We start from the raw sequence: 276,825 nt of genomic DNA on the forward strand, positions 1-276,825 counted from the left end.
CTGGACTCCCTTGCTTTCTAAGCTCCTGCTGCAATAGAGGAGCCAGGTGCGGCTGGATCCAGCCCTGTGCGTGTCACAGCTCAGACTGGGCAGCCCAGGGAGATGAGGACTGAACCCCCTTGCTTTCTAGACTTCCTTCAGAGAGGAGCCAGGAGTGGCTGGGCCCAAAATCCTTCTCTCAGACCTGGTCTCTTCCCAGAGAGAGTAAATGTATCATGGTCCGAGTAAAAGCTCGATTGTCCGATCCCCCTTGATCAGGTTAAGGTGCAGTGACACACAAGGTCTGTTTGTAACAAATAACACATTCATTACACTAGTAGGAGTTAATATTGAACAACCTAAACAAAACCACCCGCATATATACATTCAGTAAGGAAAAGGGGATGAGAAGAAAAAGGTGAGAGGAAGGGGGGGCGAGAGATAGAGAGATGAAGAGGACAGGAGAATCACCGGCTCTGGATCCAGCGATGTTGGTCCAGCCAGCGGGGGAGGGTTGGTGTCCATGGTCAGCATTGATGAAACTCCCCCAGCCCACCATTGCAGCCCCCTATTTTATAGGCCTGGAATCTTGATTTCATAATCTTGATTTCTGTGATTGAGCTATACATGTGTGAGCAGCTGGAGTGGACCTGCCCCCTCCGCCCCTGATCATGTCGTTATCTCAGTCCTTGTCTCCTCTGCAGGCCCGAGGCCCAGGCAGGCCCTTCCTGCAGCCTCCCTCCTCCGGGCAGCCGTTTGGGATGCATGTGAGCAGGGGCTACCATGGGGCTTCGGTACCATTTCCCAAAGTAGGTCCGGAGGGCTGGTCCCTCACACAAGAGAGTAAAAAATGTTACTTAGAACTGCTAGATCAAGCTAGTTACATAGTAGCACATATACCTATGAACAAAACAAGGGAAGATGAAGCTTTATGCTCAGTGTCATGATTGCTGTGACTTTTGGAATACCCTTCGGAAGCCTCAAAGAAAACTATGTAACTATTCTCTTCAACATCTCTGTAATGTTAGGAGCCCTGGTAATTCTAGAGAATGCAAGGATAAATGTTCTACAGCAGTAACTTTACTTTTCATCTGCAGATGCACTTAAAAGGGATGTAAAATATCAAGAGATTTCCTTATGAAATGCCTTGGGAATCTCGGTGCCTTGATATGCTCTGCTGCTCCCTTTACCAACTGCTTGGTTGTCCCTATTAACCATGAACTGGGGGCACTTCATTCCCCCTACTTTACCCCCCCAGCTTCAACTCTGCTCCCCTGTGGCAGCCTCCTCATGATGCTGTCCCCCCGGCCTTGCTAACCTCCCTATTTCAGTGTGTCAGCTGTTCCAGAGCAAAGGCACAATGCAAGCCTGGAACACACCAACTGCTACCTTCCAAGAGGAATTTTTCCAAAGATCTGCTGACAATGATGAAAGTTTAGTTTGCTACCTCTTCCAAAAGCAGAGATTGTGTTACCACTTCTCTGCATTTTTCCCTTCTGATTTTTAGAGTGGTTTCTCAGTACTGCCTACAGCATTTACTGGCATTTTGGAATTAAACAATTGTGGCATTTAGACACTTATTTTCAATCCCAGTCGAGTTTGAGATCCTGCAGGCCTAGCCCCTCACCCTTTTAAATGCTACTTCATTTTAGCTCCTTCCCTCTCTTAGCATATTAATTGACTCATTCTAGGCTTAAATATGTCCTCCAACCAAAAGTGAGGTTAGCACCAGTGTTCAGCACCTCTAAAACTACTTTTAAGGCTGACAAGTAGAAGAAAGCAGTAGTCTAGAGTATTTTACAAATGGACAGGAAAATCTTACTATGAACAATCTCTCCTCACAGCCAGACTCAAATTTTAGGAAGGAGTTAAAAGAATTTACATTGTGTAACTGCTCATCTGAAAAAGAGTCTGATGCCAAGACTACAGAATCAGCCTTACGTAACCCATTTTAATATTGCAGCTGGATAGGAAATGGGAACATTCCAGTTTGGTCAGCAGGTTCACTACAGACCTTGTTGATTAAAAAAGGGACACTAGGTATGTTAAGGTACAATTTCTGCAAGATTTCAGGGAAGGATAAAGGTAAGTTTCAGGAGCCTGAAAATTTACTTGTTACCTTTTTATGTACATTACAGGACTCTGCCCTTGGAATGCTATTTGCTCAACTACAGTAACTGCCACCATTTCTCTTCAGCAGTTCACCTGTAGCCAGCCCATCTGCAATGGCATCCATCTGGACATTTTTCATCCTCTAATGACTAATGCAAGTCACTCTTCTCCACAATCCCCTGCTCTCTACAAACACATACAGTAAATCCCCCCTGACCAACACCACTGGTTTTTCTGTTTGTTAGTGCTGGATTTGAGAGGAGAGGCTGATACACCTAGAATTCAAGTTGTTATTTCTTTAAGTAAGACAGAACTATTCTTATTTGACATGTCAACCCAAGTGTGAAGTGAAAAGATTGCTGTAATCAGTTCTCAGACTGTAACATTACATGTACTGTTCTGTTTTGAGAACTGCTGTGCCCATTTTTCAAATCCAAAACTACAGTAAGATACCAAAGAAAAAAAACTCAATCACTTAAGTATTCTTACATTCTAAATTACCCACTTCTTTCATCCTGCCATTGCCTTGTCCAAATATTTTATGAACTGTAATTTACAACAGAAAAAGTACAGAAGGGGAATGTGCTCAGTAGCAGTTAGTAGTTCTGACCTTGCTCAAAGAAGGCAGTAACTAGGACAGAAAGTTTAGGGAGGACTGCCAGCTCCTTCCTCCCAGGTCACAATGTTGACTGTTTTGCCATGCAGATGTTTCTGGTAATAAAGTGCAAAGGCAAAGACTGCCAGAGAAGACTTCTAGTCCTCCCCACAGCATCTCTACCTTTGCCAGGCTGTTGATGAACACATGCCAGGAAACAGTGACATAAATGGCTAAGGCATCCCTGCTTTTAATTAACCATATATCACAGGGGGATGGACAGTGCTTGAAACACTGAGAAGTAGGTAAATGTTTGCCTGTAATTACACAGGATTGACAGGTTTGAACCCAGTAATTCAGAAGGTTTCTTTCCTGATCACAGAAGCAAAGCAGTTAAAGGGGTTTCCAGCAAAGTCCTGAAATTAAGAAAGACACATGGAATACCGTAAGTAGTATGATTTGATAGAGTCTTCTCCCCAGCACTCTCCTGCTTTGGCTATGTTGAGTAAATAGAAATTTGTATGAAGGACTCCCAGAAAAAAAAGACCCTCTAACAGAACTAGTATTTCCAGTTAGAAGCAATGGGACTGGGGGACACAGAAAATTCTTCCAGGCATCCAACAACAAGAGCCAAGAATTATAAAAATATTACTTACTACACATTAGGGTTGTCCCAGCAACACAAAAATAACCATAACATTATAAAGAGAGGAAAAAAAAGCAGCACTAAAATCTTACAATGACAACCTTTCTTCCATAGCACTGCTTCCATTTCAGTTGACATTACCTCCATTGCAATGGACTACGCCCAATTTTCAGATAAGGGAGGATAGCACAGCACAGCTCCCTTTCTTTTGGAGGCGTTACTGTTTTGTGCAACACAGAACTCTGAGTGTGCAGCGATCCTTTTCTATGTTACAGTAAGAAAGGGGCTTCAACTCAACCAAAATAAAGACTTATCTAAATAGCTTTCCTTTTCACCCCTGTACCCTTACAGCACATGCACTAGAGGACGTATTTTCCTGCACTAGGGCTTACTGCTGGATTTACATATCCATGTGTATTCTTATGTGAAGTGCAGGTATTCCTTGGCATTCTTGACCCAACCCAGCAAGGCTTGGCTACGCAGCACTTTCCAGGCTTCTTGATAATTCAGTGCAGCTTCCTTGTAGTCCCAGTAGGTTTCTAGAGTCTTCATCCTGACAGAAAATGCACAATAACAAACACATTTTTATTATCCTATTGAATGCAAAGTCACAAAATTAAAAAAGTAATCAAGTATCTAAGGACATGAGGATGCCCTATGAGCTCTTTCATGCTACTAAGTGAAACTCCCTTGTGCTTCTAGGGATACTTGTAGGGGCCCAGGCCCTGAGGCTCTTGTATCTAGACATCTCAGCAGTCTTACAAAAGGAAGCAAAACAACTCCTCTACCATGCTTCATACACTCTCTTCATCAACAGAAGAGTTAAGTGTTTGACTATGTGACAATAGGTTACAGAAAGCTTCCACAATAGCAAAAAATGTTGAAGCAAAGCAGAAAAGGTGGCTAGAGATAGGTGCTTTGAATTGGGTAGAAAGAGCCTTGTTCTGCTCTAGGAATGGATACGATTGTTGGCTGGAAGGGAAGGGGATAAGGATGAACAGGACAGTTTTTCTTTCTTTTCCAACACAAGTAATAGGGAAGAGTGAGACAAATTATATTTTTTTATCTTCTCCCTAAAGCAAAAGAGCCTTAGCAGTTTTGGTGCTCTGTTCTCCTTCAGGTTCCTCACAATCTCAGCAGAACTACTGGTCACTCTGCCCAGGGCATTGTACATTCATTTTCAAAATAGGGAAATTCAGGTCTACAGTATCCAAATGCAAGTGCCTCTAGGACAATTTCATCGAGACTTTTTTCCTCTCCTTGCATTATTTTCCCAGCCTCTTTCATCTTCCTTTGCCAAACAGTCTATCAGCCATGTGTAGAACATAATGTTTATACATTCAACCCAACATGAAGGGAAGATCATAGGCAACACAACCTTCATCAAGAAGAAAAGTCAAACTATTACTGGGACTCTTACCCAAAATGTCTGAGAACCACTGCACTCACTTCCAGAACAGGCTGCATTGCTCAAAGGCTACACTGATCACCACCACCCCAACCCTGCCAAAACCCCCCAACAACGTAACAACAGACCATTAGGAGCTGTATTTCACCCATTTGACATTCTGCTGTAAATGTATTTCTAGAACATTCTGACAAGCATAGAAAGCCATGACACATCATCTATCCTTCAGATCTTAGGTTCAGAAAGTGCAAGAGTGGAGAACCTGTCTATGCCATGGCTGAACACAGGAGAGGCATACTGTCTTAAAAACCTGCCTGCACTCTTGTCACAGCTAATCCATTTTGCTTTCTTTACTTCTGTCACATTAATCAAACTGTGAAACTAAGCTCCAAGTTGCTGCTGTGAAAAGTTCCATGGAAGGGCTCACTGCAAGTCTCCTCCACCTGGCCAGGGGAACCCCACTATCAGTGGTGGGATCACGGTTCAGGAGCACCACTGAACAGGCACAAGAACAACAACTTATCTGCATAAGCAGCATTCAGGAAACAACACAGGCCAACCCCACCACAACCAGCTCCAAATCCCTAGCACAGGCAAGCTGCTACTCTCCAGCATGTACCTCAGACACGGTACAAACAACCTGCACCTTCTCCTCCATCTCAAAACCATTCTCTGGGGAGCAATATGCCTGCTTACACTCAAGGATAAAGACCAAAGAAACACTCCTATGCTAGCACCCTTCTTGCACTTACAAGTACATCCTATGGATTTGTTTAAGGCTTTGATCCTGTCTTTCTTCACTGTAAATGCATCTAATGACTTACATTTGTCCTTTGTCATATATACAATAGCTAACATCAGATGATGTTTGCATCTTCAAAACACAGCTACTTGTACTTATGAGGGTCACATTTAGCATGGTCACAGATCAAAAAAGAATTACACAACACAGATTTTTAGACTGGCTCAATCTTGTTCAATGTGAAACAGCTGTTTTCTTTGCATTTGCTGTGGAGGCACATACACAGATATAGATCCAGAAAACAGAGCTAGCTAGCTAGCTAGCTATATTCCACCTGCCAAGAAGACAAGAGAAAGACTCCAATGTCTAGCTCTTCTTTATTTCTTCCTTGCTATAGACTGCACTTCTTCCCAAATCAGTGGCTCTTCCAACACATATCTGGCAGTCTGGTCCAATTTAACTAAAACACACATGGGATTTTCTAACCTAGATTATTCCAGCAGAACTTTGTTTGGAAACTGTTCCAGTAGACAGTAAGGGAAACCACAGCTAGCACAAAAGCAGTAGAGACAGTAAGGAGCAGCTCAGTATTTTCACCCCACAGTGGCAGCTACCACAGCACACGAGACCACATCCTGTAGTGAGGACTCATTCTCTAAGGAGTCAACCTCACTACAGGATTTAACAGTGGATGCAACCCAAAGCTGCATTTTTAAAGAGCTTTCTCAAAGAACTGCCAAAATCAAACAGATTTATTCAATTCATGCTTGACTTCTGCATTATGCTTCTAAGAAATTTTCAACATATATTTGGAAAAAATGCTTTCAAAGTACATTGCATCTGGCTAAAAACCTCACATGATTTCAGTGTATCTCAGCTTTGGTTGGGTCATTAAGGCTTTAAGAATTAGTAATGAAGAACCAGTGATTTTTTTTTGGCAGAAGTGAACACTAGTTGGCTGCCCCAAGCAAACTTCAGTACAATCATACTATCTCCAGCCTAACCAGGTCTGCCTGACTGCATTCCTTTCATGATTTCCCTTTACTATTTCAGTCTTGCTCCTACACTACTGTGTAAGAGACAGAGTGATTCTGATGGCTGAATCACAAGAAACATGAGAGGTGATCCACAGATTTCCTTCTGATAGGTATGGTGCTCTTGGAAGCACTACACAAATCACTACAGATGACTATAATGCTTGGAAACATTCACATGCTCAGCCAGGTGCAAAGCTGAGCAGAAACGGGCTCACAAGCAAGGCAGACTGCAAATAAAAGCAAGACACTGCTGCAATACTTTCTTCTCAGCAACAAACTCTACCTTTAACCCCATATTCCGTTTCAAACATTTACATTCAACCATAACAAGCGTTTGAGATTACAGGCATCTTATTAATGGAAAATGCTGACATAAGCACAAGGCATCAACCAAAACATTACTGGTACAAAAATTAATTAATTGCATCTAAAAGGGCAAAAGCTTATACAATTTCAAAATACAAAAATCTGCTGTGAATCCATAATGAGAGGGAGCAAGGAAACAATGCTTGGCCTGATTCTATAAGTATCTTCTGCAAGGCTTCCAATAAAATGCACTCATTGCAGACAACCTTTGTGATTGCCACCAATTGCTAAGAACAGAGCAAAGTCACCAAGTGAGCTAACTCAATGGGAGAGTTCTACTGAAATACAATATGTTTTAACAGTAATGTAAGGTTTTGCAGGATTTGGAAGACTGCTACTGCATTGGTATGCCTAGCTTGGGAGACCAAATTTTCAAAATGTTCTTGGGAAAATGGAAAATTAGCTTTGTGGCTTTTTCTAGTGTCGTCTGAGATGGGGAACAAACAAATCACACAGAAGAAAAGATGCAGAAGATCAACAGTCATTAAAAAAAGAATAATCAAGTCTTGAGAGAATTATGATGGGTAAGTACTTTCATGGAGCAGAAAATGCTACTTAATAAAAGGGTCTCCAATCTAAGAAAGATCTAACAAGCTTCTGTAATGTGCAGTATAGAAATTACATTCTTAGTCAGATCAGAGGACCTCACTGTCCCACAGGCTTCTCTGCAGTGTTAGGACCATCACAGGAATTGTTTAATGTACAAACTTGAAAAAGAAGATTGAAAAGGGACTAGAAAACAGCAACAAAAATCTTGCCTAATGTGCTTGGTTTGGGTTGTTTGTTTTTAACTGGAGGAACAGCACTAACAGTGAAATGCACCCATCCCAGGACAGTTACTTCCATTAGGCTGACACTTCCTTACAATCACCCTCAGTCACTCCAGCAGGGAAGATATGGTGATCACCTGGCAGAAACCATTTGTTTTTCACAAACGAACACTGGCAAGAAATCTTAAACATGAACCCCAAGTAAAGGTTCTATACTATAGTTTAGATATTTAAATCTTTAAGCTACCCAAAGTCCTCACACTCCTCTGTACAACAGCCCACCCCCTTCAATTAGGAACTGTTACTGGACCTGGAATCATCCATCCTGCAGACTGAACAGGAAGGAGGAAGAAAGCACCACCTTAATTGTGAAGGCTTCTAACTGCAATTTCAGAGAAAAGGGAATTTGTCCTCCATTTAACAAGCCCAGCAAGAAACTCAGGACAGGTTCACGTTACAAAGTCTCCCTTCAATTCAGACAAAAGGGCTGCACAGCCAGCCACACCTTGCACAAACAGCAATGCTTGGTGACTGTACAGGGGATTCCACTGTGTGACAAAAGAAGTCTTTGCTTCCTCAGGTGATGAAAAAAACATTCTTTTTTTTTCCACAAGGAGGGAAAAAAACACAACAATGCAAAACCTCCTTTGCCATATTGCCACCAAGTGATCTGCAAACAATAATACTACTGCAGAGGTTTTTACATAACAGTTCAGATTAACAATGGCACAACGCTGCCCAGTGGTGTGACATCTTTCCTTTGACAGCAAGCACAGAAAACATGAAAAGCAAATAATAATAATGTAAGAATGGATTTATGTATCAACAATTCCAAAACATTAACAGAAAGTAACACGTGAGAGGGCGTCAACAAGAGAGGATAAAGTATGGCAGCTGGAGGTAAGAGGTTCTAAAGAAACTAGTAGCATTTTCCATAGTCTAGCTAGAGAGATGAGTGAGAATTTAAGTGATGCACAGAAGACAGAGATCACAGAAATTATCAGAAAGGAAGAAGGAAAGTGTGGCTGCACAATACAGCTCTATTTGGTTCAAGGCGAAGAAGTAGCTCATGGCAGCCAAACACCACCTTCTCACAGTCTCAGCCAAAAGCAAATAAAATAAACCCTGAGCTAAACTGCTCAGTGTTATACTTAGCATCTTGACGAAGCTTCACCACTATGAGTTGGTAAACCTGCCTTTTAGATGAGCCAGCAAAGTTCTGCACTCAGTAGGCTGTCTACCTGTTCCAATTTAACAGTGTCCTCCCTGATTCTCTGGACATAACTGACAAATGAAAGAGAAAGGAAGATACAAAATGCAAGAGAAGCAGCTTCAGACAGAGGAAATAAGAAAACAAAAGAACATCTGAGCCAGTACACTAGTTCCACATAAAGCACTTTGATTGCCCCAGTATCCTGGGTCTGACAGGGGACAACAGTAGATGCAGAGCTAAGGTAAAGAATGCTCCTGGTCCTTGTGTGCCCTATACTACCAAGACAAACTGTTTTGCCAATTTAAAAGGACTACAGAATGACATTCCCTTGATGGAACAGAAAGGATGGGCGGAAGGGGACCAAAAAGTGGACCACTAAAAGGCAGACCGGGAACTTACGGGCAAAGTGGGAAAAGGAAACTGGGTGACGGTGTAGCACTAGAGCCAACCACTTGTGGGAGAAGACAATGAGATACATTTGAATGGGAAGAAAATACAGAACTGAGTAACAGTTCAATATACAAAGTTCAGAGGAAGCTATTTGAGAGCATGAGATTTCTTACTGAAGTCCAGACTACAAGGAGGAAAGGAAGAAAAAGAAAACACATCAGAATATTGTGTAGGAAGGGAAAGGGAAGAAACAACAAAGGCACTTTTAATATTGCTTTTAAAGTAAAAAACAGGACAAACAAAAACTTCAAAAGGAAAGCAACTGGACAACCTGACTGGTGAGTTAGGACTTCTACTGAACAGAGTTTTTGCAGCCTAAAAATGATGCCACATCTGCCAATCAGCTGGATGTTGTCACACAAAGTCCAGACAGAAAAGCAGTAGAGGGCAAAAAAGTCAAAGGAAATTACAAAGCCACTGGAGTCTAGAAAAGCCCTGAGGTGAAGCAGCTTTATGTATGCAGCACATGATCAGCACAATGAGTCACCTACCCAGCAATGCACCAGCTCACATTCTATTCCAAGGAAATTACGATGGCTAAACAAGTGAGGACAAACTACCATGCAAAAGAGGCTAGTAATTTGAAACTGAATTAAGGAGAAAGTGTCACTCTATATCTAGATCCAGCTGAAACCATTTCAGCAATAGCATGGCTCACGTTGACATCAGAACTTTATAACAGTCATGAGACACTTCTACAGAGACAGGGTAACTCCAGTCTTTACTCCACAGAATTCAAAAGGAAACAAAATCTAATTATTAGGATCCAGGGTGTGCTTACTTCGCCCAAGTTCTTCTCATCTACTCTCTTGGTACCCTGAAAGGCAGGAATGACCCATCTCCCCTAATTCTAGCCACACAGACCTCCTACTGCTTTTGCACAGGTTCTATTGTCTGTTTTAGATTTCCAGGAGCCGATTCAGCTCATTTTCCAATAGGAAACAAGGAAATTGTTTTCTGCCATAATAGCTAGTTGAACTGGCTCACCATGAGGTTGGAGAAGTGCTGCTGATAAAAGGGAGAAAATGGGAATCTACAAGCAGTAGCAGCAGAGACTGCTGCAAGGCCATCCTCATCAGTAGCTGAAAGCAGTGAAGTAAGTTAAATACTTGGTACAACTGCATCCCAGAGCTGGTAAAATCATACCTGGAAATATGTCTAAAATAAAATAAACTTTCCAAGACCTTGGATTTGGAACCTTCTACATCTCTCAGAATCATGAAGCCAAAGAGAGAGATAAGTTTGTCTATATATGCAACTATGCCCTGCTCTGTAGTAGCTATTTGGGCTGAAAGACCATAAAATAAATCAATGCACATAATGCAATGTCAGACTGGATGATTACTGTGAGAAGCTCCAGTCTGATAAACCAAACCTTATTCTAATAATGTAAAATAAACCTCCAAGCATGGCTTCCTCAAACAAAAGCTTATTTCTGTTCTTTCTAGAAAATCTCCATCTATGTCATACATGCATTGCAGAAAGAACCCTCCCTAAACACCATTTCACCTTTTGAGCTCTTTCTCCATCATACACTCAGATGAAAAAAAGATTTTCATTACTCCAACTCCTCCTTCTTGTGAAACAAAATAAATGGCATTTGATAGAATTACTAAACATCAACCAGGTATCAATAACCCGACAATAATTTTGAGATGGCGGTTTGAATGCCACCAAGGGTACAGTGCTGCAGGCAGATGATCTAACATCTCATGTTTTCAAAGAAGATACTACTTCATCCTCTCATCTCCCTATTCACTCCTTCTTTCCCAGTCACTGTCACTTTCAGACAGGACGACTTTAACTCGGAAAAAAAACAACCCAAAACGTCGTTTTCTGCCAAGACAGAAAGCAGAAAAGGCTTACAGATCTAGGGCAAGAGAGGGCCAAGGCTCCATTGATCAGGAACAGAGTTTACCCTTTTGAAAAGTAGTAAGCCTTCAGAAGGGATGAGCTGCCCCAAATTCTTACCTTAATTTCAAACAAGCCACCTGAAAATTCTTCTATCATGAATACAGGAGATGCAATAGCTAATTCTCAAAGGAGGTGATTGAAAAGAAAGACCCAAAAGAGAGTCTTTCTAACCCCTGAAGCACATGCCATATTTTTCAAGTACCAAATCTTAACAATTAACTTCTCTAAAGTGAAACTCCTGAGCAGATTCTGGTACCATCACAGTATTACTGAGTTTAATTAAGATAAACTCTCTCTTTTAAATATAACTAAAATTTCTTTACCGGAGAGTGTCTGGTAGATCCTCCTCTGAAATGCTTGCCACCAGCATTTGGAATGCATGGAAGAGTTCCACTTTACAGATCTTGGATCTGATGAAAAAAAAAAAAAAATAAATCAGAAACTCAGACGGAAAAAAGAAATTTAAAAATGTACGTCCAGTTACAGCTCACAGTAGCACATCACAGCTGAACATTTTTTATTTACATTCTCAAGGAATGTAGTAATTTCTCCACAATTTAACTTTTCCTACCCCATCTGAACTGCCCACCTATCTGCCTTTTCCCTTAGTTTTAAGTATTATGTTGATGAAGAGCTGCATTGCCCCCACCTCGCCATCTGTGCAGGGCTGCACCATCATCAGCTCACACCTACAGCCAGGCTGAGCCAGGAGGACTCCAAAGGCTTATTGAAACTTTGTATTGCCCAGAACAAATTAAAGAAGTATATGGAACAATGTTGTCCTTTTCACAATGGCAACATTTGGACACAATCAACAACAACTGCAGGGCAGTTAAATACTAAGAGGCTCATTTAAAAAAAAAAAAAAAAAGTGACTCAAAGTTTGAAAGGACTTTTGAAGATACCATATATATTTCTGTCAGCTTTAAGACCTTTACTTCCCCCCAGAAGAGATGCTAATAAGGCATGGTTTGTTTTTGAAAGCCCCAGCTATTTTCTATATTTAAATAAATTCTCTTCATGCACTTGTTTTCACAGTGACTGATTCCAGTTCTCCAACATGTGCAGCTGATTCTCTCCAGAAGCATGAAAAAAAAAAAAGTACCATCAAAAAACTTCCTGTTTTGCTATTATGTTGATTAAGGACCCCAACACTGGCATGCAAAGATGTTCTAAAATTTCATCTTCATGTTAATCTGCCCAAGGTTCATACTGTCTTCAGCAGTTTAGCTGATTAGGCATTAACAAAAGCACACACCAGACGTCTACCTAAAAATTCCTTTTAGTCAGTCAGCTTTACCCTTCTAGATATTTAGTGATATCCAGGATATTGAGGGGGGAGAAAACCAAACAACACCATACCACCACTCAACCCTGAGATTCCTTGAGGGGAAAAAAAAAAACACAGGGTAGAAATACAAATATTGTTTAATATTACACAGATGCCCCCAATGAGGCTATAAATTCCTTATTTTCATTACAGAGTTCCTTTTGTGACTGTTTATCACCAAACAGCAAAAATGTACTTATTCCTTGCAATTGTTTTTAATCCTGATTTTCTTAGGAAAGGAGACCTTTGCAACCATGCAGCCCACTCTAGTAACTTGAACGTTTTAGTGAATTGTGAGCATATGTGTAAAACAGAGCAGCATCTCTCAACAATATTTGAGCTTCTACAGTTCTGTGCAAAGCAGCAGCTAGCAGATGGCTCTCAAGTTTCAGAGTCGATACACAAATACTGCCTAACAAATTTAAGCCTACTGAGAAAAGGAGTTTGTTGGTTTGATCTTTCATGTGTCTCCTGGAACAAGTTACTCACTACACACTGAAAGCAAATGTTTTACAGTGCACATAAAGCCTGTCTGAAAAGACACACTAAGTCACCCCAGTCACCTGTGCTAAGAATACCCCAGACACCAATAATGGTCACAAACCACAAAGTTCCTGATCTTCTTTCCACATAAAATTTGGAAATAGTAGGATATACTAGAATAAGCTTAGTCAAGCCAGGTCAAACTTCAAGAAGCTCAGAACATGCAACTCCCAGGCATGTGAATGAATTCTCCACAAGAATTGTTTAAGCTCCATTTATCTTACTCAGCACTGTCAGTATTATCTTCTTTCTCCCAGAAAGGCTGGGAAAAATTAACAGTATGACCACTGATAAATCTGTAGCATAAGCAGCCAACAACCAAAACATCAGCCCAACACTCAAACTGAACTTTCAGAGACCAATTACCATTTTGGTTACTTCATCTAAACTGAGGGAAGTGTTGAGAGATGGAGAAATTTGTCTCCAGATGTTTACAGTTCCTCTCAACCACAAGAAAAACATGTAACTGTTTCATTAAACATTAATAGTTGTTAGAAGATTATCATGTCTCCTAAAGAGCACAATGTCAAGATGACAATTGGAAAGGTGATGTTTTGTGTTAGGAATCTGATGCAAGCAGTTAATAACATTTTCAAACTTTAAGGCAGAGACCCACATTTCAAAGCAACACATCAAACAATAATACATCCAGATCAGCTGGTGTGACTCTTACAAAAAATAAATCTCTAAAAAGAGGACCTGCAACACAGACATCTGCTTCACAGTCATCAACCCAAAAGATACAAAGCAAACATTTTGCTAACTTCACCAATAAACGAGATGTATTTTAATAAAAATGTATCATAGTCCCACATCACCATTACCAACAACGCTCTCTTTAATCAACAGTGACAAAGAAGAAATAGGATGAACTTGATAGGCCTCATTTGACTTGCCATGCCATCTCCCCTCCTCCCCCTCACACAGTGATTCCTTCCCCACTCCCTACCTTTCCCCCTTTCCCTTAATTTCTTTCAGCCCTGACTATGCCCTGCCCTTCACCTGAGCTGAGAGAAGTGTGTATGCTAACACCCAAGACACATGCATCCACATGTCACAACATTCTCACACCTGCTCTGAGGGCTCCCAATCCCCTTCTTTGTTGTTCCCTGCCGGAAGCCATCTGAGGTGACATCCAGAGGCTGCTCAGGAACAGCACTCCAACTGATAGCTGTAGAAGATAGGATTATGAACAAGGGAGATGCTCTCATCACAAAAGCATAACTTAACAGTTCCTTTTATTCTCTTTGTTCACTATATTTGTATAATTCTATATGTATCATTCTATTTGTACTCTAAATAGTTCTTTCTGTGATTGAGAACTGACAACTGACACGTAACAAGTATCTGTAGACTTCACTTGAAAAATGTAATTAGCTAGTAGCAATATAAAAATAAGTTGTTGGAAGAGACAGCAAGTGCTAATGACCTTATCCTTTACATTAGCATCTTAGACTGTAAACTTAGTCATGCTGAAACTCTGCATGCCACACTTTATAAATTTATAAATAACTGGCAAAGCATCAGTAGCATGTTAACAGAAACAAACTGATGGACGTGCCCAATCTGTCCCTCCACAGCCTAACAACTGTTAACTTCTACTGCATTAAGACAACTTTTGTTCGCTAAGTTCTCCCATTTCTCTGTGTTCCCAAGAGACAAAACAGTGGCACATGCATTAACTCTAAAGACAATTTTCACAGCTTCTCTCCTCCACTATCACATCTTGCTGTTCAAGATGTTAAAAACCTACATGTTTTAAAGCATACTTTGGAGAGTGGTTACATTAATCACATTCATATTAGGATTCAGCTGTACACTGCAACTGTCGTGTTCCAAGTGTAAATTGTACTTGCTTTGCAATTTAGGTAAAATCATCTAGCAAATTAAAATCCTGTGTAATGTCAAATAACATTACATACATACAAGTCATATTAAACACTAAACCCCCCACATGTGCAGTATCTAAAACCCCCTGGTCAGAGGACATGAGATTTTGGCAAGATAAAAATTTACTTAAAATTGAAAATGTTTTCCATTATTTAATTTATTCTTAGTTATCACAAACTTCAAAATACTAAGCAGAACACATTTTTCTTTTTAGAAATATCATTTGAAATGTTCCTGACAAGCATATTTCAATACTCAGTGTAACCATCTTGAATGCAGAGTTTGTTCTGATCTTAATCCCTTCAAGAGAAAAAAATCAACCTGACATAGTTAATATATGCAAACAAATGTGATAAAGCTTCACTCATCTTATTACCCGAGTAACTGTACAGAAAAAAAAGCATACACAGGAATCTGGTCACAGCTGGCTTCAGGTCTTCTTCGCTAAGTGAACTGGCACCATTTTTCAATGATGGATTTTGTTTCCTATCTCAGAGAATCAAAATATTTTCCTCAAACTTAGTGAACCGGAATTCCATTAAGGAACCCTTTGTTTCCATTCTATTTTATCATCAGCTCTACTGTAACAGAGTAACTTCAAGTGCCAGTTACGCCAGAAAAGTATGCAACAGCAGAAGGCAGGCACGTCCGAGTTTAAAGACACTGCTTAACCATACACATACAATGGCAGTTCCATTGTGCGGGTTTTTTGCCCAAACAAGACCACGTTGCTAAATCACAACATGACTTGCATGTTCTTTCACCACCATGACAAAAAAAATGCAATGTCCAAAACATCTATCAATTAAACATTTACACTATACTACTCTGCATTCTTTCTAGGCTCACAGATTTCTGGAGCAACCAGAAGCAAACTCTGCATGGCAAGTCTGCCAGTCATTATCAAGCAGAATGCAAAACTAACTGAAACACAAGTCTTTTAACATTTTTGTTCTCTTGTTACCCTCAGAACTTTTGCTTTAACTGTTTTTTTCTGTCTTTGTTTGGATTATAAATTGCTAATGGTATCAACCAAGTGTTTATTCAGCCTGAAAAATCCCTTCAGGGAACCAGAGGCAGAGCTGAATAATATTAATTATTAACAATTAAGTTCTGGCCTGAAATTAATTTCTTGCTGTAAGTCACACTCTGCCTCTAGCAAACCAGCAAAACCACCTCATTTCTGTTTGGACTTCTGCACACAGTTATGCAGCTAGCCCAAGTTAACTCACCTGCACTACAAGGAACAAGTTTTGTTTTGCTGTTAGTTTGAACTTCCTGCATTGCCTGGCGGCTATGTTCAAATTGAAGATTTGACTGCAGCAGCTTAACCTCCTGAGTAAGAAAACCAGCTGGTAAAAATGAGATGTGCTGACACCTAAAGTAAACATGGAGAAATGCAGGAGATTTTAATTCTGGTCTTCCCAAACAAGCCAATTTTGTGCAACTTCCCTTCATAATCTAAAACACATTACTTTCACCTTAAAACTTAATTAAACTTGAGTTACAGAAGACAGACAAGAGTTTGGGGGGCACTCTTCCCCTTCAAAAAATGATTTATTAAAAAAAAGCATCAGTTTACTAAGACCTTGTCCATCACAGAAAAACTACTACGAATTAATTTTTTAAAAGGACTAGTTAAAATATAGTATAATAATGTACACAGAATAAAAACTGTAATATACTTCTGCAATCACAGTAAAAATATTTACATAGTCAACCGTATTACACTAACAACTGTTTTATGAACCTAAAGGACTATAATAAAAAACCAGAGAGATACTAAACATAATTCCATGTATAATCTCATCTTTGTTACCTTAAATTACCTTTACACATTGAATGGGACTAGGATCATATGAGGAGGAAAAAACCTGCATGTGTTCAAGCATAACAGTATTTACATACAGCAGGAATGAATTAAGACTGAGATTCATACTGTCGGATGTGAGAGTCTGAAAAAGTGCCTGACTTTGCAACCTAAGACTAATGAGGCTGGGCAAATTCTCATCCCGTGTGGTAACAGTGTGAGGGAAGGATCATCTAGTAAACTTCACTGCTAGGTACCTTGAGCTTCCCCTGCTAGTACACCATGACCTCTTTTATAACCACCCTAGAAGGACGCAAGGCTATGAAGGAGTTACCCAACAAAGCCAAACCGGTCTAATAACTGCCTTTTAAAGGGAGTGGTTCAGCTTCCTGGTTTCTTTCTTGCTGTCTTTTCCCTCCACTCTGCCCAGTTCCATTTACTCTCCTCTAGGGCTTGCAGATTCCTTTTCACAGAATCACAGAATGTTGGGGGTTGGAAGGGACCTCCGAAGATCATCGTGTCCAACCCCCCAGCCAGAGCAGGGCCAAAAACTAGGGCAGGTCACTCAGAAAGGCATCCAGACAGGTCTTGAAAGTCTCCAGAGGAGACTCCACAACCTCTCTGGGGAGCCTGTTCCAGTGCTCTGTAACTCTCACAGTAAAGACATTCTTTGGTAACCCATTGTCTCCATACACACTATCTATTTCCAAAGGAGAGCATTTACTTACCTTTCAATAATTGCTCTTTGCATAGCTTCTTGGCTGTATGGACACTTTCCCACTACAACTGCTGACAGATACACTGGATACTGCAGGAAGTGCATCAGAAGAGCTCCTTGGCACCCCAACACGTTCCAGCGAGCCAGTTTATCACTGCAGGACATCGAGCACGTTCTGTCCCCACGACCTGGCTTCACTCGTAGTACACCCACACAGTGATACCCTAACCCAGGTTTTCGGGCATCAGCCAGCTCTCCAGGTACACATTTTGCCCCAGTTCTATGAACATCTGCTACCTTTGGTCTCCCTAAGCCAGTCTCCTTATTAGCTGTTCCCATCTCTGCAGAACGTTCACAGCTGCTTGGACACGTGTCGTCTTCTCGTTGCTGCTGAACATCCAGCTCTTCCATGTTTACAGAAAAAGAACCATCATCATCAGTTTTCATTCTCTTGATTACATGATTACTTGCCATTTTCTCTGGTTTCCTTTTTTCTTCTGGACCCAAATGATCATGGCTACTTCTACACTCTGCTGATTGTGCAGCTGCATCATCTCCAGTCAGTGGCTTAAAAATCTGATTTTCTGGTTCAATAATTGGAATAATGGAAGCATCTCCACCTAGAAGAAAAGAAGTAAAATCAAAATCGGCCAAAAAATGCCTCTCTCATCACTCAATCACACCAGTAACACTACAGCTACTGCTAGCTTTCACAGATTTACACTCAGAAACAAGAACACACATTTCAGACAACATAGCTCTGTACAGTGATGAATCAAACCTTGCTGAAATTTGAGCGGCTCTATGTTTAGTTTTGCATTCTACCTAAGAAATAATTTTAAAAGCAGAACTTAAAACAAAAACTATAAAGTAAAAGGTGTCAGAGGCATTTGATAGACTACAATTGATGCTGAAGACTCACAAGAAAACTAGTCTGATCTAACTAAATCACATAATCCTCAAAAGAATAGTTAAAGAATAACCTGGAAATTTTATTTTGTACACCTAAAACAAAGCAAAGCCTGACAGACACGTGAGAAAAGGGCAGCCAGGGAATTATTCTTGCTATTAGATCAGAAGATGTAGATTCCATTCCCATATTGCATTAACAAAGAACACCACCACAGCATATTCTAGCAATGCCATTATGAGAATGTATGGCCCGCTAAATCACTATACGACATGAATATAATGAGACATATTTTGAGTGCTTAGATCACTTTGCTCTGCTAACAGACCAGAAGTTGAAGAACACTCTGGAGCATTTCCTGTGACAATAAAAGAAGTTGCATTCCATTTAACCATAAGTAGCTTTGGGTTGGGTGGATGGTGGTGTTTTGTGCGTTGGATTTTCTTGGCTGTTTTTTTTGAGGGACTTTGGTTTTAATTTGTTGGGTTTGGGGGGGTTCCCTGTCTTGTTTGGCGATTTGGGTTTTTTTATTTGGTTTGTTTCACTTTTGTTTATTTTCTGGCTTGGTTCTTTTGTGTGGGTTTTTTTAGGTTTTAGATTTGGTTTACTGGTTTGCTTTTTTGTAGTGGGGCTTGTTGTGTTGGTTTTCTCAGTTTTTTGTTGTAGTAACTGTGGCAAATGTCAATTAAAAAAAATAAATAAAAATAATCCAAGGAGATAACCTTTAAAGCAAAGCAACCAGGAGATAGGACAGGATGTCTGATGAGTGTATGTTAGTTTCTGGAAAATAAAATAGTAGCTATGATTGTTTGAAGAAAAAGTGAAGCATTCTACTACATAATGAGCAAAATATCAGATTTATTGAGCTCTCCTAACTTACACCCAGCAAGATAAAATGGTATCTGCAGAGGACCAGACAAGTAGACCTTAGGGCACACACTGATTACATGAGTTATTGCCTCACTCTCACTCCAGACCAATGAGAGACCAAAGAAAAGCAAGGGGGAAGAAAAGATTCTACAGATGGGCGCCATAAAATTGGTTCACACCAGCATACTTACATGGGGTATGACTGGTGAAGAAAACAAATACGGTATTTGGTTTGAGTTTCCATTTCCCAGTTTCAGTTCCTGGAATAAAGATGCTGCATTGCTGATGGGAAGCTGCCAGCCATATCTGATGGAGAAGATACCTGTTAGGCAGAAAGTTTTAATGAAACATTTACTTTGTTTTTGATGCATAGGAAAACAAAAATTAGATGCCCACTAGTTCCTGTTCTTTCCTGATGCAGTCTATGAGAAGCCAGTCAGTTATGCTACTACTTCTTCGTATAGAGACTCTACAAAAATGAGAAAGAAACAAGCTTTTGTGAAGGGGCCTAAACACCATCTAGAAGTGTAAAAATTAGGTTAAACTCCTGCTAACAAAGGGGAAAAATTACTTCTGCTACAGAGAAGTAATACTCTGTCATTACACTCATCCCCAAAGCTGCAAAATCTGGCTATTTCAGCTATATGTCAAACCCACTTGCACCACAACAACCTCAAATGGCACTGAGTAACAGCACGTGAACCATGCCTCACCTCTGGAAGCTCCTTTTGGCCACAATTTCAGCATGACTGTCATTCAGAACATCTCCTAGAGCAATTACCAAATGAGAACAACACACATCATTACTGAAAAGGAGAAAAACTAACAGAATTTGACAGATGACAGTTCTCCAGATTTGTTAGCGTTTAACAGCAGTTAACACTGGTATTATTGCAAGATACTTAAACTTCCAGTCATTACAAAAGGAAGTCAATAGCTTACACAAATTAAGGATAAAAGTCTTCAATCCGCAGCAAATCAGAGACTTGTTAAATATGAAATTTTAACACTTCTGATATCTGAATTCCTCTGAGTTTAATAAACACTGACTTCATTCAAAACCTTCCTGATGTTTGTTCTTAATAGTGAATCTTGATATTCTCAGATAGGAGAATATCATCCAGAAAACGTCAAGTGGTTGGTTAAGCTTTTGGATTAAGTTTCTTGCTGCACTATCTCCTACAGTTTAAAGTATTTTCTTGTAAATAATTCTGGTCTTTAACAGGTTTACACATCTCTTCTTCAAACTTCCTGCAGCATCTGCCTATTGTGACATCTAAATGAACATGACCTGCAGATCAGCTTTTATTTCAGGAACAAGAGGCCATGTAATAGGAGTTCCCCTTAAAAGTTCAAAAAGTTTAAAGTTCAGAAATCCTCTAACAGATAGCCATCGACCTGACCTACCAACCAAGTTAATTTAAAAATAAATTAATGTTATAAGAGGAAAATATTTTCAAAACTTAGGATCACTAAAGAGAAATGACAGAGAGAGGAAAAAGCTTTATTTTTTTCAAGTATTTGAAGCCTTTTTACTTTGACTCAGCCTGAAACTGCTGTACACAAAACTGTTTCTCCTATCTTGCTCTACTCGTGCTCTGAAGCCTTAAAAAGTAGAAAGCCCTGTACCTACATCTTCAAACCACTTTTCCTCCTTGGTCACTTTTTCAGCACAAATTACTAAGGCTTCTCCCCTCTCCAAGGAGAGGAGACACATTCTGAGTAAAACAAGGACATGCAGCGCAAGTCCTACAATAAATGGTAAGAAATGGTAGCTGTGGGAAGTCAGGCATCTATGGCTTACTGTACAAACACTTAAAACTAGCCGCAGAACATACAGTGAGGGAGAAAAAGCCTGTTAGAACCTTTCTGATGGCACCCCTACTCTAACTTCTGCATCAGACCACAATAACACTAGAGTGTTACAAGTGAATGAATAATAATTATTTTGCTTACGTTTTGTTTTGCTTTTAGTTATCAAGACTTAGGGTATGCAGACTCAGGGCCTAAACAACACATTTCCATATATAAAAAGTTTATTCATCTTTCAGTCAGCAAGGACAGCAAACTTTCAGGACAGCCATCCTGGCTGCCTAAGCCCCTCTCTTCTTGACAAGGTAAGGTCTGTCTGCCTTACACTTCTGGCTTCTATCCAGGTATGAGCTCAATGCCTTGGACGTTTTCACTGATTCTATGACTCCCAACAAGAAATAAGGTAGCACAGGGAGTCTGTTCTCGGATTTTACACCATACTTACCAGTTTTTCTCATTTGGTTTTGGCCAATACATTTTGTTCCAGTTCCCATAGCAACAACTTCCTTCTTTACTGAGAAAAGAAACAACATTAACTGAATGAACTATCACCAGAAGCTCTGTTCTCGTACAGTCATTCTGGTAAGAAAACACACAGAACACTGGGCAGAAAGGAAGGTACAGGGAGGCAAACCATGCAGAATTCCAGAAAGGAAACAGTATCAGCTGGAAAACAGAACATAGTAGGCAGAAACACCAGTGTTGGGAAGTCTATGATCCCACAACAGGACTGCCAGCTTAATACTGCATGGAAACTGGCATAGGATTCCTCAAATGTGTAAGAAAGCAGCATGTGATACAATCTGCACAACAACATGGAAGTGCCAATAAGGGAAAAGATGATGATGGCAACATATGCACAAAGCAATAACTCAGTCTGTTAAAGAAGAGCAAACTGAGACCTTTCTAGGATTCTTTCAAATAGTAGCTGAACATGCTTTTGCTAGGGTTTACATTAGGAATTCAGGTCCTGCCTAGATGTTTGCTACTTATTGAATTGCCAAATGCTGGCTTTTATCTTCTCAGTTGCAGTCTGGGAGAACAGCAGTTCACTATAACCCCTTTCCAGACAGGAGCCAGTAAATGCTTTTACTATCAAAAGGGGTAAAGAATCTGGGTGGAAATTGAAATGGGATAGAAAGGGTGTGTACAGTTCTTTTTTTAAAGGCAGCTGGAAAAAAATACAGAAAAAGCAACAAGGAGAGCCATCCCCCCCTCAGCCCCTATTGCCCCAATCCCCACAACTCAATTCTTACCCTGCATATTCCCTGGACTAGCAAGAGCCTCTCTTTGGGTTGCAGACTCTACTTTGACAACAGCTGCCAATGAAGTCCATTCCCTGTTTGGGTCTGGCTTCCCCTGCTTTGGGAGTCTGGTCCTATAATGCAGGTAACACAGCTCAGCAATTTCATCAGCTGACCACATGGCTCCTGATGCAAGTGCAGGTTCTAAACAGAATTTGATTTAATCACAACACGGATTAACAACCCTATCTCTTCAAATCCTACAGCCCTGATCTGCATGACACCTTCCTGCACCAGACTCCAATACCCAAGGCCTGGCTGCATCAGCCCTCTCAGGATTATTTGTAAGAAACGTACTGTATGAAACAAAAACTTTTTTTTTTCTTCCCCCAAGGTGCTAGGAATAAAAAGCAGTTCTGGAAGCCTGAAAGATCAGCAGCAGGTGAGGCTGCTGGCTCCCACCCTGCAGCACGCCGTGCACCGGGCCCCGCGCTGCCCGGACATGCGGGCACGCGGAGCTGCAGAGCCAGGGCAGCCCCGGCCCAGCCCCGCGTCCTACCCGCCCCGCCGGGCCCGCTCCGGCACGTCCCGCCCCGCCAGGCCCGCTCCCGCCCCGCCGGGCCCGCTCCGGCACGTCCCGCCCCGCCGGGCCCGCTCCGGCACGTCCCGGCCCGCTCCGGCACGGCCAGGCCCGCTCCCGCACGTCCCGCACGGCCGGGCCCGCTCCGGCACGGCCAGGCCCGCTCCCGCACGTCCCGCACGGCCGGGCCCGCTCCCGCACGTCCCGCACGGCCCGGCCCGCCAGGCCCGCACCCGCCCCAGCCGCCGCTCAGGCCCCCCGCGCATGCGCAGCCCCTCCCCCCGCGGCGCAGGCGCAGACAGAGACAGAGGCGCGCGCGGCAGGAGCGGCTTTTATTGCGCGGGCGCCGCGGTCAGACCGAGGTGCCTTCCGGGGGGCCGGGCTGCGCCTCCTGCTTGTCCTCCGGCTTCATGGCGGGGAACAGAAGCACCTCCTGCGGAAAGGGACACTGTCAGCGGGCGCCAGGGACGCGCCGGGACAAAGCTCCGCGGTGCCCGAGGGGTTTAGCCCCGCACTGCGGCTGCACTGCCTGCGGAGGTTTCCAGGCAGGTGCAAGAAAGGAGAGCTTTGTCTTAAAAGAACCTCAAACGGCTACAGCGTCTGTTACCTGTTTTGTCAGAGAGAGGAGGCCTGCTTGGCAGAATCTCATTCCCTGCCCCCTGACAAAGCCAGCACTGGCATTTCTGACGTTTACCTACCTTGATGTTGGTGGAATCTGTAAGGAACATGGTGATGCGGTCAATCCCCATGCCCCAGCCAGCTGTAGGAGGAAGGCCATACTCCAGCGCGGTGCAGAAGTTTTCATCAATAAACATGGCTTCATCATCACCTGCAGCTTTTGCCTAAACAGTAACAGTAACAGTACATGGTGGGTCGTGTAGAGCTAGACAGGTTCTGCTGACCTACCACAACGGAGGGATACCTATTTGTAGCAGCCATGTGACTGATTAAACCAAAGCTCTGTACAGCTGCATAAGTAACAGAAAGAAGAATCTCGGCGTGAAGAGAACTGTGGAGGTCACCTGTACAGGTGCTTCCAAAATGGCTCCAGGCTCAATTCCTTCTGACCAGCTAGTTTCCTTTCTAGACAAAGGCCCAGGCTCTTCACTTCAGTAAAAGCTATCTCCAAGGCCGTATGGCAGCAGATGACAATGAAATAAATTGCTTTCAAAGGCTTCTCAGGCTCTTAATTGCTTGCAACCCACCCTTTAACATTTCCAGAAACAACTGAGACACAGAATTATTTGAAATGTCAGTAGTTGCTCCATGAAACAAAGTTCATCATATCTCCCCCTCAAGAAGAAAGACTTAAAATCCTGACAGAGATGCAAACTAATGCATCTGACCCTGTCAGCCTCCAGGCACCAAAAGCCATTTTGAAAACACCAAGTGTAATTGTTGAAACAAGAGCAAACCTTTTTGCTCAGTTTCAAGGAAGACTTTAAGACTTTGCAAAAGATGTTAAAGCAAACTGTTCTGCCTGAGTCTGAAACGCTGAAACGTGAACTGCCATTGTTCATTTCTGTCTCTACCTTAACATTACATTTTCAAGTATATATTCATTCAAATAATCTAATCATACATCTGCAAAGTCTGGCCATAATCATGGGACAGCGGCAACAAACACATATCCAACAGAGCAAAGGTGAAATAAATCTGTAACATTAATAATTCTGACTGAACATTTCAAAATTTACTATCAACTAAGTTAGTTAACACAAGCCTTATTTTCCTAGTTTTGACAACTGTTTAATTCTCCCAAGCACTGTGAAGCCTTTACAAAGTGCAGGAAGAACACAAACTCTGTTTCTGCAGATCCATCATCTGACCCCAGTCATGTGTGGGCACATCTGCATTCATGGATGTGTAGACCTGATTAATAACAAAATCAGGTTCAGTCACTTCTTTCTGAGGCTTATCTAGAGAAACCTCGTTCTATAAATTTGCAGCCCTAATAATTTCCAGTCTGCAGCTCTGTTCTGTAAGCCAATTTAAAACAGTCATAACACAGTTCAGGAAATTATGCTGTTTCTTACAAACCATTCAAATTCTTACCAGACACAAAAATTTAAGAGCCTAGAAGTAAAACGTTGTATAACTCCATAAATACTCAGTTAGTGAAAAATAACTTTCAGCCTGATCAAGACAGAAAAAACGCTTTGCACATTTGCTTTTTTCAATTAGTATTTCAGGCAGAATAAAAAGGAAGATATTCCAAAACAAAGTCACACTACTAAAAAACTAATCCACAGCAGCGCTTGGCCTTGTTCAGCTTAAAGAGAGAGGTTCTTTCAAAAAAAATTAGATTCTAATGCAGGCTCTCACTTGAGTGAGAAGCACTCACTCAAAGCAGTATCAGCTCCTTTCAGCAGTAGAGACTAATGACAGATTCAGAACAGACACAGGAAATACTCTTTCTTATGTGCCTCTGTAACTGATTCACTATCTGCAAGACACGATACCTTGGCCTGGTCCTCGAAAAGCTGCCGCTGCCGGAAAGGATCGTTAAGCTCCGTGTAGGCATTGCACACCTCCTTCTTCATCACAAAGAGTTCAAAGCGCTCTGTCAGTCCCCGGTGAGAGCGATGCCTACGTGAAGAAGACAAAACAACCATACCTTAAACGAGCAAAGAGCACACACATTATTACTTCAGCAGGATTGCCCACAGGAGCAGTGACAGCTGTCAGAAACACCAACTACTAAGCATCAGCACATCACTTCCCTGGATTATGACTGTCACAGCTCAGCAACCAACGTCTATCTTAGTTTGTGTCAGAATTCACAAACTAGTACACAACATCAAAATCTCTATTTTCATGTGTGACTTTTTTTTTTTCTTTCTGTTTAATAAATTAGGAGTAGAGGGTTGACACGAGTTACACACTGACTGCATCTCATACATCTTACCACTTGGCTAGAGGACTCATGATCTGTGGGTGATCACAGATGAATGTAGGGTTGATACAAGTGACTTCAAGGAATTCACCAACTAACTGGGAAAACAAAACCGAAAGAATCATGCAGAGTACAGTTTCACTTTCCTAACACCGCCTTCTCCAAACATCCTACTTCCATCTCTTCACTACTTAACAAGGCACTGTAAAACTGAAAAGTTTCCCAACTAATAATAAAATCATGGTAATCTTTCATGAACAGAGTGGGTGTCCTAGTTGGGTAAGAAAAATAACACAGCAAAAACTGTATAAAAATAACAACATAATTAAATTTGGACATTACAACAAAAGTCATGGGGAAAGCCAGCAGAAAATCAGCTACCAGGCAATGTTTTGGGTATAAAGATTGTACAGTTGATAGAAGAACTATACAGTAAGCCTACCAATTTGGTAAGGTACATACAAATGCAAAGATCTTGCCAACAAACCTATCGTAGGCTAAAGCAGATCTGCTTTAAGCACAAGAGACCAGTTATCAAACTAAAATCCTCTGGCACTTCTATTGAGCAAGCATCATTAAACTATATTTTAGTGTAGATGACACAAAGAAATATTTTGACACAGCAAGCCTCACACTGTGATACAGAAATAGCTGAAGTGCACTTCAGCATGTTTTCCCCGATGCACCTTAACTTGTTCTGAAGAGACTCCTGTCGATACAGACAGATCCTCAAGGACATTGGGATTACAAAAACACCACCTTTACTTACTCTGTCAAGAAGCCTGGCTGTTGTCCTGGGAGGTGGACACTCAACATTTCTCTCTGCACAAAGGGTATCAAAGAACTTGCGAGTTTCTGTAATTGTTACAGACAAAAATTAGAAAAGCCACCCAGGCAACCGTGTTTTTTTTCTTTCTGCATACTTCTGTCTCAGACTGATTGGTAAGATCTTAATGTATCCTGGTTTGAGCCAGGACGAAGCAAATTTTCCTTTTACCCATTTTTTTTTTTTTCAGTTAGCTCTTTTTGAACTAGCAGCAAGTGTTCCAGCTAGTGGACTGATAACACCATCGACATGAGCTCAAATGTCAACCTACAAAAGCAATGTTTGTTTTTCCATCAGTTTAGACTAATGTGTAAGTTATTTTAAATTTCAGAAATTTCAGAAATTAGGCACAACACTGGGGGGGGATTAAAAAAAAGTCCCTAAAAAGTGTATGAACTTGTTTCCTTATGGCTCTGGATTCCAGGATTAAAACAGCACATTTTGAAGAAAGTCCAAAATAACTGTACTCCTAATCAATGATAACAGGCATGGAGACTCAACTGCACAAAAGACAGAAGAAATAAAAAGCTGAGTCTCTTCAACAGATCAAAGACCTCTCCAGATCATGCCTCTCAAGTATACAGCATCACAAATACTCAAGAAAGGAAAAGGCAAGAGCATCAGATCCTGCCAATGACTGCAAGGCACCAAGGCTTCTTTCTGGACTCTTAGGTAGCAGACAAAATCAGAGGAAACCGATGCCATGTGTTCATACAGCCTCAAAAAAGCAGCTGCTAAGACACCAGGCTGAGAACTCAAGACCTTTTTCCCCACTTTCTGTTAAGGAAGAATTATACGACATTCATGCTCAGAATCTAACCTTCGGTTTCAAAACACTCAGCTGATGGAAATTTCACTCCCAGGACCTTTTCCAGGTCACACACCATGCTAATTCGCCGGAAGGGAGGGGTAAAGTCTATCTCATAGGCCTGTCCATCTTGACCATCTGGATGGTAAGTGATCTTGTAACTTCCAGTAATGTGTTTCACCATACCTACAAAAAGAACCCGAGGTTTAGAAGAACACTATGCCACACAATATGCAATTCTTGTGGAGATTCCTGTTCTTTTTTAATTAATATGGCACACATTACCTGAAAGCAACTTCTCTGTAATTTCCATCAAATCATGGTAGTCTGCATAAGCCATATAGAATTCACAAGTTGTGAACTCAGGGTTGTGAGTCAAATCAATTCCTTCATTCCGGAACTGACGCCCAATTTCATACACTCTGTCCAAGCCTCCAACCACCACCATCTAGACAAAAGGAAATTCTAGTAATCACACTAACTTTTATAAAAGAACTAAAGAGAGCTCAAACATAGACACAACTGCAATGTGACCTTGCAAATGTCATTCAAGATATATTTTGTTTCCTCCAACCAAATGAGTCCAATTTCTTCATGAATAATCCTTGGTTTAGCTACATTTATTTTTCTAGAATAAGATCACAATGTCTGAAGAATATAGGATTAGCCACAAGGGGCTTGTATTTTACCTTATGGTAAAGCTCTGGAGCAATTCTCATATATAAATTCATATCCAGTTCATTGTGGTGTGTGATAAAAGGTCTTGCCACAGCTCCACCTGGAATTACATTCATCATAGGAGTTTCAATCTGTAAAATATTAACAATTAAAAAAATAATTTAACAGTAGCATTAATATTTCCAGGCTCCTACCTCAATGCCCTGCTTTCATCTAATCGGTTTCCAAAGCAGAACTCTCTAGATCAAGGAAACAAATAACTTTGATGAAAAATCTCTGTATTTCATTTCTTATTTGACAAAACCAATTCAGAGGTTCACCCGTGCAGCCAATAGAGACAAATTACTTAAACTATTTGTTGTTATCAAGAATCACTCGTATTTACTATAAACTACAAAACTATCTCTTTTTGTTGCAGAACATGAGGTTCAACAAGACCAAGTACACAGTCCTGCACCTGGGTCAGAGCAATTCCCAGCATCAGTACAGCCTGGGGGATGAAGGGATTGACAGCAGCCCTGCAGACAAGGACTTGGGAATACTGGTGCATGAAAAAGGGACATGAACTGGCAAGGTGTGCTTGCAGCCCTCAAAGCCAACTGCATCCCAGGCAGCACCAGAAGCAGCTTGGCCAGCAGGTGGAGGGAGGAACCCTACTCAGCTGGCATGAGGCCCCACCCCCAGCTCTGCACCCAGCTCTGGGGTCCCCAGGACAAGAAAGAGCTGGACCTGCTAGATTGGGTCCAGAGGAGGCCATGGAAATGGTCAGGGGCTAGAACACCTCTCCGCTGAAGGCAGGCTGAGCACTGGGGTTGTTCAGCCTGGAGGCGAGAAGGCTCTGGGAAGACCTCCTTGCAGCCTTTATTATGTAAAGGGGGCCTGTAAGAAAGGCACCAGGGAGACTTTAGTGAGAAGACAAGGAGTGACAGTTTGAAACTGAAAGAAGGTGGATTTAGACTGGACATAAGGCAGAAACATTGCACTGTGAGGGTGGCAAGGCAATGGAACAGGTTGCCCGGTGGCTGCCCCTTCCCTGGAAGTGTTCAAGGCCAGGTCAGATGGGGCTTGGAGCAACCTGATCTAATGAAGCATGGTCCTGTTCAAAGCAGGGGGCTGGACTAGATTATTTTTAAGCTACTTCCAACCCAAACCGTTCTGTAATTCTATGATAAAATCCACTTGGTTAAGAGAGGGAGCTGTTACATAAAATTAATAAGATGTAGCAGCCTTCCTCAGTATCTTTTCCAAATCATTGCTTACAATGTCAATTCTTTAGTGTAGTCTTTGTAGCAAAGCTGTTAAGCAGTAATCCTGAAATAAATTAAATGCCACGGATACCTCAAGTTTTGAAAATCTAGACAATTTTAATAATATTGCTTTTTGGGAAATGACCTTATACATGTATGGGGAATGCTAGAGCCCCACTGAATTAATTTCTGAAGGAATACCTAGTTTTGAGGAGAAAAAATATTTAAATCAAACCACTGTAGGCTTCAGTGAGTTGATTTTGTTCATATCATTACAAATTTTCTTCTGCAGAAGTTGCATTTTCTCAGATGCTCAGAAGCTGACTGCTTATGCTTCAAGCAATACACACTATCAGCTACATGAGAAACAGACCTCAGTTCAATCTCTTGATGTTGAACAAAGAAAGCAGCTGCAAATGATGGAAAAACGAGTAGCAGAGTGATTTACAACTCAAAACTTGGCTTCCTACACAGAGAGTTGGTGGAAGTGGTCAAATGATTTCCTAATTGTTGCTGTTGGCTGTGCCTCCTCACACCTTAGCATCAAGAATTAATGCCCCGTTACTGACCCAGAAGCATGAAAACAGGTATTTTCACAAGAGGATTTCACAATTTGTATCAGAACTACTGATAGCCACACAGGAGAAGCACACTTTTCCGAAACAGAATGAGACTTGGGGCTCCTTTGAAAAAGCAAAGGTGGGGGGGGGGGGGCAGGGAAGTCAATGTGTGATAAAAAGAGAGCAAGGATGCAGCTACAATTTTAAAAAGAGAAGAAGTTTTGTAGGCTATAAATATAGCTCCCTAAACAAACACCTAATGGGATTCTCTAAAGAGACCAGCAGTATAAAACAAGCTGAGCTACTGGAATCAGAAGTTTAATTGCTGACAATTTAGTAACAAGTCCTGACAATCAGCTGAATAGCATGATACAATACCCACAACAGTTTGGTTAATTTTCTCAACATTAACTAGTATCTGTCTATGGCATGACACTACACTGCCACCCGCAGTACAGGTATGATTGAGCACTGCCTGACTCGAACCTCCAGGCTGCACTTGACTGTACAGCCCTGACTTCTCTGCCTGCTATTTTGCCCCAACATCCTCTCCAAGCCTAAGTAACTTACTGCATTATTCCAACAAGTGAAAATTTCATATAAATTGAGAAGGAATTTATGGTCCTTTTTGCTTAAGTTACCAGAACGTTACAATCTTCAAGTACTAGATTAATAATTATTTGTAAAAAAAAAACAACCAACCAAAAAAACCCCAAACAAACCTCACTTAAATCAAATACAGACACTGAAGCCACTACACCAACGACAGAGAGGAACCCAGCACAGGTTCAGATTCCCACTGATCTCAAAACACTGGTAGCTTCTGCAGATTCAGCTGATAAACACTTGTAAATACACTACATTAATTTGTAATCTTTTTGCTAACTATAAAGTACAACCAAGGGTAGAGCTGAGCTAGTATTATTTTCTCATACGCTACTCCACAATAGATCTTAAGATAAAACCAATTTTACTTGGAGGAAGTCAGACTTGTATTTCCATTCAGAGGCAAAACGCCATTCCAAAGATGTTACTTTCACTTTCATTTACTGAAATAAGGAAAGGACAGCAGTAGTTTGAAGTCCTACCATAATAACAGTTTCCCAAACCATAACCTCACCAACTGAGGAATAGTCTTAAATCTTAAAAAGAGAGAAAGAAAGATGGCTCCTATTACATTAACCTGATAAAACACTGTACTGAGGCAACTATCCTCACTTCTGTCAGTATTTTGCAGATGAGCCTGAATACAAAGCATCCTTGAAGTTGAGAAGCTCTGAACACACTCGGTACACTGAGAGGAATGAAGCCTTACCTCAAGGAAGCCCAACTCATCCAGAAAGCTTCGAATATAGGTAATGATCTTTGCACGGGTTATAAATTTCTGCCTCACATAATCATTAAGAATTAAATCCAAGTATCTCTGACGATACCTAGTTTCCTGAAAAAAACAAATACAGTTAGAACAAGCTAGACAAAATGCAGTGCCAAAGGAAAAAAATACCAAAACAAAACTCATGCTCCTTTGCTGACTGACAACACCAGCAGATATAAAAGGTCATCCATTCGGACCTACTGGTCAGACTGCCTCCCAAGAGTGACCAGGTATGACAAGTACCTTATCTTTGAGGCCAAAGTGAAGATGAGGTAACATGTGCAGGCATGGAGACAAAAGAGTTATTTCGTAAGGAATAATGCTCAGTTCTCCTTTCTTTGTTTTCCCAGGATTCCCCTTTACACCAATAATGTCCCCACGACGCAGCTTGTTGTTAATACGGAAATACTCTTCCTCAGATTTGTAGAGCCTGTAATTACAAAAACTATGTAAGCAGTTTTGTTTAAAACTCAGCATTCCAAACTGTCCTGCAAGTCTCTGTCCAGACCAAATCCTTCAAAAAGCAAAACAATTCTTCTAAGCAAGGAAGCTGCACACAAAGTCCTAAGCAAAATGTGAGCTGGCTGCCTAAGCCAACTCATAGACAAATATCCCAAGGAGATGAAGGCACAGAATGCCCAAATTCAGATCTCTAGGCCCCAGAACACAGCTCAGTTCATAACGCTACTGGGAATGCCTCTACTTACTTGGAATTTGCCATGACCTGCAACTTGACTCCTTCGCCACGAAGATCATAGAAGATCAGCTTCCCTCCAGAGGCACGCTTCGCGTGGATCCGACCTAAATATCAAAGTATGCAGGAGATCAGGAAGAGCACCCCTAGCAGAAAGGATGCAGGGGCAAAAGCCACAGCATTATCACTTGGACAAAGGACTGTCAGCTCTGAACCCATCACTAACCATGAAAGAGAAGTAGTTAAAGACTCAAAACTAATATCTGCGCACAATATCAGACCATATGAACTTTGGGTTCTGGAGCCCATGTGGCAATCTGATCTTGTAGTTGAAAGGGATGACCCACTCAGTCTGAAAGGATGTGTCCTGGAATAGTCTAACACTGCTACAGACTTCATGATCAAGGAAGGGGGGTTCAGCAACATTTGAAACGAAGCTACCCCATCACTAAAAGCAGCTAAGACTTGGCTTAGCAAAGCAACAGACCATCTTTCTGAATCCCAGATAAGCCTTTACCTGCCACTTGCACCGTAATGTTTGTCAGGTGATCTCCTGGCTGCAGGTGGCTGTACTTCTCTATGAAATCTGAGAGAGATAAGTCGACATGGAACTTGTGGGGATAAGGATCTTCACTGGTGCCCTTCAGCTGCTGGACTGCATGGCTACGGATCTTGTAGTATTGCTGTCACCAGAAAGAAAGAAAATAAAACAATTTTGCTGGAAACTTGAAATATTTTACAGGTTGGAAATTAAAACACAGCAGCTCTTTTAACCATTTAGTTCCCTTTGAATAAAAAACATTTATTCTCAGAAGCATAACAAGCACGAGGCCAGAGGCTCACATTTGGATCCAAGCTTTCTTCATCGGCACCAATGTTATTCTCAGAGTCAGAAGCCAAGGAAGGCTTATTTGAATGCTTTTCACTTTGCTCTTTCTGCTTTGCCTCTTTTTCAGCTGTTTTTCTCTCAGCCTTCAAACGCCTCTTCAGCTCACTGCAAAACAGACAGAAGTGCCAGAGTATCTGCGCATCTGGTCTTACAACAGGGAAACACTTGGCAGGATTCCACCCAAAAGCTTGTTATACAAATAAGCCTGTCACTTCTCTGCCCAAAAGTCAAAATCATCCTTAAGCATATTTAAGAATTTTCTTATTTGAACTCTTTCAGTTCGTTTCCTGTGAGATGTAAGTGCTTAGATAAAGTTAAAACTGAGCTAAACATCACGTAAACAGGCTTTGAGACCGCGCCCAGAGGACCTTTCCCCCGCAGGCCCGGCAGCTCCGCCGAGCTCGCCAGCAGCAGGACGAGCCCCCCGCCGGACAGGGACCGGCGCTACGGGGGCTCCGGAGCCGCCTGCGCGGCCCGGACCGACCCCACGGCTCCCGACCCCGCCGCCGAGACTTCCTGAGGGAAGAGGCGGGCCCAGCCAGCCCGCAAAGCACCGACCTGCCCGGGTCGTGGAGCGCCCGGCGCCACGGGAGCGCGGCCGCGGCCCTGCAGGCCCAGCCGGGGAGCCGCGCCGCGGCGGGGCCCAGCATGGCGCGCTCCGGAGATCACCTGGGGGGCCGCGCGCCGGGTCAGCCGGACACTCGCCTCCCCGGCCCGGCCCGGCTCCCCCTGCCCGCCCTCCCTCACTTTTTGCTGAGGCGCGACTCGGTCTCCGCCGCCTCGCACGCGCGCTCCGCCGCCGCCGCCGCCGCCATCTTCCCCGCCCCGGCCGCCCCTTCCGGCGGCCCCTTCCGGCGGCCCGCGCCTGCGCGCCCGGCGGCGGCGGGATGGCGGGCGGCGGCGGGATGGCGGGCGGCGGCGGGATGGCGGGCGGCGGCGGGATGGCGGGCGGCGGCGGGATGGCGGCGCCGTCGCGGTCGCTGTTCTTGTGGGACGACGGGAGCCCGATGCGGTTCTACGTGCGGCCCGGGCTGGCCAAGCTGCGCCTGGCGCCGCTGGTGCTGTCGGGCGGCGGGCGGCTGTGCCGCCTGCAGGAGCCGGGGGCCGTGCTCCTGGCGGAGCCCGGCGAGGCGGCGGCCGCCGGCGCCGTCTCCACCGAATACGTGGCGGAGTGCGTGCAGCGCGGGCAGCGGCTGCCGCTGGAGCCGTTCCGCCTGCCCGCCGCGCCGCCCGCGCCGCCCGCCGCGCCCCGCGGGCGCCTGCCCTTCACGGCGGCGGAGGACGCGGCGCTGCTGCGGGCGGTGCGCGGGCGGCGCCGGGCGGGCGGGCGGGCGCTGTGGCGGGAGCTGGAGCGGGCCCGGCTGACGCGGCACAGCTGGCAGGCCATGCGGGACCGCTACCTGCGGCACCTGCGGCCGCTGCTGCGGGGTGAGCGGGGGCGGCGGGGCCGGGCGGGCGGCGGGGCCGGGGCCTCGCTGCAGCCCGCGGCTGATGCTTGTGTTCCCGCAGAGTCCGAGGGCGCCGAGGGGCCTGCACAACTCTTGGGGCTTTTCGAGGCAGCTAATCGGGAGTTCGAGAGCACGGAGGTGAGCGCCCGGCGCGGCGCGGAGCGCTGCCACGGCAGGGCGGCTGCGAGGGAGCTGCTCGGAGCAGCCCTTCCTGCATGTCACAAAAAGGCACAATTAACAACAACTCCTAATTCAGTTATTTGCACCGTGATATCTCTCTTGCCGTGGCTAAGTGGGAGCTTCATGTGAGCTGTGACTCGGGCAGCACACTTCAGGGGTTTGATTCCCTGCCTACGTTAGCTTGAGCAAATTGGTATCAGGGTGTTGTCACATTAAAAGCTGCAGTTGCACTAACGTTTATTCTTGCCTTTTATACTTTGTTCAAATTCTCGCTTACATTTCTTCATCTTGTATATGCTCTTTACCACCTGTGGCTTCACTTGAGTCACTGAAATTTACAGTCAGTTCTGAACTTCTTATACACTGTAGAGTCACAGTGGAAGGTGGTTGAATAGTGGTGATAAAAGAAGCTTGCCAGAACATACCGTGCCTAATTGATGACTCCATCTCTCTTTTAGTCAGGAAGTGACACTTCAGACGTGTCAGAAGAACTTTCTACACAAGATGAAGAGGGAGGGTCCCCAGAAGAAACAACATCTGGTTTGAAAACTAGACTGGAGGACTCTGCTCTGCCTGATGCACAGTTACAAAGGGAAGAAAGACCAACAAGCACTTGCTCTTCTTCTGGTGTGGTGGGAGAATTAGTAAAAACTATGCAGCACTTAATGGAGAAGTTCAACGTTGACCTGTTCACTGTTACACAGGCCTTTCTGAAAAACACTGGTGACGTGGAGACTACTTCGTACTTCCTGCAGACGGGGCAGCGCCTGGATGGGTACCCGCTTTGGAGCAGGGGGGATGATTTGGAATTGCAAAAAGATGATGAGCATGCTAGAAATAAGTTGATAGCAAAATTTGGAGCTGAAAACGTAGCAAAGCGGGTAGCGTTTAGAAAAAGTTAGAGACCAAACTAGAGGGAAATAACTGCGGCAGGAATGTTTAAACCAATTATTTCAGAAATGCAAATGTGATTTAAAATTTGATGCAACATTCTGAAGTTTCAGAAATGCTTTAAAATAGGGGTTTTTTGGTAAAAGGCCTTTTTTATATTTGATTTTTATTTGTAGTACCGAGAATGCTCAATATTTAAAAGCAGAAAATGAAGAAAAAGATTCTATGCAGTATCAAGTTGTCACTGAAAATTTGCTTACAAGTGTGTATGTATGATATAAAGCAGCTGACAGACCTGTCTGTCCATTGCTACATGCAAAGAGTTTTGAATAGAGTTGGCACCAAAATCTGACAATCAAATTAGGAATTAATTAGGAAATTGACTGTTTTAAGCCAAATCTATATTATATTGAAAGGCAATGATAACTTGATGTATAACAAGACTGCTACTTGAGAGAGCCACTGTCCTGAAACGCCACTTCAGTATTTAGGGAGTTAACCAACAGTAACCATATAAATGCCAAACCTCTGTTTTAGATTATGCAGTGTTTCACTGGACAGGTCATTCTTGCTGAAAACGTGTTATTTGGTACATTTGTGCTGCTCAGACTGGTTACCTGAAACTTGTGTGGAAGACCAGAGAAGCACCTACTGAGAGAGTGCAAGACAACATAAAAAAAAATAATCATACTACTTTATTTGCTAAGTGCAGACTTTACCTGCTGGATTTGAAATTCAAGAACTGATGATGACCAGGTTAATGAACAGGAGACATGTCACTTCCTGGAGCCAGGAACTCCTGTTCTGGCTTGGGTGGTGTGCATGTCTCAGCAGCAACACAGCCTCACAATTCGATGGTCTTGTTTAACCAAAACTGCTTTAGAATTCAAAGTGAGAGAACACATTAAATGGCTGCAGCATAAAAACATCAGGTGTAAGGCTTGCTTTAACTTTTTATAATTCTAAGTGACATCTCAAGAGTCCAATATGCTGAAGGCAGCTTGGCTTACCATATTCATATCAGGTCCCTGCACTATCAGAGTGTTAGGAGTGCTGTTTCTGTAGTGGAAAGGTTAAAGGCTTCTTCTTTGCATTATTGCCTGGAGCAGCAATATTTGTAACCTGGAGGGGTGAGCTGAGTGGCAATGCACATACCAAAACTTTGATTTAATGGACAGTTCGAGAGGCAGAAATACTTGGTCTGAAAACTCTTACCTGGAGCTTGGGTATTTCCCATTTGCTTCCTTTTAGAGTTAGCATTCATAACAATCAATAAATTCTGGCCTTTCATAACTGAAGTTACTAGCAGAGAACTGATTGCATACACCAGGCTGAAAAGGAACAGACTGGAATACCAAAGAGTTGTTTTCTAAATTTCCTTTTGAAATAAATTTCCCTTTTTCCGGTCTTCTCCATCCTACACTGTGTTGGTATAAAAACAGAATTGACTCTTCTGAACTTGCACAATGTAAACTTGACATTTGTTTCTAGTAATCTTTATTTTATGCACATGCCACAGGATGTAGCCATATTTTTAAACATCATCCTCACCGTCTTGAAAGTCTAGGGCTTTGTTTTGTTTTGTTTTTTTTGTCCTCCAAAAATATTTTATCTTTCCTTGCATTAAGACAAGTTTAAATTCTCATGTGATTCCACTGTGTCTTTTGTACTTCCAGAAAAAAACACATCTTACCAATTACTGTGTTGAGGTAAAGATACACCAAAATCAACGATCCTGCTTCTTCTCTAGGCAAGCAGCAGAAGTTGAAGTAATTTTCAAAACAGTACATTATGAGAATGCAGCATATGTTATTTTCATGCCATTTGTTTACTGGCTGACTGGAAACACTACGAAGGTTTTTGTCCAGCTAAACATTTGATACATGGCATTGACTGAGTCCACTGAAAACAAGTATTCAAATAAAATACATTTGGAAATATAGTGAAAAGAGTCTCTATCTTCTCAGGAAAATGCTTCTTGGTACTTAAAATAGGAAGCTCTTCACAATGACTTCAGTAAGAAAAGGCTTCTGAGACTCCATGATTCAGCTGAGTATGCTGAGTTAAGGTCTGTTTTAAAGAGGCTTTCAAGGAACCACTGTGGCTGTGTGCTTACCTGGCACAGCACACGTCCTCCTTTTCTGTGCCAGCCTGCTCTAGGTTTGCATCAACACAGCCTAAAGGATGGTGCCTTGCTTGCAGTTCTACTGCCACGGTGCCATGCTGCCTGCTCAGAATGGATTTTGTCATGCAAAACAGGATCCCTAGTAGTAAGACTGATTTCCGTAACATGAAACATCCCACCCTTTGCAAGGATTAGGGGGTTAGCTCTAGGAATATTGGTAACCACAGTGCTACAGTAGCAGGTGATCCGTAAAATTCACAAAAGCTTAAATGTTGGATAGCAGTTCTGATGTCTCCTAAAACACAATAACCTAGTCCTGCACCCAGAAATAAGTAAAACCCCACTTAGGGGTAACAGGTTGAGGTCTGCCCATGCCAACCCCCCTCTTACAAAGCACAAGTGTACTCCAGGGGCATTTGAAGAAATAGAATTTCATGGGTAAGAGAAATGCTGCAGCAAAGCACTGGCCTGTGAAATTATATAATTAATTATAATAATGTAACAGAAATGGAAAGGCTCCTCTCTTCCTTCCTTTTTCCCACTGCTGCCCAATTCTGCTTCTAGAGCTGCCCTGCTGAACAGCTCCCCTCCCCTTACTCATCACTTGCTGTTGCACAATTCATCCTGCCACTCTCTTCCTGACTGCTGCATGATAGCCTCTTACCCTAAAGGGATACACACAATCTGGAATGCTGCTGCCCACCTCAGTGAAGGTGACTACAGAGCTGCTTCTGGGCTTGGAAGCTCTGCCACTTCTCTAGGCTGCTACTCTTTGTGGTCTCAGACCTGTCAGCAGGGGACGGCTCACTGGTTCATCCCACAGGTCCACTCTAGCTAGCAGCTAGTTTCTCTTTCACTAACCAGCATTAACTGCTTGGGGTCTGTTTGGTTTCTTTCCCTACTTTCCCTAACAGAATCAGCACATAACAAACCCTCCATTAATTCTCTTGTACAAAAAACTGCAACCAAGCCAGCTGCTGTGAACTTGTCCTAAGAGCCGTCTTCCCACTGTAAGAGTTAGCTCTTCAGTTAAGATGAATCCTTCTTGGCACCCTTCAAACACACACAGGGTAGAGGCTGGGCACTCTTTCTTACCTATATGCTTCCAAACACGAACACAGTCACCACATCCCTTAATTTTAAAATTCAGCAGTGTATGTTTCTATTTTAAAGAAGATACTGCAACTTTTTAATAACATGCAAATGAGGCCTAGCCCTCCAGGTAGACCGTATCACTTTCCTACAGTGAGCACAAAATATCCTCTGGCAGCTTTCATATGAGCACTACTTACCAGAGGGACTCTGGCACAAGGAGGGAGGGCAGCTGACTGGCAAGGGGCTGCAGCCAGGGCAGGTATGGAAGAGGAGCAGTGAACCAGGGATGGGGGCAGGAGGGAAGGAGAGAACAGCTTCCCATGGTCCAGAATACCCTGATCCTGCCTGGAGCCTCCTCTCCTATAATGCCTAGCCTTGCCTTGACCATCTTCTCCCAAGAATGAACACCCTCAGAACAGAGCCTCATCCCTTGCTCATGCTTGCAATCCTGCCTTAGGACAGCTGTCTTGTTGTTTGCAGGGTAGTGGGAATATTCCAGCTCTGGAGCAACATCTGAATGCACTGTTCAATAGAGGGACGTTAAAGGAGTTTGCAATTTACACATGAAAGAGGATGTTCAGAATAAGGTATTTGTATGCATTTCACTCCCCAAGTCTGTTAACAAGCTTTTCTCCACGTCTTATGGAACACTATTAATAAAAGGTAAAAATAATTCTGTTGTTGAGGTTTGAGCTAAACATTCCTACTGAAGGTGGGAGAAGGGCATCACCATTCATGACGGTGAAGAATTGCATAATCTATTGATCATAATTTTGTTGTGCTCTAAGACAGAAATACTCTCACCAAATAATTAAATAGGATTAATTCAATCCTCTACAAAAAGGATGGGACAGGCTGGAGAGGGTCCAGAGAAGGGCCACAAGGATGATCAGAGGACTGGAAGACCTGCTATGTGAGGAGAAGCTGAGAAAACTGGGTTTGTTCAGCCTTGAGAAAAGGAGGCTTCAGGGAAACCTTATTACAACGTTCCAGTACTTAAAGGGTGGCCGCAAAAACAATGGAGACTCCCTATTTACAAGGAGTCACACGGAAAAGACAAGGAGTCACGGGCACAAGTTGCTCCTGGGGAGATTCCGATTGGACACAAGAAGTAAATTTTCTACCATGAGGACAATCAAATATTGGAATAGTCTCCCAAGGGAAGTGGTGGATTTCCCCACATTGGACAGTTTTAAGTCTCAGCTTGACAGGGTGCTGAGCCACCTCACATAAACTACAGTATTACCTAAAAAGGTCAGATCAGATGATCTTTTGAGGTCCCTTCCAACCTGGCATTCTATGATTCTATAACTTCCCCTTCTCCTCTTGCCTTCTTCAGTCCACCTACCATAAACCTGCCTTCCCAGTTCCAGTATTTATGCCAATGGAATCTGTGTCATTACCTTGTCTTTAGAGTCTCAGCCTTTGCACAAATTCTTCCCAGTCACACGTGAGGACTGTGAGCACTTCCGAGGGAACAGCTATTCTTGGTTTGAAAATTGGAAGACAAAATTATTTCAGCTGAAAAATAAAGAGATTCACATAGTCCCAGAAGTGAAGCCCTGTATGCAAACCCAGGAGTTTTTATTTTCAGCAATGGCTGATTTATTCAATTTTCTCATTATATAGTAAGTGAACACAAACATCTCCCCAAAATTGCCACCAAGGCTGGATGCCCAGGCACAGGAATGGAGGGGAAAACAACAACACCACCCAAACAAATGAAAAACCAAACAACCCAACACAAAAAACTTCAGGCTTGAAAACTCGAACATTCCCAAAAAACAGTCTTTCCAGAAACCAACGTCTGGTCACCCTTGCATCAGTTCTGGCATTACACATCCTGGGTGGCAGCACGACAAATAACATCCTCTTCATTCGGTTTCCATTTGCATGTCCTCTTCCTTTGCAGTGCAATTGCTCCATGGGGCTTCAGTAGTAATTTACCTGTGGTCTGTGAGGCGTTTGAGCTCTGCTGTCTGGTCCCTTGGCATGCTGTTTGCTCTAACCCACACATACTTGCTGTTTCACATAAACCATGGACTTACTTGGAAAAGAGATTTGCATTACTTCAGCCTGTAATGTGGCTGAGACTCCAGGAGCCTTGGAGAGTGATCCTGTGCTGCTGAGAAGGCTCCCATGAGTGCAGTCACAGTTCCCATGTTACTTGTCCTTGCAGAGCACACCCAAGCATGCACTCTTACACACACACACGTGCACCACTGTCCTCTTTTGCTCTAGTAAACAGCTCTCCACCCTGCAGCTTTCAGAGAGCAGGTGCAGAGAGCAGCATTTCTGCCATCAGAATTTGTTACTCAGAGGAGTTCTGGGTAAACAGGAGATCTAGTGACATATTTTTTTGCTCTTCTTCAGATTGAATGAGCCGGTAGCCCAGCAAGTCCATTGCATCCTTGCACACATTTTGCACTTTTTCTATTTTCTGGAAGGGAAGAGTGGTCCTCCAGGCCTGGGATACTCTCAGCGCATCTCTGGACCCAATATCAAAAGCCTGTGATCCTTGCCCTTTCCCATGGGTGATGTTGTGCACCCACTTCTGAAGTTCTGGTGTGAAGTGGAGTTCTGCAAACCTGTACATCTGAGCAGCCCTTGCCAGAGGGTCTCTGACAATGTCTTCATAGCGAACCAGCAGGTAGCGGTCTTTCAGGAAGCTGGGAACAGCCTGACTGCCTGCCTTGTAAATCTCAACTTGGCTTTTGCAGATCACTTGCATTGTGTTGTAGGGTCCCATTTCTCCCTTAGTGTTCTGGGAGCCCACAACAATGTCACTGTCACGTTTCAGGTTTGCCACTGTATTCTCTCGGGACCGGAACACAGCCCGAGGATCACGAACCAAGTGAATGATTTTGAGGTTCAGGGATGGATCAGTGAGAAGGGGGTAGAGAACTTTGAGGTCAAAGAACCGAACCTCCTTGATGGCAACATGGCTGTAGGTTTTACAGGCTTCTTCCACCTTGCTGAAGGGGTACTTGCCACAGATTGTTCTGCAGCTGCTGGCAGGGATTATGTCCCTGCGGCTGAAGGAGTGACAGGCAGGCGGGGAGCACAAGGCTCGGCTTGTCTCCCACTGAAATAGATCAGACTTCTTCTTCTGGCTAGACATGTAAGCATCAAACACAGACATGTCACACAGAAAGACTGACCTGACGAGGTCCCGCACTGCCATGTGTAAGACTTCCGCAGTGTTCTGGTACATCTTAACCCACACGTGCCACGCGGGTTCCATCAGGTAGAAGACACTGGGGTGCTGGCTGAAGATTTGTCCAGTGAAGGAAGATCCTGACCGCCAGGAGGAGAGAATGAGGATGTGGACTTGAGAAGGTTTTTCTTCCATAGGGGCATTTTTGCTGCAGAGTAGGAAGTGGGAGTGGATGAGAAGGAAGGCCAGAACTGCCAGAGTCAGAAGCACCTGCAAACTTCTAGACTTCATCATGGTTGCAAGGGACCTGCAGAAACAGAGGAAGTTCAGCATCACAGGTTCATGAAAAAGGCAGGGTGTGGTGCATCAGGCACCTTTGCTATGAAAACAGGCTGAGAGAGATGGGATTGTTCAGCCTGAAGAAGATAAGGCTTTGGAGAGACCTTAGAGCACCTTCCAGTACCTGAAGGGGGCCTACAGGAAAGCTGGGGAGGGGCTTTTGACAAGGGCTGGTAGTGAGAAGACAAGGGGTAATGGATTTAAATTGGAAGAGGGGAGATTTAGATTAGACATTAGGAGGAAATTCTTCACTATGACGTTGGTGAGAAATTGAAACAGGTTGTCCAGAGAAGTTGTGGAAGCCCAGTCCCTGGAAGTATTCAAGGCCAACTTGGATGTGGCTCTGAGCAGCTTGATGTAGTGGAAGGTGTCCCTTCCAATGCAGGGGATTTGGATCTATATGATATTTAAGGTTGTTTCCAACCCTAGCCATTCTATGAATTTCAGAAAATATTTAGTGTCATCACAGGCAAAAACTCATATACCAAAGGCAATCATTTGGCACTCTAACAAGTCCAAGCACAACAGTATCTCCTCCACCATCAGAACATCATAGGCAATTTTTCTAGAAAGGGCTACAAGGGTTTATCTCATCCATCTTTGTTTAGGCAGGCTTACCTACTACTAAACAATCCCTTTTTTAGTCAAACTCCTTTTTAAAGACTGTCTCCTGCTACTCCTCCCTCCAGCCCCACTCATCTTGTAGGTCTTTCATGAAAAGAGGTACAATACAACATGTTAGTTAAACTCAAAAGTCTGCCCAAAGCTGGCTCCTTGATTCTTGCTCTAAACCTCTCTTCTGCCTGTTGAAGATGACTTAATTATTGGAAAAACGTCCATTATGCTGCCTGGGGACAATTCATAGCCTGAATACCAGCTGGCACAGGAATCTGCAGGCAGTGCACTGTTTGGGATGGGATTTGAGGCAGAAAGGATTAACTTAATTTTAAACAAGTACATTAAAGCATGTTTTGCCAACTGTTGCTCTCGCGTGCTCTCCTGACCTGCCTCAGCTATGCCTGATTGTGCCCTGGACACAGGTGGGTGCACACAGCACTGGCCACCTCCAGGGACAGGATCCTCAGCACAGATGTTCACACAGGATGGTGTGCTCCTCTGTGACCACATGCCAGGCTGGCAGTTTAGCTGTGCTGTGGTGGAGAAAGGCCTCTCTGGCCAGTGGAACTGCTTTATATTTCCCAAGGTAAACTAAAATGAAAGCAACTTACTGGTTTGCAGTTATGGTCTGCTTCCACAGCCAGACAGGGTAGAGGGAGCAGGGCCTTCAGGGCAAGCTGGAAAGTCCTTCTGGACAGAGCAGCACTGAAGCCCAGGTTTGCACAGATTGTATAGCTTTTGTGCAGCCCATGATGGTGCTGAATTCAGGCAGTCATGCCCATGCAGAGCAGCTGCTTCTCTACTAAAGCAGCAGAGATACAAAGTGTGCCTCAACTGGCCACAGTGCAGACACTGCTCCCTCGTTACGTGCTTTCCGTGTTATCTTCTGGGTCCCTGGCAATACGTCAATGTTCCCAGTCAAAATTTCCCTAACCTTCATCTTATGCCCTGCCTCAGTTTCCCTCTCCAGTGAAGTTTTCAGACTAATTTGCATGGAGGTGCCTTCTCTCAGGATTTCAGTTCCTGTAGGACTGACATTTAGATTCCCAGGTACAGTCACTGCTGCTAACCAACTAGGAACCGTACTCATCTACTACTCCAGCATATAAGCATAAATGGGCTTCTTTTTCTAATCTACCTGCTGTGTGTTTATTAGGAGCTTAGGGCTTACAAGGGAGCAATTATCATTTTTCAGAGAGACAGGCCAGTACCCAGCCCAAGGGGTAAGCCTTGGCTGTCACCAATAAATGCTACCACAACATGAATTTTATTTTAGTGATGCCTTGCAAGGATGGAGCTGTGCATTTAGTGAGGGACCACACGCTTCTGGTCTCCTGGACAACAAGCCCACTGATTCTTTTGGTTATACAAATGGACTGTAGAGTTCAGGCCTGACAATAAGCTGATTCAGGTCAAAGTTTGGACCAAGCCTAGGAAGATCTGCAAACAAAGGCTGTTGAATAAGTCATATATCAGCTTCCTCCTTGCAAATTAATACAGCAGTGTTTACCAAGAGTCCTGGCTTCCAAATGAACTTTGATGAAATCAATTCCATCCGGTACCATTAATATTGGTATTCTAACTCCTGACAGAGTTCCTGGACTACACCCAGAAGCTCTTGAGAGAAACTCTGTTGAGCAGACACAAATACTGGCATTAAGACAACCAGGCAAGATTTAAAGCCACAGAAATCATTATTTCTCTGTGTGTGCATAGCCTGAGTCAAAGAGAACGGATTCAGGTTTTTTGGGAAGCAAGGGTGTGCTTTTATCCTGAATCAAACCAGAGTGGCACAAGTGGATGTTTTATACATTTCACAGAGCATGTAAGACCATCCCTATGAGTGCCTGACTGAGAAATGGCCTGGTGTGAGGCCACAGCCTCAACAGGTTATTCACTCTTATACAAAAAGTAGTGACGGTTGTTGCCCTGACCAGTCTGTCCTACAGGCAGGGGAAAAGGACTGAAATGAGTTGTGAGTGCCTGATGAAGTGGAATAGGGGAACAGCAAAGAGTGGTAGAGGTTCCAACAGACATTTTGTAATATTAAAGAAATATTAATTACATAACCTTATTTTTCACCCCTGTATCTCGATCATGGCAACTGGATGTCCCTCAACTAAGGGCTTAAGGTTAACCACATTCTCTCTACAGCAAACATCCGGAGTGACAAGTGATTCAGTTCATTTCATATTGCAAAAGTGAAATACGAAACCCTCGCAGAGCAGCAGAGTAACGATCAGCTCAGAAAAATTAAGACAATCTCAGCTGCAGAACAAAAAATGGCATACTATTACTGTCAGAGAGATGAGCCAGAATTTGGATGAAAGCGGAAAGAACAGAAAGAATCTCAAGGCACTAAGGATGTAGAACAGAAACTTCTAAAAAGACAATTCTGTGTCACCATGTTAGTCTCCCATGACACACATATGAGAACACAAAGAACGGGGATTTGCCTGCCTGAGTAGGCAGAGTCTCCAAATAAAATCAGTAGAGCTTTGAGCTTTTCCAGAAACATGCAGGATCTTGGAAAATCTTGATTCTGGCAAAGAAAAAGCATCACAGAAAGTAGCAAGCAGCACGAGGGAGGCACAGACAGCAAACACCCTGGGCATGTGTAGCATGTTCCCAGAGTACAGGGGAGCTGAACCTGTGCGTGTCTCAGGGGGGTGTGACAGTACAAGCTCAAACACCTCCCGCTGTGCAGACTGGCTGAGTGCTCTGCAAGTCTGGGGAAATTCATACAGATCCCTCACTGCTGTAGTGGCAGTAGTAGCGAAGAAGATATGGTGCCAGCAAAGCCCCAGATACTGGTATTTGACGGCAGTGATGGTTACGCATAGTTTTACCAAAGTCCTCTTCTATTTGGCCTGATCAGCTTCTGCAAAACTAGAAGTAGCATCTGCCCATTCAGAAAACAGACAGCATGACTGTCACTAGTGGGAAATACTGAGAAGGGGCACTGAGAAGATAAACTGGAGAAGTAGAAACCACCTTCTAAGCCAGACCAACAGCTTCTGTCTGCAGGAGGAATCACGTAGCAATTTACTGTCATCCATATGTTTACAGTTTTACAAAGCTTATATCCCAGCTTAGGCTGCTGTGAGCAGTGAATACCATTCTGGTCACCAGAGCATCCACACCAGATATCAATAAATGGTTGAAAATCTCACCTTAAGGAGTCCTCCTGAAGCACCACCAGACCTGGTTTAAGCAAAGTTGCCCTCACACACATACACTGCTGTGGTACACAGTCCTGCGGGCAGCCACACCAACAGCTGGTGTCATGGACTGGCACTCTGCCTTCCTGCCTGGTGCTCATACACACATGTACTCAGCTCTTACCTGTACCTCCTCCCTCCCATCCCCTTCATTTGGGTATGTCCCAGCTCTAAGACCAACTACTCTGCAGTACCCGCCTACTCTGACCAGCTGTAAACTAGGAAACTCCACCCTGCCCTATTGCAGCAAAGCATGGGAATGGCAGTTCCTTGAAAGGCCACACATGAACAAATCCTGCTAGTTAAGGAGAAGGACTAGGGAATTAGTGAAGAAGGCTGAGAACCGCTGTTAAGTTCCACTGCAAACCCTGAAAGAGACTGCTCTCTGTAAAAGGAGGAACAGAGATGTCTGTGGAGTGTCAGAGCAAAGGACAAAGAGGAACCATTGTTGCAAGGAGGACCAGCGTGCCAACCAGGAGTATAGAGATAGGATCTATCTGCCTACTATTGCTCTAGCTGCTAGCCATGTTGTCAGCAGATGCAGATTCACAGAATCTCAGAATTGTCAGAGTTGGAAAGGAACCTCTAGAGATCATCTAGTCCAAGTCTCCTGCTAAAGCAGGATCCCCTATAGCATATTTATCAGGACTGCATCCAGGGGAGTCTTGAATATCTTCAGAGAAGACTCTACAACCCCCCTGGGCAGCCTGTCCCAGGGCTCTGTCACCCTCACCATACATAAGTTTTTCCTCATATTTAAATGAAACTTCCCATGTTCCAGCTTGTGCCCATTGCCACTCATCCTGTTACTGGGAACTACTGAATAGAGTCTGGTTCCATCCTCCTTGCACCTGCCCTGCAGCTATTTATAGGCATTGATAAGGTCTCCCCTCTGCCTTCTCTTCTCCAGGCTAAACAGTGCTGGATCTCTCAGCCTTTCCTGAGAAGAGAGATGCTCAAATCTCCCAATCATCTTTGTTGCCCTCCACTGGACTCTGTCCAGCAGTTCCCTGTCTCTCTTGAACTGGGGAGCCCAGAACTGGATGCAGTTCTCCAGCTGCAGCCTGACCAGGGCAGAGTAGAGGGGAAGAAAGACCTTTCTCAACCTACTGGCCACACTCTTCCTTATGCATGCCAGCATTCAATTGGCCTTCTTGGCCACAAGGGCACATTTCTGGCTCATGGATAATTTACTGTCTACCAGGACTCCCAGACCCTTCTCCTTGGAACTCCTTTCCAGCAGGTCCACCCCTAACCTATATTGGTGTATGGGGTTCTTCCTCCCCAGGTGCAGGACCCTACACTTGTCCATGTTGAACCTCATTAGGCTCCTCTCTGCTCCGCTCTCCAACCTGTCCAGGTCACACTGGATGGCAGCACAGCCCTCTGGTGTGTCAGCCACCCCTCCCAGTTCTGTATCATCAGCAAACTTGCTGATTCACATAAGGTCTTTTTGACTCTTTTCTGGCTGTGCCTTGCTTGAGTTAACTGTTGGGGGGCTGGGAAAGAGAATTGTGTGAAAGGAGAAGCTGTGAAAGAAGCAGCTGGACTTGGCCTGTTAATTATTCACAAGGGTGCTGGAGCTGCAGTGGGGCTGTGCCAGGTAAGGTAGTGAAGCAGAGCAGCGCTGGGCTCAAGAGAAACGCAGGGTGTTCTGCAGCCACGCAGAGACAACCGCTTTGGACCATTCCTGTTCCAAGTTTCATAATTTCTGTCACAGTCTGGAGAGGTGTGTTGGCCTTCTCTTGGTGGTATCCCTTGTCCCCAAGGATCTCACTGAGCTACTCTGAGGACAAGTGGAGTATAGAAGATAGCAGAAGCAAAAATCTGGGCAAGGCTGGTCCTTCCAGCAGGCAGGACAACCTGAATGTGGCAGGGCATGTTCCCTTTCATTTGCTGCGTTGCAAACACAGATGGTCAAGCCCTGGTAACTCTGGGCAAGGAAACAGAGTGAGGAGCTGGCAGTGGTCCAGGTAGGGCTCTGCAGAGAAACTATGCAATATTCTGCAACTGGATTTCACCTACGTGCTCCTATGCCTGCACTGACACTCTTTGAAAGAAGCATCTACCTGTATGTCAGTGTTACAAAGCTGGTTTGAACAGGTCACACACCACTTGAGTGGCTTTTCATGAAGCCTCCCTGACCAACAGTTGCATGAACAAATATGTACCAAAACTCCTGCTCCACATATGTGTATAGTTTCCCAAAGGCATTCTGGTCCTTTGGCACCAATATTCAGACCTTATGACTGCACTGAACAGTGCTGTACTGTCCTCTACTTAGAGGGCTGAGCAGATTTTTTCAGTTGCTCAGATCCCAAGTTCCAACTGCTTAGCAGAGCTTTCCAGAAGGCAGCTTTTGTGGCATGAGCAGTTGCACAGAGGAGAATGTACTCTTCTTTGGAGAAGAGGCTTGGGAGAGCACAGTGTTCTGGCAACACTGCATCTCCTGAGACCTGCACACTGTGGAAAGTGAAGGAGGTATAGGAGGTATCCCCTGGCTCCTGACCAGTGGACATCATTCTCCCGGTACGTCTGACTCTTTAAGTTTCATGAAGCAAAGCAGAAGTAAACGGCAGTCAGCTTTGCTTAAGGGCAGTCAGCCCCATATAGAATGAATCATAGAATCATAAAACTGTTTGAGTTGGGAAGGACCTTTAGAGATCATCTAATCCAACTCTCCTGCAGTGAAGAGGGACATCCTCAGCTACATCAGGTTGCTCAGAGCCCCATCTAACCTGACCTTTAATGTTTCCAGAGATGGGGCATCTCCCACCTCTCTAGGCAACCTGTGCCAGTGTTTCACCACTCTCATTGTAAAAAACTTCTTCCTAGTATTTAGTCTAAATCTAACCTTTTCCAGTTTACAACCATTATCCTTTGTCCTATTACTACAGGCTCTGCTAAAAAGTCCATCCCCATCTTTCTTATAGGCTCCCTGTAAGTATTGAAAGGCTGCAGTAAGGTCTCCCTGGAGTTTTCTCCAGGCTGAACAACCCTAGCTCTCTCAGCCTGTCTTCATAGGAGAGGTGATCCTGTCCTTGGATTGCTGTTGTTGCCCTCCTCTGGACTCACTCCAACAGGTCTATATTTTTCTTGTGCTGAGGACTCCAGAGCTGAATGTTCTCCAGGGGGGTCTCACCAGAGCAGAGAGGAAGAATCACCTCCCTCAACTCGCTAGCCACACTGCTAGTGATGCAGCCCAGGACACAGTTGGCCTCCTGAGCTGGCCTTGAACACCTTACTTCCACCTCAAACCAGGGCTGATCACATTTCTTCTTTCTACCCCCTTCCATGATTAAGGGTGTTTTCTGAGGATTCAGAGACTAACGAGCCCCGTGAACTGCCCATGCAGCCACAGCCTTTCCATCTGTTACACCCTGAAGAAGCAGGCAATGTGTGCTGTGCTGCCCAGCACACATACACAGAGCAGACCTGACCCAGTGCAGCAGCAAGTAGGCCAAGGGGTAATGTCAGAGGTATTGACTAGAGGAAACTCCTCAGCGCTGGCTGGCACTGCAGAAGACTCCCTCCCTGAGGGTGTATCATTGATAGTCTGATGAGAGAAACAGGCATACCTAGAGCAATGGAACCATCTCAGCTGAAAGCTCTGACCACCCCCTGTGCCCTGTCTGCTGATGCTCAGGGAAGAGAGCAAGAAGGGAACTTCCCCTTTAGGTGCTGCCTACAGAGGGTTCTAGAGCACAGGATTCACCTCTCTGAATGTAGGTGTCCAAAATAAGCCAGTGAGTGATGCCCTAGAAGTTCCTGTTTCTTTTTCTTGGCTGTGACAAGAGTGGGGAGCAATGTTTGTAAGTAGACATCTGCACTGAAGTCACCTAAAATCAGTTGAGATCAAGCTTGTCTTTGCATTTTATAGCACCTAGATTTTTTTTTCTGGTCACTTGCCCAATAATGGGTTTTGAACTCAGAGATACTTTTGGCGTTAACAGTATTCCCTGGAGATTAAAATATCTTCAATTGCATGCTATGAAAACTATTCCACTCTGTATTGAAACTGGCATATAAAAACTGCATTAGGTAATACCACCTTTTTTTTTCGCCTCAGGAGAGGCAATGAGTAATTTCTCCCTATTCACAGTCTCCAAGCTATGCAGGATCTTAGTTAGCATCCACTCGTATATGCCCTAGAGAACACAACTCATCTTATACCAGGTTGATATATAAAGCAGTTCATGGGAACGATGCTACAGAAGCCTCTGTCTCTTTCCACTGATTGAAAAAGGAGCCCACAGAACTAAGAGGAGGAATATTAACTCTGGAGCCATCTGCACATGCAATATAGATCACAACATACAAGGGGATCCAGACTGATGGAAAGGCCTTCCTATGTTCTGCACACTGGTCCCCTCTTCTTCAGTACATCAACTCATGTCTCATGAGGCCCTTCCTTGCAGACAGCAATGTTTATTCACCAACAGGATTCCAGACAGAGGTAAGAGTGACATTGTCTTCTCAGATTTCAAGGGAAGGTTGTTGTCTTGTAACATCCTGTCTCAGATCACAACTTTGACCTTAGGAAAACATTTGCATTCTCAAACACAAGAACAGACTACGCTGCTACTGTTTCTTGCCTTCCTGTCAGAAAGGCAGACTTAGGCAGCTACAAGTCTCTCTCATGTGTTTAATACTTACTTAGAGGGAGCAGTCAGCGCCTGGTGTTGGAATACCCGAGAGGTGTGGGATGGCTCGCACTCCCTGCGTCCCCAAGGTATGAAAGATACCAGGGAGCTGCCGTAAGAGTCCGTGTGGTGACCATGCAGGGGGGTCGGCCAGGACGACACCCCCGCCCCCCAGAAGCCCCCAAAACAACACCCCTCGCGGGACGGCTTTTCTCACCGGATCGCTGCTCCTCGCAGGGACGAGTGCCCAGGGCCCCGCGCCGCCCCAGGCTCCCGGCGGGGCTGGATCCTCCGTCTCCCCGGGTTGACCCTTCCTCCCGGGACGGCGCCGGAGCCCCCGTCCCCCCCGCGCCGCTCACAGGCCGCCCCGAAGGCGACGGCGGATCCGCCCGTGCCGAGGCCGCCACAGACCCCCGGGAGCCCGGCCCGGCCGAGCCTGAGGCGGCTCCAGCGCCCCTTCCCCTCAGGCGGGGCGCGCGACCCCTGGCGCCCCGGCGCGCGGCGCGAGCCGCGGGGGGGGGGGAGGGGGCACGAGCCGCCGGGCACGAGCCGCGGGGGGGGCAGGGGGACGCGGGGGGGGGCAGGGGGACGCGGGGCTGGGGGACGCGGGGCAGGGGGACGCGGGGCAGGGGGACGCGGGGCAGGGGGACGCGGGCTCCGGGGGCACGAGCAGCAGCCCCGGAGGGCAGGGCTGCCTGGGGTGCCCGCAGCCCGCGAGCCCCGCGGGAGACCCCCGTTCCCAGGTGTCACGGTTTAGCGCCGGGCCGGCCATTAACGAGTGACAGATGCTGCTGTTAAGCTCTGCCTCCCCCTGTAGGGAACGGCGAGAGAACGGGCGCGAGCCGGAGGGGCTGGGAGCTGCGGCGGGGAGCCGGCTGTGACCCGGCGGTGGCTCCGTGACCCATGGGTGACGCTGGCACCGGTCGATGGCTCCGGTGCAGAGCAGGCCGGGCCGGACAGGCTCCCGCGGCCAAGGACCGTGGCCCCGGGCGGGAGGACGCTCCGTGGCTCCCGGCCACCGTCGGGGCTGCTGGAAGAGCGGCGGGGGGCAGGGGCTGGGCTGTGTCCAGGCTCCTGAGGCACCTGGCCGAGCTGATGGCCTCACTGCTGGCAGGTGTGATTTGACCCAACCTGCCTAAAGTGCCAGTTTGCCCTGCTGGCAGCCCCTTTGGAAGCTGGGGACTTACACATTTCACCTCCGTTTGCCCATGAGCCAAGACGTTTCTTCCTTTCCCAAGGAAAGCACGTGCTAGGCACAAGGTTGCCTCACTGCCCGGTCCTTGTGCCTGGGGTAGGTCACTCTTCTGAACACAGGCAGTGCAGAGAGAAGCACATTGCAAGCCTGCTCTGGGCTATACAGCTGGGCTATACAGCTATACAGCTAAGACAAGGAGGGTGGCTGCGGGTCAGCCATGAAGGCACTGAGGGAGTTCTACCAGAGCACCTTGTCTGAGCATCTGAGGAAGAGCAGCTCCTGACCTCTGTCTTGGCTTCTTCCTTGGTCTCAGTGCTGAAGAGGCTTTATTTGGCACAAAGCATCTCCAAACACCAGCTTAGGCTAGTCTACCTGGCTGGCAGGGTGCTCTAGGCTACACCCATACTGTGACGCAAAGTGTCTGTGAGTATAATGCCTGAAAAATGATAGCAGCACATTTGTGGTTTAATGCTAGTTTGCTATTGCAGCAGGGAAAACCTTGGTGTGGTCAAAAGGCAGTATTGTTTGCAGAAGATGGCAATAGAGGATGTGGCCTTGAGCAATCTAAATATCTTGAGATATATGAGCTATATATACGCCTATGTCTCTGGCTCTCACAGTGTCCCTGGCCAAACGCTGCTGGGTGAAGAATAAACCAAACAGTGCTAATCACTGCAGAATACTTACCTGTTAACAGACACCCCTGAGGCCACTCTGGAAGGGAAAGTGTGGTAGGTTGACCCTGGCTGGATGCCAGGTACCCGCCAGCCTCCTCAGCTGAACAGGGGAGAGAACATACAATGAAAGGCTTTTGGGTCAAGTTAAGGACCTGGAGAGATCACTGCACTGATGTCATGCTGTAAGGTCTCCTGTCTCAACAGATCCCTCACACACCTCAGCTCCTTACCACTTGTCAATGTTCTGTCTTAGCAGCTCAGGTTATTTGGCTCTATTTGGAGGTCTAGTGGCATGAAATCTCTGAAGCCATCTGCTACTCACACACAGCCCCAGCTTGTGTCTCTCTCGTTTTGTTCTGGGATTGCTTTCTTTGCAGGGAAAGGATGTAGCAGGGACACTCAGCTGATGTGTTGATGACCTTTTTATACACTGCAATCTTTCTCATATAGATACCTCCCCTCTAATGGTGTACTGTCATCTAGAGCTAGCGCACTTTTCCCTTCACTGGGGAGGCAAGGTTTATCTGTGGATCCCAATTCTGCAGGACAGGTGAACAGAGCTGTAGGTAACAACAGGAGCACTCCACAAGTCACCTTGCTGTTTCAGAAACTGTCCCTGAGCAGCTCACCAGGGCAGGAAGCGCAATGAGCGTTACCTGCAGGTGACTGCAGAGGCACTCCTCTTTCCACAGAAGGCGCAGACACGGGGCCACCAGTTCCTTACTACTTCATGGAGCCGATGTATTCAGCAGTGACCCTGGCACAGCTGGCGTGCTGCAAACACCCTGCACAGCCCAAGCATTTCATGGGCTGCCACCCCCTTCGCCACCGCTGGGGATGCCGGCTGCCCCACTGCAGAGCAGCGTGGCGGCTGCGGCCCGGGGGCTGTGCCCCCCGGGCTCTGCCAGGGGCTGCCAGGGCCCCCAGGCAGACGCAGGCCGGGCTGTGCTGTGGCCTGGGCCACAGCCCCTGGTGTCAGTGGGGCAGAAGTGGCCACGGTGCAGGGCCCGTCCTGCCCCCGGGCCCGGGGGTGCCTCTGGGGGTGCAAGGCGCTCCCACCGTGGCTGGGCAGGCCCTGGGCTGCCAGGCAGCAGCACTGCAGCACCACGGGCTGAGCAGGGTGACCCACAGGGCAGCCAAGCACCTGGCACAACAGGAGGATTTTGCAGAGACTGGCATGTCAGAATGTTTATTAATAAAAAAGTCACAATAATTTACTCCCTTTGTCATAGAAAGGGCTCAGTATAAAGAGCTTTGGCCTCCTAAGGTAACACAGGTAAGTAAGAGGTGAATACTTTCCTCTCATTCTCCAAGACAGTGGCCATCTCCTGTCCCCTCGGGAAGTGCAGCCAGCACAGGAGCAGCCATGTGCTCCTGCCTGCAGCTGGTTTGCAGGCAGCACAGACCAACACAGGGTGCAAGTGCAGAGGGAATGGAGAGCACAGGCACTGGGTGCCAGAGAGTGTGCAAGCTGCAGAGGAGGAGAGAGAGAGGTGGCTGCTTTTTTTCCATAGTGCTGAGGGGTCTGTGGAGCACAAAACATGAACTAGCAGGATGGTGGCTGCTTGGAGGCTGGGGATGGAAGCAGACCTGCCTGCCTGGCTGCTGCCTCACACAAGGTCGTGCTTGGCAGAGGCAGGAGACCAGCTGTGGCTACTTGTCACACTCCAGATCCTGGGCCCCCTCAGCACCCTGGTAGTGCATCTCGCAGAACTCCTGAATGCGGCTGCAGGCCTCCAAGATCATTTCCTCAGGCACAGTGATCACCACACGGAAGAAGTTTGGGTACTCAAAGCACTGAAATGAGAAAACGAGCAGATTACCTGGGATACTGCTGTGGTTTTAGAGCCCTGCCTTGAGGCCACATGCTGTGTCAGCAATGGTCAATGTAGGACTGACTGGAGGACAGCAGGGCTGGGCTCTTGCTCCCTTAGCCTGTTTTTCATCTTCCAAGCAAATCTCCCAACTCCATTGGTGTAGACATGATGATGGAAGGGTGACAGGCCAAAGACCTCTGTATGGCCTACACAGGACCCAGCAAATGGGCTGGAAAGAGCTAAGAAAGAAGAGGGCTAGAAGGTATCCAAGGCCTTGTCAGTGCTAAAAGTGGAGATGGAAGGAGGTGGGCAAAGATTTTCTCAGCCTGTAGTCTGTCCCTGTGTCTACAGGGGCAAGGGACTGGAAAAAGGGTGAAAAAAGGAACATGGATGGTAGCAGTCCAGGGCCTCTGAGGGACCAGCTTCAGCAAGGAAGTGTGGGGGTACATGAGGCTCAAGAATACAGCTCCAACAACTCAAGAAATACAGAACAAGCCCGGAGCTGGGAAGATCCTGGCAGCCTGATCGAGGGCTGATAGTGAGCCAGAGACTGCCAGTCCCCATCCCTGCACAACTGCACTGGAGCTCACAGCCAGCACACACACACCATGACAGACCACAGACACTGCACGCACAAACCCCAGCCTGTCCCCAGAGCTCAGGGCTGCAAACCCTGCTGCTTCTCTCCCCATGCTTTGCCCCACAGCTCCCTGGGCTCTCAGCACGAGGCTCACCGTGGCTGGCAAGCAGAACACAGACTGCTCTGAGATGAGTCGCTCGGTGAACTCCACATCGTTTTCAAACTCAGGGAAATGCTCCATCTCAATCTCAACCTGCAACAGAGGGATTCAACATGGCAACCAAGGGCACCACAATTATAGGCAGTGTCCCTGATTACCCACATGGCCCAACAACTTCCCAGGAAGTGCAGCTGCCTGCCCTCAATTTCTGCTCATTATTTAGGCTGGCTGGAACACAAGACAAACAGAAACATATAAATGACAACAGGAGCTCATTCAAGAAGTATTCACTAACTGCCTAAAGCTGGAATTTCCATTAAGGGCAACCTAAGTAAATAAACTTATGGCAAAGATACAGTAACCAATCAGAAGTGAAAAAGAATAAATAAGATACTGAAAAGTGCCTGGGAGAGAACTCTAAGTCAATATGCATTAATAACTCTGTCACACAGGAAATCCGTCCAGTAAGAAAAAGACAAACTAACATTTTAGTTTAAAAAGACAGCAAGATCTACAATAACATTAACAACATAAATCCTTGCAAGATGATATAATTGGTAAAATTACATGGAAATGCTGAAATATTGAATAAATATTCGGTATTTGGAAAGGAGGGGGCTATCCCTTTATCACATAAGGACAGTGATTTCCTGGCCATTTGTTCATAACCAATGATTATTTTAAACACATAGTGAAAATATTCTTAAGCAAATCAAGTGAGAGATAACTTGCATGCAGAAGTCCTGAAAGAGCCAGTGGAAGAAAAATTTTACCAGATTATTTAAGCTGAAATAAATGTTCAGATAATGCAGAAATACAATAGGTGTGAAAGAATCTTAGAGCTCTGCCTCTACACAAAGAGCATAAGCAGAAAGACCTGTGGAGCTCTGGGTAACACTGGAAATGGGGTCAACTGATAAAAGAACAGCAGGATTGATATTGCAATCACAATTTGATCACAATTTTAAAAGCTGATGAAAAACTGGAGACACTATGAGACAAAAGAGAGAAAAAGGATTAAAAATGTGATAAATTTAAGAGACTTAAATGTCTCAATTGAGCATGTTGTGATGAAAAAGGAAGTTTCACCACATCATAAAAAGTTAAAAAAAACCAAACAGGTATGGAAAAAGGCAGAAGAAGAAGCATCAGCACAGGCAGAAGACATACTTGCTGGTAGGAAGAAGGCTACATGTTCAACAGGAGGTATGATAATCTGACTTGTGTAGGGGCTCCCCATTGCCAGCAGACTTAAAATCACAGAATCACAGAATGGTGAAGGTTGGAAGGGACCTTAAAGATCACCAGGATCCACCCCCCCTGCTATGAGCAGGGACACCTCCCACCAGACCAGGCTGCACAAGCCTCATCCAACCTGGCCTTGAACACCTCCAAAGGAGGGGGCTTCCACAACCTCCCTGGGCAACCTATTCCAGCACCTTATGACCCTCATGGTGAAATCCAGGTAAAAAAAAGAAAAAAAAATAAAAAATTGAGGTAAAACAACATTGTTTTGCCAATTACAAGTTGTTGAGTTCTGTGTAGGTGGGAGTTAGTGAAATGTACCAGCCTCTGTTATGTGAGAAGTGAACAACATATTCTGGCCTTCTAAAGTAACCAAAGGATACATTTACCACACAGGGCAATGTGAAAGTGCATGGTAAGGGAGACCTGCTGCCAAGCACCAGTCTGAAACCACTGACCAGCACTGGCTAGAGACCTAGTCTGACTGTTAATGATCTGGAATGGCACAACTCTCTCTCCACTTACCATGAGGTACATGGCTCCAGCGGGCCGGACAGGCTGGAGGCCAGGGATAGCTGATAAGGCAGCATAACAAAGGTCAGCATTGGCCTGAAAAGCAGAAAGGAGAATTTCAAAACAGGAGAAATTCCAGGAAGCAGCTCAGCAAACTGAAGCCAAGCTCCAGACCAGGAATATAAACAGGGTCACCCACTGTAAATAAAAGGGACAACAAATGCAAACAGCATGGGTGATCGTGGCCTTGAGTACAGCAGGTGTGACTGAGCTGAGCTCAGTAAGTCAGTGCCAAATATCCCATCCCCTGGGTTGCCACCTCCAGCTGCAGGGCTGGGCTGCCTGAAATTTAGCACAGCAAATATTTCTGCCCCAGTTACCAGGTCTCCTGCTGGAATTGGATTTTTTGGGCTCTACCAGTCACAGACAGAACTGCATCTTGAAGCAGTGTGAAGAGGGATGATGAGCCAGAGAGATATGACTGTCTCCAAACAATCCATGAACAAACTGTGCTGACCTGTCACAGCCTGTTTACCTTGAGGATGCTGAGGGTGTTGTGGTAGAACTCAGGGGGTGTGCGGTGCAAGATACGTTCCAGCGCTCCTTGGACAATTGTACAGGGTCCTAGGATCCTTTGACTCAGCCTTAGAAGGCCATCCCTGATCTGAAAAAAACATGTTGATATTTGCAGCTCAGAATGTGCTTCCCTGAAGAGACAATTCCAAGATCTACTCCCTATTTCTACAGCTGTTCACACCCCTCTCTTCAGTAAGCATGCAGAGTAGTAAAGAATATTTGCTTGACTATATGCCAAATATTTTCAGACTATTCAGAGTGTCATTCTCTGTTCCTCAGTTGCAGATTGTAATGCCAACAGACACAGCCCTTTCCAGTCTCCTAATCTGACTCCAATCAGGCTGGAATGTAGCTAATCAAATAAAGCCAGAGCTTTCCCCTCAGGTTTGGGCCCACGATCCACCCTTTCAAAGCCAGGTAGAGACAACCAACATCAGCTCTTCCGCTCACTCAGCTGGCTCTCTCTTCTCCCTCCTCCTCCTCCACAGAAAGCCTTCTAGGTGGAAAGGTCACTGCAGTAGATGGTGGTTCTTGTAACACAGATGAACAAATAGCCAGATAAAGCACTGGCAGCACTGCAAAATGCTCTGTACTCACATTTAAGATAAACCATGTAAGAGCACACAGAGACCACACATGGACTCCACATGCTGGATAAGCCATGCAGTACCTTCAGTGTACACTGGAACTATTCGAGAAGAAAAGGAATTAGAAGCACACAAAAAGGACAAGGCATTTATGAAGAAGAAGCAGAGACAATTAGTGTGTTACAGTATAGATGTGGGTAGAAGGCCACATGTGGGAGCAGATGGAGTAAGGAAGGGCTGTGTAAGCAATTGCATGACACTCATGTGAGAGCAGAAGAACAGCACATGCCAGCATCAGTTAAAGTGCTGGTGATCCACACACTGAAAGCTTGTTGCTGTGACAGAAACACTCAGCAGTTCTTACCTCATTACCAAAGATGTCTCTCCTGTCATGAATTAGGATCCAGCCCATCCGCCAGCCAGGGACTAGCCATCGCTTTGCCAAGCCACCACAGGATAAGATTGGCACGTTGGTGCTGAGAGTTGCAATGGGTTCATATTTGCAGTCAGCAAACACCTGTGACAGGAGCCTGTGTTAGGGCTGTCCCTGCCTCTTATTGTGAGATCTGTGAGGTGTGCATGAGGGGCAACAAGAAGGGAGGCAGGGAAGTGATGGGAAATGGATGGTGAAAGCTCCCAGCTTCAAGGTATGAACATGGTAAGGGAACTTGCATGAAAGCAAGAAGTTTGGTAAGAGGAAAGGAGCCGGACATGAGAGGCACAGCAGAAGACTGGGAGCTCCAGGCATAGACCTAGGCATAGTATGGGGAGTGGAGCTGTGCACACCTCTGGAGACTTGGCTGCCATGGCTAAAGAGCGAGTGTGTCAGAAAGGACAAGCAGCATGGGGGTGGAAAGGACTGAGCTGACACTCACCATGTCTCCATAGATCTCGTCAGCAAGGATGGGTATGCACTGTCTTGATGCCACTGTGGGAGAAAGGACATTCAGCCTGGCCACCCTGCACCTTCCATGGGAGCAGACTTGCCTGTTGCCTGCTGCAGGGCCTCTATCTTCCTCCTACAGACTATTCATTCAGAGAGCCCAAGCACTGGAGATCCCTGCCCTGGCTGAGCCCAGCTCTGCTCTCAGCTATGGGAGCAGGCAGCCCAGCCCTCCCACTGACAGGCCAAGAACCATAGGGCTCTCCATGAACACTCTCCCTCTGCAGAGCCAGAGTGGAGAAATGAGCAGTCCCAGCCACACAGACCGTGTAAGGAAGAGCAAGACGCACGCTGTGCCTGTTCCTGCACAGATATGGCAACACCTGCACACTGAGCCAGCCCTGCTTCCTGAGATGGAGTCAGTTATGAGCAGAGGAGCAAAGCTGTGGGCCATGGTGCTGCAGTAATCGAGATGTGGGCAATGCACACCAGACTGCAACCATACACAAGAAACACAGGCAGACTCACCTGCCAGGATCTTCTGGAGGTGGCTCTTGCTGAACACAGAGCCACAGGGGTTTGACGGGTTGTTCACAATGAGACAAGCTGTCTTCTCATCCACCAGAGACTCCAAATGCTTCAAATCAATTTCCCAGCCCTTCTCTGGCTAGTTAAGAGAAGGGGAAGTGACAGCTGAGAAACTGGATGGAGTTGCCACACAGGGTGAGGTGTGACAGGGTCTCCAGAGTTGCTCAGGTTGCATCTTTACCTACTTCCCAGGCAGGGACAGGGCATTTCTGAGAGACAGAAATGTCAGGGCTGCCCCTTCCAGGCCTGCCACCACTTACCAAGAGGTTGTAGAGCTTGACCTCAATCCCCAAAGACAACGCCAGAGTCTTGTAGAGGGAGAAGCCAGGTCGTGGCACCAGGATGTTCTGGCCTGGGTTGGCCAGCACTGCCAAGGCAAGTTCTATGGCCTGGCTGCAGCCACTTGTTAAGATGACGTCCTATAAAGAGCATACAGGAGTCAGCAGAAAGCACAGCCACTCTGAAGTACCCCAACCACATGGCAGGGACATAATGCCCAGGCTCTGCCAGGTGAGAACTCTTCAGCCAAAACAAGTCACAAGTCCACAGCCTGACTGAAAGCAGGAACCCTCTAACAGCTGGGGAGCTCAGCCTCCGCCTGGGCAAGGGATGAGAGCAGCAGTAGACCACTGTGGGACAAGGCCATGGACTAGCCTTCAGTCACACAGCTGGGCAGGACAGGAGAGCTGGCACAGACCCCCACACCATCTGGTCTGGCACCCAAGTGCCCCAGCGGGCAGCGGTACCTGGGCCTCCAGGGGTGCCTCCGGGCAGCTGTAGTACGCGGCCACGGCTTCCCGGCAGGACTGGTAGCCTGGGGAAAGAGAAGCCAAACATGGAGGAGAAGGTTTTTTACAGATAGTTTCCTTTTTCTTGCCAGTATAGGGCTCACAGCTGCCACCCAGATGGAGGAAGCCCATTTCCTAGTGCAAGGCAGGCATGATCTGTGCTCTGTGCCTGCTTTTTGCACTAACTACGAAGAGGGCTCATGTTGTCTGTGAAGTCAGGAAGTCCAAGGGGAGTCCTGGTCAAAGCAGGTCAGAAAGGACCTTGGCTGTGATCCACGTTAAGGAGACACGGTCCTGAACCCTTCTGGGTGCCTGAAACCCTGCCTGCTGCAATGGCTGGGGGAGCAAGCACAGGGTCTGCAGGAGGCTCCAGGCCTCAAAGATCATGCAGGGAAGGGCACTCAGATGTATCCGGGGGATACACCTGCTTGTGTGCTCATGGGCCTGTTGGTGAGGGCAGCTGCAGGGGGCTACTGCTGTGGGGTAGGAGCTGGCACGACTTCACCCTACTCTTAGAGAGCGAGTTTTGTCAACTTACCAACAGATGGAGCATAACCGTTGTAACGTCCTGAGTCCAAAGCCTCCTTCATGGCCCGTGTGACCTCATCATTTGTGGGAAGGTTTCCAAAGACCGTTGGATCTCCTTTTCAAAGATTGAAAAATATTAAAGTTCTCAATGATCTGTGACAGACACAGATCTGTGTGGTTGTCTGGCCTGCCTCTGGGTGTCTACACAAGCTTTGCTGCTTCAGAGCCCTGCCATCTGCCAGCCACACAGCTGACCCCACTGCTCTGAGGCTTCAGCCACAGCACTGTGCTCACCTAAGGACAAGGAGATCATAGCTTTCTTTGGGTTGGGCTCCACCTTCATGCTGTCTACAATGGCTCGAACAGGATTGAAAGTCTTCTTTGACATTTCAGAAGCCCTGACAGCCCATCTTGGCTTTCGGCTCTTCACCTTCCCCAGCGATATGTTGTTCCCGTTGGTCTTGAGATGAACATCCAGCAGAGGGGCATGATCTCCACGGCCATTCACTTGGATCAGGTATGAGTCCATTCTGAGAGCTGTCAGTGTGAAGTGGGTTTCCAAGGCTTAGTTAACACATGCCAAACAAGGGGTCTGCCCGTTCAGGGACACAACCCATGACTATCCAAAAGTAACCCTTTTGAGAGCTGCAGACCCTACCTGCTGCCTATGGACAGCTCAGTCATCATCAGCAAGTAGGGCTGCATTCCGTGCATATACATGAAGTTAAACTCCATGTATAATGACAGCACAGTGCAGTGGGAAAGAAAAAGGTACCTCTGTTTGCTAGCTGCTCCACTGTTTAGTATGAGCTTGCTTTGCTAAGAAGGAGCAGGCCCCCACTACACTCAGCAGCCATGAGCTAGCAGCATGTTGTGGTCTCTGCTTGACTGCAGATTCAGTGTTCTGTCCACAGAAGGGCCATCCCCATTCCTCCCCCTCAGCTATTCACTTGCACACCTCAAGCTGCAACCACAAGGATCAGCCCACTGTGGTTGTTCACATCCATAATGCCCCTGCAGTCTGGAGACAGAAATGCAGTGCTGCTTAAATAAAATTTCAGATGCCAAAAAGGTAGTTCTGGTCCATGGCTATCAGGATGCACTGGGCAGTGGCAGGGTATAGGTTAAACACTTGCCTGTTGGCAGAGCAACAGGGAGCAACAGCCTGGCCCAGAGACCCAGGTCAAAAGGCAGTGCTTGGAGAATGTTGCAAGACTGGCACAGCCAAGAGGGAAATCAGGGAGGTGGCACTTCCCCAGGCAGAGGGCCTGTACTCCTGCCCAAAGCTGGGCAACAAGGAAAGCTCAACACAAGAACAGCTGCCTTCTAGGCCACAAAACACACACAAAAGGAACTTACACAGCCCAGCACGTATACCCAGAGCACAAACCAGACTCAAGCCAGCAAAAGCCTTATTTACAAACTGCTGCTGACTCAGGGCTTCCCACCTGCAGAAGGTTAGGGACAGGACACAGGGCAGACAGAGAACTCCTGAGCCTCCAAGCCCTTTTTTTGCTGAAACTGGCACACCACCTTGTAATCCTGCCATAAACTGCTTATGCTCTCTGCACAGCCTTATTTCTCTGTTGCACTGAAAAGCAATTCAGTGAACAGTGGCCCTTTCCTGATGGCAGCTAGCCCCATGCTTGCAGATACCTGTAACACAGCTACCCCTTCCTTACTGCAGAGACTGAGCTGGAAGGGCTGTAGCATGGCCTGGTTCAGGAAAGATTTGCCACCTGAACAAATGTCTTCACTGCTTCAGTGAAGCTTGCACCTAGAGATGCCCCATTCATGCCTCATTAACGTGTTTATAGCAGCTCAGGCTGATCTAACAGAGCCACAAAGCAAGACTCCAGCTTCTCTGCTACTAGTACCTCCTGGGTCTGCTTTCTACCAAAAGGAAGGCAGCTGAAAAACTTGCAGCACAGCTACATAAAAAATGAGCAGAAAAGTAAACCATACATCTCAGTCCAAGGGCAGGCCTGAGTCCCAAACACACAATGCAGAGTCAGTCCCAGCCTTCACACCACCATGCAACATGGTTCTCATGCGAAGGGGAGCTGCAGACAGATGTACAGCTGATGCCTTCAATGTAGGTAGCCTGGGATGATCTCCTCACTTTTCCCCCTGAAAGAATCAAGGTACTAGAGCACAGTACTTTACCTTCTACCGCACAGAGAGAGAGAGACCAACAAGCTTGGGGGTCCAGTCCCTACTGTTCATCCAGGACAAATCCCCTTGAGAAGGAATTCCTGCGAATTTTTGCCCATGAAATAGGCCTCAAAACTGGGCGTTAGGACTGACTCGTTTAGCCATTGGCTCACAGAGAGGGCTGCTCTCCCCACCCAAAAACGCCCCCTCCTGCCAGCTGCTGTGACCACTTCAAACACCTGGAACATGCCTCCCTCTTAACCCTTTCCGGGGCCGGGACACAGCGGGACACTGCCCTGGAGGCCCTGGGCTGCCACCCTTTTGCACCACTCCCCTCAGTCCTCAAAGACTGGGGGGAGAAAATCTGCACAGAGTGCAGGTATTGCAGCCCTAACACCCTGTAATGCACCAAGAGTGGCCTGATGGACCCCAAAGCCTGTGGAAAGCATCAGCCTGTCCTGACCCCAGAGGCTCTGGACTCTCAACACACCAACTGAATAAGGACAGTTTATGGCATCGTTACAATCAGGAGACATCTTCCTCCACAGGCTGGAGGGAGGCAGGCACTTCCCTAGTTGGTGTCTTGGAGGCATCAGGTCCTGAAGGGTTAAAGGAAAATCAAGTTGTCATGGTGGTTTTGGTTTTTGGGTTGGTTTTTTGTTGTTGTTTGGGGTTTTTTTGTTTGATTTTGTTGTTGTTGCAAGGCCCAAGCAAACTCATCATTTTGGCAGCTAACAGAAATGATGCAATTCTTCTGTCTCTGATGGTACTGCAAAGCACAGATGACACCATTCCCAGAAGGCCCCTTTTGGCTAAGTGGTGTGAAATCTGTGCCTTCCTGTCCCTTGACTCCTGCAGGCCTGGGATAAAGAATAGAGGCATCTGCACCCTCCCTGCCTTCTAAGGGCTACTCCCTATCTTCCCTTACTGCCTTGGCAGCAAACGGTGAGAGATCAGAGTTGCTCAGGGATAAGAAGGATCCTGATCATCTTGCAAACAGACTGCTGATGCCTTCTTTGCAGAGGCCAGTGGTTGCTGTGATTGTTGCCTGTTTACACCAGCTCCTGCATGGGAGAAGGAAGGACTGCTTGTGCTCATCTCCTGCTCGCCACAGCAGCAGCAATAAGGCTGCAGCTCTCCAGGTGCAAGCTGTGGCCTCCCTTCCCTCAGCACTGGGGTGCAGTCCCCAGCCCCTGACTGGCTGGCAGGCCTCTCCCAGGGCACTTTGGACAAGGAATAGCACTTTTCAAAACCCTTCAAAGAGAAAGGTTTTGTATTGAAGCTGCTTGGACTCTCTTCTGCTGAGAGCTGCACATTTCAGAGTATTTTCTCTCTTCTTTTATGAAAGCCTGACATGACTGACCCTCAGAGGTTCACACAGGGCCTCTCCAAGCACCTGTGGGTTATTTCCTTGCTTTGCCCAGCTGGCCCCATCTCTTGCCACGCTGCAGCCCTGGCAGGGTTAAACGTGGACTGGGAGCCTCAAGGCCGATGCTGCGTGTTCTGCCTAGCAACAACCCCGAGGTGGCGAAATGGGAGCTCTACCCTGATCCTGCACACAGCAGTGGGGTTCAGGGGAGGGCATGGTGGAAGCCTGCTGCCAAGAGGGGAGAAAAATGTGGCTCTGAAAGCACAGTTAGACCCAGTTACATAAGGCTGAGAACCTGCCAGAAGCAGGGATGGGCAGTGGTGAACAATGGGGTCAGTGGGTTTCTCCTGCTATTACTGTGCCTTTCTCCTCTCTCTGCATGACTCCAGTGCATCTCTGGAAGGTCTCACATGGGGTCTCCAGCCCACCACAATTCTGTGGTGCACAAAGCTTCCCAAGCTGAAGGATGATCACACAGCTCAGCACTTCATATTCTACAGATACCACCAAGGCACCCCTGGTATGGTGCAGTGAAAGAGGAGGCCATACCCTGCAGGATTCTTTTTGGCCAAGGCTGGTTGTCCTGATTGCCAGAACTTCTGCACCCACTAGCCCTGACTAGCCAACCCTCTGCAGTTTGCTCCTCTGCCTCAGCAGCTGTCCTTCACAGGTATCTTGTCACATACCTCTTCAGCTCCTTCTTTCTTGTGTAGCTTGTGCAATTGGTTTTTGTCTCTTCCATGTGGAAGGAGAAACTGGTGATGGCTTCCATGTTTTGTTGGTACTTACCTTGCTTTGGTACCAGGACTACCCACAGTCCTGTTTCTGTGAACAGAGGCCAAGCCAGAAAGAACAAGCAGTTCCCTCTTCCAGGACCAGGCACAGTTACAAAGTGTGTCTGACAAATGTCTGCTTGAGTAGGGCACACCTGGACTGACACACCTGTCTGTCAGACTGCAGGTAGGGCATGCACCAGTAGAGTTTTGCCCATGTGCCCTGTACCCCTCCTTCAGGGTGAACTGCTTCAGGGACAGACACCCAACTGATACTCTGTACAAAAATCCACCCGGGGACAATAACAAATCACTTTACTAGTCACCTCCTCACATTTTGCTTTTCTTTTCAGCAGTTTCAGTCTGCTCCTGTCTGGCACTGATACAGCCCCAACCAGTTCAGGACTAGTATCCATAAGTATGTGTGTAGCTCAATCTTTATTTGGTTGAATCAGCTTTTAATAACCAAATATGTGATTTATATTTTTTTATCAATGTATTGTTAATCTCTCATTTAGTTGAGCAAATGGCCATGAAGCCTCCTTGGCTCTCATTAATTTTGTGACTGTTTATCAATTCCCACAGCATATTCATAACACTGCATCAGGTTTCCCGAAATGCAAGGGACAAACTCTGTCTGTTACAGGCCAGATCACACGTGCACCCTGAAAACTCACATACTCACAGTGAAATCTGCCTTGTGCTGTGGACAGGGCTGCTGTGCCAGATGTACATAGATCTGCATGAGTCTCTGATCAAACCATTATGAGGCTTTTGCCTCCAGCAATCTTAATTGCCCAGCAATCACCTGAAGTGGAGCATAGCACACCTTATCTCTGTTATCAGAGCAGAAAATCGGCTTCAAAAAACCCCAGCAAGATTCTACAAAGCTGTGCAAACATTGTGTTTAAGAGCCATAAAGACAGCACAATCCAGAATGACTCAAAGCCAGTAGCTGAGTCACTCAAAATATACAGTAGCTATTTTATCCATCTGCCTGTATTTAGGATCAAACTTGATTTAATCTCAGAAATAAAAATCTGAAAGACATTAAACGGTGAATTGCAGGGTCTAGCTAGAGATGCCTCATTCTGGAAGAGCAGCCTGTGTAGAGCAAGCAGTTTGCAGGATGCTCTTGCCACCTGTGCGAGCTGGGCTTTGGAAAGGGGAGCCCTGGCATCTGCGGCCTGGCCCATTTCTGCACTTCTTTTGGAAGTGGAAAAGGTGGCTCCCAGGGTGCAGAAGCGCAGGTTCTTGCAGCAGGACAGTGATTCTCTGCCCAGGCTCCTGGTAGAGCCCTCCTGCAGGCCCTGGGCAGGGCTGCAAACAGCTGCACCAGTACCAGCCGTACTGAGCGAGCGCTGCCTCCTACTACTGCAAGTTCCTTCTGTCCAGGAAACCAGGGAATGTACTAACTAAATGCTCTCACGACCATGGCACCCTGTGGGCCTCCCGCAATAGCAGTGTCTGCAAACACACCTCTGCAACCTGACACCAGCTGTGCTCGAGGATCAGACTTGCTCTCCTCAGCATCTGACCATTGCAGCCCCGGGAGCCCAGCAGCCACGGGGGCTCTTGCACGACCAGCTGGGGCACCAAGTGCCTTGCAAGCATGCTGAGGGACACAGAGTGCACTTCGGCTTCGTGGAGAGTTGGAAGCACTGGCGAGCTACAGGCCCAACAGCCATAGTGAAAGACTTGCAAGCCCAGTTGCAGATGGGGAGGGGAATGCTCCACAAAGTGGGAGCGTTAGTGACTCCTGGGTATAGGCACAGTGAGGAGAAACACCTTGTCCAGCCTTGTTTTGCTTACATCTAGGTAAACATAATGTAAGTGCTACCCTGTGTTTGAGTTATGACTTCAGAGACTTAAGCTGTTGCAGGTTCTGTTGTGGCAGCTGCCCCCTCGATGGCCTTGAGGCCACAGGGACAGTGACCAGCCAGTGAGGATGGGATGGAAAGAGGCACGCTGACTTCGTGGGGCAAGGCAACATCATGAGCTTGCAGTGAGTGGGTGGGCAGCACCAGGTAATTCCTTCTCTCAGAGCACAGACAGGCCAACCCCTCTTATGACTGAATTTGAGTCCCAGCGGTGGAAACTCACCATCTGCCCAACCAATCTGCCCCAGCAACAACTGCTCATCTCTTACAAAGTGGTGGAGCTGGTGTGTGTGTGTGACAAGTATTGCCTTTTTCGGGGCAGTGCCTAAATCACTCCCCTTTTGCTTCAAGATAACCCCACTGCTTCCTGACCAGGCCAACAGCAGACAGGGAGAATGAAATATTATTCCCTTCCTCCTGACAGCAGGTTTTACAGGTTTTACAACTGCTTAAGACACCTCCCTGTTAACAAATGTTCAAGTTGTTAACAGACACCTGTTCTGCTAAATGACAGGACTAGGATCAATCTTTTCCTCATAGATTGTATTTCTAGAGCTTTCTTTTGCTTTCCTCTGGGTCTCTTCCAGCTGATCCACTTACCTCTGGAAACTGTTCAAGACCAGAGGCCTAACCAGCGCTGAAGGGGGAAGGGCAAAAGAATTTCTTCACATGTCCTACATGTGACATTCCTGTTTGTACACCCTAGCAATGTTAGTTTTTTTCGCAACAGGATGACATTTTGGACTGGAGTTCAGTTTGCCATTCACAATAACCTCCAGTTCTTTTCTGCAGAACTGCGGCACCGTCATCGTGCTGTGCTAATTGTTCCCATGATTATTTATTTATATGCAACAGTCTATAAATCTAGCTGTACTGTTCAGCAATAATTGTTCTGCAGCTCCCATCTGCCTCACTGAATAAATATGAGGCAGCTCATGACTTGTTCCCTCCGCTTCATCCTCCAAATTCCCAGGGAGGGCACTGAACCAGCTCAGAGCTCTTGCCCCATGGTGAGCCAGGCCAGACCCTTCCCTCCCCTTAGTGCAGCAATCAGGAGACATTAGGAGCAACCAGAAACAGAAAAATAAAAAATTAAAAAAACCCCAAACCTAAAAATATAAGCCAAAACAAAGGTGAAGATTCCTGCTGCTGTCTTCTGCTAACTGCTGCTCAGTGCAGTGAGAATAGGAACCCAAAGACAGCACTGACCAAGCTCAGCTGCAGTACCTTGAGCAGAAGTAAAGTGACACAAAGTATTTTTTTTAACAATTCTTCATACAGCAACAGAAATGGAGTAAGATTGACTCAGTTCTACAATACCGGTAAGTTTGTCCCTCACTTGTTAGCAGCAAACACTCTATTCAAACACTAAATGCGTCACCAAATCAACAGAGCAGTGCTTCCCAGCCGTCTTTGAACAAATAATTCCAGAGAAAGCCCAACCTTGGGTTGCTGGATGATGAGCAGAAACACTCTGCATAAGAGACACTTATTGCACATGATTATTCAGCTTGGTTGTTCGTGTCCCTCTCAAAGCAGTTAAAAGCTCTACTAAGCAAAACAGCACTGCTCACGATCCCAACACTATACAAAGGGTTGCTAAAGCTTTTAAGCTCATCCCGTGCTTTGCAGCAACGAGGCCTAGGTTCTGGCACACGAACATGCCCGATGCAACACACGCACACCAAAAGCATTCACTCTGGCTGTGGAGCATTCTATGCTTCCCTCTGGGTTTCCAAACCATCCTGCTGTTTCCCATGACACAATGCCTTTCCAGATCAGCTCTGCCCTGAGAAATGCTGATACTTCTGTATGGGTGAGATCTTGGGCACTTGCCTTCACTCCAGCAGCCATCAATAAACAAAGGAGTAATTAATGTCCTCCTCTGCTGGGAGGTGATGGCTGTGCTCAGCAACATCCTGGGATGGAATGGCAGCTGCTCCCACTGGGCAGCAGGACATTATTGTGCATGGAAATGGGGAGACCAGTAAAAATGTCACATTACATTGTCTAAAGTGGCCTCCAGTAACCATGCACAGAAGAGTTCTATTTGATTCTGTATGGCTAAATGGAAGATAATGCATCTAAAGAAAATTACCTGAACGTGGCCTGCAGAGTGCTGAACTGGAACCTGACGGTTGCACTGCAGGACAGATCCCGAGGAGATGATGACTGTCTTCTGGAGACATGAGCTTTGTGTGTCAGGGCAGCTGGAGAACCAACCACATGTTGCATGTTGCCAGGAGAAGCACAGGACAAGGCAGAGGCACCATTTGTTTGTGACAGAAAATCCTGGTGCACTCGTGTGCTGCATGGAGGTCTAGTCCCTGCATCACAGGATGGATTTTGGGGAGTTAGGGAGGGTCCAGAGAAGGGCAGCTGATACAGCACAAGGAATGGTGCCATTACTGTCTGAGGAGAGACCAAAAAGGCTGGGACTGGTGTTTGAGGAGGGAACAGACAGGATGCAAGTTTAGAGGCACAAGGTGGCAGACAAGCTGAATGCAGAACCTATTCACCAGAACTCACAGCACAGGAAAAAGTGGCACTAAAGCAAGACAGTCGGTGCCCAGTTTCCAACAGGCACAAGGAAGTACCCGTGTGGCGGTGGGACTGCGGGGAGCGGGCGGTGCCGATGCCAGCTCGCCTCCCGCGGGCGGGGCCGGGCCGGGACTCGGGCCGCCGAGACTGGAGCCGCCCCGGGCCGCGCTTCACGGGCCGGGCCATGGCGGAGCGGGGCAGCCCCCGCGCCCCGCGGGCGGGACGCGCCGGGCCGGGCGGGCGGTGAGGGGGGTGAGGGGCTCGGGCGGGGCCGGGGCGGGGGCTCGGGCGGTGAGGAGCTCGGGCCGGGGCTCGGGCGGGCGGTGACGGGCTCGGGCGGGCTGCTGTGACCCGCTGCCGTCCCCCCGCAGCGCCACGGCCGGTGCAGGTTCGGAGGGGCCGCCGCGGAGCCGCGGAGCCGCGCCCGGGCGGCGGGAGGAGCCTCGGTGCGGGTACCTGCGCACGGGCCGCGGTGAGCGGGGCGGGGCGGGAGCCGCGGGGCGGGGCGGGAGCCGCGGGGCGGGGCGGGAGCCGCGGGGCGGGGCGGGAGCCGCGGGGCGGGGCGGGAGCCGCGGGGCGGGGCGGGAGCCGCGGGGCGGGGCGGGAGCCGCGGGGCGGGGCGGGAGCCGCGGGGCGGGGCGGGAGCCGCGGGGCGGGGCGGGAGCCGCGGGGCGGGGCGGGAGCCGCGGGGCGGGGCGGGAGCCGCGGGGCGGGGCGGGAGCCGCGGGGCGGCCGGGCCGGGCAGCCCCCAGGACCCGCTCGCCAGCCCCGGCGAGAGGCTCCGCGCTGGGCGGAGCGCCCGGCCCGGCCCCAGCGCCCGTTCCCCCGCAGCCTGCTGCCGGCTGGCGGGCGCGCTGCTCGCCCTGCTGCTGCTGCTCTGCGGCGCCGTGTCCTGCCGCTGGCCCGGCGGCTACACCGGGCTGCCCGCCCGCGGCGGCAGCTACTACTACCACTACGGCGGGGCCTACAGCGGCTTCAGCGGAGCGGACGGGGAGAAAGCCCAGCAGCTTGACCAGCGCTTCTACCTGCTGAAGCTGCCGCTCGGGAGGGCAGCGATGGCCGTGGGAGGGTGTCTCCTGGTCTTCTCCTCAGCCCTTCTTTTGGCCGGCGCTCTGCGGTCACCGCGGCGTTTCCCAGCGTGGCTGCTGCTCGAAGGCAGCCTGGACGCTTTGGTTGCCATTGGCCTAGTGCCTGCTCTCTACTACTTCTTCCATTTTCTGCTGGCCGTTTATAATTCATCAGTGTGCAAAGAGAGAGAGCAGCTTTACCAAAGCAAAGGCTACCAGGGCTTTAGGTGCAGCCCGCACGGGACGGAGATCGCTGCCGGCCTGTGCGGCGGCGCGGCTGTCCTGGCGCACCTGCTGAGCGCAGGCCTGGCTGCCAGCGGGTACCGAGCCCTGCACACGCTGAAACAGAAGCCAGTACAAGTGTATGAGCTTTAGAATGATTCCTCCGCTCCAGCAACGCTCCTGATTTTTGCCAGCCTCCTTACTGAGAAGCAGTATGCTCTGCCTTGCTTCTGGGCAGCGTGTCCTTGACGCTGCAGCAGAACACACTATGAGAGTGTAGCTCTAAATGTGGAAGGATCAGGCTGTTCCGACCTTGAATTTGCATTATCGAATTATTCATGGACACAAGTTAGGCCGATGGATTGTCTTAATCTGGTGGCTGTCTCTCAGAAGAGAACTGACTGTCCTCATGCAGTTGACTAGCAAGCCCCAGCTCCACGGGCAGCCTGTCCCTCCCCTGCGCCGGTGTCTTGTTCTCCCCCAGCACAGTACAGCTACTACAGACTTCTGCTGAGGAGCAGCTTTCTGAAGTAACTGAAACTGTCTTTACAAAGGGCATGTGACTATTCACTGAGATGACAGTTCTTAAAAAATGAGTGATCAAGGCTTGTGGTTGTGGCAGCTAATTACTGCTTTCTCACAGGTCTCTTGGAACCTGCAGGGCAGCCTGAACCGAGTATTTATAGAGCCAGAGTCTTGAAAAAAAATCTGTAAGATGAATCCCCACAGCCTAATGTGACACAATGCCTTTCAAACTCCTGGAGAGGGCACATTTCCATATTAAATGGTCTTTTATATAACTTGTATACAACAGTTTTACTTAAAAAGCTCTAAGAGCTCCAACAGCTGGTTTAAGATAGTATATTTTTTTCAAAATACATTTTTAATGTACCAGCTGGGGAAATGAGATGCTGGTTTTCTATTATTTATAAAAAAGGTGAAGTTTAAATTTCATATACAAGTTTGAAAAGTAACAGGGGAAAAGAAAGAGTAGCACTGGAATCACAAAATCGTGCCTCAGAATGAGGCATCTCAGAGCAGTGCCCACTATATGCATTGTCCCTATAATTACAGAACCATCTCTGGTCTCACCAGTTCTGCCCATATGAGCTTTGTCTTGGATGTATCTCCAGTTTCACTGGCACCGGTGACTAAAACCTCACAATTGCCAAAACCATTGGAGCTAGAGATACAAAAGTAAAACAAATGCTAACCAGGAACACACCAGGTTCTCTGGGGTTTGTTGCTTTCCCCTCCCTTTTGGCAGCTAGATGCACTGAGCAGTTCAGTGCAGGGATGGATCTGGATAGGCCACTGTGCTCCCATTTCTCTTGATTCTGTATCTCCTGTGTGCTGCAGCTACTTCCAAAGAGCTGCACGGTGCTGTTCAGAGCAAGTTCACAGGGAAGGATTCCTCTGGCAGGACACAGGAAGCTGCTTAATAATCATTGTTCTGAATTCCACCCTCACCGTGTTCTGCAAGTGGGTTTTGTATGGAAGGCTGATGAGGGAAGTACCACAGAACTCAGAGGAGATCCCACAGCACAGCTGTTCTAGCCACGGCTGCTCCACTGGGATACGGCACCTTCTCCCTCCAGAGCAGTAACAAAATCAGAATATGGAGTTAGATGAAAGTAAAAATCTTTATTGCTAAGTTAGCTGAAAAGTTGATGCAAAAATATTGTTCCTTCCTGGACTGCTCTATACATCTGAATAAAGAACTGATGGAATAGTGTCTTCCAGCAATCTCATGTTATTTACCTTTCCAAAGCAATGCAAACATAGGCCACAGTGCTGAGGGTGCATTCACTGGACAACCTATTCCCATACACGATAAAAACAGGGATTATTATAGGTGCATGCTAGAGTGGGATACAGAAAATATTCTCCTTTTTAAAACAAAAAACACATGAAAAAGGATTATTTAATAAAGTTGGTGCACTGCAATATTTTCTGAACATGCGCTGGGTCATACAAGTCAAGTTAAAAAAAAGGTAACATTTTAAAATGTGAAAAAAAGAGGAAAAAATACACTTGAGTCTTCAGACAGCAATGGATCAGCAGACGATTGCACAAAACCAAAGGGGTGAACCTACTGCCTGAAGAAGGCCTTTGGCAAGTGACGCAGAAGCCACCACCACCTGGAAGGAGTGCAGGAACTCCTGATGTACAGGGGCCTAGGATGTGGCTGAATGTCCTGTGTACAGGAGAAGGATTTCAGGTCTCAGAGCAGTTTATCACCAAGAAAAGGAAATACTTGCTCCTTCCTGCAATAGGATTTTGCCCCCCCATCTAGCTGAGGATTCTGATCAGGTTCCAGCAATCTGTGGTGCTACCTACATCAGAACTGTTCTGGTGCTGGGAGCAATGTGGAGGTGACCCCTTATCCTTAATACTGGGGCCTCAACTACTTGTCACTGGATATAACCTTCATGGGTTCCTTTGGTGGACACCTTTCTGGACAGGACAGGGCAGGCAGGTCAGTGCCCTTGGAGTACCTGTTGTTGGCCAGCCTGCTCATCAGCAGAGCCAAAATTAACTGCAGAGAGGGACCAACTCACCAGCCTAGCTTGCTAACTTGCTGCCACACAGCACAGCAGGTCTGGCATTGCTCAGCAGGGACAAGAGCCTGATGACCCCAAGCTGAAAACCTCCGTAAAAGCAAGTCTGTTAACAAATGGGACACGCTTAGTGATGTGGCTCTGTAGAGATGATGTATCTGTGCAAGAACCACATAGAAAATTCAGGGAAGAGATTGTGGGAGAACAGTAAGAGAACTAAGAAAACACTTTCTTCTGCTATGAGTCCTCCACTAGACTTGCCCATTTGTACCTGTTCCACCTACAGCAGTGCTCCTAAGGAGCTTGAAATCTAAGGTGGTGTTAATAAGCAAGGTGTGGAAGACAGGAGAAGCTTGCTGCCTCTAGGGAGGCAGGAGAAGCAAAGGTGGTGGAGGGAAGCACTCAGGCTGTGCTGCCTAGACAGTTCATCATACCAGCTTAAGCAGAGAAAGCTGCAGGCTCTGCCTGGTGTAAGAGAGCAACAAGCCATGTTCTGCCATGACAATTCACACCTGCAGACAACAGGAGCTGGCTGTATTAAACTCCCTTTTAGCTTAAAAACTAGAAATGGCACTGGAAAAAAAGGCTAAGTAGGAATTCCTTGCATTCCATTCTGCCACTACCCTGAAGACCAGCAGCTCAGAAATTTGCAAGCTCCATTGCAGTTTTATTTTACTTAGTCCTTCCTCACTGACGTAGGTGGAGCCATTCATGACCAATTCCCAGTGGCAATGCCACTCTCCATGCAATACTACTATTTCAGACTGGCAAACACACACTGGATTTTCTTGGAAACAAGAGACCTGATTTGCATTAACATCTGCCGCTCTCCTAGTGCAAGGTGTGTCACAACCTTATTCAGAAAGAAGAGTGTATTTCTGCTTCAGTCCCACCCTAAACTGAGGCTGCCTTGCAGCCCTGGCAGGTATCAGGGGTTGGGCTGGGCACAGATACTTGGTAAAATTATCACCAGTGACAGCATAAAGAGTTACAGTCAAATGTACTGGGATGAGCCTTGTCTGCCATGAACACAAAAGAGGTTTGGAGTTTTGTTTTTGAATCTTTTCTGGTGTTGTTTCTCTGCTTAAGGGATTCAAATGCTGCTGTTTCTGTGATTCTAAGAATTACCTTTTCTCTCAAATTCCAAATGAAACGGACATTTAAACAGCCAAAATGTGTGAGACTTTAAATTTTGGATAAAGCTGGGTTGTCTCACCTTTAAACCAGCACAAGGCATATCCTAAAATGTTGCGGTTCCACATTTTTCCCCACACAAATTCAAGGTGCTCTGAAATATCAGCAAAAGTCTATTAGAGTTTGTCAGAAGATCAATGCTGACAGACTCCCACAAGTAGTCAAACCAGTTATTTCCTGCTGAGCAATGCCTGAATTTGATCCAGAAATATACAACTCAAGCCTCTCAGAGCTCTCGAGAAGAAATTTCCAAGGCTTCTTCATAAATAGAATTAATAAAGAAGGAAAGGCACTAGCCCACATTACAGTCTGGATTATTGCACCGCTGACATGACGGGGGCAGCTGCTGTCCAGTTCTCTGCCAGCCAAGGAAGACAAATCAGCTCACTAAAGGGGGGATGGTCTCTTCACAGCCCTGACACAAGGTGACAACACAGGCAGTCACCTTGCACCCTGGCCCAAAAACCCTCATGGAAGCACAATGCAGAGCGCAGACTGGCCACATCACTATTAGTGGGACTGTTTAAACATCTTTTCCAGTGCTGATAAAGATGTTATTAAGGTGAAAAGTTCTATTTTTCTTGGGCATGTACCATGAAATGCAGGTTGCTGTGGATTTGGAACATTACTGCTGTGCTCAGAGGCAAGTGAAGATGCTGCTCAGCTGCCAGGGTAGAGGTTCAGGCTGGTGCCCAGAGCAGGGGGGTCCCAGCAGCCGCAGGGCAGCCCTGCTGCTCACCAACCTTGGAGCCACAGCAGTGCTCACCACCTGCATCCTCTGGGACAGAGCACCTTCCTGGAACAAGCATCAGCTCCAGATTGCATCCCATGTCTTCTGGATATAGGAAGCCTCTGCTGTGAAGCATCCATGACAGAGGTGGCCAGACTACTGCTGAGCTGGGTCTGTGCTCTGCAGCTGGAAACACTTAGCTCTACACATCACGGTAACCAACCAGTCCAGAGCTGATCTATCCTGTGCTCCACATCAAATGCATCAGGAGGCACCTGCCTATCACTCAGCTGTGTATAGGTTGATCCCCTCATAACCCTCACTCAACCCTGCACCAGTGCTCATCGGAGCACTGCTTCCCTGAGTCCTCCACTGCCCTAAAAATATCCACTGGGAAAAGCCCCCAGCACACCTGCTGTAGAGTGCTCTCTCCCCTAGTCCTAAATAATAAAGTGCTGGGCTGAAGGGGAGCAGAACAGCTTAAGTGCAATCAATAAAAGTGCTTGCAATAATGCAGGAAACCATTCTTGGGTCAGCTTCATTGCAACTGGCTGTATTCTTTCAAGGAACAACAACGAGGTTCTGGGGCTGCATCAGAAATATTCACAGGACTCCAAACACTGCACATTGCCCCCTCAGGAGCCTCGTCATCACCCCCACACATATGCCAGCCCCTGTCCTGCAGAGCCAGCAGAACCTCAGGGTTCAAGGAGTTACTGGCAGGTGTTGGAACACCTGCCTTCTTCCTAGTGCTTGCACAATTTCCAGACAGTCCCTGACACAGAGCTCAGCTGCTGGTCTGAGCACTCACAGAACCGCTGAGACTCTACAGTAAAAAGGGGACAGCCCAGACCTCAGCACTCCCAGTTCTCCCTCCATGAAGAAAGCAGCAGCTGCCTGTACTCCTTGCAGATCCCAGCTCCCCTTGTGGGGCAAGACAGCCCTTGTGGGGCAAGACAGCCCTTGTGGGACAGAGCTTCCTGGAACAGACAATGTGGGAGTAATACTTATAGGGTTACAAAGCTGTGTCAAACTCCTCTGGCAGAGCTGCTGCATGTTCCTCTTTATTCTCCTCATCTGCTCCATTCTCCTGGTGCTGCTTCATTTGTTCCTTCACCTCCTCCTCCAGATCCGGTGGCACCACAAATTGATCCTCTGGCTCCACCTGGGATGGAGCAGCAAAATAGCCTGTCTTCTTCCTGGGTGCCTCTGTGGCTACTTCAATGAGGTTGAGGCTCTCCTCCAAGGGCACTATGGAGCCATTGGAAAGCTTCTTTCCATAGAGACAGCATGTGGAAAGAGATTTTTGCAGCTCACACTTCTCCTTGACCCCTCCCTGCACAGTGTTGCTGTTTACACTGTTCTGTCTCCGAATGATGAGGACAAGACCAGAGTCATTCTCTGGCCCTGGAGCAGAGGAGCCGTACTCCGCAGCAGGAGGTTCAAACTCCAGGCCCTTTCCTTTACAGCAGTGGATGTCCACCTCCACCTCCACTTTACTGCCGTTTGTCATCACGCCTTCCACAGGCTGCTCATCGTCGCTATCCAGGCCGTTGTCAGACTGGTTGCTGGAGAAGGTGGCACTGGAAGGCTGGCGCTGGAAGAGGCTGGCGGGGGGCGCGGGATGGAGGCTGCAGCGCCGCTCCTGCCGCGGCAGCACCGTGCCCTCCAGGCCCGCAGCACCGTGCTCGTCAGAAGCCGTGGAGCCCACCTCGCTGCTCACCTCGGAAGCAGAGAGTTCACTGCTGAACTCTGAAGCAATTCCACTGCTAGATGAAGGCGTTGCTGGCTTGGCGGCGGTGGAACCAAATCCCCCAGGGCCTGGCAGAGTCAGGCCATGCATCTCACAGGTGCAGCTGTCCTCGCCGATGTTCAGACACACCACCACTGCACCCACGTTGTCTTGGCAGCCGTAGCTTTGGGCTAAAGTGCAGAGTTTCTTGGCGGCAGCTAGAGGGTCGTGTAGGTGGCGCACAGCTGAGACAGCCTCTGAGTAGGAGAGGTGTTCCCAGAGAGCTTTGTTCCCCAGAAGTAGCAGCTCATCTTGTATAGTCAGTGGAATGGAACTGACATGTGGCCTGGGCAGGATCCAAGGATGCAAGTACGTGCAGCCCAGCAGCCGAGTACAGCAAGTCACACCATTGACCTTATTGTCCTGCAGACAAGAGGAACAAGGCAGCAGCTTTAGATTGGCTGTTGGATCATTTGGAGAACAGCTCTTCCCCTGCTCGTGTCTTGGTTTGGAGCCTTGGGAAATGCCAGTGCACAGCTACAGTACAGGGGAAAGGGATCTAGGTGCAGGTACCACAGCCAGGCATGCACAGTACCTGACCATCTCCCATCACCTATGCTGGCAATAACTTATCCCACCAGACTTTCTGCCACATTCTGGAGAACTGTAGCAAGCTATTCTGACATGTGCAGCCAGATCCTGCAGCACATGGATCAGAGAATCTCACCCATGGGTCTTACATGAAGCTTACTTTTTCAGTATGAGATAATGACTTCTGACTTTCTCACTGCAAGGCAGATTACCCAGATATTATATATTTTCTGTGTATTTTCTGAACTATTTCCCTCTTTAATAACATATAATTAACTGCATTCTGAGATGTGGACACTAGATCCTGAAGAAGAAAAGAACAAGTAGGCATCTCACACTGCTGCTGTTACCTGGAGGTGTTACCTCCTTCCTGTTCCTGCTAGATGGTCTCCTGGACAGAAAATTGCCCTCAGTCCCTTTTCCAAGCCAGGTCATGCAGAGTACACATCTTCCCCAGCATTTTGAATTAAATTTTGGTGTTCTAAATTTCTGTATCCTCTGGGTGTTAAACATTGCTACTGCTGCCAAGTTTTACAAACCAGCAAAGGATACATCCAGGGAAGCCTCCTTAGACAATCTCACTGTTATTTTTCAGAATCCATTCATCAGCCTGTTTTTAAGTAATTTCATGTGCTACACTGATTCCACCATTATTGTCAGCCAGAGTGCTACATAATATAGCACTTTGCAGAATTATAACACATGAACAGATTATCCCTGTCAGAAACACTTCTCTCAAACAATCTGATAATTTTTAAGAGACCCACTGAGCATAAAACTAATATGACTGGCACTGACTCCTCAGATCTTCACTGACAACACGTTTTCCAGTTCTTTAGAACTTCCACTGTTATTTCCAAGATTTTAGAAATGTAACCTTTAGAGAGTTCTCCCAAAATAATTTTAATACTTTTACATAAAACCAATGACCATTTCTGTCTTTTTTGTGTTAAAATTTGTACCTGTAATATACTTTATATCCATGTTCCCCATGTCTCAGGGGTCACTAATCCTGTACCTTCACTGAGTAAAACATGGAATAAATCCAAAGAAAGGAAACTTGAGTCATACTTGTCAAGAAACATCAAAGATATTTTGTGAGTTTTGAGACAAAATGACTTCCCAGGCCCTGCTCGGTTCCTCAGTGGTTCCTCTCCACACTCACCCAGGTCACAAACAGTATTATGGACCTCTCCTCCTTTAGCTCCACATCTGTCTTCTTTCATCTCTCTCTCCCGAAGCCAATCCTTGGCATCCCCTACCTAGTTCTCAGGCCATAACAGCTGTTTTAAGAACTTGTCATTCTGAACAGCTAATCAGCAAGAGAAGCAGAGCAGGAAGCAACAGACAAGTCACTCAAACACCCCCATGCCATCTTCTTCCCTCTAGTATTGCGTCTGTACCAAGGTTTTACAGGAGGATGGAAGCTGAAGTGAAGAGGGTCCAAACCAACCTCTGTTATAATGGCTTTTTGCTCCTTGACTCTCTTGGCTTCTTCTGAACATTGTTCAAGGCTGAAGACTTTGGAGAGAGGCAGTGGTTTCCCACTTCGGCACAGAATGGCTTGGCACGTCCCCACATTGGCCACGGTCAGAGAAAAGCTGCTGCCTGGCTCAGTCACATCATGACGAATGTAGCAAAGGACAGCAGAGCAACCCAGCTTCTGCCCAGCCATGCCCAGCTTCCTGTTGGAGGAGAAGGTGTAGGAAGGCTCCAGACTCCAGTGACAGGCATTCTGGAGGCCTGCCTCACCCACCTAACACATTAAGTGATGCAGGTCCCATCAGGACCAGGTTGCTCACTGTCCTACCTGTGGGAGACCAAGAAGGTGTTGGACATGAACATGGTGTCTGACTGCTGTACCTCCTCCAGCAGCACATCGGCCATGGTGCACTGCAGCAAGCGTGGCAGCTCCTCGTTCTTGTCACCATCAAACATGCCATACACAGCCTCCACCCCCTCTGCAAAGCTCCCCAGTACCAGGGATGACACACACAGCCTGTTAGAAAAGCATGCAAACCAAGTTAGTAAGTCTCAAAAGATTACATGGTCTCCAAACCCATGGCTATCCAGAACTTTGCCATGAGTGTTGTTCTCATGGGGCAGCAAAGCCACTGTCCCTACATTCACTGCCCCATGAGATGTACAGCTGCAGTTTGCTGTTGGAACTCCCAAACCCTCCTTGACCATACTCAGGAGAGTGCAATGGGCACAGCCAGCAAGACAGGAAAAGCATCTCTGCCAGGGTGGGAAGCAAAGTCCAAGTGTCTAAGGATAAGGGTGAAAAATGAGGGAAAGGACAGTACAGAGGCTTGAATCACCAAGCCTGAGCAAGAGATATGGAGGGACAGACAAGCTCCTGAGCAAAGGAAGTCTGCCTGGGTGCTTAGCAGTGTCCTCCACCTGGCACCCTGAGGAGAGGGAGTGTCAGCATCCAGCAGACTACAATACTCACTTGTTTCTTTGGCCTGCCATCTCAGCTGCTCCATGACTCCAGAAGGTAGAAGTCAGCGCTGAGTCTGCCGTGAGGGAGGGCTTAGCATCAATCTTCAGTGTGGTAATGTGACTACAGAGAGAGAGGAACAGAAGTCATTCTTTCCTAGGCCATGCTGAAGAGCTTCTGTCCAAAGGACCTTGTTCAATCTAGAGTTTTAGACAACAGTCTGTGGAAAGAACTGCACCAAGGAGAGGAGTTTAAGGTCTTGGCCTTCAGGAGATGTATGGTGCATATGCCCGAGACAGCTGGGAGAGCCTCATCCCACCTGAGAAATTGTTTGCTTGCTCTTTGGACCCAGACTTTTCCCTCCCTACAAGATAGAAAGCTTTAGCTGCCTCGGGCAGGGAACATTAGAACATCATGCAGTGCTGCAATACACACTTTATTGTCCCCTCCTGGGAAGGGTTACCCTTCCCTGTGCTGGTCACTACTGGGTTGGCATCTCCAGGGCTCACCTGAAGATGTCCAGCGTCTTGTGTTCTAACACCAGGTTAGTGTTCCCGCTCAGGTCCAGTTCTTGCAAGGCACCTGGCAGTGCCTCAGGGATTAGGATTTCAGTTAGCTCATTGCAGCTCAAGTCCACAAACTGCAGTGTCAAAAAAAGCACAATGACAAAGCAAATCCTCTCTGTTCTCTCATGTGATCATTTCCTCCAGTGCTCCCTACAAACATCATAGGACTCCACTACTCACTGAATCCCACAAACAAGTCATGACAAAGGCTCTGATCTATCAGCAGGAGAGCCATTTGTAAGCAGCAAAGAGTTATAACCTGCAATAGGCAGGACTCCAGTACTGAAAGTACAGGTCACACAGAGAACAGAGGCCTATATCACAAACCTGCCCAGCTACACAACACTCCTGCTGCTCCAGAGGTAAACCAGAAATGCACCAAGTCAGGGATAGATGGTAAAGGCGAAGGAGAGATGAGCCATCTTTGATCAGCTCTGAAAGGTGATACATCTAGGATGCATATTTTGTGTCCTCAGGCTGATCAAGCAAAATGCTGGCACCTCCAGTTCCTCTCCTAGCGTTACTCTCCATTCTTCAGCCCAAACTTCCCCCGATACCTCTTCACCTTCTCCACAAGAATACCTGGATACGGGGCAAATGCAGGATCTCCGGAAAGATGCTGATTTCATTGGAGTGTGCAATAAGTGTGTGAAGTAGCTTGCAGTTTGCCACTGTTGTGGGAATTGTTTTCAGTTTGTTGCCACTCAGATTCAGCTCTTCCAAGTGCTCCAGCTTACTGAGTTTGCTGAAAGGGAAACGAAAGAACACTGTGTTTTACAGGCAAGAATTTGGCACTTTCTGAATCCACACAAAAGCTTTCCACAGACACCGTCCTTTGGGCTACACGTCTAATCTATTGATAGGCGACCAAAAGTCCTAAGAGATGCTCTAATAAGAACTCAGGGTCCCCAGGATGGCTCAGATTTGTACAACAGCCAGAACCCTTCACCCCTGATTTCTAAAGCACCAAAGCAGAAGATTGTAGTGTCTTAGTTTTAAAACCTGGAAGAAAAAAAACCACAAAAAAACCCCAGCAAGCTAAGCTGTGTCATTGTACTTTGTAGGAATAAACAGGTTTACAAGAAAGTGTTTTTTCAGCCTGACCAGTATCGGGAAGAATCACGGCAATACTTGGACAAATGCAATCAATATTGAATTATGCTGACATAATTAACTCCCTGGATTTTTGTGCTATTGTAACAGAATTTGCTGTTTTGTATGAGACTGCAAATTAAGCTGATACAGAAATCTACCACTACAGCACTAGCTCTCTACTATATTCCAAAGAAAATATATTTGATATCCCAAAACTGAATTGCAGAAGATACTGAAAAGTAATAACGAATTAAGAATTTGGTCTAAGTACTTCTAGTAGGGTTCTGTGGGGAGGCACTTTTAATTCAGTGACAGTCCGTAGATAGAGATTAATAAGAAAAACATATACACACTCATCAAATTATACCTAGTAACATTTGCAGACAAAAATACAGTGAAATCTCAATTTCAACACAGAAAAATTTAAATTATTTGGCAACATGAACTTACCTTAAGAGCACATGACTTAAATCAGCTAAGCCATATTATGCACATAGGAACTGGTACAAGTCACAATTAGAGGAAACAATCCTCAGAGACACAGCTCTGAAAAAGGCTCCAGACAGATGCACAGGTGCTCAGAACTGAGCAATGTATAAAGGTGTCCCAAGAAGGGGACTCAAGTGGATGATTGCAACCAACATTACCTGCTTATGGTTTTCAGTAGAGCAGTGTCCAAGTTCTGCTGTCTGCACAGCCACAAAAGCATTGAAAATTTGGACAAGGTTCAGAGGAACCTCTCCACAGTCTAAGAAACTAAAATCACTATGCACAGACAGCTGAAGTTTTATTAAGCTGTGCTTGGAAAAATCATAGAAACACAGAACTGTTTGGGTTGGAAGGACCTTACAGATCATCCAGTTCCAAGCCCCCTGCCTTGGGCAGGACCATCCTTCATTAGACCAGGCTGCTCCAAGCCCCATCCAACCTGGCCTTGAACACTTCAGGGAGGGGGCAGCCACAGCTTCTCTGGGCACTCTGTTCCAGTGTCTCACCACCCTCACAATAAAATATTTCTTCCTTATGTCCAGTCTAAATCCACCTTCTTTCAGTTTCAAACCATTGCTCCTGGTCCTGTATGTTTCACTGCATGCGATGGTGGGTGAGACCCCCTGGTGAGCACCACCTGACACCTCAGGCTCAGTTCTTTACCTTGCAGGGAAAGTCTGCAGGTTGTTGTTTGCCAGATGCAGGATCCGTAGACTCGGGTGTCCCACCAGGACAGAGATGCAGTCATCTGTGAGGTTATTATTGGTCAAGTAAAGCAGCTGCAGCATGCTCAGACTCTCCTCCCCTGTACACGCTGAGGGCAAGGACTCCAGGCTGTTTGCAGATGCATTCAAGTACCTGAGGCTAACCACAGCAATTGCAAAAGTCAGACTTCACATCGTCTAAACCACTCCACAACACCAGTAGAAGGAGGCACACAAATGCTAGTGTGGGGAGAGCAATAGCATTAGACAAAAGGCCAGACAACACAGCACAACATCCCTTCTCACATTAAGAATTGTAAGTCTACTAATGACTTATTAGCTATATAGCACACAGCATTTTACAGTAAACATTGAGTACTGGAGAGCCTGGGGAGGGGTGTAATTCTTGTGGAATGAAACTACATAAACTCTTACTCAGAGTCTTTAAAAGAAGGGCTGACTGATGTCTGAACAGATTGTTATGACAGGTCGATAATTTTTAAGGGTGTCTCTCACTTTTCTCCAATGACCTGATGTACTTCCTGCTGCAATTTCTGGAAATCTGTATGGCTTCTCTCCTTTACACCTGAATTCACACACTACTTTTAAAGACAAAGCTCTTCAGGCAGTAACATGATCCTCTAAACAGTTGCAACTGAAGCTAGTTCTTCAGTTGGCTGTTGGGTTAGGTGAGCCTCTATTTTTCTGGTAATTAAACAGTAATACAGACTGATTCCCTCAAATCAGCTTGATGACTTCCTTCATGGCACCTGAGTTATCTCCTCATAAAGTGCACACCTCGTTATCTCTTATGCAAATGGCACCTAGCAAGGACAGTCCCACAGATGCCAACCAGCCTCTACAGGTTAATGCAGACAAAAGATACTTGATACTGCTACTCACTTCAGAGCCTTGACAAAGAGTGTCTCTGGGAGCTTAGTCAACAGGTTGTGCTGAAGGTCCAGCACCTCAAGTGGAATGTGCTCCAGAAGAGGTGGAAGGGTCTGCAGACGATTGTGTCCCACCATCAACTTCCGAAGGCTCAAGCTGCTGAGGATCCTAGAAAGACACAGGGTTTTCTCTTGTCAGCTTGATTCACCCTCTTCACATCCACAGAGTGGGAAAGGGTAGTATTGAATCTGTTACAGTCTGACTGTACAGCAGAGAAAAAGCAAAATACACTGATCCATCAAACCACGTGAGGAAAGGTGCCTCAGCCACCCAAAAGCTTGCAAGTGCATCTCCATGTCCCCCTATGCCTCTGCAGGTCAGAACCTGTGGTACCAGTCTGTGTGCACATGCCTAACATCTCTCAGGCAGCCAAGAAAGAATAGAAGTCACAAAGGACTGATTTAAATGCCTGTTTTCACTTGCAGGCAGAAAGAAGCACCTCCCCTGTGCCAACGGAAATTCAGAGCTTCAACAGGCTGCTTAGCACTCCTGTATTGCTTCTGAGGCTGTTGTCAGATTCTCCAGCACCGAGTCTTTACTGAAGGGAAAGGCCTCTATCCCCAAAAATTGCAGAGGATTTATTGCAGGAATTTTGAGAAAGGATATCTGAACACATCTGGACATAGCCTAGAGCCACCCTGCTCATTTGGGTGAGGTGATAATTTGGGACTATATTCTGAGAGCCCTGTACAGAACTGCTTTGAAGCATGAAATGATACTTTGATGCATGAAAGCTGCATTAGTGCATTGCTCCATACAGGCCAATTAATTCAGTTTCTTTCTGTGTGCTGTGACTTCTCAAAGCTAATTATAATGGGGGAAAGAAAACATTCAAGTGCAGATACACCAATTTCCTTATTCAAGCTGACTCACCCAGAGCTGGCTTGGGTATCTCCACTCAACACTGTCAAGTACCACTTTGATGCAATTCTGGTTTTGGATAACTATGTGTAAAAGACAAGTTCACAGTGAACTATATCCCCTTATGAGAGGCACTTCAAGCTTTAGTCTGCTGGATCAACCTGATCAATGGTTGAAGTTCAATGCTGGCAAAGTTCAAGCTGTACACATGACATACTTACAGTGCTGATGACAAAAACATACTGGAAAAGATCCCTGAGGGACAGAGTTAACTCCAGCACTTAGGAATCTTTAAAAGTACTTACACTTCTTTTTAGAATATGTATTTCTCTGTCTGAATTCTGCAGGTTCTTCTTGCATAACATACTTAAAATGTGGGCTTTTTCATCCATTGGCATGGCTACAATTCTGTTCTAACTTCCTGTTATCACATCCCTGGTAAATCCTCCTCTTGCCTTTCATGTATGTAGTTTTGTCTCTGGCCCCATTAGAGCGTCACTGCCAAGATCACTTCCTGCACCTGCTGCTTTAGCTGCTTCCACCAGCTCCCTGCATTTCTCCACTGGGATCCATCCTGCCCTTCCATTTCCATATAGCTCACCCTGTGTCCATCCCAATCACCCCCCACCAGACACGTTTGTTACGCTGGGAACGTTTGTGCTTTGCTCCTTCACACAATATCCCTGGTGCCGTGGAGAAGTCACTGTAAGTATCAGCAAAATTACATTAGCTCTTGGCTCCCTTTTACCATGTTTCTGCAGAAAATGAAAGGGAAACAGGGAGAAAGGAGGTGGCTGATGTTGTGTTGTGAAAGCTACCTCTGAGATCAGTTACACTGCACCTCTCCCTATGAATGGTACCAGATGAAATCTCTGCAGGGCAATGCAAGGTATATTAGGGCCTCACCCAGGAGCTCTGTTCACAGACACTCTATAACACCAATAAATCACAGTTTGGTCTACTTCAGGTGCAAGCAGCTGCAGGAGAAGCCAAAAGCACAGAATGAAATTACCTGGCCCCTCATTCAAGACGCTGACTTGGAAGTCAGTTCTTTCCAACATTTGAATACAATGTATTTTCGACGCTGCACAGAGAAAGTAAGTGTATCTCTGTACAACGAGGACCAAAGCAACTGGAACAGGACTGCTGGTCTCCTCAGTCAGCTCACCAGAGAGCAAAGCTCAGCTCTGTATAACAAGAAGGTTTGCTGACCTTGACGGAAGCTCCACAAGGAGGTTGTAGCTCACATCCAAAACTTCCAGTTTCTTTGCTTCACAGGCCCAGTCTGGGACACACTGCAGTTGATTGCTGAGAAAAGCAAGGGGGAAAAGCTAGACTCCAGCACTCCATATGGAACGTACCCTGTTTGAATGCTGCATGATATTATTGACAGCCAAATCAAAAGCAACTGGCAAAAAATGAACATCAGTATCTGAACTAGTCACGTGGAATTATCCCATGGCCAGCTGTGTAATGCAGACTGGGCTGGTGCACAGCTGGCAGAAGTATTGATGCAAGGTTCTGATAGTCAGGCTTTTTGTTTGCAGTGCTGACACCAGCAGAACAGGCTACCTGTGCTTCATCCCAGAACTGCAGCAAAAGGTGATCAGGTCCTCTGGGCATCCTACCTTACAAGTCTCACAACGTGCTCCAAGGGCAGACAAAGGCAACGAAGCCAACAGCAGAGATCACTGGCAGCTGCTTTACGTCTTTACTCCACAGATGCCCACTGTCCAGGCCAGTAAGCTGCCACAAGTTCAGTGGTCCCTGCTTGGCTTTTTTTGCTGATTACAACCTAGAGTTGAAGGACAGCCAGTCACCTAGACAGGTCATACTGGTTTAGACAGGCTGCTAGTCTAGGAAACTAGTAATTCTTCAGTGCTGGGCTTGCTAGCTCTATTGTGAAGACCAAGTGTCTTCCCTCAATTACTCTCAACCCTTTCAAAAGCTAAAAAGTTTAAAAAAAATTCTGAAAAGAAACAGCAAAGCGGTCCAGATACTTGCTTTATATTCTGTGGTGTACAGTCACTTACTGAGAGAGTTCTAGACATGTTAGTTGACCAGGAACTGGATAAATATTGACAGCTGTCAGACCTGATGAAGTAAAGCAAATAATTACAATTACAGAGTTTCAGAGGGAAAACAGCACAGAGAAGCAGACAGACTAGCTAGTAAATGAGACTCACAGTCTTACTGTATGGATACTCAAGGTGTCTACTCATTCTTCCCAAGATAGAGTCCACACTTCATACATCTGCCACTACAGCTTCTTGCTATCCCATTTCTCCATCTGCCACGTGGGGCACCAGAACAAGGGAGAACTGTACTTCTATATGTGGACCCCCATACAGATCTCACTGAAAGACGAATTCCTTGGATAGTAACTCAGCACCACCACCTCCCTCTGTCACAGCCTGTGCACACACACGGATCTGTGACGCCTCAGAGCTGACCCCAGAAAGCCCATCACATACTGTCTCACTGCTACAACACCAGAGTAAGAACTTTGTGTGTGGGGTGTGAGGGCAAGGGGCTGTTTTCCTTTGTTCCCAGTGCTTGAAAGGAGAAGGCAGGTGGAGCAGGCAAAGACATACTGTTGCTGTTGGCGTGGAGGGCCCGAAGGGAGAAGCCACTCAGCGTCAGCTCTTCCAGCTGGTTCCGCTCACAGTGCAGCTGCTCCAGGCTGCCCAGAGAGCTCAGATCCAGATCTGTCATCTGATTGTCTCGTAGATCCAGGTAAGTCACAGATTTGTTCCCCTCCAGAGTGTCAGCTGCTGCTCTCTTCAGGTTGTTCAGCCTAAACACTCAGAGGTAAGAGTTACAAAGTCAGAAAATAGGACTCTGATCACTGGACAGGGGTAAGAAGAGAGGAGGCAGAAGAGGAAAGGAAGAGTTCTGGTGACGAGTAATGCCAGAAGTGAGCACAGGGAAATGTGAGGAGCAATGGTAGATTTCAGGCAGCGAATACAAAGGAAAACACTTCCTCTGCCTACACTTCTATGTGAAACTGTCTTACTCATTCCCCAGTTTGAGATTCGGAAGAACAGTCTAGAAATCAGAAGCCAGGCCACCTGCTTTGCACCGACACATGAAGCTAATGCAGAGACTAGATACCTGACTGCCCTCCCGCAGGCAGAAAGCTCTTTTGTCTCTCTGAGAGCTTTGCAGTTGGCAGCCTGAAGAATCAGGATCACATCTCAGGGGGAGGAGGGGAAGGCAGAGAAGGGTAGGAGAGATCAAAGATCTACCAAAGCTCATGGTAACAGCGTATCAAAAGAGGAAACTAGTAGCTTCAGCTACTCTTGTTTCTCTAACTCAGTTCTGCACACCCTCAGAATAGAACTCCCTAAAAGCTACATCAGTAAAGAATCAGTGAGAGAAAATAAATTCCACCCAGTTTACTGCAACACGTACTATTCAAGTTGGACAGCTCCTCTGGTGTGAAAGGAAAGCAGCAATCTGCTTCATACACGTGTGCAAGTTCCCCCTTACCTCAGGTCCACACTTTTGATGTGACTCATGCGGGTCAGCACTGCAAGGTCCAGTGTCTCCAGTAAGTTCCCTGCCAGGGATAATTTGTCCAAGAGGACGAGTTTCTCACAAATTGCTGGCAGTTCACAGAAGTTATTGAAGGAAAGCCCAAGACAGCTAAGCTGTTGCAGGCTTCCCAGTTCTTCTGGTAGGGAAGTGAGGAAATTCCCATCGAGCCAGAAGGTCTGGAGACTGCAGCAGTGAAACAGAGAGAGTGGATAATTCAGCAAAGAGCAAAGTGGATGTCACGTTTAACATTTTCAGTGAATTTCCTCCATAGCTAGCTGGCCTCACTGTGGTAATTTTTTAAAGGTACTTAACATCTTATTTTATTCTTATACACATAAAATTACTGCATATAATAGACCTGGAACTCTCTGTATGCAATGCCAAATAGTTCCCAACTTATTTTGGAAGTAAACTTCCAGTTGTGCCAAAGATTGCAAGTTAACATAAGCAAAACACAAATTAGGACTTAGGTTGTAAATGATATTTACTTGATCACTTGGTTTTTTTACAAATTAAGAACTTCTCACTTAGCATGCTGGACTGTCTTTAAAACATCTATGACAAACTGAAACCCAAAGTGACAGCAGGAACAGTACAGAACTGTTTATAAGAAGCAATAAAAATCAACTGCACCTTCGTCATCTAATCGCTGGAATCTCATACCACTATTGTGGCACTTTTTCCCACTTATGGCACTTATGGCACAGTGTAATCACAATTGCTACCACAGTAATGCCCTGTAACAGATTTTTACATTCTAGTTGTCCTTTCAGACACTCAGAAAAGAAACAGGGAAGCTTCCTGTTGCAAGTTTTTTTTTTAAATTTGCATGGTTTTTGAGATTCAGACTCCCCAAATACCATTCCCTCATCATGATTATGTTCCAACAAAGAACCTTCTGAACAGTGTTTAGTAATGGTCGAAATGCAATCTGGGGGCACAAAAAGTTCTTAGGAATAAGGACTTGAGGGGTCATGAAGATGACTGGACCCCTGACTAAGTTATAAACCTCTGAAAACTGTGAGCCTGCATCCAGTCTTTTGCTCACAGTTTCCATGTGAGCAAAAAAATCACTCTGACAATGAGCTGCTGGCATCCAGTGCAGCTGCAAGTCCTCGTTTGAGCTGGTTTGACACTGCAGATACTCCTTTTTTAAAAATACAAGCTGGAGGAAAAGAAAGTGCCAGTGAACCAACACCTCAATACCAACATATTGGACTCCTCAGATTATTATCCACTGTTAACCTTTCAGGTAGGTAGTGATGAAGCAGTAATGAGAAGTCCAAAGGCAAAGAAGAGAGCAGCAAAAGATGCATGGGTCACTGGTTGGTTAGTCACCAGGGAAGTGCCTGAGAGCATCCAGCTAGGAACTCAAGTGTTGGGGCCAGTTCTCTTTAACATCGGTGATCTAGATGAGGAGGCTGAATGCACCCTCAGTAAATCTGCAGAAGATACTAAATTGGGAGGGAATGCTGATCTGCCTGAGGGTAGAAAGGCTCTACAGGGGACCTGGACAGGCTGGATCAATGGGCTGAGGCCAATTGTATGAGGTTCAACAAGGACAAGTGTCAGGTCCTGTATTTCAGCCACAACACCACCACACAGGCTTGGGGAAAAATGGCTGGAAAGCTGCCCAGAGGAAAAGGACTTGGGGGTGTTGACTGACAGCTGGCTGAACACAAGCCAGCAGTGTGACAGGGTGGCCAAGAAGGCCAGCAGCATCCTGGCTTGTATCAGAAATAGTGTGGCCAGCAGGACTGGGGAGGTAGTTGCTTGCTCTGGTGAGGCCACACCTTGAGTCCTGGGGTCAAGCTTTGGGCCCCTCACAACGACAAAGACATTGAGGGGCTGGAGCATGAACAGAGAAGGGCAACAAAGCTGGGGAAGGGTCTGGAGCACAAGCCCTGTGAGGAGCACCTGAAGAACCTGGGGGTGTTTAGCCTGGAAAAAGGGAGGCTGAGGAGAGACCTTCTTGCTCCCTACAACTCCCTGACAGGAGGCTGGAGAGAGGTGGGGATTGGTCTCTTCTCCCAAGTAACAAGGACGACAACAACAAGACTAGACGAAATGGACTCAAGCTGCACCAGGGGAGGTTTAGATTAGATATTAGAAGGAATTTCTTCACTGCAAGAGTAATTAAACACTGCAACAACAGGCTGCCCAAGGAGGTAGTTGAATCACCACCCCTGGAAGTGTTTAAGAGATGTATAGATGTGCTGCTTAGGAACATGGTTTAAGCATTTCACTTGGTAGAGCTGGGTTATAGTTGGACTCAATGATCTTAAACGTCTCTTCCAATCAGAATGATTCTGTGAATTTGCATCATGTTTCCTCATCTTTTCTACATCAACAGCTGCAACATTTTACTAGCAGTGCCTAGGGAACTGCATCTGAAATCAGGTGCAATTTTTTCGACCTTCTGCTGGAGTCAAATCCCTTATTCAGTCTTCACTGGTGGAAAAGGCTGCCCCTGCACTCCTACTCTCATCAGCAGCACGTTCACCTCAGCTGTGCTCAATCAAAGCACCATGGATGACCACAGATGAAAACAAAATACTCACTTCAGCAGTTTGCCAATCTGGCTTGGCAAGTCGTGAAGACCGTTACAGGAAACATTGAGCTCTGTCAGAGTTGAGATCTCACACAGTGACACAGGAAACTCTCCCAGTCTGTTATGAGACAGGTTCAGGCTCTTCAACTGAGAAAACCTATCGGCAGGAACACTATAGTTAACTCACAAACCTCCGTGGTCTCAAAGCAAAAACATACAAAACCGGTCATGAAGAATTTTTAAGTCTTTGTACACTGGTGATACAGTCAGCTAACTCATTATGGCAGTTTCTGCACAAGTTTGGTTTTAAGTCACTGATATTTTGCATCTCAGTGGTAATGCTGAAAGTCATCAAATACAAGGGTTTTGCTGTAGAAACTGGTAACAACCTTCTAGCCCGATTCCTGACAGGCTTCATACTAGTGGCTGTTACTAAGATCAAGGAGACTAAGAATACCCAGTTAAAAAACTACCTTCCAAGAATTATTTAGAGTAACAGTCTACAGTTATGCAGCTTGTGAAAACAGGAGCTGAAAACATTAAATTCAACTATTCTGAGGATAAAACAGAAGAGGGGAAAGCCCTTTTCCAGCTGGGCACAACAGAAGGCCCAGCAGAGCTGCAAAAGGGAAATCCAGGGAAATGCTGCCTTCACACCAGGAAGACCTGCACCCAGGGGTCCTTGGAAGAGATCCCATGTCTAAAGTGCCACTTGCTTGGCAGACTGTACCTCAGGCACAGCCAGAAAGTACTGACACAGCCTTCACAGTCCCTACAGCCCCAGCTGTGCCAGCAGATGGGTGCCTGTTCCAGCTCCTGTCACTGTGCTAGGTCCAGAGAAATGAAACTGAGAAAGGGCTGGGGCAATAGGCAAGAGGTTCTTCTCAAAGAGTTCCTACCTCTCTCCACAAGAAATGAAAGTATTTTTCTCCAATTAATCACTTCCCCATCCCAAACTGGAACCATCAGAAATTAATTCAGTGGGGAAATTAGTATAATATTTTTATGAGAAAATTGTGAATCTAATGTACTGTACTGGAGAAGTGTCTCTTGGACACATACAGCTCATCTGCTCCATCTACTGTATTTTTTACTATGGTGAGTATCTCTTAAACTGAAGCAAGTGCTTTAATACAGGTAACAAAAGCAATGTTAATTGGCTTGAGTGAGAACATCACTACTAGCTTGAGATGTCTTAAAGTAGAAGACTGAAAGGCTTTGAAATTTTTTCTTCTTTATAGCAATTCCTGTTTCAGATTCAGAATACTTGGAATTCTCTGTGTAGGAACAATGCATCAATGCATTATAATTCTTAATTTTGCTTTACAATCTTTGGGGGACTGTTTTGTTTGTTTCTTTGTTTTTTTTTAAAGAGGGACCATATCTGAAACTTGGACATGGGTTGTTTGCTTTGAGAAAGCACCCTGTCACACAAATAGGGGCACAGCCATTTTCTGTTTGCTGCAGTCATAGACTCTCTTGACACAACTGGAAGACAAAGAGAAAAATGGTGTATTGTAAGAGTCTTCCTAAAGGGAACGTATGTTGCAAAGAACTAATAACAATCAAAAAATCAGAAACTTGCACACAGAACTTCATAACAATAATGGAAAAGGTGGAAACAATGAGGATAAACCTACAGATTTGAACTTTCTCATGAACTGGTTCAACTTCAAGAGATTTAGGACGCACCAGAGTTCTCAGGTTTTTGAATCATAAATGGAATGGAATGCAAACCCAGCTCTGGAATATGCAAGTTGTTGGCATGATCCATGAATTATACAGAATCAGGATTTCAAAATCATTACGGCTTATCAAGTGTTGTCTGTGCTCCCACAGGGCACCCTGAGACTACAGCAAGGAGCTATGGAAACACGGCGATGAATTCTGAGAGGGATGAGCAGCCTCTGTTCAGCAGCCCAAACTGCTGCTGGCCCGAAACATTTCCAGTTCAACACAAACCCCTGCTCTGCTGCCAAAGCATCCCAGTGCAACTGCGTTATCAGCCAGCTAGAATGGTGATTACAACCATGCAGATGTGTACACATGCATGTGCACACACACACTTATCAATGAACATAAGACTTGACAATGTTTTCCAGGAGAGAGAGATACTTAAAGACAGCAAGCTACATAAAAAACAAGCTAGGAGACGTAAGGAAACAGGTGGGGTTATTTAATTCCTTTGCTTAACTTCTTCGTTTTAATTATTTTTGTTCCATTATTATAGTTATAGCTAATTAAACTCCTACAGCTTCAAAGATTTCCTCAGAGGAAGAGCCCTTATCATTGCCAAAAATTCTGCTGTTGGGAACTGTCAATCTCTAGGCACTGGTAACAGCTACTGCAAGTGAGCAAGTTTCTTCATTTGGGGCTGTGACCTGATAAATATCCTGAAAACCTCAGAAAGAAAATCTTTTCAAAAGGCAACGAGCAGCCTTATGTGGGCTACCTACTGCTACCTGTTTATTCAAGACTGTGTGAAGTGAGGGCTTCTTTTATGGCTTTTGTTTGTTTGAGGATTTCAGCTTCATCGGACATAGTCACTGCCAGGAAAAGAGCCGAGTTTCTGACATGTCAGATCTCTTGTTGACTACATGCAAGGTCAAAAGAAATGTCAAGCCCCTTTGCTGACCCTGTGGACCAAGGATACCGCATTTTAGAAAATTAAATTCTGACATGGTTTTAAACATCATACAATGTATTTGAAGAGAGAAGTAGAACGCAAAATCTTGAATTATTTTAAGCAGCTTTTCCAATAACAAAACATATTATAATTCAGCAGTTAGAAAACATTTAAACAAGTTTAGAATTAAAACAAAACCAGATTAGACTGGGTCTCAGTGACACCACAAAGAATTCCCACAGGTGAGCAATTTTTTTTCCCCTGCACACCCTCACGGATACTTGGCATCTCATTACTCTGTAGGAAGAATGAAATAACCTGGTAATTGGCCCCTGGAGATAAACAAAACACAACAAAAAAATCCCAAACCAAAACAAAAACCTGCAGTTTTGCAAAGTTTTCCCAAAGACATTTTTCTTAAGACACAGTGTATTCTGAACACAGAGACACTTGACAATGTTGCTACAGGCTTCCTAACAGCTTCTGAAATGCGTAGAGCAATTTCTTGAATGTTTTTTTAGCATGGCTAAAGTGTCAACAGACTGATCTTCCTCTAGATTTTTACAGTTTTCAGCAATTAATTATAAAATATTTTTGTAAGACTCCTTCACTTACCTAAGATGACTACATCATGTTTCCATGCCATCACACAACTGCTACTCTCTTAAAAGCAGACCATTACAAGTTCCCAAAGCAAAGCTGGAGTCTCACAGGCCCTCTGCCAAGTCCAAGTGCACATGACATTAAGACCTTTACCAAAACAGGCTTTTTCAGATCTGCACTTCTTCCTACAAACATTTACCCATAACAGCTGCATTATGCTTTCCCTCATCTTTTATTTTATACCCCAAAATGTCATCTGTTTAGTGAGCAGCCTTATGTTACTACTGGATCTTGTCCATACAAACGGCATATTGCTCCACAAGCTTCATCTCAGGGCAAACTTAGCACAAAGAATCTCTGGGAGGGAGTTAACGAATACTGTAAACTGATGGAAGGTGATGCCTGCCTGTGCTGTTCAGCTTTGCCTCATAGCCCTTTCATCTGTCAGAGCTTCCTGAAGATCAATCTTATCACCATCCTATGAGAACGGGCAATACACTCCCTCCTCTTCACCCCTGGATGTACACGTCAAGAACTCCAAATGTAGAAGAAAAACAATTATTTGCAGACCTGCAAAGAGAGTCGAGACTCCCCGCTCCACTTGATCTCATGAAATTGTGTCGCAGGTTGAGGTAGATGATGTCTTGACTGTAGAAAAGGTGCTCTGGTACTTCCTCAAGGCTGTAGCATGAAAGATCAACCATGCTAAGTCGCATTGACACCACCTGAAAAGGAGGAAGAGCTGCAGCTTTGCAACAGTGTTTCTCTGGAAGTCTAACGGAAAATGCAAGCACTAAACAATCTGCAAGAAAACCCCACTGCACCCACCAGGTAGAGTCCATGCAGGATTGGCTACTGTTTCTGCAAGCCCCCAACAAGGAGGTGTATCTGGATTCTAACTAGGACACATGGAGAGCCCTGCTTTGTATGTGCAACAGGTGCTGCCCAAAAGCTAGCCCATAAAGGAGCCAATCTAATGGAGAAAACCTGATTCTTGGCTGAGGAAACTGCTGAGAAAGCATGACCTCTGAGTGCTTCCCAAAGATGCAAGCAGCACAGGAAGCAGTTGACTTTCCAGTTCAGAACTGAAGGTTTACAGAACCTCTGCTTGGCCTAGTTACTTCTTCTGACTTTCCTTTGTTAGCTTATGCAGCATCTGATATTAGAAACATAACCTGTTACGATGAAAAGGCTTCATAAATGATGGGTTTGCAACATTTCATGAGGACTTTACAAATATCAGATCTCCTTTCATTAAGTATGTTTTGCTTCACGGTCTTCGGTGTTTCATGCCAGATTTTAAGACCTGCTTTATCCTGAACTAATTTCATATTTCATGCAAGATCCAAGTGTGGTTCAGCACTAAGCTACAGCCATCTATTTGTACTTCAAAGTGGAGTAAGAACACAGTTCTGAACAAACTGCACTTCCCCTGCTGACCTATCACCTGTGTCAACTCAAACCTACCAGTGTAGCCTCAAGCCAGCCCAGGCCACAGTCCAGGTAGATTCTACAGGTGCAATTTATTCACCCCTTCGGCTGTAAAGTCACCAGTCCCTGGGCTCTGTTCTAGTGAGCTGTGATTAGTTACTCTCAATAGGTGCAGCAGGGGTGAAAAAAATGTAGATCTAGTGCTCAACACTCACAGACAGAGACAGCTGAAAGAAAATCTCTAGTCCTGAGCATGTAAGACATTAAGAAAGCTGGAAAGTGTCCTGGGTACTTTCTCTGGCATCCTAGCTTCATCTCTGCCTGCATCAGAAACCCCCTGCCCCTGTACCCACCACCCAACTCCCTGGAGCCCCAGGGCCTCACCGTGGAGGCCTGACGGTGCCACCGCTGACACTCGGCCAGTGTTCCAAAGGACACGTGGTAGGTCTGAGCTTGTGCTCCAGCAGATGTGAAAGCAAGGGTGTGCTGCCGACGTCTCATCTCCTCCACCTGCAAGGGGAGAGCTGAATCAAACTGGCTGCCTGAACTCCTGCAATCACAATGGATCTAGAGTGACATGTTACCAACTACCAGTAACATTACATTTTGCTGAAAACACAGTTGTAAAGTTATTGGAGAGAAACACAGATGTGAATCATGGAATTACAGAATAATTTGGGTAGGAAGGGACCTTTAAAAGTCACCTAGTCCACTCTTCCTGCAGTGAGCAGGGACATCCTCAATCAACCAGGTTGGTCAGAGTCCCATCCAAGATGGCCCAGAATGTTTTCAGGGATGTGGTATCTCCCACCTCTCTGGGCAACCTGTGTCAGTGCTATACCACACTCATTGTAATGAAACTATTCCTTATATCTAGTCTAAATCTACCCTCTTTTATACCCCTTGTCCTCTTGCAACAGGCCCTACTGAAAATAAGTCTTTCTTATCTTTCCTAGAAGCCTCCTTTAAGTATTGAAAGGCCAAATCCTTCTTAATATCTTCCTGCTGAAGTAGATCCCAATATCAATAATTTCCAGAATGCCTGTTTACAACACTGGCTACTAATGTGAAAGCAGAAATTGTGTCTCTTCGTTTTATTCGCCTTAAGAATACAAACTAAGCAAAACAAGCAGAAAAGGGTTGTACAACTCTGCACATGTTAATGCAGTAATTCGTTACAAAAGCCTCGATTAACCTCTTGTGGATAATACTCATCATTATAATCCCTGCTGCCTTCCTAATCCACAGGAAGCTAAGAAAACAGTCTTACCTTCCCTCCAACAAGGGGCAAGATGTGCACCTTGCCCACGTGGCTGTCCTTCACTGAGGAGACCACCAGGCAGGTGCCACAGAGCACGACCAGCCGCTCTGCCCACTTGTGCAACTGGGTCTTTCCTTTGCGGACGCTGTAGACTCCAGAGAGCAGGATGCGATCCAGCTGCTCCACTTGGCTTGGCTTTTCTGAAGAAAAAGGGGACAGCAGTACTTACTTTCCATTTGTTCTTCATTCTCAGCTCTGAGTACAAACAGCAACATAAACTTGCTGAACACCCTTCGTTCACATGCAATAGAAAAGCAATTTCAAACTCTTGTTGAGCTAAAGTCACAAAACCCATCAAATAAGTGGCTTCTACTGGGCTTTAAAGGGAGGCCTGGAAAATCAGCTACAGAATAAAGTTATTTCCCTGAAGATAATGAAAGTGAAAGGACTCAAGCACTGACTGTTAGAGCTGGGCTGTGTGCACTGCCAGCTATTAGTCTAACCAGGAAAGCAGAATCCTACCTCAGCCATCTAATGCATATACATTTACTTTTAGGTCATCCCACCTCCTCCCCCAGCAGTGCCCCTTCCTTTTTTTTTTTTTTTTCCCCAAGATAATGATACATTTCCAAAATGCTTTTCAAGATTCTGTCCACTGTTTATATGATCTTACTGGTAAGGAAAATTTCCCAGACAGCCACTTAATTGAATCCTTTAAAGAACAGGATTAAGCCTGACCTGATGGATTTTTGATTTTCCAGCATTAAAAGTCTCCTATTAAATTTGTATTTTATTTTATTCTAAATAACCCCTAAGACAGATCCTGGCAATGGGTCCTTTGTTTTACTCAGGAAAGGATCCATTTTTTTTTTTTGAAGTTGCTAATAGAATGTGTGTCCCACTTCCGGACACAAACCATACTCCAAATTTCAGTAGGAGCAAAAAGTGACTGAGGACTGAAGCTGTTACACTGTTTCAGTTAGAATCAGGGTCTTCAGCTTGCCAGATTTAAAGCATTGTCTTGATGTCTATACCAGGCTGAATTGAGCTGAAATCCTTAGCTGTTTGTTTACTTACAAAAGCTTCTTTGTTTCAGGGACATGAAGTTTGGCATAAGATGTCCTTCAATAGTGAGAAACTCATCATCCACAGAAAACACTGCTTGGCTTTCACCAAGCTGAGAGACCAGCCCCAGACTTGTAAGAAAGCAGTGTTACAGGACCAGAAGTAGTATTTCACTGCCTGCCATAGCAGCATTGCTCCAACCACCAGGTATTACCAAGAAGCAACACCAGTCCTCCAGCTTCCCCATCCTCTCTGAACATGCACAACAGCTGCGTCCTAGCACAAGGAAAAGCCAGGGGCCATGTTCAAGGACTTCTACTCAGAATCCCACCTGTTCCACAACTCCTCAAGCTATGAGCAAGAATGGTCTTAACCTCTAGGGACAGGCAAGCACCTGTCACCCTGCAGCTCCTGAGCTTGGCCCTGAATTAGCGAGCACAGGCTTTCCCCTGGAGAGCAAGGACACGGGGCATCATCACCAGACAGAGGGAGCACCTCCGACAGCTCCTCACAAGTTACAGACTCCAGCTGTAGAAACACAAGGAATCAAGACAATTCCCCAGCAGAGAAAGTGTGTGACCCTCCACAATTCACACCTCTCACATCTGACACAGATAAACAGTTTGATGGCCCTGGAGAGCTTCTTGCATGGGATCTGCTGTTGAAGCACATAAAGACCCCATAATACTTGGTCTCTGAGCTTGCCTCATCCAGCCTGGTCGCTGCCCTCCAAGGGGCTTCCACTGAGCAAAAGCCTCCCCCATTGGGAATACAGTCCTCAGGCTTATCTAGACTGAACTGCAGTATGTTTCTGATCCCATGAGGAGCTCTAAGGCACTTGTCACTACATGGGAAACAGAACACAGCATAGCAGTCCCATGTCTTCCTGTGCAGCTGTTGTTTCTCAAGTCACAGACAGAATTGTCTCCAGAGCACAACAGAATTGTGGGGTTTTTCTATTAATCTTGAAAACTTGTTATTTTAAGAAATGCTTCCTGGTACTTTGGGTGTTTGATGTAACCATCAATGAACCCAACAGGAACAGCAACAGCTCACACACTGTTTCTTACCACTGAAAAAGCGAATCATGCAGCTGAGGTCAGAGTTGGCTGCCTCCTCCTGCATCCTGGCAGGATCATCAAAACCCAACCCAGCCAAGTAGTCATACACAATCTGAAGGGGTTTCTCTGTGGGCTCCAGCCTCCTGTCAAAACATACAAGAAAGTAGTTTGAGAACATAAAAAAAGATGAAACAAGTCTCACTGCAGCTGAAGTGCCAAGTGCAATCCTGACCTACTGCTTGTTCTGCTCCTCTGAAAAGGAGCATCCTTGGGGTCTGTGCTTCCTGCTTGACAAGGAGCACTTACGGACTGTAGCCGTGGAAGGATTATGTTGCAGAAGGGAAATGGAGAGGAAAAGCAATAGGCACAAGCCATACAACCCATGGTGATGATTCTCATTCCATGAGTTAAGAAGCATCAGGAGGAAACAATGGCAAGAAACAAACCCAGAAATACTGCAAAAAACACAGACACCAAATAGTTTTAAAAATCCATGTATAATGACTGAAAGATACAAAAGAACTCTACTTAAATTTCTCTTCCAAATGCAGCTGGAAGAAAAGCATATGAGAATCCTCCTGAAGAATGACTTCTAAAAAGAAAATATAAATTTCTCATTCTCTTTAGCTCTTATCAGTGCAAGATTCTCATGCTTTGGCAAATACACCCCAACAGTACATTTAAATAAGACATGTTTTTAGAACTACAACCAATCACAAGAAGGATTCAGTGGCTAACTTGAATAAATGGCAATAAGAGAAAGTTCTTCTGAAACTTCAGGGTTAATATATTCAGAACAGAAAAGATGTTTTCTGATCCTCTCATCTCACTTCTTCCAGAGACACTGAATTGTTATTTTCTGCAATAAAACTCACAGTTTCTTGGTAAATCAGAAGTTTTACTTTATGGAAAAAAATCTTAATGTAAAAGATAAAGCACTGAAAATCTAAGATGGGAATTAAAATAAATTGCTCCAGTGATTGACTCATTACCCACCACTAAAAATCCTCATTTTTACTCTGAAGGTGCCTGCCTTCAGATCACAGTCACTGGACCTCACCTCTCTTTTAAAGTGGTATTTATAAACCACGAGACTAATGATTTCAAACCTCCTTTTCCAGGTGAGACGCAATGTGTTTTTAAAATCTGCTTGCAGTAGGGTGGGCCTACTTTGACTCCAAATAACTTTTACCACTGATTTCTTTTTTAGCTTACCAACATTCTGTAAATGCTCCACGGCTGCTCTCTGTACCTATGCAGTGACCACACAAAATCCTACAGAGGCTTCTTGGTGTTACTCAGCAGTATTTATATTCCCAGGTCAAACCTGCTCTTGACTATTAAGCACTTTCGCTCATATCCCTTCAATCCATGAGTCCTCCTGAATTGCAGTTTTTGCAAGTTACAGCCTCCTGTCTCTGCTCTCCTGTGTTTAGTGCACTTGGTTTGTACACAGATCTATCTGGAGGTGCTGAAAAGCAGCCTGTTCCAGAGCACACAGCATGGCAAACCACCCAGAACCTGCTGCGCTGACACCCCAGAGCTCATCAGTCTCCCTGTGCCTTCCCTTTAGCTGCAGGTTGTTAACAGGGCAGCCCAGCAGTGCATGGACCTTTCCTCATCCAGACATTCTCTTACTCCCATCCAAAAACATGCCTACACTGAGCAACAATTTCCAATTTGTAAGGTATCAGCCAACGGGTTTTACTGGTTTGTGCATTGCTTTTTACCAATGACATCAAACAGACTCACCGAAGGGTTTGGGTGGGAAGGGACCTTTAAAGGTCATCCAGTCCAATGCTCCTGCCATGAGCAGGGACATCTTTGGCTGGATCAGGCTGCTCTGAGCCCTGTCCAACACCACACACTGCAACAAATGACTAATGCTTTTGGAGACCAAGCTTGAAGTTTCAAAGCATCAAGATCAAGTTTGTTTGGTAAGACCTGTTTTCTACTAAACTTTGTTAACTTGAACACATCAATACCTTCTATGGCAGGTATTAAAGTGAAGTGTTTTACTATTGTATGTCACAACCCTTCTGCTGCTTCTTATCTGGAGAACGAAAATATTTCTGATTCTTTTTAATGAGTATCCAATGGGTATTTCCACTATTACTGACAGCTTTTCAAATGCCATCTCATAACGAAGGCAGAACTGATTTAATCAAACAGGCACCATTTACAAGTATCCAGTCATCCAGACTTTCTTTGTAGACAACGGGACACACCTCAAGAGGTAAAATGACCTCGGGTACCTCAAGCATATACATTGCAACTCTTTCAATTCACACATAAGACTTGTGGATCAGAAAGAGGGTAACTCCTTAAGTTATAGTCCAAACCAACAAAATTTCTAATTTGTTTACAGTATCACTCTGTATTAATTATTTTTGCTACAGATAGCAGTAAACATGACACCAAACTTTCAAAAGAGCTTTCTGAGGTAATCCTGAAAATGTCAAACCTGTGTACCCATCTCCTGCAACAGGCAAGCTACTAGAAACTGGAATAAATAAGAGATTGCACTGAACAATGCTGACTTCCAATGCCATAAGCCCTGATGTATTCTATACCTTTCAGTGCAGAATGTAAGAATAGGAGATACTTTCCTAGATCTCCAAATACGCTGCCTAAGGTTCCCTAGACTACCTTCAGATTCCAGTTCTTCTGCTATTAAAGCCTTACACTTGCCAGAAAACAGCTCGTACAGCATGTGACCCAGAGCTCAGGAAGCATAAATGCTTGAATGTCACTCACAAAAAGAACACTTCAAGAAGCCTGCATTTAAATTTCCTATGGAAAATAAACTACCACTCAAACATCACAGTTTGGTTGCTGAATGAATGGAGGATTCTGCAAGTACAGACTGAACAATGCACTTCTTGCACATCAGAATTCAGGAGTAACCTTAAAGGAGTAAGGGATAAGCACTTTTCACATGACAAATTAAATTACAGTTCTATAGGTTGCTCAACACTCTGAGATACAGTACTGTGGACTACGCTCCTAGAAAAGCTGGATGCTCTACCCTACCACACTTGCCCTTTCTGGAGATGAGATCTGTTTTTTCCATTACTTTTATTCTTCTCATCTTTCACTTCAGCAGGAATTACTGCTAATTTGAACAACTCTTTCTTGTCCACATAAATCAAACTGATATGCCTCTTGCAGATACAAACCACAGTGCCCTCAGTTTTGTCTGTTTTCTAAAAAGGCATGTAAAAAAAGCAGCACTAGCAGCTGTAAACCTAATCCCCTACCTAATCCCTGGTGCCCCTACACCGAAGGAGGCACAAGGAGGCAGGCAGCAGCGGCAGGGGGCTCGGCAGGGCAGCATGGCTTGGTGCTCCTGCCCAGCGTGGAGCCCTGGGGGAAGGTGCTCCTCTGGCACTGCCCCTAAGCTGGTCTGTGGCCCAGGAAGGCCAGTGTCCTCAGGCCTTTAGCTAATGACACCCACGGGTCCAGCACGGGGCTCCTTGATAACATCATGAACAAACTGGCTCCTCAGCTACAGACCCACATTCAATCCAGGAGGGGAGCGCGATGCCTCCGGAGGCCTGACTGAGCCAGTCACTGCTCCAAGCCCCTGCCAAGGGCCGTGTGGTTCACTAACAGAACCTAGGATAGGCCAGAGAAGGGAAAACCAAAACCAGTATCTGGAAAGGCAGTTTCCATGCAGAATTTCTTTACCAATGTGACCAAGGCTGATGGGAGGCAACAGTTAAATCCTGAGGTGGAAGAACCCTCTCCCTTTGAGAGAAAGCACCGTGCTGTGAAACCCACACCAGCCAAGTACAATGCATCTGCAACACACACTGACTGGCAGCACAGACAAAACACCCTGCCTGTCACAGCAGCTGCTGCTTGGCACAAACTGGACACTTCCAGCAGTCAGAGAAGCAGCTCCACTAAGTGAGGGCACAAAGAGCACAGAGACAGTAGGAATAGTTCCACAACTCCTGCTGCAACTGCAGCTCTTCTTCACAAGCAAGTCAAGTTTTCAAATCTTTGCAGTTTAAAAATTTTCTGTGAGGGGTGTCCAGACCAAAGAAGGTATCTGTCCTACTTTCGTTTAATCCCCCTACCTCTGCAAGAATGTATAGTTTCTGAGTATGACAGGATGCTAACATAAGGAAGATCCTAGCTAGGAGGGCTCTAATGATCCTTGAGGTGCACTGTGTAGATGAAAATAAAGTTCTGAGAGAAACTGACTCCCCTGTACATGGACTTGAAAGGGAAACACAAAATGCTCACAAGGACACCACTGAACATTTAAAGTGAATACACAAACAAGGTTTCTGTTATTCTTCCATCTACTGTTCAGCTTTCAGTCTTCTGAGTCAGGTGCCAAATCAGTCCTTGCCCCACTCAGCTTCTGAAAGTCACCTACTGATATTAAAAGGATAAAGAATTCAGAAGTTGTTTGGGAGACAAGTGTGCCTACAGTAAAATGCAATCAGATGCTTATGTGAGTAATCTGTATTTGCAAACACGTTATATTCATCAGCAAGCTTTGCTGAATGAAGGAATTATCTCAACAGGGCATGGGGATATCCTGAGCATTCTGTCATCCTCCTGTGGACATGCAAGCAGGTTCCATTCAGCCGCGTCCTGTGACCAACAGAGGCAACACTGAAGCAATTCTGGTAACTCCCATTTCTCTAGAGAACACCCCAAGTGGGAAGTAATTTTGGAATCTCTTCTGTAGCAAACGTGCTGAAAATTACAGGGAACAGACACACTCTAGTCAAGAACTCTTCATTGTATTTAAGACAAAGCTCGACAAAGAGCTTGATACACCAAGACAAAACAAAGGTGGGAAATAAACATTTGCAACTCAGTAGTTGCTTCCAAAACAGTGTTACCAGGACTAACTTGCTAATCCAGTGCAAAGCCTGCTACAAATCAAAGGCATGGCTACCCAGCACAAGAACAAAAGCCATTTAAGAGCTAATGTTCCTCTTCCGAACACATCTACAAGCTTTACCTATCATCTGCAGTAAAGGGCCTGCTCTTCTTTCCCAGTGCTGGAAAATCTGCACACTGGTAGGGTCCAAACCAAGTCCATTTCCTTATAAATTCTTCAAGCAATGAATGGAGATCTTCAGCTGCCTTGATGGCTACGTTCAAGTGTCCATCTATCCTCATACCTTACTTCCAACTAACCTATCCCTGGTTCAGCTAACCAGGCTGGGGAAGGCAAACAGTTCTAAATCACTGCTTTCAACAGTCAGCTTTAACCACATCCTATTCTCTGCCTCTCTCACCACTAGCACTACCTCTCTGCACCTGATCAAACACTTGCCATGCTTTTAAATTCTGGATACATACAATTTATGACTTTTGTTTCACTATCAAAATCTGCCACTAGTCCTGTTCAGTGTGTGGTGTCTCTGCTGCTTGGCCTCCAAATTAGAAGACCACAGCATTTTTTCCCCCTGAGAACAGGACTGCCAATTTTATAATTGTGTCTTAAATCCATTATCAGTGAAAAGTCTAAATCCTAACCAACGTAATGGGAGCTTGTAAAGCAAGAGGAGTCTGTAACACACTCACAGCATAAAGGTCATACATATTAAACTCTGAGCTGTTTATTTTCAGCCTAAATAATATAATGTGAAGCTTAAGCCTTCTTTCTATAACCCTCACTGCACTATCTTTCTGTCTACCTTTAATTACTTACCTAGCATCTCTTCTTAGAAAAATAATTACTGACACATAAATATTAGATGACACAACTGTGAAAGTACCTGAGATGTTTCAACGCCCCAGAAAAATTGTTTGCAATCTCTTAAACAGCTTAAGCTTTCCAGACAGTAAAATATTCACAGTGTAGAACATAATAGAGGAGCATATGAACCACAGCCTCTACCTATAAAGTGAGGACATATTTCTGGTTGGAGCACCAGCCAAACCCCCACGCCCCAAGCTAAAACACCGATGGCATAACTAGGATGTGCACCACGAACTCGTTGCTGTGAATTGCATTACTCGAGGCTGCAGCTAACTGCTACGAACCAGCGCTCCCTGCTCCTGCCCGGGCACACAGCCGACGGAGCCCTGCAAGACCACAGCAAACGTTCCTCCCGCGTGTCCTTTCTCAGCCCTTACCTGACCAGGTCTCCGTGAAGTTGCACATAGAGGTTTTTCCGCCCTTCTCCATCACAGATCTCGGATGCGGGTGTGTCCGCTGTGCAGAGGACCAAGCGCAGGTCTGAAGACCCCGAAGCCGAAGAGTCTCTTCCATAAACATACACGCAGCCTCGTCCGACGTCCTCTTTCAACCAGTCCCTCTCACGGGAACCAAACCGACTCCTGTTTAAGCAGCTCCTGCTCCCGTTGCGCTTCACGTTCCTCTGCAGGGCAGCAGAAACCGGAGCGTCAGCGGCTGCCTGCGGGGCGGCCCGCCCGCCCTCCGCCGCGGGCAGGGCCGGCACAGCCCCGCACAGCCCCGCACAGCCCCGCCTCGGCACCGCCCGCCAGGAGCCGGCGGGAGCTCCGCGGACACGGAGAGCCCCCAGCCCCGGCCCCGGCCCCGGCCGCCCCGTCAAGGTCGCGGCGGCCCCCGCTGCGAGGCTCGTCCCGCCCCGCCCGGCGCGGCCCCGGCCGCTCCTCACCCTCAGCACCCGGATGGCGCCGCGGGGCCCGGCCCGGCCCCCCCGCGCCCCGCCCGCCTCCTCCTGCGGCTCCGGCGGGTCCCGCGGCCCCGGCCCGGGGCCCGGCCCGGCCTCCCCCATCGCCGCCGTCCCGAGCAGCGGCGGCCCCGCCCGGCCCCGCCCCGGAAGGGCGCGCGCTTCCGCTGGCCGGGGCCCCGCCCCCAGCGGCGGGTCCGGGCGCGGGGCGGGCGGGGAAGGGTCCGGGCGGGCGGTCCCGGCCCCTGCCCCGGCCCCGGCTGCGGCCCCGGCCCCGGCCCGCCCGGCAGCCTCCGCAGGAGGGCAGCCCCGGGGCTCCGCCCTCCCGGCGCTGCAGGGCGCACAGGTGCCCCGAGGCCGAGGGGCGAACGGGAGAGCGGCCGCCCCGCACCCGTGTCCTCTGAGCCGCCCGGGGCGGGGGGCACGGCGGGTCCCGGCCCGGGGCTGCTCCCCCCGCTCTGCAGCCGCCCGAGCCCTCGGGCTGCTGGGAGGCAGCTGCTGCTGTTGCCTGCGGGACCGACCCCGGCAGAAACCTCCTCCCTGCCCCGTAATCACCAGCGGTCCCAAACTCAGCATCGTGTTTCTTTTCTTCCTACACAAATTCCCGGCCTTATTTCAGAGAGCTAAGCCCCGATGTTGTTCTCGGCCTTATCATTGGCATTATTACCGCGCCAAACACTTAACGGTTCAAAGATGTTTCCCTTCAACATTTCCTGCCTCCTTCCCGGCCCAGCCGAGCCCTCGGTCGGGCAGGGCTGCGGCTCTGCCCCCGGGCCGGGCCCCGCAGCCGGGAGGGCGCCGAGGCTGTCTCCGAGTTCTCTGGTACCAGGAGGAGTTTCCTATTTAAAAACAAGGTACTGACAGACAAGGTTACCAGCAAGGTTAAAGCTGCCAAGGCAGGCACAGGAAAGGCCACCTCATTCTTAACGCCTCAGACTTGAACAGAACCTGCAACAACTTTTAAAAGAAGTCACATTTTCACTGGATTTTCTCTGCATTTCTAGCTACAGCTTTGTATTTCTGTCACCACCGTAACCCCAATAAAATCTCCATCAAGGAAGGAGGTAGCAATACAGGGGAGATTTGATTTAGCAGAGGGAAGTGCAATTATGTCTTAGAAAACACATTAAAGTTTATTAAACTGTTACTATGACTAGAAAATGTGAGGGAGAACCTTCCAGCAGGCACATGTCTTGCCTTAATGGACAATGAGATGACAACAATCCCTGTCCCAGAGACACCTTGAGTATCAAAGGGATGTTTTGATCAGCAGGGGAACTGTAACCAACTCCAAGGGCAGGCTGCAAACACCAGGGGAAAGCATTATTTGTCTTCAGATCTCATCACACCTTCCTAGTACCTGGACAGGCATTGCTGCAAGTAACTGACAAGCTCCATCAGGGTGATATTTCACATTAACCGTTTGTTTTGTAACTGTCTACTCATTTTGCTATCCAAAACTTCCTGGAAAGTTTTTGAAATTCTGCCCTTACTGATAATTTCACGGCCAAGCACTGAGAATCTGTAAGTCCTACCCCACCACACTGGCAAAAAGCAACAAGGCACAGTTTTAAATCATTGAATATTGACTCATTTTATTAGTCACTTCATAATTTGTTTCAACCAAAAGACAATACACACAGCAGAAGTCTAATGCATCCCATGTAAATGTTTACATCCGTTATGCTCCTCACTCACCTAAGACTCAGCGTTTATTTAAATTTTTCACATCTCAAAAATAGGTCTGCAGAAGTTTGAATGCCACCAGGCTCCCTGCTCAAGAGGCATGTTTTTACTTTAAATTTGATCTGGTTTGTTGGGGTTTTGTTTTGGGTTTGGGGTTCCTTTTCTTTGTGTTTTGTTGGGGTTTTTTAAATTTATTTTTTACTATACCATCAAAGAGGTGGGATGGGGCTCTATGTAAATTACAACATCAGGAAAGAAAAAGGAATATATAGGAATAGAGTGAAAGTTCAGAGGGAAGCAGTCCAATAGCTCCTTCCCTCACAGCCCCCAGGTAGAAAATGAACACACAGAAAGCACACCAGCAGATGTGAAAAAAAAAAAAAAAAAAAAGAAAAAGAAAAGCCATCTTTGCTGCTCCATCTTGCAGCTCGTACCAGCCTTGGGCAAGGCACTAAGTCACCTTTCCCATCTGATTCAGCATCTTCTGCGTTATGTATCCAAGGTACTGTAGAGGTGGCAGTCCCCTCACTGCTATTGCTTCAACAGGTTGTTCAAGGCCATGTTTTGTCCCATCAAAACCCAGAGAGTCAAATCTTGGGACCTTCCCACGCCTTCTCCCCCTTCAGGCCCCTTATGGCCACTATTCTGTCATTTTTTGACTCAAAATACATACACTTAAAAAACCAGACATTCAATCTCTCCCAGCTCCAAAGTCTCCAATGCAGATACTGGTCAGATTAGCCATGAATTCTGTTATCTTGCTCCCTTATTCTCCTTACACTGAAGCAAGGAAAACGTCGACCAGACTTGCAAGAACTGTTGCATTCAACTGGTGGAAAAGATTCGCCCGAACCTCAGAGCACCTCTGGGGGTGCGAGTGCTCCCCAGTCAGAACACAAAGCAGCAGCACAGCACCTAGAGATGCACTTTGGGGGGAAGGAGCGAGCAAAGGTATCTAGTGTTGCAGACAGGGAGCGTGTGAAACCTGGCCTTCCCTCTGGCATAATGCTAGTGCCCCATCCCTTAGCAAGGGGAAGGGAAAGAGCTCCAAGGACTACAGGAATGTTTGGCTGCTACAAGAAGTACTTCATAGCCCAAGGATGGCTTCAAGCAGAATGCATTTCAGATACATGCACCACCTCTTTCAGCTTGACTCAGGAATACATGACAACCGTGTGCAAGGGTGGCTGAAGGAGCCAAGAACACAGTAGAAATTTACCTACAAGCTTTCCAGAGACCAACAACAAAACCCAGCTGCTCTAGGGGACAGAAAACAGTGCAACAAGAGGGACAAGATAAGCTATTCTCAACTCTGCTGCAACAAACTGGCCAGGTAAGAGACCACCTACTTCTTTCTCCCCATCTGATCTCCCACTCCAGTGCTTTCTCAGCAAAAACAAATGGAGACTGAGGTGTGCCAGCTTCCACTACAAGTGAGCATGTATAGTTCTGTGAGGAGAATGGGAGAGCTTATGGAACTATGGCAGGCTCTCCATTAGCTTCATATTTCAAACACCCCCAGCTCACTGGAGTCTAGGTTTAACATGCTCAGCCTACAACACTAAGGAGTTTGACCTAGTGGGGTGATGAACAGTCACAACTGCAGTGAAAGCAACTAAGGTAGATGCTCAGCACCTACAGACAGGCTCTGATTCAGCCACTTTCTGCAAGACTGCCTGCCTTGTTCTTCTAGCTGAATCACAGTATCCATCTCACCACTGACAGCCAAGGCTCCCTGCCATAGCCCAGGATTCTTTTAAGGAAATCATACATCATTCCTCTAGATGTTAAAACCCCCTGATACCAGTTTCTGTAGAATAATAAAGGTCTTTGCTAGTCTAAGGGCCCAAACCTGTTTAATCAATAAGGCAGCAAAAATGCCCTCCAAGAGAAGCTAAACCAGCACTTAAATCAGTGACAGTCAGTCCTACGTTGTATTACTTAACACAGTTAAAACCAAAGCAGACTGAACAGCCTTTGGTGGCCTCCTGCTCCCAGTTCCAGGGCTCAATAGGTCTTCAATTTTCTCTAATTACAGCGAGTACCACTTCTGCAGTGTTTCTGGCAAGGACTGGAGCCTAGTGTTAGCACTTTTGCAGATGCAAAAAGCTGTGTCTAAGCTTGCCACCAGACCATTGAACAACCACTGTCTGGAAAGCCCCATGACAGAATAAAGCAGACGTGCCATCCATTTCTTCTGAGAAAGCACTGGGCTGCAAGCTGGAGGACCTTCCACTTACCAGCACACTCATGAAGATCTAAGATACATCCTCCCCTCTTCCTCCCTGAAGAGTGCTGAACATCTGAATAGCTTTGTCATGCTGTGCTTATGTCCACACATTGCCTCCACGAGAATTCAGAGAACTGTACCACCTTGACAACAGTTCCACTAGGAAACATAACTGAACACACCTTTCTGTAAGCTTACAAGAGCACTGGACCTCACAGCTTTGGATCCAAACACCCAAATGACTGGCTTCCACTCAAAGAACAGTTTTGTTACTTTCAGTCTAAATCTGAACTAGCATATCTTTCTGACAGGGGAGCAAGGAGCAAACTACAAGGATTAATTAAGTAACAAAATGGGAAAAGGTCTCTTTAAACCGCATGGTCTTTATTTCAGTGCCAATATTACAGATACAACACAAATATCCCACTCAGAAGTAACTCAAATGGGATCCAGGGGGGTCTACAACAGGCTCTGGAAATCAAACTGGGAGATGGTCTGGAATAACCGGGAAGAACAACTTTGCAGCATAGTCTCTCATGAGTCTCCCAGCAGGAACAGAGACCTTGCTCAAAGACTGACCTAAGAAGCTGTCTTTTTCTACCCACAACTAATGGGTTAAAAGGCTTTGGAACCGTCTGTGGTAGAAAACTAGCTGCTCCTTGGATCTCTACATTTCTCACATCACCACCACTTTCCAGGGAAGCGACAGAAGACTGACTGTGAAATCTGCATGGCTGTAGCTACTGATGGAAAGAAAGAAAATTCAAGTGTAAGGTCCTCATTTCCAAGTACAGCACCAAAGCAATTCTACCAGCTCTCACCAGCACCTCTTTCCCTGCTCTGTCCCAGGTTTGTAGATCAACTCCCAAGGCCTAACCTGCTCTTGGTATGTATCACATAACAAAGAGGTGGGTGTATACAACAATGCACCGAGTAGGCCATAAGAAGCCTCCAGCCCCTTCAGACACAAGGGACACAAGACGACAGAGGCAGGGCAGCCTGACATTCCCCAAGTCCCCAGTCTGAGCCCCAGATGAAAGTGCCTGAAGGAATCCAGCTAGCAATGAATGAAAACACACCCTGCCCACCCCAAAGGAAAAAAGACAGCAGAAAGAAGGGTCAGCTGTTCACTTGCTGCAGAGAGAAGAAAGTTTCCCTGCTAGAAATTCCAGACTTCTTTTCCGACCAGACGGTGTTTCTTTGCAGGGGGCAGGGGAGGAGAGGGGAGATGGGAATGTTGCTTCTGGCTGTGAATGCATGTGTGAAGGAGTGCACAGTAGCCTCCACAAGCCGCCAGCCTCATCAGCGGAGGAGAGGAGATTAGTCTTAACAGATATGCTTCAAAGTCAGCAATCACTTCAGGAAAATTCCTCCTCATCAGCAGGTTTCATCTGTTCCCCATGCCCATGGTGCAGTTTGGGGGATTGCCAAGGATCACAACCTTCTTCCCAGAGTTTTTGATTGGGTGGGGTGAGTATAAGAATGGTGCCAGAGCCTCACTGCCAAGACTGAGGGGGGAAGTTGTTGACTTCTGCTAGATCCTGCATTGCTGAGCCCTTGTGATTATATGTCAACTTGATCCGCATACGTAGTTGTTGCTACAAGAGAAAAGGGGAAAAAAAAACAAAAAAAACACAAAACAAATTCAGGTCTTCATTACAGGTCAGCAAATGCCCCCACATCCACCTCCCCTCCCTCACCCCAGAATACAGATCACAGACCTTTCCTCACCACAAGAGCTGCTGGAAGGATGTGCAGGGTAAGATATGACACTGCAGACAAATGCTTAACCTGGTGGGATGTTGGTTGGTCACTGTGGTTCTCTGGTCAGGTACAAGCTCACAGAAAAGCTACAGCACAGCTTCTGCCCACAGCTATGTCTGCACTGGCCCTGCTCTCACATGCACTGAAGTTCTTAAATACAAAAGTAACTGCCTTACAAACCCAGTTAACAATGGAAGAAGCAGGAAGCAGACTGTGTTGCTCTGCTCTCAGGCTTGCAGGGAGGTGTGATTTCCCACACCACTTGTTGCCTCAAAGCAGTGGCCTGGAAACGTCAAGCACTGCATAGCTCAGGAGCACAGTGAAGGAAAGAGCCTACGAAACTGCAAACTATCTGTGAAGAACATGCCTCCTGCTGTGAGTAAGTGATGGAATAGCTCAGAAACTGTTGCACACTCTGTCATTTGGCTGTTGTCCAGATACTAGGTGGCCCTTAATAACATCTCTGTAATAACATACTACTCAGCCTGCTCCAGCCAGGTTCCCCATTCTCCTCACTGTCCTAAAAAAAAAACAAACCCAAAACACAACAAAAACAACAAACCACTTGTTTCCCAAAAACCCTAAAAGGAAAAGAAAACAAGTTGGCCATTTCTGGGTCTTCTGCCCATTTCTACAGGGCAGAGCAGAGGGAGGAAAGGAGAGCAATTACTCCAACCAGCCTCAGGGTGAAGAAGCTGTGCTTCATCACTAATCAATCTACATAACCAGCATCAATTTTTGTTATATTTGGTGTCGTTTTGGAAAAGAGGCCCTCAGTTTCAATCCAGCACAATGACAGTCCATGTCCAGGTGAACAGACTTATTTACAACACTGACAAGACAAGCAGCTAACTCCTATATAGCAAGGCTGTTCCAAGGTTGCCTCCCTCAGAGTATTCCAAGTAACTACACTATCTCATGGACAGGGCTCTTGCGCTGCTGTGCTTTCAGGAAGTAGCAATCTAAAGGACAGTAAGAGATACACAAATGCCTGAGGTGGAAGAGTTAGAGAACACTGGGCAAGAGAAGAGGATAGTAAAATAGTATTTTGCACCTCTGTATTCTTAAGTGTCCATAGGAGTTCTGGTTCCAACAAGAAAGCATCCCACTATCTAAGTGTAATTCACCTTTTCGGGTCCATCTGAGGTGCAGATATTGTGACTTCTAGCACCTAAGAGGAAAACTCCTAAACCTTCCCAAGTTCAGAACATAACTTTCAAAGTGATCTTTGAAATCTCATAAATTCATCTCAGATGCATACAAGACAAAGAAAATAATTAGGGAGCACACTACACAGACCTGAGGAGATGCATGGAAACCACAAAACCTACAGGCTAGAAGACACTGCAGCGAAATCTTAAGCTGAGATTTGAGAATTTTTCTAATTGGCACAGCAGTCTAGCAGTAACACTTAACATCTCGAGCAGCACATAAGTGTTAACCTATGAAAAACTTAAAATGTTTTAAGTTCTTAAAGGTATTTAAGATCTTAAGGCTGCCCCAAAAAGGAAGAAATAAGAAATTTTAATTTTATTTCTGATGCCATCTGAACACTTCCAAGGCCTCTTAAGGAGGTCAAACGGGCAACACTGCTCCCCCCCTCAAGTCTGTTGTATTCCAGTCTTGAAGCCTCTGAAGGCTGCAAAACAAATGGAATTGTATTAAATCACATCTAAAGACTCATTCCATCATTGTTTAAATCTATACTCATTACACTAAAAACAAATTATACCCCTTGAGAAAATACAGTTTTGTTAAGACTATGGGTCAATGTTTTTTGCATAACAAACATTTGAAGTAACACCTGCAGACAGCAAGAACCAATAATAAATATATTCATATGCTAAGGTGCTTGTCTTTCAGCTACCAGTTTTACAACACATACAAACACCAGCTTGAACTCCTCTAGAAAGGCCTTTTCAAAGCTTGTTTAACGACCCTTCTGATGCGAGACACCAATCAATCCACAAAGATAGCAAAGCTGTGAAACTGTTTTAGCAGTACAGCCAAATAGAATGTCAAACCTGTGCCCACTACCTCCTGTCTTTTTCATAACTTCTTCCTAACCCTAATCAAAATGATTGCCATCAAAAACACAGCAATAGCTACCATCACTCCCTGTCTCCTTAGAGATGCATCCCTAACCAACCACCACTACATGCCCAATTCCAAGTCAGTATCTTTAATAACTGTTCTTGGAATCACTCACCTTTTGTGGATTCAGGACTTTAATGACCTGTGTGACGGTTCCCGAGTTAAATGCAGGGATGACACTGCTGCTGGGAGACAGGAGCTGCAGCTGGAATGTCTAAAGAAAACAATTTCCTGCTTAATCAACTAAGAACATAAAATTGCTTGCCCTGACATAAAGCAAGAAAAACTAAAGAATTCAGTTCTGGGCCCTGACAGTATATGTACAGCCACAATAAAATTAAATAATCAGTTCTTTAATTACCTATTTGTAAAGTACAAAATATTCACTGTCCCACCTGCTTTCTACAAAAGCTAGATCCAGGCAGGATACAAACACTGGTGGTGAGGGCTTACAGCAGAGTGCATTGCTTCAAGGACCACACACGGAGGAAGTATCAAGACTGTTCAGCACAGCCATGACTTCAGGAGGCCCATTTTTCCTACAGCAGGTATGAAACCTATCCACATGAAATTAGCATTACTAACTCCTACAAGTGAAACTCCCTGAAGTGAATGTATTTTCTGAAACCTGAAGAACATTCCAATCACAGCCTGTTTACATGGTCTGCTCCAGGCAATACCCATCTCCCATATTCTCTGTGCTGCAGCTAAGCACAAGGGGAGACAATTCACTGCTTGAAGGAAGACCATGACTAATCACCATGTAAGCACTCATTTAAACTTTTATAAGCAGCTAATAGCTTCCAAAATATTTTTTCATGTACTCAGAGCTGCAAGGAGCATGGTATTGCTCTTAGAAATTAAGAATAAAGAGAAAGATTAAGTGTCTTCACTTCTTTTTTTATCCACTGTTTTTCTGCATGTGGTTTATAACAACCTTCCTAGAAAGCAGTGATTTTAAAACAAGATTTTGTTTAGAATTGATGTTCTATTGCCTTTATAGCATTTACTTTCAGACTAGAGAGAGATGACCAAACTGAGCACTAAGAGAACCTATTAACAGTTCTTAGCTTTGTTTACCACGATGCAGGTTCTATGTGAAAGCACCCATCAGGAGGTGGCCCTCAGCCTATCCCTGCAGCTGCCCCGAGTGTCTCTACCTTTGGTACTGCTGCTTGGAAAACAAAATCTGTCATGTCCAGCTCTGTGCTGTTGGAGGCCTGTATCGTGATTACAGTGACGCTGGGGTTGGTGTTTGACCTCTCAAAGGTGAAGTCAATCTTCAGCCCATTCTTGTTGTATGCAGTTATTGAGGGGATTCCTGCAGAAAACAAAAAAAACAGAATAGCTACAGAACCTGGAGATCATTCTCAGCATCACAGAATGCACTTACTTTACTCCAAACAGGAGTTCTTCTCAATATTTAAACACTTCCCTGCTCCTGCCTCAGTGTATGTGCCACACTTCATTCCCACATCCCACCCCCTTTTTTTTTTTTAGATACTCCTGTTTCCTATTTTAGTTGGGTGCTGCAGCACCTCAGGCTAAGGATTTACAACGTCCTTAACCTGCAGCAATGTCATTGAAGAGAGGCTGTGAGGGAAGCCCATCAAGCAGGAACGGAGGCTGTGCTATCTGCGGCGCAGGGGCAGATACTGGAGAACCTGCAAGAGATGTTGAAGGGTTACTGCTTAGCTGTCATGGAATTCAGACTAATCATTCTTTCTCCAAATATCAGCTGCTGCCTATCATATTTCTTTACATGAAGCTCTACACATCATCTGTGTAGTCATTCTCCCCTTTCTCTGCTTTCACTAAAGAGGACTGGCTCCTCTTGAGCTTGCAGGCATTCAAATGGGATGAATTCCCCAGATCTCCTAGTTCTCTCTGGAAAAGCTCACAGAATTCCCAGGCTGGAGCATGAAAATGCTCAAGTCTCACCAGGTAACAATGCAGAGTCAGCCTGTGACTTCATTTCCTGCCTCCCACCTGTATGCCAATATGGACCTTGGTAAGAATAAGCGTGATGACTAGGATTTGGCAGAAAGTGAAGAACTAGCCAGCCCACGCCCCACCCAGGACTGAGAATGAACACTTCTAAGAGACAGAGCCTGCTCACCTGTTAGATTGAGGTCTCCAAGGAGGTCAAGGAGCTCCCCACCAGCAGTGGCTGGCTTGCTTGTAGGTGCAGTGGGGATTACAGGTGTTATATCACTTCCCCCCAACAAGTCCAACAAGTCATTTGCCTAATGAGAGTGGATGTAATAGTTATATATTCAACTTCCTGCTACTTTCCCTTGCAAATGCCATGAATTCTATCTACTCTCAGATTGAAGACCAACAGAGCTGCTGGCCAGTTAGAGAGGCTCTTAGTCTGGCTAGGGTCCCAGACCCCATGAGAGATCTAGTTCCCATGCTCTTGGGACCACAGAGACAGAGAGGGTTGGAGTTTGTGCACACTAGGACAGGCTGGGGGATATCTGGCTTTACCCCACCCTGCTCTTGCACTGCCCACACCTCTTCTTGACATGAGCCACCAGATCAGAAGGGTGTTGCAACCATCACCAGGTCAGAACAAGCAAAGAAGGGGAGGGAGATGGTCTCAGCTTAAGGCAGTGGCTAACAGTGTGGTCTGACAGGCAGTGGACACCTATTCACAACCAGTTTCCCTTACCTGGCTGGCAGGCTGCAATCCAGAGGGTGGAGGTTTGGTTTCCAGTACTGCTGGCTCTGTCTCTCCATTGGTCTGTACAATCTCAGTAGGGCCATTTGTGGTGATTTTCTCCATTACTGGCATCCTCTCAAGCAGGGCTGGCCTAAAAAAAGCTGACATAGTTACACTGTGCCATCTTCCTGGATCCCAATCCAAACACTAAGCCATTCAGCAGGTGATATACACAGGGCAACCTGTCTTTTCCTTTTAGCTCCAACGCAGGGGAACCATAAGACCAGATGACAGCTTGAGGTGGCCAGAAGCAGGTGCCAGTGTTCTGTGCCAGTGTAAAGACATCAGCTGACAACTGAAAGCCAAGGAAGACCTCCTGCCTCCTGTGCTCCCCTAGTACCTGACACAGTTTCCACTGTGGGGCTAGGATAACCCAAGACAAAAGATTAAATAATTGAGGAATGGTGGATGAACTGCAGACACAGGACACTTGACTGCTGTGTTCCACATGCAGCTGAGTCAGGCAGCTCACCTCACTTCTCTTTGCAGAAGGATTAACAACTTGGAAAGGTGACAAAGTTGGAAAAGCAAATTACCCTGCTCTTGTTCAGCCAAATTCATCTGCAAAGAGGTGAATTTCAGCCCCTGAGAGTACCCTCCTGAAATGATACAGATACTGAAGAAGAGGCACATTCAGAATCTTGACATGAAAACAAAAAACTAGGAAAACCTGTATAGGGAGAACTAGACTGTAATACAAGAAGCGTCATTACCCTTGCAGACCAAGCCAGAAAGTGCTGTGTGTAGCAGAGGTAAGCACACTGTCTGCACATCTTTCGGGCTGAAAAAAAAGTGTTCCAGTGCCAATAAACCCAACAATGGGCCGTATTTTTGACCACGAATGAAGTCTTAATGAGCAGAATCTATTAAACATTGACCTTTATACTCTAATATACGGGGGGTAAAAATACACACACTCCTAAAACTGAATGAAGTTCACACATATTTTTCTGCAGCGTAAAGCTTCCCAGAACTGTGAGCAGCACACACTGCCATCTGACCACCAGACACTGTCTGCAATGGTCAACTGAGATCAAAAGCCTCCCATGCTAGATTTTTCTCAGCTCATTAGTAAGGCTTCATGTGAAGCCTGAGGCAGCTCATATGCCCTTGCTCATTAACATGGCTTTTCCAAGAACAATTTGAGTTGCTGCCTAGGTCCCACGGGAGGACAGAAAAAAGGAAATCACCAGGATGCTGTGTCCAACACTTGGTGAACAGGATGGCATCTATGGAAAAAGTGATCGTGAACAGCCTTTGAAACAAGGTTTGCAGGTCCCTACAAACACAGGCAACAATTAGGCCAGTGGCACCCATTTCTCTCTGTCCTCTCATGTAGATCCTAAAATGAATACTCCTCCATCCAATGAAGTCTTATGGGAAGTTTTAAAGGGTAGATGAAGTTCATCCCCAGATCATCTCCTCCAATCTTACGATCCTAAAAGAACAGAACTGGGGGTGTTCCTACGTATCAACAATTAAGTACTGTACACAGTATGTTAATGCTGTTCTGCAAGAAATCACAGCTTCGGTCATCAAAACAAAGCAGGGTTTTAGCTTTCTCTGAAAGTAACAATCACGTGAGCAAGGCAATGACAAATGGGGATCTCTCAATGAGTGGGTGTAGGAGGTGAACGAGCCCATGAACTGTAAAACAGGATGCTGAGTGGTGCAGTGAAATAGTCCACCTTTGCCTGCAGAATTTGAGATTGAAAACTAATTCTACAAGAAGATACAGTAAATTACAGATGTTCTGAAAAACTTAAAAGTATTGACAGTTGGAAGAATTACCTCAAGTTCAGAGCACAGCTTATGAGGACAGCTCAGTGGACCTCTGCACAGTTATTCCACAGACATTCTAAAATCAGTTGGAACCTAATGAATGGGGTAATGCTTGAAGTGCCAAGTGTGGTACACAGGGAATCAAGAGTAGACAACAGTGATTCTTTTCTAACACCAGAACTCATCAGCACTTACCTCATATGATCATATTTCTTAAAAAGTGCATTATATTCCACTGCTCTCTGCTGTAGCTCCACATCAATGCTGCTGCCATAAATGGAAACTACCTTCTTGATGCGGCTGCGTGGGGCAGGGGAGCAGAAGAAACACAGCATGGAATTAGAAGCAATAAGCAAGGGATTAGTATGTGTCATCCAGAAGACACTATCTGGCCTCTGCTCAACAAGTGTCTTGTGTGACTAATTTACAAGAGCAGTAAGTGCTGTTTTCCTGCACTATCTATGCAACATCCATTTTTTAATTGTCCCAACAGCATCACCAGTTGATTAACATACCACCACAGGAGTGTATCCATCAGAAAGGCCAACCACCCACACCAAGAAGCCATCAGCAGAAAACAAGCCTATTTTAACCTCCATCATCCAAAAAAGAAACTGGAAAGAACAGTCCACTGAAACTAAGGAATTATTTTCCCCATAAAGGAGTTTTCTAGCAACAGCACCATGGACTAAGTCCCTGGACAGTGAAGGACATCCACAGAGAAAACAGTACCAATCAGTGGAAGTCTTTGACCCTGCAAGCAGAGGAGGACTGTAAAAGCCAACAAATAAAAAGAGGACTCTTGTAAATCCATCAGAACTCACTTGACAGTGCAGGTGAACCTTGTAGAAAGCTTCATGATGGCAGTGAGAGCATAGCCTCGTGTAACAGATGCAGACATATTAGATATCAGGACACTTTCCAAAATATCAAGGACTTCATCCTCTGTTACCTGAAAAGGCACAGAAAGGCTGGGCTGACACAGCAGCTCTGCAGAGCTGAGACAGAGCGAGCCTCTCGGGGCACACTGCAGAAACCTGCCTCTTGCTTCATGGCCATGTCATACCTCCTCCACACCTCTGGGAGCCTGCAGCACACATCCAGAGTGTAGAAGACACATGCATCTAGGTGCAGACCTTATGACTCTAGCTGAAAATGCAGTTCCTGTCCCACACACTGAAGAGCAGGTTTATCACCACAGCACACACTCAGACCCAGGCAGAGACACTGCCCTGCCACCTCTCTGAGCTGTGCTCCTCAGGCAGGGCTCACACAGATCATGCCTGTCCCACGGGAAGGAGATTCTTGCCCAGGGCCTGTCCCCATCATGGACACCAGCGCTTGGTGACATCTGCAGGCATCCCCCCTCATAGCCAGCACCAGACAGCTCCAGCCTCAGCCAGCTACACAGCTTTGTTCTTTCCCAAGCTATACCTGTATTGGCTCCTCCTCCTCACACTGCCCAGACACCAGAAGATCTCCATACTCTCCTATGCACCAAGAGGCCACTTGTACCAGGGGTTGCTGTTAGAAGAAGAAAATTCAGACACCTCAGAGACAAGTGGATGCCTGTTCAACAAATTAAACCATCACCATTTCCCAGAGCAAGTTTAGCCTTCCTTCCAGCCAAAGAAGTTCTCCACAGCAGAAGAAACAGGAATATTCAATTCAATTAATAATTCCATAAAAGAATGACCTTCTAGGAGACATACCTCCTCTGCAACCTGTCTCTTGAAGCTAGACAGTGTGATGTTGACTTTCCTTGAGATGTATAGTAAACAAGCTTAATTGCAGTACAACAAGGAAACTGAAGCTAATCACATTTGGTATTACCTGGGAGTAATCCCCAAGGATGGCTTTGTAGAGCCTCTGCACAGTGTAGGCATGCATCTCCACACTGTTGGTTATCAGCTGAATCAGATTTGGAACAGCATCATCACGAACATAACTTCCTGCCTGCAAAAACAATTATGCATCCAAGAGACAAATAAAAGTTGTTAGGTTTCACTGTCCAACTTCTCAGTAACACCCAACATCTCTGATATCCTCACAGAGCCACCTGATGTGCATGGAAATAGAAATCGCCTTCCTCATCCCCATGCACTTATGGTTGTGGGTAGAAGTCCAGGCAAGACATTTTCCCCAATTAACTCAACTATACCCAGAGAAATTCATACTACAGATATCCCGAAATTGTCAGAAGGGTAGAACGTGAACTTCAGCAGCCTGTGCTACAGAAGGAGCAAAAAGCAACACAGAAAATTGCTCTGTTTAAATGGAAAGCTTTAAGTCAAAGACCCTGGAGGCAGACTGCAGCTTATTCCACCGCTGGCTCAACACCAGACTATTCCAAACTAGCACAGGAACTTGCCAGCATGTCACTCTTTGGTTAGAGGTACACAGAGCTCAGAGGGAAAAGCCCACTTTAAGGCCAGGAAAGTATGTAGGGCAATACACAATCACCCAGCTTTGGCACTGAAGGAATATGTATACTGCTGAAAACCTGTTCTCTGGGCACTCCTCTGGCACTGAGAGCAGAGCACAAAAGGAGGAAATTGAGTGAGTCCAATTAGATCAACGAAGTGAGAATCCACCTGGACAAAGGTGGTTGATGCCCTCTTTGTGGTAGCTCTGGCTTATCTGTAAAGGATGCTTATCTGTAAGAGTCTGCAGCAGGTAGCTTCATGAAAATAGCTTTATAACCAAGAGAAGGAAGTTACTTTGTCAAAGGAAGCAATCTGAGAGCAATTCTCACCACCAACCTTCTAATGGAAATCAATTTCCAGCTCAGAGCAATCTATTTTAATGTTTCAGGGTGACAAAACAGCACACAAGCCAGACTTGCTGCTCAATGAACTTCTCAAATCTGAACACTAACAGTGATAAAATAAATCTCTTCCCTCTCCCTTGCCTCAGGTAACACACTGCCTACCCAAGTTATCTAGATCTCTTGCCTTTAGTTTGCCAGATCACTACTTCAGTTCCACCTCAGCTGGGACACTTAAAAAGAAATCCACTAGGTAAAGAGTAATAATTAAACCCAAAGGAGAGTAACTAGAAAGCTGTTGATGCAATTTAATTTTAAAAGCTTTGATAAACTCACCTTGGAATAATTCCAATAAATTGTTCCACCCCCTTTCTCCTTGCAAGTTTCTTAAGGCTGTGTTCACTCTCCCCTGAAAGCACTCTATCTTGGAATCACAGACAGCATGACAGCTGTCCTAACTTAGAAGTTAATGTGATTACTTCAGTAGAAAACTGCTGCCATCCACTGTATTGTTGTGTGTTCCTGAAATCATGTATTTCTTCTAAAGAAACAGTCACAATTACCGAGTTTACGTATTTCTGATTGGCTGCCTTGGATCACTACCATGCAGAGGCTCTTCCTCTGTGTATTGTAGCAGCTGTTACCTGCCAGCCTTTATAGCCATCTCCACCCAGATGAGGAATAACTTCCCACAGAATTAAAAAATGCTGATGTACTCAGACACAAGACAGGTAACCTCACTTACCGTGGTTAGGACTCTCATGATGGTGTCTATGTGCCAGCGTTTGGAAGGAGCATATCTGAGAAAAGGAAGAAAACAAGTTAGGGCAGTAACTGCCAGGCTTCAGCACCAGCAAGAGACCCACCACCACCCAAGCCTCCCAATGCATCACTTCCTGGCCCACTGTTCCCTGGGGGACACACCAACAGCATACACAGGAAGCATCCCCACAGAAGAGAAGAGTAGGCACTTGGCTGATTTGACTGGCTTTTGCATTACTGCACCACTGGAAGCTGGATGAACACCCATGTGTGTGTGCAGCACAGCCAGACCCTGCCAGACAGCACTTCTAGGTCAGGCTGCTGAGCATGACAGCCCAGCAAGAACGAGACATCTCACCTCCACAACTGAGCAGAGGATCTGTGTGTGTGGAGAGGGGCCAGGGTGTCAGCACAATGCCTGTGCCAAAGTGCAGCAGAAATCAGCACACTGGACTGATTTAGTGCTATAAGGACTACCCACATGGCACTACTGTGTCCTATTCCTCAGTGTGGGTTAAAACTGACAAAGCACAAACAGGTCAGAAAATGGAGATGATCAAGGTATTCTCTCTTGATGGGTTAGGAGGAATGAGACACAAAATGCTCATAGAACTCCAGGGATCTACAAAAAAATTAGTAGCAAGTAAATTAACTCCTTACTTTTCAGCTGCAAGAAATATTCCAGATGCACAGTCTGCCTTGAACTCTGGTTCACAGGAATCTAGGAAATACAGCAACTCCTTCATCATCCCACGGACATTGTTCCCATTAACAAGAGCAAAACTCAGTTCCATTGCACGCCTAGGGCAAGAGACAGAAAACCAGTAAGTATCTTCACCTAGTAAAGAAAAAAAAACAAAAACACAAAGCCAAATCCAGATACTGAAATGCACTTACCTTTTAATTAAGAAGAGAACAGTATTTGTTAATCTTGTGAGAACTGCCTTTCACATTACATGTACCAGTACTTTCCTGTTCATGGGCTGATAATAAATATCCACCCCCATAAAAACTAAGCGGGCAGTGGGGCTGTGGGCTGTTCTAGAAACACTCATTCAAGATGCCCTAGAGACTAGAAATAACTTTCAGCAACCGGAGTCCCTCAACATTAAGGTCTGACTGTCCAAGTATTTGTAAACACATGCTGGTTATTTCTGACACACCACTGCAGTAAGTAATCCATACTACAAATACTTTCTCCAGCTTCAGAGAGCCAGAAGAGACCTGTTTCAAACTCTATGTATTAGTGATTCATACACAGTAGAGATTTAAAATACTAACTTATAAGCCTGTGTCCTGTCAGACTAGGTAAAGTCTCTAGAACCTTCAGAGCTCACTCCTGCCCATCCCCAAGCTGACACCAGAACTAGGCAGAGTGATGGCTCTTTGCTATTCCTTGTTCTGTACATCAACAAGTCAGAGGCCAGTCCTTAGCTCTTCTACTCAAAGCTCCTGCTAGTTGATTCTAGCAAAGCTCTCCCATTCTTCTGACATCTTTTAATGAAGACTGACTTCAAACACGATTGATTTCTGTGCAATGTTGGTATTTAGTTATGTTAAAATGCACTAAACCAATGCATTAAACCAGCATAACTGAACATCCCTGTTTTTTAAAACTGAGCATTTAGTGTAATCCAGAACCCAAATCTCCAAGTTGCATCCTCTTCCTGCTGTCAGGAACTTTATTCTCTGCCTGTCCCTGAGACAGCCTACTAGATGAAAGATCCTCAGAGAACATAAAAAACCTGCTCCCTCATTTCAGTTCTTTTGAGAGAATCTGAATAGTTGCTGAACTACTTCATGTGTACAGTGATTTTGTACTGCTTGTTGTGCAACAGATTGTGTCCTGAATTATGTCAAAAGGCCTAAAGTCTATTTTGTACTATAGACTCTCTTCAAATCAGACTTCAATGCGTGTTTCAACTCCAGCGGTTAAGTAAAACCACAGAGTTAAGATGCAGTAGTTATGCTCTCATCCTGTCATATATTTACTGGCAGCAAACCCATAAGCAGTTTCATTGTCTCCCTCCAGTGTCAAGCTTGCCAATCTACCACTACAAGGACACAGTTACCTTTTCTGATCACTTGGTATTTTACCAATGTTCATGAAACATCAACAATCTGTACCAGGCACATTACCCAAGCCAATGATATCAGGCACAAGCTGTTTGTTCTCCAGAACCTGAAACATCTAGACAGCACTGCTTCTCAACATCTCCTTAGTTACTAGTGCAGTAAGAAGGATTTCTACAGAGTTGTGAACTGAAAGTACATGATTCTGCTTTTTACCCCACACCCAGGGACACAGAAAACAGAGGTGTTCAGAATTAGGGTGGAAATACATAACTAAGTTGTTACCTTTTATCATCAAAATCTGTGGTTGGCTGAAGACCCACACCATTCTTAGAATTGTTTTAATCTCTCCAATTAGTTCCTAACTCCTTACACCTAGCTCTATTGGGTTACGGGTTTCCATGTTTATATTGAACTTTTCAGCCACAATACAGCAGATATCTGAATACTGCAGGTGCACAGAGGTACTCTGCAACCTTAACACCAGACACTTATCTCAGCAGATGTCGCTTACCTTCAGTCATATCACATGGTTTCTTTCTGTCACGAAGTTCCTAATCATGGAGTTTGATCATATTAAGCAGACAGACAAAAACACCTGAATCAAATGGCAAAGCCATTTGGAATTACACTACACAGGTCAGGATGCACTGCAATGGTTAAAAGCTGGTAAGAACAGGGCATGCTGCAGATAACCAAAACCAGGTCTCATGTCTTTCCCTCAAGTCCAAGCCCTGGATGCCCACTCCCCAGGGACTCTGAGGCAAGGCACTACATGGCTCCAGTGAAGACAGTGCATTGTCAGCAGCACGAGTGTCAGCATGGCAGTCCTGCTCTGCTGATGGATCACTCAAAGGCTTCATCCTCCAACAGCACTTAGACATGAAGCTTTGTCCTTTGTAGCACACCTATGTTTTCCTAGCAGAAACCAACAAAAAGCTTTTCTTGCCTTTTATCCAAAAACCTAGATGGGGTTTTGCTATTCCACAACCAGCATAGTGCTGGCTCTGGCAACCCACAGCAACAGCCAGGTATAAATGTGTGTTTTGGGACAGACTGCAACTGTAAAAATGGATTACATGATATCCACTATATAGCAGTTATAACTCAGTTTCAGAAGTGAGACAGATCCAATTTCTTTCCTATTCTGTACATATTAGACTGAGCAGTGCTGTTAAAAAAATCTAGCTCTCATTCAACAATGGGCAGAAGTTTGAAGAACGCCTATCAGAAAGAGTACCTATGACATATCTAATCTATTTGAAAACATAGAAAAAAGCAATTTTGAAAGCATACACATGATGTGACAAGAGCTCAATTAAATTCTGGTCTGCAGCAGACAGGTTCCACATAAGCAACAGGGACATCTCTGACACATCCATATGCTGCACTGAGCTCAGATCACCCGTTACTGAAAGAATAATGATGAGGAATGGAGTTCTAAAAAAAGCACAAACCATCAACAGGCTGAGAGACTCAGTTCAGAAGAGCAGTATTCCATATAGGTTGGGCAAAAGTGTTATCTATCAATTCAAGAATATCTAAGAGTGTCTGAGAGAAGTGGGAGAAAGCTGTCATCATGAGTAAAAGGAACATAACTGAAGTAATAAGAAACAGAGGAAGTTTAGAGTGAGTATCAGAAAAAAGCCTTCCTGTAGTGAGAAGTGAGGCTGCAAGCTCTCCCATTGCCCAGAGAAGTAGTGACACGCAATTTAAATGACAAACACCAAGGTGCATAAACAGATGTGGTTTGTAGGCAAATTATTTGATCAATCTAGTCTGAATTCTACCACTGCGTAATCAAAACTAATCTGGAGTACAGTATTTGAATGGCACAACACTGCTACAAGATAACATGGCACTGCCTGTTTGCCTGGAAAAGAAAAGCAATCGAGAGTATGTCAGAGTAGCTCTGATTAAGATCATACTTCATGGAGGCTTTCCAACTTGTGAGCCCACAACCTGATCTCCATTGACTCAATTTTGGATAACTTCAGACAAACAATAGGGTTTTTTTTCCAATCCAAGATGCTTAAGCTGTAAAAGCAGCTTCCCAAAAAAGGTGGCTGCTCATCTTCATTACCTTCCTTAGAAGTATGAACCATACGATGTATTTAGTCTCACTTAAAAGTTCCCCAAGATTACTGTTATGTTCCCCTACATCCTGCTCACCCTCCACTGACCTTGAGAGCCTACTTCACTGATCTGTCAATTACCTTTTAATGGAGACATCCAGATCTTTCAGGCAGTCCACAATCGTGCTCCTGTGCCGCTGCACTGCGTTGTGGTCTGTCTGCACAGTTTTCAAAAGGGATGTCAGAGCTACATATCTGGAACAAGGACACACAGCAATCAAAAGCTGACAGCAGGCACTTCATTTCTACACACAGCCCCAAAACTTTATTTTGCAACCGAACAGGTTTCTCCTGTACTCAGTAACAAATGGAAATCTCCCAGGGGACTGCTTCAAAAGCGAGTCACCATAATCTGTAACACACCCAACAACATCCTGCTGCCTGTTCCAAGTGTGGGGCTCATGTCAGTTGCCCATTCTTCAGGAAGATTTTGAAAAAACAAGGCAATTAAAGATGAGACCTCTGCAGATCACACACTCAAACCAGCATGAGTTACCATTGCCCAGACTAGTGTCTTCTACCAATACTATGATTTGCAATCATAATGCCTAGAAATGGGACTTAATTCTGGCAGCTACAGCAATTTCATGTACAGTTTCATAGTGACCAAAGCACAATCTAGCTTCCTTCTTGCCAACAGTAAACAATCATGAAAAACACAGTCTTAGCCTAACCTGTCAGATCTCCAGCACCAACCCTGATTTGAATGTCACCACAGACCAGTGGGACAAGAGAGGAGATTCACAGGTTAAACACACTTGACTAGATCAAGAAATCACACACTAAGAACTAGACTACACACCCAGACTCGCCAACTAAGAAGGGCAGGGCCACAGTTAAGATTTTCACAGAGAAAAGAATGCACTGAGAAAAAAGAAAGCCAGACATTCATACTAACCCTAACAACAGCACTTCCCAATATGGCCTCCTGGAAAGCTCTACTTCAGCATCATCTTTGTGTAATTGCTTCTCACATGTTCTACTCTGCATGTTGCCAAAACACATTTCTTACAACTTACCTAATATTTTTGTCGTTGTTTAGTAAGAAACGGCCTAGGATGTTAATGGCTAACACCTGCAGAAAGAGTTAAAGGAAGGTTAGTGATCAAAAAAGGCTGCTGGTCATTTTCATTGTTTCAAGGTTATTTTAAAGGCAACATGTCAAAGCTGTCATCGTGGTTCTTGGCCAAAAGCATAACAAAGAACTCTAGAAGCTGAATAAGCAGAGGAAAAGCTAAGATACACAGAGTACAGGCTCTTTCCTGCATTCAAGGGAACAGAGTTTGCAGGAAGTTTTCTTTATTTGTTATATTGTAAAAACAACAAATAATGATTTCTGAAGAGGCTACAGCCTTATCTAGAGACAATTGCAGAGATAAGTTTGGGTGAAACAACTTTGCTTCATGTTCTCTACATAAATTACTCTAATGCAAGCCTAGGAAAAAAAACAAGACTATAGCAAAGGCAACTTACTCTCAATCCACTCTCAGATTTTATGTCCATAATGGTCAGCACAGTTTCATAGAGAATAGCATTTCCTACATTTTTACTTGTTTCTGTATTAGTGGCAACCTGAAGAAAACAAAATAAGCAACGTCAATGTATCCAAAATAGATCCCTTTGTGCTGTTCTGCAGAACAGGCAGCAAAACTAACCAGTCCCCAGCAAACAAGCATCACAGCTACGCATCTCTTGCAGCAAAATCCAACCCAACAGAGAAACTGGCAGTATCCTCATCAGAGCTGCTGAATTCAAGTTATTAAGAAACCAAAAGAGAAAGGTTAAGCTGCTCATCAACCCTGCAGACCTCACCTGTGCAAGTATATCATTCATTGCTTCACTAGAATCGTCATCATTTCGCCCTAGAATTCGCAGTAGCCGCAGGATTCGCACCTGTTTGACAGAACAAAGCAGAAACATCCCGCTGGGTGGCAGCGTCTTACACGGGCCGTGAAATGCCCAGAACGCCTCTGGGCAGCGGCAGAGCAGCAAAACAAGATGCTGATTTCCACTCCTAAGCAAAAAGCTTATCTTTAGTAAGACTTTTACCAACAAGAACAGGCTTATGTGCTCATTTTCTTCCCGCTAGCCAGAACTATCCCACTCCCCCCCAGGCACAGCCTTGCAAGACCAACACGTGATGCTGCTTCTCCCCTTTGTCACAGCTTCACCTCATATCATAAGGCACTTTAACTGCAGGTGCCTTACTTTAAACTAAGGTAAATTTAAGAGCATTTGCACAATCAGCTCTTAACAAACCCAAAATCTTCAAATTAACACAGCTGCCCAGAAGTAAACACCTCATCATACCTGAGTCTCAGAACACAGTGCTAGAATTCAAGCTATCGATTATCTTTTGCATCAGTTCTTACCTGCAAAAAGGGGTCACTGATCCCAGACACATCATGCTCTGGTGAATATCCAGACATGATAAGGTTCTTCAGTATTCGAACTAACTGGGGAACAAGCTGTGAGGAAGAGAGTTCTCCTATTAGTGTACTGTTCCTTCCCCTCCCCCCGCTTTGAAGTACAAGTCCAAGAATAGATCTTGTATTTGAAAATAAGTCAGTTTATAGATTCTTCCACAAATTCAACATGCACAGCTAGAGCTGATGTTTTATGAAAACCTACAGCTCTTAGCTAGGATACAACTGGAAACAGTTAAGCTGGCAGCTGAGCAAGATGCTGTATCTTTAAGTACTAAATCTACCAGAGCTTGGCAGGTAAGAACAGAGAGGAAACATCAAATTAAACTCCTCTCTTCACGAGAGCCGGATGTGCTGGGACTACCAACATTGTATAATTCCAAAACTTCTTGTGGGGGCTTTACATGAGCTCCTGGCTCATTTTTAGCATACATCTTCATAGAATCACCAGACATAGCCAAGAGTTTTCATCTTTTCAAGTACTGTAGTGCTGTATGATTAAGAATTCCTGCAAATTTGACACTCCATCCAACTTAGATTCCAGCAAGAAAAGGTTTGTGATCTGCTTCCTCTCCAAGAGTTTCCATATAGGCCAGAGAACAGATTTCCCTCCCATCTTTCCCAGGGCTCCAGCGTCAAACTGCTTCTTCCCTGCAAGTAGCTCCAGGGTCTATTCTTCTCCTCCTTCTCTTTTGGGAATCACCCAAAGTTGCCCCATGATTCAGGCAAAACACAAAGCCCGGTTTGTGATAAGAAGAAAGCCCAGGGGAACAGTCTGCACAGGCACAAGAAATTCTTTTAAGAACTCCTCAAATGAGAGAGCTTGAGGAAAGCAGGCTGAGGTTTAGAGAAGGCCACAGCTGAGACTCAAGACTGTGATGGGTGTAGCAGTTTAGTGACACACAAGAAGCATTAGACAAGGACAACTGATCTAAGCATGTGGCATCAATCACAAGTGTGGCACTAAGAGGCACTGCCTCTCAACAAACATCTACAGATTGAATGCAAGCATGCACCATCTATAAGGATTAACTCTTACCTTTTCATTCTAACACACAGCAGGATTCCAAACAGACAACAGGGACAAAACAGACGAAGCAGGCATTAGGGATAGATCAATGTTACACCATTCACAGCATAAAAACTACAAGAGATGGCTAGAAAAGAATGTACCCAGAACCTAAACTTTATGGAATCAGCTTTTCTCTTTTCCCACTACTATAATCTTAACTGAGCAAGTAGCTTCAGGACAACCCTGGTCCCACTTTCCTTCCTGCTGGGACATACACCACCAGGGCCAGGGTAGATGCATGCCAAAATGCTAAGATGCACCAAAAGACGCACTGTATGAAGTCCCTAATAATATAGACAAGCCAAGGAAGAACAGTAAACTAGGCATGCAAATAAATAAGCACCTTCAAGACTTTTCAGAGGAGCCAATGGCCAGTTCTGGACTACCAGCTTTGTTCCATTTCTCCTTCGTTGACCAAGAAGTCAGAATGACACAACCAATGCAATTTTCAGATGCCCTTCTGTTGGCAGTCATTCATATGGCAAAAATATGGCACAGCAAATTACAGCTAACAGCATTAGGGGGCTTGCTGGGGGGGCAGGTGAGGAGAAGCAAACATTCCTAATCAGAGGAGGAAGAGAGACACTGACTCTCAAACCCTTTAGTGAAAAAGGAAAATTATCTAATATGACATGAACCTGAGATGAGTTATGTACAGAACTAGAACTTCCCTTGGTATTTTTGACCTGAGTTTAAAAACTGTGCAGCTGTGGTTAAGACATGTTAGTGTAAGTCTCAATTTTTAATCTTTGCCTCTTCATGTTTAATACAGTCATTATTCCATTGTCATATGCAATTATCTCCAAAGAGTGGAAAATACCCTAAGGGAGAAAAGAAGACACCTCACATCTAACTTTAGGATCAGTATGATACTGAATGGTCTTAAGACTGATGTTTCATAACCTACCCACTTATTGAAGGGGATTAAATTCCCAAATTCAATGGTTTTAAATTTTTATAACATGCAGACAATATAAATTCTTCACCCAAATAGTTTTAAGGATTTTATTGAAAGACATGCACCCTGCTTTCACTTAGGGAACCTAAGGGGATGCATTGGTAAAAAAACTCCAACCCACCACTGTGAATTTTAACTCTGAAATTTTACTGGTTCAGACTTACCTTTCTAAAGTGTGCAAGCATGTCTGGGCTTCTCTCACACATCTCTGTGAGGAGGACAACTGATGTGTGAAGAACACCTAAAGGTGAGGGGGGCAGGGGAAAGAAAAAGTATCTACATTTAACAGCTTCCTTGGCTCAAGACACGTGACAAAGATCATATGGAAAAAACAGGAAATAATTAAAAAATATTGTCCTTGAATCACACAAATCAAACATATCTACCCCAAAATATATCTGCATTTGCAGCTGAGCCCCAGGAAAAGCAGAAAGCAGTGCTCATGTCTTAAGGCTGCAAGTGAAGGCCAAAGGAGGAGAGGGACTGGCTTGTGTCTGCAGAACCTGCCCCACTGAATACACAGTCAGATGGTGACTGATATAGTTGGACTAGATGATGTTTTCAGGTCCCTTCCAACCTAAACCATTCTATGATTCTACAGTTCTATAGAATAATGACTCCAGAAGGACAATGTGTATTAATTGTATTGCAGGTCTTGGGTTCCTCATACTTCCTGATTCTCTCTTTTCATTTGGGTACTCTAGCCAACCTTGTATGACCTGAACTGGGTCTTCCTCAGAAGGTCTCACAACTCAATCTAGAGAAAGTTCCTTCTGAACAAAAGGCTTAGGTAGGAAGTGCACCATCCCGTAAGAAAAGCCACTGACTTGCTAAGTAGAGTCTCAGATATTACCATGGTTCTTCTCATTCAGCAAATTTTTGGTTGCTGGCAGGAACATCTCCATGAGTTCAGGCACCTTTCTAATGACATGAACGGCACACAGTGCTGCCTGTACGGGAAACACAGCTGTCAGAATAGGCTGCAGTGACAACAACACACATTTTGAGAACACCCAGCACAGTAGGAACTATGACCAATTTCATGATATACAAAGGCCTGGCAAATTGATGGTACATTCTCCCATCTCTCAACTACACACTGGAAAAATACTCAGCTGGTGTGATCCAAGCCACAGAGCCAAGCATTCCAGATATTAGCAAAGCATCTGATCAATCTTGAGTTTTAACCCATTACAAAGTATTCAAAAGTTTCCTGAAGTACCTTCTTCCTAAGATACGAGTTGGAAGTTTTGAGGAGCTTTTCCACCTCTCCTGCAAGGTCTCTGCACATTTCTGAGGAGCCCATGCAGCCAAGGGTGCAGAGTGCCAGCCCCTGCACATATTGTGTGCTGTGATTAAGGTCACTGTAAAGGAGAATAAAAAAAAAAAAGCCAATCAGCATGCACACAGAGAACCTGAACACACATGAAAAGGCATCTATAGCTACAGTCACCTAACCAGCTGCACACAGGGCCCAGAAGAACCCTCCAGACTCTCAGCTCTTTAGGAGCATGACTTAGGAGCAACAGCAGCTTTGAGCACACGTACCACAGGGTTCACTACTACTTCTACTTAGAATTCTCAATTATAAAGATAAAATACTTGGAACTTGCATGCAGACAAGAACCTAACATGAAGTACAGTTCTGCAGTGACTCTGCAGGGTGTCCCAGCTCACATGTGCTCAGGTAAGCTTTAGCTTCTGCATTTACAAACTAAACAGTACATAAACATCTGTGCAAAATATCCTCTATCCTGAGTAAAAACCACAACTCCCACCAATCACACACCTTGGTAGTAATCCATACAGGAATTTTGTTTAGCAATCCTAACTATTCATATGCCTAAGGAAGCTGTGAAAAATGGTCAAAAAGAAGGAAAACCACCTCAGAGTATATGCTATTCATGAGGCCAGCTACCAGTGTCACTCTAGGCACAAGACAACATAGCTTCCACACAGCAATCCCAACAGCCTTCAAAACTGATTTCCACACTAGTTTTCCATCAGACTATTTGGTACTCATGTCCCCATTCCCCAGGACTCAATGCTGAACAAAGTGAAAAACATGGTTCCAGGTTTGGGCGGCCGAGGGAGGTGGTGACTGCAGGAGGGGAGAGCAGGAGAATGGGTGGTGTGTAACCAAACGCGCAGGACGTGCAGCAAAGCAGGAGTGTTCTGGTTGTACCACCAAGCAGCTATGGCAACATGCAGATGAGGGAGCAGACAGCACATGCCACTAAACATGTTCCTTTTGTTTCCTTCCTTTAGCAATTTTCTGGCAGCTAGATAAAGGTGTGTATACAGCAAGTATGCGCTTCACTAGAGCGCTCGCTTTTCTGTAACAAAAATCCAGGGCTTGCTATAAAATAATGAAAGACAATGCCATAAATCAAATACCTTAGCGTCTAGAAGAAAGCAAGACACAGTAGATTCAGAAGCCAAAGAAGAAAACATTAAACAACCCACTGAGGTGGTGTGAAGCTGTCCACCAGTTTTGCTTAGCTTCAGTCTGACCCATTTCCAGTTCAAGCTTACTACCCCCTGACCACACAAATTCATTTTAGCATCAATAATCAAGAGGTGCTGAGCTAGCAGCCTGGTTCCCATGGAAGAACCTCACAGGTACGACATTTTGATGAAAAACCTTCAGCCAAATGTCTCTTCTCTCCTGGACACCAGGTCCAAAGTTAGCAGATCCTCAGGCCGGCAGTTCTGTCAAGTTTCTTTCCAAGCATTCAAGGCCACAGTCTAACTGAGTAACAACACTTCACTTGCTAATATCTGGGAGGCTTATGTTCTACAAGTGAAAAATACTAAAACCAGACACATCACACATAATCAAGGAGGCATTTACATAAACCAACTAGAACCCATTTCTTCCACTCCTGCTCCCATCCATCTTGAAAAAAGTGTTACTGGAAGTGGATCAGTTATCATCTACTAAACTATAATGTAAAACAGTCTCAGTTTAACAGCATCTTCCTGAGAGAAAAAAAGTTAAAGAAAAAATATTATTTCCCATCCCCTCTTGTCTGATTTTAGCATGATGCCAGCAGCCAGCACATCCCAGGTTGCTGCCTGGCTTCCAAGGAAAACCATTAACCAGGACCATTAGGCCAACCTTAAAAAGAAAGCAGGATACACAGCCTTGATCCTTGAAGTCAGACAACTTGTTTGGAGCTTGTCAGCAAAAGTCAAGTAAAGTGCACAGGACAACATGGCTGCAGCAATGTATGAGACTTTGTGATATATGATGGCCAGTCCAGCCCACAAAGTCTAAACAGTTTTATCTGGATTCAATCAGATTTAAAAGGTGCATGGACATTACTGATGTTGCATTACTGCTTGTCTGCCTCTATCCTACTGCAAGCTGGAAGTTAACTAATTTACAGAAATGGAAGAGCTCCTTACAACAATTGGAGGTCTTCAGCACTGGCTCAGCAGCTTAATCTGGTCATTTCATCTTCCTGGTTTTCATTATCTTAGCACGACCTCCAGAAACACAAGCTATCATTCTGTAACAGTAGTTACATGAAGTGTTTGTTTGCCACATACACCTCTTCAGGACCAACGCCATTTTACATTCTCTTCCCTCTATGGAACAATTCTAGAGCAGTCTTGTACAGTCAACAGCATACAACAAATTGAAGATACAAGTTTTCTAACATGAGGGGAAAAAACTAAAGTACTGAAGATCTGTGAAGATATCACTGCCAGGAGTGTACTTTCAGATCCTGAAGCCTCAAAGCATGTGTTGATGGAGAGAGAGGTGGCACCCTTACTTCTTGATGCAATTGGTCATAAGAAGATGGACATCCTGTCTCTCATCCAGCAGCAACATGGCACCTAAATACCCAATGCGCTTGTCTGTGAATTTCTGAGAGGCAATGAGCTTGAGGCACTCCAACTGGAAAAAAAAAAAAGGAAGAAACAAACAAAAAAAAGGACAGAATTAGCTTAAACTATTTTAGCTAGAAGAGAAACAGTTTGAATTTCAAAGTTAACTCATTTAGGTCTCTCAGAATGCATTTTCAAACTGTATTTTATTCCCATTATGGTGATGTGGAAAACAAAGGTTAAATGACCTGTCCAAAGCTCCCAGCAAGACAGCAGGAAAGTCAATAGTAGCTCTTGCATCTTGAAGTAGCCAGACACTGTTGGCCTACCATGATCTCAGATATACCAGGTTTTATGTCAAATCACAATAGTAAAAAATAACATTTATAGAGACTGCACATATAGATCTGTCATTAAAAACAAAAGAATAAAGATCTGGAAGTCTGGATCAAGTGTCATGTTTGATCTGCACCGGAAACTTCTGAACTAGGCTGAGATAGGTCCATCTACCTGCTAGAGAGAGTATCACTCTGCAAGCTGTCAAAACCAGTATTTATTATGACCTCCAATTAACTTACCTAGCTAGCTAGGCAAACCTTAGACACAGCCAGAGATAGTCAAGCTTTTGTGCTGCTTGTTTTGAACACCTCAAGTCTGACATGCATCGTAGCCTCTCCAAGCCTCCCTGTCACCACACGGAAGGGTCAACTGTGCTCAACAGCAGAGGAGATCCCCAAGATAATATGCACAGCCACCACTTGCACTCAGCTGTTTAAGAATTTAATTGATAACCCATTTTTTAAATTAACACTTTATTACTGAAAAAAACCCAAGCAAACCAACAACAACAAACCACAACAAACATCAACTACAGAGATACTCTGACATTACTATGCACTAAAATATTTTTCTCTAACAGATGACTCATCAACTATAATCAACACCTGTTTTCCAGAAAGGAAGTAGCAGAAATGGCTTCTCAAAACAGGTAAGAGACCTATCCCTAACAAACACATCCTGTAAATCTGTTTTACAAATTAGTGGGGCAGCTAGTAAGCACACAGAATGGGTTTAAGGAGGAGTCACACAAGACTTACAACAAATTAATTTAAAAGGAAGGGGGCATGCACAGGCAAAAATACAGGGTGTCATTTAAGTTTTTCATGGTCCCTAGCTACAGGCAACCTTGAAGAGAGCAACAGACACAGGTGAGATGCAAGAAGCACACACACATCAGAAGGGCAAAGCTGTACAGGATAAGAAAACTGAAGTGCCAGAAAAAGTGCGTGAGGTAGCACAGCCACTGACAGGTTCTCACACCCGCATGGCACCAGAGGACAACTCAGCTGTGCCAGTTGTCACATATGAACAGCCAGCTAGTGCAGGGTGACAAACTGACAGGACAAAGCTTGAGAGAAAGCGAGCTCAGTTTGCTAGGTTTATAGGGGCTGAAAATCTAGAATAAAGAAGCACCAGAACAATAAGACCAGTCATCCACAAGGATAATTGAACTTACACAAATGGGTAAGATCAGCCAGGGATAAGGTACAGAACACTAGATATCAACCTCTTAACTTTCCAGTACTTTACCTAAGGGAATAAAACACCTCTGAACCAGCTCTCTGCCCCAGGTTTACAAGATCTGTTCTTATACAACCCCCTGCAAAAATGCATCTGAGCTACAGTAGAAGAGCCAAAGGCAGAAGATGAACAATGAAGAAGAAACAGAAGGAAACAAACAACTGCAACAGATACTGTGAGACATATTTCTAATTCTTTTGAATTGGAAAGATATTATTGAAAATTACCCTATGGAGGCTGACAAGTTCTTGTTTCACTGTATACAAGTACATAGAAACCAGCTTCACGCACAGCAATACTAAGAAATATGACCAGCTGAAGCTCTTACTAGGTCTAATTAGCAGAAGAAATCTTGATACCATTATCTCCATGTCATTTGAAGAAACAATTAAAATCTGTAACAGCTACATCAGTAAAGCCAGATATGATACAGCCATAAAGCCTGACTACAACTTACTTAATTTTTTCTGACATAGTCACTCTTCCAACTGGATTTTTTTTTTTGCAAGTAGAAATAACGACAACAATAAAGTTAGTTATTTCACCATTTGCCCAGGCTTCCTGACACCTTCTACACTTGCACAACAGCCTCTGCACATGCTGAGGAAACAGCTCACCACCCAGTGCATCCCAGCAAGCACTGGCTAAATGCAGTGCTCCTGATGGCCATCCTGATGGTCTCGCACCTTCTCCAAATTCTCTTTTATTACTGCTACCCCAACCACGCTGTCAGCTATAGTCAGATGTCTGCTCACATCTTTCAGAGAGACTCACACAGCCTGTGGCTCTCTCCTGCTTTTCCACCAAATCTCATCTCCTGTGTATTTCTCCTGGCACTGACATTTCCCATCTGCAGTGCTGGACAAGAGGGCTCCACTGCTGAACAGCACAGGTCTCTGGCAGGTCCTAGTTCACACAAACTACACTGCACCTACAACGTTACCACTTCACATGATTCCTTCAGTCACAAGCTCTGAAGACATGCAAAGGCCTGCAACTTACTCACTTGCAGAATACCTGTTAAAATCAGGGCCTTGGACCCTGAACTTCCTGAATGTGCAAGCGACAAACTCCAAGAAAACCAAGGCCACGGAATGAAATACTACATTCCCAGCACCGTTGCTTCTGCTTGAGATGCAGCAACACTGGCAATAATAGATACTGAATGATCTTTTTTTATCCTTCTTCCACTGAGAGGGAAGAGGTAGCTTACCATTACTGACTGAAGCAGAAACTGAAAGACTATTAAATATCTCGTCTAAGTCTTCCATATATGGGATTAAATTGAGTAATAAAATAAAATAATTCAAATACAACTTAAACATATTCCCAATAAAGGTCAACTGTAGAAATTCTAGGTGACACTTATCTGTAACACTTTTCATTCTTCCTGCAGCTCTTAAGACACTTAGCCTGAATTTCTATGACAGAAGATTCTCACTTGGACCAGGGAGCCTGGCTACTTGAAAGTGTTAGGAACAGGAAAACACACAAATTAACTTGTCCTTATGCATCACCTTACTATCTCCTGTGAGAAGAATCCAATGATGTAGAAATGATACATTTAATATGCAATAGCACAACCCAGACTGACTTCCTTCTACTAAAACTATCTGGAATTTTATTTCAGTGGTTTGAGTTCACTTTTTCAGTGAGACATGTCAGGATTGGTAAATCCCATCATGAATGGATAGACTCGCAAGAGATGAAGCTACTTCAGGTGATATGACAATTTGAATGACTTTTTATTTAGCTTTATGGAAGGCCAAGGTTAGAATACTACTAACAGGACACTTGCTGACTTCTAAGCAAAACAGACTATGTCCCAAAGACTAAACAAAGCTCTAGTTGAAGAATATCTTGTAACTCAAGAACTCACACGTTTCTGTGTCCCTTTTCCACAATCTGTGTCAAAACAGTGTCAAAAATTAGCCAAGAGATGGAAAACTCTTATCAGCATTCTTCAAGGCACCTCACTAAGACGGGGAGAAGGAACACTAATTTTTTAATTGCTGGAAACAGACCAGCTCTAACCTGCCTAGAACAGATTGCTTTAGAAGGAAAAGGATACAGAACCTCCTTCGAAGCATCTGGTACCTTCCATCAGACACAGAATTCCAAAGTGCTGTGTTGAACCCATCTAGAAATACTCTTGTGTACTGGACTGTGGTTTGAGACTTATGCCTCTGCAGAAACATGGGTGTTGAGGAGCAGACAGTCTGGCAAAAGCAGTTTAACCCTAAGTTTCATAACAAAACATCTAAGTCTCCAAATAGCAGCTCGCACTAACAAAGTCAAAACTGAGACCTCAGAACGCCCCGAAGAGCAGCCAGAAGTGCAGCCACAAGTGTTCTGCCCAAGGCAATGTGCCCAAAACACCCACAGCAGATGGCATGTGCACATGGCACAGCAAGCACTGAACTCTGGCCTACCTGTCCGAAGTGTGCAGGGTATCCCAGCATGTGCATATACAGCAGCTTTGCCACATTTCTGCATCGGTACGTGTTATCTTCCTCCCGGAAGGATGACCGGATGGCAGCACATTCCTTCTGGATCATCTCACGCTCTTCTGCCTGGGTTCTTGCTGTCCGGATGGTCCGGATCAGCTCCCGCAGTCTGATGGGGGCTGGCATCCTCTGGGAGAAGAAAGAGACCTGTAATTCTTGGAGTGTACCTAAAGGCTTCAGAATGATCTTACACTCTCATGTGTTGGCTTTTCCTTTCTCAGTCTGCAGTAAAGGAAACGCAGACTGCTTCAGTAGCATGGTTAAACGTAAGCTTGAAAACCAGAAGAACTCATTGTACCTCAAGTTTGCTTTTCCAGAACATTAGAAACAGGTATTGCTATGGTTTGAGTGAGCTGTCAGGTGAACATAACATGATTCCCTGCTGAGACAGGCAGGAATGGCAATCTGCAAGGAATGCTCATATTCACATTGTCTGTCCCTCTCCAGAACAGTCAGGCTACAAAGATACTTGATCCCAAAATCATGACAAATTGTGACAAAAAAATATTTTAAAAGAGCAGTGGTGTTTAATAACTTGCACAAGATTTCACACAAGTGTTTCAGACAGCCATGCTTCAAAAAATCCTGCAAACTTGTGCTTCCTTCTTGGAGGCAGGGAAGTCAGCAGGCAAAGCAGATGAAGAGAAAAAAAAAGTAGGGATACTTCAGAATCTTAAAAAAAAAAAGAGCTGACAGCATTCCTTTATTACACACCAAAGAGAACAAGCCTTTCTAAAACAAACCATCCAGTCACACAACTGCCTGGTGGCACTGGTATGAAAAGAGAGCAAAAAAGTGTATTCTACATGAACTCCCAATAGTCACTTCATCAACTGGAATACACTGATGGAGACATTTCCCATTCATACTCACGGGGATAATTTGCACAGTTTAACTATAACTTCCATGAAGAATTATCTTCTGCTTTAAACCTGCTGTCTGACCAAGGAATAGTACATTAAATTCTTTCACCATGAGAAAATAAGTATTATCACCTATTAATTGATTTTATGTCTTCTACGGTTTTAGAGCCTTTAATTGCATCTACCCCTCAGCCACCCTTTGAGGCACTATAGTCCTGTTTTAATCTCTTCCTGTATGGAGCCATTGCACAATTCTTTTATATTCCTCTCTACCTCTCAGAATTCTACCTTTTTTTTTTTAACAAAGAGTAGACCTATTAAAAGTATTCAAGCAACGGCTGCATCATGGATTTACACAGAAGATTTTTTTTTCCTTGCACTTAGAAAGCTAAAAACATTTAAACTCACTTTGCCTGTTTAGCTACTGTGGAGCTGACAGTTCTTACAAAGACCCTACAAACAGCTCCAAGACCTCCGGCTGAAGTAACAACTTCTTTGGAGCCTTCCACTGAGTATCTTTACAGTAATTTCTGTGCAGCACAGGCATTGCTTTGCACTATGAATTCACTTTACCATCTCATTGCATATTTCCTTAGTTTCACAAACTCCTTTAGTACAAAACTGTCACCTCACTGTTCACTCCTCCAGATGGCTTTATGAACACATCTAATGGCACATGTTTGCACAGTGCCTCTCAATAACCTCTGCCTGATAGAAAATTACAAAAGCAGACAGATTTTCTGTCATTGTCGGGTCACTTCTGTTTCTTCCTCAGCCACCTATTAAATCTCAATAAGATCTCCCTTGAAAAACTGTGCTAGAACACAATGAAAAACTTTAGTTAGAGGCTCTGTCAAGATTTCTAAAAAAAAACATTATTTTTTTAATCCTGATGGCCCTTGCCCATTTACAAAGAACTCAAGAAGAACCATGCAGCTCCTGGTCACACACACAAAAATCACAGAATGCTGGGGGTTGGAAGGGACCTCTGGAGATCATCTAGTCCAACCCCCCTGCCAGAGCAGGGTCACCCAGAGCAGGTTGCACAGGATGGCATCCAGATGGGTTCTGAATGTCTCCAGAGATGGAGACTCCACAACCACCCTGGGCAGCCTGTTCCAGTGCTCTGCCACCCTCAAAGTAGTTTCTCCTCATGTTTAGATGGAACTTTCTATGTTCAAGCTTGTGCCCGTTACCTGTTGTCCTGCCACTGGGAGGCCCCATCCTCCTGACACTCATCCTTTAAGTATTTATGAAGCATCGATAATCAGTCTTTTCCAGGCTAAAACAACCCAAGTCCCTTAGCCTTTCCTCAGAAGAGAGATGTTCTAGTCCCCTAATTCTCTTTGCAGCCTTTTGCTGTCCCCTCTCCAGCAGTTCCCTGTCTTTGAACCGGGGAGTCCAGAACTGGACACAGCTCTCCAGATCTGGCCTCACCAGGGCAGAGAAGAGGGGAAGGAAAACCTCCTGCAACCTGCTGGCCGCACTGTTCTTGATGCACCCCAGGATGGCACTGGCCTTCTCCTCTTCTGAAGCCATTTAAACAACTGGCATTACAAAAACTACCACCTACTCTTGTCGTAAATGAAGTGTTGATTGAGATTGTGACATAACAGATTTGCAAGTTGAACAATTTTGAGCTCCTTCAGAGATACTAGTAAACTTTACTTCCTATTGGCAATTTATTACTAATTTTACCTATTTGCTACAAGAGTTATTATTGGGAAGTTTCAGTTTGAGAGCACTTCTGATGGATTTCAATATGGGAATCCTGGTAAGTTTTTCCATATAAAGCACTGATGTAAATAATGTGGATTTTTTTTTTCCTGCTATTTGTTTTCTTTACACATTGCTTATCAGTCTGACTTCCAGCACGTCTCTGCTGGTATCATATTCCTGTACTGAGCAACAGGACAGAGTCCTACCCAGGCACGTAGTCTTCAGGTGTTGCTGGAAAATTTATAAACCAAAGCATCTCATCCACGCAGAGGTACTAAGAAAATTAATTGAAGAATGAGGACAGGAAAACAGATCAAGAAGTTTGTTTAAGAGCATAACACACACACAAAACCCCTTCAAACAATATTAAGCAGTTCTTCCTTTTTGCTGCATCTCTCAGACACTGTCACATTTGAAAGACACATGGCTTCCACAGAACCACCAGCAATGCAGTTCTCCTGGTCCCCCTCCCTGTCTCATCTCCCAGCCATACAGCACAGAAACCATCGACTGCCTGGGGGTCCTGCAGGCACAACAGCTTCAGCTCCTCCTATGGCAGCACTGCCCCAGGTAGCAGTGAGGGGAAACCAACAGGTTACCTGTGCTGCCCCCCCCCACAGAGGGGCTCCCTGCAGCTCCACCAGAGACACTGCAAAACACACACACCTAGACAGCCACCAGAACTTCAACTGCAGCTCTGGGATCACTGACTGCATCAGGTGACAAGCATCGAGATGGTATTGACACAAGGTCTACTGAGTACATAAATGCAAAACAGGAGAAGCCAAGCCAGCAGGGACTGCTGGGGCAGATACTACCACTTAATTAAAAAATACAGCTGTATGTGCAGCTGAAACACCTGAACAAAGGAGCTGGGGATACCTGAGCAGTTATTTTTCATGTCCTGCCTGTGAACCTCTCCCAGAGCTCTAAGGCTAGCAGGATACACCCCTTGGTCATCAAGCAAAGACCCACAGCTTGTAGGGGGGTCAGAAAAGCCAACCATACTAAACTCAAGCACCTGAGCAAGCAAACCAGGTTGTGTGCAGGTATCACAACACTTGATAGACTCATTCAGAACCTCACTTTCGCTTCTAGCCCTCAAGAAAATCCCTTTAGCTTTCTGAGGTCCATAAAGGTTACAAAGCTGTCAAATAGCAAACTGCCATGAAGAATTAAATTTTAGAGACTTCTCTGTAAAACAGAAATGCATTTTGTTGCACATGATGACTAGCAGAGAGAGGACAAACATACCATCCAGTAACAGCAGACCTGAAGTTTGGTTTTTGCTAAGTGCTGATTAGAACTTCCTTCAAAGTAGAAAATCTTGTTCCTCAGGATTAGTTAACATTTTTCAGAAGTACAGGGAAATGTTTCTATTCTTTGCACATAAACATAAACGACAAGGCAATTTTTAAATTGCCTCCTTCCTCATTTTCTTCACAGCAGCAGTATCCCTCTGCCATTTCCTTGATTACTACAGGCTCTAGAAACCAGGGATGATCCCAATATACCTGGAAAGAGCCTGCTGGTAAATATTAACAGTATCTGATAGAATTGAAAGCAGAATTCTTTTACTTCATCAAGTCTGTTTCTCCCTTCTCATTTTGAAGGCCTTGCTTGTTACAGTAACAAGACCAAAGCTTCTGAAAGAATTAAGACACCCAACTCAGATGAGTTCTAACGCTGTAAGTGGTTGGTGTGCAACTTGCAGCTTTTTTCCTAGTCTCTGGGGTGCATGAAAGGTGTTAGCTCAGTGATTCTCCTGCATGTCATTGATGACTTCTTCCCCTGACCAACAAAAAGGCATTCTTTCTTCACACAACTCATTCCTAGTAAACTATCCAAAAAAGAAAAAAAAAATAAAAAAAAATCAAGAAACCAAAAATGGTATTGTATAAAAAGCATTTTACTTACTTCTAAATTATGCTTCTAAATCACTATTTTCTCTTCTTTTACAGTCTTTTCCTAGTTAAGCTTGTCGTGTTTCAAAGTTACTGATTCTATTTAGCATGCCATTATGCCAAAAATAGCTAAGTATAAAACCTTACTAAAACTCTTAGAACACAATCATATTAAAATACGAGTGTTCATTATAACCTTTTATATTTACAAGCAGCACCTCACATCACCAAAACTCACATGTAAAATGCTGAAGTGCTTCAGCCATGCTACATTCCTCTATCAGGAATTGTAGTGTGAAGATAAAAAGACTTACTGTCTTTAAACGTGTAATTGAATTGAGATCCTTCCCCCTGGAAACTTCAGAAACTTTAGCTTATGTCTAAAAATAAATATTAAAACCACTCTTTCAAAATATTAATTAAAAAAGCTAAAGGTTACTTAATGACTTGTTTAGGACAAATTATCAGACTTGTTTTAAAATTCCATTATTATTTAACCTTGAATTCTGGAAACATTAAGACATAAACCCCATGAAAGCTCATGGAATTATTCACAGAAGGACTTTACTGCTTGGTGAAATAATCCGGAATTTCAACTCAAATAAGACATTCCCAGCTACAGCTTTTCAGTTCATCCTAGAAAGGAACCCAAGCCTGAAGCAGCACACATTTTCAAACACACCTGACACACACACCCCCTGAGCTGCTCCGCCCAAACGCACCTAAGTGGCCACATTCCTCCTGCAGAAACAGCCTTTGGGAAGTTGCAATCATTAAAGCCTGACCCGACCCCCCACCGAAATGAGAAGCAGAACTCCCCTGCTTGATCCAGTACAGCTGGACCAAGCCTCCTGGACAGGACACAGAAGATACACCCAGACTACAAGAGAGAAATAACTGCAATGATTAACTCAAAATACCGTGCTGTCAGCAGGCTCCACACTTCTACCAGATACTGAAAAAAAAAAAAAAAAAAAAGGATGTATTTGCAGTAAAACCAGAAATATTCACTGCAAATAGAGATGGAGTTGGGAACAAAAGCATAGATATTGGTATATAGCCTAGTGTTACCAATATTTACACAAAAAACAGTAACCTCCTAATCAAGGAGCACCATCACTATCAAGAAGGGCAAAGAAGGGCAAAGACAACACAAAAAGAGTTGAGAGAAAAAGCAACCAGCCATACAACATTCCAAGCAGAAAATTAACCTCTCTTGAGGAAAAGCTGTTTAATGCAACAGAAAACTACAAAAGTAACATCAAAAAAGCAAAAATAAATTAAGGTAGTAGAGGGCTTCAAAGTACAGACTTGACAATAAAAGCAGCAGCGTTACACTTGCATTATACAAAGGCAACATGGGGATGAAATAAAAAAAGAAAGAGGTCAAGTAAGGGAAAAAATGCCCCAAACCAAGAGCTAAAAAGCAGTCTCAGGAGAAGTAATGGTCCCACCTCCATTTAAAAAAACAAGCAATGTAGCACAAGAGTACTGGAGAAGCAGGCTGTGCAGAAGCTGAGGGGAGCAGAGGCAGGACAGTGGCAGGAGGTGCTGCCCCGGGGGTCCCTGAGCCCCCACTGCAGGCAGCCCGACTGCCCCTCCCTCCCCGTGGGACTGGGGGAGGCTCCCATCCCTGCACCACAGCACATGGACACCAAACCAAACACCTGAGCTGGCTTCCAGGGATGCCCTGAGTTTTCAGCCATTACATGTTAACCTCAATGCCTGCCAAAGAAGAAAATTAGTATTTCCCTGTCTTTAGAAGCTGGTGAAGCACTGGCACGGACACAGCTGATCAGCATGCCAGACAGGAGCAAACTGCCATGTTTCCTGGGGTCTGGCTCTGTACTTCCCCACTGCTGACCTATGTTACCTTTGTATTTCTCACCTGCTTCTAGATCCCTAACTACTCTCACCTGTAGGGTAATGTGGCTATTTCACTTCCTTTTCACTTTCCTGCAGAGTTAAAATTAAAAAAATAAAATAAAAATCTACTACTTTGTGACAAAAACGCCCACACATTTCTTTACCTTGGTTAATGCCAGATGAATGAGGAGATGCCACATTTTTACATTCATTAATACAAATTTTACAATTTTCCAGGTAACTTCAGGTATGCCCTAAGAAGTTCTAATCTTAAACTTTACCTACAACATCTCTGCCAAACAGCAAAGGCTAATGCTGCTACTTGTGGTATTAGCAGATTCACTTCAGCTCTAACCCTGTTTTCTGAGTTACAGCCTCATCATATACTAATTAATTCAAAAATTCTCATCCAATGAAGTAATACTGCTACTAAGGCAGACCAGACAACTGCATACTGCCTAGAACAAATTAACATCACCTTCAGTCAAAAGGGTTATTAAAAAACAGAAAGAAATCAAACCACCCATCTCTTGAAGTAATGTCCATTGCTCACTCAAAAGTAAAAACAAATATTCCCAGGAAAGAGGCACAAGCTTTACTGCCGAGCTTACTGACCTCATTTCAGTTCACCAAAATGCCAGTGCAAAACCCTGTGTGCAAAGGAGTTCTCCAGAACCAGAACATTCTTGTGTCCCTTGCTTTCCCACCAGAACACTGCAACAAAGGCAGTGAAGGACCCACCCATTCCTGGCACACCACTCTTTGGAAAAAATCACACCAGCAGTCACAGGAAAAGAAAAAAAACAAACAAAAGAGAAGGAAGAGAATGCTTTTAATCAAAAAAGGAAGAAATCTGAAAGTTATCTTACACTCTTGAGACAGAAAAGCTGGATCCCCTTCACAAATCAGTTACCAAGACTTCCCTCTTCTCAACAACTTACAGGAACTTAAGTACCTTCCCCTCTTCCTCCCACTATGGAAGGATCAAGAGGTTCACTGAACCCCTCAGAAAAAAAAACCACAATCTTTTGTCTTCACTGAGCTCTCAGGTACCCAATGAAGTTTTCAAACCTTGTGCCAAATACCAGAGTGCACAAGTGGGCAAAAGAAAACACGTGGGAAGAGAATGAGACGTGCCCATAAACAAAGGAAAAAACAAGTGTAGTTTAGAGAAGGTGGGGAGGACAAGTATAAAAAAACAAACAGCTGCACTGGCACACAGAAGCAGAACAGGAAAAAGAAGAGAAAAAGGGAAACAACACAAAAATCTCTGCCGTTTTAAGCACAAGATGCATATATTTTACTTTGTTTAAGCCAGTACAGGCCAAATACACCTTCTGGTCATGGGGATTCCACTGTTCCATTAACACTTCCACCACCAGAAACTAAAACACATCACTAAGCATTTTTAAGCGTCATTCATAAGACAGGCAATACACACAACTATTCTATCTGCAAATCTTAAACGAAGCTTACTTATAAAAAATGCTTGCTTGTAAAAAAAAAAACCCACAACACAACAACTTTTGTCTTATAGCTAGTGAGATAAAAGAGAGAAGTCAACCACCCTTGAAGAAGGGACTTGAAACTGTTTTTTACAGATTGGTTCTCAAGCGGAATCTACCGCGAACACAAGCCCATGCCTGCACTCTACTGCAAACTGCTTCGGACGGAAGTCACAGGTTTTTTGCTGCCATTAAACCCCAGGCAGCCATAACACCACGGGCGCGCACTGCCGACCCGAGAGGCCCCGGGGGCTCCGGCCAGCGTCCCCGCGGCGGCACGGCCCGGCGGCACGGCCCGGCGGCACGGCCCGGCGGCACGGCCCGGCGGCGCTCCCGGGCCCGCCGCTGCAGGGAGCGCCGCGCGGGGCAGCCGAGCCCCGGCCGCGGCGGAACGGGGCTCAGCGCCAGCCAGCAGCCCCGCAGCGGCGGGAGCCCAGCGGGCAGGACGCGCTGCCCCGCGCCCCGGCAGGCGGCGGCCGGGCCACGCGTGGGGCACAGCCCGGGCCGGGGCACGGGCAGAAGCGGCAGGAGGGCTCCGGGCGGCCCCGCGGGCAGGACGGGCCAGCGGCGCTACCGCGGGGCCGCAGCCCGACCCCGGAGCGCGCTGGCGGGCAGGGGCAGCGCGGGCAGCCGGGGGCCCCGTGCGGCCGGGGCCGCGGAAACCGGGCCTGTCCGGCGGCGCGGAGAGGGGGCGGCGGGGCGGCCGCACTCACCGGGCCGGTCCCAGCAGCGGAGGCGGCGGCAGCGGCCGGAGCCAGGCATTCAAAATGGCGGCGGCGCGGCCGCAGCACTCGTACCGCAGGCGGAGGGATCCGCGCGGCGGCACGCTCTCCTGGGCCTCCGAGCCCTGCCCGCCCCGGGCGGGGGCGCGGCCGCGGCGGCCGCGGCGGGGACGGGGGGAGGGAGCGGCGCGACGGCGGCGCCGGCGGGGCGGGAAAGGCCCCTCGCACTACTTTTCTTGGCGGAAGCAGGCGCGGTGCCGATCTCGCGAGGCGCGGTGCGTCCGCACCGTGGCAGTCACTGATGCCGTCACGCCACGCGGCCCCGCCCCCAGCGCGCGCTCGTGCTGTGGCCGGGCGGGTCGCTCCGCCCGAAAACAAGGTTCCGGGCGCCGCGCACAGGTGGGGCCGGGCCCGCGGCGGGAGGGGCAGCGCCCGCGGGACGGCTCGGCCCCGCCTGCCCGCCGGGGGGGGAGACCGTGTGGGCCCGACGGGCCCCGGGGCGCGGGAGCTGCTGTTCCGCCAGGAGGGGCCTGTGTGCCGGGGGTGGGTCGGGGGCCGCGGCTGGTTGCCACGGCAACCGGCGCGGCGGAAGCGCGGCAGGGGCGGGCGGGGCCGGGGCTTGCGCTGCCGGGCGAGGCGCTTCCGCCGCGCCGCGTGTCATCGGCGCGCGCCGCGGGGCGGGGGTCGGGCCGCGGGCGGCGCCGGGCGGACGGGGGAGGCGGAGGAGGAGCCGGGCCATGGCGGGTGAGCCGCGGCCGCGGGGGCGCCGGGCGGGCCCGGGGGTGGGGGCCGCGGCCGCGCTCGTGCTCGTGCTCGTGCTCGTGCTCGTCGTCCTCAGCGTCGGGGCTGCCTGCGGCCCGGGGGCTCCGCGCGGCCCGGGGGCTCCGCGCGGCCCGGGGCCCTCGGCGGCAGGGCCGAGACTCACGGCTCGCTCTGTTCCCCGGTGCAGGTGAGGCCGGCGGCGGGGATCCGGGAGCCGGCGTGCGGCAGCCCCTGCGGGTGCCCCCATGAACCAGCGCCGCGGCCGGGGCTGCCGGGAGACCGCGGGGCGCCATGAGAGCGGGCCAGGAGCGCAGCCAGGAGTGCCTCCCGCCAAAGAAGCGGGAGCTGCCCGCCGCCAGCACCGGCACCGAGGCGGGACGGGCGGGGGGGGGCCCCGGCCGCGGGCGAGGGCCCCGAGTGGGCGCGGACGGCGGGGCCGGGCGCTGCAGCCCTGCGCCACGGCCCGGGCGAGGCCGCGGAAGCGGTGGCGGGGCTGACCGTGGACCAGTACGGGATGCTCTACAAAGTGGCAGTGCCACCCGCCGCCTTCTCCCCCACGGGTCTGCACTCCGTGGTGAACGTGAGCCCCCTGCCCCCCGCCTTCAACGTCACCTCGCCAATAATCCAGCACCCAGGGGTGCCCTACCCTCCCATCCACTACGCCCAGATCCCTCCAACCTCCCTGCAGCTCATCGGCTCACATTACACGGTGCCCTATGCTGTCCCTCCTGGCTTCCTGCCCAGCCCTCTCCTGTCGCCTTCCACCAGCCTGACGGCCTCTCATGTCCCCCACTTTGTGCCATATGCCTCTCTCTTCACGGAGGAAGCCGCTCCTTCCCCCCAGACTACCTCTCCTACCCACACCTTCAACAAATCCGCTTCTGCAGTCTCTCCTTCTGGCCAGATGCAGCACCACACTGGGACCCAGCCCTTAGATATGACACCAGGTAGAATTCCTGTTTATTATCAGATGTCCCACCTCCCACCTGGGTATTCAGCATATGAGGCACCTGCGGCAGGTAGAAGCCCAGAGTCTCCTCAGCAAGACAGCCAGCTGAGTTCAGAGGGAGCTGCTGCCAATGGTGGACAGACACATCTGGAGCACGACGTGGTGAGGAGGACCAGCGAGGCTGTGGACGGTGCCAGCAGCAAGGCTGAGGACTGTCTGCCCGGGGCTGCAGCGGGATGTGTGGTTGATGGACAGTTCCTTTCAGGTTACCAGACGCTGGGAACAGAGGTCTCTGTGCCAGCTCACAGAAGCACCCCAGACGCTGATCTGGAGGTTCAGAGGGTGGTGGGGGTGTTGGCGTCTCAGGATTATCATGTTCTGGCAGCCCAGAGGAAAGATGACCCGGGCCCTTTAAACCTTTGCCATCATACCCCGGATCAGCAGGGGGAGTCGAAGGAGGCGCTGAGGAACGCAGTAGAGAGGGCTGCTGCTCCTGAGAAAAGCCAGTCCAGGAGTCCATATGTCACCTCCCCTGAAGAGCTGGTCAGACAAAGACAGTTAACCAAAGGAATGGTGATAGCCAACGGCAAGCCAGTCCTGGTTCCTGTTGGATCCGAGCCCATCAGGTCTTCCACTTCAGAAGCCCTGGTGAGGCAGAACCCAGAGACACAGGCTCGAGGAGTGCCGGAGAAGGACCTGGCCCAGCTGCAGCCACCCAGCTCCTCACACTTGCCCTCTCACTTCATGAAAGGAGCCATCATCCAGCTGGCCACGGGAGAGCTGAAGCGGGTGGAGGACCTGCAGACTCAAGACTTTGTTCGCAGCGCAGAGGTGAGCGGGGGCCTGAAGATCGACTCCAGCACCGTGGTGGACATCCAGGAGAGCCAGTGGCCTGGGCTTGTCACGCTGCATTTTGTGGTTGGGGAGCAACAAAGCAAAGTGAGCATTGAGGTGCCCCCGGAGCATCCTTTCTTTGTGTATGGCCAGGGCTGGTCCTCCTGCAGCCCCGGGCGGACCGCGCAGCTCTTTGCTCTGCCCTGCCACCGGCTGCAGGTGGGCGACGTCTGCATCTCCATCAGTTTACAGAGCATGAACGGCAGCTCCACGTCTCAGGCTTCCTGCCCCCTCGTGGATCAGCTGGTGGTGACCAGGGAGAGGCCTGAGAGGACAGCTCAGCGGCCCTCGGAGCCGCCTGACAGGGCTGGTGGCAGGAAGAGCCAGCCAGGCAGGGAGGCGGCAGAGCCCCCCCAGCCCGAGGCTGGCAGCCAGCACAGCTGGGCAGCCCCCGCCTTCCAAAGATCGGGCGTGCGGGCGGAGGAGACGCGGCCCTCCCTGCTCCGCCCCTCCTTCATTCCCCAGGAGGTCAAGCTGTCGATCGAAGGGCGTTCCAATGCGGGGAAGTGATCCCTCGGGCTGTGAGCTGGGGCATCCCCTGTGGGTGAGCCTCACTGTCAGGTGGAGAAGTTGCAGACTTTGTGAGAGGTTCACCAGCAAGGCTGCTTTCTGCCCTGCAGGACTGGGTTTATTCCATCCAGTTCAGTGGCTGACCAGGTCCTCTTGGGGAATCAAGAGGCCTCCAGTGCCTCAGGGAGCAGCACCAGGCTGAGCTGGGGCAGAGAAGGGGGAGGTGCTCCTGAGCTGCAATGAGCATTCCAGAGGCTGGGGCTTTCTCACACCTCCCCCAGTAACTGGTTCCCTGCAGGGCAGGGTCTAAGCATTCAGGATGGGTGGGGAGATGAGGAGGGCAGACATGGCTGAAGGTAGCAGATAAAATTGTTGAAGATTTTATTCCTCCTTTCTCATGACGGGGAGAGATGGGTCCCCACTGGAGTTGAGGGGGCTTTACTCCCAGTATCCCTTTTCTTCACACATGCACTTTAAAAGGACCGTTCACCGATGGAGCTCTTGAGGGCAGGACAGAGATGCTTCTCTGGTGGTTCTGTTTAATGTCTCTTCCACTGAATCCAACTGCTCTTTCTTGCAAAGAATGTGCAGATTTGAGTGAATCACAGAAACTCAAGAGGAAGGACCAAAAGGATGGGCTTGGGTATAGGTGAATAGGGAACTTGAGCACTTGGAATGGGACACGAGTTGGGACGGGAGACATCAGGTTTCTGCTATAAAATACATTTCATTATTTGCCACCAAATCAAATCTTTCTTCCCATGTTAATAACTTAAAAAAAATAAACATCTCTCGGGCTTATAGCTTTTGCAGAGGCTTAGCCTGTGGGTGAATGGGGTTGGGTTTTTTGTTTGTTTGTGGGTTTTTTTTGTTTGTTTGGTTTTGGTTTTTTTTTTGTTTGGTTTTGTTTTGTTTTGTTTGGATGGATTTTGGGTTTTGGTGTTGTTTTTTTTTTTAGGTTGTTGTTTGTTTTTTTTAAAGCTGAAGTAAAATATATTTAGCATTCTCTAGTGAAGGATGGAAACACATCCTTTTTCTTTGAGAGGACCAAGACTATTTGGTAATTAAATGAGGATAAATCTTCTCTTCCCTGCAGGCAAGTTACCTGAATAAGCTCAAGACAAGAGACGAGTGTTTGTGCATGTGCAGGCAAGGTACAAAGTTTCTGCTAAGTACAGTTCTATGATTAATGTAGGGACTCTAAAAATATCACAGCATCATAGGGCATTTTGGGGTGGTTTTGTGTTAGTTTTTCTGATGCTTCACTTTGGAGTTCCTCTGTAGTAAAATCAAGATGGTAAAAACATGGTAAAATTAAGAGTAGTCTTATTCACAGTGAATTTAGTACAAACATAGTAATACCTCGTTATGGTGATAACACTCCATTCAAGTGAAGGCTCCTGTAATTACACTAATTTGCCCACTCTGATGGTGTGTTACTGCACCAGCTCTAACTGCTTAGCTAGGGGAAAAAACATTCACTATTATGTTGAGGATAAGGGTCTTCACTGACTCCACCTTGTGTTAAGGGGCCCATCTCTGTGCTAGGACCAGGCTCCTGAGAAGGCTCCTTTGCTGTCTGCAGGTCCCCCTGGAGTCCCGATGCTGCTCCTGATGTTCAGCCTGCCCTTTCCTGGCTCCTGAAGTCTCCTGTCAGGTGTGCCTGGCTGCTGGGGCACTGCTGCTCCCCCCGAGTGCCAGCCCCACTCCTGGCCTGGCCTCCTGGGGCCAGCTTGGGTCATCTTGCTGTGGGGCCTCTCAGGCTGTTCTTTGCTCTCCAGGGATGAGTCCTGTCACTGTGTGACAGGGGATGCTCTGCCTGGATGCTGAGCAAACCGGAGGGTCTCCAGTGTCCCTTCCACCCAGGCCATCAGCCCTGCTTTCCTAGCTCAATGCTAGCCCTTTCTGTTGCCTTTGAGATGCCGGCACCAGGACAGTTTCTTTTCCGGCCTTAGGTGGATGTGCTGCTCCTGCCTTCAGTGTTTGTGCCTCAGGGGGTTTCTCCAGGAGGAGGATGCTGCCTGTGTCACATGTAGCTTCCCCCAGTGACACTGCTTCCGATCTCATCAGCTGCATTTGAAATGTATGAAGTCATGGTGATGCTGTCATGTGAAGATTTTGCCTCCTTGAATGCAGCAGCTGTGGGAACAGATGCTGTTTTCATGGCACTATTTCTCAGTAAAATGTGCTGCCTGGGCCCAGGTGCCTGGCCCCCTCACCTCATGTGTTTCACAGTTGTTATTTATTGGACTCTCCTACACAAAGACCTCGATTCATGTTGGCTAGTACTTAATGCTCAGGACACCCAGGGTGACTGTGGCCAAAGGCAGGAGGCAGAGGAGACAGGTTCTCTTGCCTGTCCTTGGCATGGTGCATGCAGAGGGTTCAGAGCTGTGGCAGGTGGATCTGGCACACGTGTGGTGTGTGAACATAGCTGGGCTGGTTGCACACAGTGAGGGCACATCTGAGCAGAACCTTTGTGTGCATCTTTGAACACAGAAGTCTCTGTCTTTACAGGAAGGGTTTGGAGAGCCTGCCTGATATCCTGTGTGTTACTTTAACAGCTGCTCCTGGATCTTGGCTGCTCTGAGCAGTGGTCTGGCAGGGCAGACACTGATGTATGAGGCAAGATGCTGTGTGACTAAAATAGCTGTGTACTGTAGGCAGCTGGAGGGCTGTGGAGGTGTCACCCTGGACCTTGGCTAGCTGTGCTTCTACTGAGCTCTGTGGAACAGGCCAGGGTGAATCTGACCTCGGTGCTTCTACACAGACTCCCTTCAGTCCCATTGTTGGGCATGTTGCAGCTGCCAGTTTGTCTATGAAAGCCAGTTTGGGGCATATCTCATGGGGGGGCACTGAGATGAAGTAGCCGGGCATCTGGCTGCTTGCCCCAAAGGCAGTGGGCAGGAGGGGGCTACTGGTGGCCCTCTAGCCCAGCATAGCTCGTGATCACTGGAATCTGTCGGGGCTGGGCTGTGTTCTCAGTACCTGTGGTGGTGGTGGCTGTGTTGAGCATTGAGGCTCTCCTGAGACAGGGATGGTGTGAGACTGGCTCTGCTGTAGGGAGAAAGGCTGTGGATGAGCCCACAGAGGAGGCTTTTATTTCTTAAGTTTACTGGGAAAGGAGGAGATAAAGCCTGGAAGACATTGTGGGATGATAGTTATCCTGGCTCTTCTGCTGGCAGAGATGTGACAGGCTTCTCAGAGAGACAGGCTGTTTTTCTGCTGCTGTGGTGAAGGAGAGGAGAGCTGTGGTCTGTCCTACATGGATGAGAAGGCCTCTTGGTCTTGTCCCACTAACCCATCTCACACTCAGTGGCAGGAGTCTGTAGGATGCAATGACGGTGTCTGTAGCCATCTGTCCCAGCTCACAAAACATTCCTGGGTCAGCTGCCCTGTGGAGGCCAGGCCAGGCCCAGGCTGTGTGTACACTGGTGCTCCAGGAACGTGAGATTTGCTCCAGGCAATGAGAGCTCATCACTACCAGACTATGCAGAGGAAGCTCTGTCTGGAAAGCAGGAAGGCTGCAGAGGCCCCTCTGCCTCCCCTTTCCAGCAGGTGCCCAAGTATAATGCACTTTTCACATTAAGTGTCCCCGTCCCCACACTTGAAGTCACTTTCCCTGTAGAGAACTAACAGTCCTTCTTACTCAGAAAATATTGTGAGGAACTACAGCAGCTTGAGCAGCCTGAACGTGTTCCTGCCGCAGCACACGTGCCTTTCCCTCGCGCCACTCACAACTGCTCCTTGTCTTTCAGGCTGTCCCACTGCCTGAAACTTTGCAGAAGCTGCTAAGATGGCTACGAGTGCACATTCTGTACAGAGTTTGGCCCAGGGTGTGTTCCGTGTATGGCTTAAAACGCCGATGGTCAAGGCCCCTCCACGGTCTCCACACCCTTCCGTGGAGGACGGGACTTGCTCCTGCTCCTCCCAGGCTGCTGCTGCCCCCGCACACCCGCCCCGCACATCCAGGCTGTTTCCCGCTGTGGTGGCACCTTAGGGCCAGGGGAGGCTCTGCCCACGCGTGGCCAGGACGGCCGGGCTGCCCTGAGGCAAGGAGGCCCTTGTAGATAAGTGCTGACCCCGACTGTAATCCCACTTATGTAATGGCTGTATTAACATGTAACCGACCGCATTGTATCTAAAGCCTTAGAACTAGTCAGGTGCTCCTCTCCAACCTTGTTCCTGCCCCCTCCTCCTACCTGATCTTTAACAAAGCATTAATAATTCTAAGGATAATCTCTATTTTGTTGTGCTTTTTTTGTAACTGTTTTAAATAAATCAATTTGTACTGTATATTTGTACTTTTGGTGAGATCCTTTTTCCTGTTTTACCATTTTAAGTCTGTACTTGGCTACACACAGATTGTATTTTTATTGTTAATGCTCTTATGAATATTGCATTTAACTTGTTGACTCTGTAAACACAGTATATCTATATATATATATATCTATATATAAACCAATAGCTTTTCCTTTGGTGTTTGAGATTTTTTGCTTGTCTGTAGCATCAGTGGCTGCTAGGACGTGGCTTCTCTGGTCTCCAAGAGCGATCTGGGGACTTGTGACCTGGGCCAGGCAAAGGCTGGCTGACAGAAGGACCATAAGCCATAACTCTGTGTTCAAATACTTTTATGTGGCCTTTTCCTTGAACCCCTTGGAATAATGATCAGGTGCCAGGGATGCTGCAGGGGGAGTTTCAGCTACATCTCTGCTGGCCAAGCAGAACACACCAGATAGAGCAACAGCAAATACTGCGAGAAGCAAACTGCCAGTTTGAGTATGAAAATGGGCAGAGATAAGAATACAAGTGAGTGATCAGCTCAGAGAACACAGGTAACACGGAACTGAACAGACCCTTTCCAGATCTGGTGCCTTTTCCAAGGGCGAGGGAGGCAAGGATGTCTCCTGGATGTCAGTTCTATGTGATGAATGATGTGAGGAAACAAGGTGTTACAGTGGCACGTGGAGGAGACTGTAGTATTGAAAAGATGGAATGCTTTTTTGTAGCAAGCATCCACAAGACTGTCTGCAAGGTTAGTTCATTATCACGAAAAATGCAACATCATGCACTTTGAAGACAACTATTGCCAGCATTAACTAGGGCTTTAAGGGACTTTGACAAATTATTTTCAAACCAAAATATTTTCAAACCGAATATAAGAGGTGAAGCCAGGTCCAGCTGCTCAGGACTTTGGAATATCACTAAGGTGGGAGACTCCACAGCTGCCCGGGGTAAACCGTGCCAGTTCTCAGTCACCTCACAGTGAAAAATGTTTCCTGATGTTCAGAGGGAACCTCCTGTGTTTCCATTTGTGCCTCTCACTGGAAGCAGCCTCATTCCGTTTTCTTCAGGTTCTCCCTTCAGATACTTATAAACATTCATAAGCTCCCTGCCCCACCCCCTGAGCCTTCTCTTCTCTAGGCTGAACAGTCCTACTTTTTCCCCACAGGAGAGATGCTCCAGTCCCTTCACTCTCTTACTGGCCCTTTGCCAGACCATCTCCAGCACATCTGTGGGACTTCTGTGCTGGGGAAGCCCTTGGCTGAACACTAATCCATGTGTGGCCTCACCAGTGCTGGATAAAGGGGAAAGCAAATCCATACAGCACTAGGGAGCTGACCTGCCCTAACTGTTCACCATTCAATCAACTCTTTCACTTGCAAATCTGAAATGCTGTTTAAGTGAAAATCACCTTGTGAGTAAAGCAGCAAACTTGTTTGCTGTTTGCTTACCTCAGACAGCCTTTCTGTGAGTGTTTATAGAACAGGAGCTCAGTTTCCTCTAGTTTTTCCAGGGAGGCTACTGCAAATAAGCATGTAATGGTAGTGTTAAGGTGAGAGGTGTGCACAGCCATTTCCAGGGAGATGACGTCCTCCTTTGCTTCCTTTTTTTGGGCACAATCTGCAAGGCATTTACTCCTGGAAGAGGTGGGGACTATCTAAGTACTCAGCTCCATCATTCCTGCTGCAGTGAACCAGATCCCCTTCCAGCAAGGTAAGCCTTCAGCAGCAGCTCAAACCCACCCGGGGGCAAAGGTCCAAGAACAGGACGAAGCACCAAAGGTAAAGAAGGGGACCAAATAAACGTGAGCACTAATTTATTTTTCCTCTGTTCACAGGCTGTGACTTGGCCCCGAGAGCAGCCCGTATCCTCCGAATCTGCTCCCACCACGGCTACTTTGCAGGACACCTGGGCTCCGTTCTGCTCTGTCCAGGAGAAAACGGGAGCGGCCGGTCAGGGAGGTCTCCAGGCCTCCAGCAGCCGGGGGCGCGGGCTCAGTGCAGGGCGCTGCTGCTCTGCTCCTCAAAGGCCATTTTGCCCAGCAGCTGGCTCTCCAGCTCTGCGTTGCTCACTGGCAGCTGGAAAAAGTTCATTTCAGCTGCCAGAGCGGCCATGGCCGAGGGGTCCTGGCCAAACTGTGCCCGGAGCATCATGTCCATTTTCTCCAGGCGCCGCTTGAGCCTCTTGGCCTCGCGCTCCCGGATCAGCCGCGCCTGCCTCTTCTCCGGGGTCTCGTTGGCGCGTTTCAGCCGCATGGCCTCGCGGTCCCGCTGCAGCCGCCGCGCCCGCTGCTCGTCCGTCTCCTGCAGGCGCTGCAGCCGCTTGGCTTCTCGGTCCCGCATCCGCCGCACCTCCCGCTCCTGCGGCGTCTCGTTGTCCCGCCGGCTCTTCTTGGCCGCGCGCTCCCGCTCCAGGCGCTGCAGCCGCACCGCCAGCGGCTCGTTCTGCCGCCGCAGCGCCCACCCGCGCCCGGCGGGGCCCGGGGCCGCCAGCAGCCGGCGGCAGGCAGCGCAGTTGTTGCAGACCAGCAGGATGCCGGCGGGGTACACGGCGCTGTGGAACGCGGAGTCCTGCCCCTCCCCGCCCGAGGGGCCCTGGCTCTGCGGGGCCGACAGCCGGTCTGCGCTGAGCACCTCGGGCAGCTTCTCGCTGGAAGGCAGAGAGAGGAGCGTCAGAGCCCTGGTGCGGACAGAAGAGACCCCACCTCTGACGGCCCCGGGGCTGCGACCAACAGAGCCCCACCGCAGGCCACGACAGAGCCCTCTGCTCAACCAGTCCTGCCCTGATGTGTCTGAACCTCTGAAACGAAGCCACGCCGTGTCTGGAGGTCGGGAGCGGGTTGGCCCAGAGCAGTAGCTGGGCTGGAAGAGTGCAAGAGCAGGAATTAGCCAGCAAGCTGCTCCTCCCCACCACCTCTAGATTTCTCTGCTCAGCCCTGTTCTGTTACACAGCAGATAATCTTCCACCAGGCAGGACACAAACAAGGAGCATTTGGGTTTCTGCCTGTAGTCCTGCTCTGGAAATTATTAACCCAACGGAGCAGGACAGACCCACTCTGATGCACTGCTCAAGTTGATTGCTCTCCAGTGACTGGAGACCCCAGTGCTTTCTGCACAGTTGTAGCTCGTCTCAGAGCTAGGGAACACCCTTCTGGCAGCACAGCCCCTGGAGGTCTTAGCAGGTGATGTGGAGCTGCAGGCAGGAAGGGACTCAGGGAAACTCATGTTCTGGGGGCGTTCACAACTCTCCCACAGGCCCTACTGGGTCCAGAGCCTTGACTTCTGTGTCATTTAAGGCAACCCACCTCATCTCTCATGGGGGTACCCTAGCCCACTCCCCAGCCAGGGTGACCCTGACCTGTTGAACGTGGCGTGGCTGGTGAAGCGAGCTCCGCAGACTGCACAGTTTGACAGCTGGTCCTCTGAGTGGATGAGGAGATGTCGCCCGAGGGATCCGGGTGAGCTGAGGGCTCTGCCACACACAGGACACATGTAGCTCTTGGCACTCACCACGGCTGCAGTGTGCTGCAAAACAGGTTGTAAGTTACAAAGTGCCCAGCTCCCCTTCCAGCAGGGGATCCAACAGATCCAGCAAACCATTCAGTTCAGCCTCTTGGAATGGGAACATTTAACCACTGAACCGCTGTCTGACAGCTCCCAGACCAAGCTCAAGACTTCCGGGGTGTCACAGGTCAAACAGTAAGGAAGAAACCTTCCTACAGCTCCACTCCCGTGCAAGAGAAACAATTAAAAGCCACATCACTTGGATGTGTTTTCAGAAGAGCACTGAGGAGCTGCTGTGGCTGGGCAGAGCACAACTGGCCTGGCAGGAGGCAGGATGCTGGTGAGGAAGGGCTTAGATGGAGACAGTCAGCCAGTGCAAGTAAGTGGCCAATTTAGTTCTGCTGCATTCTTTCTTTTACAAACAGATGTGAAGAGAGCACTGGCAACAAAACCTGTGAGATTCCAGCACAGATTTCCTGCAGTACTGGAATAATTTCAGAGGAAGAACAGCTGTTTTAATGGATAGAAACTGTGATAAAGGTCCAAAAGAAATAACTGAGTCATTAGGAGGAGAGGAGGGTTTCTTATCTTACTGAATGATGCAAAAGTTGTTTCCATGTTTAATCTGGAGGAACTGCCTGGTCTTAGCCTGCAACTGCTTGTGGGGAGTGCCTGGGGATAGAGTTATGTTTCCCAGATCTGCAGGGCCGTGCCTTGCTGATTGTCTCCCCAGGACACCATCTGGACACAGTTTATTTACTGTTGTAAACTTCAGTCATGTGCTGGCTAGAAACTCAGTTCAGTGACTGCAAAGAGCAGAACAAAACCACCCTGTGCTTTGGGTTGTTTCTAGTTTTGGGGCTTGAGAGGCTTAAGGCCAGAACTATCAGACAGTCTGGAGCCATCCCCTACCTGGTACACGTGAGCAATGACCTGGTCTCTGCTTCCACACTCCAGCTGGCAGAGGGGGCACTGTGACAGTCCCAGCAGTGGGTCAGCATTCAAACTCTCAGGGACCTACAAGGAGGAAAAGCCCCTTCATGTAAGGCACAGAGACCCCTCAGGCATCCCCCTCCCCTGGTGTCTGGTCAGCAGTGCACACAGGCCACGACCAGATCCAGGGCCATGTGCCCAGTCCCGAAGAGGCTGCTTTGTGTCCTCACAGTCCAAAACTCCCTTTAGGCAGCCCTGGAGCAAAAACTCCTGCTGTCTCAGGGAGAGGAGGCAGAGGCCTCGTGACCTGCCTCACACCCCAGCTCTCTGGCAGGCAAGGGCTGCTCTGTAGGAAGAAGGAAGGGGGAGTCAGAAAGGCACAAGAACTGGAGGGACATCCTGCACAACCACCTTGTCCAGCTGTGAGAATGGCAGTTTGTGCCTGCTATCTCCTGTTCCTGGCAGCCCAAGAGCTCTTCATACCCTTTCTTCCTGCCATGAGACATTTGGAGGAGGTGGGAGGGAGAAAAAGATAGGAAGCCATGGTGGGGAGAGGAGGTGCTTAGACAGTAAGTACCCTTCTCCCTCCCTGGGAGGACAGGGTGAGTGCAGAGCCAGTACACACTTGCCTCATTCTCTCTCCTCAGGGGGGCTCCAGCCACAGGCTGTTCTGCATTCTCCAGTTCTTTCTTCACTTTCACCATTGATCCATCCTCCTCAGATGTATGAGAAGAAACCTCATCCTGGGTGGTTTCCTCATCTTCACTGCCACCTGGAAAGTGCAAAGCAGTTATTCCTAGTGTCAGGACTTGGAGGGCACAAATAGACCTTAACTGTCCTGGGGCCTCTGCCCACCCCCTCTGACCAGGGGCTCCATTTCGGCTCAGGCTGGGGCTCTCCAGGGACTGAAGTGCTCTGTAGGGTCCCTGGACCTGGCCTGTCACCCTGCCTTGCTTGACAATCATTGGGCCATCAGTGGGCACCACTGCTGTTGTCACCCTGCCCTGGTAAGTTGGGACTGCAGCCCAGTGGTGGGGTGGTTGCCCAGTCTGTGCTGTGGTGGCCCTTGGCTCTGGGCTCGCCTTCCCCCAGGGAGCAGCCCTGCCCTTGCTCTTCGTTCACACCAAGCCTTGCGCAGGAGCCAAGGGCTAACCCAGAGGAGGAGGTGGGTAAGATGGTCCTGGGTAGACACCCACAAGCTGTGCAGCACCTCACCCCTTGACAGAGTCTCCCCAGTCCACTACCTTGCCATTACTGGAAGGGGCAGAACTCACTGCTGCTGGAGTCAGGGTCTTGCAGCGGATGAATGGCTGGCCTTTGGTTCCCGAGAGCTCCAGGGAAGTTGGTTTTCATCATGGCTTGGCGGGCTTGCTCCTCCAGCCCTGCAAAGACTTGCTCCCCTGGCAGCCACAAGGACAAAGAGTCAGACTGGTGCCATTCCATTGCTCTCACCACCAAGGCTTGCCAAATACCCAACTGGTGTGGGGCCACCCACCTGCACCCTGCAGGACCGCTGAGCTCACCTCTCAGAAAGTGTTTAAGTACCCACGTATCTGCTACAAATAGCCAGGTGGCTGTCTCTGCTACCAAGATACCTGCCAGCAGAGCCACAGCACAGCTCTGGGTGGAGAGGAGGCCACTGAAGAACTGTGACAGTATCCCACAGCAGGCATGGTGCTCTAGGGCTCTTCTAAATCACTAAGTCCTATTCCCTGCTATAACAGGCAACTTGCACAAAAATAACACCTCCCCAGGTGCCTGGCACTTCAACTGCTCTCCACAGTGATGCTAAAACCAGGGTTTATCCTTGGCATGCTCTGTCACCACCTTCTGTCCCAGGAGGGCTGAGGACAACCTGCTCACAAGAAGGTGCCTGTGCTCAGAGCTGCTGCTCTCCCGCTTACATGACAAATAACTGGCTTTGCTGCTGAAGAAGTGAGCTGAGAAGCTCGTTGAGGAGAGCTTACAGCCTGGTCTACTGAAAGACACTGGTCACTAGCACCTCAACTCAGTAGAAGGCAAACACACTGAAAGAAGGCAATTATCTGTGCTTGTCTGAAAGAAAACTCCTCACAGCAGTCCCTGCTGAGAAGAACCTTGGGTTCCAAAGAATAACAATAAAGGGCAAACATTAATTTTCATATTAAATCAAACTAATTACTTTATTCCAGGTATAATCATGTCTTGCCTCATTTAAAGAGCTGGGAGCACTTGGGACAAGGTGCTGAAGTTCCCAGCGGGCTAGCTTTTAGATTCAATGTATCAACTGATTTCTAAGTTCTCAAGAGCCATGCAAAGGATAAATGCAAAAATGCTCAGGAAGATGCAGTGCATTTCTCACATAAAACAAAAGCTTTCAGAACAAAATTGTACCTTTTAGAATAGAGCCACAACTGGCATCAGTATAACCAGGGGACTGAATTCTCAACCTGTTGAGAGGGCACCAGTCCTGTTAGAAGGACAGGTCCACTCCCACATGCTACACCTTCCAGCCACCTTGGTCCCACATTTGCACCCACACTGCCTTTCTGGTGCTTGCCTTGCAATTTTGGGCAGTGCTTTAAAAAGCAGGAATTTAAGATTTCAAAGACCTTCTGAAGTTTCACAGACAGTGTGGGAGAGTTTTAGTTCCCAATATCCCCACAGAGGTTTCCTACAGCATCTGAAGGCACTTATCATTCTGTTTCAGAAACGTGAGAAGAGGTTTCTGTAGAGAAGCCTTGAGAACTCAATCCAGGCTGAGGAGGGTTGCTGAGGAACCCTCTAAATCTACTGTCACTGAAAGCAGCAGGTGCCATCATGACTGCTGGGACACATGTACTCCCCCATCAGAATGGTTTTCATGACCTGAAATGCTGCTTTTATGTCTGGACCACAACCTCACATTGGTGAGGAACAAACAGCAGACACTGCAGAATCACAGTGCCTCTCCAAGAAGCAGAGGAAAAAGCCGAGACCAGAAAAGTCTTGCAAGAAAACCAAGCGTGGCGAAATGAGAAAACCTGCAGAAGATGGGGCAGATGTAAAACTGCTGTTGGAGACGTGCTAACTGTGACTGTTAGAGAAAAGGACTGCCAAACACCCCTGCACCTGCTGGTGGAAGCAGTGAGGTGTTTTGTTTTCTCCCCTCTTCCCCTCCAGACGGCTACAATTCCACTGAGCAGCAGCCTGAGTCTGAGGGCAGGAAAGTTACTGCTCACATACACAGACTATGCACAGTCTGCAGGATTTTAAGGGCTGAGACCTTCCTATGAGATGACTGAGGAGGGAACTTCTCTCATCAGCAATGCCAGCATCAGTCACCACAACCAAGAGTGATGATGTCTGCCAGTGGCCTCTGTCCAACATGCCAGGCCAAGCTGGTGTTGCCTCAGCACAGTGCAGAGAACCATCAGCTCAGCCAGAAGTGCAGGCTGTGAACCAGACCACATCCTGTGCCTTCTTCACCAGCCTGTATCTAAAAGGCATAATGGGACTGGGAAAGACAAACTTTAAAAAAAATGCCATCTTTAGCTTATACATAAATTTTTGCATATTAAACTAATTTTGTCTCCAAAAGAAGAACTAAGGGAAGTGTCCAGTTCAACTACTGATGTACTAAGTCCTACTTTGATGAAGCTTCAGAGCTTCCATATTTGATAGGTACATGGTTATACTTTTATTGTTTCTGCACACACAAGCTCATATATAGACACCCCCACACCACTGACATTGGCTTGGAAAGTCAGAAAGACAACAGCTTCAGGACCATTGCTATCAGCAAGGGATGTTATGCTCAATATTGAACTCACAGACTCTTCTCCAGAAGTTGCTTTATTAAATACAAAAAGGGCTGCAGGCTGACCACAACACCAAAATGAGTCACTGTGTTTTACAATCAGCTAGATACGAAGGACAGTGAAAGATCATACAAATGCCTCTGCTTTTCATTCCAGTTCTCCTCTCCATAATCTTGTACATGAGTGGGATGCCAGGTGAGCAGCTGTGGAGGTGAGGGGCAGCCCTGTGGGACTGGGCACCAGGGGCAGTTACGACTGCTAGGATATGGTGGTGTATCAACTTGGTAGCCAGAAAGGATTTTTTTCCTGAGCCCTTCCCTTCTTGAACTGTGTGAATGCAGGGTAACTCTCAGGTGTTCTGGAAAATAAACACAGAAAAAAAAAACAACCCCCAAATCCCCAAAACAAAATCAAAATAAACTGCATTATTCCCCTGTCTTCCTTCCTAAAGAGAAAGATCTCTCAGAGAGAAGCCAATTCATTCCCTCCTTGTACATCAACCCAAAGTCCCTGTCCATGTAGGTCTTCTCTGTGTTCCTTTCCTGGACCTGAAATTTGCAAGTCTTTCCACCACTGTGGATCTAGTCCACCTGCCCCATGGCTATTCTGGGTTGTCCAGACTGCTGTAGTGGTTACTGAAATGAAAAACAACACAATTGAAAGAGTTAACAATGCAGCCCACAGAGCCCCCTAAGAACCAAAGACTTTGATGCAAGTAACATTTCAGTTTGGCTTTGAATGCTGGGTGTGATTTCTTGCAAGACACTTTCTCTTCAAACTGGGAATTACAGAGCAGAATTCAAGGAACACTGAAGAGCAGAGAATGTGTGTGTGTCAGGGGGAGAGAGAAGGAAGTGGAAAATTAATGGGATATTGGGACAGGGATAAATAGAGCTAAGAAGTGGGAATTAATTTGACTAACAGAAGCTGTTCCCAAGAGTTCTAAAATCAGCATCACTTGCAAAGGGTATGAGCAACACAAAGAAAAGCAGCTCAGGACAGTAGGGAGAGAAAGGAACAGTGCAGGCCAACATCTGTGGGGAATTTTGTCAAGCACAAGAACAGTGAGGAGCCTGTAACTGCGGGAAGGACAGGGCAGCCGTGGAGGGGCTCAAATGCAAGACCAGATGAATTGTTTAGAGAGATTTTATGCTTTTATACTTTGGAGTCTGGGAGAAAATAAAGACCAGGCTGAACCAAGTTAAGGTTTCTCCACAGGAAGAATGCGACTGCGTTGTATTTTTCAGCTCGATCTGGAGCGGTCACTGTAAGAAGTGTTTTCCAATATCACAGGTTTTTTTGTTACTGCTTAGTCAGGTGTGTTTTTCATGGACCTTGTGGCAAAACAACATTAAATTATTAGGAGCCAATTATGTGCTGCAGCCCTGCCAAAGGGGAAATGGCTACAATTAAAACTGTAGGACTGGCCATCCCACAAATTAAACTTTTTGGGATAGTAGTAAATTTCATCATTGCTTCTGTATTATTTTGAATTTCCTTACACATCAGCTTCCATTTAAAACTGTTTCAACTTGTAACCAGACAACTTCCCAGCCAGTTGTTCTGCATGCCAAAGTGATTCTGTGCTAGGTGAGGACAGCAAACATGTTGTTGTGAGAGCAAGGTTAGATGAGGGCCATGCCAAGCCTGGAAAGTAACCCTGGAAAGAGGTGGCACCAAGCAAGCCAGGGAGAGGAGATCTGCAGCTGTTGCCTTCCCTAGTCAATCCAAGAAGGAAGATAACATGGAGTGGCCATGCAAAAAAGAAGTAGGCACTGTCCTCCCACAGATTTGTCCAGTTAGATATTCACAGTGGTATTTATGCAAATCCAAAAAGCACTTCCCCAGCCCCACAGCCTGCCAAATCAGACCCCAGCGGCAGACAACTGCGTAAAAAGCTGCATACCTGCTGTCCCTTTTATTCCTCTCCTCCCAACCACTTCAGTCCCTGTGAAGAAGTCTCAGAAACGTGTCTGCTATGTCTGCTATGACTCCTCATTCTGCTGGTTCACCCAGTCCTTGGAGCTGATGCTCTCTCCGATTATCCTCGTCAGTGCACTGCATGGCATTTCTGGGCCCTCCAGATACACAGCAGGCTGGGTAGACAGAGAAGTCCCAACGATTTGGTGGTGTTCATCATAAGACAGACAAGATTTTCCATCCCAAGGTGGAGACAGCACCACTGACATGTTTCTTTTCTCTTTTAGTCCCTTTGTTTTCTTGTGGTCCTACTTGCTGCTCCTGATGGTTCCTGTTGAATAGCTGCTCTGCAGCAATGTACCACATGTCAAGGAGGTAAGCAGGTCCCAGAATTCCTCTATGGCACACCCGATGCCATAACCTCAACCTCAAGCCCGCTGGTAGCATGTTTGTCAGATAGTTTCCCCTGACACCAACACTGGAGATGTCATCATTTATATTGCAGATTCAGTGTTCACTGTGAAAACAGTGCACAACTGAAATCCACAACATGCACAGTTTTGCATATGATAGTACAAGCTTCTGCAGAACGTAACCCTCAGGCAGTTGAGTGCAGGAAACAGCCCATCTAAACACCATGGAAACCACCTGCAGCACTGGAGCTGCTGTGCCCCTGGCTCCCAGCCATGAGAGACTGTGGCTCTGCACCAGAAGACAGCAGTGGTGCCTGCCCTGGGGGAGACTGGCTTAAATGGCAGCAGAAATAGCTGGGCACTCTGAGAAGCAAATGTATGTGGGGACAAGATTATGAGCATCACAGGACAAAACACAGGACATGTCAAATTTCTGAAGGGAAGACAATTCCAACATCACTAAGGTACTGCCAGGTGAATCCAAGCTCTGCTCTGTCCACTGCTGAGCCCAGTGCCCAGAAGCAGGAACTGGAGAGCACAAGTCAGGGCAGGTGCCAGAAGCCTCAGGACTGTGACACTGGCCACCACGGGAGGCTCTGCCAGCCCCCCACACCCAGCTCCAGCAGCCACGGGCCTTTCAAGGCCCAGACAGAGGCAGTTCTCCCCAGTGCACCCCCAAGTGTGCAGTGTTAGGGTGCCTCACCAGGTGTTTTCCCCTTGCACAGAGCACAGTGTGCACCTTTCCTGTTGCTGAACCCACACAAAAAGGCAGCACAGAGAACACAGACATGCAGGCCAGCAGCATCAGCAAGGTGAGGAAGTGTTAGGGCTGCAGCCCTGTCCCCTGCTCCTGACAGCTACTCCAGCGCAGCAGGACCTACAGCCCTCTCATCAGTCTTCCTTTCACATGTCTACAGAACTGGAAATTTGTTTTCCTCATTCCATCCCAAATTCCAAACTTGTCTCCAGCCACAAAGCTGGGTACGTACAAGGGCATAGCTTCAGTCCCCGCAACTTCCCCCTGCTGCTATCACTCAAACAAAAGCTGTGTATGTGCAGTTTTCCCTTTGCAGCCAAACATCCATACTTATCTCCCAGCTTCACTAACATCTCACTGTAGTCTGCCCACTAGAAGTGCTGAGGTACAGCATCTTCAGCCCTTTCACTCTCAAACAAACTCCAGTGTCTTGACAACACTGGAGAAACAGAGACCTATCCTATGGGCTCAGCTCAAGAAAGATCTGACAGGTAAATTCTACCTGCCCAGTGAATTACTAAGCCATCGCCTGTCCCCTGCAAGGGAAGAGCACATGGCTCTACTTACAATATCTGGTAGGAAACTGAGGTACAGTGAGCTTAAGTAACATGTCCTAGGTCAGTCAATTGAGTCCGTGATAGAGCAAAGATCAGAACCCAGGACCTCCTGGCTTTCAGCCACACACTCAAACCACCTCACCTGGAACTTCCTTTGCTACCCAGGACAGGCCAGAGCAAGTACACTCGCACCTGTGACAGTGTGAACGCAAAGCACAGCTACAGGCCCTGCACATAGACACCCACCTTCACAGCATGAGTTGTTCATTCAAGCCTATCCCTGTCCTGCCATGCCAGGACACAGCCAGGTCCCCTGATGCACAGAGCTCAGTTTCCCTTCTCACAGTTCCTAAGACAAAACCTGGGTGACCACCATTCCCCACAAACTGTACCTTTTCATCACTCCACTCCTCCCCACCTCACTCCACAGCAACCCAGCTAGGGCAAGGATCCCACAGTGCTGTGTCACAGAATACTCACAGCGAACTTTGTTAGGAGTGGTCTGTTTCCGACGGGACATGTTTCCCTGACCTGGGAGCACAGTGTTCGTTCCCTCCACAGAGGGCTCACCTGAGAAGAGAAGAGCCTGTCACACACCACTGGGACCTCCTGGGCCTCTAGCCAAACGCAGCTGGCTGCCTCCGGGCCATTCCCACCCTTCTGCATCACCACAGCCACATTCAGTGCCAGCATCCGACACGATCCACAGGCGTGTCACAAATGGACATACCACAGACGAGCAGTCCCACCCAGTTTTTGAGCGAAGTCACAGGCAGCACACAAAAAGTGAAGAGTGTCCTGCTGCGAGAGTGACTCCAACCTCAGCCCAAACACCCTTCTCCCTCCTGCTCATTCCCACAGCCAATGGGGCAAGAGCCTAATCAGACCTGCGGCCCCTGCCCTGCCTCTGCCCCCAGGCAGAGGGGAAGCAGAGGGACGCGAGGCCCTGCCATGTCCTGGTGGCTGCACCAGGCACGGACAGAGCAGGGAACTGGCCGCCCAGCAGGCCCAGCCCCAGACACGGCGGCAGCCCCGGGACAGGGACAGAGCTCACCAGCCTTCCAGACCTGCAGCCCCCCCCGCTGCCAGGACCCCTGGGCAGGCAGGTGGGGACACCTGAGGAGGGACCCCTGGCATTGCAGCTCGCGTGGGGAGGGACCCCGACACCCCACCTTGTGTCCCGCGGGGGGGACACACTGACCCCCCCAGCTTCACTTCCTCGACTGGTCACCCTCAGACCGACAGAGCAAGGACACGGTCCCAGCACCCCCCGGACAGACAGACACACGGAGGCGCTAAACCCACGTCTCCTCGGACAGATGGACACGGGGATTCTGTCCCCCTCCCACCGACAGGCACCGCGATGCTGCCTCCCTCGGACAGATGGACACGGGGAGCTCCTGAGGCACCGGGCCGGCGGCCCCAGCTCACGGGGCCGGCAGGAGGGATCCCGCCCGCCAGCGGAGGGACGCACGGAGCCCGCTCCTCTGGCGGGGGGACGGGCGGAGGCACCAACCCACCCCGGGCTCCCGCCGGACGGACGAGGGACTCGTCCCGGCAGACAGACCGACAGCCCGGCCCGGCCCCCGCGGGCTGCGGCCCCACCGCTGCCGCCCCTCCGGCGGGCGGCCCGGGCCCGGCCCGCCTTACCCGGTCCCGCTGCAGGCGCCGGGAGCCGCAGACAGACAAAGGGCGGCCGGACAGACAGACGGGCAAGATGGCGGCGCCGCCGGAGCGCGCGGCGCGGGCACGGGGCCCGGCAGCCCCGGCCCCGGCAGCGCCCCGGGCCCGCCCCGCCGGCTGCCAGCGCCCCGGGCCCGCCGCGGCGGGCGGCTCTCACCTGCTTTCCAGGGGCCGGCCCCAGCCTGCCGCGCCGGGCCGCCCCGGGGGGGTCATCGGTGCGGCCGCGGGTCCCGCGAGGCCCGGCGGGCGGCTCGGAGCGGCGCCGAGCCCCGGGCCCTCCGGCGGCAGCTGCTCGGGCCGGGGCGGCTCCGCTGCGCTGCCCGAGCTCACCAGGATCTCGCTTACCCTGCAAGGACAAAATTCACCGTTTTACTGGGAATTTCAAAGCCGCCACGTGCATGATGAGCTCATGCACCTGTTTAGAAACCGGCCGCCCCACGCGGGGCCACCTCCCGCCGCGGGCGCCGCACCCCAGCAGCCGCGCCGGGCCCGCTTACCCTGCGCCCCGGGGGGCGGCGGCAGCGCCCGGCCCCGGGCCTGACCCGGCCCGGCCCCGCTCTCCCCTGCGGAGGCGCCACGGCCGCCCGGCACCCCGAGGAGCGAGGGCCCGCCCGCGGCCCGGCGCCTGCAGCCGAGCGGCGCCGCCCCCGGCGGAGGCGGGGCCGGCAGCGAGCGGCGGGCGGACCCCGCCGGACCGGAACGCCGTGCTGCCGGAACCTTCGCGCCGGGGAGCGGGGGCCGGCGGGCGCCGACCGGCTGTTTCGCCCCGCAGCCGCGCGTCCCTCCGCTGGCGCACGTAGTCCCCGGGCGCCGCTCTCCTCGCCGCCGCCGCTTCTCGCCGCCGCCGCCGCCCCGGTGCAGCAGGCGGTTCGTGCGGCCTTGTCGCTGCAGCTGCCGCGCCAGGCCGGCTGTGCCCCGCCTCGGGCGCGGGGAGCGCCCGCTCCGCCGATCCCTCCGCACGCAGTGAGGTGGTGCGGCCGCGGCCGCCATTTTGGGAGCCTGGAGCTCGAGGGGAGCGGCGGCCGGTGAGCGGGGCGCGGGGCGGCGGGGCCCGGGGCGGCCGGTGAGCGGGGCCCGGGGCGCGGGGCGGCGGGGCCCGGGGCGCGGGGCGCGGGGCGGCGGGCAGGTGCCGGCAGCGAGGAGCTGCCTTGCCCCAAGTGTCCGCTGGCTGCGCTGAGGGCAGGCCCGGGGCGGGCGGGACGTCTCTGGGCTCTGCCCCGCTGGGGGGGGCAGGGAGCGGGGAGGCAGGAGGGGGCACCGGGGGGGCAGACGCGTCCTCCCTCCGAGCCCCGCGGGGTGCAGCTAGGCCGGCGAAGCTGACCTCGGGGCTCCGCGCTTCTCCGGGCCAGCCCCGGCCGTGGGGCGGCTTCGGGGCGAGTCTCGCAGCTGAGTAATGCGGCTGGAAACGCCCCAGCACCGGGCGCGTTGCTGTGCGAGTAAAGGTTAACGTCGGTCTGGAGGAGCAGCAGTGCGTGTCAGGAAGCAAGAGGAGGGTGTGGAATATGGAGTGGCCGCTTCTTCTGTCCGACGACAGCACTGTTACAGCCTTAGTTGGTACAGTCCTTTGGGTAGTCGTACAGCTGTTTTACAACACACATGTTATAGGACAGAGGTTAGCTTAATTCTTGCAGCTTCATGTTTCTTTAAAAATACGGGTTTATCAGTGAAGTAACAGAGAGAACCTGATTGTGTGATGATTGTTGCAGATGGCATCTTGAGGCTCTGATTTACTTCCCTCCCCTCTCAGAAGGAATGAATGCACATCTTCCAGCAGCTGTGCTGTTTGTTGTGAAATCTGAGGGGTTTCTCTGCTTGGGCATCTTAGAAATCCAGAGCTGAATGGAACCTCAAAATGCCATTTCAGTAAGCTGAACTTACTGATTGGAGACACAGTCACGTTGTCCTAGACCACGCTGTAGGTCTTTGTCTAAAGTTCTTAAAACTTGACTGTGCAATGGTGTTCACATCAGTGCCTGGTGTCACTTGTCCGGATTAAATAGATCCAGGCCTTTAACGTCTTGGCTTGGGGTATGTGTTCTAACCCTTTTCCTATTTGTGGAGTAGTCCCAGTTTTTTATCATCTTACATGTTTTTGGGGTTGAGATTCAGCCTGTCAGATTGGGGATATCCAGGAAGTTTTGTTGGCTCTTGGTCTTGTTTAGGTGCAGGGTTGTGCAGTGGGAAAGAGAACAATGAGTGTTGTAGGTCCGGTCACTTGTAAATAGCCAAGTTCAGGAGTAGCAGGGCTGTACTTGGTTGTTTGGAGAAATCATGTTTTTTCCCCCAAGTGGAACAGTGACTGTGTCCTCCTGGTGTGACCAACAGCTCCTGGTTCCAAAGACTTTCCCCCTTTTTCCCCACAGAAAGCGTTGATCATGTTGGGCTCTGGGTTCAAGGCCGAGCGCCTGCGGGTCAACCTGCGCCTCGTCATCAATCGCCTCAAACTCCTGGAGAAAAAGAAGAGTGAGTATGTGAGGGAGCAGGTGTGACCCAGGATGCTTATGGGGCTCAGGAGACTTGAGGAGAGGATTTTTCTGGAGCTAGGCTACTTTTATGGGCTGCCTGTGGAGTAGCTTTTGTTCTTCCTTCCTGGAGCTGCGCCCTGCAGCCTGCCCCGTGTGCAGGTGCCTGGAGGAGCAGGCTAGGCACAATGTGGCCTCTGTCCACCTTCCTGGCAGGTGCTGGGGTGCAGTCTGTGAGGTGGTAGCTGTGGAGGAAGGCCATGCCAGTTGGCTCTGGGGAGCCTTTCCTGGGCCTTCTGCACCCACAGAGCAGTGTGGAGCTTCCTGGGTGCTTTGGGAGGCTCTGCCCTTCTGTGCTGTCCTGCCCTGCCCAGACACAGGTAACATCCATGGTTCTGACTGTCTGCAGGGAAGTCAAAGGTGGAGGGGTGCTGCTCACAGCTCAAAACCCCCTCTCCTTTCTCCCATCAATTAGTGTGCCAGGACCTAGACACAAGGGCTGTGTTGTGCAGCAGAGGCTTGATGAAGGAGAGAGCAGCTCATGGTGGCTTTGTGGTGGGCACTGAGGGTGGGTGTGGAGGCAGCAGCCCCGGCCAGCACAGTGACTGCCCTTGGGGATGTGTGCTCTAGCTGAGTTGGCCCAGAAGGCGAGGAAGGAGATTGCAGATTATCTGGCAGCTGGAAAAGATGAGCGTGCCAGGATTCGCGTGGAGCACATCATCCGTGAAGACTACCTTGTGGAGGCCATGGAGATCCTGGAGCTGTACTGTGACCTGCTGCTCGCCCGCTTTGGCTTGATCCAGTCCATGAAGTAAGCTCTGGCCTGGAGGGTGTGATATGGGAGAGGGCCCAGGCCCCCAGGGCTCACACGGGACACTGCAAGGACAGGCCTGGGGCGCAGAAGGGCACCTCTTTGTCTCAGTGTTTTAAGGCCTCCAGAGTGCTATCCTTCCTCAGGCAAGGAAGTCTCTGGAGCCCAGCATGGAAGATACGGACTTTGAGGCTAAGCAGATTGAGGGCAGCAAGGATGAGGTGCTGAGTGTGGAGATAGCATTGTCTTCTCATGTCCTTAGGGAGCTGGATTCTGGCCTGGCAGAAGCAGTGTCTACACTGATTTGGGCTGCACCACGGCTCCAGTCGGAGGTGGCTGAGTTGAAGATTGTGAGTAGGGTTGTTTGGCAGTGGGAGGTGTGCAGGGTGGGGTGACACTGCCAGGGGCTGGTGGCAACCTTTGTTCTGGGCTCTGTCCTCAAGACAGAGAAGTTTTTATGGGTTCTGCAAATGGATAGCCCAGTACAGGTGTCTCTGGAGCACTGGGGATGGCTCAGGCTGCTCAGCTGGAGCAGTTGCTGGCAAAAATGAGGGTGATCTGGGAATGGGGGTGGGGGAGGTGGACAGCTGTAGGGGCTACAGCAGACATGTGGTGTGGAGGGGCAAAGCCTGGATGTGCCCATTCCCAGAGTTTCTCCTGCTGCAGGTTGCTGACCAGCTGTGTGCCAAGTACAGCAAGGAGTACGGGAAGCTGTGCCGGACAAACCAGATCGGGACAGTCAATGACAGGGTAATGAACTGGTGGAACAGCTGGAGCCAGCAGAGCAGACACGCCTGCTGAGGCTTTCTGCCCCTTCTCCCTGTGGTCAGTGGCTGATGCCTGTGGCTCCCTGCAGAGCAGGGTGGACCAGCAGTGCTGTGGGGCCTGCATTGGAGCACAGTGCTGGGGTGGGTGGCACAACAGGGCCTGAGGTGCTGTCTTGCGCAGAGAAGAGCCCGACCTGTGGCTGCAGCAGCTCCATGCTGGGAGGAAAGGCCTCCCTGAGAGACTGCCTGGTGCCCCCATGGTGGGGCAGAGCTCTGGGTGCTGCTCTGCCCCAGCCTGCTGAGTGTCTGCACCCTTATGTTCCAGCTGATGCACAAGCTGAGTGTCGAGGCACCGCCCAAGATCCTGGTGGAGAGATACCTCATTGAGATTGCCAAGAACTACAATGTGCCTTATGAGCCTGACTCAGTGGTGATGGTGAGTGAGGCCCTGCACTGCTGCAGCTCCCTCTGTGTTCAGTGGCCAAAATGTCCCGTTAGTGCTGTGCAGGCCTTCAGAGCTCAGGGTGGTGGTATTGCAGCACACTTAGTAATAATTGTGCTTTGGTATCTTCTTGACAGCCCTAGCACAGTGTGATCCCTGCTCCTTGCCACAGCCCTGCAGCATGGGCTGTAGGTTGGCATCTGTGGTCTGGGTTCCCTTTCTGATTCCCATATCGCTGCAGCTGCTGTTTGTTCTGTCCTTGTTACATTGTCCCATCTTGTCTAGTGACAAATGCTGTATCCAGCACTGTTCAGAGGGCTGTGATCAGCATTGAGATGTTTTGTTGAGCAGAATTCTTCCACTCTCTCCAGGCTGAAGCCCCTGCAGGCGAAGAGGCAGTTCTGATTGATGTGGGATTCACAGACGATGTGAAGAAGGGTGGCTCTGGAGGAGGAGGTGGATTCACAGCCCCAATGGTTCCCCATGATGGACTAGTACCCATGCCAGTGATGATGCCTATGCCCATGCCAACACCAAATCCACCCTTCTCCTACCCACCTCCCAAGGGACCGGTAAGTGCCTCTGCTTTGAGCAGAAAGGAGGATCTGGGGAACTACAGGCCTGTCAGCCTGACTTTGGTACTGGGAAGGATCACATAGAGGCTCAAGTGAGCTCCCACGCCAAGTGCAGGCAAGCTGGGAGATCGGGGCCAGCCAGCATGGGTTTATGAAAGGGGTAGGTTGCTTGACGAACCTGATCTCTTTCTATGACTATGTGACCCACCTGTTGGATGAGGGCAAGGCTGTGGACATTGTCTACCTGGACTTTGGTAAGGCCTTTGACACCACCTCCCACAGTATCTCCTGGAAAAGCTGGCGAATCATGGCATGGACAAGTGTTACCTCCTTTGGGTACAAAACTGGCTGGATGGCCGGGCCCGGAGGGTTGTGGTAAACAGGGTCAATTCCAGTTGGGGCCAGTGACCAGTGGTGTCCCTCAGGGCTCAGTGTTTGGGCCAGTCTTGTTGAGTGTCTATCGATGATCTGGATGAGGGGATCAAGTGCACCCTCAGTCAGTTTGCAGATGACACCAAATTAGGCAGGAGTGTTGATCTGCTAGAGGGTGGGAAGGCTCTGCAGAGGGACAGGGTGGATGAACAGGCCATGGCAAGTGGTATGAGGTTTAACAAGGCCAAGTGTCTGGTCCTGCATTTCACTCACAACAACCCCAGGCAACGCATCAGGCTTGGGGAGGAGTGGCTGGAGAGCTGCCCAGCAGAAAAGGACCTGGGGGTGCTGGTTGACAGCCAGATAAACATGAGCCAGCATGTGCCCAGGTGGCCAAGAAGGTCACAGCATCCTGGCCCGTATCAGGAATAGTGTGACCAGTGGGAGCAGGGCAGTGATGGTGCCCCTGTGCTGGACACTGGTGAGGCTGCATCTCAAGCTCTGTGTGCAGCTCTGGGCCCCTCAGTGCAAGAAGGATGTTGAGGGGCTGGAGTGTGTCCAGAGGAGAGCGACCAAGCTGGGGAATGGTCTAGAGAACAAGTCATATGACAAGGGGCTGAGGGAACTGGGGATGTTTTGTTTGGAGAAGAGGCTGACGGGAGACCTCTTTGCCCTCCACAACTCCCTGGAAGGAGGTTGTAGGGAGGTGGCTGTTGGTTTCTTCTCCCATGTGAATAACAACATGACCAGAGGAAATGGCCTGAAGTTGCAGCCTGAACAGTTCAGATTGGATATTATATTGGATATATATTGGATATTTCTTTACTGAAAGAGTGATCAGGATGGAACAGCCTGCCCAGGGAGGTGGTTGAGTCACCATCTTTGTAGGTATTCAAGAAATGTGTAGATGTGGCACTTCTAGTGGCTGAGGTGAAATTTTTTTGGTGGACTGTGTGTGGCTGTTTGTCTGGGTTTTCTTTGTATTGATGGTTGGACTTAGTGATCTCAGAGGTCCTTTCCAACCATGACAATTCTGTGATTCTCTTTTTCTGTGGAAGACTCCAGTTGTGGTGCTTAGCCCTGTGCCTGCTGGGTGGGATAGCTGGATGTGTCGGAACACCAGTGTGCTGCTGTGAGACAGCATGGAGTGGAAATAGTTGACAGTGCAGCTGCAGCTTCTCGCTGCTTCCTGACTGTGGAGGCTCCTACCCCTGTTCTCTAGCCAGCCCTCTGCCTTCGGGAGCAAAGTCCTGACTTAGCCCCTGAGGCAGTCTTCTGACTGTCAGGCTTTTGACCAGGGGTTGGAGCTATCCTTTGAAGTTGCTTGGCTGGTATCGTGCCAAGATCCAGTCAGGGAAATCATGTGAATTTCTGGAGTGGGAACAGCACAGAGAAATGCATCAGTGCCCTGCAAGGAGAGGGGCAGTGCTATCAGAAGTGATTTGTTGTGAGGGTGGGAGCTGGGAAGGGCCCTGTTCTCTGGATTCACAGGCAGGACCTGTGTAGACTGGAGAGTGGCAGAACAGTGTGCTGGCTCAGAGTCTTAACGTGGTCCCAGGCAGCACTGCAGTGGTTTTGGTGGAAAATCTGGGCCAAGTGTCTTGAGCTGGCTGAAGGCCCAGGCATAAATATGCTGAGACCTTGTGCCAAGGCTAGCTCTTTGAGGTGAGGGTGATACAAACCTGGAGTGAGTCAGAGGCCTCCCTCCTGTTCTGTGATGCTGCATGCAGAAGTGGCTCAGGTGTGCTTAAGGCAGGGTGTTACCCTTTTTGTCCTGGTGCTTCTAATGCCTTGAAAGATGAAGTGTTTAGTGATGCTGGTTCTTTAGAATAACCCAGAGTCCTGTCAGCTGGGTCTGGTTGCTCCAGGTGACTACATCTGCTTCATACTGGAGAATCTTTTCCTAGTAAGTGTAGACTCTGTCAGGTTGGATACTTACCTGCATTTATCTTGGACTGCTACTTTCTCTGACTCCTTGTAGCAGCTGTAGGTGTGTCATGTCCCAGGTGAGTACTCTGGTGCATGACTCTAATCTCTCTGTGCAGGACAACTTCAATGGCCTACCAGTGGGGACCTACCAGCCTTTCCCCGACATCCATCCACCACCAATTCCAGCCAACCCACCAACATATGAGTCTGTAAGTGCCTGAGCTGAATCACAATTTGAGCAGCAAAGGGAACCTCAAAAAGAGTGCAGTGGTAGCCACAGAAAAGGCAGATGTTGGTTTAGCACGTTGCTGTCAATCTTTGGAGCTTTTGGGGTGGTGCCTGGCATGGGTTCTGGGTGTGGTGAGTCACCGAGTGCGTGTGATAGGAGTGTGACTTTTGAGGAGTTCCTTGTTTAGCTGTGAGTTTTGGTTGCAAAGGAAAACCAAGATCTGTTTTACTGCATGGTTAAAATGGTGATAAAAGTTCACCAGGAAAGTCCAGAAGTTCTGATCTTGCAGTGTGAAGGGCTTGTCACTTTCAGTCAGTTCAGCTGTGGCTTTTGAACTAATCCATAGATAACCTGGGTGAAAATGTTGGCTAACCTAGATGATGTATGTTTAAATACTCTTCCTAGACTTTCTCAGTCCTTTGGGACAAAGAAGGAGAGGCTGCAGTCTTCTCTTTCTGTTCTTGGCTGTTTCTGTTGCTGCGGTTCGTGATCTTGCCTCATTTTGCTCTCAGTGACATGGTTGTTCCTGAGCAGGCATGAGTGTAGCCAAGCACCTGAGTGTGCTCACCCCTGTACAGGCTGCATGGCAGCCTGGCAGTCCTGGAGCTGCAGCAGCTGTTGGCTGGGTGGGGATGGGTGGCACTGGGAGCAGCCCCCAGGGAGTGAGGTGTCACACCAGTACAGCTCACCGTGCCCTCGGCCTCTGTCCCAGCCAGACCAGGAACCACGATGGTTCGTTTCATACCTTGGCACTGGGTACCAAGGATCTGCTGCTGGTGAAAGAAGGGAAGCAGTATTCATGGTTATGTGGATGAAGAGGGCACTTATGTCCTTGACAAATATTTTACACCTGCTCATGGGTGTGCTCTGTTCATCCAGTTCCAAGATGTGGCTGGTGAAGCCGCTGTGATTGACAGGGAGGGAGACAAAAATTGAGGCACTACTTCCTTTTCTTGGGAAGAGGCAGGTTCTCCTGAGAGTGTGCCTTGCTCTGGGTGGTGTGGCTGTGGCTGCCATGAGCAGTGCCTGTGTGATCCTGTGCCTGGTTAGAGAGTGAGCTGAGGTAATCGAGAGTCTTTTCCAGATCGAGGAGCCCAGTGCTGACAAGGACGCCCCCGCGCCGGCGCCTGGTGAGTGTGTCTGGAGGGACGGGACACGGGGTGGTGGGGCTGTGCTCCCAGGCTCCCGGGGATCTGCTGCTGTCTGTGCAGCTGTAGGGTAGGGTCACCAGTTGGGACCTGCTGTGGCTGCAGCCCCTTTTGTAACCATGTCAGCCAAACCCTTGTGTTTCCCCCATGGGGTCTACGTGCAGTTAGAGGTGCATGACTGCTGGTCCTGCTTGGAAAAATATGTGGATGCTGCTGGTTTGGAAGAACAGCCTTTCTTTTGTGTGGCTCTGCTTGGCCTGGGGAGATTGTGGTGGTGAAATGGTATTTCTCTTTCTCAAAATAGGGCCCAGGCCCAAATCTGAAGCTTCTCCTAAACCAGGAGCTGGAGTTCCTGATGCCTCGGATAACTTTGTGCTGCCCGAGTTACCATCAGTGCCAGACACGCTGCCAACAGCCTCTGCTGGTGCCAACTCCTCTGCCTCTGAAGACATTGACTTTGATGATCTTTCTCGGAGATTTGAGGAGCTAAAGAAGAAAACATAAAGCTGCCTGGGCTGTAACTCTGGTGTGAGGGGCAGGAGCTGTGGCAGCTGCTTCTCTCTGGAACAGACTCTCCTTCAAACTGGTTTCCTCTATTAACCTCAAATGAACAGGCTCTCCTTTTTGAGCTCTCTTCTGCTGTACTTTAACCAAATGCTGCCGCTTTCCCCATCTTGGTTGCTCCAGGTAGTGAACTGTGGGGAATCTTGTGAGGCTGGAGCAGGGAGCCGCCCCTCTCAGTCTGGGTGGTTGGAAAGCTGTGCCTGATGCTCTGATGCTGTTCCTGGTTGCTTCCCATGAAGAAGGGAGGCGAAGGCTGGACAGGACAGGGCTTTCTTCTCTCTCCTGGAGGTATCAGGGCAGCATCCCCCGCAAGCTCTGCTTGAGGACCTGTTGGTTGGCTGGTTGGATGGTGTCCCTTGGTGAAGACTTAAAATGAATTGGGGTGGGGGGCAGGTTGATGGGGGGATGTGGTGTGCCCCCCAGGCGCTGCAGCACGGCTGCCATGGCTGCCAGCTTCTGGCCCCAGCTGCATCTGGCTGCAGTTTGCCATGGAAGCTGGTGTGCTCTGGCTCCCACTGGACTTGGTGGTCCTGTGGCTGTGTTCTTGGGGGTCTGTTCCTGTTCATGGGGCAGCTCTTCTGTTCCCCCTGAAGGTGCTGGGAGCACTGTGGGGGGTGCTGGGCCATGTCACTGGGCACTGAAGGTGTACAGAGAGCTGAAATGGGGGGGAGTCCAAGGGTCCGTGGGGCAGTGACTTCACTGACCCCAGGGTGAGGGGAGAGGGGTCTCTGCCGCTGTGCTCTGCCCGGGGCAGCTGCTGCTCCTGCCGGCAGGGCTGCTGCGGGCACCGTGTACTTGTGTAACCTGGCTGTAGATAACACTTTGACACAACTTTTCTTTGGGGTTTTCGGTTCATTTGTACCTCGTGGGTCAGTTCCTAATAAAGCCTGGGTTGTGAGCAGCCGTGTCCAGAGCTGGGGGGCCGTTACCGGGGGAGCAGGCAGCGCGGGGCCGGGCCGCGTGCGTGTCCCCTCCGGGCCGCGTGTCCCCCCGGCTCCCGCCGCCCCGGGGTCTCTGCCCGCAGCGGGGGGCGGGGCCTCGCGCTGGCCGCGCCCATCGCGGGGGCGGGGTCAGGGCGGTCTCATCCCGGGCTCCGCCCATGAGGCTCGTCCCGCCCTCCGGCCGCCCCGCTCGGGTCCTGCTGCGCTCCTATTGGCTGGAAGGGCCCTGGCTCCGCCAATCATATGGGCGGGCTCCCGGAAAGGCCCCGGCACGTGGCTGGGGAGATGGCGGGCTGGCTGCGCGTGAGCTGGGGGATGGCGGCGGGAGCGGGGCGGGGGGCGGTGCCGGGGCGGGAGCGGGGCGGGTGTTGGTGCCGGTGCCGGTGCGGGTCTCTGCTGACTGTCCCGTGCAGGGGCCGCTGGCGCTGGGAGGCTGCGGGCTGCTGCTGCTGGGCTCGGCGCTGGCGGCGGGCGACGAGCGGCTCTACACGGCGGTCGTGATGCCCGCGCTCCGCGTCCTCCCACCCGAGACCGCCCACGGGCTGGCCCTGCGCGCTGCCGCCCTGGGGCTGCTGCCGCCCGCGCGTCCCGACGGCCCCGCGCTGGTGCGGTTCTGGGGGGCTGGGAGACCCAGGGCCGGGGCTGGGGTGACGGGCGGGGCCGGCCGGGGGTGTGTGTGATGGCGGCGGGGGCTGCTGGCCGGGGGCGGTGGGTGAATGGCGGGGTGACCCGGCTCGTTACCCCCGCGCATGAGGGTATCAGCGCTGCCAGCCCCCGCGGGGCCCGGGCGCGGGAGCCGGGTGCCGCGGGGCTGGAGCCAGGCCCTGGCTGCGGCTCCTGGTGCCGGTGCGTGACCCAGCCCTGCCCCGCAGGAGGTGCGGGTCCTCGGGCAGCGCTTCCGCAACCCGGTGGGCCTGGCAGCCGGCTTCGACAAGCAGGGCGAGGCTGTGGACGGGCTGTACAAGATGGGGTTTGGCTTTGTGGAAGTGGGGACTGTCACACCTCGGCCCCAGGAGGGGAACCCCCCGCCCAGGGTCTTCCGGCTGGTGGAGGACGAGGCCGTCATTAACAGGTGGGGCCTGAGCAGCGGCTCTGCGGGGGGTCCCGGCTCTGGCCTCTGCTGAGGTGCCTCCTGGGTTGGACGTGCTGAGCAGAGCTGCAGAAACCATCTGTCTCCCTCGTGTTTCCCTTTGTCCTGCTTGGGGCCTGTGGGCTCCAGCCCAGCCCTGAGCGCGTGCCCTGTGCAGGTTCGGGTTCAACAGCCACGGCCACGCTGCGGTGGAGCACAGGCTGCAGGCGCGGCGGGAGACGCAGCGCAGGCTCACTGGCGGTGAGACAAGCTTGTACACCTTTGCTCTTGGGGGCTGCAGGGTGGGTCTGGGGTCTTCCCAGCTGTAGGCCAGGAGAGGTGTGTAATGCCAGTGTCCAGGCACAAGAAGGCCCTGGCCAGAGTGAGGTGCATTCAAAGATCAAGAACCTCCTTGGGGCTGTAGCTTTTCCCCCTTGGGACTGTGGGCAGGTACCTTTCTCTTGCCTTTTTCTCTGCAATGGAGACTCTGCTTGCTGTGTTGGGCAGGATGTGTCAGCTGAGACAGACAAAGCCAACAGGGCCCCAACTGGGCAGTTTCTGAAGGCAGCCTCCACCACCTGGCCAGGCTGGATGCTGTGGTGTCGGGCAGTGGTGGGGTTGCAAGACGGTCCCACGCCCACCCCCATGGAACACGTGGGCTGCATATCCCCATCTTCATTTTTGCTGGTCCTGGGGCCTGTCTTGTCAGGTGCTCTGTCCCTTGGGTGGTGGTTGGTCCTGCTGCCCTGGTTCAGCCCTGTCTCTGTTCCAGCGGGAATGCCCCTTGGAATCAACCTGGGCAAGAACAAGAACTCTGCTGATGCTGCAGCTGACTATGTGGCTGGGGTCCAGACCCTGGGCCCTTTGGCTGACTACCTGGTTGTGAACGTGTCCAGCCCGAACACCCCCGGGCTGCGGGACCTGCAGGGCAAGGCTGAGCTGCGGGATCTGCTGACCAAGGTGGGTGACCCTCACACGCAGCCCGGACCATGCCTGTAGCACTGGCTGCACCCCATCCCCTGCACCACCTGCTCTGCTCCAGCTGGGTTTGCCTGGCACAGGGAGAGGTGTGGTGGCTCCCTGTGGTGGTGTGCAGAGCCCTGATGAGCTGCTGGTGCGAGGTTCACTGGGCACTGTATTCCAGCAAAGGACGTGTGGGCAGCAGGACATTGCCCTCTGCTCCCGTGAGGGGCAGCCAGCCCCCCACCCCAGGGAGTCACCGGGGTCCTGAGCAGGTCCTGTGCCTGTCCCCTTGCTGCCCATGGTGGTGGGTGCAGACGTGTGCCCGGTGAGGGGCAGTGGGGTTGCCCCCCCCACATGCTGCTCTGTGCCCCTGTGTCCCCCCACAGGTGCTGGTGGAAAGGGACATGCTGCCCTGCGAGCACAAGCCAGCCGTGCTGGTGAAGATCGCCCCTGACCTCTCGGCACAGGACAAGCAGGACATTGCGAGTGTCGTCTGTGAGGTGAGGTGGGAAGGGGGGCTGGCAAGGGGCTGGCACAGCACGGGGCAGCACTGCTGTGCTCCTGGCAAGTCACCTCTGAAGGGACAGGTGGACTTGCAGCTCTCTGGCTGTCTCAGGGATGGTGTCCTGCGTAGCTCTGAGCCCGTGAAAGCCTGTCTGCATCACTTGGACCTCGGGGCTGGTGCAGGCAGTGACGGACAGGCAGCTGCTTTGGCCCTGGGTGTGTTGCTGGGGGCACATGCCAGGGGCTCCTGGCCTCGCAGCCTGAGGATGAGAGTAGGGAGGCTGCTGGGGCAGCTGTGTCTTCATGCTGCTATCCCCTCAGCTTGGTGTGGACGGGCTGATTGTCAGCAACACCACAGTGAGCCGCCCCGGCAGCCTCCGGAGCCGGCAGCGCTCGGAGCCCGGGGGCCTCAGTGGGAAACCGCTGCGGGAGCTCTCCACGCAGACCATCAGGGAGATGTACGCCCTCACCAGAGGTAGGGGCAGAGCGGGGCTGGGCCGTGCCAGCCTCCCCAGTCCCCCCTGACCCGCGCCATCCCGCAGGCCGGGTGCCCATCATCGGGGTGGGGGGCGTGAGCAGCGGCCGCCACGCCCTGGAGAAGATCCGCGCGGGAGCCTCGCTGGTGCAGATGTACACGGCGCTGGTGTACCGCGGGCCGCCCGTGGTGGGGGCCGTGAAGAGGGAGCTGGAGGAGCTGCTGAGGTGAGCCAGGGGGGCCTGGGCAGCCGCGCTGGTGCAGGAGCAGTGGCTGCACAGGGTCGGCACAGCCCTGACACACCATCCCTGCCAGGGAGCAGGGCTTCAAGAACGTGATGGAGGCGGTGGGAGCGGATCACCGGCCCTGAGGCGCCGCGGAGCCGCGCTCTGGCTGGGAGGAGCCGTGGCCAAGCAGGAACGGGGCTGGGCAGGCTGGGGCTGAGCTGAGGTCCTGGTCCCAGCCCTGGGAAGGGTCAGTGAGGGGTGAGGCTGGGGCTGTGCTGCTGGGGAGCAGGCGAGTGAGCCTTGCTGCCCAGGGCTTGTTTTGGCTTTCCCGTGGGTTGGGCTCCCCAGCAGACCCAGTGCTGGGTACAGCTCTGAGGGCAAAGCCCTGTGACCTGCTCCTGTGCAATCCTTGCCCATGGAGGGCTCACCTGCCCTGCTGTCTCTGCACACAGCTGGGGGCAACCAGAGTGTGGTGGGTCCCTTCTGCCAGGGTCCCCACAGCCTGTGGTGGCTGGTGACTGGTCCTCCTGCCCCACAGCCCCTGCAGCAGGATCTGCCCTCCCTGTCCTCCTTCCTTCTCCAGACAGTCCTGTAACAAATGTAACAAACAGTTCAATAAATGTTTGGCTCACCTGGTCCTGTGTGCTGCTTTGGGGACGCTCCTTGGGTTGGGGGAACACAGCCCAGGTCTCTGGGATGGATCCACACAAAGCTGCCATGGTTCCACTTGCAGAGACCTGTGCTTGAGGCTGGGTCCTCCCGAGGTGCTGGGCACTGTTCCTTGGAGGTGGCTGCAGGTATTCCCTGTCACTTGTTATGGAGGGGCTGTCTTAGTTCTGTGGGTTTTGTCTTTGGGTCTTCTAGCATTGGCTGCTGCTTCACCCCAGACTCTGTGCAGTCATCTCGGGCTGCCCTTGAGCAACACACTTGGCCTGGGCACTGTGTTCCCTCTGCAGCCTCTTGCAACCTGCCCTGTGGAGCAGGATTGCCTCACAGCACTCCACCAGACTTGTTTACAGGAATGGGGCTGCTGACGCCCCTCCCGTGGCCCTCAGTGACTCAGGGGTGTCCCCACGTGCTCCACCTGGTTTTGGGGTGGCCTCACTGCAACACCCCAGTGTAAGTAAGACGGGTGCCTGTCCCCTCTCCTCATGCTGTCCCCGGGTTGTTCTCCTGCTGGGAGGTCCTGCTGGAAGCAGGCTCTGCTGGCAGGAGCAGGCTGATGTGCTCTGGCCATCCTGGCTGCCACCCACGCCCAGCTGGGCACTGGCCAGCTGCTGCGAGTTCCTGTAATGCTGGGCGAGCCCCTGCCTCTGCGCCAAACCAGCACCCGCGGGGCCAGGGGCTGCCAGGATGGGGCTGGGTGGGAAGGGGTGGGTGCCTGTGGGAGTCGCTGGCTTGGCTGCTGTTCCTGAGGGCTGGCAAGGGACACGCTGCACCCCTAAGCCTCCTGTGCCCCAGCTCTGCAGAGAGCTCGCAGTGTTGTCCTGGTTTTGCTGGGACAGATTTCTAAAATAGTTATTGTGTTCAGATAAACTAGTTTTGAGAGGCTGCGGAGCCCAGCCCTGGGAGAACGGGAGCGCAGGCGCTGCTCCGCAGCCGCGGGGTGCGGGTTCCGCGGGTCGGGGCGGTGCAAGCGCAGCGGGCGCGAGGGGCCGGCCCCAGCTGTTCCGCGCCCTAAATGTCACCCTCACTGTATATCGGAATGTTGGGGGGGATGTTTATTTTTTCTGCCGTGGCTGCCTTCCCCAGAGGGTCCCGCCCCCCCGAGCCCGGGCTGGCGCTGCCCTGTCCGGGCTGCTGGAGCCGCGCAGCTCGCAGCCGCGGCCCGGAGCCCAGCCTGTCTTGTGTTCGTCTGGGGATTAATATTGTTCGTTGTTATTGTTCTATGAAATCTGTTGTCATGTCAAGTCACGGGTGTCCTTTTCTTTCCCCGACTCCCCCTCCCGGGTGGGGCTGGGTCAAACTGCCGAGGCTGCAGCCCCGGGCGCCGCGGGGGTGCCGGGTGCCCCGCGGGGGTGTCCTGCAGGGCAGGGGCTGCCTCTGCTGCTGCCATTCTCGGTGGGTGCCCAGGGCACCAGCGTCTGGCAGCCCTGCATGTTTGTAGCTGCAAAATCCCGGAAAGTCTTGGCACGCCGGCGTCCCGTGGCGGCTGGGAAGGGGTTTTCCCGTGCTCGTGCTGCTGGGAAAGGGGCTGGCTGCCTGCAGCGAGGTCAGGGGGTCTGGAGCACTCGGGGCTGTGGCAGGGCGAGGAAGTGCTGATAAAAGGGGTGAGGAGAAAGCCCTCGGCATCAACCACGAAGGAGGCTGCTGCGAGGAGAGGGAGCTGCGAGCATGGGGTGAGCCAGCTCGCCGTGTCCCTGCCCTGCGCGCTGCTGTGTCTGCCCTCGGCTGCCCGCTGCGGCAGGGCCGGGGCTGGGCTGTGCAATGCTGAGTCCCAGCATGGCAGCCCCACGCCCCACAGCAGCAGGCTCCAGCTCTGGACCAGGATGTGTCTGATGGGCATCCCCAGGTGCAGGGTCAGCCTTCTGACCCCCAGAGAGGGGCCTGGGGCAGAGCGTGAGCCTGGCCAGGGCTCCAGCCCTGGTGGAGCACACAGCACCGGGATCAGGGGGTGGGATCGTGGCTGAGCATGCCCTCTCCTCCCTGCAGGCCTGCAGTGCTGCTGATCAGCGCCCTGGCCTGGACCGTGCTGGAGACTGCAGCTGCCACCGGTACTGCCCAGGGCACGGGGGCGGACGAGCCGGAGCGGCTCGGCAGGGAGGGATCCACGGTGGGTGGGAGCGTTGTCCGGGCTGGGACCTCTAGGCCAGCTGAGCATCCTCTGCCCGCAGAGCGGAGCTGTGCGAAGCCCCTGGAGATTGACCACGGCTTCGTGGAGCACCTGGTGCGGTACCGCTGCCGCCCGCACTACCGGCTGCGCGGCGCCGGGGACGGTGAGGCACGGGCTTGTCCTGGCTCAGGGGATGCCCGGGACTGCCCCAATGATGGGTGATACAGCCCCCCCCCGCCCTCCTTGGGGCTACCCCAAGCTGCCCTGCTTGCCCAAGCCCTGGGGAGGTACGAACACCTCCTGCCTCCTGGGCTGAGGGCCCTCCCCCCACAAGGGTCCTGATGCTGGTTTCCCTCTGAAGGCACGTACAGGTGTGATGAGGATCACGAGTGGGTGAACCCTGAAGCTGGCAAGGAGGTACCTGTCTGTGAGCCAGGTGAGAGCAGGGCAGCAGGGGCAGGGTGGGTGGGGGCTGTGAGCTGCCCGTCCAGGCAGCCCGAGGGCTGCTGGCAGCACCCCGGGGCAGCCAGGGGCCATGGGCAGCTGTGGCCTCAGGGGGCTCACGGGGTGCTGTCTGCCCTGGGCAGTGTGTGGGAAGCCCAAGAACCCCCCGAGGCAGCTGCAGCGCATCATTGGGGGGCTGCTGGCTGCGAAGGGCAGCTTCCCCTGGCAGGGCCGGCTGGTGACACGCCACAACCTCACCACGGGGGCCACGCTCATCAGTGACCAGTGGCTGCTGACCACGGGCTGGAACGTGTTCCTGAACCACAGCGAGGATGCCAAGCCAGAGGAGATTGCCCCAACGCTGCAGCTCTTCCTGGGCAGCCCGGGGAGCCCTGCCCTGGGCATCGAGCGCGTGGTGCTGCACCCCAGCTACCCACAGGCCGTGGACCTGGCGCTGCTGAAGCTGAAGCAGGAGGTGCTGCTGGGAGAGGAGGTGATGCCCATCTGCCTGCCCCAGAAGAACTACGTGCAGCCGGGGCGGGTGGGTTATGTCTCGGGCTGGGGCCGCGGGGCCACCCTCGCCTTTCCCAGCACGCTCAAGTACGCGATGCTGCCGGTGGCGGAGGGCGGGACGTGCAGGCGGTACTACCAGGCGCGGAACGGCTCCCACTGGGTCCAGCCCATCCTAAGCAGTGACACCTTCTGCGTGGGCATGAGCGAGCTGCAGGAGGACACCTGCTACGGGGACGCCGGCGGCGCCTTCGCCGTGCACGACCCCGAGGACGACACCTGGTACGCGGCCGGCATCCTCAGCTACGACAAGACCTGCTCGGCCTCCAAGTACGGCGTCTATGTGGACCTGCAGCGCGTCCTGGCCTGGGTCAAGGACACCATGGCGGCCGGCTGAGGGGGTGGCAGGGGAATAAAGCAGTAGAGCTGTCCCGCCCCCGGCTGCGGGCTCTGTCTGTCCGTGCGCCCGCCGCCGGCAGGTCTGTGTGGGGCTTCCCCCGGGGATCCTTCTCTGCAGGGGCTGCCCGGGCCTCCGAGGGCGCTCCCGCCTCCCCCGTGTGTGTACCCGGGCCTCTCCCCCACCTCGGGGTGTCCCGCTGTGCCCCCGCCGCCCCCGCTCCGCTCCCTCCCGACCTCGCCCTCCGAGACCGGAACTCCTCTACCGGTCAGGTGACCCAAACAGGAAGTCCGCCGAGAGCTAGCTTGTCTTGTCTATCGGAGCTGGACTCTATGGTGGCCGCTGTGTCTATGGTGCGGGCGGCTAGAGTGTCTCCCCTCGTGGGGCACTGTGGGGCGGCCATGGCGGCGCGCAGGGAGCCGGCTCGGTGTCGCTGAGGCCGGCGCGGGGCTGCGGGAGCGGGGCCGGGCAGCGCTCCGGAGCTGGCAGCGGGCCCGGCGGCCATGGCGGAGGCGGACGAGGAGTCGCTGCACCGGCTGGCGGGGACGGGCCCCGGGGCGGGCGGGCTGGTCCCGCCGGGCCGCGCCGCCGCCCAGCAGCACGTCTTCAAGGCGCCGGCGCCGCGGGCCTCGCTGCTGGGGCTGGACGTGCTGGCGGCCCAGAAGCGGCGGGAGCGCCAGGAGGAGGCGGCCGGCGGGAAGCGCTCCCGGGTCTGCTCCTACAAGGACTGGGAGGAGGGGCGCGACGAGGCGGGCAGCCCCGACGAGGAGGAGGAGGAGGATGGCGAGCGGAGCGGCCGGGGCGCCCGCAGGGACAGGTGGGGCCTGCGGGAATTCCTGCTGCTGGCGGGGCCCGGCGGGGTGAGCGTGGCAGCGAGCACTGTGTCTGTGGGCCCGCCCTGCCGAGCGGAGCGGGGGCCTGGAGGTGTCGGGGCGGGCGGTGGGTCGCCCGTCCGTCTGGCAGAAGCTGTTCGGTGCCTCCCTGAGCCGCTGAGGGCAGGAAAGCTTCTAGGCAGGTCAGACTGGCAAACACCAGGCACCTAGAAGTGAGCCCGTGGTTCCCGGTGGCTGGAGGCAGCTGAGGGGTGGCCGAGAGCGTCAGCACAGGGCGAGAGGCGCCTGTGGCCATGAGCTGCTGCCGTAGCAGAGGCTGGCAGTGGAAGGCCAGCTGCTCCTCAGCGCTGCTGAGCGCTTCTCTGTGCTCCGCGTCTCCAGGCATTACCGTTCTGTCCATGTGGAAACACCTTCCTACACAGGGGGTGTCAGCGAGGAGTTTTGGGAACGCAGCCGGCAGCGGGAGAGGGAGCGTCGGGAACACGGTGTGTTTGCCTCCTCCAAGGAGGAGAAGGAGCGGAGAAAGGAACGCAGCCGGGACCGGGACCAGGACCGCAAACGGGACCGCGGTAACTGCCCGGGGGGCTCCCCTGCCCGGGCTCTGGGCTGGTCTCTCCACAGCAGAGATGGGTTAAGCCCGTTCGTGCCCTGGGCGCCTGACCTCGCTGTCTCTCCGCAGAGGAGCGGGACAGGGGCCGCCACAGCAGCAGGTCGGAGAGGGACGGCTCCTCAGAGCGGAGCAGCAGGCGGGGCGAGCCCGAGAGCCCCCGGCATCGGCCCAAAGGTGGGAGCGGGACCTGCTGGGGGTTTTGTGTGGGGCCTGGCAGAAAGGGCCTTCCTGGTTTTGTTAGGTTTTGTTTCCTGCTGGTTTTGTCAGGACAAGTGTGGGTAGAAAAGCTTGTGTCTTTTGATGCTTGTGGTTAGGGCAGGTGCAAAGGCCGTGGCTCAGCCTGGCGCTGGGAGCAGTCTGCCAGCTGTGTGTGAAAATCTGGCTGGTCTCTGCGCAGTGGGGTCTGCCCTGGGTGTGTGAGGGAGATGCGGTTTCCCTTGGGATTGCTGGGTCAGCGCCTTCTCTTGGAGAGGGGCCAAATGGGAACCCTCTCTGTGCTCCTTGTTGGAAGGGGGCTCCGGGTGCTGGCGTCACTGTTGGAACAGCAGGTGACAAGCCCATGTTCTCTGCCAGACGCAGCCACGCCATCGCGCTCCAGCTGGGAGGAGGACGACAGTGGCTACAGCAGCGCCCGCCGCTCCCAGTGGGAATCCCCCTCCCCCATGCCTTCCGGCCGGGACTCTGAGCGCAGCCACCGCGCTACCGACCGGAGAGACCGGGACAGGTACCGATTGCGGGGCTGTGAGCTGCCGAGCTGCAGGGAGGGCGGGCGTGCAAGAGCTGTGTCTGGCTCTGATTCCTCCCATGCCCTGTTTTCCCAGGTCTGTGAGGAGCAGGTACGCGGATAAGACGCCGCTGCCCACCCCGTCTTACAAGTACAACGAGTGGGCTGATGACCGGCGGCACCTGGGGGCCACGCCGCGGCTGAGCCGGGGGAGAGGTGAGCAGCCTGGGCCGGGGGGCCGCTGAGTGCCCTTCCCCTGCACCCCACTGGATCAGCTCCCGGGGGTTTCCTCCGGAGCCTGGACCGACCAGCTCCCCCCGCAGGGCGGCGGGAGGACGGGGAGGAGGGCATCACCTTCGAGACAGAGGAGGAGCGGCAGCAGTGGGAGGACGACCAGCGGGTGAGGGCCCCGCGGGGCAGGGGCGGGCGGCGGGCTCGGGGATGCTGGGCCAGGCCACAGGGCTCGCAGGGCTCAGAGCCACACCTCTCCCCTCCCAGCAAGCTGACAGGGACTGGTACATGATGGACGAGGGCTACGACGAGTTCCACAACCCCCTGGCCTACTCCTCGGAGGAGTACGTGAAGAAGCGGGAGCAGCACCTGCACAAGCAGAGGCAGAAGCGCATCTCTGCGCAGCGGCGGCAGATCAACGAGGTGGGACAGGCGTGGCTGCCCCTGGGCAGGCTGCTGTGCTGGCAGCAAAGGCTCAGCCTGCCTCGCAGGTACAGCAGGACAGTCTGTGTCCTGGCCCAGGCCAGACAAGGGCTCGCAGGGACACTGTTGTGAAGTTGCCCTGGAAGTGCAGCCCAGCACCCCCTGCGTGGGGCAGAGGTGGTGATTAGACTGCAGTGGTCGTGGTGCTGGGGCAGCAGCAGTGCACAGGGCTGTGCACTGTTCAGGGGAGCCCAGTCGATGCTGGGGGCTGCCACTCTCAGCACATGAGCTGTGTTATGTCCAGGCATGTTCTGAGTGTAGCAAGGGCCTGTGAACAATGTCTGTTCTGCATTTCCTTGGAGACTGTCCTGCTGACCAGGTGCTCCCTAGGGGCAGTCTGTGTTTCCCCTGCCTGCTGCCCCCAGTCGCTCCCTCTTCCCTGGTGCTTTTCTGGCCTCCCCAGGCTGGAACCATCCGTTTCATCCTGTTGCCAGCATGAGGCCCAGAGCTGGGCTCAGCCTCGTGCTGTGATCTCTCGGGCCTTCTGTGGGGCTTCTGCCTGTGTTCTGATCTGTTGTTTCCTGCAGGACAATGAGCGCTGGGAGACCAATCGCATGCTGACCAGTGGTGTGGTTCATCGGATTGAGGTGGACGAAGATTTTGAGGAGGATAACTCTGCTAAAGTGCATCTGCTGGTGCACAACTTGGTGCCCCCTTTCCTAGACGGGAGGATTGTCTTCACCAAGCAGGTAGAGGCTGTGGCTGAAGGTGTGTGGACAGGGAGCCCCCCAGGGCTGAGCTCTCTGTACTGAAGCAGTGCCTCTTTCCTCTAGCCAGAGCCAGTCATCCCTGTCAAGGACGCCACCTCGGATCTGGCCATCATAGCCCGGAAGGGCAGCCAGCTGGTGCGCAAGCACCGGGAGCAAAAGGAGCGCAAGAGGGTATGCTGGGACCTTTTGGCCTTCTGCCCTGTGCCTGTCAGCAGTGCCTCACGTCCCCTGTTTGGCCTGTGCAGAACACTGGCTTTGATGGCAGTGACAGGGAGGAGTTCCTGGTTTTGTGACCTAGGCAGTCCTGGCAGCCTAGCTCCTTGTGTTGTCTCATAAGCAGCTGCTGTGTGATTTCCTCAGGTGCTGCCTGGGATGTGAATCACTGTGCACTCGTGCAGAGGAGTCTGATCCAGGGGACACTTGGATGATGGGAAAGGAGAGCGGGTGGGAGAGTGCAAGGTAGCCCAGGGACAGTCAGCAGTCAGTGAGGCAGCAAGGTGTACCTTGTGGTGTCTCAGCAAAAGAGCTGTGAAGGGGACTGTGCAGTTGGGCAGCACACGAGTTCTTTGGGGTGTTTCGTAGGGACTTCCTCTAAAGCTGTGCAACAGCTTGGGGAAAGCACAGATGTGTTCCTGTAAATTGAAACTGAGCTGGGTTTGAGCTGTGTATGCTGTGAGCAGAACAGGGGCAAGACCTAAACTGCTATCAGGGGTGAGAGTAAACAGGAAGATGAGAGAGAGGCTGTGAGCACCCATCAAGAACAGGAGGATTATCTCTGGTTCATATTTGTGTAGGTTTAACTTCAAATGTAACAGAAGGGTCTGCAGCTGGAACCATTTTCTTAGGAGGTGGTTGATCATCTTGTGCTTGAAGTCTCTGTGTCCAGACCGGTGTCTGAAAGTTCTGCTCCAAGTCCCCTGGAAGAGGGAGACTTGGTGTAGGAATGGGATGTGCATTCTGTGTCGTAGCACTGAGGAGCTGTGGGCTTAATATGCTTTTCCAGTCCTATGAGTAGGACTGGGGAAGAATGCTTTTGTCAGTGCTTGCTGTGGCAGGGCTCTGCTGCTCTCTGTCCTTCCAGGCTCAGCATAAACACTGGGAGCTGGCAGGCACAAAACTGGGAGACATCATGGGGATCAAGAAAGAAGAGGAGAAGGATGAGATGCTGACAGAAGATGGCAAAGTGGACTACAAGTAGGAGCTTGCTTTGGATTAGTGCTGCTCAGCCAGGGGTGTGGCTGTAGCCATAGAACAGTGTGTGGAGAGGCAGTTTCAGGACCTGTGGTGTTTCCTCAGGACTGAGCAGAAGTTTGCTGAACACATGAAAGAGAAAAGCGAAGCCAGCAGTGAGTTTGCCAAGAAGAAATCGATCCTGGAGCAGAGACAATATCTGCCCATCTTCGCAGTGCAGCAGGAGCTGCTCTCCATCCTCAGGTATGGTGCTTGAGAGCTGGACACAGAGCAACTCAGGGCATCGGCCTGCATCTCAGGAACCCAGGTGGGAAATGCTCCTGGATACATGGCCCATGTGGAAGCCATGCCCTCGGGAAACAAAGCCCATTGCTTTCCATGGCTGTGTTGCTCTCCTGCCTGGGCAGAGTGAGGGTTGGGTGGCTGCCAGGGCTGTGGGTGCCAAACCCTTCTTTGTGGTGTGTGAAGAAATACTTTTTTTTTCTCTCTTTTTCAGAGACAACAGCATTGTCATTGTGGTGGGGGAGACAGGGAGTGGGAAGACGACTCAGCTGACCCAGTACCTCCACGAGGATGGCTACACAGACTACGGCATGATCGGGTGCACCCAGCCCCGCCGGGTGGCCGCCATGTCGGTGGCCAAGCGGGTCAGCGAGGAGATGGGCGTGCGCCTGGGCGAGGAGGTGAGGCCGGGGCTGCCGGGCACGCCCGCTCCGCCCCGGCGTGCTGCAGGACTCACGGGTGTCTCTGCCCCCCAGGTGGGCTATGCCATCCGCTTCGAGGACTGCACCTCCGAGAAGACGGTGATCAAGTACATGACGGACGGGATCCTGCTCCGCGAGTCGCTGCGCGAGGCCGACCTGGACAACTACAGCGCCATCATCATGGACGAGGCGCACGAGCGCTCGCTCAACACCGATGTGCTCTTCGGCCTGCTCCGGGAGGTGAGGGCAGGGCAGGGCACGGCAGCTGGGCTTGCACTGAGTGCTGGCAGTGCCAGGCCTGGGAGCAGGAGGCAGGGCTGCCGAGCTCTGGCTGCCTGTGCTGCTCCAGCCTCCTGGTCCTGGGGGGGGTTAAATCTCCCCTAGTGCCTCAGTGCTGCCGGAGCCTGGCTGGCCATCAGGAACTCTAAGTACAGAGATCTTTGCTGGCTTAAGTCTTCTGGACTGAGGTCGGTGGGTCCTCTTAACTGCCCAGATCATACAGGGTGTGTGTTCCCGGGCACCAGTGGCCAGTGCCTCTAGAGCACAGCAGCAGCTCTGTCCTGTGCAGTTGTCCCAGTTATGCTGGACGCAGCCTGCAGCCATGCACAGGTTCCCCTCATTGTTCCTTTTGTCTTTTGCTTTCTAGGTGGTGGCCCGACGCTCAGATCTGAAGCTTGTTGTCACCTCAGCTACCATGGATGCAGACAAGTTTGCCTCCTTCTTTGGGAATGTTCCTATTTTCCACATACCTGGACGCACCTTTCCTGTTGATATTCTCTTCAGCAAGGTATGGTCAGTGTTGCAAGGGGAAGTCCAGCTCTGAGAGGGGGGGGCTGTGACCTGGAGTACTGCAGTCTGTGGTGGGGAGAAAAGGTAGAGGAGGAGTAGCTGTGCTGTGGTGCAGCCTCCATGTGGGACAGGGCAGGTGGGATTATCGGTGTCTGTAGCCTGGGCTGTTCCTCTCAGACCCCACAGGAGGATTATGTGGAGGCTGCAGTGAAACAAGCCCTGCAGGTGCATCTGTCTGGTGCTCCCGGGGACATCCTCGTCTTCATGCCAGGCCAGGAGGACATAGAGGTGAGCTGGAGGGGCAGGCACTGCCCTATCACCTTGTTGTTTTAATCTTGCATTTACACCTCTCTTTGTTTCTAGGTGACCTCAGAGCAAATTGTGGAGCACCTTGAGGAGCTGGAGAAGGCACCTGCTCTTGCTGTACTTCCTATCTATTCTCAGCTACCGTCTGACTTGCAGGCCAAGATCTTCCAGAAGGTGCTGATGTGTGCTCTGGGATGGGAGTGGGGACAGGGGAGACTAGTGCAGAGAAGACTGCTGAGCATGAGTGAGAGGTGCAGATGTGCCATTTGTATTGCATGTGGAGGTCAAGAGGAAGCACGTGTCCCCTCAGCTTTCCAGGAGTCATCCCTGTTCTTCTGGGCACTGCCTTGCTGCTCTGCACTCTTCCTGAGAAGCAGAGCACCCTGCCCTGGTCTGACACACTCCCTGTGTTTGCAGGCTCCAGATGGGGTCAGGAAGTGCATTGTCGCCACAAACATTGCAGAGACCTCACTGACAGTGGATGGCATCATGTTTGTGATTGACTCAGGCTACTGCAAGCTGAAGGTAAGCCACCATCTCCTCTGTTGCTGATGTCTGTGATCTCTGGAGTTGGGTTGAGGGAATTCTGTGGTAGTGACCCAGACTTCCTGTTAGCTCAGTCAGTTCTTGTGCCCTGCAGGTTTTCAACCCCCGCATAGGCATGGATGCACTGCAGATCTACCCCATCAGTCAAGCCAATGCCAACCAGAGGGCAGGCCGAGCTGGCCGAACAGGCCCAGGCCACTGCTTCAGGTAGGCACCTCTCTGGTGTTCCCATTCCTGTCATGTCTGCAGCTTGGCATCAGGTTATAGGTATTTATTTCTCACTGGAGCTCTTCATTATCTTGAACTTCTGGGGGATGAGGGCAGGAGGCAGCGCTTGAGGCCTTCTCTTTTGGACCCAGTTCCTCTGCAGAGGAAGGGATGTGCTCCAGCGTCCTTGCCCATCTTCACCCTTGGTGCTCTTGGGATAACAGCCAAGCCAAAGGCAGCTTTCTCAAGGCTTTGCTTTGTGCCTGGTTTGCACCCAGGAAGGACTGTGCTGGGGAGGGGTGCACCCCGTGCTGCAGCCCAGGCCCCCTTGGGCCACGCCTGGGCCAGGGCGGAGGCTCCTCCCTTCCTTCTTCTGGCTGGGCAGTGGCTGGTGGGTCAGTGAGGAACACAGCATCCTGAAGAGAGGAACATGCTCTTGGCATCTCTTCCCCAGGCTCTACACCCAGAGCGCCTACAAGAACGAGCTGCTGACAACCACGGTGCCCGAGATCCAGCGCACCAACCTGGCCAACGTCGTGCTTCTGCTCAAGTCCCTGGGTGTGCAGGACCTGCTGCAGTTCCACTTCATGGATCCACCCCCTGAGGACAACATGCTGAACTCCATGTACCAGCTGTGGATCCTGGGAGCCCTGGATAACACAGGTAACATTGGCTGCTGGGGCAAGCTGTCAGCCCATGGCTGGGACCTGCCCAGCTGCTGAACCCTGTGCTGTTCCTACAGGTGGTCTGACCTCAACAGGACGTCTCATGGTGGAGTTCCCACTGGATCCTGCACTCTCTAAAATGCTTATAGTCTCCTGTGATATGGGTTGCAGCTCTGAGATCTTGCTCATTGTCTCCATGTTGTCTGTGCCTGCCATCTTCTATCGGCCTAAGGTACCTGTTTGCTCTTTCAACAATCTGGGACCTTCCCCTGCCCTTTGACTAACCCGTGTTCTTTGCTCACCCTTCAGGGCCGAGAGGAGGAGAGCGACCAAGTGCGGGAGAAATTTGCAGTTCCAGAGAGTGATCACTTGACTTACCTGAATGTTTACCTGCAGTGGAAGAACAACAGCTATTCCACGCTGTGGTGCAACCAGCATTTCATCCATGCCAAGGCCATGCGGAAGGTGAGGCCATGGTGGTGAGGCTGGGGGGGGGGAGCCTGGCGCTGGGGAGGGGTCTGGCTGCCACACACGCCTCTGCAGGTGCGGGAGGTGCGTGCCCAGCTCAAGGACATCATGGTGCAGCAGAGGATGAGCCTGGCGTCCTGTGGGACTGACTGGGACATTGTCAGGAAGTGCATCTGTGCTGCCTATTTCCATCAAGCTGCCAAGCTGAAGGTGAGAGGTGTCTGTGCTTGTCGGGGGGCTGAGAGGCCCTGCCTGGGAGCAGGGGTTCCCACCATGCTTCTCTCTGCAGGGCATTGGGGAGTACGTGAACATCCGCACAGGCATGCCCTGCCACCTGCACCCCACCAGCTCTCTGTTTGGCATGGGCTACACACCCGACTACATCGTGTATCATGAGCTGGTGATGACCACCAAGGTGAGCTGAGGGCTAGTGAGAAGGGTGAGGAGTGCTTGGAGAGAGGTGGGAGGGCTTTGCTGTGACTGGGATCTGTCAGCAGGGCAGTCCTCAGCCTTTCTCTTCTTATACCAACTAAGGCATGTCCAAGTCATCTGCCGAGTTCTGTTTGTTCCGTTACCAGTATTTTTTCCTGGCATATGTGGGACATGTTTGAACCTCTTTGTGGTGTGGCCAAGTCCACCCCATGGCAGCTTTTGAGGCTGGAGGAATTGTTGGAAAGGGGTATAGTCTCAGCCTGAGAAGTGCCTTCAGCAAGTGAAGGAGGGAGGGAGCTGCCATGGCTCTGGAAGTGGTGCCCAGGCCCTGTGAGCACCATCCTGCTACCCTGGCCTTTCCTTCTGTCCCTGCAGGAATACATGCAGTGTGTCACTGCTGTGGATGGAGAGTGGCTGGCAGAGCTGGGCCCCATGTTCTACAGTATCAAACACGCTGGCAAGTCACGCCAGGTGAGTCTCCTGTCCGGGACAAACTGGCAGACAGCAGCCCCGTGGAATGCCTGTTCTAGGGCCTGCAGAGTCAGCTGCTGGCCAGCCCTCTCTCTGTCCCTGACCTGCTGCCTTTCTTCAGGAGAACCGCCGCCGTGCCAAGGAGGAGGTGTCAGCCATGGAGGAGGAGATGGCTTTGGCAGAGGAGCAGCTGCGCGCCCGCCGCGAGGAGCAGGAGCGGCGAAACCCGCTGGGCAGCGCAAGGTGGGTGCTGGCCCTGCCTGGCCACAGGGTAGGGCAGGAGTAGTGAGCTGTGTGCAGGATCACACCTGCCTCTGGGGTTTTCTGGCACAGGAAAGGTTGCATCTTCCACTAATCACCTTGTCCTCTCCTGGCAGATCTACTAAAATCTACACCCCGGGGCGGAAGGAGCAGGGGGAGCCCCTGACGCCACGACGCACCCCAGCCCGCTTCGGCCTGTAGGGAAGTGGTGCCTGTTGAGGCTTAAAGACTTCCAGGAGCAGCTGAGCCTTAGGACAGTGTCCAGCTCCTCTGATCACTGTACTCAGCAAGCTTCTCCACAGCTTGTGGCCCAGGAAGGCTTTGGTGCTTGGCACGAATTTTGCTACAGAACACAAAGTACTTTATTTGTTTAAAGGTTGTCAGTGCAATCCTTGCTCTGTTTCACGCCACTTCTTGTCCTGGAGGCGAGTGCTGTGTGCAGGCAGCCCTGCAGTCATCCAGGGCTGGTCATGTCACGTTCTTGGCCTGTAGAGCCTGAGACAAGGCACAGAATTACACTGACCTAGAGGGCAGAGGCAGCCTGGCCCAGCCCTGGCCCCTACAACAGCAGAGGCAGTTCTGCAGCCAGTGCCCAGCTGTCCCAGGGCACACAGCCTGTGCCAGGCCAGGCTGTGCCAGGAATGCTGCTCACCTTCAGCAGCTCTCAGGTGTGGTGTGATGCTGCTCACATGTTATGACTGTGAGGTAATTTTTTTCCTGCCCTATCTGTCTTGAAGATGGCCAGAGGAAAGGCAGGGGAGGGGAGGAGATGCAGTGGTGCACAGATGGATGCTGTCCCCTGCCCTCTTGACCTGGCAGTGGGGGCAGACTGGCATTGCCTCCCCTCCTCTGGTGAGGCCGCAGGCTGGGACAGTGCCCAGGGGGTCAGTGGGGCCACAGGGGGCTGCAGCCTTCCAGCTCTGCTCAGCTGGCTGGACTGGGCCATGCCAGCTGTGCCTGCCCTGTGTCTGAGCTGCTTCATGCAGGGTGTGGTGATAAATCCTTGTCCCACGTGGCTGGCAGGACACCCCCTGCCCTCCCCTGGGGCAATGGTCAGCAGCTGCCTGCACAGGCAGGGCTGCAGGGCAGGGATGGTGCCTAGGCCAGGGGTGGCTGAGGGGGACACAGGACCAAGGGTGGGGGATCGTTGTGCTTGGCAGTGATACCATGCCCATCACTGCCTGGCTGCCCTGCCTGCAGCCCTGCTTCTGGAGACACTGCCCAGAACCTGGTGACTTCATGTGCCTCGTCCATGTGGCTTCCCAGCACAGATCAATAGTGTTTAGGCAGCCAAGGGGATTTTTTTTTTCCCCTCTTAAAGCACCAGCTCATTAGTGGGGGAAACACCTGAACCCAAAACAAACCCTCTGTGTGTGCTCGCTGTGGTAAAGGTGAACAAATGGGGCCTGGGGCTGCTGGAGCAGTGTGACAGCCATGGTGGTGTGGGCAGCTGCACAGTGTGTCCCCTCTGCCTGGGACACAGGGCATGGCCCATAGGACCCTCTGCAGGGACGTGTCCTGGCAGGGCCCGGGGGGACTGAGTGTGCCCCAGAATCTGTGCAGGGCAAAAGCAGCGCCCGTGGGCAAGGGGTGCTTGCTGGGACGGCTGGATGGGGTTGATGCTCAGTGCAGTTACTTAAACTTTTAAATACTGCAGGTATTTAAACTGGAAATTTCCGAGGCCAAGCTGGGCCCAGAAGGTGAAGCAGATGTACCATAATAGAAATCATCGGTTGCCATGACGACCTGCTCCACCAGCGGGTCGCAGCACCAACAGTCCTGCAAGCAGGGCCACTTAACCCCCACTGTGCAGAACACAATTGAATTTAGCCCTAATTTCTGTCTGTGCAAGGGAACAACATTTCCTTGCAGATTTCTGTCTTGTTCAGGCAGCAGCAGCAGAGCACAGAGTCTCCACAGGACACGGGGCCTCCTGCTGCCCTCCTCAGCCTCTGCCGCAGCCTCATTGCTGCTTCTCATCAGAGCTGGTGCAGCACCCAGAGCTCCCCATCTGGGCTGGGACCGGCCTGCCCGGCACACGGCTCGGAGCGGTGCCGGGCTGTGCCGGGCTGTGCCGGGCTGTGGCTCCTGGAGTGGGGACACTGCTGTGGGGCCGGTGCTCCTGGAGGCCGTGGGCATGTCTGCCCCACTGCCATGCTCTCCTGGCCTCCAGCCTCCTGCTGCCTGCAGAACCATGGTGTTGTTTTGGTCGGAAGAGACCAGTAAGATGACCAAGTCCAACAGCTAACCTGCTGCTGGGGCTGGCTGCCTGTCCAGGAAGGGCTCCTCTCCAGCTCCCCGTGGGGCAGCCCCGCAGCCCTGACCCACAGCCTGTGCTCACCCACGCTGCAGGACAGGGGTGCCGAGCGGACCCTCAGCGGGCTGAGCTGGCACCGCACAGTGCTGGGGGTGGGAGTTGTCTCACTTTAATTACTGCTGTAATGTTATTCTTTTCGGTGCCACGTTAATTGAAATTAAACAGCTGCCACGTTCTGGCTGGGACGAAAGTGAATCCTTTTTCATTCCCCTCCAGTTTAATGAAGACTGACGTGCCGAGAGAAAACAAAGGCGATCCATCCAGCTGCTGCCTCTCGCCAGCACGTGCACCAGTAGCAACTGGGGTCCTGGGGCCCCCATACACACCACCAGCCCAGGGCCGGGCCAGTGGGATGGGTGCCCACCTTCTGGGGTGTCCAGTGTGCCCAGGTGCCCAGCCAAAGCTCTGACCTTGCCTGTTAAGAAGTGTCCAGCCACGGGCCGTGCCCTCCTGCAGCCCCGGGCTCCCCCCATCCCGGCCACCCGCAGCACCCCGGCCTTTGGAGCCACCAAGGGGGCAGCCCCACCGCCCAGGCTGAGGCAGCCACCCGGCCCGGGGGGCACCCTCTCCAGCCTTCAGCTTTTTTTCTGTTGCAGGACTAGGAGCTTGGTTGTGATGCCATTCAGTACTTTAAAATATGCAAAATGAGGCACCAGTACAAATCTCATTAACACCCGCCTCCAACATCATTAAGATGTTTCCAAGAAAATTAATTGAGAGACTCATTAAAAATAAATTAAGAAAAATGTGTTGCAGAGCGCCTGCTCTGAGCTCGTAAATCACGGCTCAAAGCTCCAGGCCGCTGCACAGGCAATTAACGCCAGCCAATTTGTTTTATCCTGACTGCGAAAATTAGAAAGCAGACATGGAGATTAGATTAGGGATGTCTGTCAAGCGGAACTTGGAGTGAATATTTTAGGATACAAAATGGAAATCAGGAAAACAAAGCTGGGACTCCATTTGGAAGAGCTGACAGGCAGCGCCGGGGCGGGAGGAGGCAGTCGGAGATGTTCTGCTCCCACCACCAGGCAGCTCTCCACTCCCAGCGGAGCATCCCCGGCCCCTTGTGGCTGCCCCTGTCGGGAAGGACGAGCTCACCCTGTGAGGACGCAGCCTGAGCCCACACGTCGCTGATGACGCTCCTGGGTAGCAAACAGCTCAGCTGCGAGAGGGCAGCGCCTTGTGCCCCTGGCGCCTCTGTGCGCCTCTAGCACCCTCCCGCAGAGGGCTGCACACCCCCTCGTGTTCCTGACCTGAGCTCAGAGCCCTGCTGTGAAATGAGCGAGTCTCGGTATCCCCACCTGGCACCGGGCCCGCAGCAGGGGACTGCGGGTCTGGCGCGCGCGCTGCCGCGAGCCGGGGCGTGCGGGGCCGTGCGGGGCCGTGCGGGGCTGCTGGTGCCGCCCGGCGCTGACCGGCAGCGCGCAGGCAGCAGCACACAGGGGCAGGTTCTGAGCCCCGCGGGGCAGGGAGCACACGCAGGGCCGTGTCCTGCGAGCAGAGCAGGGGCAGCCCCGGAGGGACCGGGAGCCCGGGCCTGGCGGTGCCGTTCCCCGGGCGCACCCTCAGCCTGGGAGCCAAGCTGCGGGGTATTTTACAAGGAGAACTCTCCGAGTACGCAAACAGATAGCTCAGAAGTCTGCGCCTGGATTTTAACCTTTCTCTGACAGACCTTTCTTTACTGTGCCCTCTGCAGCCTGGTGGAAGGAGGGGACGCTGCCCTCGTGCACCCTCTCACTTCAGTTATGTTTCAGTATTTAACGTGCACGCAAATACTGTGCACTCCTCGGAATCCTGCCTGGTTTTGGCCAGAGACACCTCCCGGCAGCACCGCGGGTCACAGCGACACAGCGCTCCGCGGGCTCCCGCGCCCAGGGCGCTATTTCCACTGCCCGGGCAGGCGCGGAAGGATCTCAGCGTGTTCACAACCCCCCGCCCCGGATCCCTCCGCGCCCCGCGCGCTGCCGGTCCCGGCCAGCAGGGGTCGCCCTCGCCCCGCGCAGCCGCCGCGGCCCCGCCCGCCCGGCACCTTTGTTCTCCGCAGCGCGGGACGGGGCCCCGCACGGCCCGGCACGGCCCCGCACGGCTCGGCACGGCCCGGCACGGCTCGGCACGGCTCCGCACGGCCCGGCACAGCCCCGCACGGCCCGGCACGGCTCGGCACGGCCCGGCACGGCCCGCCGCGCTGCCCGCGCTGTCCCGAGGAGCGGGCAGCCCCGGCGGGCGGTGGGAGCGCGGGGCCGGGGCGCGTCCTGCCCGCGGAGCCCTAGGGACGCGCCGTTTCCCGGGGTCAGGTTTTTTCCCGGGGACAGGTTTTTTCCCGGGGACAGGTTTCTGGGGCGGGTCCCGGCGCTGCTCGCAGAGCGGCTGCGGCGTGTGCGGGATTCAGGGAAGAGAAAACAGGGTGTGCGTTCCTGGAATTTTAATGAGCTTTAAAGGTTATTTCTCTGCGGTTCTAGTGATAATTTCCAATTCTCCGTGTTCGCAGGAAACGGGTGCCTCTGGTCTAATCACTGGCTGCTGTCTAGGGCACACTCGGTGTGTTTGGCTGGTGGGGAATATCAACAATCATAAATTATCAGTAGCATGGTCAGAGTCTACAGGGGAGAAATAACAAACAGGAAAGTCTTGCATGGCTTTGCAGTCTGCAATGAAAACGATCTCATTATCCTTCCAGGGTCTCAGCCAGCTACTTGAAAAATACTTATTAAAGAAACATTGCAGCCCTTGGGAGAGGGTCCCCTCCAGAGAAGGGAGAAAGAAAGAGCTAGATGTGTAAAAACAGAGTAGGAGGAAACAGCTACAGAGGCAAAACCAAGGAGGGGCCTGCCCTACTGTGTTTCCAGCACAAGTGGGGAGTCCAGGCCAAGTCCTGGAGCAGGCAGAAGTGCTCGGTGCCACCTAAGCCCCGCAAAGCCCAGGGAAGCAGGATGGTGAGGCAGGTGCTGGGGCAGGTGGGACCCCCACCCAGCGTCACACCAAAGCCAACCCTGGACGTTCCTGTTGCTCCATCACCAGGTATGTAGACTTGGGCTGGTGCTGCAGATGCTGGGGCTTTGCTGGGGCTCCTGTTGCCTCCTCTGCCTTTCCAGCTGCCTGGGGGGACAGACCCAGTGTGGTGGATGCCTGGAGCAGGGGCCTCTGGAGGCTGTCCCTTCCTCCTTCCAAACCAGCAGCAATGGCAGCAGCTGGTGGGAAAGGGCAGGGGAAAGTGGGGAGGTGGAGGAGAGATGGAAACCCCACAGAGCTGGGCAAGTGGAATAAGGCTTGTGTGGTGAGGACCTCCACAGGACAGGTGGGCATGGGAATGCAGAAACACAGGCAGAAAGAGGGGAACCTCATGCTCTTCCTTTCTTTATGGTTAAGCTTAAGTCTTTGGCCAAAAATAAATGAGTATGCTAAGATACATAAAAGATAAAGCATGAAAACTAGGAGAAACAAAGCTGAGACCACACTGCTGCTGCACAGAAAGCTTCCTTAGCCCCGCTGGCACAGCTGCAATCAGAACACAAGTCAGTGGTGCGAAGGGATTGCCCGCCAAGGGAGGAAATGCTGCATTTGCCATCTCTTGATGTCTTCACATCCAGCTGAATGCCCTTCTGCAGCTGCCTTTGTCAAACACGTTGTTGAATTCAGCAGTAACACGGTGAAATGTTCTTGACTGCAGGTACAGGAGGTCAGACTGCGTGATCCCCTCCTGCTCGCTCTGGAGCTACAGGGGGAAAACGCGACGAGGGGCTGAGGGAGCGCGCTGTGGCTTGTGCTCTTGGGCAGCTCGGGGTGCCCCGGGAGGCCCCGGGGCCGCCTCTCCTCCGTGGGGAAGGGGCCTGGCCCGGGGCACCGGCTGTGCCAGCCCAGCAGCAGTCCTGACAAGGTGACCCTGTTCAGCGGGCAGGGCTGTTCTGTGTCCCGGGGCCAACGTGGGCTGCTCCCAGCAGTGCTGCCCGGCCTGGCCCCGGGCTTTGCCCCGCGAGGAGCAGGTTCCTGAGCTCTCCCCAGAGGCAGAGGCAGCTTCTCAGGCATCTGCACGTGGGGCAGATGTGGCTGGAAGGGGACAGGGCTGCAGGCTGCGAGGTGGCTCTGAACTCTTCCTTTCTTGTTTTTCAGATGTTGAGTAGCTGATTTTGAAGGTAGGAGACACAACCAGGTGGTCTTAACCCTGCTGAAGTTTTGGGGCATTTGCACTTTCTTTCTTACAAGATGTCACTTGCAGTCCCAGCTGCTGTAGCTCTGTTCCCTCCTCAGGAATGAGGACTCAGGGCTGTCCTAGATAAAACCAGATGTAGATGGAGAGATGGTTCTATGGAAACATTTGCTCAGTGCCCAGGAGCAGCCCAAAAGGCAAACTGACTGTTAAGCATTATTAGGAAAATAATGGGGAGCAGATCATGGGGAGTTCTGCCACTGAACAGAGCCATAGTGGAAACTGCATTGTGATTACCATATGCAGCTCTGGTCTGCCTCTCTCCAGGAAAATAGAGTTGGAAGGCTTTCAGAGACAAGCAACAAGGGTGATCAAATACAAAGAATATTTTCCATATGAAGAAAAAGTAGATAGCCTCTTTAGCCTGGAAAAGAAATAACTGGAGAGGATTATAAAAACAAGTTTGGCATATGGAGGTTGTCTGCAGGATGATTTCTCATTGTCTCTTAAATATAAGAGCTGGCAGCACCCCATACATTAGCAGGTAATGACTACAAAACAAAAAGCAGTTCTTTTTTTAAATGTATGTTGCGTCAGACTGCTGCACACAGGGTATGCTGGGCTCCCACAGTTTATATGCATTCAAAAAGAAATTAAACATTTTAATGGGAGAAAAAAATCCACTTACAATTATTAAATGCAAGGCCCCAGTGTTGCTTCTGAAGCCTCTGAGCTGCAGATCTCTGGAGGCTGGTGGAGTGCTCCGTGCTGTCCTGTGGTATCTCACACTGACCCAGAGAGCAGTTCTTGGCTCCTGCCAGAGACAGGACAGTGGCCCAGGCCAGACACGCCTCGGGCTGATCATGGACAGTCTTCTCTCCTTTGCTGCTCCGGGCTCCTTTGCAAGGACCGGTCCTGCCATGTCCTGCCTTGTCTCAGGATCCGTCTGCTCTTTTTAAGGAGCTGTACCAAAACAGCCTAGCTTAAAATCTGCAGTAGTGGGCTAGTAACCCTGCCGTGTCAGGACACAGCTGAGCCTGCACAGACCTGCCCACTTTGGAATGACACCTGCCCTCAGCCCATGGACCCGGATCGCTCCGCTGGGAGGTCTGAGGTAACTGCAGAGCTGTGCCTGCCATCAGCAAGGGGAGGCTTGGCTCAGCTGTGACTCATGTGAGTTTTGGTCCTGCCTGTGGCTCCAGGCCTGCCCTGCAGCCCCTCCGAGCTCAGGGAGCACTTGCCTGCAGCAGGCTGTGGGTTCACAGATTTGTGCAAGCATAGTTCCTCCTGGTCAGCTGGAGTGCTGGTTTTGGCCACAGCAACTGGTGTCTGTCCAGAGCTGGTACAAGAACCTACAATAAGCTGTGGGGATCAGGATGGATCACAATGGCTCCCTGGTGGGTGTAAAACTGCACGGTTATTTCTGCTGCACACAGCACTGGGGCCACTGTCCCGTTTCTCATCTTCACGTGGAATTTGTCTGGGCAGCTGCCATTCCCGCAAGACAGCGTCAAATAAATGAAATGGATGACTGCTTTTCAGATTACATGACATAATTCCACGTACCCCAGTGCAGAAGCACCACCCAGATTCCAAGAATCAATCGCCAAATTGCACCATCTCCTTCTGGAGCAAGCCACCAGCGGAGAAACTGAAAACAGGTTTTTTTTTTTGTAGCTATACTGAAACTTCACAGTCGATGTTAAGCCTCTTAGACAGACTAATACTGAATGCAACTTCCTGCTGAGGGCTATCGACTTCAGCATGTGCCAGGCTGTAGGGAACACCCCGTGCCATGCCTGCCTGTGACAGAGTGCTTCCCTGCACCAGCAGCGTGGCTGAGATCACAGACCAGCTTCCTGGGAATTCCCCACCAGCATCCTTTGAGATTGCCACCCAGCAGAAGGGATCTGTGCAGTCACAAGCTGAATGCACCAGGAAACAGCATCATCTTCAAAACACACAAAGGGATTAGCACTGGTTGAAAACAGCCCCATGCTGCCCTCTGCTTCAAGGGTGGGGACATGCTGCCTGCCTTGGGGACGGGGGCTCCAGATGTTGCTTTCCCAGGGCAGATCTGCCTGTAGGTGCTCACCGTGTCCGGTAACCCCACGGTTCTGCAGTGTACATCCCAACCCGACTGCTCTCAGAGCATTTGCTCTTATGCTGCCATGGTGCTAGGGGGTGTCTGCATGGTGGAAAGCAAGGATTTACCTTAAATGTCTGTAATTAATCAAGAGCAGTAGTGTTTTGGTGCTGTAAGACCACACTGAGATCACAGGTGCCTGAGCAGCAGGCAGCACTGGGTGGCTGATGGCCTGCGGGTGCAGTGCCAGGGTAGGGGGCATAATGGCTGGTTGTGGGATCCATGCTGTCCCCAGCCTGCCCTGTGCTTTTGTCTCTTCTCACACCTGCCTTTTTCCACAACTGTTCCGGTGTCAGACTTCCACAGAAGCTCCCGATATATGGAACTGAGGGGACACATTGTAGGTCTTCTTAAAGCATATAGGTGGATGCCAGGCCGTTTCCTACACCTCTCCCAGCTACCAACACAAGGAATACAAGTCAGAGAACTCAAGGTCATTTCCCTTGCCACGTGGCAGGAGTGGGCAACCTGGGCAGGCCACCAGAGCAGCTCCTGGAGGCGAGCTGCTTGGTGCTGGTCCTGTTGTCACTTCAAGCAGTGCCTCTGTTTTGCCACATGCTTCCTGTTGTGCTGCATACAGCTCTGCAGCCATCCAGCAGTCACAAATCCTCCATCTTTTTATCATGCAGTGCCTCCCCTACACCATTATTTCTGTATCCCTTCTGCTGCAGAAAAGATGGGGCTGGTGCTGAGCTGCAGTGCCCGTTCAGGCAGCACGTCCCTGGCCTCTCCCTGTTAGATCCCCCTCTTTAGTGGCTGAGTGTGGTGATCAGCCAATGATCATAGCAGAAGTGTGGTTTTAACAGGAGTGGCTCTGCCCAGCCTGCTTCCACATGGTAACCAAGGATGCAGGGATTGAAAGGGGCCCCAGCTCTAGTTTGGAAATTCTCCCCTATTTCTGGAGTTTGTTAGCACAATTTCAAAATCATGGACTACAACATTTTCCATTCCTTTCTTTTATTCCGCGTTAAAGACCATCTACTGAAGACTCTCACTTCAAAAAAAAGCCCAGCACTTTCTAACATCAAGCAAAACGCCTGAAGAATAAATTGGTCCTATCAGAAATAAAGCATTTTAGTTCTGCCACAAGCAGAGAGATCTGTGTTTGTAAGTCTCTCCAAAGGCAACTCCATCTTTCCTGCTTTCCTCTCATTTTCTTTTGATGCACAAAGCCTGCATACTGCAGTGCTGTGATTGGATTCAGTTTTGGAGCAGTGTAATTGTAAATATTCATTGGAATCCAAGCTGGTTTTCCCAAGTCTCTCTTAAAGGCTCTGCAGCTATACAAACAGCCGTGGCTCTGCATTAGCCTCGCAGCCTGGAGGCTGCCTGTTCCTCCACAGCCCCAAAGACTGCTCCTTCAGAGCCTGCATGGAGAGAAATCAGCCTTGCAGGCCATTTCAGTCAGTGCTCTATTATTTTCTTTATTCTCTCTTTAGCCTCTCTGTTGTAGAGCTGGCTCTCAGGCCCAGGCAGGCGCTGGGTTCCTGGCTGGTGTCTACACAAACACCCTTCACCTTCACGTGCAGGTCCTGCTGTGGCTCCGTCTGTGTTTCCAGCTCTGTCTGCTAGTAGTGCTGGGCTGGTGGTGGGAGCTCCCTGTGTCCTGGGGCACGCTGGATGGATTAGGGGATATGGTGTCTGGTGTAGATGCCTGTGCACATCCAGGGCTCCCACTGAGCACCCATAGTCCCGGTGGGTGCAGCTCAGTGCTAACGTGGCTGCCACTTGGGAAGGCAACGGGCTCCTGGCTGGGAACTACTCCCCGTAGGTGATGGAGAAGAAAGCAGATAGCTCAGCCACTGACATCCAGGTAGTGCACTCAGACAGCAGGAGGTGGACTGAGGGCAGTAGGTGCCCATAGCCATCAAGGACCAGAGGTGAGACCTTTCCACCAGGCAGACCCGGCCCCCGCACTGCCTGGGCCAGCGCTGCACAGCACGGCCGCGTGGCGCCCAGCTGAGCCCGGGCTCCAGCTGGCCTCTGACTGAGGGCCATGTCCTGCACAGCTTGTCTGCAAAGCTCCACATGTAAGAAACTGCATATAGTGACTGCACCAAGAATGGAAATTGAATCCAGAAGTTCTGATAGCGAATCTACCCTCCCATCTCTGCCTCATCTACTCTGATGCTACCACCACACAGTGCTCAGGCGAGGCCCGAGGCACAGCAGCACGTGTCCTACAGATGGTGGTATCAGAGCCTTCATCACCCACTGACAGGATCCAGGCTTTGCTTGCTCCTTTCAGCATCTGTTAAAGCACAAGTTCTGGCTACTGGGCAATCTGTGACTAGGTAAGTAGAAAGTAAAAGGGGCCAAATTCAGCCTTGTTTTGACCCACTGGTTCCTGGGTGCAAACGAGGCACCTGCTGGCTCCAGGAGCAGCTCACTGATGGCTGGATGCCTTGCACCAGGAGCTGCTGGCTGTGCAGCTCTTTCCCTCCTGCAGCTCTGTTGCCTGACCCTTCTCTGCTTCCACCAGGGCCCCAGCACCAGCTCTCAACCAGCTGCAATGAGGCCTCTGCTCACCCTCTGGAGCACTGAGGAGCATCCCAGAGAGCAGGCATCTCTGGAAGGTGTGAAGGAGCATCAAGTCATCAGCCCAGTATGTTCAGGTGAGTGCTAAGAGTCCAGTATGGGAGATGAGGCAGGTCCACTGATCCTTCCAGAGGGCTGGAAGGGATGAGTCCAAGTTCATACAGAGACTTCTGGCCCACAGCACTCAGAACAGGCAAGCCCCTCCTGTGAGCAAGCCTAGGCAGGAGCATAACAGGGAGCTGGAAGAATGCTCCCACATTACCAACAGGAAGCCAGCCAGCACTGCTGGAGATGTGACACCAGCTGAAGCACAAAGCTGGGACTAAGTCTTGTGGAGTCTGCGTGAAGCACAGGAGGACATGAGCATACATCCAATGCAGCCACTTTGCTTGGAAGGGGAATCAGCCTGGGAAACATTCAGTTGGTGTCAATGAATGCTGGAGGAGACTGTGGTGGGGCTCTGAAGAAGGCAGAGCTGGGCTTCAAGTTATGAGCAAGAGTAGGTTTAGGAAATGAGCAAGGCTGGCATGAGCCTCAAGAGGTCAACAGCCCATCTGCCACTTCTAAGACAGGGGAACCTACCAGTGCCCTGTCCTTTGTTTGTCTGTCCTTAAAGATCTGTGATGCAGAATCCTCAGGGCCCTGGCAGTCTGTTCATGTGCTTTGTTCTCCTCCCCATTAGAAAACTGCTCCTAACCTGACCTAATCTTTCTTGATGCAGGCTGTGCCATTAGTTCTTGTATGTGCCTTCATGGGCTTGGAGAACAGATGGCTTTGTTCCTCCTTCCAGGAGTTTCTAACATGCAGCTGGTGGTGTGATTTTCTTCTGCCATGCAGGAGGAAAAAACCCGACAACACAACCAGATCAGAAACAATGAAGGGAAACCTGTCTGGTGGAGCTCACTGCCATGCAGAGAGACAGCAGCTGTGAGTGCCCTGTGAGAATAGACCAAGTAATGTGGCCTTTGTAAGGATAACAGCTCCCAGAGTCAAAACAGCTTTGCAGAGAGCGATGCCCTGGTCCACTAGATCTAGATCTTCTTGTGTTAGGCACCAAATTGTTCTCTTTATATCTTTTCCCACCACAGAGGCAGGCAGCTCAAGGCTATCTGACTTCTGATGTGGTGAAGGAGATGGCCCTGGAGAAAAGTCCAGCCTGCAGCTGAAAGAAACAAACATGGAAGACCAAGTGGCCATGAGCAGGGGCTGGATGGTGAGACATGCCCCGTGGCTGAGTGGTGGAATGAGCCAGGCCCTGGGGTCCCTGTGGAAATCCCCCTCCTCTCCCCAACACAACCCACGACCGTTCCCCACCCGCAGTGCAAAGCCCTGACTGCTGAGGAGGGACCAGGCTGCTGGAATCTCAGCCTGTGCAGGTCCCCAGGACCCTTGGCACATAGCCTGGAGCACCAGCAGGGTTCTGGGCAGGAGAACACACCAGTCCCTTGGCTGCACAGGCCTGGTGCAGAGAATGCTTCCCGGGCATGAGCTGGAAGCATAGGCCCTCCCTTCCAGCCCTGTTTTCCAGGGCAGCGAGAGCGGCGTTCTTGGGAGCTCCTGCTCGGATGATTTATCCAGGTCATGGTGAGGACAGCTGGCTAACTGAGGTTAACAGCTTTCTCGGTTTCATTTCAAAAAGACATTATCATGGGGGCTGTATTAAACAGTGATATGCCAGATCCTGATTCATTCACTAGGAGAGCTGACGATCAGGTGGGGGACTCAGCTGACAGGCAGGGCTGTGCTGCCAGCCTTTCCTGAAAGGGCAGGACCATAACTCACGCTCCCAGAGCTAAATTACACCTGACACTCCTTGCAGAGGGCTCCTGGAACGTGCAGCCTGCTACAGGCATCCTGGGACTGCCAGCCATGGGAGCCCGAACCCCCAGACCAGGAGATTTATCAGCAAGTGTGTCTGGCTCAAAAAAAACAAAGAAAGATTGGGGCCCTTGTGTCTAGAAGAAGGATGATGGAAGAGAAACACAGCAGAGGTCTATAATATCAGCCTTATCACAGGGAAGGTGGCTCAGGAATGAGTGTTCATGGTCTCTTTCCATAAAGCAAGAGACATTTTCAGGAGACAGGGTCAAAATAAGCACAAGGAGGTGACTTTGCATCATGCATGTGGTCAAGCAGTGGAACCTGCTGCTACAAGACATGGCAGAAGCTGGATAATACCTGAGTTACCAAAATAGCTTTACAAGTTATGTATGAAAAGTTATGTATGAAAAAACACAAGGACTGCTGCTTGGGCTCAGGAAGCCCCTTCACTGCAGAAGGTGGGTGGACACCTTGGGGCAATATCACCAATTTCCCAGGGGAAAAGAACTCTCCCAGGCATAAGGCTGCTGCTGGACACAGTGAGACAGACCCAGACAGTGTCATACTATGTAGCTACACTACAGTGTCACACATGTAGCAGGGCTTGAGGTTCGTTACTTTAACTGGGAGTTTTGTAAGAGAAAGTTTGGAACTAGGCTGTTGTATCTGCCACTTTCACACCAAAACCAAGCAGCCAGGCTCAGCTGAGCTCAGCATCAATGGATGGAGAGATGGGATGGGAAGGGAGGAAGACAGCTATAAGAAGAAGCAGGAGGGTGATTCCTGCCCTGCATTCTGTGCTTGCACAAATGGATACACGGTGTGCACACCCAGAACAGAAGGCTGGCATGCTCTGACACACTCACAGGTTCATTTGTCCTCCCTCCCCCATTCCTGCACACAGACAAAGGTACAAAGACCCACACTCATCCTTCACCAGTGGGCAATCACACATCAGGCTCAGCCCACAGACTGAGCTGTCTTTTCACACACACACGGAACAACAGATGACATGGCAGTAGATGAACAATATCTCATTATTTTCCTTCAAATCTGGTGAATGTAATTGCTGCATCATACTCACAGATGATGCAATATATAGATATTGTTCCTGTACGTTCATATTCATATGAACATATTAATCGCCACCAGATTAAATGGAACAAAACATTTCTACTTGGAATACTAAGGGACACTGCCCACCCCCTGTTTTAAACGCTGTCCTCTGAGCTGCTGCTGCTCAGGCCAACCAGCTCTGCTGTGCTCACTCCTGCTCTCCAGCGCGCTGGATCCTGACCCTCCGCCATCCAGAGCACTCAGAATATGCAAAGATCAAGTTGTAAAAACAGACAGCATTTTTCTGGCTTATGGGGTGCCGCAGGAGGCTGGGAGTGGGTACCCTGGAGGACAGAGGCAGGTTTCAGCAACACAGAGTGCGCAGCAGCAGCAGCAGCAGCAGCTCAGGTGTGCAGGGTCAGCTCCCGGCACCGCTGCTGCTCGGACCCGACCGGCAGCGCCCGCCGCGGCGGCCGGCAGGGAGGCACCCCGAGCGCGGGGTGCGGGCCAGGGTGCGGGAGCAGGGCTGCGGGGTGGGGGCCAGGATGCGGGCAGCTCCTGACGCTGCAGCGGGGCAGGGCACAGAGCGGGCAGGACCACGAGGGCCCTGCCCCCAATCCTCTGCTGTCCTGCAGCAAACCGAGGATTTCACCCACGTCCGTGCAGCTGAACAGAGCTGAACGAGCCTCATCTCCTGGCTCACCGCACGTCACTGGCACCACCAGCGAGGACAGTGCTGTCCTAGGAGGCATCGTCTCTGCCAGCCAGCCTGCTCCCCTCTCTCCAAGGTCAGCAGCAGGAGCTGCATCCAGGGCTCTGTGCAGTACAGCAGTCACACCCTCAAATCAAGTGCAATGCCAGCACCTGTTTACAGTCAGCAGAGCTAAGGCTGTCTTCCCACTTCCCAGCACTTTCCTTCCCTCACTGGGAGTTGACAGACTACTTTTGCATCTTTAGCCCTTCCTTAGGCTGCTATGTAAATGAGAACAGAAGATTATCTCTATTGCTGTGAGTGCATTAAATAAAGTTCCCTTCCCAGCCTGGGCTGCCAAGCTAGAGTGGACTGGCATCTTCTCCTACCTGCTCCTGAGCTTCCTCCTGCAGCAGGTTGCTGGCCTCCGGGACCTGGCTGAGCTGCTGGATCCGGCTGCATTTCTGCTCCAGTTCTGCCTGCCTCTCCCTCTGCTTGGTCTGCAGTTGATAGATCCTCTGCTCTTGAGCATCCAGCTATTGACCCGCCCAGGGAAAGAAAGAAAAAATGGAAAAAAAAATCAATTAATACTAAACGGCTTAACAAAACCCCGAACAGCACAGGCCTGATGCTGCTGGGGGTGGGGATTGTTGGGAGGAGACACCCCCCACACACAAGCTGCAAACCCCTGATGTTCTGGGGACAGGAAGCCAATATGGTAGGTGTGATCTGACACGCACGCCCGCGGCAGAGGTGCTGTGTCCGGCTGGGGCAGGCAGGGGCTGCTGTGCTGGGCTCCTGCCAGCCCCGCGCACCGAGGGCTGCCGGGCACCGCTGGGGAGGGAGGTGAGGAGCAGCTGAGCAAAACCAAAGTTATTCTAACAGCTAAACAACCAGCTCCTGACCTGGCTGCGTGTCGGGGTGCTGTGCTACGCTGCTCTGCCTGCACTAAGGAGCCTTCTGGGCACTTCCTCATGCTGGGGCGAAGGGGAAGGGGAGCTCTGCCCTCCTGCAGCTCCACCACCCACCCCGGCCTCCCACCCGAGCAGGAATGGGCTCTCAGGGCTCAGCATCTTCACTCTGTAAAGAGTTTGCACAGGGAGGGAGCAGGAAAGGATCATCAGTGTCAACCAAGGAGCAATTCGCATGACAAGACTGAAGTATCGACCTGCTGGTGGCAGCTCCAGGCCACTGACCCGGAGGCCTTTGCCATGGACATCCAGGTACGGTGCTGGATGAGCCAGAGGAGCCGTGGCCAGTGGGTGCAGGTGTGAGGGCTGGGCCAAAAGTTCCACATGGCTCCTGCCCAGCCAGGGAAGCAAGAGAAAATGCCTGCCATGTAGCCCAGGTGTTTTAGAGTCAGCATCAAGAAGTGCTCCCTGCTGCTGGCCAGAGGCTGTCTGATGCCTTGCCATAACCTACAGACAGCAAAGTGACCACTGCTGGTGAGAAGGGCCTGCTGCTTGTGTCCCTTCAACCTGAGGGACACAAGGGGCCAGGGCAGAAGGGACTAGAGTGTCCCTGGCCAGTGCTGCAGGGCCCATGTGGCCTCAAGCCCTGCCACCACCAGAGACTGGGACCTGCCTGGCCCCACCAGCTCCTGGGGCTGCCCTGTCCCGTGTGCAGGGCTGTCCCAAGGGCAGCACCCCCCAGAGATGTGCCTGTCTGTCCTGCCAGCCCGTCCCACTTGAAATCGAGGGCCCTCACTAACATTCACTGTCTTACAAAACCTGGAGAGAATTTTGATATTAATTAAATGCTAACCGATTAGTAAAACATATTTACTGAAGACTGTCACTCAGCTGTCAACATTCAATAAATACAGTAATAATCAATTTGCATGTAATTAACATAAACAAGACATTAGTATCTACATTAAAAGATGTGTTGGGAGACATTGCTGCAGCACAGTGACCTCATTCCTCCGGGCTGTATTCAGTGTGCATGGAGCCATTCAAACACACAGTGGAAAAGGTTACAGCTGTCCAGCAAAACACCCACCAGAAGGGAAAATAAAACGTTTAAATTCGGAGTGGATGGAGTGTGTGCCCATGTGCTCACACGCCTGATGGTACAGGAGCAGCAACACCTTTGTGCTGAGCAGGGGGCCCAGCAGTGACCCCGCTGCTCCAAGGAGCTGGGCAGGCTGTGGGGCTGGGGCTGCTCTGAGCTGCTGCAGTGACAGGGTCACCATGGGCTGCTCTGAGCTGCTGCAGTGACAGGGTCACCATGGGCTGCTCCGCGCTGCCACCACGCCCTGAGCACGGGCTGGACCCAGCACCTGAGACCTTCTGCAAACCTTCAGCTTTGCCTTGGTACACGTGTCTGAGTCTTCCTGTCCAGGACGATTCCCCAGGACTTGGTGGTTTCTTCCTGTATTTTCCAGAGAGCAGAGCAAGCACCAGGGCCTGGAGGACTCTCTCCCTCTCCTGCACAAAGCACTTCCTTCCCCTCCCTCTCTGCTGTGCGAGGCTGCTGGGTCTGACAAGCCTCCAGGCACAGCTCCTGGAGCCACATCCCTCTCCCAACCCCAGGCATGTTTCCACTGCAGCCCACAGCTGCCTCTTCCCCCTCTTTGAGGCTGGATGAACAGCCAGGGAAATTCCTGGCAGCTGGAAAAATGGCAAAGCCAGACTGGCTGTTGGCTGTGGCTGCAGTCTGGGGCACAGATCAGCTGGCTGCCATGCAGGGAAGATGAAGAACAAAGAGATAGAGTAGTGCAGCATCTAAGGACTGCTTGTTCTATCAAGGAGCAACAACATACCTAAAACCCATGCAAGGACTTATCTCTGTTCCCCAGCAGCAGACAGGCCCGTGGCAACAGGGGATGTCATATGGCTCCACAAAGCAGCATCTCTCTTCAGGTCTGAGCGAGCAGAGAGGATGGGCCCTGCTCAAAGCAGCCTGGCCTGGCTGCACCTGCCTCCTGCCTGCCTGCCCTCAGACAAGCCCACCTCTCCTTCGTCCCACACAGCCCCACCAAGTGTTCCTTGCAGTGGGAAAGAAGGTGGCATGTTTAGGGTGAACATCCCCCACTCCCAGCCCTTCTCTTCTCATTTAAGTGGAATCAATTGTGCCATTTCTGCTTTGCTTTTCAAAAGCAATTACTTTCATGTCATTTCTACAGACATTCACAGAGAGCAAGAGAGTGAGGGCTTGATTATCCCCCCTCCCATCCCCATCCTGTGGCTTCCGCAGCGGCGGTGAAGTATTAAATTAAATGAGGTGTCTATGGAGCGGCGATGGTTTCAGGTCAGGGGCGCTATGGAAAGCTGTGTGCTGCACTGCTCCTGTATATGTAAATGGATACATTAAAACCACTGATGTCAACTTGCAGCACTCATCTCCTGTGCTCTCGGGTGATCAAAGCTGATTGCGGAGGCAATTACTGCAAAGGAAAAGAAAATCACGGCCTCCTGCTCATCCCTGAGCTACCGGAGTTTAATTGCTCAGTGTAGCTGAAGCTGCCTCCCCCTCTCCCTGGTGTGCACACACACGTGGGAGCAGGGCACGCCAGGAAACGCAGGCAGGAACGGGCAGTTTTGGGGATGGGCAGTGAGAAGCACGCCAAGCAGGGGAAGACCACAACATGAAAAATAATGATGCTTAAAAATGAATTAAACCACTACAGCAGACAGGGCTGTATCTTAGTAAGCTGCTGGATCAATAACATGGAGAAAATCAGGGCAGTGTAATACATGCCCATCAGACAGCCTCTCTCATCCTCTGCTCCTTGGTCCTACATTCACAGTGAGACTTCCTCAGACTCTTACAGGCTGTGGCGAGTCAGGCTCCCAAATCCTTGTGACTCAGATGAGAATTGTGGCCCCTGTGACTTGAAGTGAAGGTATTGGTGCCTGCCACAAGGAGTCCCAGCTCCTCTCCCTGTTCCTGCCGTTGTGGTTCACCTGCATTTCCACATGAGCACCAGCAAAGGCAGGGACAGGTGAATGTGTGATTGGCACAGCTGTGCTAACGATGTGGGATGAAAAGCAGCTGGCTTCTCTGAAGGAGGGGAAGAGATCTGGCTGGGGAGGGGAACAAGCTGGAATGGAGACTGAGCACCCCAGGGAAGCCCAAGTGCAACATCTGGTCCCTGTGGGCAGAACATGCCCAGGAAACCTGTAGAGGTGCCACCAGCAGAGTGGGCAGTACAGGGGTGTCCTGAGGGAAGGTCACCTCAGCCTTCAGACACCTGATGCTCTTCCATGACTGCTGCTGGCAGCAGCACTGTGGGATCTAATTCTCTCAGATGGCTGCTGCTTTCCCTGCAGATGGGGCTGGGCTGAGTGGCTCCCTGTGATAGTGTCCTGACAAGATGCCTGTGGAATGGAAGGCAGACCCTCAGAAAAACAAAGGCTGCAACGCGTGGCCAGGATGAAAATGAGCAGCAATTCCCTCTCCAAGGCAGATGAAAGGAAACATTCAATGAAGAGGACAGTTTTGCCATCCCATGACTGCATTTGGGAACCACGAGTCAGGCCCCAAACAGTAAGTGTCTGCAAAATTAGAAGTGCTAAGTTACTTTTTCTTCTCAAGTTTTGACCCCTCAGGGTTTCACTTCTGCACTTTTCTCCCGAAGCACTGGAAAGTGAAGTGGAATTTTTTTTAACCCACAAAGCCTGAGACTCTGTTCTTGCTGCTTGATTCTAAAACTGGAGCTTTAAAAAACCCACAGAAATTCATGAAACCCAGAAGTAAATCCTGTGATCTGCTCGGGCTGCAGAACACGGGAGCCTTTGGCAGCGCTGGCCCAGGGCGCTCCCTGCCCGCCTGCCGGGCCTGGCCACGCGTTCTCCTCCCTGCCTGCCAAGCTGCATTTTAAGCCCAAGGATGCAATTTTTTAATTATTATTTTATTTTTTATTTTTTCTTATGAGCTGCCTGTCTCTTTTTGTTCAGCTGAGAGTGCTCAGAGCCCTTCCCCCACCTCCTTTTCCACTGCTGCTGCTGGTTTTATTCAATTCAACACTTGAGGGAACTGCAGATGAAATGTCTCTGAATCTAAATTGCCAGCGATAGATCTAACAGTCTTTTTCCCCTCTCCCCCCTCCCCGAACTCTCCTCAGACAGAGCGCTTGAGCACATTGTCTCTGCCTCACTCAGCTTCAGCTGCAAGATGCTGGCACCAGGACAGGACCTGAGCCTCTCCTGGGCCAGCCCAGAGCTGCGGCTGTGCCCGAGGGGCAGAGGACAGGGGCTGCGTTCCACAGGTCCTGCTCACAGCTGCCACGGGGGCACCACAGACAGTCACAGCTCATGGGCTTTGCTGTTGTCCACGGTGGTGGCATCGGCTGTAGGGGTGGAGGGAAGAAACACCCTGTGATGGTGCCCGTGGCCCCCAGCTCCGCCCAGGCTCTGCAGCAACGCGTGCGGCGCGTGGGGTGGTGGGAATGGCAGCAAGATCTTTGCTAAGGGAGATCCACATAACCCTCTGTTTCCATTTGAATGGCCCTTCATTTTTGCCCAGTTCAATGTTTGGTGATTGTTCATGTTGTCTGAAGAAGCTTTGATTGAACCTTCTCATTTTCGGCAAAGCTTTTTCTTTCTATAGGGCAAACCCTTGACCTGAGAGCATAGAAAAGTGGTCAAAGGGAAACATAACAAGGCAAAGAGGAGGAAGGGGCAAAAGCCTGGAGACAGAGGAACTGAAAGCTTGAAGGAGTCACTCACTACACATGGGAAAGGACTCCTGCAGCAGTGCTGCCAGGGAGGAGCTGGGGCTCACGGCAGGACCTGTGGTTCCCATCGTGCCTGCCCACCAAGAGACAGGACCCAGCTTCCATGGTGCCCCTCAACCTGCTCCTGGGCAGAGGGGGAAGAGCTGTTGGCAGTGCTTTCCCTTTCTGTGCAAGGGTTCAGGACAGGGCTGGCTCCAGCAGCGGGGCTCAGCAGGGGGGAGTACGTGCAGGATGTCCATCATGTTAGACCATGCCAGGACAGGTGGAGCAGGGAGAAGACTGGGGGGAGCAGCAGCCCTTCTCTGTGCAGACAAGCATGGCTCTGGGTGCTCTGCCAACCAGGGTTTGGGTTGTTCCTTTCTTGTTTTCATGATACCCACAGGGCTCTGCCTGGGGATGTCTGACCCATTCCCAAAACCTGGAGCTGGGCTGGGTACAGAACTACAGTTTCAATCACACAAACACACAGATAAATGCCATCACCTTTGGTGCTGGGGAAATTAAATACTTTTTGGCCTTTGGCTGCAGAGGAAGATATTAACATGTAGGCAGAATATTATTCAAATAATAAATGTTTTTTTCCTGAGTGTAGAGACAGAAAGTGACATGTTAGCTACATGAGGTATGAGATGCTTCACTAATCTTGAAAGCCTGGTCATCCTGAAACCTACAGACAACAACTTTGCATGTGAGCTTTGCAATTTCAGTATTATTTTAAGAGAAATACTAGTTTAGTGTGTTTATTCCACACTGTAAACAACACCCATTTCCTCTCAGATTTTGAAAAACTCAACTGACCTCAGTCCTGCTCCCCAGGTCCTTCAGTCCTATCTGAAATTAATTTATAATGTGCAGATGGTCAGTATAAAATTCTCCCTCATCATGAAAGCATGTGTTGAGAACAAAAGCAAATAAATGGGGTATAAAAATAAACATACTGAGAGGCATCATGCTGACTGGATTATAGATTTTCATATTTAATTAAAAGAAACTCTGCCTTTGGGTATCTGTCATAGGATCAGAGCCTTGCTGCAGAAACCATGGCCTGTCTGGGATGTGCAGCAGGGCTGTCACTGCCAGGTCTGCACCCCTGGCTGGGGCTGGACATGGATCCAGGCATTTCTGCAGCCATCATGAGGAATAATCAGCCAGCCTTGCTTGGGCAGAAGTGCTAGAAAAGGGAGGGCTGGGGAGGATCAGAAGGCAACGGCTGAATACATCAGGGCACAATCCCTCTGGCATATCTCTGGATCCCCTCCTCAGTGGAAAACTAAAGGTTTTGTGATGAAACAAGAAATCTTCAAGCAGGCAGCTCAGAATGTATAAATCATTCCTGCTTGACATTCCTGCATCCTGACTCACTATGTGAAGGGTGTAGACAGGTTCCTCCCACCACTCATCTCCTCTTACTGCAGCATCCCTCCTCTACAACCAGCATATCAGGTGATGACACATGAAATACAGGTTATTGGGCACATTCTGAAGTGACAGGCACGGGGACTGGTTTTCAGAAATGATGGATCTCTGCAGCTCCTGTAAGCATCAGCTGGGTTTACAAAAGCCTGGATGCTGAGGAAGGGGAAGCAGAGACTGAAAATAACCACTTTTCACTGACGTGCAACCTCATGTAAGTGAGGGGAAGCCCAGAAAAAGAAGATGAAGGACAGGCTGTGTAAAAAGAAGAACAAAGCAAGTTAGGACATGGAAGTACTGCTCCTGGGACTGGGCTATGATCTCCAGCAAGCACTTCAGCTCTTAAGTCACTATCTCAGAGACCTTTAGGGACGTTTCATGAAGAAAACTCAACTGAATAAGATGCCTTATCTAACTTTGAGGTTAGTTCTGCTTTCAGCAGGACTCTGGACTGCAGTCCTTTCCGATTGCTATTATTCTGTGATTTTCTGGGTTTAATTCTTAATATGTGCTAAATAACACAATTGAATTGGCTTAATGAAGGCTTGGTATAATGCCTCATGTGGCTGAAATGTTAATGTACTCTAAGTAAAGATCTTAAAAACATAACTGCTGATGACAAAATCCCAGTGGCTACAGGAATGTCACTGCCAAGCTCTAAGCTAGAATGGTATCTGCTGGCAGATTTCTGTCAGAAAAATCAACTCCGTTGCTAAGTGGCTAGGTGAAGAATATCAAGGAAAAAGGCCTCTATCTACCAGCTGTTCTTCATATCCCTCCTGATGCCATCAGATAGTCCTGATGCACACAACTGCATCTCCACTGAAGCAGCTGTGAATTTGCCTGCTCCACTGACCCGCTATGTGGCTTCAGGCAAGTCATGCTCTAACCTCATGCTGAGAAAATGAATAACAAGCAGAAACTTCACTGGAAAACCTTCAAGAAAAATTCTTATCAATCTATCTTGAGACTTCCCGAGGAAACAAATTCCCCAGATCTTCTCCAAGGAAACATTTGAGACATAAATATAGGGAAAGTGTAAGATGTGATACATGTGGATATATAAATCCTGCAGCTCTTGGGAATGCCTGTAAGGTCAGGCTGAGTCACTGGAGACCATGGACATGCAGAAAGAAAGAGGTGATGGCAGTGGCTTTTGGAGTTAGTGCCAAAGAATTCCTGGTTTGCTCCGGGGACAGCTGAGGTGTGCCCACCAGTGTCGAGGACCCCATGGTATCCTGATGAGGAAATGCACAGTGTTCACAAGCATTCCAAGAGAAACCTCTTCTATGAACATGTTGCAGGCAAGATGCAGAGCCCCACTGCACCCACCTCCATGGCTGTGGCTTTTGTAGGAAAAAAAAACCACCTCAGCTCAAGCCTCCTGGCCAGACTACCAGCTGTCTCCCAAAAATTGCCTACCATGTCCCAGACACTGAGCCGAGCCACCTGATTCTGCAGCTCAGCAGAAGCCCTCAGGAAAACAATTCTTCTGCATGGACAGGGTGTCCCAAGCACACACAAAACTCTCCTTTGAACCCCATCTCCAGTACCCAAGAGAAATTACATGTCTTGAGCGTGACTCGCTGCTGAGACGTGACTCAAGCTGAAGAGAGCAGAAGGGACCTGCAGACTGTGAAAACAGAACGCAAGGGAAAAAGCTCCAGGGCAGCACAATGCAGTGAAGAGGAGACTCCAGTCTGACTGAGGTTAGGCAATGCTCTGCCAAACCCCCGGGCTGGGGCTCCTGCAGGTCTGGCCAAAGGTGTTCGGTGTGGTCCCCAGCCCCAGGCAGCAGCTCCAGCAGCCACAGCCCCCAGGGAATGGCGGTGGTGGGGGCCCGGGGGGCACACCCTGCTCCCCACTGCATCACCTGCCAGTGCTGACGGGAGGCGAGATGAGAAAATGTCACACAGATTAAAAAGAGAGGAGGAAAACCTTAACCTTGGTCTGCAAATCACAACAGCTTTGTCAAAATAGAAGCCAGAGCTAAACCCTCCCGCTGCCCACCCTCCTGCTCCGGGAGCACTTCGACACAGACACGTTCTGTAAGAGCTGCAAACTCTGCACACGCCAGGGAGAAACTCCAGCAAAATAACCTGCACAATAGCACCTTCATGGAAACACTGCACCAGCAGTGGGGAATGCTCACGGTGTGAAGCAGCAAGGTCACACTGTGTGTCCCGGCAGCCCTCGGAAAGGCGCAGTTCCTGCAGATACTATAGAGCTTGGAATTGCTCTTGGTTCATTAGGTTTTGCCTGAGGGGTTTTCTTCCACTATTAACTACAAACAAGGTTCAGGTTCTTGTTACTCAGTTTTGTGTGGGCAATGCAAAGAGGTGAAGATTTACCAAGAGTCATTTGTAAATATGCTAAGACATTTCTGTTATGTTTTTAAAATCCATCAGACATCCTGTGTAGTGTCACCTTAAACAAGAACATTGGGAAAGCTCTGTCAATATAGCAACATCCTTTTCAGCATAGAAATTGTACATCAACATTGGCAAAGAGCCTGTGCATAAATTACACCTAGCAGAACACAGAGTGCAATTTCCCTCCCTCCAGGCACTGACACCACATTCCCCTGCAGCCTGCCTGTTTCTCCCAGCTTTATGACCCCAATGAGATGAGCTCTGACTGTTTTTTTCCTCGTTACATTTTGATATTTCAAAGCATGGCCTGCTTCTCGCTCCCATCTCCCTGCTCCACATTATTAATGAATTGGAAAGCAGACATCATTAGTTTTTGGAGACCATTTCTTTTAAAATTTACAGAACCCTTCATCTGAATCCCCAGAGCCAGTCTGCTGTTCTCATCTTAGAATCTTATTAGCATCATATCTCCTGGATCCTGCCATGCAAACTGCATTGCTATGCACTTTCTAGCACTTGACCCTTTTGCGGACGGAATTAATTTCCCCTTTGAAGATAGAGCAGCTTGCTGTTGTGCTTGTTAAAGAAAGAAAACTCAAGCTAGAAGATAGGAAACAAGCAGAGGACATTCCCAGTTAAATATAGGGCACTATAAGAGTTTAAATAGGCAGGTTGAGAAGGAGAAAGATTGGTCAAAAAAATAACAGACTGATGACGCTTTAATACCAGAAACATCCTCCCAAGGAGCATGCAAATAACCTGGCTGACAACACCCACTGGGAATTTCTGGGTTTATGGCATACTCCTCTCTAGCAGCATTGTCTTTGTCTGCAATCCTCTGCATCCTCCACCTGTTTCTGTATAGAAAATACCCTTCTGGTTGAAGAATTAATGTGAATAATATAAAGAACGAGGATTTGCTTCCTGCTTGGGGCAATGAAAAGGTGCCCAAGCCAGAATTGAACTGCATTTATAAAATAGCTCCAGTAAAAAGAGGTCTTTCCCTAAAAGAACAGAATATACCCCAAGTACTTTCATGTAATTTCTAGTTCCAGAGGACTGCTGGAACTGCAGAACTCTCCTCATCTGCATTGTTTTTACCATTTTAGTTCTGCTGTCTAATTTTAGCAGCAATCTTTGCTGTGAGTGCTGTTGAGGAAATTCCTTAGGGTGGAAGCTTCATCCTTTCCATAAGCTCATCAGGAATATGTTAATAAAGAACTGCAGAGGTTTATTTTTAAGTAACTTCTTGCAAACATACAGCACCAAAGAGCACATAATAGCAGAGCAAAGCTTAAACCTTCTCTGTCAGCAAAGCCACCAGTTTGGACTTGGGAACTGGAAAGGGTCCTGGGTGGCTCAAACAACTGGAGGGGGGATGTGTCTCTAGTTGACTGGATTGTGCTGCTCTCATGTCTGTGCAATGGTCCAAGTGAAAGGACCAGAAGGGGGTCCAACGGGTCTTCACCACTCCAGGGAGTCTCAGCTCCCTGACAGTTACCCTGAAGTCCTGTTAGTCTCAAAGAAAGAGGAGAACCTGTAAAGCCAGGTGGGGACTGGAAGCAGAGGAACTCACTCACCTCTGCACACATTTGCCTTGTCCACCAAAGCCAGCCCAGAGTTCAGCCCTGGAGATGGTCTTAACTGTGAAGCTTGGTTCTACCTCGTTTAGCTCACACAACACAAACCTGGATAACTATAACTGAGGCATCTCTTCCTAGTGCTCCAGAGCACATGGCAGACAAACTAACCAGTTCTTTTAAAAGAGCCATACTCAGCAACCCAATCACCTGTCCTGCCCTTGTCTTACCATGGCCTGCAACAACAGTCTTCCTAGGAAAGTGAACTTCCCAGGCACAAACCTCTCAGAAGGTGATGGGAAGGTGCCCTGTGGCATGCAGAAACCCCCTCTGTTTTTTACGGGCTACTGTGCTAGAAAAACTGGGTGTGTGGGTGGGTATCATGGTGTATCAAGGTATAAAACCTTTACTCTACTCTGTGTTCTCCAAAGGAGTCTGAGGAGAACTGTGACTTGCTCTTTTCTCCTTGTTTACTACTTGCCTTCTGAAGATGTGGAGGATGTTTCTGCAGAATTCATCAAACGATGTGAGCAGCAGCACGAGTGCCAGACACAGACTGGCAGAGCTTATGAATAGCACGATGAATGATCTATAGCACAAGCCATGGGCAAGAGCTGGCCATTAGTCTGGGGCTCAGTAATGCACTCCTCAAGTACATTACTCACCAATCCATCAGGCAACCTGCTACAGAACTGAGAGATTCCAGCACTTTTAAATCTGTAACGCAATGGCTGGCAGCCTGCACTACATGCCCTGGGTTACAAGGGCATGGAGGAAGACAATTCATTCTGTGTCACAGCCAGTATTTCTTCTTCTCCTTTTCTGTGTGTACTTAAGAAATGGACCTTCTATTATCTGCAGATTAATAGCTAGGAGAATGCTCTGGTGTCTCCGTTAACATTTACTATCGAGGAAGGCTTTCAAAGGATGCCCAGCCCTCGCAGTTTGCATTAGCTGGACTGGGTACTAAACATGGGTGAGAACAGATGTCATTTCTTCATTTGAAAATAGTGCTGACAGAAGAACTGTTTTGGGAAAATGCTGCAATTGTAAGACACTATTAGAACTGGACAAGACAGAATTAAGGCTGCCAGCTTAATTTGGGCCGTTCTGTGTGAGCACGATATGGTTTCCAGTTGATGATCCTGTGCTATCCTGGAATCCTTCACTCCCAAGATGGACAACATGCATGGAAAATGTCTCACAACTTAGTGTGTGGCTCCAACTTGCATTTAGTGCACATTTTTCAAGCCTCACACAGAACATTGTTATTAATCTCCTTCTGGGAATTCCTATGACATTCATCCTTATCTCCATTCTCCAGGAGCATTGCCTAATCCCAGAACACCTGTGAGGAAAAAGTTTTACTGTCTGCACTTTACAAATGTGGAACAGAGGCAGAGAGAGATTCAAGCACGAGACGTCTCCTCTAATTTTAGGTGCTTGGTTTGAGGTGTCTAGTTCTGATTTGTGCAGCACTTCACAACTTTATAGCATTTCAAATGTTTCAAGCAAAATTGCGAGCACTCAGCAGTTCTACAAAGACACATCCTCATGTTCTGAGCTGAAAACCTTGAAGATAAGGACAGTTGGAGCTGTCAGTGAGGGTCCTTGCTTGTCTACTGTCCCCAGCAACAGATCAAACCCACGGCTGTACCCCAGTCCCCCCAGACAACTCCCAAGCCACTCTTGGTCATTCACCCAACACTTCCAGGTTCCCACCACAGCTGGGTGAGAAATTCCACAAAGAACAACCACCTTTGGCAGCTCATTGCTAAGATATTTCAGGCAAGAATACTGAAATCTTTACATTGAAGCACAGAGCCTTCTGTGTTTTTCAAGGAAATATCTGTAAGGTTACCCCCCAAAAAAAAATCTTCAACAAGTAATATGTATTTTTCTGTGAAAATAATGTTTGACAAATATGGGACTTTTTGAGAAATATTAAAGACAAATCATAACAAGACAAAAATGAATGTAGAAAATTTCAAGTTTAACATGGGTAAAGCAACCAAATAGATAATATTTGAATAGAAAATGCCAATACTACCCTTATGTGACAATACAAGTTAATATTTACACAGAAATTAAATACAGGAACTCTAAAAATTAAACTTTAAATAGTAAGTTAACTTTAAATATGTAATTTTAGGCACACTTTTACGCCAACTTTGCCACAGTCCAAGTCTGTAATAACAAACCAACCAAACCCCTCCCCGTTTCCCTCCCTAGCCCTGTTTTCCCAGCCACAGCTGCTGATTTAACTGACACGTATTTAGGACTGAGCAGAAATAGGAAATGCGACTCATGTCCAACATGGGTGGATTCATGTTGCAGTAAGCACCTTAAATTTCTCATTTCATGGCTTCTGAACACCCAGATTTGCAATTCAAAATCACTGACATATTTTGGTTTGTTTTCCTTCTTTGGAGTTCATCCGTTAGGAAGAGAATCCAGGGCAGCCTGGTGGGCGAGGCAGGACCAGAGGCACGTGGACGGTCCCTGCTGCATCCCCAGCCGAGCCCCCTGCCCTGCCAGCCCCACAGCCAGGCCTGTGGGCACAGGGGCTCACGGGCAGCACCAGCTTTCTGCTCCCCTGCCTCTGTGGAAGCAGCCAGTGACAGGTAGTGCTGGAAAAGACACCCAGCATTACCTCTTGCATTTCTCCCTCACTCCCACCTAGTGTCTGCCTCCCCTGCCACTTCATTTTCAGCCCCCACAGGGGACAAAACAGGCTCCACAGATTTCAAGGAAGGAGGAGAGGGGACAGGACCTGCAGGTACCTGCTACTGAGAGCCAGGAGACCAGAAGAACAGGAGCAAGTTGCCAGTGACATGCAGAAAAAGGGAGAAGCTAGGAAGAAAAAACAAAAAAAACAAACCAGCACTGGAGGGTGGGAACAGAGGGCTCAGGAGGCAGGGAACTGGGAGAATGAATGAGAAATGAAAAAAGAATGTAAGGAAAAGCATGTAAGCATGACAGAAATGAAAGCAAAGCCTTGTCTGAAGTAAAAACAGTATCACTTAAAAATCAGTTAAAAAAGATTGAATGCAACTGTTGCAAAATCTAATGCAAATTCTTAATTTGGGTTCAGAGTGGTTTAATCTGGTAATTAATCAACGCGTGCCTCTCTTAAATGAAGATAAGAATGTTTGGATAGGATTTCACACCAGTTAAATAATTCATTTTCAAAGACAATCCAAGTTTTAATATGGATGATCCTTCCAAGAAGCATCAAAGAAGAACAAACCACAGAGCAAATAGAAAATTCAAATATAAACAGAAAATCTAAGGCTAAACCACAGGATTTCTCTGAATCCTTCCTGAAGGGGCAGACTCCTGTGCTGGAGGGAGGGAAGTCTGGGCAGCCCCTGTTCCTGCAGCCTTGTGCTTCAGATTCTGAGAGCAGAGAACCCAGCAGATGGGCTGTGTTGGAAACTGGAGGCACAGCACTAGCCATTTCTCCATGCTGTAACATAGTAGTGTTTGCAGCGTGCAAATCATACCCAGAGATGCAATCTCCACCTCTGCCTTTCTTCTGGTTCTCTGGACTTGCTCCCAGGCAAGAGAGTCAAAACTGTAAGAATGACTGAGGCACCGAGAAGCAGAGCAGGAACAGGACAAGCAGGCCCGTGCTGCCCAGCGGGTGCCACCCAGCTCTGTGGGCTCCACTGGTGGGGCAGGGACGAGGAGGAAGGGGACACAGCAGCGGGAGGGAGCAGGAGGCACTGGTTGGCCTGGCAGGCTTCCCACGTGTGAGCTCGCAGGCGCAGGGAGCAAACACAACTGCTGCTCCTGAGGGGACTCTCACCCTCAGGCTAACCCTCCAGCAAGCATTAACCTACTTATTGCGCCCTTGGGCAGTTTGCAGGGCAAGGAAGCTGCCTGTTTGGGGAGCAAGGTGAGCAGCTCTCAGCATTTAGGTACAATATCCTGTGATCACCTGAGAGCAATAATAGGAATTTCCCATAATTTTGGTGGAGCTGGGTGCGAAGCAAGGCATCCTCCTGTCCTTGATTTTCAGCCAGCTCCTCACATGATTAGACAAAGCATCACTTTATTAAAACACAAGTGTCACTGCTTCAGGAGACCAATTCCCGTGGCAGCTTTGAAACCTTTCAGCCAGCTCCTTCCTTCTACAGTGACAGATCAAATCCTGGCTGGATCCCTCTGTCAAGTCTGTCTCCATTCAGGCCAAACCTCGGGCAGGATCCTGATCTTCACCGGAGACCCCAGCATCCTGCCTTGTTTTCCTGAAGATGCCATTCCTACCAAACTGCTTTGTTCCCTGACTGCAGCACACAGACAACATCTGCGTGAAGCAACTTTGGTATTTTTGAACCATGCTACACAGAACCATCATCTCACTGAATCTGTGGCTCCACTGCAGCCCAGGTCCAGTGGCCTGACTGCCATCCTAGTTTTATCTAGACCAGAAACAAAGGAACTGCACATTACAGCCTGTCTGTCTGTTTTTTGTTGTATATATTTTCTCTGTCCTACAAGTGATCAGCTTGCTTCCTTTTAAAGCCTGCAGTCAGCTTTAATCTACTTAGCTGGGATTAATGAGAGATTTGTTAAAGATTTAAAGATTTTACACTCTTTGCTTACAACTGCTGTTATCTACCACCACCAGGCAGCAAGCCCCATGCAGACAAGCTGTTCTCAACGGGTGTGCCAGGGCTGGCCAGGCCGTGCTGCTGCTGGCAGGCTCGTGTCAGACACCAGTGCTCAAACCTGCACTGTGCCCTTCTCCTGCAGAACTGAGGCAGGGTAGGACAAAGCTGGCAGCTCACATGGGGGTTACTGTCTTGGCATCAACAGCTCACGCCATCAGAGATCAGTGCTGGCAGGAGTGGAAAATCAAGAGCATTCCATCCAGCCCAGGCTGGCACTGCCTGTTGCATGCCTCACCAGGAGACGGGAGGAGAGACCAGGGATCCTGCTGGTTACCCGTTACTGTATCCCACTGCTTAAACCAGCCTTGGTACCTGGTGGCAGGGGTGATATGACACTTTAAAACCATGGCTCTACCTTGGAGGTGGAGACTCCTCTTGCTGGGAATTATAACAACAGGTAATGTCAGTAGGTGTATGGCTAAACTGGTCTGCTGGGGAGGCCCTACGTGCAGAGCAGCCTCAGCTCAGAGCTTGGCAGGATCAGGGTTTCAGATAGTTGACCTGCACCAGGGTACAGAGAGCCAGACTGCAGAGAAAGGCCTGGGGGAGTCTCAAGGAGGGACCTGCAGGGAACCCTTCCAGCACTGCAGGTGGGAAACACAGAGGCCAAGCATAGGAGGACACTGGAAAAAAGCAAAGAGGGTCTGTCAGGTGCACTCTGTTCGGATGGCAAAACCCAGCACCTCAACAGAAACACAGGCCATAAAAAACTATTTCTGTGTCAGGGATTCCCCTGCTTACACCCTTCTTACTTGACTGACAAAGACCAGAAAATCTTGTCTGGTAGATAAGAAGTTTCAATGCATTTGCTGAATGAGCTTTCATTCTCCCATCCCAAAGTAGCTGCTTCATCCCTAAATCCAAAGCTCAGGACATTTACCAGCCCTCAGTGCAGCATCAAACCCACAAGAGAACGTTCATGAGTTTTGGTGGTTTTATAAAAATACCAAAAAAGTGACACGTACCTAGAAGGCCCTGCCCATAGTAAGGGAGGGAGTCCTTCAGCAGGCAGCTCTCCTGGGGACATCAGGGCAGACCAGGATGGGGTGGCAGGGCTGCCGGGCAATGCTGTGCGTGGGAGAGAAGGAGGGACCTGGGAAACCCGAGCTGTGCTCTGTGCCCTGGGAAAGAGAGCACTCTGCTGCCCACCCCCACGAGCTATATCCCCCTTGTGCCGCCTGGGCTAGCAGCAGCAGGAGGGGCACCAGCACCCTGTGCAGAACAGAGCTCTGGGTTCTCCCCAGGTGCAGACTTTGTTCCCCACACCTGCTCATTACTCCAAGCTCCTTCCCACCCACAGGCCTTGGCTGCTCTGAGGCCACCGGCGCCAACCTGAGAACTGCCCTGGGTGATGCCACTTTGAACATCCAACAAGCAAACAGGTGTTCTCCTCTCCTTTCTAGGACCTTCTCTGAGGAATGAAGTGGGGTGTTTTGCTGTGAGGTCAATGACATTGCCAGGCCACCGGTCCCTGACACCGCTCCCTCCAGCAGCCCTGGGCCTCCCTGCTGCTGCAGCTCCCCACGGAACACCCGGCCTCCCGCTGCCCTCCACGGACACACAGTTGTTCCCAGTGGCTCCAGCCCTGCACAGGCTCCAGTCACCCCTCAGGGCAGGAGGAAGGCACCAAAGCTGAGCAAGCATAAGCAAAACAGGCTTTGGACTCCGGATGTGCTGCTGCCTTTCACTCACTTGCCAGGACAGAAGACGTCCTAGTTTTGCCTTCCTTAATATCTAAGTCAGAGGGTCCTTTTCTATTCCCAAACCAGGAATCCTACAGTCCCAGGTAAAAGCACAGTTTGGTGAATTCACTACTTTGTGCTGGAAAGGGCTGTTATGAAGGACATGGTCAGAGTCAAGACCTGCATCTACTAAGTAAACCACACAAAGACTCATGGTATTTTGAAACTGATTGCAGGGAGAGATTCATCAGCTTAGATGGTAACTAACACCAAAAAACCTCTTTTGAAACCAGAGAGATAAAAACATATGGTGTTTACAAATGAAATGCAGATTCTTAAAACTAGCAACTCACACTGTCTTGCCCAAAAGCCTTTTCAGGAATGCCCGGGTGCTGAGGAAGGCTGACACTGCTGCCCCGAGCCCTGGGCTCTCCCACCCTGCCCGCACCCCCGTGCCAGAGCCAGAGCCAGAGCCAGAGCCACCCTGCAGCTCTCCACATGCTGGTGCCTCTTATTCTTGACCCTCTGGCTGCACAGACAGCTCAGATCAGGTGTCCCCTGTGAAATAGCCTACCTGCATTCTGCTGGTGCTCCTGAGATCTCCAAACACACAGACAATACACGGGGGGGGGGGAAAAAAAGTCTTGATACCTGTCCGGATGTTCCAGAGACCTTTCCAGTGGTGAAGCTGTGCGCTGCGACTCCAGACGGCAGCCACGAGGTCCCTCTCTGCTGGCACTGCCACCCTGTGCTGACCTTGATCTCCTTGGCATGTCCCTGCCTCGGAGCATGGGAACCAGCAGCCATCCTGCCATGCCTGCCGGTGCGAGGCGGCTCCTGCGGCTCCCTGATGCACACCGAGCCATGGAGCTCGCTCTCCAGGGTTTCTCCTGCTGGTAAGAGATGTCCAGAGGGAGACCCTGGTGGAGCCTGCCAGTGTGGGAGTGCCCCGGCTCCAGCACCAGCCAAACCCTCCTGGAGAACTTCGGAGGGAGCAGGTGGGGGCTTGGCAGAGGGAGAAACAGAAAATAAACCGAGGGGACAGGGTGGGAAGGGGGGTTTGCTTCTCATTAATGAGCGTTTGAGCTGCTGATCTCCAGAAGACTTTGAAAAGAAAGCGCAGAGCCCTCCTGGCAGGGCAGCCAGCCCAGCTGCCCTCCCCGTGCCTCACTTTTTATAAATTCTGGGAAACACTTTTAGACAGACACTGGCACTCATAAATTATACAACTCATTTGCATATTCAGTCATGAGACATTATGCAAATGTGACCTGATTTGCATAATGGATTCCTCTCGTCGCTTCACTTGCTTCATGCTTTTAAAAAAACAAAACGAAATAAAATGAAAGCACAAGAAGCAAGTTCCCAGCGCTGCTGCTCTCGTCCCCGCTGCAGGCAGGGACCGGGGCGAGGGAGAGCAAAAAACAAAGCCCTTGCATGGCTTGTTTCTCTCGTGATTGCAAGGAACGAACTGTCCCCTGGTTTAGATGCTTCACCCCAAGTGATGGAGCTAAGCCAATTCAGGAAACGAAAAAGAGCCTTGGAAGACAGGGCAAGCCCGTGATGGGGAGCATTCCCGGTGCCCCTTGCAGCGGCGGGTGCTTGGGTGGGGGCCCCTGCTGTGCCAGACCCTGTGCAGGCGGGTCACCCCTCCGTGGGGAAGGGCCCAGGGGATAGTGCAGGCTGGTCACCCCTCGGCACAGCGCTCCTGCCTGGACTGGGACAGCAAAAGGAGGGTGGGAGGGTGGGTGTGAGGGCTGGGCTTTCTGTGATTGTTTATAGCAAATGTTGCAGTGACATGTGGGGAGGACGAGGTGGGATTGCTGGTCGCCCCCAGCCAACAGGCAGACACTGTCCATCCATCCATCCGTCCATCCATCCATCCATCCATCCATCCGTCTGTCGGTCCCTTGGGCTCCTCCCTGCCCCCGCAGGAGCGCAGGACCATGCCCGGCGGCTGGCGTCCCTGCCCTGTGGGAAAAGTTAACTGTAATTCTTCAGCTTTTAAAATCAATTAACCCGTGTGTTAATTAACGTCAAGTCGACGGGAGGAGGAGGAGGAGGGGAGAGCGGGAGGAGGAGGGAGGAAAGGAGCTGCAAGGGCGGATGGCAGCGGAGCTGGCACGGTGCCATCCATTCAGTGGCAACGCCACCGCTCCCGCGATTGCGGGTGTATGTGACGGGGGCCCGCGCGGGCCAGACGCTGCCGTGAGCCCGGGGAGATTATCCAGAGGCAGGAGGCAGCGGCAGGCAGCCCCACAGCGCCCGTGCCAGGATTACCGACCGGCTCTGCTGGGACGTGGGGCTGGGCCCTGCCAGCCCCCACAGCCCCGCTCCTGGCACTTTTTCCCCCTTTCCGCGTCGTTCTGCCACGATGGAGCCAGCACAACGGATGCTTTCACACCCTGCCAGACAAAGGCCGTCGTCTCCGCCATGACACCGCTCCGTTCCAAGCCGAGGCCGGCATCTTGGAGTCTTTAAAAATAGAGGGGAAAGGGAAATGCGAAAAATAAAAACAGCAAGAGAAAAAATCCTCCACGACAAACCCCTTGTGCCCGCTCTCCATGCCAGGGGCAACATGGGCATCTGTCGCAGCAGAAGGTGTTTGTGTGGGGCTCTCTTCTTTTTTTTTTTTTCTTCCTTTTTTTTCTTTCCCCGCAAGCTGTTGGCGTGTTTGCCATTCAGGTTCGTTTACAATTAACTCCAAAAAAGAAACCAACCCAACCACACCCAGCCCAGTCAACAACCAACAAAAGGGAGCAGCCGACATCGAGAGAGAAATGCCATGAGAAGCTGCAAGAACACAAGCTACAGATGATGCCATTTGCCATTTGGACAACTTGAGGGAAAGATGCCAGTTCTGCAGCGCGGGAGAGCCTCCGAGAAGGGAGCCCGAAGGTCTCCACACAGCATGCCCAAGGAAGGAAGGAAGCAAGCAAGGAAGGAAGGAATACTGCTCTTACAGGGCAGGATCACAGCTGCATACAGCCTCTGCTGGGAGGAGAGGGAATGTTTATGGATGTAGCCAGGGATGCCTGTGTGCACGCACGCACGGGGAGCAGTGCCTATGGACACAGACACACACGCACACAGCGCCTCAGATACCTGCAGCCGGGTGTGTGAGTGTGGGTGTGTGAGGAGATGGGTGCTTACCTCTGGATACACACATCTGTGTGTGGATGTGTGTGTGTGTGCATGCATGTAGTACACGTACAGCCACAGGCAGGGAGATGCATGTTTGTGTGCCTGGGTGAGAGAGAAAGACACAGAGTCAGAAAGACACAGACACACACACACACTCACCCAACGTCAGTATACATCCCACTTTTTGACCTAGGTATACACAGAAGACAAAATAAAAATCATACTCCAGCAGCAAGCAGGCAGGCAGAGATTTATCTACATTCACTGCTATCACCAGGGAGATGAATGGGGCCGATCTGAAGCCCTTTGCAAGATCCACTATGGGAGTGAAGGAGGAGGAGGGATGCCACACAGACATGCACAAACTTGAAGACAGAGAGATTTGGAAGGTGCTACTTGTGAAACCCAGGTGGCAGCCCGGAGGGTGAGCGAGGGCAGAGCTGCACGGGCGCCCGCGGGGCGCGGAGGAGGGCGCAGGGACAGCTGGCGACTCACGGTGTCTGCGCTGCCGAGGATCCTGCACGGGGCTCTGTTGGCACTGGGCGCCGAGCCAGGGAAGGGCACTGCAAACAAAAGGGAGAGACACAAAATAAAGTCATACAACGGGAATATTAATTGCCTCTCTTGCGGATTTTACAAAACACACAAAATGTTTCCTTGTTGATTGTTTTTTTTTGTTTTGGTTTTTTTTGTTGTTTTTTTGGGGTTTTTTTGTGGATTGGCACGATTCCCTTCTGCATGGAAAATACTAGCATGGGATTTACAGCCCAGCTACAGGGCTTGGGATTAACAGCGCTGGCATCTTTTGGGCATATTTTTTCTTTTAATGAATGAGCTTTTGCTGTTAATGAGGAATAATCGTTTGGCTAATGAGCTTTGAAACATTAAGAGAAAAGAGGGTTTTTTTCCCGTTAATCGCCCTGGTGCGACCGCATGGATGGATTACAAAAGACAGCAGTAGGAACGCAGTACAAAGGGGGGGAAAACGTCTCCTGGAGTGGGATAAATGCAGAGATGGGTGATGCGTCCCTGCATCTCTCCTTCCTTCTCTCTCTCTCTTACTCCCTCTCTGCCAACTGCTATGGGTTTCCATAACTCTGCAATCAAAGTGGATGCTCAGGAAAGATTATTACAGTCAAACAGTGAAGCGTCGGCTGTTAATGTCTCCAGTGTTTAATCATCATACAGTAGAATGGTTTTATGCATATTTCATTTGCATATCATTAAACCGCGGTAGCGCGGGACATTCAGAGCTGGAGAGGTGCAAAGTTGGGGGAGAGAGAGGGAGAGCGAGAAAGAGACAGAGGGAGGAAGGTCCCGATGATGCCTATCTTCAAAAGCCAGGGACTCGTTCCATCATCTGTCTTCTACTTGTACTAAAATCATGATGACTTGGAAACCTTTGAAGTTGGATATAACCTTGGATTCTTCTAATTCCAGCAGAGTGATGTATTAGAAAGAGGGAAATGATGCTGCGCTAGACATTTAAAGGAATATAAGCTCCAGTGGAATGGAAATAGGAGCTCTTTGGGGAACGAACTGGCAGAGCCAGCCACAGCTTCGACAGCCACCACACTGCTGGGTTAATGCTAGTAGAGGATATCAGAGTTATCACGAGAGAAATGAAGACAACTTATACATTAAGATGGGGATTATATTTCTCTACTCTTTCTCTTTTCTTTTCCTTTTTAAAGGTGCAAAGAAGGATGGAACCAGCGGTAATTTACACAGTAATTAGTGAACAGTTGCCTCTTTTTTGTGTTTGTTTTTCTTCTCTCTTTATTTTGAGAGGGGTGTTGTCACCGCTGAAGTGATTAATCAATTATTTGGTAGCTCAGATCCTTCTCCACTGGCACTGATCAGGAAGAGAAGGTGGTGGTTGCGGGGGGAGGAACACAGTGGGCTCTTTGTAGATCTTATACATGCACAACATATTAATTGGGGTCTTTATAAAGCTCCCTCAATAGACTGTTTCTTTCCTGGAAAAACAGCAGCTGGTTAGCCACCGTTGGCGACTCTTCAAATATCACTTTTGCTGGGGGCAGATCTGTCGCTGGTTGTTGTGCTTGATTTTCTTTCTCCACGGAGGGGGCTCCATGCGTGGTGCTGCCCCTGCCCAGCGCCTTCGGACGGCGGAGAGGAAACAATATCGGTACCAGGACAATCTCTGGAGCTGAATGCAGACCTTTGCTTCAGAACGGAACGCTGTTGGATGTTTAAATTCGCCTCCTTTCCCTCCCCCACTTTTCTTCTTCTCCAAGTCTTTGTCTCGGTTATGAATATTCAGATGAGCCGTGATGTGATTACACTGTACAATTACTGCTGTCCATGGTGGTGGTGAAGGCGCTGAGGAAAGAAAGAGCCCGAGGAGCTTGGAGCTCGTTTGGGGTTTGTTTTCTGTGTTGCTCCCCCATCTTGTCGCGCTGCGGCACATGCAGATGTCGCTGTTGTTCTTTATAAAGCCCTAATGATATGCGAGAACATAACGACCCCATTTGGGTGCACAGCATCAGCGAGATATTATTGGGGGGGGAATCCTGACTGAAGGAATGTCCACATAAATTATTTTTATTTAAATGAGTTGGAGAGGTGGTGGTGAGGCAGAGGAAGTCACATGAATACATGCATAACGCTAATACGCAGAAAGGTTATTGCCAAGGAGAAGAGGGCTTCTCACACCGAGCTTGGGACAAACAGGCTCGTTAGGGAATGGCCCAGCCCACTGCCTGATTACTTATTTATCATTACTCGCACTTCAGCCAGAGCACCAGGCATGCTCACTGCCTGGAGCCTCAGAGGGCTGGGACCTGGATGCCTGGACAATCCCCAGTTTTCTTTCAGGAATCCCAGTGAAGCATGTGGTGAGAGGGGGCAGAAGAGGAACCAGAGAGAGAACGTGTTCAGTGCCACAGCCTGATGGCACTGGAGGGTCCAATGACAGCCCCAGGGGTGGGGTGACGACAGGGCAGAGTGCTGGTGGCTGGTGCCAGGCTGGGTGCAGTCTGGGGACAGGGCTGTGACACTGCGGGTCCCTGTGCCAGCCCCACCACTCAGAGGTTAGACGTGAATGTCCTGCCCACGACCACACAGCCTTCTCAACAGCATGACTGAGACATGATGAAAAGGAACTTGTGCTAAAATCAGCCTAGACCAGGCGAGCAGCCCAAGACTGGTCTGTAAGGAACTGAGCAGCCGGGATCAGCTGGAGTGCTCTGAGCAGGTCACCTCCAGCCCATCCACCCCAGCTGATTGCCACTTGACCCCAGAGCGGTGTCACTGCTGATCCAGACCTTGTGGAACGGCATCCCAGAAGCTGTCGCCCAGCTCTGCCCTGTCTTCTGGGTCTCCAGCCTCAAGGCACCTTAATGCAGAGGGTGTTAAAGACCAAATGGAGCCTGGAAATATGGAATAACCAAAACCAACACAGAGACACTCCACAGAAAGGTCAGGCCTGTGCCACGTCCTTGTCATCATCCCAGGTGTTGAATCCTTCCCCCAGCCTGGTTTTGTCCCTGCAGCACTGCCTGGCCACCCCAACCACAGCCGTGTCCAGGCCCCAGGAGGTTCCTGCCCAAGGGGTGTCTCCAGCAGGGTCCTCACAGGGCTGAGGCTGCTCCTGCTCCCGTCCAGGGCGCTGCAGGGAGGGCTCCCTGCGCCAGGAGGAACGTCCTTTCCCACGGCTTCAGCAAAGGCGTCTGGCCCTGCAGGCTGCTCCTCCTGCACAGACAGCACCTCCAGGGTCCCCAGCATTCTCCAACTGCAAGTCTGTCACTGTTGGGAAGCGAACCTGCCCACGGAGGCTGTAGGAAGGGGCAGCTCTTACAACACTACAACCATGGCCCTGCTCGGCAGTTTAGCAGAGACCCTGAGGAAATGGCTATTTAGGAAAAGGAGATTCGAGCATTTATAGAACATATTGCTATTCAGAAAAACTAAAGAATTGTTTTGCAAATAGTAGCAATGCTGAAGAGGGGAAAGAAGTACATCAGTCATTTGATATTACATATAAGCAGTTTATTAAAGAATTAAATATTTATAGACTATAAAGCAAGCAGGGCGATGAGTCGCAAACAGCTTGCTGAGAAGTATGTTATAAACAATGAGTCTGTCAGTGACTAATAAAGTATGGAGAACACAAATGTTTTATAAAATCACCAGGCCAGCTATGAATCTCTAAAGCTGAGATGCTGCAGGACCCACCAAGGTTCCTGCTGCCATGTCAGCCTGGAGCCAGGACTGGAGGGACAGGGTCTGATGAGATATGTGCAGTGCAGACACATGCTGAGCACCCGTGGGAATGCACATCATTCAATGCCTTAGAGAGATTTAATTTTTCACATTATTTTAAACAGAGATCTATTAATAGAAAGTTCAGGAATTTTCAAAGAGTTCAAGGCACTTCCCTCCTCAGTTTTTCACTGCATCTACTCTTCCATTTCAATCAAAATTATAGTTTGTGATTCAGACTGAAATTCCTCTCCCTGCAAAGCTCTTTCCTCCCCTCCCCGAAAGAGAACAGGTAGATACCCCAGGCACCAGCCTCCCTGTTTTGAACAATCCCCTGGATTGACTCAAGGGCTCCAGCCTGACTCACAGTTGGAGAAAAGCAGCTCTCCCCTCCAGACACAGCACACTTACAAAGGACAACTAAGATTTTCAGAGGCTGTACAAGAGGAACAAATAGACTGTAGCCCCACAAGTACACGAACCACTTTTTTTTGGCAGGCACTGAGGGGAAATGGTGATTGACAATGAAATTGTGCATTTTTTCCTATGTGAAAAAAACAGGTCTCATTTTTCCACAGAATACAGACATCAGTCACAGTAATTTTGGGGGGCAGTGCTGTTTTATCACTCACAGAGATAAAAGTCTCTCCAGACTACATCTTGTATTTGTGAAGCCAACCCAAGGTCTAGGTGGCTGATGGTGGGATGGCTGAAGTTCCTAAATGGTCTAGGCATTCAAGACCCTTCAAATTCTCTGTCTCTGCCAGTCAGCACTACTTAGACCCACATGAAAAATCCCATTCACCACAGATCCCATTCCTCAGACAGCCCTGCAGCCACTCTCATCCTCCCAAGGCAGCCTGGGTGGTGTTGCTGAGACATGAAGTGGGGAAATCTGCAGGGGGACAGAGAGAGAGAGGATAGCTGCTGCCTCCTTCCTCCCCTCAATTAAGGCCCTGTGAAGGGCCGTCTTTTATTAACACAGGAATAAGCAGGCTAAGAACACACTGGGGTTGGTGAAGACAGATTCCATTTCGGATGTGGAGAGAAACCTCATTGTGCCAGCTGTTCTTTCTGCACTTAGGCAAGTTGGTAGGTTTTAATCCTCTGAATCACAATTAAGACAGACACGTTTTTACTGTCTAAATGCAGTTGTTATGCGAGCTTATTTACCAGGGAAGACATATCAGACAATTTTGGTTTTAACAGAAACCTTTGCTGTCTTCTGTGAAAACGATTACAGCATAGTTTGGATCCCAGCAGATTTTTAGGCTGACAGAGGAGGTCCAGGCAAAGGCACCAAACCCACTAGTTCCAGATTAACTATTTGAATGGTGCCTCTCTGGAAATCCCAGAGCCTGTTATCCTCAGGAGACTCTGCAGGAAAGTGTGGTGCCTCCCAGAGAGCACTATAGCCAGTCCAACACTGCTCTTCCTGAGCTGGTGGAGCCGTTGTTGCCTGCACCAGCTTCAGCAGTTACTGAGCACTGCAAGAATCCTTCAGCATGACACCCAAGCCAAGATCAGTTGAGCTTCACTGCTCTTTTCTCCGTAGTACCTGCTCCCTGCTTGCAGTCCAGCTCTCACCTCTCTTCATACCAGCACACCATGACATTTCTCTCCCCCTAAATGGGTTCTTTACTCCTGTGACTTTACCAACTATTACTCTATCAGTCTCCTTCTCTGCAATCCCAGAAGCATGGAAGATGCTGCAACCTACATAGGGTTACTTGTAGCCTCCATTTCATAGACACGTTGTTTGTGTGATACAAAGGTCTGTTCTTGACCTGTCCTCATCTCTGTTGCTGCACATTTCAGTACTGTGCTCATCTCTGTCTTTTCTTTTCTTTTCTTTTCTTTTCTTTTCTTTTCTTTTCTTTTCTTTTCTTTTCTTTTCTTTTCTTTTCTTTTCTTTTCTTTTCTTTTCTTTTTTCTTTTCTTTTTAATAATGAGAGAATTAGGATATTTGGCAGTGAACAGGCTGCCCTGTAACTGCCTGCAGAGGAAATTTTCTGCATCTTGTTAAAAGGATCATTATTAAGTCAACTCCTGCTTTATTCCAATCCATCATTTTCCTGTCTTCCTACTGCCTGAGATTTCTTGTCTTTGCTGGGGACTTTGAGAAACTCTGAGCAGAGTTTCAGATGGTCACCTGGCTGGTGCTGAGGAGTTCATGTGCAGCATGAATCCCCAGCAAAAGAGAGAAGCTTTAAGACCCTTTTCTAACAGGCAGTAACTCAATAAACACCCCTGAACTCATCTTCTATAAAAAACACAGTGTTATTATAGAAAAGCTTCCAAATTGAAAACAGTCAATGTGCTTTTAGGAGCTATCACAGAGGTATCACCTGTATTTACTGAAAGAAGAGAGACAATTTTAGGAGCTACTGTTCAAATCTGCTCTCTCCTCCTCCCTTTTAATCCTAAGAAAAGCATATAAAAGAGGGACAGAGGGAAAAAAAATAGTTCAGGTAATGCACAGCTTCAGTCTTTTGACAAAGCCTTAATAAAACTATGTTATGGTTTGCTGTGCCATTGCTGGGCCTTGTTACTGCAGTTTTAGAGGTTTCTTGGAACTAGATGATCTTTAAGGTCCCTTCCAACCCAAACTGTTCTCTGTGTCCAGGCTTAAGCCAGACGCATGAAACACAAAGCGAAGGAACACAAGGGTAAAGCAAGTGCAAGGTGAGAGGAAGCATCCAAAGCCTCAGCTGCCCCACATGCTGCCAGTGTGGCACACCAGGGAGTGCAGCCTCCTCTCGGGGACTAAGAATGATGGTGCAGTAGCTGTTTTTCCTTCTCCTTCTCACCTAGCTGCCAGCAAAGAAATGCAATGTGCCATTTTCTCCCTGCAACATTTACATGCAAAGTTCTTATTTGGAATTGGAATTTATTGATACCTATTACTGAAATAATCAAACTTGTGATGCCCAGGTGTCACTGGTGTCTTTGGCCTTGAGCCTTGGGTTACTTACATGTAGTGCTACGTGTAAGGTCAGGGTAGACTTGTGCTACTTTGCCCTTGTCACAGAACAATAGGAGGGGTCAGCACAATTAATGTACCTCAGCTTACATGGACCTCAACAGTCATTAGAAGTTATTGCAACTTATATCAGACTGCTCAGTGTTGTGTCATGGGCCACACAAGCCCTTGGGGCAGAACATACAAATCATCGGAAGACCGAAGGGTTGGGGTTGGAAGGGACCCTTAAAGGTCATCTAGTCTAACCCCCTGCAGTGAGCAGGGACAAAGCCCTAAGCTGGCCTCTCCCTTCCACCTTGCAAAGAGACGTGCCTGAGATCCCAGAAAATGTAATACAAAATCACGGAATGATTTTGGGTGGAAGGCACCTCCAGAGGTCATCTAGTCCAAGCCCCTGCTCCAAGCAGGTCTAATCAGATCAGGTTGCTCAGGAACTTGTCAGTATAGGTTCAGCCTTGCTCCTGAAGACAACCAAAATCCACGTATGAAACTGCTCACAATATGGACAGTGACACTTAACCTGGAGGCCGCACATGTCTGCTAACACAGACAGATGGACCAGCTTTCAAAAGAACCCCAGGGGCCCACGAGCTTCAGGTCCAGGGCTTGCAGATCAACCTAGCTGCTATTTCAGCCATTAATTCTTAAACAGAGAAAACAGATTATTCCCTCCCCCTTGGCAGCAGCTGCTTCATATTTGAAAGCTGTTGTCATATCGGCCTCCTCTACTGCTATCATAAAATTTGCACCTAAGAGCCAGCAGGACAAGACAGAAAACAGTTTGGCAGGCTGCCTTTTCTGCTTTTGCTGATTCATCTTTTTAGAAGAATCACATGAGCAACCATTCCAGAGCAATATCACATCAGCACCGAAGGCTTCCCAAGGTTGATTCCTAGTCCCCATTTACTTTCATAAATAAATGCAGAGCATCAGGTTGTTATCTCATGATCAAACACCATGAAAGACTGGACCAAAATAGCACTTCCTGTCTAGCAAAGGGCTCCCACGGTTTCATTCATGTCCATAGAAATAACCTGTTCTGTTTGCACAAGTGTGCTGAAACAACTTGCTCTTGAGAGGTGAGATGGATTCCTAAGGAGTCTGACCTTTGGTGACTCACAGTCAACAGACCCTCTTGAACAAGAGCAGGTCAGCTGGTGATCCCCTCTATTTTGTCTGCAGCAAAAAAGCAGCATAAGACACAGCAAGAGTTTGCACTGAACTTCTGTGGAAAGTATGTAGCTATCTCCTGTAGGACAGCAGCTTGTGACACTTAGAGAAGGGATCTAAACATCTCTCTGCAGGCTCCTGAGGTGCAGTTCAGCTGGGACCCTGTCTGATGGCACTGAGGCCAGGCAGTGTCACGGGGAGGGCTGGCTGCCCATGGGGCAGCTGGATCTGTGCTCAGAGGTGCTGGGACCCAGGGAGCCCTTGCTCCGTGCTGGCTCCTCTGCACCTGCAGCCCTGCTCAGTGCCCCCAGCCCACCTGCCCTGCCCCTCATGGCTGCTGGCCAGGCTGTCCCAGGGGTGACCCTGGCACACACAACCTGCACCTCCCACCAGCACATCTGTCTTGCTCTTCCCTTGACAAAGTATTTCCAGCTTCCCATGGCTGCTGATGGTCACACCAGGTGACAAACTGCTCTGGCCACCAGCACTGCATGCACCCAGTAAGTGCATACAGTGCCCAGTAGGACCAGTGGGCAGGATGGTGAACACCTCACTAACTCTGCACACTGCCTTCAGCCTGTCTGCCTTTGGAAAATTCCCTCCGTGTGGAATTCTCCCCATCCTCACTGATCATTGTTTAAATTTAAAGGGTTTTTAAAGGATGTGATTTTAATGAGTGCAAGGCTCAGACCAGAAATACTGTATTTCTTTCTCCTGAGTGATGAAGTAGGCACTTGGACTCTCTGCATTGATTTCTAATCTGCCATTTCATACTCTTGACAGTGAGCCCTGGAACCCAGGTTCATTCGGCTGCACCATGAAGGCTTCTGAAAACAAGAGCAGCTGAGGCTGGTTAGGACAAAAGGGGACCCGAATATCAGTCACAGCCCTTACTCAGCCTACAGCTCGTCAGCACAGCAACAACAACCACCGGAGAAGACATGTATGGGCTTTTGTCAGAAGGAATTCAGAGTGGAGCTCTGCTCCATGGGACACATGCAGGACCCCCTTCCCAGGGACAGTGGGATGCTCAAGAAGCAGGAAATTAAAGCAGCAGGGATCTACTGACCAGAAATGAAAACTCCTGGGGACCACCACAAGGATATTCATACTCAGATACACTCCTGAGCATCCATGGATTTTGTCTCATTCACCACGTGCACCAGAGCCCTGGCTGGGCAGCAAGCCTGTGCTTGTTTTCTAAGAGCCTTTCTTCCAGGACCCCTCTGATCCTGGCAAGCTGAGCCCTCCCAGCAGTGCAGCTCCCTCCTCTCAAACCTTGGTTTAGGTTTCTGATGAGAAATACCTAGAATTAAAGTGACAAAATTATTCCTTTCCCAGATGCAAAGGAGACCTTTATTATTTGCTGCTATAGGGCAAAGCCTGGGTTTTTCATTTCAGGCACTTTAGTCTCAGAAACATTCACTTCACTTCAGTAAAGCCACCTCAGAGCTGTGGTTCCCAGGCCTTCTGAGCTGCCCCGGGCACACGCCAGCACCCTTTGCTCTGGGTCTGGCTGCCCTGACCCAGCCCAACCACCTTCACACCACCCAGCACTGAGCTTTTTGTGCAGCCAGAAAAATTCTTTGGATTCATCCACTGCTGTAAAGTCAGAGCTGTAAAGTCAGATCTTTTCCTCCTTTAAATGTGACTAGCTATTTACTCCCTAACAATTCTGCTTCAGAGCTGATTTAGCATTTTTATTGGAATGTGAAAGCTCTTAAAAGAAGAAAAAAATCTAATCAGGCAGAAGAGATAGAAAACTTGCTGAATCCCCCCCCCCCCCTCCTTGCACCCCTTCAATCCTATCAAAAGCACATCTTCCATTCATTGCTTCCCGATGTCATTATGACAAGCGGCTACAAATCAATAGCGGGAGCAGAGCCGGCCCGGCCCGCGCGCTCCCGGTGATAAAGATTCACTCTCAACCCCGATTTGCTAATAGCCCATAATAGCAGCCATTGGCGCCCCGCATTAAATCATACATTTCACTCTGCGTTTATTATGGGATTTTTAAAACTCCTCACCAAATTGGATTTTCTCGACGGTCTCTAATTTCCACATTTATCATTTAAAATTAAACTCCTCTGTGGGGAGGGGGTTGGGAGAAGGGGAAGGAAGGGAGAAGCCAAGCAATTCTGTATTTTCCTCTTTCTTTTTTATGAAAACCCATAAATAATCCCAGGTATCGTTGCCATCAGCCCTGAAGTTTTATATATATAAAATACCAGAACTTAGGATAGAATAGCTTTGGGACCTGGCTTACCTTCACGCAGCCCTGCTGAAGAAGAGGAAATGAAAGAGAAAGCCATAAGGAAACAGATTTTAAATAAGAAATCCAATAAACAAAACAATCAACAAAGTAAGGTAGTATGAAAAGCATTATGGAAAGTTACTGTGGATTTCCTCAGCTGGAAGAGCAAAGTAGCAAGGAAAAGACGGACCAGAAAAAATGTTTAAAAGCCAATAAAATGCACAAAATAGACTCCTATTATCTCTTTTCAGTTCACAGAAAATTCTTTTGACCAATAAAGTGAAAACTTAACAACAAACTAATATTTTAAAGCAGAAATGTCTTACAACTAATTTCCATGTCATCAGGACGAACAAGTCAAGTGACACACCTGAAGCCATCGTGCTTTGCAGCGTCCTCCCATCCACTACACAGGTGCCACCATGTGCCAGGCTCCTCCTGAGCAGGCAGGGATGTTGAACAGGCTCTGCAGGAGCACACACCAGTTTTCAGGGCACCTGGTCCCACACAGGCAGAGACTTGAATGGCCAGTGCTCTGAGCGAGTCCTCAGGGGGCACAGGGGACTCGGCTTTGGCAGCCCATGGCCAGTCTAAGTGCCCCAGTTACCAGTCAGTTCCATGGCCCCATCAAACAATTGGAAACGGTCTCTTGCTCAGTGGTACCAATAAACTGGGCTTTTTACAGCTCAGGGCAGCACAATCCCACAGTGTTTCCAGGAATGCAGCTCCAGTTACCTCCTGGGCGCAGGTGCAGACCAGCCACTGCTTTGGACACTGGGAGCAGACAACTGTGCCACGTCTCCCTTCACAGCAAGGAATTTTAGGGGTGTGCTGGGACCCCATTTCTTTTTCTTCCCCATACACTTTCCTGTTTCCTTGCCAATTCAGTTTGAGCCTTTCTGCTACCATTGCTTCACTTTTCAGTTTGGTACCCGGGTTCATTCACATGAACAGCCCCAGGTGCTGGTCTCCGTGGGAGGCAGCTGTGACCACCAGCCCTCCCACGTACAGTCACACTGTTTCTTACTGATCCAGAATCCAAAACATCCCGTGGTTTATTGATCCACCTAACCACACTTTGCCACTGATCTTCATCTTTTGCATTCTTCCTGACTAGTGCATCAACAGGAAGTGTGTGACACAGGATGCTCCAACTGACCTGCAAGATTTTTGTACCACATAGTCAAAATTCCCTGACAGTCACCATCTCTCCTTCAGGTGCAACTGATGGAAAAGTTTTCTGAATGATCATGAATTATCAGAGCAACTCTGCAACTCTTAAACAGACCAAGCATGGTGAAGATGAGGGTGGTGAGACCCTGGCCCAGGTTGCCCAGAGAAGCTGTGGCTGCCCCATCCCTGGAAGTGTTGAAGGCCAGGCTGGATGGGGCTTGGAGCAACCTGGCCTGGTGGGCGGTGTCCCTGTCCATGGCAGGGGTGGGACTGGGTGATCTTTAACTGTTCCTTCCAACCCAAACCATTCCATGATTCTATGACATCAGAAAAAGGTTGCTTCCATCCTGTCCCCAAAAAGATCTGCTTCTTGGGGGCAAAATCATCCAACAGGGAATGGTGAGTTAACTGTGAACACCTCATTTAAGGAAGTGTTCTTGGAATGGACAGTAAGGTGTACAGGATACCCTGGAATAAAAACTATTTAGAAAATATTTCTTAAGAGCAGTGCCACAGAAACATGGTTTCACAGTTCTGTTGGTTAGGAAATCCCATTCAGGGTTAGCCCTTTTGTATAAGAACACAATAATGAGAAGGAGATCTCATTTATCTGTTATAATCATCAAGTTTTGCATATTCATCTACAGAAAGGAAATCTATCTCTGCGTGTGCAAACAAAAGCAAGGATGCACTCTTCTTCTGGCTCAAGATGGACTGCTGATGAACCTCGTCCTGCCTGACCAGCTTTGGGCCAAGTTCTGCTGTTCCTGCTGGAGGAAGCTTTGATCACTGAGACCTTTTCTTTGCAGGAAATATTTTCCCCATGAAACTTCTCAAACTACAGTCTGTACAACATGTTTTTTAAACTCATTTGTTCAGATGCTTCACATTTAGAAATCCTGATATGTACTATACTATTTCATACCTGCTTTGGGGTAACAAAACAAACCAGATTAGGCTTTTAAATGACCTACCTGTGTAGGGTTAGTGCCCCCCTGAGCAGAGCCAGCTGGTGGGGGCTGCAGGGCAGCCGGGGCTCTGCTCAGCCAGGCCTGGGCAGGCTCAGGCATCCATCCCACAGGGCAGGGCAGCCAACACCTCTTTTCTCTCCAATCTTCTTTGCACTATGTTTCTGCTTCCACCAGCCACTGCTTCTTCCTCCATCTCCCCCTTCCCAAAGGCACCTGAGCTCTCTGCTCCCTGGTAACACACCTGAGTGCTCTGCAGAGCCTGCCCAGCCCGAGTGTCCCGGGCACAGCCACCCAGCAGCCCAGCACCAGCAGAGCTTTTGACCAGACTTTGGGTCCTGGAAACACTTACAGGAAACACAAGACTGTTGTGCAGACACATGGATGGATGTGTAGGTTCACAACAGAAAAAAATAAGCAATCCCACAACTAAAAATATCTCAACATTAATGGTTTCAAATCCAAAAGGCAAACAGCCTTTTGAAGATCCTCCTGATTTAAAAGAGCTTAGGGTCAGCAAAAATTTAAGATGGCAAAAGCTCCCTCTAGTTTGCTTTTATCCTTATTTTACCACAGAAAGTAAAAGGTTTAGCCAAAACAAATAAAAGAGGACTTCCAGAGGTTGGTTTCTTAAGGCAGCAGATTGTTCTCCCAGTTCTGGTACCAGAGGATGAGGCGTGGCAGCCAGCTCTGCTGGACTGTCCCCTTTGGGACAAACAGACAAGGTGACAGAAAAAAGAAGCTGTAAAAGGCCTTTATTTTCCTACTTCATTTCAGGGCACACTGAAAATATTTCTCCTTGCCCCTTATTAAGAGACAAATCCTGAGGCAAGCCCAGCATGAGGCAGGAGCACAGCGAGCCTCGATGAACCTGTGCGGGATGGGATCCAGGCTGGGCACGTGAGGCCAGGGGAGGGAGGCTGAAGACTGGACACCTCACTGGCACTGAGCTGCCTTTCCACATGGAGCGACTTGCACCATGACACACAGTAGCTTCTAATCTCTCTCTGTGAATGATCTCCAGTGTTGAAGTTTAACATGTAAATAATCAGCCACCCAGAGGCTGCAAGGATGCTGAGCTTCTGCATCCTCCTCGTGGAACTAGGACAATGAGACACTCGAGCTAACATACCTTGGCTCTAGCTAAGCCAAGAATTAGACACAGGGCATTTTCAGCATCATGTCCTCAGTGTTATAATTTGTTCCTTTCATTCTGTCAGTGCTCAAACTTGTTGACCTTCCAATCATACTTGCCCTTTCTATCCTCATCTTCGCTTTCAGGGAGGATAGTGGTTTTATTACAGGGCAATTGGGAGTGTTCTTAGTATAGTCATTTGTCCGAGGCAGTTACTGCATTACTGTTACTGATCAAACAGTAACAGGGAGCCAGGACTCGGGTTAAGTGGCATTCCTACTTTTGGAATGCTGCAGGCCAAGGAGAGGCACATTAGCAGAGCTGGAAACAGACGCCAAATCCCGACTGCCTGCAGGATCCGGCCGGGGTGAGCCCCGACCTTAAACACAGCGGTACTGAAGTCTAAGGAAGCTCAAGCCATGTCTGTGTTTTCTGAGAAAGATGAGAAGGCAAACAATGTAAGGAACAGGGGTAAAATGTGTGTCTGCCAAAGCAATAGGTTCTGCAGTGCATGAGTTTAGTGACTCATTGACACCTTCCTAAGAGAAAAGGAGTATCTGAGCAGGACAGTCTGTCAGGGCTGCTGAGGGGTTGGCCTGGAAGGCAGCTGCTCAGAGCTTCCCAGCAAAGCTGCAAATGCCCTCAAACAGCTCAAAAACAGGTCTTTAAAAACACCCATGTAAATGAGCCTGACCCACTTTTGACCAGTACAAAACTCAGATTCTAGCTAGAACAGGTCGTTGTGTTGGGTTATTTTAAATTGTGTGAGAAGGTACCAGGTGATGAAGATCACCTGCCATCCCACATCATCCATTGCAAGCACAAAGGTGGGAAAGCTCTCCTCCAAAGCCCATGTCAGGGTGTGAAGGCCCTAGCCAGGCTGTCTGTGCACTCCTCAGCCCACAGGAGCACAGCCAGGCTGGCCTCACACGGCAGTCACATGGAGATGGAAATGAAGACCTGCACCTTTAAAGTTCTCAAGCATTAAATCACTGATGCAGAGCTGCAATTATATCAAGTTATTCTGCCAACATGAATCCTGGAGATACATATCCAAAGCAGCAAAGCTGATTAGTAGTGTGGGAGCTCCCTGCATGCTCCTTCAAAACACAATTAAAAAGAGTTTTATTCAGAGGAACACGGGGGTTATAGGGTCAGAAGAGTTTCCATTTCAAAAGGCAGCAGGATACAAACTAGCAGGAAGGGGAAAGTAAATTGCCCAGACTTTGTGCTAGAAATATCATGGGTATTAAAGCAGCTGGGCTTCAATTTCTTACAGAATTTTATCCTACCATTTCTGAGGAAAATAGAAAAATCAGTGCAAAGACTGTGATATGTGAATGGTGAATAACCATTGTTTCACCTACAGCAAGCGCAGATTCTGTCATATTGCTTCAAAATTCATGCTTCCCCATTGATTCCTACAAATAACAGATAATAACTCTCTTGACTTTCTAGATTTTAAACTTATTATGATTAAAACAGAAAATAAAAAGATTCAAAACACGTAAAGAAAGCCCCAGCAAATACTCTTATTGCCCAGTATTGCTTTAAGAAGTGAAGAATGCAGTCTCCTGAGCCAACAAAAGATGTCTTTTCTAAAGTTCAGAAGTCAGCAATTCATCACCTTGCCCCATAGTTCTTTCAGTGGCCCACTCTCGTGGTCAGCTACCTTCCTGGAGGCTTCACAGAAGAAGAATGCTTTTACTACATGTTATATATACTTTTATTTTAAATGGAAGCAATGTGCAGAGTTTCTGTGAAATGTGTATTTGTGCAGATGACAAAAACCCTGAAGATTTACCTGGATATAGCTTAGAGGAGAAGAGCTGTTGGATCTAACAGAGATGAGCTAATATCAAATTAAAAAAAAATAGAAATTCCTAAATGTCAGCCAAAGCAGCCTGGAATTTGACTTCACCTCAATCTGAATGATGGATAGATCTTGCATGGTCAGCCTTGTTTGAGATTTCCAGAAGCTGCCTGGCTTTCCTCAGACCACTGTTCCTTTGTCTCCAGCTACCTGAAGACATCCAAAGGGTAAGAACTTTCCTCAATCACTGCCGAAGCAAAATGGCTTCTCCTGCATTTCCAGCTTCAGTGTTTATATAAGTGTAGAAGCAGAGGACGTTTTTATATCGTTCCTCTCTCTTTATCTTTAGAAATATCTTTAGAAATAAAACAATCCTTTTCTGACTAGGCCTGTTTCAGAAAGCCTTAAAGACTATCTAAATTAATTTGTCATATCATGGGAGCCCAAATAAACATTATTATTAAAAGAAAAGAAATAAATTGCAAGATGAAGCAGTTTCCAAGTTTTTAGGAAAAAAGACAGATGAGGCTGGCATCGTGCACCCAAGGTGCTGTGTTCATTCCCCCTCCCTGCCTGTGTGAAATCTTTATGAACACAGCCAGGAGGATGAGGGGCACGGAGGAAACAGATTTATCTCAGCCATTCACTCTTCATTTGGAAGCAAATAAGTTTTGTGATAGTTTTGAAACCAAAATGTGAATATCACCTCTTACCACACACACACATTTCTCTCCATACACTGACCTCCCTCCATCCTAAGCATGTCAGAAGCTCACAGCACACGCAGTTTTCCACATATTCCCAAATACCTTTATTATTTCAGATAGCTCCTACGTGATTGCTTAAGATACCTGCGCTCATGCACTTTGATAGTAAATAAAAATGTTTTTTTAAATAACTAAACCTTTTCCGCTTTGTCAAAAGCCTTTTCTTCTTTTTTATAACTCCTAAGAAAAATATAGGCCAGCTAAATATTTGTTTATGGTAATCAGACTTGTCTGATAAAAAAAGGAAAAATTATTAAAATCACTATAGAAAATACTGAGTGCCTCCATATCAGAAACAAAGAGACAGTGTACAATTATGTAGTTCTTGCATTAAGTTTTCTAACAAGATAAAACCTTTACCAGTAGTTAAATCATTACGAATTCCTGTGGCTAGCAGCAGGAAGATGAAACCTGAGATATGTTTCCTCACAAAAAGGAGTTCCTTTTTTCCCTTATTATTACAACCTTAAATGTATTGTCTTTGTTCCTAAACTACTTAATCTACATATGCATTCATAAACTATGAATGATTAATTATATATACTTTCATGTATAATGTTATGTGAATACTTAAAAAATAAAGCTGAAGTTATGTTAGTAAAATGTCCATACAGTTGTTTTATAAAGACTTAACATATCAACCTAATATCAATTGCTCATCTTGCTCTTTGAATGTGCCTTTTTACCTTCAGCTGGACTGCTGTGTGCTCACTGGGCTCTGGTGGCCAAGGTCTAAATGCTCTCCTGGTTTTTAAATAAACAATAGAATTTTAACTGGGCCTCAGCCTTCCCCTTATGCTCTGTTTGTGCCTGGCCAGAATCTGTCATCATGAGACTCCAAGCTCCTTATTATTAATGCTTCCATAGGACTGAAAACATCCTGAACCTGGAAACACAAGCAAACGTATGGAGCGAGGCGATGCGACGCGTGCCCGGCTCTCCAGGAACACCCTTCCCTGTCCTGCACGCAGCTGCTCCCACGCCCGGCTGCTCCAGTCTCCCCTCGCTGCTGCTCCCTGCAGAGGGGACAACCCTGCACCCCTATGGCAGCTCGCAGCCATTTCTACAGAATGAAATGGTGCTGCAACTCCTGATCTTTGAAATCCCACATTCAGAGTAACTCGGTGGATGCTCAGTAAGAGGAATACAGCAATGTGTGGCAGGAAGTAATCCTGTAGTGAAAATGCTACTTGGCTTTTATATATCCCAATTATTTCATGGGAGGCAGAACACGTAAATCTATAGACTAGCTTTGAAAGGACTGGCTGTCTAAAGAAAGGTTTCATTTCAGTAACCTTGATAAGCCTGAATTCAAAACACAAAAAGCACGATGTTCTCAGATAAGGCTGCAAAACCCCATCCCTGTGTCTTTCTCTACAGCCTGGCCATGTCAGAGCACCAAAAACACATTCAGATGCTCTGATGCTTCCTGGTGCCTGCATGAGACCTGGCCAGGCTGCAACACAACAGAACAGCTGAGCTCAAATGACAGCCTTTGTTCTTAATTTCTTGGAATTTGTCAGCCACAGTGAGACAAACCGGGTTTTGTACTTAATTTCACAGAACCTCCCCCCCTGCCTCCTGTTCTGCAGCCTACAACTATTGCTTTTCCCACGCTTACTTCCTGAGCTCTGGCCCTTGGGAATGAGAACAAGAGGCAAAATGTTTACATGACACAGACTTGTCACAAACTGCGCCCTGCCAAAGGTTTGGTAGCAACGTTCCTGCTCTCAGTCTAACCAACACCAAAGCTCTTCAGAAGTTTTCGGTTTTAATCACACCAAATCAGCTTGTTTTTCAGAGCAGCTATTCGAGACACCCACATCCAGTGGATGTCAGTAGGGCAACATATTGTTTTTCACCCAGAGAGCAGAGTCCATTATAAATAACACTAAGACCTTTGTGAAGATGCCTGTCCTCTCCACAGCTCACAGCCTAGAGGCTTCATTATTGCATTGACCATAATTCAATTCATCCCCTCCTAAAAGGTCTGTTTCTGCAACCAACCCCCACCCTTGAAAATACGTTCGACTAATAATTTCCGATTAATGCAGTCAATTACAAACTCTTCCCCAGCCCCTTTCTGTCACCTGATTGGGCCCGAACGGAAAGAAAGCAGCAACTAACCGGGAAGGAATAGGAGTAGGGGTAAAATAGCAATAAAAAGTAATTACATAAAAATGCTAAACATATTACATCTGTTAGTTTGCTTAGCCCAGTGGGCTTGACAATTCCAGGTTTTTGCCATTGTCCACGCTCAGGCAGACATGAATAAGAGAAACAGGGAAAGGATCTTTCAATAAGATTATTAAATCATTGCATGAAAAATAAGTCGTCATTACATTGCAACAGGGAGAGAGAAACTCGCTGAAATTTCTTTCTGCAGATTTGCCTTTGTGATCTGCAAGGTGCTGTTCTCCTGCTTACACTCTGTTGCCCTGGCAACGTGCTGCTGTAAAATAAAGATTATTAAAGCGCATATGATTATTGGGCCGCTCAGTGAATGAGGCAGCCGCTTCTGAAATTCCTTATCAGAGAAATTCAATTTTAGGCCAAATTGTGTTTTCACTGCCTCTCAGCTTCTCCCTCCCCCCTGCAATACCAATAAAACCATCATCTCCCCAGCTGTACATGATATTTTGTCACTAACTCTTTCATGCCTTTCCTTTCCCATTCCAGCTTTTATTTTTATTCTGTCAAAGCAGAATGCTTTCCCCAATTTGCAGGAAGTATTTTGCCTTACAGGTTTGTTGTTTTGTTTTGTTTTGTGTTTTGTTTTTCCCGGCAGCCTCAGCCTTCCCTCCCCGCACCCCAGCCCCCGCACCGCAGCCCCCGCACCGCAGCAGCAGCGGGGGGGGGGGGGGGGGCAGGACGGTCCCGCTCCGGTCCCCCCGGTGTCTGTCGGTGCCAGCCCGGGCAGGGAGCCCGAGCGGGGCTGCCTGACGTGTCCGGAACCTCAGCACCGCGTGCCCCGGGCAGCCCGGCCGCTGCGGGCTCCTCTGCTGCAGCTCATCCCGCAAGCGCCCCGGGGGCTGCCGCGCAGCCCTGGCAGCGCCCGGCCCGGGCTCCACCGCCGGTGCCCGCAGCCGGGACGCCGGCCTGCCCGGGGACACAGCAGGCGTGGGCAGACGCGGGAGGTGTCCCTGCCATCGGGCTGGAGCGAGGGGACCTTCAAGGCTCCTTTCAACCCAAACCGACCTGCGATTCCACGAGCCCCAGCGGGCTGATCGCACCCACCTCCCGCCGGCCGAGGACAAAGCTTTCCCGGCCCCAGCCCCTGCCCCCGCTGCCCCCGCACACGAGGCACCGCCTGCAGCCCCTGCCCCGCACCGAGGGCCGGACCCGCCCTCCCGCGGGGCCCGTCACGCCTGTCCCACGCACCGGGAGGGCCGCGCGGGGTCTGCGGCAAACGGAGAGGGACGATCCCGTCCCCCGCTCCGCCGCGGCTCCCGCCCCACCTGCGCTCGCTGCCCGCGCCCTCCCCGCAGCCGCTGCGGGAGCCCGCCAGGCCCGGCGGGGCGCGGGGCTCCCGGCGGGGCGCGGGGCTCCCGGCGGGGCGCGGGGCTCCCGGCGGGGCGCGGGGCTCGGCCGGCTCGGGGCCCGTTCGGGGCCGCCGCGGCGCAGCAGGGGGCGCTGCCGCCCCGCAGCCCGGGCCGGGAGCGGGGCCCGGGGCGACCGGGGGTCCCAGGAGCGCGGTCCCGCGGGAACCGGGCGAGGCGCAGGGCGGGGAGAGCGGAGCGACGGGCGAGCCGTGGCGTCCCGGGCCGCCGGAGCGCGGAGGCGGCAGCGCGGCGGGCGGGGTGCGGGGAAGGGCTGGAGGCGAGGAGGTGCGGGATGCGGTGCGGGACACGGCGCAGCCGAAGCGCGGATTCCTCCCGGCACGGGCGGAGCGGGGGGCTGCGCGGTGGCCGCTCTGCTGCGCTGTCACCCGGAGCCACCCCCGCACAGCCCTGCTCAGCGTCCTGCCCCCGCAGTTTAATTAAAAAAACAACCAACCCTTGAGGTAAATTCCGGAGAATATAAACGTGCGTGACCGGACCCGAGCCCAGGCTCTGCGCTGGGTGCGTGAGGAGCCCGGTCCCTCGCGCGCTGGGGCTGGCACGAGAGCTGAGGCACATGCCCCGGTTCACGAGGCACAAGGGAGTCTGCCTCTTCAGGTGCTGTGAAAACATCGGCTCCAGAAAGGAAATTAAATTGCTTCTCTTAATATTAAACTTGCAGTTGTGCCTATTTTTCCCGATGTTTTACAACTGTGAGCTGAAGCAGGGAGCAGCCTTTGTGCAAGGGTTAGTGGGCAGCAGCAGTGCAGCCGGGACTGAACGTTTCTGAAGGCAGTACAGTCAAGATGAAAGTGATCCTTAGAACTAACATATGTGCTTCATTTTTTAAAGATGGAACAGAGAGGAGGCACAATTACCCCAGATTGAGAAGATCTGAGTTCAAGCCCTGACCTACTGAAGCTTCCCATATCTCAGCTTCTCCTCCCCCTGCCTTAAAATGAGGGAATAGCTGTTGCCTACCTTGCGGATAATTGCAAGGATAAATACCTCAGAGGCCAAGAGTTGGTTGATACAACGGAAAAAATGCCTAATATTGTCAACACAGTGTACCCAAACCAGGCTGCCAGTTTTCTTATACTCAGCAGAAGATAACTATGATTAATAACAAACACAGGATAAGAAAGGAGATGAAAAACTGATGAGTGCATTTCAACAAAAATAGCATGGTTCACCCAGGCAACACCCATGAAAGATTTCTCTTTGCTTTTTCTGGGAGGACTGGTCGGGGTGCCATCCAGCATCACCTTCATAAGCACAAGCACCTTGCAGGAAAAATCCAGAGAGCACCACCTGAGTCCTGTCAGTTTCAGAATATTCTGAGAGATCACATCCTTCCCTGTACAAACAATGCAGCTTTCTAGGTTCTTTAAGGAAGAGTAAGCAGGTCCTGAACTGTGTCCTCCAGTTTGGCCACCGTTATTATCTCTGAAGACGTTACCTCGACCAAAACACCCTGTTGGTCACAGCTCACTTACAGGGGGCTGAAGAAGTCCCCATTTCCTCTACAAAAATGAACAGGCTCATTTTAAAAGAATATAAATCTATAGCAATTTCTGAAGGCCCCAAACAACTCAAGTTTTCCTCATTTTTGAAAGCAAAATGCACAAAGATCCCAGTTCCAAGAAGCTAATGATTTAAAATAGTCAACAGAAGAGGGCAAAAAAAAGTGTAAGGGCAGCTACACAGGTGAGAGCAAAGGTCCCCCCGGCCTGGTAGAGGACACAGCAACAGGGCAGCAGGTGCTGAGCTGCTCATGGGTGCTTTGAAGGGCTCCCTCTGCTTCTTGCTCAGAATTTCCCAAACCAAGGAAGGTATCTCCAGACTTGAATTAAAGGATGGGGAAGAAAAAAAACCCACAATGGTAAACATTAGAAAAGGTCGAGCGATGATGTATCGCCTGTACTTAATAAAAAGGTAAGTGAAAACATGTCCTTATCCAAAAGACTGGAGTTCTACAATGAGTGATGGAATTAAACAGCTTGCTGTCAAGTAAGAAAGACACTTCTGTTCGGAAAATAAACTTTATCCTTTGTCTTTCTCAGATGAAATAAATTGAAGTTACAGTTAAAGCTACAATGGAACAAACATTCTGATAAGGATTCTTTTTTCTTTTGGTACTAGGTTACCCATCTTGGAGACCTTCTGGCTCCCCTGGAGCAAACAATGTTGATGGTCACAGTTTCTAGGAGCTAGGGATAAAAAAGTCTTCTACAGAACAATGGGGGGAAACCATACCATGGATTTAGGGAAAATGGACAAACAGTTGACTGCAAATTCCCTGAGTGCTTTTGTTTCTGGTGTCTGCATTTTTAAAAGGACACAGGAAAATGGGAGACAGTGCAGAGTCATAAAAATTATTTGAGAACTGGAACAACTGCTTCAGAATGAGAGACTTAAGGAGCTCAATCTGTTTATTAAAAAGATCAAGAGATGGCTTGATTACAATGTATAAGTACCTTCAAAGGCAGAAAATACCAGGTCCTAAAGGGCTCTTTAATCTAGCTGAGAAAGGCATAACAAGAACCAATTGCTGGAAGCTGAAGCCAGACCAGTTTAAATTAGAAATAAGGCACAGTTTTATAGTGAGAATGATTAGACATTAAAAAACCCTATCCTATCAAAGGAAGGAGGATTCTTCATCTTTTAATATCTTCAGATCAAGACAGGATGCCTTTCAGGAAAGTAAGGTTGAGTTAAAAAAAGGCTCAATACAAGGGTAATTGAGTGATATTTAATGACTCATAGGTAAGGAAAGCTCTAACATCTTCATTTGGAATGAAAGCTTGGAATCTGGCAGCACGTAGGTTTGGCAACAGGTCCATGCCATCTGCACTGTGCAAGAAAGACTGCCTGGCTCTGTGCATCACCTCAGGGGAGCAGAAGACCACAGGTGCCCACCAGAGACCTGGTAAGTTAGAACGTGACAGCACTTCTTGTTGAGCACATTCCACCTCCTGAGAAGGCCTCGTGCTGACCAGAGCCCTGGCAGTGTCACTATAAATGAGGCTGTTGAAGCCCAGGGCCACAAGTAGGGATCCAGGCTTTTACATACCAGTAAATTAGCATTTGGAATGATCAGCCAGCCTGTGGCTGTAGTTACCAGCTCCAGCTGAAGACACGGCAGCCCTCAGACAGGACCTGCTGCATTTTCCCCTTTGCATTTTATCCCCCTGGGTTTTCCAGGACTCGTGGCATCCTGACCATTAAACCTAGGCCTAGAGACTCCATTCAAAACCAGATCAACAAAGATCAACAAAGAACCTTTCAAGGACAACTGTTCTTCCAAATTCTTCTAAAAAGTTATGTGCAGTTGTCTCAGATTCCGTGAAGGGAAAAGCAGCAAAGCTGAGCATTCAGCCTTGGTCATGTGGTGAAGTGAATGGACATTGCTTCCTAAAGAGCTAAAATGGGGCAAAAACTGACCAACCACTACCATACAAAAGGCTTCCAGGAGCTGAACAATGTAGCCATGAGCTGAACCATGTAGCCACGTCCCCAGGTAAGAACCTAAATAAAATTCCTTTGTTATGACAATAGAACTGACCCAGGAGCCTGTGATGAAGCCAGTTGTGGAGAGAGGCTCAGAGGTTCTTTTGTGCTGAGCATGACACAAGGTACGGAGCAGAGCCAAAGAAACACTTGGTGCTTGATGCCAAACCATCAGTCAGCTTCAGCTCTGGCAGCAACTGAGTCCTGAAAGCAAGCTGCTGAAGGTGAAAAAGAATGGGACCACTTCCAAATCTTCCACTTAGGCTTATCACCAGACAACCAGAGCCAGGGTTCACTGAAGCAGTGCCAGGCAACCAGACTCAACACACTTGAGCTTTTGAAATGAGCCTCAGAGTGTGGGAGACCTCCACACAAATCCCTGGGAGCTGGAAAGCAGGGTGAGATCGAGATTCTCCATCCCTAGCTTGTCTGCAGATCGGCTCTAGGGACGCTGGTGGGGTGAGGGAGCACTTGGTCATAGTGCTGTTCAAGGAGACTCATTACAACCATTCAGCTGGAACTTCAGCTGAGAGAGAAGCCCATACTCAGCATAACCAAGGCACCCTGGCTCAGGGACGGCACACCTGGATTCCTACACCCAGACAGAACCTGTGCATCAGTGAAGTCAAGGGAAAACTTTGAAAGACATCGTAGTTGTGCCATGGTTTCACTCTAGTCTGAAATGTTTGTTAGGGATATGACAATTTTCCTCTCGGGGCTGAACCATTCTACATCTAATCCAATTTCAGTTGACTCAGTCAATGGTCTTTCCATCATTTCCTTCATACTCCTATCATGATGGGTCTCATAAATCTTGCTAATGGAGGATATTACCTGATATCTGAGATACATTTTCCTCCTTGTATTATGATCACAATACGTTTCATTTGCATTCCTTAGGCCCTGTCCAAAGCAATTCTTCTCTGTGGTTTCTGTTTATGCTCTTCATATGCTTGTGGACAACTACAACACTCTTCATTTATTTTGCCAGGTTAAACATATCTAATTCCTTTCGTATTTCTCCATAAATCATTACTTCCAGCCCCTAAACGCAGCTTTACTCAGAAAAATTATTTTAGAAATGATGTTGCCTGGGATCCACATTTACTAATCTCACAGCAACTGTTCCATCATTTTTCTAACTGCCAGTGCTTTGCCCTAATTCCACAATTTATATTTTTTTGTCTGTATGCTCTACAGAGTAGCATGGGGAAAATATTGGGTTTTAGTGTCAACCTTATGCATTTTCATTTTTCACGTCATTCAGCTCCTTCTGAATTTGCTTTTGATATCTTGCGTGGAAAAATTAATTTTAAAAATAATTGAGAAATTCACATACACAGAATTCTGTGACACTCACTATTTTTCTCCTCTCTGATCTGTGCATGTCAAACAGCATAATCCTTGATTAGAAGCTATGGCTAAGAACCTTTTACTTCTGGTGTAGCACCTACTATCTGTATATTATGTGTTAAAGAATTATTCCTGTAAGTGCAAAACTCATGCTCTTTAATGTAATGCAAGTAACCTGACAGTTTCAGCAGGTTTTACATGATTGTCACTGAGAGCACTTCTGTTGAAGACACACAAACAGTAAGTCCAAACCAGCTGATCCAAACCCACAGGAGCTGCACACCTGGACAAGGGGCTGTTCCTCTTCTCCAAGTATCTAGAGGCACCAACACCTACTGAAAGAACAAGCACCCAGGCATCTCCACCTCTGAAGAGAAGGCACCAGCAGAGTGGCACAGATGACAAACGTGTCCCCATATTCAGCTCCCTGCTCTGAGGAGCCCATCATTTACTGGTGTTCCTGGCTAACCTGTGGAGCAAGATGTGGGCAGCGTGGAATTCCCAGCCTGAGAGACACAAAGTGCTTCAGTACTGCATGTCTGGCCCTCCCTCCCTCTCCCCGAGGGGGTTCAGTGCCCCTGGAGCCCCCTGCCATGGCCAGTGTCCTGCTGGAAGGTGGTGCCAGGGGACAGGTCCTGGCTCTGTCCTGGGAGCTCCTGCCGCCAGCGGGAAGGAGACTCGGCTGCAGTGGCAATGCCTGTCTGTGCCTGCCCCTGGCTCCTCAAGCACTAAAATATCTTGGAGGATTGGGAGGCTTGAGTTTAGGTTTCTTTTGAGTGACTGTGCCTCACAGGCAATGAGACAAAACAATTATCTCTGACATTTTATCCTGTACTGAGGAACAGTACCTGGAGTCCCTCTTCCGAGGGGAGGAGAAGGGAACAGAGGGGTGTCTGGTGTGGATTCTGCAGTCCCTTGCTATCTCAGCAGTTCATTATCCTCCAAATTAATTCTCAATGGGATGCAAAAAACTATAATTAATTTCTTTAACATAAAGGACACATATTATACAAAGAATGGGTTTTCTATTTATACTCGTCTTTTCCAAGTATTCTATTACCACCCCACATTTTGAAATGTCTTCATTACTTATGAATAGCCTATCTGCTGCTGTGTTTTTTTCCCCTTTGTAAAGGCCCATTTATGAAATCAGTTCAGGAGCTCATCCATTTTAGATTACTGGTTGACTCTCCTTTTAGTAATTATTTCTTTACTCCCCCCCCATATACACTGTAAGCCATTCTTACTTCTTTTTAGTTCTCTGCAGAATTTATTCAGCCTTTTTTATTACTGTCCCTCTCTCTACATTGTAAATAATCCTGAATATTCTGATTTTTGCCCTATTTCCTTCCATCATTTCAAGTAAAGGTGCCTTTGTACCATCAAATCTTTGAGCTACATCAATCACTTCTTGTGTCTGGTATCTTCCTTTATCAGATGAATTAGCTGCAATGTGCTTATGCTATATTTAAATCCTTGCCTGTTTTTCTACTTCTGTTTGTTTTCTTTTTAAATATTTCTTGCACATATTTCTATTTCACTAGTTGCTTAGTTCCTTGAAATTATCAGAATTTTTAGTAGCCTGATATCTCCTGCTGTGTGCAGCTTCCCCACACACCCTCAGCACAGTGAACTCAAAACTTTGAGGTGTTCAGGCTCCAGGGGCTCAGGCCCAGGGCAGCAGATCTGACAGGCAGGTTTTCTCCCTTTGCACTCCCCCTTCCCCTACATCCCAGCAGAGGAGATTCCTGCTAATGCTCTACATCCGTTTTATTATTCTGAGCTTCTTCTCAAAAGGTCTTACGGATAGATTTGGAAGAGCAAGAAACCCAAGAAATTAACTTTAATTACCAAGGGCAAAATGAATACTTTACAACACTTTACCTTAAATTTAGGATAAAAGTTACTGTCTCATCTTATACCTCAAATCCCTCATCCGACATTTACGTTTTCACTAAATTCTAAGGAAATCAGGGCTGAGAAGGGTCTGCCCTGCTCAGTATCATCTTAAACACAGTGTGCCTGTTTTCATGCAGTGAAATGTGTGCAGTCTACTTCCAGGGATTCTTCAAGAATGTGCTGTCCTGTTTGATCAGCACAGAGTACTTATCAAGTGTTGATGCAAAAAGCCCAAAGGAACATGTGTAAACTGACTTCTTCAGAAGAAATCAAGAGGAAGACCTGAGGGAGTTTAATATAGACACCAGGACTAAAATGTGGTTATTAGAAACACTCTTCCAATGCTGAACACATCCAACTGCCTAACAAAAACTCCATGTGCACTTGGAAAGACACAAAAGAACAGAAGAGAAATGCAGTACAGATTATGAGGAAAACTCCATCAGGAGATGCCACAAGTCAGATAATGAACTGTCAGACGTATTGGGTATCTTCATTTCAGTTTTGTCAGTGTTGGGACAGTAAGAGCAGGTGAGAGAAAAGAATTTTTAAGATAAACATATTTGAGTGAAGTGCTCTCCCTCCCAGCCCTGAGCTTTCCTAGGTGCTGTTCCTTAACAGACAAGTCGGGTGTTTGCAGTCACAGACCAACAGTGTTTATAAACTGATTAAAAAAAACCCCAACAAACAAAAAACAACAACAACAAAACCCAACTTTTGCAAATTTAAATAAATTACAAAACTTAAAATAAAATGTTTGAAGCCATGTAAGATGCAAAGTACCCAGCTGCCATTCTTCTTGCTGCTCAGCACTGCCTGGGGATGCTGACAGGCTCCTGACTGATGATGCTAAAGCACATGGAGACTCAAATGCATTTTGGCTGAGTTTTTCTAAGACTAAGAAAGAAAAAAAGAAAAAAGGAAGAAAAAAGAAAAATATCCCAGCTGAAGCTGAGAAGATGATGTATGTAAAAAAAAGGAAAGAGGATAGGATCCTGCAAGCAGTGGGCTGTGTTATTTCTCACAGTAAAATTTCTGCATTGAAAGCAATGCTATAATGAAAAGCATCAAAGTTGCAGTTTATTCTGCCTCAATGATCTCCAGAGTAAATCTGCTTAGTCTGCAAACCAAAGGAGGATTTTCCCACCTTCTAGCTATGAAAATCTGAAACTAATTCTGTGTTCTCTGGCCACTCGTAATACGGGCTCTACAATCAAAACATAATTAACAACAGTGCTGCTGCTAATGAATAAGCTAGAAAAGACTGTCTCACTCTTACCTAACATTAATTCTCCAAGGAGAAAAGGGAGAGCAAGGCAGGAATGACAAAGTAATATTATGAGGTCAAAGCAAGCACTTGCAATGCCATTCAATAAGGTAGTCACTTTCACAGGATCATTAGCAATGGTTAGAAAAAGAACTTCACCAAGAAACAAAACAAAGTCCCTTCACCTTTCAGCCTGTCCTGGTTTTAAGCTTGACAAACAAAATATCCATTGTCACTTACTATTATCATCTCAGTCTTGTTCCTAAGGCCAAATGTTATGCTTGTGGCAATAGGTTCAGCTTCCCCAGCAGTAGTAGCAGAGAATGTGTTTCAAAACCAGGGTGGAGGCAAAGGGAACTGATCTGCATTTGGCTACAGAGGTAGGAACAAATCAGCACAGGCAGAACCAAGTAGAAACAGCTTAAAATATATTTTCTATTGCTCAGAATTTGTCTTTTTTTTAAGTAGTAGTAGCTACAGGGAATTCTTCCATTTTCCCATGGCTCCTTCCCCAGTTTTGTCTATGAATTCAACCTTTTCTGTCCACTCAAAATCCAAAAAATAAAGCACAAAAAACCAAAAGCAATATATACCCCCCTCCTCCTCTCCTTCAGAACAGCACGAGCTATTCTCAACACCAGGTCAATAACAACAAAACTAGGAGAACGCTTTTCAATATTAATTTTTTAAGTTAGTCCAATTAAGGATAACACCTTCAATCTCCCTTATGCTGCATTTTTCCAAACATTTTAAAACATTGGATACAAAATGCTGATGATGAAAGAAGCTGAAAGCTGGCTGCTAAGCTCTGCCAGGAGTAAGAACTTTGTCCCCAGGGAACTGGCTGGTGATTGGCCACGTGGTCCTGCGAGTTGCACAAACCTTTGTCCTATTCCAAGGGCTTCCTCTAATCCAATTGTTTAGATACAGCTTGACATTATTATCCCAGATCTCATTACCACATTGCAGGAGAAGACACCATAAGTCCTGAATCAAGAATAAAGAGCAGACTGCAAAATATAGTCAATTCTAATATTGGCTAAACTAAAAAAAACCCTCTGTTAACAAAAATGCACCTTTACTCAGAGAGAAGGACTGATAAAAGAGTGAAGGAAAAAATAATGCCTATATACTATCAAGAAACTACCAGAAGTCCCAAGTTCCTCACCTCCTCCTCGCCTTAGGTGCAGCTGCACTTGGATGCGACAGGCAGGGCTGGTGTCAGAACCCTGGTCAGAGACCTCCCCACTTCTGCTGGCTGTGGGCAGTAACGTGTCATCAACAGCTGATTAACGGGTCCTCCATGTTCAGGGGTCTCTCAAGCAATTATGTGTTGTCCCCAGGTTACTAAATTTAAATTTCTAACTGTTAAAGCATTGTCTAGAGCCATCTTCTGTCTCTTCAGTTTGAGGGGCAAGCTCAGTGTTTTCTCTTCCTGAGTAATTTGTGTTGTGACCAAATTTAGCAGGACAGCAGCAGATCAGAGAAAAATCTCGGTCCATTAGTAACTGTGCACACTATTCCTTGGGATCACCATTTCACCCAGGGATTTCACATCATCTTTCTTACAGGCCACAGAAACTGTTACACAAAAATGCATTTGTATTTTTCGGCCTTTACAAGGCATTCCATAAATTGTACTAAATGTTCAAAAGCACTTCCTTTTCTGTCTGACCCAACTTGCCTCTGCTAGTCCCTGCCCTAGAAGCAGCAGCAGTTGTTTCCCACCCCATGGCCCCTGCAGCAGGATGGACCTCTTGCTGTGGCCCCCCGTGCTGCTCCCTCCACCAGCCACCCCTGAAGGCTGCATGACTGGAAGCACGGATTCTTCTGGATACCTTTCCAGACTCCAGATCGTGCATCCCATATCAGAGGCATTTTCTTGTCATTTATTAGCTTTCAATGAATTCTCCCTCTGTAATTTTTTGCCATTGTTGAACACATGTAAACTTGTAGCATCCACAACAGCAAGAGCTGTGCAGCTTAGTCCTGCAGCCCGAAACACCTCCTGTGGTTGTCTGGAACCTGGTACCTTCTTTCATTTGACAGTCCCCCAGCCTTGCATTAGTCTTCAGTGTGTAAAATTCCTACTTATCTTCCCTATGCAAGTACAGGGTTTATCCTTCACTAGCACACCCTTTTCTACACCCACAACCATAAAATTTTCTAGGCTCTACAAGGACAAGTCCTCAGATTCTAGGAACCAAATCTCACAGTGGCTCTGAAGCTACAAGTTTGGGCATAATTACTGCTGCAGTCACTGATCTCAGTGGTAGGGGCATGGATAGTGGCCTGCAGGGCAGCTCAGGGTTAAGGACACTCTGCTAGTGACCTGGGGGCTGCTGGCCAGTGGCTGATGAGCCTTGGGTTGTTTGCCAGCAGGGATGGAAGCAATGCCAGAAAACATGCCTGCTTATCCAATATATCTAAAACAGTTAAGTTTTTGTTTGGTTGGGTTTTTTTTCCCCTCAAGATGTTCTGCAGTTGTTTCCCTTCCTTGGGAAGCAAAATTTAAAAGACGTAAGGCAAAGAACAAGCACAGGAATGTGGAGCTCCTGAGGAGCTCCTTTAAAAAAAACACTAAAAAACCCACCCAAACCACTTTAAAAATTCCCTTGCTAGTGGGATTACAAACTATAAATGTTTACCAGAAAGGGTGGGATCCTCCATAATCATGTTGATGGAAATGTGCCCTTGGCTGAGGAAGGGTGATGACCTTGTGAAAGAATTTTTGTAAAGGAGTGTGCAGGAACTGCAGAATCCTTCCCAGTTGTTCCAAGAAAGACTCAAGTTACCAAACAGCCAGGAGCAACTCCAGGAGAAAAAAGTGCTGCTGGTTGTGAATGTTCTAGAAGTGCCAATGATGGAGATGTCCCATTGGGACATTTTGAGGGCTGAGGAGGTCCACAAGGCTTGGAAGCCAAGTAGCAGTGTCCATGCAGTGCAAGGATGTCATGGAGTTCTGTACCAAGGCTCTCTCAGGAGAGCAGACAGAGTCCAGCCAGGACACTTGGTAAGGCTGGTGGTAACTGAGCACCACAAATCACAACAATCCCAACCCTCTGAGCCTGGCAGTTCAAAGTCTTCAGTCCACCTCACTATCCCAGATAATAAAATTAACACAAAATCAAGATGGAAGATTTGTGTCTCAGTTATCTTCAACATCCTTCTCTGAGCTGCCCTAATTTCACAATAGATCTTCAGATATTAAGAAAACAACATTCCAGGTTTAGGCATATTATTCAGTTAGGTTAAAAAATAAAATAAGGTCTCACTAGCTTGTTTACTTCAGAAGTTGCCTTTAGTAATTTGAATGCTTGGCATCCAAGCAGCTCCAACAATCCAGACTGGTGGCTGGTGTTCCTCCATAGCTGAGACAATGATCGAGCTCCCAGTACCATGTACTCAGTCAGTTATTTCTTCTCCAATACATTTAATTTCTTTGTATGTTTTTAAATTCCAGGCAACAAGAATGAAAAATCCTGTAATCTTCCTTCCTGAAAAGCCTCAGAAACTTAGCACCTCTAAATATTTGGCAAGATAAACGACAGAGCTGCTTTAAAATAGTCATGTATTTTAAAAAAAATAAATTGGTATGTCTGTCATCTCTTTTGTTAATGTGAAAGGTGAGCAAAAGTAAAATATGAAGTGGAAAAACACTGAGGAATGAGACAGATGACATGCCCAGACACTATTTAGTGGTGAGATTGTCTTATTTCCTCTCATTTCTGAGGATCCTACATGCTTATGCTTTTTCAGAAAGATGCACAGAAGACCAAAGTAAAAGTTTTTAGATCTTACTTGCCTAAAATCAAAGAAAAAAACCCCAAACCTGTTAACTTTCCAGGCAAGTATTGTTTGGTTTCACTATGCTGGTGACTCACAAGCAATCTGGAAAGGCTCAAACACCCATCAGTGCCCATGGAGGCAGGTAACTTTGCCACCAAGTTGCTAGGGGTGTGCTGCAATGCCAGTGGGCAGTTCAAAGGCCACCAGTGTCAAACCACATCCCCCAGCTGCTGTGTTGGGCTCCACAGATGCTCACAAGAGCGATGGGTCAGGAGTACCAAGGCCTGGAAGTTTCCCCCAGCAGTGTCATGCCAGGATAGGAGAAGACTTCCATTTGTAAGGATCAAATGGGGACACCTCCCTCCCAGCTGAAATGCTGCTGTGGACCAGATCATCCCATTAGCCCTCCCACCTGGGAAAACAGTACTTCTTTTTCTTCAATAAAAGAACAAAGACCATTGATTTTTCTGTTTATAGAGAGAAGGAAGAAACCAGCTCAGGCAAGCTCCTCATTCTCTGGTACTTGTTTAAATATGGTGCATGATTTGTTTGCTCTTTTATTGCTGAAACAATTGCACGTCCAACTATGAAGCTCCAGGTGTCTAACTCAGACCTGTGTCAGCGCAGGGACTCCAGTGGAGGTTTCCTTTCCTGGAGGAGAAGGATGTCTGGCAGCAGACACCACTGGCTTTCGAACCAAAAGGAGGAGAGACTCCAAAGCTTTAATACAGGATCTGATTTACACTACTATACATAGCTCCCAAAATATTTAACGTGTTAAAAATGTGTGTTATTTCAGTTCTCTCTCAAATGCTCAGGGTCACTGTAGCACATTGACTGAGAGCAATTATACTTTACCACTCCGGAAGCAACTACCTACTCAGTGCAAATGTTAGGTAAGAAATTACTGAGCAGTTCTCAGTTACTGAGCAAGAGACCCAACCAAGCAGGAGATGATTTTGTGAAATGCAGCTCTCTGTTTAAATCTACTAAGTAGTACAGCCTTCATATATTTAGAAGGTTTTCACAAAGAGAGAAAAGCCTTTCTCTATATTCATAGAACACACAAAGAAGTGGAAATAAGTATGAATTGTAGTAAGGGAGATTTGGAATAAATGAAGAAAAAAAAGTCTCAAATAGTAAAGATAATTAAGCACTGGAATACATTTCCTAAGGTATCAAACATCTTCATCAATGAAAGAACCTTTCCAGATCTTTTCCAGCCCTATATCCAATGATAAATCCCTGACATCCTTTTCAGCCTTTTATCTCCTTACACAGTTTCACAGACAGTTCTTCACCATTATCTTGCAAGATACCCAAGTTTGATTTTTTTTTTATTTAACGAATGGTGTAGGGTTACTAAATCTTTTGGTATAAGAAATGGCTTGTCTGAAAGACACCAGAGATCCATACAGTCTGACTGCCTGTCTGCAAGAGCTGCCAGCATCAGTTTTGGGAGAAGAAACTTTACCCAAGAGACTTGCAGAACAATCTGTCTCCCTGTGTCCTCCTGGTCTCCAGCCACTGGAGTCAGTAGAAATTACATGCTTCACAAAACTGTTTTAAAAGTAAATCATCAGAACTTAAGGTTTTCTTGCTGCAGTTCTGAATTTTACCAAAATCTTCATCAGCATAAAATAATCCAAAATGCTAATTTTAAATTAGGCAGGGAAAAACATTTGGTTTATTAGTTTTGATCTTGAGTCTTGAATTTGTCTCAAATGCTGTCCTACTTTTGGGTATAATAAAGGCTGAACAGGAGTCTCTTTCACGTATTTTTGTGCACTAACAGCCTTTCAAGAAAGCTCCCATTGTTTTGGCAGATCACACACACTGCTATCCACACAGAGTATTCTCCCATTAACCAGGACAAATCCAGGTTCTGCTGTAAATTCCTGGAGAGGAATTGCAGAATAAGCATTCATGCCAGACTCACAATGGGAGATAAGTATCTGAAATTTCAGCACTGTGGTGGTTAAAACAGTGAGAGAAAAACAACATTGTTTTGCACTTAGAAACCTGTTTCTAATCAGCTGAGCTACTCCTATGGGGTCAAATAAAAATGATTAGCTTATTAAAAGCATAGCTTTGCTATTTAATAAGCAAAAATGATTGAAAATTCTGTTCCAGATCCTGATAATTTTAGTGTTTCTAGTTAAGCCTGCAAAATTGCATTCATTATTAGTGTCTAGATTCATTAACAATTCAATTTATAGATATTAATGCTTATAATGCATGCTTCGCTTGCCAAAACTTGAAGAGAAATTGTTTCAATTAGCTTTCATGGATCATGAATCCTACCGGCTGGGTATTTTTAGACAAAAGATACAAACACATCCCCAAGCAATGCTAATGCACAGCTGGGATTCCTATGTAAGGTCAGCTAACAGTTTAAAAGGAAAAACAGCAAATGAGATTTACACAGAAGAGTCTGACAGGAACAGAACCAATCAAATATTTGCAAGTCACTCTGCCCCGCTTAGAAAAACCAGGATTCCCTGGGTTTGGGCTGTGTTTTTAAAAGGCTAAACTGGGAAGACACAAACTAGTGACTGGGTTAAAGAGTATTTTTCAGCATGTGACCAAGCATACTAGGTATAGGTTCAGGCCCAAGGCAACTTTTTCTGCTCTCATTTTTATTCAAAATATAATTAAAATCAGTAAAGATGCACTGATGTAATCAAGGACATTTTTTTTTTTCTCTCCACATTTTCTCTTCTTTCCCTAGGCCAGTTACAGTCAGGGAGAAGAAACCAAGATCTCACACACTTTTTGCCCTACACATGCACAACAGGAGACCCCCCAGAGCAGGGAACAGAGATCAGGCTGTGCCGGCCGGGCGGGCGAAGGGCAGAGCACCCCGGGGGATCAGGCTCCCAGAGGATTCTGCTGGGATCAGGCTCCGGCCCCCATCGGAGCTCTGCCCGGCTCTTGGCAGCTGCCTCACTGAGCAGGATCCAAGGGAAGCACCGGCCTCAGGACAGAGCTCAGCGATGCTATCTGAGCATCTGAAGGAAAAGCAGCCACTATCACTCAGCTCCACAGCCTGGACTTCATTAATATAAAAAAGTTTCCATAAAAGCTGCTTTAATTCCTGCCAGCAATCCATTTCCCTCCTTTCTCTTCTCCTGAGTGCTGTGAACACCAGTTGGAAGATGGTGAGACTTCAGTGCAGCTACTACACAGAAGTGTCACGAGGCACACCGATGTCTCCAGGGCCCCAGGGACAGGGAGCTGACCTGCTGTCCTGCAGCCTGACCCAGGGTTGTGGCTCAGGGACCTCAGCCAGGCCCACAGCCCAGAGGTGGCTGCTCTGCCAGCAGGCACACCTGCCCCTTCCAGCCAGGAACCCCTCCATCATTCCTTGGGACTGAATACAATGAAAAGGTGCTGGCTTTGATTTTCCCTTTTGGTGGCTCATTGCAACCTCTGTGGGTAACAGCACTTTAAAAACAGGGTGAGGGGTGGAAATCAAGGTCTTCTCAGATGTCTTCAAAATTTCCCAAACTTTGTTCTTTAACTCAGATATTTACCCTGTTAGATTCATATGAGGGCCAAGCAACTGGAAACTATGGTACCAGAGAACAAATCTCTATCCCAATCAGGCTTATGTTTTGGCAAAGCAGACAGTGTGGAGAAGCCCCTGGGCTACTTGCACTCACACCCAGTCTATTTCAGACCTCAGAACGAATACAGGAAAGTAATCTAAAGTATTTTTAAGAATCCTCACCAGCATGAAGTGAAAAGGAACACAAGCTCACAGACCTTAGGCTACATATCCAGTTCCCAAATTCATAAATTCAAGTTAATAGTTTGAACAGTACATAAAAAGAGTCAACTCATTTAATAAGCAAAACACCTTCAAAATTATATCAGAAATGAAATGACACTGCTAGCCTTGCTGCCAACAGCTGTGGTCAGCAATGAAATCATTAGCAATACTGCATTACTATTCGAGACCATAATTCATTTGGTTTAGAAGTCCACAGAGGTTTGACTTGCTTTGCCTTGAAAAGGAAGAGCAAACAGATTCCAGTTACAAGAAGATCCTGGTTTTTAGCTCCCCCACTTCCTACAAAGAGTGACAAACTGCTTTTCAGTGCCAAAGACTGAATCTATCAATGATGGAAAGTTTTCCAACGGGTAGTTTTGTTAGCTGGAAGATCCTGTTTTCTCAGCAAACTGTTTTTATTTTTAATTTCTTGAAGAGTAACTCAGGGAAAGCATTTGTCATTTTGTTGGAGTTTGCTGTGTTTGTTGTTTTTGGTTTTAATTACAACCCTGACACATAGTTTGTTTCCCTTGGTCGGAAATGTAATAACAGAGTCCGTTTCCAGACACAGGAAGCAAACAGGCAAGTCCTCCAATACTCTCCCTTAACTCTTGTACCAGTTTAGCCATAATTAAGGACCTAAAGTAACCCCAGATAGTGACATTTTCATTGCAGGGCCAAATCTCATGTTTTTTCCACCCTTACCAAGAGGGAATTACTAGCTGTATTTCCTATTCCTTCTCCTAAGCATGCCCAGGTCTGAGTTGGGATGGGCAGATAAAGACTGGACCCATGCATCTGATGGCATCTCCCATATTCTGGATTTTGTACATCAGTGACCCCACACTGCAGCCCACCTGGAAACTAAGAAAGTGGATAAAAACACCCAGAAAGGAACAGAATGCTGTACTGTTGGATTATGTTTAGGTTCAGCATTTTAACAGTTTTTAGGTTTTGCAAACCAAGAGTCAGATCAATGCTCAAACACAGGAACAACAGCACAGACAAGGGAGTCAGGGGCTGTTTCTTTTTTTAACTATTAAATAATTAATAAACCCTTTCCCTGAGTAAGGTTGGACAGGATTGCTAAAGACAAGGTGTGCACAAATGCTCCCACAAACACCAAGTGGATGGAGTATTCCCTGGAGTTCCATGTGAAGAAAACGAGGGTGTGTCAAACCCAACTCTTCAATTACTGGGCCTTCATGTTCTGACTTTACCTCAGCATCCAGATATTCTTCAGATGGCCTCAAGATGTTGGTCAATCTACAGCTCATTTCAATTGTCTAGATCTGAAGCAAGCAATCGAGCTGGGGTCTACATATGAAAGCAACTCTACAATTCCATGTGTCTCCTTTGGAGCAGATGGGAAAGCAGCATATGTGCCATAGCTGCTAACTACCCAGGAGGAGAATAAAAACTAACCAAAAAAATCAAGAACTCATGTTACAAGCAGCTACTCCTGCTCCCTTCAAGATCTTGGTATAAGCTTCTTCCAATCTACCAGCATTATCCCAGGCTTGTCTAGTTGTCCTACAGTCTCCTACTGGCACCAAGGAGCAGCTCCACTTCCCCTGCCAGCTCACAGCAAGGATGAGGCAAAGCTGAAGAGTTACCAGCTAAGATTCACTAAGAGACACAGTCATGAAAAGGAGCAATACTGCACCAAAGAGAGGACCCAGGCCAAATGACTAAGTGCCCCAAACTATTCTGTTTAATGGGTAAAGTCACAGAGGAACAACTCCATCTGCTGCAGGTAGAGAGAGCAGTGTAGGAGAAAGGGACCTGGGGGTCCTGGTGGACAGGAGGATGACCATGACCAGCAATGTGCCCAAGAAGGCCAATGGATCCTGGGGTGCATTAGAAAGGGGGTGGTTAGTAGGGCAAGAGAGGTTCTCCTCCCCCTCTGTTCTGCCTTGGTGAGGCCGCATCTGGAATATTGTGTCCAGTTCTGGGCCCCTCAGTTCAAGAAGGACAGGGAACTGCTTGAAAGAGCCCAGCACAGAGCCACACAAATGATGGAGTGGAACATCTCCCTTATGAGGAAAGGCTGAAGGAGCTGGGTCTCTTTAGCTTGGAGAAGAGGAGACTGAGGGGTGACCTCATCCATCTTTACAAATACGTAAAGGGTGAGTGTCAGGACGATGGAGCCAGGCTTGTTTCAGTGGTGACCAGTGATAGGACAAGGGGCAATGGATGAAAACTGGAGCATAGGAGGTTCCATGTGAATATCAGGAAGAACTCCTTTACTGTGAGAGTGACAGAGCACTGGAACAGGCTGCCCAGAGAGGTTGTGGAGTCTCTTTCACTGGAGACTTTCAAAACCCACCTGGATGCGTTCCTGTGTGATGTGCTCTGGGTGACCCTGCTCTGGCAGGGAGGTTGGACTAGATGATCTTTCAAGGTCCCTTCCAACCCCTAGGATTCTGTGAGGTACTGGAGATGCAACAACACTGTCCATGAGTCTGCAGAAGACTCATGAAATCATACAGGCACTCATTTATTTCATGCACTCTCTCATTTTACATTTAATTTCCCCATTCATTTTCTGAACCCAGTAAGAATGTGGCTTCCATGACCTGTCCCTCCTTACACCAATTTTCATAAATTATTTTTATTTTCAACCAATAGGGACAGTAACAGCGTTACATCGGAGGCAAGGAGGGATGACAGACCTTCAGTGCTCACAGCTTCCCTTGGTTTTGCCTTTCTCCTCCCAGCTCACTTTTTAAGGCAGCCTGTTGCATTGCAGCTGCCTTCAGTTGTGTTTTGTTTTTTGCAGGAGCAGACAGGCCAGAGTGAGGAGGTTCATACAGTGAGAAGATGATGGAAAAGTAACAGCAGAGACGGATGAGGCACAGAGGGAACTGAGCAGTGGGACACAGGCTCCAGTGGCAGAAGGAAAAGTTAATAGGTATAAGCAAAGAAACAATCTCCTTTTCACTACCACGAGAGACACTTGCCCATTTCTTGCCCAGATGCTTTAAGCTTTCCAGGTGCCACCCTTCATGCAAAGCTTCCTCATACTGATCTTTAAGACCATGTCACTTTCCCTTTTCAAGGATCTTCAAGGCTCACTGCTACAATGATGATGACAGGAATCGGTTGAAGGGCAACCAGGAAAAACTGCTGGTTGTTACATTTTCACAAAAGAACAGCAGCAACACACACAAAAAGCTGGCAAATACATTAATTCAAGATGTCAGACACTTGGCAAGAGGCTCAGCCCTAGTTTACAGAACAGGCCCTGGGGCTGCAAGCACCCAAGATCACCCCAGGCAAAACCAAACCAGCAGCTGTGAGTGAGCTTTTCTCCATGAAGCAAGTTAGTCCATACTTGGGGTGCTGGAAAACAAGGCTCCAGAGCATGAGACAAAACACAGGTGATGGAAGTAAGTGGGAAAAGGAGGATTTCAACAAAGGTCAAGAGAGCATCAGCTAAGCTGTCATGAGAAGGAAGAGTTATTGGACTCATGAGCTACACATAACTTCATATGTGAGCCTCATGTTCTTTCCTTCCCTCAAGAGACAGTTCCTGTGGTAAGCTTAGCAGGTGCCATCCCCATGCAGCTAGTCTGTGCATTCTGGAAAACAAACCCGATTTCTACTTCAGAAAATCTTTGATTCTGACATGATCAGAAATTCCAAGCTTTGCCTTTGTCACAAAGACTGGAAATTCACAGCCTGCAGTGAAAAAAAACCCAAACAAACCAGAAAGTCATTTGTGTGCAGGAATGGCTGCCTAGTTAAAAACCCCAGGCTCTGCCTCCTCACACAGCCCCACGGCAGGAACAGGCTCCTTGCTGGTATTTGAACTTAGTAAGACGAAGCCACTTCCTCATTAAGACATACCCAACTATGGTAATAACATGGAGCGCCAAAAGTAGTAACAGATTTATTATTACCACTGTGTGGAAATAAAATAGTTTTGTTTTGGTTTGTTTTTTTTCCTCTGTTTCTCAATACAGTTAATTATCCATGCAAAGTAAAGTTATTGCTGGCAGCCATGGAGGCAAAACTAACTTCAGCAATGGTGGGGGTGGAATGGTTGTTATGCAGGAGAAACTGCGTAGTTCAGTAAATTAGCCCAAATAGATACACACGGGGATTGGCCTCTAGAGGTTCAAAATACCAAATTCAATGCTTTTAGGCTTATCATACTTTTTATTTAATAGAGTTATGTCTGATCTGGGACTGAATCATATCCCAAAGACTCTACAAAGAGGTAATTTTTTCAGTGCCCTGAGGGTAACACAAAAAATTACAGAAAGCTTCAAACCATTCAGCTCCCAGAAGTATCCCTGCATTCTGGACTTTCACTCAAGCAACAAAGCACAACCAGCAAGAATTTGTGGTGGTTACTGAGCACTTGGATGAGTATTACGAAGCCCAGCACTAAATGCTGCAATAGCCCAACACTTTCCTGGAAAAGCAGAGTCTGTTTTCAGTCAGGGCAGCACGGGGCTGTGGTTGCAGCATCTTCTGGATGCTGCTGGCCCCAGCACAGCTCAGCCTGAACCACCACAAGCCCCCAGGGCACTCCATAAGCACCCTGGGTCTGCTCTTAGAGCTCCTGTGTCCTAGAAGATGTCCCACAGTCAGATTTTACCTTGGGAAAACAAAACACACATACCTATGACAACTGGAGGATGGAGAAATCAAGCCAAAAGAGGGAAAACCCCCAAACCTACAGAACACACACACAGAACAAGAGCTGAAAGTGAAGAAAGCCACAGAATTTATTAGAAGTATTTATTTCAACTGTCCACAGGCAGTGATTGTATAAACAATGAGCGACAGGAACACAAATGAACACTATGGGGAAAAAAAACCCTCACATTTTTTCACTGCAGTAAAGTACAGACCACCAAGAACAGTTTGACTCAAATACCCAGCATCAGTTCCCACACGAGAACTGTTATTGTTGGCTTCACCACCCAAGTCCAACAGGAACAGTAAGAACATGCATTCTGCTGGTGTTTGAATAACCCTTGCCAACAAATTGATCCCACAGCAGCCAGGCTGTAGGAGATGGGTTCAAATAAATGAGTGAAAGTAAGTAAATGGAAAAGCTATGCTAAAAGAGGAGTGCTGCATAAGTGTTCAGCAGGAGCTCTTTTTATTTCCCTTGTTTAAAATAGACCTTCTTTCCCCCCCTTAGGAAAGAACCAACCCAAAAGGGCATTGGTGAGCATCTGTGATTTACATGCAGGGGAGACATGACTGCCAGAGAGCTACAGATTCCACAGATGTTAACCCAGAGGACAGCCCAAATTAAGCAAATCTCTAAATAAGGGCTGGGAGGCACTTTATGAAGAAAAGCAGCATTTTTCCCAAGAGGGCAACGACAGCTGTCAGCTCAGCCCCAGTCCAACCACCTTCCACATTTACCTGGTTCCCTTACAGCAAATCCTTCACTTCCACAGGAAAAAGGATGAACAGCCCATTGAGATGGGGAACAATCCCAAGTGTCTCCTGCATTTGGCTTCTGTTCTGTCTCTCAGACATGATGGTATCATGAAATAGCAGACGGGGCTTTGCCTTGTAAACCTGCAAACCAAGGCCCTGCTGATCCACAAACAGGCTTATGGTGGTGGGGAGTGATGGAGGCTCCTGGCACAGCCCGGAGTTGAGCTGCTCTGAGGGCTGGAGCTGGGGGTCCTGCAGGGTCCTGTTTTGTCCCTGCTGCCCCAGAACAGCTCAGCCACCTCCTGCACAGGGCACTTATCTACACCTCTAAACCAGCTTGTCACTTCTCAAACTGCCCAGGGAGCAAATCTGCAGGAGACGTGGGCAGAACTGCAACTTTATTTTTACGTGGCCATTGCCTCTCCAGGAAATGCAGCTTCCGCCTCCAGAAAGAGGTGGCAGAGCATCAAGCACAACTTTGAACAGGAAAAGAATGGTCAGAAGCCAAACATTCACCTCTTTGGTACAGGAGCTCATGTATCAGTGGCACATGCACTGTACCACAAATGCAAAGAGAACAGAGTAGTGAATAACTAATAATACAATAAATTCATAATTGTTTTAAACTGCTGTGCCCCAGTGTAGCTTATTTCCTGAAGAGATTTCATCCTTTCAATCTTTTCAGCCTTTTACAGACTCTTAATACTAAATGGGACTCTGTCTCTTTAATTGTGAATTTCCAGCTTGCACAAGTAAAAAAGAGACTGCTATGGAAAAGGTTTAAGTTATAAATAAAACACCCAACTATTTTCCTTTTCCCACAGATGAGAACATTAAAACATTGACATTTTAATCTGTTCTATACAAGAGTGAGTTGTGTCAGCACACTGCTTCCAGCTACAACAACAGAAAAACCCAAGTTTAATTAAAGACAGAATGGAGAAGCTGCTTCGTGGTGTCTGAACCACAACGATGCACGAGCAAAGTCTCACACTCGCACCATCTTGGGCTCAGTTTCCTGTCTTGATAACTGCAGAGAAAAGATGATTGAAAAGAGGAGGGAGGACAAGAAACAAATGGGTTTTCTCAGGTAGGAAACAAAAGGTGAGACCACATACCTGAGACTTACATAGCTTAGAAACTGAACCCAGAGAACAGTAAAAGCAAACACCCCTGTCCCGCACAGGGAGCAGGACCCTGTCGCGTCCCCTTCAGCCCTGCCACCTCGGTGCTGGGGCTTGCACTGACCCAAGCCTTAATGCTGTGGATTAATACCCATTAATACCCATTTCCACTACAAACACTTTTCCCCCAGCAAGTTTCAGCAATGCTCTGTTTTTAATAACGAAAGCACCTGTATTTCCAAGTCAGGAACCCAATTTTTATATTGAAGTCTTAGAAGCAGTACAGAAGTTGATGCAGACTTGCTCTGCACCTGCAGGCTCCAGTAGCCACCAGCCAGACCAGTTTCTCCTGCCAGCTGCCCGTGCAGTCACCCTGCAGCTCCTCAAACACCTTCATGTTTTCTTGCATCACCCAGAGGTGCTGTGTCCTACTATTTGCTTAATAACCACCCCAAATCCACAACAAACAGGAATATCAAGAGAATAAGTCAAAGTGTTTTCTGCACTAGAAGAGAGACTAATAATTTCTAATGGTTTTGCCTCGTTAACATTTCACATCCAAATTTCCTCTCCAAGTACCTAGAAGTTTTAGTAATATGCCTCTTTTTTTCCTATTATTTACTAAAAAGTCAGTTCTTAACATTGTCACTCACTGGCTGGAGAGCATTGCTCACATTTGATCCTGCTCTCTCAAACGTTCAGTTCCAAAGAAGGACAGCTTAGGCTGGTGTCCCTGAGGCAGGGGGTAAGTCAAAGTGAGCAAGAGTTGTGTCAACAGGAACAAAATGGAAAGTGGACATGAAAATGAAAAATAAGGTAAAACAGTAGTAACACTGTTCTTTCCTATAAGGTCGAGCATAACCTGCAGTTCAATGGAGCTACAGTTATCTAGTTAAAAAATGGAAGCTGGAATTTAATTTGCTTAACTCAAACTGAACTACAAGTCACAGGCAACCTGCAATCTGTTTCGAAATTTGGAAGAAAAGCTTTTCAGCTGGCAGGCAGAATAAACGATGATATAGATGATGATGGTGCCATGGGGGGGGGGAATATCTATTCACCTCAAACTTTTATGGGTAGGTATGTAAAATTGTTTCCTGCCCTAGATTTCATACAGAATAGGGAAGATAGTTATATAAAGGAAATATATTCACATTCTTGAGTAGTTTTTTTTTTAAAAAACTAGCAGCAAATTAACCACCCAACAACCAAAACACCCCCACAGAACAACCCAGGTCTCATTAATACACTTAAAGAGCAGCCAGATTTTCAAAGCAACCCAGCACGCTGGATGCACCTTGGATGTGAGGCTGCTCTGGTTTGCCTCACACACAGATGAAGGTGCAGCCACGTGTCCTGCCCTCCTGTCACAGCTGCCACCTCTTCTGCTTGTACACCTACCTGCTGCCCAGAGAGGCAGCTGCAGTAACACACCTGAGGAAAAGGCAGTATTACATTACTGTTCATAGGGGAGCTGTGTTAGGAGGATGGAAGGTGATTTCTACACCTGCTTTCCTCAGCAGAGGGGCACGTGTCACTGCACTTCCCTGTTGAAACATGTCATGCCATGTGTGCCAGCTCTGCCAGCTCTGCTGTGCAGAAGCCACATTCTAACCTCCACATCTGTGAAGGTAAGGCATGAAAGAATTTCTGAGAGTGCTTTCTCCATCTGCTTCTCAAAAAGGATAAAAAAAGTCCTAAGAAAGGCAGTGAATCCAAGCAGAGACCTCAGAAGTCCTTTCAGACAATCAAAAGCAGGATTTTCCAGCCAGGCAGCTGTAGTTCATTAGATCCGCCATGGACCGTGAAAGCCACTTGCCAATAGTGTCGAAAGACTATTACTCATTTCAGCCTCTCTGAAGAGAGCAGCTCCCTGACAAAGCCTGAGTGAGACACAGGGAGCTGGGGGCTCTGGCTGGCCCAGGGAGGCAAGGGAAGCTCAGCACTTCCCGTGGAGCTGAGCTGTGGAGGCAGAGGGATGTGGCTGCTTTTCACCTTCAGAGCTCAGAGCCTCTGGCTAGATTGGGAGTGGAAAGAATGTTTTGGAAATAAGCAGGCCACATGGATGACAATCATACCATGCAACCTGGCAGGCACTCATTTCTGAAGAGCAAGTTTTCTGCACCCCTTTGAGTTTTGCTAACTGCAACTGACAGTAAGAAAATTAATAAGTTCTAGGACTAGTCAAATCAGCTAAGAATCTCTCACAATTCAACAGTCAAGTTAATTGGAAATACTATGATGTTTCCTCAAAATAAATACAAGATTAAGGCAAACATAAGGAAGGAATCTGGATAATACTAATCTTGTTCCTTTCGTGAATTAAATTTCTGCAGATACAGTAACAAAAATAAGGTATTTTACCCACGGTACAGAACTGGATGGGTTGGCCCCATCCAAGCCTTTGGCTGCCAGATGTTCCACTGTGGGTACAGCACCAGAATCCAGCACAGTGCCTTCCCTGCTGGCTGGTTGTGAATCTAAGTGTCCTCTTCTGCCTTCACTTGCCTGCAGCAGCACTCCAGGGGGTTTCCTGGCAGCCCCTCAGCTCCAGGCAGTGTCCTGCTGTGCTCATACAACCTGCACCCCTCCCCAAAGATAAACATGCCAGTGTTGAGACCTGTGCTTCCAAACACCACAACCTAGAAATATTCCAGCCCCAGGCACCCTGGCCCTGGTACCCAGGGTGCAACAGGGGCTGGGAAGCATGGTCAGAAAGCCAGCAGAGGAGCTACAGGTCAGATGATTTCTCCATTAGTCCCTGTTAATCAGGGAAACAACCACGACCCTCCAACCCCCCAGATATTAGTGTGAAGTCTAAAGCAACAAAATGGACTGAACAGGAGCAGTTGCTTTTCATCCTTGAGAACCAATAATCCACTTTGTACAGTTCACTTGGATTCTATTTTTAAAACTGTGGTTTCACAGATTACCCACCAGAGACCAGAGAGTTTTCATTCCTAACAGACACCTTACTTCAGAGATCAGAGAAGAACATTTGCTGGAAGTTGTAAAAAAGCATTATTATTAACCAGCAAATAGCACAAACTGAATCTAATTATATACTTTAATATTTTCTCAGTATTCCAGAAAAACAGCAAGTCTTACAGAGCTGTACTGCAACATGAGCAACGCTGTGCTCACAGTAGGGTTGGATTTCTGTCATGTTTTGCTCTGACTGAAATACACTATGAAAAGGCCTGGCAGCAAAGCCAGAGAGCCAGTATTTCCCAGTCTAGATAAGCATCCATGTCCTTCTTGCATGGGAAAGTATTTAAGGAAATACTTTGAAATAAGGCCTTTGAGTCTGATGTCACCTGAGCTCCATTAAGTGACCCTATCTACTCCTTAATAAAGAGCCAACCTCTACATAGACACAAGTAGTAACTGCTCTTATTGTACGACTGCATATCAAAGAGAATCCTTTCCAAGAGGGTACCAGAAGAAAAGACATTCAATTGTGAATGTTATGAGAGAAGGATTAAAAAAAACCAAACAGGTAGTTCAACAGATTCCTGAAATCCCAGTAGTGGTCAATAAATCGACTTGTGCTTCACATTATATGAAGAGGCTGTACTTAGCAAATCACTGTGTAAGCTGCCTCAATAACAGCACTCCAGCTATCAGGTTTACTTGCAGTGATTCCAACAAAGAAAATTAATTTCTTAGATGACAAGAAAAGGTTATCTAGAATGGGGAAAACACAGGAGACAAAAATTTCCACTAATAAAACAAATATCAGACTCTGAACTGAGTTTGAAGCTATCTTTTTTTTCCCCTCCAAAAGATCTGAAATCCCTATAGCCCAAACACTGGAGCTACAAAGAAAACATCCTACAAGCAGCATTTCTAAAAATACAAGGCAAGCATAATGAACTGGATCTGTTCTCACTACACAGCTCAGTGAAGCACCCTCATTCATATGGGTCCTCAGGCAAGGCTCAGAACAAGAAAATATGCTTATGCTGCAATCTCAGTTCTAGACTGAAAAGCAAACCTTACTTTGAGCTACCAGTTGATTTACTCCTTCTCAAGAACTTCAGTACAATATAAGAAATCTTCAGGAGCTTTCCAGATTTCAGAATATGCCCCTTTCACAAGTATAAAGGTGTCTCTTGTTACTTCAGCAAGTAATAAAGCACATGCCTTCCTAGTCTCATCTTACTGATTTTATTGATCTGTTTATTCCCAAGAGACATTTGACAGGTATCAATCCCCCATCTTATTTTCCAGTTGAGTTGTCAATTTCTTTCATAAATATTTCCACAAAAGGCCACCATTTTACTCTATGAAACCCTTTATTCCTCCTATTGTAATACAGAGCCAGGTTTTTTTCATTTTATTCTCCTCATAATTGTCTTATGCATATCAAGTGAGCAAAATTGCATTTGCTATAGATGTCCACAAAAAGTCTGCCTGTTGTTGTCATAAGACAACAAGAGATTGGATTTTGAAAGTCATTAAGGAAAAAAAAGTGGATTGGCTTCCTCTGCTGCCCAGAGTTCTGCTCCCACCAGTTCTCCTGAAGCAATGCAATCAGTCTGACATCTAAGGACTGTATGATCAGATATTAGCATCAAACACCTTCTGTGATAGATGGATTGATTACAATAGCTTACTTGCATGATCACTTCTATAGATTTGGTTTTATCTGTAAAATTTGTTGAATTTCTATATTTCACAGCTGCAATGATGAACATCAAAATATGAATAAGTTATATACCAAAGCAATATAGTTCACCTAAAATAACCCAAGGAGATTTAGGCCCTCAGCTTCTACCCCACCTTCATGT

The 276,825-nt window shown here is 48.6% G+C and overlaps 14 protein-coding genes, 1 long non-coding RNA gene and 1 other non-coding gene across 34 annotated transcripts; 7 read left to right on the top strand and 9 right to left on the bottom strand.

Moving 5' to 3' along the window:
• Positions 1 to 1,910: 1,910 nt before the first annotated feature.
• On the bottom strand, positions 1,911 to 23,191 carry ADAT1 (adenosine deaminase tRNA specific 1). 5 transcript variants are annotated; one of them, XM_051629890.1, is made up of 10 exons: positions 23,173 to 23,191; positions 22,372 to 22,563; positions 21,561 to 21,629; positions 20,017 to 20,071; positions 19,495 to 19,625; positions 17,534 to 18,143; positions 16,228 to 16,373; positions 14,177 to 14,276; positions 11,556 to 11,642; positions 1,911 to 3,885 (listed from the first exon to the last, which is right to left on the bottom strand). In XM_051629890.1, the coding sequence occupies exons 2-10, from the start codon at positions 22,538 to 22,540 to the stop codon at positions 3,753 to 3,755; spliced, it is 1,500 nt and encodes a 499-aa protein (XP_051485850.1). In that variant the 5' UTR covers positions 22,541 to 22,563; positions 23,173 to 23,191; the 3' UTR covers positions 1,911 to 3,752. The 5 variants fall into 5 exon arrangements, with proteins under 5 accessions (XP_051485850.1, XP_051485849.1, XP_051485851.1 ...); XM_051629889.1 differs by lacking the exon at positions 23,173 to 23,191 and having other exon boundaries at positions 1,911 to 3,102; positions 3,725 to 3,885; positions 22,372 to 22,967; XM_051629891.1 differs by lacking the exon at positions 23,173 to 23,191 and having other exon boundaries at positions 21,561 to 21,624; positions 22,372 to 22,462.
• A 63-nt stretch (positions 23,192 to 23,254) lies between these two features.
• Positions 23,255 to 33,774, bottom strand: KARS1 (lysyl-tRNA synthetase 1). Of its 2 annotated transcripts, none has more exons than XM_051629888.1 (14): positions 33,660 to 33,774; positions 32,867 to 33,017; positions 32,541 to 32,706; positions 32,037 to 32,130; positions 31,573 to 31,759; positions 31,270 to 31,395; positions 28,159 to 28,278; positions 27,755 to 27,917; positions 27,482 to 27,655; positions 26,605 to 26,690; positions 25,848 to 25,933; positions 25,402 to 25,528; positions 23,638 to 23,781; positions 23,255 to 23,372 (listed from the first exon to the last, which is right to left on the bottom strand). In XM_051629888.1, exons 1-14 carry the CDS (start codon positions 33,725 to 33,727, stop codon positions 23,292 to 23,294), a joined length of 1,773 nt encoding a protein of 590 aa, XP_051485848.1. In that variant the 5' UTR covers positions 33,728 to 33,774; the 3' UTR covers positions 23,255 to 23,291. The 2 variants fall into 2 exon arrangements, with proteins under 2 accessions (XP_051485848.1, XP_051485847.1); XM_051629887.1 differs by lacking the exon at positions 33,660 to 33,774 and adding an exon at positions 33,471 to 33,641.
• Positions 33,775 to 33,794: 20 nt separating this feature from the next.
• TERF2IP (TERF2 interacting protein) lies at positions 33,795 to 37,380 on the top strand. Its single transcript, XM_051629894.1, has 3 exons — positions 33,795 to 34,340; positions 34,422 to 34,498; positions 34,999 to 37,380. Exons 1-3 carry the CDS (start codon positions 33,800 to 33,802, stop codon positions 35,440 to 35,442), a joined length of 1,062 nt encoding a protein of 353 aa, XP_051485854.1. The 5' UTR covers positions 33,795 to 33,799; the 3' UTR covers positions 35,443 to 37,380.
• Positions 37,381 to 40,892: 3,512 nt separating this feature from the next.
• Positions 40,893 to 49,282, bottom strand: LOC127389355 (carbohydrate sulfotransferase 4-like). The gene is given in 5 exon segments (XM_051629773.1): positions 40,893 to 42,115; positions 45,939 to 46,021; positions 48,229 to 48,290; positions 48,293 to 48,527; positions 49,232 to 49,282. Coding segments are annotated over 5 exon segments (1,584 nt in total). The 3' UTR covers positions 40,893 to 40,962.
• A 4,392-nt stretch (positions 49,283 to 53,674) lies between these two features.
• On the bottom strand, positions 53,675 to 63,041 carry TAT (tyrosine aminotransferase). The gene is made up of 12 exons (XM_051629479.1): positions 62,933 to 63,041; positions 61,061 to 61,303; positions 60,777 to 60,881; positions 60,197 to 60,264; positions 59,711 to 59,869; positions 59,391 to 59,529; positions 58,855 to 58,907; positions 58,344 to 58,496; positions 57,352 to 57,480; positions 56,829 to 56,912; positions 55,053 to 55,151; positions 53,675 to 54,298 (listed from the first exon to the last, which is right to left on the bottom strand). The coding sequence occupies exons 2-12, from the start codon at positions 61,293 to 61,295 to the stop codon at positions 54,155 to 54,157; spliced, it is 1,368 nt and encodes a 455-aa protein (XP_051485439.1). The 5' UTR covers positions 61,296 to 61,303; positions 62,933 to 63,041; the 3' UTR covers positions 53,675 to 54,154.
• Positions 63,042 to 69,577: 6,536 nt separating this feature from the next.
• MARVELD3 (MARVEL domain containing 3) lies at positions 69,578 to 72,507 on the top strand. Its single transcript, XM_051629774.1, has 3 exons — positions 69,578 to 69,726; positions 69,855 to 69,955; positions 70,315 to 72,507. The coding sequence occupies exons 1-3, from the start codon at positions 69,578 to 69,580 to the stop codon at positions 70,923 to 70,925; spliced, it is 861 nt and encodes a 286-aa protein (XP_051485734.1). The 3' UTR covers positions 70,926 to 72,507.
• On the bottom strand, positions 72,397 to 105,564 carry PHLPP2 (PH domain and leucine rich repeat protein phosphatase 2). Of its 2 annotated transcripts, XM_051629830.1 has the most exons (19): positions 105,445 to 105,564; positions 104,939 to 105,183; positions 98,837 to 98,970; positions 96,711 to 96,901; positions 95,825 to 95,950; positions 94,580 to 94,734; positions 90,791 to 90,937; positions 88,182 to 88,412; positions 87,284 to 87,486; positions 86,723 to 86,783; positions 85,902 to 85,997; positions 83,781 to 83,936; positions 82,837 to 83,037; positions 81,172 to 81,334; positions 80,533 to 80,663; positions 80,036 to 80,146; positions 79,391 to 79,579; positions 79,034 to 79,265; positions 72,397 to 77,412 (listed from the first exon to the last, which is right to left on the bottom strand). In XM_051629830.1, exons 1-19 carry the CDS (start codon positions 105,562 to 105,564, stop codon positions 76,273 to 76,275), a joined length of 4,032 nt encoding a protein of 1,343 aa, XP_051485790.1. In that variant the 3' UTR covers positions 72,397 to 76,272. The 2 variants fall into 2 exon arrangements, with proteins under 2 accessions (XP_051485790.1, XP_051485791.1); XM_051629831.1 differs by lacking the exons at positions 90,791 to 90,937; positions 104,939 to 105,183; positions 105,445 to 105,564 and having other exon boundaries at positions 98,837 to 98,967.
• A 1,463-nt stretch (positions 105,565 to 107,027) lies between these two features.
• Positions 107,028 to 146,615, bottom strand: AP1G1 (adaptor related protein complex 1 subunit gamma 1). 2 transcript variants are annotated; one of them, XM_051629839.1, is made up of 23 exons: positions 146,429 to 146,615; positions 137,784 to 137,987; positions 133,716 to 133,840; positions 131,156 to 131,297; positions 130,787 to 130,883; positions 130,098 to 130,174; positions 127,850 to 127,945; positions 127,290 to 127,370; positions 126,951 to 127,049; positions 126,497 to 126,552; positions 125,559 to 125,672; positions 121,930 to 122,070; positions 121,253 to 121,307; positions 119,574 to 119,696; positions 119,175 to 119,264; positions 118,565 to 118,692; positions 117,936 to 118,040; positions 115,908 to 116,049; positions 115,353 to 115,479; positions 114,802 to 114,897; positions 114,394 to 114,554; positions 113,349 to 113,447; positions 107,028 to 110,973 (listed from the first exon to the last, which is right to left on the bottom strand). In XM_051629839.1, the coding sequence occupies exons 2-23, from the start codon at positions 137,982 to 137,984 to the stop codon at positions 110,872 to 110,874; spliced, it is 2,457 nt and encodes an 818-aa protein (XP_051485799.1). In that variant the 5' UTR covers positions 137,985 to 137,987; positions 146,429 to 146,615; the 3' UTR covers positions 107,028 to 110,871. The 2 variants fall into 2 exon arrangements, with proteins under 2 accessions (XP_051485799.1, XP_051485800.1); XM_051629840.1 differs by lacking the exons at positions 133,716 to 133,840; positions 137,784 to 137,987; positions 146,429 to 146,615 and adding an exon at positions 133,055 to 133,708.
• Positions 124,135 to 124,219, bottom strand: LOC127389439 (small nucleolar RNA SNORD71). The gene has a single exon (XR_007890640.1). It is a non-coding gene; the product is annotated as a small nucleolar RNA SNORD71 (small nucleolar RNA).
• A 508-nt stretch (positions 146,616 to 147,123) lies between the features above and the next one.
• ATXN1L (ataxin 1 like) lies at positions 147,124 to 154,026 on the top strand. Its single transcript, XM_051629841.1, is given in 3 exon segments — positions 147,124 to 147,181; positions 147,387 to 147,582; positions 147,584 to 154,026. Coding segments are annotated over 2 exon segments (2,061 nt in total). The 5' UTR covers positions 147,124 to 147,181; positions 147,387 to 147,490; the 3' UTR covers positions 149,553 to 154,026.
• Positions 154,027 to 155,635: 1,609 nt separating this feature from the next.
• ZNF821 (zinc finger protein 821) lies at positions 155,636 to 168,016 on the bottom strand. 9 transcript variants are annotated; one of them, XM_051629846.1, is made up of 8 exons: positions 167,879 to 168,016; positions 167,539 to 167,727; positions 163,958 to 164,147; positions 159,547 to 162,686; positions 158,902 to 159,044; positions 158,252 to 158,356; positions 157,194 to 157,360; positions 155,636 to 156,485 (listed from the first exon to the last, which is right to left on the bottom strand). In XM_051629846.1, the coding sequence occupies exons 4-8, from the start codon at positions 159,713 to 159,715 to the stop codon at positions 155,831 to 155,833; spliced, it is 1,239 nt and encodes a 412-aa protein (XP_051485806.1). In that variant the 5' UTR covers positions 159,716 to 162,686; positions 163,958 to 164,147; positions 167,539 to 167,727; positions 167,879 to 168,016; the 3' UTR covers positions 155,636 to 155,830. The 9 variants fall into 9 exon arrangements, with proteins under 9 accessions (XP_051485806.1, XP_051485810.1, XP_051485813.1 ...); XM_051629850.1 differs by lacking the exon at positions 163,958 to 164,147 and adding an exon at positions 166,179 to 166,268 and having other exon boundaries at positions 159,547 to 159,672; XM_051629853.1 differs by lacking the exon at positions 163,958 to 164,147 and having other exon boundaries at positions 159,547 to 159,672.
• Positions 168,017 to 168,130: 114 nt separating this feature from the next.
• On the top strand, positions 168,131 to 177,581 carry IST1 (IST1 factor associated with ESCRT-III). Of its 3 annotated transcripts, none has more exons than XM_051629856.1 (10): positions 168,131 to 168,406; positions 169,745 to 169,844; positions 170,474 to 170,654; positions 170,917 to 171,004; positions 171,321 to 171,404; positions 171,747 to 171,857; positions 172,235 to 172,435; positions 174,856 to 174,948; positions 176,053 to 176,098; positions 176,421 to 177,581. In XM_051629856.1, exons 2-10 carry the CDS (start codon positions 169,757 to 169,759, stop codon positions 176,618 to 176,620), a joined length of 1,092 nt encoding a protein of 363 aa, XP_051485816.1. In that variant the 5' UTR covers positions 168,131 to 168,406; positions 169,745 to 169,756; the 3' UTR covers positions 176,621 to 177,581. The 3 variants fall into 3 exon arrangements, with proteins under 3 accessions (XP_051485816.1, XP_051485818.1, XP_051485817.1); XM_051629858.1 differs by lacking the exon at positions 168,131 to 168,406 and adding an exon at positions 168,432 to 168,444; XM_051629857.1 differs by lacking the exon at positions 168,131 to 168,406 and adding an exon at positions 168,700 to 168,935.
• A 311-nt stretch (positions 177,582 to 177,892) lies between these two features.
• Positions 177,893 to 181,495, top strand: DHODH (dihydroorotate dehydrogenase (quinone)). Its single transcript, XM_051629855.1, has 9 exons — positions 177,893 to 177,924; positions 178,035 to 178,226; positions 178,494 to 178,693; positions 178,869 to 178,951; positions 179,463 to 179,650; positions 180,040 to 180,153; positions 180,479 to 180,632; positions 180,700 to 180,859; positions 180,948 to 181,495. Exons 1-9 carry the CDS (start codon positions 177,907 to 177,909, stop codon positions 181,000 to 181,002), a joined length of 1,164 nt encoding a protein of 387 aa, XP_051485815.1. The 5' UTR covers positions 177,893 to 177,906; the 3' UTR covers positions 181,003 to 181,495.
• A 1,547-nt stretch (positions 181,496 to 183,042) lies between these two features.
• Positions 183,043 to 185,026, top strand: LOC127389407 (haptoglobin-like). The gene is made up of 5 exons (XM_051629859.1): positions 183,043 to 183,198; positions 183,512 to 183,573; positions 183,694 to 183,795; positions 183,994 to 184,068; positions 184,220 to 185,026. Exons 1-5 carry the CDS (start codon positions 183,194 to 183,196, stop codon positions 184,981 to 184,983), a joined length of 1,008 nt encoding a protein of 335 aa, XP_051485819.1. The 5' UTR covers positions 183,043 to 183,193; the 3' UTR covers positions 184,984 to 185,026.
• Positions 185,027 to 185,273: 247 nt separating this feature from the next.
• Positions 185,274 to 194,989, top strand: DHX38 (DEAH-box helicase 38). The gene is made up of 26 exons (XM_051629832.1): positions 185,274 to 185,800; positions 186,198 to 186,385; positions 186,496 to 186,600; positions 187,000 to 187,150; positions 187,248 to 187,366; positions 187,474 to 187,550; positions 187,649 to 187,804; positions 188,392 to 188,553; positions 188,638 to 188,745; positions 189,656 to 189,768; positions 189,871 to 190,008; positions 190,262 to 190,448; positions 190,524 to 190,709; positions 191,116 to 191,256; positions 191,436 to 191,546; positions 191,622 to 191,738; positions 191,982 to 192,089; positions 192,205 to 192,317; positions 192,772 to 192,980; positions 193,060 to 193,214; positions 193,292 to 193,447; positions 193,526 to 193,660; positions 193,740 to 193,865; positions 194,258 to 194,353; positions 194,475 to 194,596; positions 194,731 to 194,989. Exons 1-26 carry the CDS (start codon positions 185,487 to 185,489, stop codon positions 194,813 to 194,815), a joined length of 3,678 nt encoding a protein of 1,225 aa, XP_051485792.1. The 5' UTR covers positions 185,274 to 185,486; the 3' UTR covers positions 194,816 to 194,989.
• A 4,349-nt stretch (positions 194,990 to 199,338) lies between these two features.
• On the bottom strand, positions 199,339 to 230,364 carry LOC127389409 (uncharacterized). Of its 2 annotated transcripts, XR_007890626.1 has the most exons (5): positions 230,037 to 230,364; positions 227,385 to 229,208; positions 209,717 to 209,863; positions 201,764 to 202,038; positions 199,339 to 201,197 (listed from the first exon to the last, which is right to left on the bottom strand). It is a non-coding gene; the product is annotated as an uncharacterized LOC127389409 (long non-coding RNA). The 2 variants fall into 2 exon arrangements; XR_007890625.1 differs by having other exon boundaries at positions 199,339 to 202,038.
• Positions 230,365 to 276,825: the final 46,461 nt, after the last annotated feature.

The sequence above is a fragment of the Apus apus genome, chromosome 11, assembly GCF_020740795.1.
Source record: "Apus apus isolate bApuApu2 chromosome 11, bApuApu2.pri.cur, whole genome shotgun sequence".
NCBI lineage: Eukaryota > Metazoa > Chordata > Aves > Apodiformes > Apodidae > Apus > Apus apus.

What these genes read in the sequence shown, in the direction of transcription:
- ADAT1 (XM_051629890.1), bottom strand. Translation starts at nt 22,540, where the DNA reads ATGTGGTCAGCTGATGAAATTGCTGAGCTGTGTTACCTGCATTATAGG. An exon ending in GCCAAAAGGAGCTTCCAGAG is followed by an intron (nt 19,626 to 20,016) that starts GTGAGGCATGGT and finishes TCTGCCTAACAG; the next exon opens with GTATCTTCTCCATCAGATAT. An exon ending in CTTCACCAGTCATACCCCAT is followed by an intron (nt 18,144 to 19,494) that starts GTAAGTATGCTG and finishes CTTTTCTTCTAG; the next exon opens with GTGGAGATGCTTCCATTATT.
- KARS1 (XM_051629887.1), bottom strand. Translation starts at nt 33,562, where the DNA reads ATGCTGGGCCCCGCCGCGGCGCGGCTCCCCGGCTGGGCCTGCAGGGCC. An exon ending in CTCCAGAGCTTTACCATAAG is followed by an intron (nt 27,918 to 28,158) that starts GTAAAATACAAG and finishes CCTTTTGTCTAG; the next exon opens with ATGGTGGTGGTTGGAGGCTT. An exon ending in TGAGTGTTTTGAAACCGAAG is followed by an intron (nt 26,691 to 27,481) that starts GTTAGATTCTGA and finishes TAACAATTACAG; the next exon opens with AAACTCGCAAGTTCTTTGAT.
- TERF2IP (XM_051629894.1), top strand. Translation starts at nt 33,800, where the DNA reads ATGGCGGGCGGCGGCGGGATGGCGGGCGGCGGCGGGATGGCGGGCGGC. An exon ending in CCTGCGGCCGCTGCTGCGGG is followed by an intron (nt 34,341 to 34,421) that starts GTGAGCGGGGGC and finishes GTGTTCCCGCAG; the next exon opens with AGTCCGAGGGCGCCGAGGGG. An exon ending in GGGAGTTCGAGAGCACGGAG is followed by an intron (nt 34,499 to 34,998) that starts GTGAGCGCCCGG and finishes TCTCTCTTTTAG; the next exon opens with TCAGGAAGTGACACTTCAGA.
- TAT (XM_051629479.1), bottom strand. Translation starts at nt 61,295, where the DNA reads ATGGACTCATACCTGATCCAAGTGAATGGCCGTGGAGATCATGCCCCT. An exon ending in CGGTTATGCTCCATCTGTTG is followed by an intron (nt 60,265 to 60,776) that starts GTAAGTTGACAA and finishes CTCTTTCCCCAG; the next exon opens with GCTACCAGTCCTGCCGGGAA. An exon ending in ACACCCTCAGCATCCTCAAG is followed by an intron (nt 56,913 to 57,351) that starts GTAAACAGGCTG and finishes TCTGCTTTTCAG; the next exon opens with GCCAATGCTGACCTTTGTTA.
- MARVELD3 (XM_051629774.1), top strand. Translation starts at nt 69,578, where the DNA reads ATGCCAGCTCGCCTCCCGCGGGCGGGGCCGGGCCGGGACTCGGGCCGC. An exon ending in CGCGCCGGGCCGGGCGGGCG is followed by an intron (nt 69,727 to 69,854) that starts GTGAGGGGGGTG and finishes GTCCCCCCGCAG; the next exon opens with CGCCACGGCCGGTGCAGGTT. An exon ending in GTACCTGCGCACGGGCCGCG is followed by an intron (nt 69,956 to 70,314) that starts GTGAGCGGGGCG and finishes GTTCCCCCGCAG; the next exon opens with CCTGCTGCCGGCTGGCGGGC.
- PHLPP2 (XM_051629830.1), bottom strand. Translation starts at nt 105,564, where the DNA reads ATGGGGGAGGCCGGGCCGGGCCCCGGGCCGGGGCCGCGGGACCCGCCG. An exon ending in CCTCCACGCCAACAGCAACA is followed by an intron (nt 86,784 to 87,283) that starts GTATGTCTTTGC and finishes TTACTTCATCAG; the next exon opens with GTCTGACAGCTGTCAATATT. An exon ending in TGCATTTGCCCCGTATCCAG is followed by an intron (nt 80,664 to 81,171) that starts GTATTCTTGTGG and finishes TTGACACTGCAG; the next exon opens with TTTGTGGACTTGAGCTGCAA.
- AP1G1 (XM_051629839.1), bottom strand. Translation starts at nt 137,984, where the DNA reads ATGCCAGCCCCCATCAGACTGCGGGAGCTGATCCGGACCATCCGGACA. An exon ending in TCCTTGGGGATTACTCCCAG is followed by an intron (nt 119,265 to 119,573) that starts GTAATACCAAAT and finishes TTCTTCTAACAG; the next exon opens with CAACCCCTGGTACAAGTGGC. An exon ending in CTTCAATGACATTGCTGCAG is followed by an intron (nt 114,555 to 114,801) that starts GTTAAGGACGTT and finishes TGTTTTCTGCAG; the next exon opens with GAATCCCCTCAATAACTGCA.
- ZNF821 (XM_051629846.1), bottom strand. Translation starts at nt 159,715, where the DNA reads ATGGAATGGCACCAGTCTGACTCTTTGTCCTTGTGGCTGCCAGGGGAG. An exon ending in CCCTGAGGAGAGAGAATGAG is followed by an intron (nt 158,357 to 158,901) that starts GCAAGTGTGTAC and finishes TCCTCCTTGTAG; the next exon opens with GTCCCTGAGAGTTTGAATGC. An exon ending in AGCCACGCCACGTTCAACAG is followed by an intron (nt 156,486 to 157,193) that starts GTCAGGGTCACC and finishes TCTGCCTTCCAG; the next exon opens with CGAGAAGCTGCCCGAGGTGC.
- IST1 (XM_051629856.1), top strand. Translation starts at nt 169,757, where the DNA reads ATGTTGGGCTCTGGGTTCAAGGCCGAGCGCCTGCGGGTCAACCTGCGC. An exon ending in GGCTTGATCCAGTCCATGAA is followed by an intron (nt 170,655 to 170,916) that starts GTAAGCTCTGGC and finishes TCATGTCCTTAG; the next exon opens with GGAGCTGGATTCTGGCCTGG. An exon ending in AGCCTGACTCAGTGGTGATG is followed by an intron (nt 171,858 to 172,234) that starts GTGAGTGAGGCC and finishes CACTCTCTCCAG; the next exon opens with GCTGAAGCCCCTGCAGGCGA.
- DHODH (XM_051629855.1), top strand. An exon ending in GTCCCGACGGCCCCGCGCTG is followed by an intron (nt 178,227 to 178,493) that starts GTGCGGTTCTGG and finishes CCTGCCCCGCAG; the next exon opens with GAGGTGCGGGTCCTCGGGCA. An exon ending in GACGAGGCCGTCATTAACAG is followed by an intron (nt 178,694 to 178,868) that starts GTGGGGCCTGAG and finishes TGCCCTGTGCAG; the next exon opens with GTTCGGGTTCAACAGCCACG.
- LOC127389407 (XM_051629859.1), top strand. An exon ending in GCTGCGCGGCGCCGGGGACG is followed by an intron (nt 183,796 to 183,993) that starts GTGAGGCACGGG and finishes TTCCCTCTGAAG; the next exon opens with GCACGTACAGGTGTGATGAG. An exon ending in GGTACCTGTCTGTGAGCCAG is followed by an intron (nt 184,069 to 184,219) that starts GTGAGAGCAGGG and finishes TGCCCTGGGCAG; the next exon opens with TGTGTGGGAAGCCCAAGAAC.
- DHX38 (XM_051629832.1), top strand. Translation starts at nt 185,487, where the DNA reads ATGGCGGAGGCGGACGAGGAGTCGCTGCACCGGCTGGCGGGGACGGGC. An exon ending in AGTGGGAGGACGACCAGCGG is followed by an intron (nt 187,551 to 187,648) that starts GTGAGGGCCCCG and finishes CTCCCCTCCCAG; the next exon opens with CAAGCTGACAGGGACTGGTA. An exon ending in ATGCCAAGGCCATGCGGAAG is followed by an intron (nt 193,448 to 193,525) that starts GTGAGGCCATGG and finishes ACGCCTCTGCAG; the next exon opens with GTGCGGGAGGTGCGTGCCCA.